This window comes from Trachypithecus francoisi, unplaced genomic scaffold (assembly GCF_009764315.1).
Source record: "Trachypithecus francoisi isolate TF-2019V2 unplaced genomic scaffold, Tfra_2.0 Lachesis_group12, whole genome shotgun sequence".
NCBI lineage: Eukaryota > Metazoa > Chordata > Mammalia > Primates > Cercopithecidae > Trachypithecus > Trachypithecus francoisi.
The window spans coordinates 108,707,447-108,949,817 of NW_022681457.1; the positions used below are offsets into that span (position 1 = coordinate 108,707,447).

Here is a 242,371-nt window from a genome sequence, read left to right on the forward strand (position 1 = left end):
AGGATGGTCTCGAACTCCTGACTTCAGGTGATCCACCCACCTTGGCCTCCCAGAGTGCTGGGATTACAGGCATGAGCCACTGTGCCCGGCTGCTGTCAGGATTGGAAAGTGACACAAAACTTCACTCAGTTGTTCTTAAGCCAAAAGGTCATTCATTGGGTCACAAAATGGCAAAGTCCAGGAGCAAAGCAGGTTTCAGGGCCCTGGTGATGGCCCTTGAACTTGACTTTTTCTTCATCTTTTGCTTCTGCCTTCTGCTTTGAGGTCTCATATCAGGCTCCATTAAGAGGCCCGTGGCTGCTCCAGGTTCTCCCTTCCTTGAGGACAAGATCACCGCAGCATCTCTGGTCCAGAGTTCCTCACCTGCAGCAGTGTTGACATTTTGGGCGGGATGATGCTTTGTTGTGAGGGCTGTGTCTATGTTCTGTGCATTGTGGGAGTTTGACAGCATCCCTGGACCCAGTCTGCTAGATGCCAGTCCCTACCCCTCCCCACACAGTTGCCGCAACTAAAAATGTCTCCACACATTGCCAGATGTACGCTGGGGAGCAAAATCACCCCGTCTCCCCCTTCCCCTCTCATTTTGCTTTGGAGCCTCACATCCACTCATCCTCACACCAGTGCAGCGAATGAGTGACAGCCCTCTGGTAACTCCAGGCACAAGTCGTGCAATCTCTCTGATTGGACCTGCCTCAGGTCACATGCCCATCCCTGAGCCAATCGCTGTAGTGGGGAAGGGGATGCAATGTGTTGATTGGCCAGGCCTGGAGCACTGGCTCCAGCCTTGGTCTGGGCCATGAGGTTTCACCCAGAACCTCCGGGATCCGGTGGGGCAACGCCTGCACAGAAATCCAAGCTTCTGTGCTGGTAGGAGAGGAAATAGAGGCAGAGGGGGCAGAGTGCAGGAAGCCACTCCAGCCTACTTCCCTCCCTGGAGCTTCATTCTCCATTTACATATTGTTTATGATGTAATGTGTCAGATTCTATACTGGGCTGGGTCCTTGGGGTCTCAGTGGGGCAATGAGATGCAGATGCGAAATTCTTTTCTTTTCTTTTTTTCTTTCTTTCTTTCTTTTCTTTTTTTTTTTTTTCTTTTTCTTTTTTTTGACAGTCTCTCTCTGTTTCCCAGGCTGGAGTGCAATGATGTGATCTCGGCTCACTACAACCTCTGCCTCCCATGTTGAAGCAATTATCCTGTCTCAGCCTCCCAAGTAACTGGGCTTACAGGTGACCGCCACCACACCTGGCTAATTTTTTGTAATTTTAGTAGAGACAGGGTTCACCATGTTGGCTTGAACTCCTGACCTCAAGTAATCCACCCGCCTCAGCCTCCCAAAGTGCTGAGATTACATGTGTAAGCCACTGCGCCCAGCCAGATGCGAAATTCTCATGGGGTTTGTGACTCATTCAGAACAACTACTCTGAAGAGCCACGTGGCTTAGGGGCTGGGGGCCTGGGCTTAAGACCCCAGTGCCTCTGTGTAGTGAGTCTGTGGTTTGGCTTCTCTCTACGGAATGTGACCTGGGCCAGCAGCATCAGCACAGCTTAGTCGCCGGTTAGAAATGCAGAATTATTTCGCATCTTTGGTGTCTATGGTTTAATAGGATCCCCGGGTGATTTAGTTCCTCTGCATATTAACATTTGAGAAGCACTGGGCTAGGGCACATTTCACTGTCTATTCCTTGGGTTTCTCAGCTATCAAAGAGAAACAATAACAATACCATTTATGTCTTAGAGTTGTTAGAATCAAGCAACAGTTTATTCACCGGAAGCACTGAGAATAGTAACTGTGCAATAAACATTCACTCTTAATTCCTTAGACCTGCAGGCCTCAGATATTAGAACAGCACAGAATTCTTGAAACCTTTTCATCAAAGAATCCAAGTAGTTTAGCGGCTGGCAAGCTTTCTGTGTAAAGGGCCAGATAGTAAATATTTCAGACTTGCAGACCATATGGTCTCTGTCACAACTAGTCAACTCGGCCGTTACAGTGCAAAAGCAGCCATATGGGCATAGCCATGTTCCAATAAAACTTTATTTACAAAACAGATTTTGGTTTGCAGGCTCTAGTTTGCAGGAAAGTGATGATCTGGGATCTAGCACTCAGCACTAACAATAGCAAAATGTCTTGGAAGTCTCGTTCTTCATCTGAAAGCTTAATTTGAATTTTGCAACTTCGTAATATAGCTGGGTTTATTTCAATATAAACTTTTTTCTTCCCTCCCGATCTTCACAGAAAATGGATGCTATGGGAAGATGCTCCCTGTTTATTCTCTGCCTTCATGTGGTTCCCTGGCCCACTGCCATGAGGTCCTTTGTAGACTCAACCTGTGTCTCAACTTGATAGGACTCAGTTTCTGGGAAGTGGACCCCCAAGGATATGCTGGAAGCCTGAGACCTGAGGCCTGTTAGGAATGAAGCTTCCTCTCCTAAGGAACAGAAAGAGAGAGGGAAGCCTGGGTGCAGTAGCTCACACCTTTAATCCCAGCACTTTGGAAGACTGAGGCGGGTGGATGACCTGAGGTCAGAAGTTCGAGACCAGCCTGGCCAACATGATGAAACCCAGTCTCTACTAAAAAAATAAAAAATTAGCTGGGCATGGTGGCAGGTGCTTGTAATCCCAGCTACTCGGGAGGCAGAGGCAGGAGAATCACTTGAACCAGGGAGGTGGAGGTTGCAGTGAGCCAAGACAGCGCCACTGCACTCCAGCCTGGGCAACAAGAGCGAAACTCCATCTCAAAAAAAAATAAAAAATAAAAAAGACAGGGAAGGTTTGAGTCCAGGGAGTGAGATCAGTAGTAGTAATAGCCCCTTCCACCCCATTCACAAGCCTTGGTCATTTCATTGGCTCCCCAGTAAGGAGACAGGGCAGGTGTCCATTTCACAGATGGGGAAAACTGAGGCCCAGGGAGGTTAAGTGACTCAGCCACTGACTGCCTGTCGGTGGTGAGTTCAGAGCTGCAGCCCAGTGAGTACCCTCCCTCTGCCCTGCCCTAGTTTATGCTTCTCATTTGAATCAGAGAGAATGTGGATGTGGTGGCTGACCAAGATTGCCCTGATTCCTCATCCTCCCTGCATCCATGCCCTTTGCCATGCAGTGCCCTCCCGGAATGTGGGTGAGACATGCAGAGCCAGGCTGCCCAGTCTGACTCACACTGGATCAGCCAACCCTGGCTGACCCCTGAACTTATGAGTGAGTCCAGCCCAAATTAGCAGGGCTGCCTGACACCCCCAACTGTCCCCAGCCATGTCAGCAATAAGTGCTCATCACTGCCTGCCACTAGGCGTTTGGGGTCGGTTGTTAGGCAGCATTATCATGCCTCTGCTAGTTGATACAGTGACTGAAAGTCTTTCGTGAGCATCTGGGAGCAATAACTCTCCTCTCCAGCCTCTGTCTCTCTGGGCTTATCGCTGGTTTTATCGAGGCTTCTCGGCACCCCCATAGCCTACACCTCCCTGTTCACTGCAGGGGGTCAGCATGCAAGGGCATCCTTAGACTTTAGGATTCATGGCAGAACAATAAGTTGTTAGTTGCACAGGCTCTGGAATTAGACAACCTGGGTTTAAATCATGGTGCCCCATTACTAGCTGTGTAATCTGGGCTGAGTTTGAAATCTCTCTGAGCCTCAGTTTCCTCATCTGTAAAGAGGGATAATAATCAGGGTTGCCATGAGGATGAAATGAGATCATATATATGAAGCCTTGGGTGGAGCCTAAAACAAATTACCGAGTGCTCAATACATGCCAGCCACGCAACGGCTATTAGGCACCCAATGGCACCCTAGTGGATCAGTGGCTCGTGGGGCTCTCAGTAGCCCCTTCCAGGCCTCCCAGCCCCCAGGCAGAAGGTGGAGGTGAGAGGGTCAGTGCCTATATTTCCAGTTTCCCTCCCTTCCAGCCACCAGTTTGTGACTTCTTGGACAAAGTCCACAAATCCCTACTGTCACCCTAGCCAGACCCCAGGGAGTCCTTCCCAACCCCTCCCTCTCCCTCCCCACTACACCCACCACAGTGTGCTTTGGATTTTGCCTTCTAACATGGGAGGAAGGATGGTGCATTTGGTTCCCATTGCTGTTGTAACAAATCATCACAAACTTAGTGACTAAAAACACACACATTTATTATCTTGTAGTTCTGAAGGTCAGAAGTCCACAGTTTGTCTCACTGGGCTAAAGTTCAGGTATGGGCAAGACTGTTTCCTTCTGGAGGTCTGGAGAAGAATCCATTTCCTGGCCTTTACCAGCTTCCAGAGGCTGCCTGCGTTCCTTGGTTCGTGGCCCCTTCCTCTACCTTTAGAGCCAGCAGCGTAGCATCTTCAAATCTCTCTCTGACCCTGACCCTCTTGTCTCCCTCTTCTAAGGACCCTTATTGATTACACAGAGCCCACCCAGATAATCCAAGATGGTCACTCCATGGCAAGATCCTTAATTTAATCGTATCTGAAAAATCTCTTTTGCCAAGTAAGTTAACATGTTCACAGGTTCTGGGGATTGGGGTGTACACATCTTTTGCAGGGAGCATTATTCTGTTTACCATACATAGGCATTGATTCTTGGGCATAATAGTGGATCTTGTCCCCAAAGCTGAGAATTTTACACTCTTTTTTTTTTTTTTGGAGACAGAGTTTCGCTCTTTTGCCTACCCAGGCTGGAATGAAGTAGCACGATCTCGGCTCACTGCAACTTCCACCCCCCAGGTCCAAGCGATTCTCCTGCCTTAGCCTCCTGAGTAGCTGGGATTATAGGTGCCTGCCACCATATGTGGCTAATTTTTTGTATTTTTAGTAGAGATAGGGTTTTGACATGTTGGCCAGGCCGGTCTTGAACTCTTGACCTCAGGTGATCCACCCCCAGCTCGGCCTCCCAAAGTGCCAGGATTACAGGTGTGAGCCACTGCGCCTGGCCAAATTTTACAGTCTTGTTGAACAAGCTGAACTGTGGGTTGTGTTTCACCATGTATTAGCTAACAAATAGTCATTTTTGTTGTTGTTGTTTCTTGTTTTCTGAGACAGGGTCTCACTCTGTTGACCAGGCTGGGGTGCAGTGGCACGATCACGGCTCACTGCAGCCTTGACCTCCTGGGCTCAAGTGATCCTCCTGTCTCAGTCTCCCAAGTAGCTGCCACCACAGGTACATGCCACCACGCCTGGCTAATTTTTGTATTTTTTGTAGAAACAGAGTCTTGCGATGTTGCCCAGGTTGGTCTCGAACTCCTGGGCTCAAGCAGTCCTTCTGCCTCAGCCTTCCAAGTAGCTGGGACTACGGGTGTATGTTACCATGTCTGGCTCCTGACAAATAATAGTTTTGATAATTAAACAGATTCCTGGAAGTTTATGTAGATGTGGGGCTGGAGGCCTGCTGCTCAACGCTACAGTTGTGCCTCTTAAATAATTACTGAAACCTCCCTTTTCTCCTTTTCATTACCACCTCCATCTAGGCTGTATTATTTCTGGCCTAGACTGCTGCAGCAGCCTCCTTACTGGCCTCTCTGCCTCCACTCTTGCCTGCTCCAAATCACCCTCCCCACAGCTGTCTGATGGACACTTTAGCATACACGTCGGACCATAGTGGCCACTTCTCTATCTAAATGCCCTCTACAGCTCCCACTGCCCTCAGCATGAAGTCCCAGCAGCCCCTACCACTGCACAAGGCCTTCCATAAGGGCGTTTGCTTCCTTTCCAGTCTTGTTGCTTGCTCCTCCCTGCCAGGGTGACCAGCCATCTTGGTTTGCTGGGACTGTTCCAGCTTTAGCATTGATACATCCGTGTCTCAGAAAACTCAGTCCAGGCAAACCAGGACAATTGGTCACTCTGCCTTTACCCCTGACTTTATGCTCTGGCAATACTGGAGTTCTCTTCCAAGCAGTCACTATAGCTTTGCTCATGCTGTTCCCTTGGCTAGAAAGTGACCCCTTCTGTTCCCTAGTGAATTGATTAGCAAGTAACTGAAAACCTTCAGTGGCTAAAACAAGTGCAGATGTATTCTTTTCACATAGCCAGACATTCAGAGGAAAATGGTGGCTGGCATTGGCTCTATAGCTTGATGAGGTCTAAGCTGACATCTGTGTAATTCTCTTGGCCACAAGATGGCTGCCTCAGCTCTAGGCATCACGTCCATATTCAAGGCAGGAAGAAGGGCAAGGGGCAGCATCAGCTATGTCAGATCCTTCTTATCAGGAAAGGTTTTTTTTTTTTTTTTTTTTTTTTTTTCCAGAGGATGTTTTACATTGCAGGGTAGCCAAGCATGGTAGACAGGAGCACAGGCCCTCGAGTTAGATCACTAAAGTCTGGATCCCGGCTCCACCACCTTTTAGTTAAACATTGACAAGTCACTAACCTTCTCTGGCCTCAGTTTTCTCATCTGTCAAATGGGCATGATGTTAATAGCAATCTACCTCACAGGGTTGTTTTTGGGGATTGAGATAATGTAAAACCTATAGGATAGTGCTTGGCACATGCTAAGTGCCTGATAAATGTTAGATATTATTTAACATTTCTTAAATAACATTGCAATATTAATTAACTTTGTAATTAGCTCCCTAACTACAAGGGATCTGAGGACAGCAAGCATTTAGCATTTATAACCCCCAATATAAAGACATACACAAAAGAAGATAGCTGGGAATGAGATTGGGCCTGGTGGCTCATGCCTGTAATCCCAGTACTTTGGGAGGCCAAGGCGGGCAGATCACCTGAGTTTGAGACCAGCCTGGACAACATGGTGAAACCTCATCTCTACTAAAAAATTACAAAAAATTTAGCTGAGGCTGGCCGCGGTGGCTCACACCTGTAATCCCAGCACTTTGGGAGGCCGAGGCAGGTGGATCACGAGGTCAGGAGATTGAGACCATCCTGGCTAACATGGTGAAACCTGTCTCTTCTAAAAATACAAAAAACAAAAAAATTAGCTGGGCATGGTGGTGGGCGCCTGTAGTCCCAGCTGCTCGGGAGGCTGAGGCAGGAGAATAGCGTGAACCTGGGAGGCGTAGCTTACAGTGAGCCAAGATCGTGCCACTGCACTCCAGCCTGGGCGACAGAGCAAGACTTCATCTCAAAAAAAAAAACCAAAAAAATTAGCTGGGCATGGTGGTGTATGCCTGTAATCTCAGCTACTTGGGAGGCTGAGGCAGGAGAATCGCTTGAACCTGGGAGGTGGAGGTTGCAGTGAGCAGAGATGGTGCCACTGCACTCCAGCCTGGGCATCAGAGCAAGACTCTGTCTCAAAAAAAAAAAAAAAAAAAAAACGAAGAGGCTAGCTGGGAGTGAAGTTTGGATTAAGCAAACAGGACTACCTTCTGTGCTTGAGTACCTTCTGGTCAAATTTTAAGACCAAGCTTGGGCATCATCACCTCCAGGAAGCCACCCTGAATTCCTCCGGCCAACTGACACTGGTTTAAGTGTCCCGTTTCTATGCTTCTGGTCTGTATTTCTGTTTTCAAATGTATACCAGGGAATTTAATGATCTATTTACTGGTCTGTCTCCTGCACAGCTGGGGTCCCCCCATCCTGGATTCCCGGGTCTGGGTGGTGCTGGGCTCCCTGTAGCCCCCACTTCTTGTCGAGTAAGTCAAGTCTTTCCTGAGACTTGCCTTGGCATCACTGGGGTGTGGGAGTCACACCATGGTCCCCACTCCCAGGGGACAAAGTCTGGTGGAGAAAAGGGAGAACTCTTGGGCCAGTCTGAGGCAGCTGCAGCTGAGGGCTCTCCAGCGAGGGTTCCAGAGGCTGGGCTGGGGGCACCTCCACAGAACAGGACATTCCCAGGAGCATGCCAGGCCAGAGGCCCCCATCACCAGGGTCTGATCCCCCTGGCATGTCCCTCCCTGGACACTGGGTCCCTCTCATCTCTGGCCACCCCCATCATCAGGGTCCGATCCCCCTGGCATGTCCCTCCCTGGACACTGGGTCTGTCTCATCTCTGGCTCCTCTTGGCCTCTTGTCAGCCTCAGGAGAACTCTCTTCTGCTGGATCAGGCATTGCCGGTTGTCCCAACTCCTTCCTCTCTCTGGGCCTCAGTTTCCCCACCTGTCTAATGCAATGAAAGCATATCCAGCTCTGACCACTGTGATTCTGTGTGGAAACCATTGCCTTCTTCAAACGTGTGTCTCCTGAGGGTGATGCTGGGGTCTCCTCCTCTTCCTTTACCCTCACCATGCCCAGCACAGGGCAGGACACAGGGGCAGGCTCACTAAACACGTCTCAAAGCAGAGAGCCCCTGCCAACAACAGCCGTGGGGTCTGTGCTGCGGGGTGGGTTGGGGGGGTCCCTGCTAGGGAGCCCCTTCCCCAGGAGTGGTTGTCCCTGAGCTTTGGCCATCCTCTTGTGGCCTGGAGGAGGCTGCTCTTGGAGAGACCCTGTCTTCCATCTGCAGCTGGGGGCCGTGAGGACCTGCCCGGCCCCTCGGTGGAGGTAGGATCAGAGAAGTGAGTGCTTTCATCAGCGTCTCACCTGCTCACAGCTTGTGAGATGGAGTGGGGAAGGTGAGTCCTTAACTCCCATCCCCTCCAGCTTCACGCAAGACTCCCTGGACTCTCCACCCCTAGCCCCCTGCCTCCCATTAATGCCCCAGGAGGCTCCTTCCTTGGCCCTCTCTCCGGGCCTCCCTTTCCCCACTTGTCTAATGCAGGGTGGGGGAAACTGGCTGAGTGAGCTCTCTCATTGGCTGCATAGTGTGGAAAGGGGCAGCACCAGAGAGCTGGGAAGCAACAGTTAGAGGCCGCGCAAATCAAGGATCCAGGCGGCCCTGGGAAAAGTAAGTTTATTGCTCTTGCAGGGACTCCCTGTCGCCGCTCCCAGCAACAAGTCATAGCTGTATTTTCTGGAGGAGCAGAGAACAGTGTGAGGGACTCAGAGCTGTGCCATCTTCTGGGGCGGCACAAGGCTCTGCCCGGAGGGTGGGTCCATGGGGACATGGCCGGCGGCCCCCAGCCTTCACATGCCAGCCTTATCCCTGTCCAAGGGGTCTGAGCCCCTCAGCATTTCAGGTTATTGTGCAAAGGGGTCTTGGAACACACCCTGTCCCCAGTGGGGAAGCCCCCAGCCCAGGGTGACCCTCTGTTCCCCTACTCTCAAGATGATAAATGGCCATCCACACCATCTGTCTCCTCTGCTGGGCCACAGTCTCAGAGGGTCAGGTTTTGGGGGAGACTGGTGTGGGGCCTGGACGGGGACATAAGTGCTTGATGAAGGCAGTGGATGGATGGATGGAGGAGTCGATGACTGTATCCTTATTGGGACCCAACTTAAGGCCTCCTACTGGAAGCACTCAACCAATATTTCTTGAATGAGAGAGTGAATGTGTGAATAAGTGCATGAATGAATCACTGAATGAGCAAATGAATGAGTGACTAAATGCATAAATGAGTGAATAAATGCAAGAATGAGTGAATAAATGCATGAACGAGTGAATAAATGCAAGAATGAGTGAATGAATAAGTGAATAAATGAATAAATGTGTGAATGAGTGAATAAATGCTGAATGAGTGAATAAATGCATGAATGAATGAGTGAATAAATGCATGAATGAGTGAATAAATGCATGAATGAGTGAGTGACTAAATGCATGAATGAGTGAATAAGGGCAGGAATGAGCGAATGAATAAGTGAATAAATGAATGAATGAATAAATGCATGAATGAGTGAGGGGGTGGGCGAGTGAAGGGGAGGGGCTGACAGGTGCAGGGACAGCTGTGGAGGCGGCACCCACCTCGTTGATCCAGTCGATGTAGGCGGACACCCGGGTATAGACTACCGGCTTCTTGAGGGTATTGCAGCCCTGCGAGGAGCCAAAGCTGACGATGCCAAACACCTCCCAGGAACCGTTCTCTAGCTGGCAGTTCAGTGGGCCACCGGAGTCCCCCTGCATCAGATCGGGAGGGCATCAGCCACCAGGCCCCCGAGAGGCAGGCTTGGGAAGCAGGGCTGGGTTGGGGTGGGGGATGTGGGTTGGTTTCTCAGCCTTAGTTAGTAGACAGCTTTGGCCTCAGACTTCCCATGGTGAGGGAGGCAAAGGAAGTGTGGTTTGGGGCTGCCTTGGCCTTGTTCTAGGAGGCCCCGGGGTGTCCGACTAGCTCTTGGTTTGCTGTGTGATCTTGGGATGATGTTACTCCGCTCCATCCCTCAGTTTCCCTAGCTGTTCAGGTCCCCTTGTCTGAGACTCTGTGAGCTACTCAGAGCAGTGAGGATGCTGGTAGCTGTGCTAGAGGCCTGGGAAGGTGAGGAAGGAGGGCGAGAATGGGGAAAGGGTTGTGTGTGTGAAAACAGGACATTCCCTGATTATCTCAGATGTTTTTGGTTCTGGTCTCCCTGGACTGGTGGAGCAAATGGTATGGAGGAACATGTGTAGAAACTTCAGTGAGGCCTCTTCTGCATCCTTTAAACTCATTTAATCCTAACCCTGTGAAGTGGTTACTGTAACTCCATTTTACAGATGGAAAAACTGAGGTCAGAGGTTCAACGGCCTTCCCAAGGTTCCGCAGCTCATAAATGGTGGGACTGGGGCTTGAACTCAGATACTCATGCTCAATGCTCATGCTCTCACCACAGTGCTGGAGGGGTGAAGGGCTTACCCTGAGCCTGCTTGGCCCAGCCAGGACTCACTCACTCTCCTCCCAGGGGAAGGGTTTGGTCCATCATACCCCCCTCCTCCCACGTCTTCTTGGCCACTTGGAGTAGAGACAAGGTGCAGAACCTAGTCACTCACGTTGCAGGCTGAGATGACGCCATCGCCCCCAGCACACACCATGGTTTTCCTCACCCTGAAGCCCCACCAGTCAAACCTGGAGCACGTGGCGTGATCCACCACACGCTGCAGGCCCTGCTGCAGCTCATCAGCAATGGGGCCGTCGGCTGGGGAGAGAGTGAGCAGTGACCAGGGAGGCAGCCGGGCAGCCCAGCCCAGCCCCTCCCCAGGCCTTCAGGGAGCAGAGGCCTGGGACGGGACCCAGGGGAGCACCGGCTGAGACGCTGTGCAGACCACACACCTGCCCTTCATCAAGAGGTAAGCCCAGGTCCCAGAGGGCCAGGTACTGCCGGCAGAAGGAAGCTACAGCGCTGAGTTGAATTGTCTTTAAATTGGATTCTGGGGGTTTAGTTGTCAATCATTTCTTGCAGGTCTCTGTCTTTGCTGTCACACATTTAAAAGCCTTTCCCACTCCCAAGATTTTCTTTTTTTCTTTCCTTTTTTTTTTTTTTTTAAATTTTTTGATACAAGGTCTCACTCTTGCTCAGGCTGGAAAGATCACAGCTCACTGCAGCCTCAAACCCCTGGGCTCAAGTGATCCTCTCGTCTCAGTCTCCTGAGTAGTTTGGGACTACAGGTACACACCACCATACGCTGCAATTTAAAACATTTTTTTTTTTGTAGAGACGGGGGTCTCACTATGTTGCCCAGGCTGGTCTTGAACTCCTGGCCCCAACTCGTCTTTCCTCCTCAGCTTCCTAAAATGTTGGGATTACAGGCGTGAGCCACCACACCTGGCTTCTCCCCCAGGATTTTCTAAATAGCGATCTGCATTTTCTTCTAAGTATCCCACAGTTTCATGATTTGCATTTAACTTTTAATTCCGCTGGGATCTATTTGGGCATATGGTATACGGTAGATGTCACCCCCAACCCCTAAATGGTTTATTTTCGTTTATTTATGCTGCACTTAATATGTGCCAAGTGCTGTTCTGAGCACTTGACAAATTCTAACTCGTCTAAACCTCACCACATCTCTCAGAGACCCTTGTTAGTGTCTGTCACATGGTATGTACTTAATAAATAGTAGCTGTTATTGTTACAAAGTTTACAAAGACATGAAAATGTGAAGGCAGAAAGGGAAAGTGGGTGGCATGCTGCTTCCTTCAGGAAGGCTCTTGGGATTTGCCAGGGACGATACTCACTCCAGAGGCGGCCCCAGCCAGTGACATAGCAGGGGTAGTCATTGGGGAGCAGGGAGTCCTTCTCCGGCAGGCAGGCCACCTGAATGGTGTCACTCAGCTCCACGTGCTCTGCAAGCTTGATGAGGGCAATGTCGTTGCTGGAATCCCAAGTGGAGAGGGTGAGTGGGCAGGAGGACCCTGGCCCCACAAGTCCAGGCTAAGGGGCTCCGGCTGTGAGTTGGGAGTCAGGCCCAGGGTGCTCAGGGGTCCTTCACGAACATCCTGACTGCCAGCTGCTTCTTGACCTTCGGGGATGTGGGGACGAACAATTCCCATCTAACATGATCACCCGCCCTGTTGACGGCTTCTTCTCACATGTCATCACCTCGGGAAAGGGTTAACAGAGGGAGGTGGGGGTGGAAGTGTTGGAAACCACTGCTGGCTGTGTGCCCATTGAAACAGAGGCTATAGCAAGTTGAGAACTCTAATGCCAAAGATGGCACCTGCAGATGCCAGTTTTAATATTTTCATGTTACAGGCATACAAGCTGGCCTCCCCAGGCATACCTGGTTTGATTCCTAGTTCTGCCACAAAGTGGGCTGTGTGACCTGGGACACATTTCTTTTTTTTTTTTTTTTTTGTTGAGACGGAGTCTCGCTCTGTCGCCCAGGCTGGAGTGCAGTGGCCGGATCTCAGCTCACTGCAAGCTCCGCCTCCCGGGTTTACGCCATTCTCTCGCCTCAGCCTCCCAAGTAGCTGGGACTACAGGCGCCCGCCACCTCGCCCGGCTAGTTTTTTGTATTTTTTAGTAGAGACGGGGTTTCACCGTGTTAGCCAGGATGGTCTCGATCTCCTGACCTCGTGATCCGCCCATCTCGGCCTCCCAAAGTGCTGGGATTACAGGCTTGAGCCACCGCGCCCGGCCTGGGACACATTTCTTAACCTCTCTGAACCTCGGTTCTTTGTCCAGGGCTGTTGTGAGGATTGCATAACAGATGACATATAAAGTGTCGATTGCAATGTGGGCATACAGTAGGCACTCAGTAAAGGTGAGCCCTGGCCCAGCCTCTGAAGAGACACTGTGGGGGGCCTTCCTTGTGCACCTTCCTGGGAGTCTTGGCCAATGAGGGGGATACGAGGGGTATTTGTCTCCACTCAGCATTTTGCCATTTTGTGTAAGAGAGTCATTCGCTGGCTGTCCAGGGTGAGGATGGGGCGTCAGGTGTGGGATGCGACAGGCTCTGCAGCTCTGTCTTGGGGACCCCTCCTTCCACACTGCCCCCAGCGGCTGTGGGATGGGCAGTTTGTCACTCACAGTACCAGTAAGGAGATCCATTTCTCATGGACATAGATGGTGTCCACACCCACAATCAGGGATCCTTCCTCATCTTCCACCTCCAGGTTGTGCTTTCCCAGGGCCACACGGTAGGTACGGTCATTGCTGGGCAGAGGAAAGGGACCAAGTCAGGGTGGCCCCCTGGTCCTGCCAGCCAGTGGGGTAGAGAGGGAGCTTGGAGCTTTGGTGGGACTCATTTGGGGGGAAGAGAGTGTCCCCATGGTCCTTTCCCAGGGTGAGGGGAAAGGGCCTAGGACTTGGGGTCAAGGGACTTGGGTTCATGTTGTGAGCTTGCTGCTCCTAGCTGTGTAGCCTCGTGCCTCAGTTCCCTCATCTGTAAGGGGGAGTCAATACTGGAACATACTCCCAGTGCGGCTGTGAGAATAAACTCATCCAAGCTTCCACCGCTCTTGCCTGCAGAGTTGCGGCATCCACCTAACTGCCCCTCACTTGTACGCTGGCCTACACCTGTCTATTCCGAACCCAGCGGTGTGGGTTTAAAAATATCTCAGGCCAGGTGCAATGGCTCACGCCTGTAATCCCAGCACTTTGGGAAGCTGAGACCTGAGGATTGCTTGAGGCCAGGAGTTTGAGACCAGCCTGGGCCACATGGCAAATCCCCATCTCTACAAAAAACAGAAAACTTGTGGTGAGGTTTGGGCTTCTAAGTTAAAAAACAAACAAACAAAACCAAGAAGAAAAATTAGCTGGGAATGCCTGGTGGTGTGTGCTTAGAGACCCAGGAGGGGTCTTATATATTCAGGAGGCTGAGGTGGGAGGATCACTTGAGCTCAGGAGGTCCAGGCTACAGTGAGCCATGAAGGCGCCACTGAATGAGACTCTGTCTCTACCAAAAAAAAAAAAAAAATTATATATGAAATACATAACATGAAATATATGGCAATATATATATTTAATAAACTATATTAAAAATATTTTATGGAATATATAAAAATATGTCAGCCCACAACTCTCCTTTGCTCAGAAACCCTTCCAAGAGCTCCCTCTTTCTCAGGGTCAAAGCCAAGGTCCTGACACTGACCTGCACTTATTTCCTCTCTAGCTCCCCTCCTCCCACTCTCCTCTAGTGCACGCTGCCCCTGCCATACTGGCTTCCTCGTTACTTCTCAACCATACTGACAGATCTCTTCTCCAAGCCTCTGCATGGCTGTTCCCTCCACCTGGAACACCCCTCCCCTAGACCCATGATTTCCTCCCTCACTTCCTTCAGGCCTTTGCCCCAGTAACTCCCTTTTAGCTCTCTGAAATGTCCCAAATATTTGCCAAATATCCCCCTTTCAGCTCTTCCCCTGGCCATCCCTTTAAAAATAGAACCCCTCATTCTGTTTTTTCTCTTCTGACCTTATTTTTATTTGTTATTTTTTTCTGAGATAGAGTCTTGCTCTGTTGCCCAGGCTGGATACATGGGCGCCATCTCGGCTCACTGTAACCTCCGCCTCCTGGGATCAAGTGATTCTTCTACCTTAGCCTCCCAAGTAGCTGGGATTACAGGTGCCTGCCATCACATCTGGCTAATTTTTGTATTTTCAGTAGAGACGGGGTTTTACTATCTTGGCCAGGCTGGTCTTGAACTCCTCCCACCTGCCTCGGCCTCCCAGAGTGCTATGATTACAGGCGTGAGCCACCGCACCTGACCAATACCTTATTATTATTATTATTCTTTTTAAAAATCACCCGAGATGTAATATCTTGTTTAACTGTCTGCCGCTCTGCCTGCCACAAGAATGTAAGCCTCCCGAGAGCACAGACTTTGTCTTCACTGTTGGTTCCCGGCACATAGTAGATGCACGATAAATACTTGACTGAATAAATGAGCTACTGGGTGTGAGTAGCTTCTGGAGCCCAGTGCCTGGAGTGTGGAGAAGCTGCTCAGTAAAAGCAGAGTATCAGGCTCCCGCGCCCGGGTGATGGCCAGGTCTCAGGGTATCACCCCCGCACACCTGATACAGTGGGCGGCGGTGAGGACGAAGTTGCTGGCGATCAAGGTCCCGCCGCACGTGTGCCACCACGTGTTGTTCTTGAGGTACTGGAGAGAGATCTGCAGGAGGGTGGGGAGGGCTGTGTGTCAACGCGCGGGTCCCTGGGACCCTCACCCCACCAGCCTCTCTATCTCCACCTCCCAGCCCCACACAGGCTTACCTGCCAGGGCCAGCTGTGGGGCCGGGCGGTCTCTCCTCCCACCACACGGGTGGATAGGTTGGGCGGGAAGCTGGGCACCCCGCAGCTGGAGGCTGGGGAGACAGGAGGCCAGGAGAGCTGGTGAGTGGGGCTGGCCGCCCACGGGGAAACAAGTGGGAGGGTGGGCAGGTGGAAGGAGCACAGATTTGGGGCTGGGCAGATACGGGGTTGATATTTTACTGTGTGACGGGGGGAAACCACCCAGGTCTCTAGGCCTCGTTTTCCCTTTCTGTGAAATGTGAAGAATCACACTAATCCAGTGAGTTTGTCCTGAGAACTGATTTAGACAACACATAGAAAAGAAAGCATTTGGTCGGGCGTGGTGGCTCACACCTGTAATCCCAGCACTTTGGGAGGCCGAGGCAGGCAGATCCCTTGAGGTCAGGAGTTTGAGACCAGCCTGGCCAACATGGCGAAACCCTGTCTCTACTAAAAATACAAAAATTAGCCAGGCGTGGTGGCGCATGCTTGTAACCCCAGCCACTCGGGAGGCTGAGGCAGGAGAATCACTTGAGCCCGGGAGACAGAGGTTGCAGTGTGCTGAGATCGTTTTTTTTGCACTCCAGCCTGGGTGACAAGAGCAAAACTCCATCTCAAAAGAAAAAAAAAAATGTGGCTGGCATGTGTGTGAGTGCCTGGTACACCTGTGTTCTGTCGCTTTTTAGGCCCCTGCATCATGGTGTGTGTGTGAGAGAGCACGAAGTCCACTGTTACAGCTGGGAAGCTGCCTGGAGCGGTCAAGAGCACGTGCTGTTCCGCGAGACAGACGTGGACTCAAATTCTGCCTCTTCCACTAACCTGCCATGTGATGTCAGGCAAGATACTAAGTCGCACTGAACCTCGATGTCCTCATCTGTAAAATGGGGCTATTAATAGACCCTACCTCTTTTTCTTTTACTTTTCTTTTCTTTTCTTTTTTTTTGAGATGGAGTTTCACTCTTGTTGCCCAGGCTGGAGTTCGATGGCACGGTGTTGGCTCACTGCAACCTCCTCCTCCTGGGCTCAAGCGACTCTCCTGCCTAAGCCTCCTGAGTAGCTGGGATTACAGGCACCCACACCACGCCTGGCTAATTTTTGTATTTTTTGTATTTTTAGTAGCAATGGGGTTTCACCATGTTGGCCAGGCTGGTCTGGAACTCCTGATCTCAAGTGATCCACCCACCTCGGCCTCACAAAGTTCTGGGATTACAGGCGTGAGCCACCGTACCTGCCAATAGACCCTACCTCTTAAGGTTGTTTTGAGGATCGAATTGGCTCCTACATGTAAGGGTCCTAGCACAGCACCTGGCGCATAGTAAATACACAGAAAACAGGAGCTGCTATTATTAGTGTTGTTGTTAGCTGGAAGGACTCTTCATTAAGTGCTGTCTTTTGCCGAAAAAGCCAGTGAGATTTAGAGAGGTCAAATGACTTTTCTAGGTCCTGCAGAGAAGATGTGGCATTTAAGCCAAGTCCCTGGGCTCCTAATCTGGGAAAACGCCACCAAAATGATGGAATGGAGAATCCCCAAGGGAGAGAGGGTGCTGGGAAAGGCAGACCCCGATGCTCCCTGAGGTGAACCCAGGGTGAGTCGTCACGTTTCCCTGCCCCTTGTGTGCTGCTTTCCACACCTCGTTTCTCACTGGGGACACGTCAGATCATCTTCCCTGTTCTGCAGATGTGGAAACAGAGTTGCTAGGCAGGCTGTGGCTTGTCTGACACACAGCTGGTTGGTAGCATCTGAACCCACAGGAGACCCCAAAGTGTCTTACCTGGAGAGCAGAGGCCCCCCACCCCCCTCCCGTCCTTGCCCTGGAGGCCAACCCGAGCTCACAGCCTGCAGGCTGCAGCCCCACCCCACCACTTACCACAGGCCAGGAGTGCAGCGAGGACAGTGATGCCCAACATGGTTGGATGCTCAGGACTAGCTGACCCTCAGGATGGGCTGGGCACACTTATAGGCAAGAGCCGGTGAGTCACCTGGTCAAGGCCAAACCGCCCCTTGGAGAGAAACCTGCTCTGATAAGGCCCTTTCCCCGACCTTGGGTGGTTACTGTTTAATTCGGGCGGGAGATGGGGCTTTTTCAGAAGTGTGGATTTTCCAAATATCCTGAAACAGAAAATTGTGAGTTGCAGTGCTTTTTGGCATCCCCCACCCCACTCTGCTTGACGTGTGTGTTCATTCTCTCTCCCTACCTTATACTGTTGATTGATTTATTTATTTGGAGACGGAATCTTGCTCTGTCGCCCAGGCTGAAGTGCAGTGGCGCAGTCTCAGCTCACTACAACCTCCACCTCCCGGGCTCAAGCGATTCTCGTGCCTTAGTCCCCGTGTAGCTGGGACTACAGGCGCCTGCCACCACACAGGGCTAATTTTTTGTATTTTTTGTATTTATTTATTTTTAGAACGGGGTCTTGCTCTGTCACCCAGGCTGGAATCTCGGCTCACTACAACCTCCGCCTCGCAAGTTCAAGCGATTCTCCTGTCTCAGCCTCCCAAGTAGCTGGGACTACAGATGTGTGCCACCATTTTTCTTTTTTTTTTTTTTTTTTTAGTAGAGACAGGGTTTCACCATGCTGTCTAGGGTGGTCTCAAACTCCTGAGCTTAGGCAATCTGCCTACCTCAGCCTCCCAAAGTGCTAGGATTGCAGGTGTGATTACAGGCCGCTACCTTTTTTAGTTATTTATTGGGCACTTACTGTGTGTCAGGCATTGCGCTCAATTCTTCTTGCATTGTCTCACTTAATTCTTCCAACAACATGAAATAGACACGATTATCTGCTCTGAGATGTGAGGGGAAAGGACCAGGCACAGTGGCGCATGCCTTTACTCCCAGCTACTCCTGAGGCCAAGGCAGAAGGATCGCTTGAGCCCAGGAGTTCGAGGCCGCAGTGAGCCATGATCGTGCCACACTGCATTCCAGAGCAGGTGACGGAACAAGACCTTGTCTCTAAAAAAAGTAAAATAAAAGTGAGGAAGCTGAGACTCAGCGGGTAAGTGACCATCTAGGGTTACACGGCTGGGCGGCAGCAGAGCCAGACTTTGAAGGTGGAGCTTCTAACACCAGCCTGGGGCTTCAAGCTGTGGAGACACACTGCTCCTTCTCTGCCTTTCTAGTGCTATTAGATCGCTTCCTGGCTCTCTTTCTGTCTCATCTTTCTAATTGCCTGGGCTTAGTGCACTCCTGCACCTGCCTCCAGGGCTGTGGTTGGAGGCAGAGGCTCAGCAGGCTCTGGAAGGTGCGTAGATGGCCAGATTCCTTCCTGGAGTCAGCTTAGTTGTAGGTCCTCAGTTTCCCCATCTCTAAAATGGGCAGATAGGCCCAGATGGACTTTCAGGCTTCTTTCAGTCCTACGATTCAGTGACTTGAATGTCAAGGTCAGTGGCAGTTCTGAGGGCCCAAAGCACTAAGTGACAGAAGTTCCATCAGAGCCTCTGGCATTTGGGGTTGGCCATCCCTTGGAACATGTGGTTTGATCCATTCGCCCAAGGCCTGGCCTCAGCCTGGTTGGTTAGATTCTGTGTTCCTTTTCCCCTCTACTCATACCGAGCTCCCCTTGAAGGTCATTTTCTGAGCTGGGCCTACTGGCCACCTTAGGAATTATTTCCTGTTAGAAAAGTTCAGAGCACTAGGCACCCCACCATTCATAATGGTGATCTGGGGGTGAAGGATGATTCTAACTTACACTTTACACTTTGTTTTTTGTTTTTTTTTTTGAGAGTCTCGCTGTGTGGCCCAGGCTGGAGTGCAGTGGCACGATCTCAGCTCACTGCAACCTCCACCCCTAGGTTCAAGCAATTCTCCTTCCTCAGCCTCCTGAGTAGCTGGGATGATAGATGCCACCACCATGCCTGGCTAATTTTTGTATTTGTAGTAGAGACTGGATTTCACCATGTTGGCCATGCTGTTTCTTTTCTTTTCTTTTTTTTTTTTTTTTGAGACGGAGTCTTGCTCTGTCACCCAGCAGGCTGGAGTGCGGTGGCCGGATCTCAGCTCACTGCAAGCTCCGCCTCCCGGGTTCACGCCATTCTCCTGCCTCAGCCTCCCGAGTAGCTGGGACTACAGGCGCCCGCCACCTCGCCCGGCTAGTTTTTTGTATTTTTAGTAGAGACGGGGTTTCACCGTGTTAGCCAGGATGGTCTCAATCTCCTGACCTCGTGATCCGCCCATCTCGGCCTCCCAAAGTGCTGGGATTACAGGCTTGAGCCACCGCGCCCGGCCTTTTCTTTTTTTTTGAGATGGAGTCTCGCTCTATCGCCCAGGCTGGAGTGTAGTGGTGCGATCTTGGCTCACTGCAACCTCTGCCTCCTAGGTTCAAGAAATTCTCCTGCCTCAGTCTCCTGAGTAGCTGGGCCCAGTGCCACTAACCTGGCTAATTTTTGTTCCTTTTGTAGAGACAGGATTTCATTATGTTGGCCAGGCTGGTCTCGAACTCCTGACCTCAAGTGATCCACTCACCTCGGCCTCCCAAAGTGCTGGGATTACAGGCATGAGCCACCGTGCCTGGCCTCTAGCTTACGCATTTTTATGCAGCTTAAATTCTTTTTTAAAGCAAACCTATGTCACTTTGGTAATATAAAAATCAATAGGTTGAATGTTTTAAGAAAGATACACAGACAAGGACTGGGAATGTGCACTGGGGGTTCTGTTCACTGTGGTGACCTCAGTCCTGGGGTGTCTGGGGATTTCAGGCTGTGGGGAATTTTCTGTTTCATTTTGGAGGTTGATCGTGCATGATGCAGGTTTATCAGTGGCTACTGCCCAGTCTGCTTCAGACCCAGGGCTTTTGGTTGCCAAGCCTTGCAAGGGGTCATTCTAGCTTAGAGACTGGGAACATAAGCAGAGATATGGCTTGAGCTGGGTGACAGGTCTTGGAAATCAGCAGGGTGTGAAGGCGGGAGGCAAGACACCTGGTTTCCATCTCAGTCAGTGACAGAATGGATGACCCAGACCCTGAGCAACCTCTTTGAGCCTCAGTTTCTCTCATATCCCTTGATCAATCTGGGAAGATGAATTAACTGGGCTTCTCCTCGTAGGAGCTCATCAATTTATACTCAGAGATACAGCAACTTCTTAGCACGCATCTCAGCCGTGTGTACATACCCATGGATTCACAAGTATACATGAACAGGTGACATACACACATGCACACACACATATGCACACACACGCACGCAAACACATGCACACACACACAGGCACACACACGCTCCTCCACGTCCATAAATATGCACACGCCAATGACATAATATATATAAAGCATTCGGTTATGTGTACAGCCAAGCAGAGCCATGGGCCACACATTCAAATATACACACGAACATAGAAATAGCCAAACGGATGGATGAGGAGGTGCCAGGTGAAGAGAGTTATTGTTAGCTTTTTGAAGGTTCACAGAGGAACTGACCTTTTTTGGAGGCAGGTTGCTGGCTGCTCAGCTATAGGGAAACTTGCTTGTTTTGAGACATCTACAGGGAGCGGCCTTTTATATAATGCGGCACCAACCAGGGGTTTCACCATGTTGGCCAGGCTGGTCTCAAACTCCTGACCTCAGGTGATCCATCCCCTTTGGCCTCCCAAAGTGCTGGGATTATAGGTGTGAGCCACCACGCCTGGCCTAACTTGCATATTTAAAGAAGTGACTGTTTTGTTTGCCTAGGCTGTGAGTCACTGACATACCGAATACCCAGAAAACATCATTCACTCATTCATTCCTCCCACATTCACTGAGCAACTACTGTGTGCAGGCCCCATGATAGGATTGGGAACATAGAGATAATAAGACCTGTTCAGCCGTGGGGAGCTTCCTGCTGGACAGGGTGTGTTCCTTGGAGATAGTCTCCCTTGGAGAGATGGGCCAAGGGCATGGAGTTCTGCGCCCTTGTGGAGAAGAGACTGGTTCTGGTGGAAGTCTGATGGGGGGCAGGCGGGGAAAGGATTCCTTCTGTACAGAATCCGTGTCCTAAATGAATCTGAGGCATCGAGGGTGAGAGAATGCCAGAATCCACCCCCCGTCCCACTGCTGAACCCTGGGATTTTCAGGGCCTGGAGTGGGGTCTCCCAGGACCCAGGACTTCAAAGTCCTTGAGCCACTTGGGGCCAGACTGTGCTGGAAAAATAACCAGGGCCGACTTGGCAGAGGCAGCTGGAAAGGGGTGGGGGACGTGGTCAGGTGGTGCCCTAGGGCCTCAGAAGGAGAAATGCCAAGGTGGGGGTGGGGCGGGTAAGAGCCTGAGAAAAGAGGCAGGTGTCACTGACGGGACTGGGATTTTCTGGCCGCTGGGACAGGACACTCGGGCGGCAGCTGTTACATCTCGGGTGAGGCCCACTAAGGGGCCAGCTGAGGGGCTGGCAGGGCTTCTCCTCCAAACCAGATGGAAGCACTGGGGGTTAGACAGGGATGTGGGGCCCAATGAGGGGTTGGCGTTCAACGAGGGGTTAACAATTCAGAGAGAGAGGCTGGGGGTTCCATAGGGATTTGGAGCTGGGACTCAATGCAGGGAGGTTTAATGAGAAGAGGGAACCTGGGAGGGTTTTTTTTTGTTTTTTTTGTTTTTTTAAGTGACAGGGTCTTGCTCTGTCTCTCAGGCTGGAGTGCAGTGGCGCGATCATAGCTCACTGCAGCCTTGAACTTCTGGGCTTAAGTGATCCCCCTCCTGAGCCTCCTGCGTAGCTGCCCAGCTAGTTGTTTTAAATTTTTTTCTAGAGATGAGGTCTCGCTATGTTGCCCAGGCTAGTCTTGAACTACTGGACTCAAGTGATCCTTCTACCTCAGCCTCCAAAACTGCTGGGATTACGGGCATGAGACACTGTGCCCAGCCCTGGGGGGGGGGGGGTTTAAGGAGTCCTCTCTCTTGGTGCTAGGATCACTGCAGGTCCCTTCCCGCCTCAACCTCCTTTCTCTGCCAGAGCTGGGAGTGGGGGTCTTGTGCAGGCCAAGGCTGGGAGCTCCCGACAGGCTGAGATCCTTGGTGGAGGACCCTGGCATGGGACACCTGGCCCTGGTCTCTCACGGTCCAAAGACTCGAGGCCCATGGCCATAAGCATTAGGGGCTTCCTTTTCAGTATGATTTGTTATTATATTTTGTAGAGATCAGGTCTCACTATGTTGCCCAGACTGGTCTTGAATTCCTGGCTTCAAGTGGTCCTTCCACCTCGGCCTCCCAAAGTGCTGGGATTACAGGTGTGAGCCACCGTGCATTCTTTCAGCGTCCCTGTCCCTTGTTCCTGAAGCCCTTTCCAGCAGGATGTCAGGGATGCAGATGTTCCTCCCTCGGGGAAGGCGTTTTGAAAGGCAGTGTGGAACTGAAAGTCCCAAGTTGGTGGTGGCGTACAGTCTCAGACCCTGGCTAGCACGTGGGGAGGACACTGCCTTCCCCAGGCATCCTGGCTGCTGTAGTACCACCCCTGGCCACCTGGGGGCAACAATGCCCAGCCTAATCCAAACTCCAGCTCCCACACCCTGCCTGGGAAGACCTCAGACCCTTGCCCACCCTCACATGGAATAGATGGGGAGACTGAGACCCAGTGGGGACCTGATCTGTCTAAAGCCACACACAGAGAGCTGCTGGTGTCCGCCCCATCACCCCTGGGGTTTTCCAGCCTGTGGAAGACGTCGGGTGTCTCCCTGGCAAGGGTGCTTGGGGGTCTCTGGGGTGCACAAGCCATAATTCCCAGGGCCTTAATGCCACTGCTGGCCACCGTGTGGCCTTGTGGAGAGAGGCAGCCCCTCCTCTCTGCTCACCTGGCAGGTTTGCGAGCCGTGACCTCCACAGCCTGGGCCCTGCCTCTTGCCGCCCCACTCGCCTGTGTGTCTCGGAGAGACTTTCCAGGCCTCCCTGTTTTGTTTTGTTTTGTTTTTGAGATAAATCTCTTTGTCTTGGGAGGCCGAGACGGGCGGATCACGAGGTCAGGAGATCGAGACCATCCTGGCTAATACGGTGAAACCCCGTCTCTACTAAAAATACAAAAAAAAACTAGCCGGGCGAGGTGGCGGGCGCCTATAGTCCCAGCTACTTGGGAGGCTGAGGCAGGAGAATGGCGGAAACCCAGGAGGCGGAGCTTGCAGTGAGCTGAGATCTGGCCACTGCACTCCAGTCCGGGCGACAGAGCGAGACTCCGCCTCAAAAAAAAAAAAAAAAAAAAAAAAAATCTCTTTGTCACCCAGGCTGGAGTGCAATGGCGCGATCTTGGCTGACTGCAACCTCTGCCTCCCGGGTTCAAGCAATTCTCCGGCCTCAGCCTCCTGAGTAGCTGAGATTACAGGCATGTGCCACCACGCCCGGCTAATTTTTGTATTTTTGGTGGAGATGGGGGTTCCACCATGTTGGTCAGGCTGGTCTCGAACTCCTGACCTCAGGTGATCCACCCACCTTGGCCTCCCAAAGAGCTGGGATTACAGGCGTGAGTCACCGCGCCCAGCCGCCTCCCTGTTCTTATCTGCAAAAGAGGAATAAAAATATCACTTCTTGTATGGGCTGGTTGCAAGGATTCAAATGAGTTAATAGACACAAAGCGCCTAGACTCGCGCTGGTGACAGCGTCTGGGCATCAAACACCAACCTCCTCCACTGGGGAGGGTCCCCTCTCCTCCCAGGCTCTGACACCACTGTCCCCACACCCAGGCGACCTTGTCGTTTCCCTGCCCATTCACCATCAAGAACCATACACACATAAGAATATAGAATTTTATCTTCTTTTAGTTAAAAAAAATAATCGTGCCACGGAATGAAGAAGTAGCTTTTTTTTTGCAGGGGGTGGGGCGGGGGGGAAGGGAAGTTGAGAAGGGGGAAAAAAGAAAGCAAAAAGCCCAAAGGAAAAAAAGCATTTTATATTCATCTGTATAAACATATCCGCTAAGGCAAACGCAATCCGGGGCTGCTGCGCTGGGCTCGGTGCCTCCTAATTTCTGCAGATTCTAAGGCCAAAAAATAAAACCTCTACAAGTCCGCGTAGCTTCGAGGACTCCTGGGGCATTTTACTAAAATAAAGAGTTATCGGGTTTCAAAAGCAGTGACGCCGTTATGACACACACTGAAAGTTGCATAACTGTGGCCTCGAGGGCCACTGACTTGTTTGGACTGAGTGATGGTCACAGTTTCACGACACAGTAACAGACACCACACACAGGCACACATATGTCAGCAAGGACGTGGGAAGCTGTGGCCGAACCGGGCGGGTGGCGTGGGCCTGAACACGGCCTGTCTGGTGCGGGGCACCAGAGGGCTGGGGTCCTCATGCTTCCTCAGAGGGTAGGCATGACAAGCAGGTCGCTGGTGACAAGGTGGTGGACATCACTTGGGGAAGGGTGGCAGGAGAGGGCTGGACAGGGCCCGGCTGCCCACCGCCTGGCGCATGCAAACACACTTAAAGCACTTCTCGGACGCTTCTCAGAGAATCAAGATGAAGCGCTCGTTTCCTTCCCTAGGAAGGTGCCAATTCTTCCTCCCACCCCACTCTCTCCAGAGCCCCCTGGGACCCTCAGGGTGTTCTGCATGGGTGCTAAGGAGCAGTGTCTCCGTCCCCCAGAGCCTTCCCTGCCCATGATCCCATGGCATGCCCAGCAGGGGGTGGGCGTGTGAGGTAGATTGGCACAGCTGCCCCCACACCCTGCCTGGCTGGGCCCCAGAGATCTGGGGGTCTCCAAGTCAGCATGGGGTGCTGGGGGCCTAGGTCCCTTCACCAGAACAGAAGCTCCCCACCCCCTCTCCCATTTCAGTAGATGGAAGAGGCAGAGGTGGAGGAAGAGCCCCTGGGGAGGGGTCCCCTTGTGCCTCCAATAAGCCCCTTGGGTTCCACTCTGTGGGGGCAGCCCTGATTCTATCTCTTCTGCTGTCTCCCAGTCTGGGAAAGGGCTGGCAGGGGGCCCCAGGGGCGGTGCGGTCTGCTGGAGGAGGGCAGGGGTTCCCAGGTCGGGGGGGAAGGGGATGGTGGAGGGCAGGCACATGAGGCCGGGAGGGACCTAGGGCCAGGAGCTGGGCCGGGGCAGTGCTGGAGCAGGTAGCAGGGCAGTCAGGGGTACAAGAGAGCCCAGGGATTGCCAGGGAGGGCCGGGCCAGGCAGGGAGCCCGTGTCGCGGCCTCGCAAAGAGCAGAAGGGAGCGGGGAGGGGCCGGGCCATCTCCGTGAGACCCCTGAACTTGCTCCATTTCACAGACATTTTTAGGTTTTTAGTAGTGGTCCCGTCAGACAGAGGCAAGGATTCAGGCTCAGCCTCCCATGCGCCACCCTTGCCCACCGCGCTGGGGCCGGAGCAGGGCGGTCGGGTGTAGCCCCCGCTACTTAAACGTGGACTGCAGCTCCTTGAAGGCTGCTTTCCGCTGCTTCATCTCCTCCGCCTGCTTCTTCCGTTCCTCCTGCTCCGCCTTGATCTCCTCCTCGAAGCGGCTGGACACGTTGATGGCCTGGACCTGTGGGGGCATGGGGGTGAGGGGGTCAGGGCTGGATGGTGTATGTTCCGGGGAGGGGGGTGTCTCCGTGCTACAGCTGCTTTCTCTTTTTTAATTTTTTTGAGACGGAGTCTCAGTCTGTCGCCCAGGCTGGAGTGCAACAGCGCAATCTCGGCTCACTGCAACCTCCACCTTCCAGGTTCAAGTGATTCTCATGCCTCAGCCTCTTGAGTAGCTGGGTTTATAGGCGCACTCCACCATGCCCGGCTAATTTTTGTATTTTTAGTAGAGATGGGGTTTCACCATGTTGGCCATGTGGCTGGTCTTGAACTCCTGACCTCAGGTGATCCACCCACCTCAGCCTTCCAAAGTGCTGGGATTACAGGCGTGAGCCACTGTGCCCGGCCTTATGGCTGCTTTTCCTGGGGTCCCTTCTGGCTCAGGCTTCTGCTGAGTCCTACCCAGCAACACAAACAGCTTGACCGCACCAGCTTTGGCCCTGGGTCAGGCACTTCACCTTCCTGAGCCTCAGTTTCCTCACTAGAACCTGGCACCCAATAACTCTGATCTTATGGAGTTGTCGAGAGGATTGAAAGAGAGAACGTATATTCTGTGGCTGCTGCAGAGCAAGGGTGCTCGAAGGGCGTCACTTAAGCTGCTGCCATCCTGATCCTCTGCTTCCTGTCCGGGGAGCCCAGTGGCCCACCCAGTTCCACTGATGAACCCTGAAAAGTTCCACCGATGCTCGGAAGCCCAGAGGGAGGTGGGAGGCAGTCCCTGGAAGGAAGGTTCTTGGCTTAGCAAGGAAAGAGAGAAACAGGGCAGGAGAGCTGGGGCCCTGGGTGGGCAGGACCCAGGAGCCACCAAACCACAGGTGTCCCTTCCATCTGAGAACTTGCTGAAAGGGGAGGGTATTGTGCATGCAAGTGGTCTCTGAGCCCCCAGGCTTCCTCCCAGGCTGGAGCTGGTAGGGCAGGTGTCTGCCGGGGACCCTGGAGAACCAGTGCTGTGTTCTCCTGGGCCCTTCCCTCCTAAGGCCTAGTCCTCTGGGTTAGCGGCTCAGTGTGCCAGGACCGGGGCACCTCAAGGTAGTCCCTGTCCCATTTTGAAAAGTACATGTCCCTCACCCATCCTCTGGTGGCTGCCAAGGATCTCAGCCAGGAGTGGGAGGGGACAGAAGACAGAGCGTGTGGGCCTGGCCCAGCCTGGCAGGGAGTCAGCTCCCATCTTTGCAGCCTCAGCAGGGACGGGAAGGGGACGTATTAACTTCGGGCCGACCCAGGGTCCCACTGTCCTGGAGCGTGGGTCAGGGCACCCCTCGGGCTCCTCACCTTGGCCTCAAAGAAGCTCTTGGCCCCCTTGACGCCCTCACTGGAGACGTCGATCTCGGAGAGGCGGGCCAGCACGCACAGCCCGCTGTCCTCCTGGAGCTCCCCGGCCGCTGCCTTGCGGAAGATCAGAAGGAACTGCAGTGGGGAGAGAGGCGCGCGGTGTCAGGGAGGGAGGGAGGGGGGGAGCCGGAGTCCCTGGCCACACCCAGGCCCCAGCCTCAGGCCTCCCCTGCAGAGAAGGACTGGGGGGCAGTAAGCTGGGTCTTGCCCCTTGGTGCTCCTGTGCTCCCCCTCACTGGGCCTCTGCCCATCTGTAAGATGGAAGGTGACTCATGTACCCACCCAGGATGCTGGGCTTCTGCAGCCCTGCCCCACCCACACCAGCTCCCGACGACGCGGCCTCAGCCTACCTCTTACCTCTGTCTCCCACTGATCCCCCGTGAACCTACTCTGTGTTCGATATACTGAATCCTGAAGGTGTCATGACAGAATGAGGGAGCCTCCGAGACAGTAAAAGACATGCCCCAAGTCTCAGCGCCTAAAAGTGTCCAGGGGATTCGAACCCTGCTCTCTAACTCTAAGCTGTTACCCTGCACTGCCCACACCTCCCTCCCAGGCACTCACACTGCCCCACGTGCCCCTGCCACCTCTCTCCTTCCCTGCATCCTTCATGCTTCCTGCCAGGCCTCCTGGGCCCCACTTGGGCCTCGAGTCCCCACACCTAACCCTGTGCCGCCTGGGGTCGGGTATCGTTGCTGTCTGGCTTGGGGCCTCCATTTCCTTCCTTGTGAAACAGGCTTGCCCCAGCTCCTGTCTTGGAGTGAGATCCTGGGCATGAAGTCGCCCAGTGCTGTGGCCCTCTTCCACGGCGTCACAGCTCTGATTTCCCTCTGTGGTGTCTCCCCCTCTACACTTCCAGGAAGGAACCTTCCAGCACAGGGACTTTCTCTACCCCAGAGCCTGCACAGGGTCAAGTATACAGAAATCCCTCAATATAAGCTCCCTATGTGAAGGAAGGCATGTCCCTCTCTCCTCTTCCTCCCTGAAAGGACCTCACAATCCTCTCTGGTGCCCGCTCTAACAGGCCCTCTGAAGCCTCACTCAGCCAAGTAGCAGCTGCTCACGGCTACTGTTCAATAGCGATGCCATTCATTCATTGACAAAGGGTGGGGGTTGGTCTCTCCTGGGCCACCAGGTCCTCAGGTGAAGCCCCTGGTTGGGCTTACCTCCGGAAGCTCAGCTTGCTGTCAAAGTCCTCATCCACCTCCTTGATCATGTTTTTCAGGCCCAGGTGGGTCTGAGGGGCCCCAAGTTTCTCCATCATGAGCTTTAGCTCCATCAGGTCAATGAAGCCATCCCGCCCAGCATCATATCTGCAGACACAAAAATAGAGGACATCTTGGCACTGGCTCAGTCAGAGAGGCTGCAGGCTTGAGTGCAAGGAGACTGGGGGACCAGAGGGCATCTCCCACCAATCATATCATCCTGTCACTGCCGGAAGGTCCTCAGTCCAGGCAGAAGACCCATATGTGGCTCAGCTCCTGATTGGTTACCTCTGATGACGGGGAACTCACCACAGGGCCTGGCAGCCTCTTGCACGTAGAATAGCACTAACTTCGGGACAAGCCTGAGGCACAAGGAAGCTGAAATGACAGCCTCCGTGTGCTGACTGTGATGGCCCAGACAGTGAGAAGAAATTCTCTTTTTTTTTTTTTTTGAGACAGAGTCTTGTTCTGTTTTCTAGGCTGAAGAGCGATGGCTCAATCTCGGCTCATTGCAACCTCCAACTTGCGAGTTCAAGCGATTGTCCTGCCTCAGCCTCTCGAGTAGCTGGGACTACAGGTGTGCACCACCACACAGCTAACTTTTGTATTTTTAGCAGATTCATGGTTTCACCGTGCTGCCCAGGCTGGTCTTGAACTCCTGACTTCAAGTGATCCACCCACCTTGGCCTCCCAAACTACTGGGATGACAGGAGTAAGCCACCGTGCCCAGCTGAGAAGGAATTCTCAATACCATGGCAGGGTGGATCAGGCTCTGAGCTGAGCACTCAGCACCTCCATGACCAGCTGGCTTACTGGCATCTCCATGGGCACTTGGGGGACATCTCACCCCCACCCTAGATGGTAGAACCTTGCAGGCAAGGGCATGGTTTCTCAACCTCAGACCTTAAACAATCTGGACAGAATAAATCCTTGCCGTAGGGGCTGTCTTGTGCATTGTGGGAGGTTTCTAGTAGCAGCCATCCTGAGTTGTGACAGCGAAAAATGTCTCCCAGACATTGTCAGATGTCCCCGGGGGGAAAAAGCATTCCCAGTTGAGAAGCACTGGAATGGGGGATGTGACAGGGGTGTGGAAGGTGCCCTCTTTCCATGTGATAAATGACTCTTCTTACTCAGCACCCTCTGTACTGGGGGGTCCCCCCTCTGTACTCATGCCCCCCCCACCAGCTTACCCTAGGTACTGGGAAGGAGGTTAAAAAGCACACAGTAGGTGCTCAAAAATGTGGAATGAAGAAATAAGACGTGAATAAATGAAGGGGTATCTAAGGCTGGGTCTCTGCCTTTGTCGAGGGCACAGAGCAGGAGGGGGGCAGGGGGCAGGGCCAAGTGGCAGGAGGCGGCCTGGGTGTGTTCAGGGAAGTGTGGCGCAGTGCCTGCAGGGAGTGGCGGAGACTGCGGGGCGGTGGGGAAGCTGGGGAACAAGCACCGGGCGATAGAGATGCCTCCCCTCCGCCCTGCACACTCAGGTTCTCTTTTTTCTACCACCACAACCTGGCAGAGACAGGGATGGGGCTGGAGGCAAGTCCCTCTTGACTGGCTTCTGTGTAGTAAGAGCCTAGGTGGTCTCTCTGCCTGTTCCCTGGCTGGGAAGGCACCACTGGTTGCTGGAGCACACAGCCTGGTGAAAGAGGGCGAGGCGCTGTTTGCCCAGCTGGGCTCTCTTACCAACCAAACACCTGCCCTGCCGGTCTCTGGGAACAGCGTGGGAGGAAGACAAGCTGGGGGCTGGGGAGAGAGATCCTTGAGTTGGTAAAAATGGGCTTTTCTTTTTTTCTTTTTCTTTCTTTTTTTTTGAGACGGGTGTTGCTGTGTTGCCCAGGCACGATCACAGCTTACTGCAGCCTCTACCTCCTGGTCTGAAGTGATCCTCCCACCTCAGCCTTCCAAGTAGCTGGGACTGCAGGTGCATGCTACCATGCCTGGCCAATTTGTGTATTTTTTTGTAGAGATGGGGTGTCAGTATGTTGTTCAGGCTGGTCTCGAACTCCTGGGCTCGAGCAATCCTCCCACTCAGCCTCCTAGAGTGCTGGGATGACGGGCGTGCGTCACTTTGCCCAGTCAAAATGTTTTTTTCTACACCTAAAGAAGCCTTATGCAGTCCCCAAGGCCTTCAGCTGGCTGGATGACAGTGCTGGTGACAGCAGCGCAACACAGGGGCCTGTGTCCCAGAACCCTATGTCCTGGGCGCTTGAGCTTTTGCATGACGATGTCTCATTTGTGCACCTTCTTCCCAGCTCCCTTCGCCTTCTCTAGTTAGGTGTACTTTAAACACCTAATAGCAACCAGGTACTGAAATCTGTCTTTATGCAGGGAACTGCTTACTTTACTTAATCCTCCTAATGACCTTAGTTTACAACCAAGGCTCAGAGAGGTTAAGTGACCCACCCACAGTCACACAGCAGTAAGGAGGGAGCTGGGTTTCCAGACTAGGTCCGCTGGACTCATAAATTTGCACATTTGCTCTGTACCCAGCCCCTCCCCCACATGTCCTGGGGCCGCTGCAGAACACAGACAGCTGCCTGGAGCGCGAGGGGAGCATTTGTGCGAGTGGTATAAATAGTTCACTAGCCAGTGAGTCAGTGGTTGGAAGTGACACAGCACAGAAAAGATGGGTCTTGGGAGCCCTGGAGGGAACACAGGGTCCTGGGGCCTTCTGCCCCACTGATGGGTGAGGACTGGGGTGGAGGCGGATGGACCAGTGGCCCGTGTGGGCAGTGGCCACCTCTGTGGCAGTAGAAGGTGTGGGACTCAGAGGGTCAGGCAGGCCAAAGCTGCTGCAGTCCAGCCTCTACCTGGAGCTGGAGGGGCTCTGGGGGGCACCGTGGAGGCCCTTCCTGTCATCTCTGGACTTCGTTTGCTGCCTGGGGGAGGGCTGGGCAGGTGCCACATGACCACGGCGTTGCGCAGGGGCACCTGGTGAGGGACTCAGTCTTTCCTGAGCCAAGTCAGGAGGACTCCCCTCCTCAGTGCCCCCCAGGAAAGCAAAGCCCCTGACACTTTCTGACCTTGGCCTCCCATGAAGGTCAGTGATGACAGTCGGGCTCTGGAGACAAATCGCCTGGGCTCCTGAGCCACAAAATGCAGCATCTCTTAAGCTGGGGTGCATGTGCCCCCCAGGGGACATCTGGCAATGTCTACAGATGTTTTTGGTTGTCATACCTGGGGCGGGGGGTGCCGGTGGTATCTGGTGGGTGGAGGCCAGGGAAGCTCCACAGCCCACAGGGTGGCCCCACCACAAAGAATGACCTGGCCGGCCGGGCGCGGTGGCCACGCCTGTGATCCCAGCACTTTGGGAGGCTGAGGCGGGCAGATGATGAGGTCAGGAGATCAAGACCATCTGGGCCAACATGGTGAAACCCCGTCTCTATTAAAAATACACAAATTAGCTGGGCATGGTGGCAGACGCCTGTAATCCCTGCTACTTGGGAGGCGGAGGCAGGAGAATGGCTTAAACACAGGAGCGGAGGTTGCAGTGAGCTGAGATTGTGCCACTGCACTCCAGCCTGGGTGACAAAGCGAGACTCTGCCTTAAAAAAAAAAGGAATGACCTGGCCCCAAGTGCCAGTGGTGCTGAGGCTGAGAACCCTGCTGCTGAGAACCCTCTCTCATGGGCCACTGTGAGGAATGACTGAGCGCATCCCTGTCAAGCACTCAGCACAGCTCCCAGAGCACAGAGCTAGCTGCATAAATGGCAGTCGCCGCCACTAAAACAAGACTGAATCACCTTCACTAACCTCCTGACGGGACGGCGCTTTCTCTTTACAACCCCTGTGCTCAGCAATCCTCCAGGTCTGGATTAGATCAGGAGGGCTGTTATCGGTGGGGCCACCAGCCCCCTAATCAGCAGGTCAGGGGTTCACGTCCCAGCCCCTGGGTCCCACGTGCCTCTCCCTGAGCCCCAGTTTTATTTATTGCTCAAGTGCAAGGGTTTCTTCTGCAGCCAGGGGCAGCTCAGTTTCAGAGGAAGTGCAGATAAAGTGTCCAAACTTGGATGGAAACGTGGGCTGTGGATCCCTCTGTCTTTGGCAGCTCCCAGGCCTGGCTGGGCCGCAGCTCAAACCACGATTTGAACGGCCGCCTCTATCAATCAAAGGCCAATCAATTACTGGGGCTGGGCTCCATCCAGGGCAGGCTCTGGGCCCCCAGGGGGACAATATAGGGGCTGGCTGTGGTGCCAAAGAGTCCATCACCAACATGAGGTGACTGGGGCTGCAAGAGGCCAGGTGCTGGGGTGGGAGGTGAAGCCCCCAGAGGTAGCCATGGAGGAGGCCATTCCCAAGAGACTCCTGGAGAGTGGCCATCTGCCCGGTGCCCTGGGCTCTGATGTGGTCTAGTGCAGGGGATCAGCCAGGTTCCAATCAAGGTCAACCTGATTGAAGATGGCCTTGAGGGTTTGTGGTTACGTCAACTGTGCTGAGACTGATCTGGGTCCAAACCCCAGCTCTGCCACCTGCTGGAAGAGTAACCCTGGTCAAGTCACCTAACCCCACAGACCTGTTTCCTCATCTACATCATGGATATCAAAGAACTCATCTCAGGACGGAGGCAAGGATTAAAAGAGACGATATAAGCAGACTCTTAGCACAGAGCCTGGTCCACAGGAAGCACTTTATACACGCCTAGTATGATACTAAAAACCAATTATTATTATTCCTATCATCTACCTTTAAGATTATTAAAGAGTAAATGAGGCTGGACGCGGTGGCTCACGCCTATAATGCCAGCACTTTGAGAGGCTGAGGTGGGAGGATCACTAGAGCCCAGGAGTTTCAGACCAGCTTGGGCAAGACAGGGAGACCACATCTCAATAAAAAAATAAAGGGCCGGGCACGGTGGCTCACGCCTGTAATCCCAGCACTTTGGGAGGCTGAGGCAGGCAGATCATGAGGTCAGGAGTTCAAGGCCAGCTTTATCAACATGGTAAAACCCTGTCTCTACTGAAAATATAAAAATTAGCCAGGCATGGTGGCGTGCACCTGTAATTCCAGCTACTCAGGAGGCTGAGGCATGAGAATTGCTTGAACCCAGGAGGTAGAGGTTGCAGTGAGCTGAGATTGTGCCACTCCAGCCTGCGCGACAAAGTGAGACACTGTCTCAAATAAATAAATAAACAAATAAAAAATAGCTGGGCATGGTAGTGTATGCCTCTGGTCTCAGCTACTAGGTAGGCTGTTGTGGGAGGATCACTTTAGCCCTGGAGGTTGAGGCTGCAGTGAGCCCTGATTGAGCCACTGCTTTTTAGCCTGGGCAACAGAGTGAGACTTTGTTTTAAAAAAAACAAACAAAAAAGAGAAAATGAAAACGAGATTACAGATATAAAATGCCTGGCTCATAGCGCGTCCTTAAAACCTGTTAATTTTATCATCATCATAACAGTAGTTGTTACATTGGGAAGTTTGTGTGTGTCACATATACACATCATACACTTCACACATACAATATAAAAAGGGTGATGATATTAGAAATAATGTTAAAAAACACACTGGCCTCTGCCACAGGCTCCAGTCCTGATTGGTGGTACAGGGCTGGGAGGCAGGGCTTGTGGTGGCTTGGCCTAGAGGCAGGGGTGGATATGACGACCCAGGGGATCCCTCCAGCATGAGCCCTCCTCTGAAGGCCTCACTTCTCCCCTACTAGGCCTGACGCAAAGCCCCAGCATCTCTGGGAGGTGGGAAGACAGACGGCCGCTGGACAGAGCCCTTGAACAGGGAGAGAGGAGACTCAGGGAGCGAGGAACCTTCCCTTGGGGTTGGAGGGAAGTGATGAAGGGCTACTCTCACGGTGCCGGTGTGTATGTGCGGGGGCTGGGGGACAACCGGCAGCACAGGAGAGAACGCGGTTCCACGATGGCTGGAAACAGGCATCTCCAGGGCTAGGGGCCTCTCACCCACCAGCCCTTCTCCCTGAGCTGGAACTGAGGTTGCAGGTGGCTTAGAGCAACCAGAAAAAGAGAGGTCAGCCTGCAAGATCCACCCAGACAGCCTGGTCTACCTGTTTTCCATTACATAGGGAAACTGGGGCCCAGAGTGGGCAGTGACCGACCCAGGGTCACACAGCCAGCAGTCTGCAGGATTTCAACAGCTGGAAGTTTTTCTCCTCCCTGGCCCCCTCTCTTTTTCCTGGTCCCATGGAGGGTCCCACATTCTCAAGCTTGAAGGGCCAGCGGAGGCTGGACTGAGAGCCCAGCGTGGTGCCTGTTTGGGAAGGCCAATGCCATTCGGCAGGACTGGCAGAAAGCACCCAGCCTGGGAACGCAGCACTTTTCTCCAGCACCGGAGGGAGGCTGTGGGGCCTGGCACTGTGCCTGCATTCCTATCTGCCTCCCCCTGAATTGTTCTTGCCAGGAAGGGCTCAGCAGCTAGCTGCGCCCTGGATGCTGGGAACGAAATCCCCACCCATCCCCCTCTTGAAAGCGGAGAAACCGGTTACCCCCCAGGACAACCCTTCCCCTTTGGGGTGAGCATGGTCCCCAGCTGGTTGCTTCCCTGCCCCTGCCTCTCTCCCAGTTCTGATAACTAGGGGGTCACAGGGGTAGGCAGTGGAGGCGTCAACCATGCATGGTGCAGACGTCCCAGCCTTGCACCCAGGCGAGCCACATGTCATAACCTATCATCATTCCTGGCTGCTCTGCTGGGCGCTTGCTATGTGCCAGGCGCGATGCCAGGTGTTTCGCATCAGATTCTCACAGGAAGTCCATGAAGCGGCATGAACATTCCTATTTAACCGACAAAGAGATGAGGCCCAGAGGGGAAGCCACTTGGCCAGGTCATAGGTGACAGGGGTGTCGATGGGCTGTGAACCAGGCCTGATCAAACACATGCACTCTTAACGACTGTGCTATGCCCTGATGCCTATGGGTGCACAGCAGTGAACTTCAGGGTTGGAAGGGATATTGGAGGCCATCTTATTCAGTCCTTCCTGAAAATCAGATTCCTGATGTAGTTCTTTGTTTAGTGCCTTGAATACCTCTGAGGGCAGGAAGCTCATTGCTTGTCTAAGGGGGCCCATCTTGGCTTTGGAACTATTAGAAACTTGCTCCTCCGCCAGGTGCAGTGGCTCATGCCTGTAATCTCAGCACTTTGGGGGCTGAGGTGAGCGGATCACTTGAGGTCAGGAGTTTGAGACCAGCCTGACCAACATGGTGAAACTCTGTCTCTACTAAGAATACAAGAATTAGCTGGGTGTGGTAGTGCAGGCCTGTAATCCCAACTACTAGGGAGGCTGAGGCAGGAGAATCGCTTGAACCCAGGAAGTGGAGGCTGGAGGGAGCCAAGACTATGCCACTGCACTCTAGCTTGGGTGACAGAGCCAGACTGTCTCAAAAAAAAAAAAAAAGAAAAGAAAAAGAAAGTAAGTTGCTCCTCATGTAGGTCCCCCGAGCTGCGCTGCACATTCTGATGGCAGAAGGAAGCAGAGTCATCGCAGCCACTGCACCTGGGAAGGTGGGAGCACAGGGCACCCCAACTCAGTCTCTCCTGACTCCCATCCCAGGCTTTGCTGATGGCCCCTCTGGGCATGCGGGTCCCAGGAAGACAGACAACTGGACGGGGTGGGTGTTGGGTATGGGCTCAGGAGCCCTCAGGCCCCCCTGGCTTCCCCAGTTCCTGCACGTCCCCACCCCTAGACTGCCTGACTCATACAGGGAAAGCCCAGCGCTCACCACTTCCTCTAGTCCTATCTGGGAATCTCACACTTGATCTGTTGCCCTGGGTCAGCTAAGCAGGGTATGGGGTAGGGGAAGAAAGAGAGAGAGAGAGAGAGACGGAGAGACAGATAGATAGAGAGAGCACACAAGTGTGGCACTCGGGGCTCTCCTGTGGAAGATAAAGAGGGAGACACCACGCAATTTGCTGGGGGGGCTGTCAGGGCTCAAGGGCATCCTAACCTGGAGTTCAACAACATCTCACCACACCTGTGGCATTCCCTGCCAGCCGCCCCCTTTCACTTCTTGCTCTTCATAATCATTATTGTTATATAGCGATTATAAAGAATTTTTTTGAATGCCTAATATTAATATAACCCAGTGTTTATAATGTAACTTAATCTTTACTCCATTCATCTTATCCTCTTACAGCTTAGACAAAGTCACCTGCCTAGGGATAACCTTAGGTCAACCTCAGGAAGCGGTGGGGAGACGGCTGTGCGGGGGCCTGAGCTGCGGCTTAGCACTTCTTAAACGTCAGTGGGCACACCTGGTGAAGCTGGTTACAGTGAAGATTATGGGCCGGGCGTGGTGGCTCATGCCTGTAATCCCTGCACTTTGGGAGGATGAGATGGGAGGGTGGCTTGGAATCAGGAGTTTGAGACCAGTCTGAGCAACATAATGAGACCCCCATCTCTACAAAAATAAAAAAAAAAAAATAGCCAGATGTGGTGGCATGTGCCTAGAGTCCCAGCTACTCAGGAGGCTGAGGTGGGAGGATCACTTAAGCCCATGAAGTTGAGGCTGCAGTGAGCTATGATCCTATCACTGCATTCCATCTGGGTGACAGAGCAAGACCCTGTCTCAAAAAAAACACAGATCACAGTCTGGTAAATCTGGGGTGGAACCTGCGGGTCTGCATTTCTAACACACTCCAGGGCGGTGTTGCTGCTGGTGTTTGGGCAACTGTAAGGGTTCAGAGTTGGGAGCCAGGGAGGCCCAGGTTCAAATTCTGCTTCTGCCCCTCACTAGCTGTGCGACTTTGGACAAGTCACGTAACCCTTCTGAAAGCCTAGTCTCCTTAACTGTGAAATGGGCGAGGACGATGTTGCAGGATACGAAAGGACTGAATGGGAGGCAAAGCGCCTGGTTTGAAGCATCTGATGGCTCAGGACTCCCCAGGTGGCCCGGCTCCCATCTGGCCACACCTTTCTGGCACTGACCCCTGCTTCTCTGCTGTCCTTGAAAAGCGGAAGTCAGCCAAGGAGAAGGCTGCCCGGCAGTCAGGGGAACTCAGCTGCTCCAGGGTGTGGGGACCTTCCCTGCAGAGGCTGCAAAGTGACTGCCTCTGCTGGCGGGGCTGGCCTTATAGAAAGGACCTCCGACATCCCCTGAGGCAGCAAGGCCTGCTGTCCTAGAGCCTAGACTCTCGCAGTGGAAGCCAGTCCAAGCCACCCAGGCCTTGGACCCAGGGGGTGTGGAGGAGAGCAAGGAGGCCAAAAAAGAGAAGGCAGGAAGGGTGGACCAAAGAGGAACCAAAAGTCCTGGGTTGGGGGTGTGGGGGAAGGGGAGGTGACTCAGACACTGATGCAGAGGGGAAGTGGGAGGAATGGAGTAAGGGCCGAGGCCGGGAAATCCTCCCTCCCCAGGGGTGCAGGACATTCTCCCCACCCACTGACCCTAAGCTGCAGGTGAAGGACCCCACCTCTCCACCTCTCTAAGGCTCTGGGAGGCTCCTCCAAGCCCCAGCCACAAACACAGCTTCACTTGGCCTCCAGGGGCTCCTTGCAGGAGGATCCGGTTCTAATCCTGTCACTGTCAGTTCATACAATCTTAGACAAGTGATAATTGCCTTGAGCCTCAGTCTCCTCATCTGTCAAATGGGGGTAAAAATGATAGTACCAGGCTGGGAGTGGTGGCTCATGCCTGTAATCCCAGCACTTTGGGAGGCTGAGGCAGGCAGATCACTTGAGGTCAGGAGTTCGAGACCAGCCTGGCCAACACGGTGAAAACCCGTCTCTACTCAAAAATACAAAAATTAGCCAGGTGTGGTGGTGTGTGCCTATAGTCCCAGCTACTTAGAGGCTGAAGCAGGAGAATCACTTGAACCCAGGAGGCGGAGGCTGCAGTGAGCCAAGATCACGCCACGGTACTTCAGCCTTGGCAGCAGAGTGAGACTCCATCTCAAAAAAAAGAAAGGAAAACAAAGACAGTATCAATCTCATTGTGCTGGTGTGAGAATTCAACTCCGTTCTCTAAATAATATACATAGGCTCCTCCAGGAATGGGTAGAACTAGTGGCTCTGTTTAACAAGGAGGGGGCACAGAGGCAGGGGGCTGGCTGCAAAGAGAACTTCAGCATGGTGTGATGCATGAGAGCTTTTGGTTCTCATGGCAGAAATAAAGAAAGAAACCTTCCATTGCTAGCCCTGTGGGTGCATCCTCTCTACCCCTAAATCTCTACACATTTGTTCTATATAAGACTGTAAGCCTCCTGAGGGCAGGAACTTGATTCATTTAATTCTCTGGATCTTGTAGCGCAAAAACTTAATAACATATCTGTTGGAAGACTGATCACATGCGTGAACCTTGCATTTTTCAAAAACATCATCTATCATGCAAACAGCCCAGATACCATGATGGGCTCTTAACAAAGACCCAGAGCTTTTTTATACCTAATCCTCAGAACTTTACCAGGTAGGTTCTTAAGCCCCTGGGGAAACCGAGGCTCAGAGAAGCTGAGTTGTCTGCCTGGAGCAACCCAGCTGGGTGGTGGCAGACGGGAATCCCTGTTGTGCACCCTCCAGAGCTGTTGTTTGCTCTCCCCTTTTTTGTGCCACCTGCCTTTCCTGTAACTAGGTGATAATGAATTCATTTTTCTCTTTTTGTTATTTATCAAAGCCATATGTAGCTGTCAATCAGAGTGGCTGTTCAGCAGGAGAGAAGGAGGGCTCTAACCTTGGGTCCTGTCACTAGGGCCCAAAGCAAAGGGTGGTCAACAACCTGGCAGGCCGGAAGTTTCACCGGTGGTTAAGTGGAGGCAGCCAGTGGGTGTTGTGGAGCTGGCTCTGAGCCAGCCGCAATGACCAATGCCAGGGCCCTGTGAGGGGCCCAGGAGAGGGTGTATGCTGAGCTGGGGATGGCGGTGACAGTCATTTAGTAACGACTTGCTCTGTGCCAAGCACTGAGCTAAGCGCCGTACCCAATCCTGTGAGGTGGGTCCCCTGTCCTCCCTGTTCCAGGGTGAGGAACAGAAGCTCAGAAGGGCTCCAGGGCCCACAGCTGGATTCAAACCCAGGGCTGCAGACTCCAGAGGCCCTGTCGACTGTGTCCAGGAAGGGCTCCCGGGAGAGGAGTGTCCCTGGAGGTGGAGGGTGGAGAGGAAGGCGGGATGCTTCCAGAGCTTGTGCAGGGAAGACTTGGCCAGAAGGAAAGGAAAGCCTACCTCTCTGATGCAAGGTATCCTGAGATGAAGTGGCTGGGGATGAGGGTGGGGACAGGGCCTGCAAGGCTGGGCTAGGCAGGACACAGGGATCTAGGGCATCGTCCTCAGATTCCACAGCAGGTTCAGAATTACACGGCTGCATACCTTTCTGGCAGGTCTCGACTTACAAAACCCTCCAGAGCACCCTCTAGGCTGTTGTCAGCACCCCCGAGGCTCTCCAGGGCCATTCTATTTGCCTCTCTGACAGGAGGGTTCCAGAGCCAGCCCTGGAGGAGCAAAGAGAGGGAGGCAGCAGCTGGGAGATCAGAGGTGCTGGACATAGCCTGAGGCCGCATGGGGAGGGGGCCGGGGAGTCCTGGCTGCCGGGGCCAGGGAGACACAGGGCCTCCTCGTGCTGTGCCTCACACTGGGCCAGAACTCTAAATGTCTCATGTCCTCTGAGCCCCACCCTGAGACACCAGGACCACTCTCCTCACCATACAAGGTTTCAGCCTCACTGAAAACCTCTCTGTAACGCGAGCAAGTCACCGCCACACCTTTCTGGGTCTTGGTTCCCTCTTCTGTAAAACGGGGAGAGGGGTTGGAGTCAACCTTCCAGGTCTCTCTCAGGGGGAAGCTGAATGACTCTAGGTGTGAGACCAGTGATGGCTGAGAGTCTCCTTTCCCCCTGTCCCCTCTCTTCCCCATCCATCTCCAGCCTCGGGAAGTAGCTCCTGAATCAACGTAGATGGGTGGACCAGAAGGCCCTGGAAGGCAGTTCCAACATCCAGAAGCACTCAGGACCCCTCAGACATACGCAGGTCAGGGCTGAAGGACCTTTGGGGGTCATCAGGGATAGCCTGCCCCTTTTACAGGTGGGTAAGACTGAGGCCCAGGGAGGACATGCAGACTAGGACGGAGGCCCAGCTTCCTTGCTCCTGGCCCCCAAGGAAAGGCCGGCTCCCATTCTCCTGCTGACCTCATGGTCTCCTGCCTTCTGCTCTGGTGACTGGCTTCCCAGGAGGGCAGGCTCCCCTCCTCCCTGCCCTCTGCTCTCCCCAGAGCCCTAGCTCTGATGCCCTGGCTATGATCCGGGGACCCTGCTTGGACCCAGGAGGCTGCAGCCCCACTCGGACAGCGGAAGCAGAACAGGGGTTTTGTCTTCCACGAGAGTCCGTCTGTTGGCGGCGGGGTTGGGCTCGGTTGGCACAGTGAAGCCTTGTTTCCTTGAATACACAATCTGCAGCTTTCCACCCTTACCCGGGCCCTGACGGGCGGCACTTGCTTCCCTAGAGGTTTAGCTTCCTGGCCCCTGCCTGTCCCATCAGCCCTCCCCAAAAACTGGCAAGCAGTGCTGGCACCAAGAGGTAGCTTGGAGGGGTCCAGGTTCCCTCAGTCTCCCTCAGAGTACCTCTCATCAAACTAGAAACAGCCTATGTAAAAAAAAAGTGAGTTTGCTATGTAGATGAAGCTTGCAGACTGTTCCTTCAGCCGCATGCCACTTCCAACCATACTGCAGCCTCCCAAGTCCCGCTCATTTGAAGTGTCTGGGTTCTCCCAGAACAGCTCCACGTTTGTTTTGGTGGCCAGTGGGCAGGGAAGCTATGGAAGCCCAGGAGAAGGCAGGCTCTGGAGGAAAGGAGAGACTGTGGCTGGAGGTGGGGACATGAGTGGACAATCCGCCAGGAACATAGGAGCAGGTGTTAGAGGTTTTCCACATGAAAGCAGATGTCTGTGATGGGAAACCCAGAAGTAGAAGAACCCAGGATTTGGAGTCCCAGACCTGGGTGTGAATCCAGGCTCTAGCATTTTCTAGCTGTGTGGTCTTGGCAAGTTATTTGAGACTCCTTGTCTGCACAAAGGTGACGAAGAGCTCTGTGTCACGGGGCTGTTTGAAGGACCTGGTGAGTGCCTCAGCACTATCAGCACAGGGATCTCTGTGGTGTCTGAATCAGCTCTGCACTCCCCGATGGAGGCAGTGACAGACACTGATCCATACCCACCCCTGCATCTGCCCACCCCGGGAGTGTGCAAGCTACTCTTCCAGGAAGCCTGGAAATCCTGCTCTCCCAATCTCGCCAGTCTTCGGCTGGGAAGAAACTTTAGAAGAACTCCAACCAAACACCCTGGAGTCAAGGAGGTGGGCGCCCTGGGATTTTCTCAAAGAGGTTCAGAGGGGCCGGGGGTCAAGGACTTGATGTTCCCCCAGAAGGACCTTGGGAAAGTATGGGACTCCTCAGTCACCCCCAACTGGGAACCAGAAATCCTTCCCCCTGCCTTGGGGCCAAATGCAGAAGCTGCTGCAAGCTGTCCTGAGCAGGGGAGAGCCTTTCTCAAACTGTGCGGTTGCTAAACACCCCTTCCTGGGCTTCCGGCTTGATGTCTGGGCACTGACAGCTGCATATGGTGAGGTCTGCCCCCACCTCCTGCCCAGCCAAGGGGGAGCCGGCCTTGCTGCATTGCTTCCTTGGCCTTGGGCTGCCTGTGCCGGGTGGGCTAGACCTCCTGGCTCACCCCCAAGACTCAGCCTCAAGCCAATTCTATCCCCTTCCAGAACCACTCCCGACCAGCACCCAGACTGTGGAACAGAGGTTGTTCCCTCTCCAGGAGCCAGGGGCAGGGGGACAGGGAACAGGAGGTGGGGAAAGGTACCAAAGGGAGGGGCACTGGCACCTTCCCCACCCCCTGGGCACACACATGGTTGGGAGAGAGTGGCTGTGCATCTTAGATCCAACAGAGTGGGACCCAGGGATGGGCCGGAGGGAGCTGGACCCTCTCTCTCTAGCCCCTCCACAGAGACATTTAGGCTTTTTTGTGGGGGGACGGGGGGATGAGTCCACAGGCCTGGGGGTGCCCATCTACCCTGGTGAGGGCACAGCACGTGGAATCTGATGGAATAAAGGGTAGGTATGGGGGTAACAGGGCAAGTCACATAGGAAGGGGCCCCTTTTGACTAGGGTGGGTGTGGGACATCGGGGGTTCCTGTGGGGAGGGAAGGGGATATATGGAGTGGGGAGGAGAGATGGGGGCCTTGTGACAGAAGCAGGTGAGCAGTGACTGCAAGCTGCTGGGTGCAGGGGGGTGGGGCGGGCAGGAGGAGGAGGGAGGCCTTCCAAGCCCAGAGGGGACTCGGCCCACAGGGACGACTGGAGTGAGGTTTACACGCCTGCAGAGGGGGAACAGGGGCCGAGGGGTCCCTTCCTAGGGAGATCACTTGTGAGTGAAGGATTTGGGTCCTTTTTAATGAGTGGGTGGAGATGGAAAGGGCAAGTCTTGCCCCCAGTTTGCTGGTAGATGCTAAATAACTGGAGAGGAAGTTGGGGGAATCCCTGCCCAGAACCCACCTTGAGGGAGACCTGAGATCAGGAAAGGAAATGAAAAGACCTTAAGGAAAGGAATGTGGTTGGCATGTGATGTCCAGGGGCACTGGGGTGGGTGTCTTTGGCCAGCGTGTGTTGGGGTGGGGGTGGGGAACGCGAGCAGCTGGGATGGGGGAAGGAAGGCCGCTGGGTCCTCAGCCTCGGTGTGTGCCTTGCGGGGTGGTGGAGAAGCGCCACTAACAGGGTGGGGGGCCCGGGACCCACACGTGTGGTAGTGGGGATGGGGCTCGCGGGGCCTGGCGATTATCTGGAAGGAGGTTCGGGGTCCCCCACTCTGTGGGCGCGTCTATGGTGTACCGGAGGCAGCACAAATACGAGTCACCGCCGCGTGCCAGGGGCCGGGGGGCCCCCAGACTAACGTGCGTGGTGGGGTGCCGGGTCTCGATCTGGAAGGGGCCGCGGGGTCCCCAACCCCGGTGCGTCTGGGTTCGGGGAAGCTTGGCTGACTGCTGGGGTCCCGGGTCGGCGCGGGATCCGGGGATCGGGGGGTTCGGGGTCCGATACCGGGTAGTGGGGCGGGCGGGGGGCCGGGTCGCGCGGGCACTCACTGCTTGAACATCTTCTCCATGTCCTTGATCTGCTTCCTGGAGAACTCCTTGAACTCGGTGTAGGGGTTGAAGACGCGGCGGCTGGGCGACTGGGGCTCGCCGATGCCCTGGTTGAGGTCGGCGCGCCGCAGCAGCTTGGCGCTCAGCTCGCAGTCCGCGCTGCCCAGCGCCTCGGCCGCCTCGTCGGGCGCCCCCGCCGCCGCCGCCGCCGCCCCGTTCAGCCCGGGTTGCTCCGGGGTCTCGCCGCCGCCCTCGCCCTCCATCTGCAGCCGCCGGCTCAGCTTGGTGGCCAGCTCGTCCGTGGCCATGGTGGCCCGCACGGCACTCGCCTTGACCGGGCCCCTGCTCTCAGCGCAGCGCCGCCGGCCGCGCTCTTCCTCTTCCTGACACTCCCCGGGCCAGGCACCGCCCCCGAAGGTGGGACTTGGGCCCTGGCGGGGACCGCGCGCCCCGCCCCCGCCCCCGCCCCCAGGCCCGGACCCGCGCGGCGTGCGCGTGATCGCTCCCGGCAGCCGGGGGTCGAGTGTACTCTGCGCGCCCCGCCCGCTGTCGTCTGCCCCCCGCGAGGCTGGGGAGGGCGACGGAAAGCCATGGCCCTCTTCGTGCCCACTGTAGCAGCTGAGCGGGAGGGGTCCGGCTGGGGGCAGGGGCCGGGCGGGAAGGAAGAGGGCTCCTCCCCCGCGGCTTGGGTGAGGAGCGGGGCTTGCCGGGGGCCAGGGGGGCGAGGAGGGGTGCCGCCCCACCCCCTTCTCCGGAATCCCCACGCCGTGAAGTCATAATCCTGTATCTGTGACACCCTGTCGGTTGCTATGGAGACGACTCGCTCTTAAACACTGGCGTTCTCAATGAGGGTTGCAGGGGTTCCGAGGCAGACCTGAGGAACACAAACCCCTGTTTAGGGTGAACCGTGGCGGGCGCCGCTGGCCTCTTGGAAGAGGACAGACTAGCAGTTGCGAGGGAGATGGGGCTGGGCTTCACCCCAAAAGGGCCCCTGGAGACAGCGGGTGAGGGACAGGGGAAGGGGCTGGTGGTCCTCTCTCCCGAGGCCCCGCACCATCACACAGATGACTTGGCAGAATAGCTGCTGGGCCAGTGTTGTCGCCTGTGACTGTACTTTAGGGAAACTGACAGGGAGATCCTGATGTCGCCATTTTGATGGGGTCACCAGAGGAGAGATGTCCTCTCCAAAGGCTCCTGGACAGGGCTAGGGAAAAAGTTCAGATAATAAGTATCTCTGTGGTCTGGGCTGTCACCTCACAACTGCACAACTCTGGAGCTTCAGCATCAGAACCACTGGGGCCTAGGTTAATAATACAGATTCCCGGACTCCAATTTGGACAGACAAAACCGATCTCTGGGGTGGGATCCAGGAATCTACATGTAAACAAGCACCCAGTGGAGTTCTGCTCACTGAAATTTGAGAATCCCTGATATAGAAGGACTATGCTCTGTGCATGTTCTCTGAAATGTTAGGTCAATCAGGACCCCTCTACTGAAACTGCTCCAACCAGCCAAGGTGCAGAGAAAAGATGCATGCAGGGCCCCCAAACCAGTGTGCTCTGGAGGCAGGGAGCCCTGGAGAATGTAAAGCCAGCAAGCTGTTACAGAGTGATTTGCACAGAACAGACACTCAGTTGATATTTGTCAATTTGCTCTGTTTAAGAACATTGCTGAATTAATTTAAAAGGTATTTTTAAAAGAATGAAATTGAGGAAAAAACCTTCAAGGTTCAGAAAATGTGAAGTTCTCATTTACTTGTTTAAAAATTGTTTTTGAGTCCAATAAAGATGCTTAGCTTAAATGATTTTTTTTTTTTTTTAATCTCAGAATTAAGTTTCTCTTAGTTTTGGGCAGTTTGGTCCAGCTATTTGCAAAAGACAGGCTTCCATATCTCCCATATGCAGCCCTGAAGGACCCAACAGAAGCAAATAGTTATTTAAGGAATGTAAAGGACTAGGGACAGGATGCAGATTAAAATGTTTAAGATGATGTCTGCAGATGATGTTTGTAGATGCTTAAGTTTGTTGAATTCTTAGTCTTCCTCACAAAGCAGATAATTTCAAGACTCTGGTGAGCCTCGATTTACTCCAATTTATGATTTCCAATGGTTCTGCATAAAACTGGGTTGCCGTTTTACGAAATTGTTTGCATCTGCTTGACGTGGGCGCAAACTTCACAGTGAGGAGATAATGTGAGGGTTTTGCCTTCTTGCAAAACAACTTACATATATATGTGAAAAAACTGGGGTTTGGGTTTGAATTATGTGGACTGCCTGTGTGTAGTAAACTCTCTGGTCAGGTACCCATTTGGCTTTGTGTGGACACAGCTCATGGGAGGGAGGGTTGCTTTCCATGACACACAGGTTGGGGGAATTCCTGCTCATTACCTATAGCATCTTGCAGGAGGGCTGCTGAACGCCGGAGCCTTGCAACTGTTAAACTCAGGCAGAGCTCAGGAAATGCTGCCCAGATGGGTGAGTCGTTTTAACACCTCTTGGCTTGATTTTTCTCACAGGTTTTTGGGGTTTGCAGAGCTCTGAGCATGTGACCACAGGGTGAGACCTCAAGCTGCCCAGTACTGTGGCCCCATTTCAGAGGCCTTGGGCCTGGGCCAGAGATGGATGCTAGGGGCTGTCTTTTACTCGAAGTTTTTTTCTTCATTGGTCATTGGTCATTGGGTTTCAAGAAAAGCACTTTTTTCAGGAATCAAAGAAGCAGTGATGGAAGGAAAAGCAGAGAAAACCGATGAGCCCTGATTGGTGGTGAAACTTCCAGGAAATATCACTTGCCTCTTGATGAGGGGAAATCATTTTGAGTGACCCTGAATTTTGTGCCCCAAGCATAGATTCTGGCAGAAAGAAATGATCTGGACCGATGACACGCTACAGCATTTGGTCATGTGGAAAGAATGATCTTCAGGAAAAATCACACCCTTAGCAAAGGCTTTTTACAGAGGCAAGGGCGAGCCGGCCAGTTCTGACAATATTCCAGTGGCAAGGGAGCCAGGCTGACTTAGTCATCATTACTTATGTTTCTTCTCTTCCTCCCACATCTCCCTTGTATAACTGTCTTTTGGGGAGGGGTGAAGTGATAGTAAGAAAAACAACAGCACTTTGAAAAAGGGGTGGGGGGAGACACAAGAAGGGGAGAAAGAGTTGGGAAGAGCTCTTGAGTGATGGGGAGATGGCACTGGGGACATTCTGGAGCCTGACAGAACTGTGTGGTCCCTCCAGCCTGAGATGCTGGGAAAACAGGAAGGGATTTGGGAGATGGCAGAGATGAAGTTGGCTCACAAATGCAGGGCTCCCTCAGCACTTCACAAATACCAGCTTACGAAGTAACCATTACAAACACTCCACAGTCATCAGGAAACCCTTGATGGATGGAGAAAGAGGCACAGAGATCAAAGTTCAGGGGCAGCAGCAATATTCATTTGGGGCAATTGGAGTGAGAGCAGCACGGGGTCACAGCCTGGTTGACCTCAGAGGCTTTCTCATCTCTTGCAAGATTTGGAAGCGATGCAAAAGGTGTAATGGGGAGAGGCGCTGATGTCAGGCATTTATGGGACCACTGAGGGGGGCAAAGAGGCAGGACAAAAAGCCAGTGACGATGGGTCAACAGCTGCAGGTAGACCCATTTGCAGGTTATTAGAAACTAACTTATCTATCCAGCTCTCTCTCTCTCTTTTTTTTTGAGATGGAGTCTCACTCTGTCACCCAGACTGGAGTGCAGTGGTGTGATCTCAGCTCACTGCAACCTCCACCTCCTGGGTTCACACCATTCTCCTGCCTCAGCCTCCTAAGTAGCTGGGACTACAGGCGCCCGGCACCATGCCCAGCTAATTTTTTTGTAATTTTAGTTGAGATGGAGGTCCACCGTGTCAGCCAGGATGGTCTCGAACTCCTGACCTTGTGATCCACCTACCTTAGCCTCCCATAGTGCTGGGATTACAGGCGTGAGCCACCACGCCCAGCCCTCCAGCTCTCTTTTTGTGGTTATCTTAGACACTATGAATCTACTTGAAAACCAGGACGATCGATCCTTCGAGTGAGCTGCAGGTGTCCAACGGGGTGTGTTTTCTGCTTCTAAGCGACAGGCAATTCCGTGTGCAAGTTTAACACCCTGATAGGCCCTAGCCTTAACTATGTTTTAAACTCCCAAAAAGTGTTTTTGTGTTTGGGTACATGTGAGGGAGATACCTTAAAATCCAGTAATGCTGCTTCCACAGTGCTCTCCTGGGCCCCTTCCAAAGATGGTAATAATATGGGCAGCTGGTTTCGATTTTTATACTTGCAACTACTCTGTGAAAACGGTGTGCAGCAACAGCCAGGCAATCCAGACATACTTAGTAAATGTGCTGGGCACTGGGTACTGGTCCTGGAATTCTCCTGGTTGTAGGCGAGCTGGGGGACAGGGAGGTGAGAGCTAGAATCGTCATTCTGAAGTGTGATATTTATTGGACCCCATACTAGGCGACTGATGGAGAGGGGCTACCACTCTTCCAGCTGAACCCCACTCTGCTTGGGACCCAGCGATTATTTTCCATAGCGAAGTGTTCATAAAATATCTGTTACTTCCAACACAACCTCCTGGGGGAAGGGACCTGTCTATCTGTTTCAATTCTGGATCCTCAGCACCCACATCAGGGTACCTGGCCCGAAGTGAGTGCTGTAGAAATAGTTGTTGAATGAATGCATGAAGGCCTGCTCTGCCTGAGGGCTGGAGACAGATTGGGTGTTTTCTGTGTCCCCTTGAGAGCATCCGGTGGCCCAGTTTTAGGTCTCAAGGTCACTGCCAAGAAAGAGAAGCTGTTAAAGTGACACCTTGGTGCACCCACATGACTTAACACAAAAGTTAACAGGAACTCTTCAAAAACAAGCCTCTCAAGTGTCTGTCTCCTGTCTTCCCTGAGGACAGTATCAGTGGCATCAGATAAAGGTTGGGGCTGGGTGACCTGCTGGTCCTCAACCATCACTGTGGCCCAGAGGTCATTTAAGCAGCTCTCTGCTTAGCAGACAGGCAGAGGAAATAGATGGAAGGTACAGGTAAACACTGCATGTAGCCACCGCAAGGACACCCCAGAGCCTGGGAAACAGACAGGGACATTGTAAAACCAACACATAATGGACCAGTGCAGAGACAGGCAAAACCAGTCAGAAGAAATAGCATGGTGCCTAGCCCAGGGACACCTGACTCAAGGTATTTTTGTTTGTTTGTTTTGTTTTTTGAGACGGGGTCTCTCTGTGTCACCCAGGCTGGAGTGGAGTGGCACACTCACTGCTCCCTGCAGTCTCAACCTCCCAGGCTTAAGTGATCCACCTCAGCCTCCTTAGTAGTAGCTGGGACTACAGGTGTGCACCACCACACCCAGTTAATTTTTGTATTTTTTGTAGAGACGGGGTTTCGCCATGTTGCCCAGGCTGATCTGAAACTCCTAGGCTCAAGCAATCTGCCCGCCTTGGCCTCCCAAAGTGTAGGGATTACAGGCGTGAGGCACCACACCTGGTTGACCTAAGGTATTAACTAAAGAAAGCAGGTGATTCTCAGGGGGGCCTATGAAAGCAGCATACCTAGAGGAAGGGAACATACCATGAAGGCGTTGTCTTCTGAGACTCAGTCCAGGAGAAGCAGGTCTTTTAGACCCAATGACAACACTCCCTAGTGTGCAGATGCTTTTCTCTGACGACAAAAGGCAGTGTGGTTGTGATATTTTATATATACAGTTTTTGTTATTGTTGTTTTTGGGACAGGGTCTTTGTCACCCAGGCTGGAGTGCAGAGGTAAGAACATGGCTCACTGCAGCCTCAAACACCCAGTTTCAAGCAATCCTCCCACCTCAGCTTCCTGAGTAGCTGTAACTACAGGCATGCACCACCTGGCTAATTTCTCAAATTTTTTTGTAGAGACTGGGTCTCACTGTGTTGGCCACGCTGGTCTCACACTCCTGGGCTTAGGCAATCCTCCTGCCTCAGCCTCCCTCAGTACTGGGGTTACAGGCGTGAACCACTGCACCAAGCCCATATTTTGTTTTTTGTCCACAGTTCCTGGCTTATAACTCCCATGGCCCTTGTTACAGTAAACACGATCTCACTCTCTGACATTCTTCTACCCTCCTTTCACCTGCCCACAGCAGGACTCTAATCTGATTCTGGGTCTAATCTCATTGCAGAGAGGATCCTGCCGGATACCCTGGAGGAAGGAATGCTGCACAGAGAGGCTGAGAAGAATTTGAACAGACAGGCCTTGCTGGGTTTAGAACTCTTCTTGTCCAATCCCATTTTGACACAGTTGTCCATGCTTCAATCATACTTATCCAATGAGGTTTCCATAACAGGCCTGAGAGGACAGGGTTCAGGAGCTTCCAGACAGTTGAGCAGGTGGAGGTTCCTGGAGGGTGGTGTCCCAGGGAGAGTGTGGAAGCTCCGCCCCTTGCCCTATGCATTCCTTCATCTGCATCCTTTATTTTTTTATTTTTTTTGAGATGGAGTCTCGCTCTTGTCGCCCAGGCTGCAGTGCAATGGCACGCGATCTCGGCCCACTGCAACCTCCGCCTCCCGGGTTCAAGCAATTTTCCTGCCTCAGCCTCCTGAGTAGCTGGGATTGCAGGTACCCATGTATTAGCCACTATGCCCAGGTAATTTTTGTATTTTTAGTAGAGATGGGGTTTCACCATGTTGGCCAGGCTAGTCTTGAACTCCTGACCTCAGGTGATCCACCCACCTCAGCCTCCCAAAGTGCTGGGATTACAGGCGTGAGCCACCGTGCCTGGCCTGTATCCTTTATAATATCTTTTATAAACAACCAATCAGTAAATGTGTTACTCTGACTTCTGTGAGCTGCTCTAGCAAATTAATCAAATCCACAGAGGGGTCATGGGAACCCCAACTTGAAGCCTGTCGGTTAGAAGTTCCAGAGTCCCGGACTTGTGACTGGTGTCTGAAGTGGGCAAGTCTTGGGGACTGAGCCCCCAGCCTGTGGGATCTGATGCTATCTCCATGTAGATAGCAATGGAATTGAATTGGCGGACACCCAGCTGGTGTCTGCTGCAGAGCTCATTGCTTGCTTGGTGGTGGAGAGAAGTCTCCCTCCACATATGGTCACAGCATCTTCTGTCTGTGTTGATTGCTTTTGGTGTTGATCGAGAGAACAGGAAAAAGCACATTGAATGGTATTCTTTTTCCCCATATTCAAAGTGGTGTAATTGTTAGGAGGTGGGTTTGGAAATCCCAGTGGAGTGACCTTGGCCAAATTACCTTTCTGGCCTCAGTTTCATTGTCTATAAAATGGGATCCTCTCAAGCACTCCTATCTCTTCCTGGAGTGCTTGAGAGGATTCAATGAGAAAATTTATGGAAAGTGTTTACTTCAGTGCATGGCACATAGTAAAAGCTCAAAAAGGTCTCAATGATGAAGATGACAATAATCTTGCTTCTAGGTTGTCATGTGCCAGGCAACAGCTGTGTAGATCCTAATAATCTACTCTGGGTGACAGTTTAACACAGGGGTTGGCAAACGTGGCCCACCTCCTATTTTTATAAATAAAGTTTTATTGAAACATGGCCATGGTCATTCATTTATGTATCATACTGCACTGGTAGAGTTGAGTGGTGGTAATGAGACACCTATGGTCAATAAAGCCCTTTACAGAAGAAAGGATTTACTATTTGGCCCTTTACAGAAAAAGTCTGTCATCCTGTCTTCACTCATTAGTAGACAACCAGCTGGTTCCTGGACTTCCCTGAGGAAAGTGCTATATTAAGCAGTTGTGGGTATGAAGTCTGGGCTCCAACACTTGCTCTGTGACCTTGGGCAAGTTACTTACCTACTCTGGGCTCATCATTTTCACAGGTATAACAGGAGTGATGACATGGTGGGGATGAAGTGGGATATTGTCTGGACTATGCTTTGCATAGTGTCTGATGGCTAGGAAGGACTCTATACAAAGTAGTTACTATTATTAGCTATTATATTTCAACTGATGAAAGGTACAAAGAAACTCGCAGGAAGAGGGTCATTGTTGCATGCTGCTCTCTTTAGAGAACACCCAGCAGTAATCCCATACATAGCCAACAAGATATGTGGACGTCAAAAGTAAGTGCTCCCATGCAACATACCCAGTAAATTAATGATTCCGCTTCCTTTTCAGTCAAAGCAGTGGATCAGAATTTGAAAAGGAGTAAAGGTCAAGGCCATGATGTCTAACGAACATGGTAGCATCAGTGCCTGGCCCATAGGCCCCCAGTGTCTACTGGCTGAATGGATGGAGGCTGATTGTTTAACTGTAACACCATACTCTCTGATGATAAGACCACAGTTAGCCAGAAGATAAAGTTTCTGCCTCTAATATTTTTGGGTCTTAGAAAGGAAAACAGTGTGCTAAAGATGATAGGAAACTCAAAACAAGGACCTGCTAATGCTTCCCCCAACTGGAAGGAGGCATTGCAATGGATTCCTGGGCAACAGATGGGCAAAGAAAAATGTTTAAAAACAAAAGCAGGCACATAAGGTCATGAATTGGCCCAAAATAACCTGGGACACTGAGCAGACGGATGCAAGCAGCGCACCTGATGGAAATGAGGCCAAGTTGATGAACTGAAATAGCCTCAGCGGTGCCCTCCATCCTGCTTTAGGAGGCCTCAGGATGGAAAAGAGGCATACATTAGTCTTATCAGGTTTAAGTTTCCTCACATCCTTAGTGGATTGCTTTCATTCCTAAGTCCCTAAAAAATTGGATACCACTCCACTTACCAGGAGCACGCTTTGGAATGCAGATCTGGAAGCTATTTTTTCCCTCCAGACATTTCATGACTTTGGTTTCTACAACAGCAGGCGATGGTGACACTGCCAAGTTTCAAGAGAAGGGCACCTTATCTGCAAAGTCACGAATCCAAGGATCCACATGGGCCCCCACTGGCAAGGGCGGAAGGAAGTTGTCTTAGCTTCTTGAAAGATCAGAAGACTGGGAGGTTTGGGTATACAGGTACCTCATTGTACCGTGGTGCAACCCCCAGGGGAAAGACAGCTGGTAGCTTCTCAGAATCAGTAGTGGGTGGGGGCTGTGTAGCAGAGCGTCATAGTAAATACCCATTTGGTTGCAATGAACAGAAACTCAAACCAGCTAAAGCAAAAAGGGGGCATCTATAGGGAAGAAGAGCCAGCTCCTGACGTCCAAGCCTGACTCTTCAGCTTTGCTTAGCCACTGATTCTCTGACCTTCCTCATTTCCTCCCAGTAAACTCTCTGTTTAAGTTAGCCACAGGAGGTATCTGTTGTTTACAACCAAGGGATCTTGAGTGATACAAAGGGTCCTAGTGGAACCCAAGGGCAGGCATTGGAACTGGCCTTCACAAGGAAGGGAACTGGGAATCAGAAAGTCATTGGGAATCAAGGTAACTTTCTCCTGGGTCAGCTGGGAATGTATTCAGCTTCAAATAGCAGAAAACTCAATGTGAGTAGATTGTAAAAATTTGGAGCTCCTCCCGCACCGACTCTGGCTTTATCTGATAGGATATTAACAAACACAAGGCAAGTAGAGACTTGACAAGTGCTTGTGTATTGGGTCTTGTTCTCACCTGCTGCTCTTGGGAACCTGTGGCCACCACATGTGAACGAGCCTAGTCCAGTCGGCTGAAGAATGAGTGGGCCTGCTGAGCAGAGACAAAGTGTGGCAGTGGAAGGCCTCTCTAGACCAGGTTTCTCAACCTCAGTGCTATTGACATTTTAGATCAAATAATTCTTTGTTGTGGGGAGTTCTTTTGTCCATTGTAGAATGTTTAGCAGCACCTTTGGCCTCTACCTCTAGATGGGCACCTACCCTTCCTTTGTTGTGACAACTAAAATTATGTCCAAACATGGCCAAAGTTCTCTTGGGGGGCAAAACTGCTCCTTGTTGAGAACTACTGCCCTAACCCAACTTGCCTGCCAAGGCCAGGTGTATGAAAGAGGCCATTCTAAATCATCCAGCCCCAGCCAAGACAGTCCAGACAAGACAAGTGTGCAGCTTGATCCATGGAATCAAAAGAAATAACAAATATTTGTCATTTTAAGTCACTTAGTTTTGGGTGGTTTGTTCCACAGCACAAATATATAGATCTGACTACAGTGGCTTAAATAGATAGGGATTTGTCTTATACAACAGGAAGTACAGAGGTAGGCAGTTCATTCATGGTTCAGAGCTCAGCGATGCCACTGGATGCCCACCTGGGCCTTCTTGTCCCTCCACTCCACTATCCTTTGCCCTGCTGCTGGTGTCTGCTGATCCCCAAGGTGGCTGCTCCAGCTTCTGGTCTGAGCTCCAGGAATGAGAAATGAGACAAGATAAAGGTACCAAGGGTGAATGCCTTCTCCTAGAGAAGCTGGAAGGGAAGCCCTCCACAGGGGCTTTTCCTTATATGTCATTAGCCAGATTGGTCCAACATGGCCTGCCCTAGCTGCAAGGGAAGCGGGAAAATCATGGCGATTAGCTTTGAGCCTATATGGTAGAGGAAAGTGATGGCTGAGCAATGACTAGGTAGACTTAGTATCTGCTGAGTAGCTGCAGTATCTGCTGCATTGCCTCTTGGGGTTCTGTGGGATTTTTTGTCTCTCCTTGTTGCAAATCTATTCCAGCCTCCTTTTTTTCTGAAGACTGGCTTTGTTTCCCTGAACACAAGTGGGGAAATGGCTGCTCTAGCCCTGGAACTGCATCAAGACTCTCATTTCTATATTTGGGGATATGATACAGTCTAATACCAGGTTCTTTAATGTGTAAGGTTTTTGAACATTTCTGAGATTTTCTAGAATATTTGTAAAGTCAAGTTACACTCCCATTTCTTACTGACTTTATTTATTTTTGAGACAAGGTCTTGCTCTGTTGCCCAGGCTGGAATGCAGTGGGATCACTGGGCTCAAGTGATCCTCCCAGCACAGCCTCCCAAATAGCTGTGACTACTGGCACACACTACCACACCAGCTAATTTTTAAGTTTCTTGTAGAGACAGGGTCTCACTCTGTTGTCCAGGCTGATCTGGAACTCCTAGGCTCAAGCAATCCTCCCACTTGAGCCTCTCAAAGTGTTAGGATTATGGGTGTGAGCCACCATGCCTGGCCTCTCACTGGCTTTAGATCCTAACCATGTGTAAGACGTGCCTCCTATGGAATATCACACAAAGAGTTTGTCCTACTTCCCCCAGGTTTAACGGGTTTAAAGAATACATTTAGTTTTAAAATATTAAAAAACATTTTTATTGTGCCTTTTTAAAAATAAAAAAAAAAGTAGTCTGGGCACGGTAGCTCACGCCTGTAATCCCATCACTTTGGGAGGCTGAGGCGAGTGGATCACCTGAGGTCAGGAGTTCAAGACCAGCCTGGCCAACATGGTGAAACCCCATCTCCACTAAAAATACAAAAAATGAACTGGGTATGGTGGTGGATGCCTGTAATCCCACCTGCTCAGGAGGCTGAGGCTGGGGAATCACTTGAACCTGGGAGGCGGAGGTTGCAGTGCCATTGCACTCTAGCCTGGGCAACAAGAGCGAAACTCCATCTCAAAAAAAAAAAAAAGGATTCATGACTTCTGGCTCTTGCATTTTTTTTTTTTTTTTGGCTGTGTCGCCACACAAGAATGGCAGTGAGGGGATGGATGGATGGAGAGAAGGCAGAACTTGGAAAGAGCAGAGAGTGCAGCAAGGAAAATGGGGGTCTCTCTAAACACGGTGGAACAGGAGTGTGCGTACCTAGGCAGTGTGTGCTCTTTGGTGACTAGGAACTTGGTCTGTCCTTGTGCCCTGGGACTGTAACTACTAGGCCATCTGGTGTATCAGAATGGACAGTATGAGATGGTATTAGAAACCTGGGTTCAAGACCCAAATCTTGAGTTGACTAGCTGTGTGATTTTAGGCAGGCATGTAAGTTCTCAGGGCCTCGGCTTCCTCATCTGTCAAATGGGGAGTGTGATACTATTTACCTCCCAGGGGCTGGGGGAGGATTCGATGAGATGTGTTTTGAAAACTGTAGAGTGCTATATAGATGTTAGTCATGATAACAGAAGCAATAAAACTGATTTGTGTTCTAGATGTATTGTAATAAACTGACTTTTTTTTTTTTTTTTTTGAGATGGAGTCTTACTCTGTCACTCAGGTTAGAGTGCAGTTGTGTGATCTTGGCTGACTGCAACCACCACCTCCCAGGTTGAAGTGATTCTCCTGTCTCAGCCTCCCTAGTGGCTGGGATTACAGGTCTGGCCAATTTTTTTTTTTTTTTTTATACAGAGTCTCACTCTGTTACCCAGGCTGGAGTGCAATGGCGTGGTCTCGGCTCACTGCAACCTCTGCCTCCCAGGTTCAAGTGATTCTCTTCTCCCACCTCAGCCTCCCGAGTAGCTGGGACTACAGGCCTGTGCCACCACACCCAGCTAATTTTTGTATTTTTAGTAGAGACAGGGATTCACTATGTTTGCCAGGCTGGTCTGAAACTCCTGACTTTGTAATCTGCCTGCCTCGGCCTCCCAAAGTGCTGAGATTACAGGTGTGAGCCGTCCTGCCAGACCATAACTGAGATTTGAATTCACTATCCCGAGGCCCTGATAGTTCCAAGGCTACAATTTTGCCCTGAGGCTCCAGTACAAGTCTTAGGTTTTCTCCAGTGTGAGTCTGTTGGAACTCTTAAGAGGTTTGATATTTGGGAACATCATGACCCAACGTGGAACCACATAATTTTATATCTACCAGGCCTGGACATCTGGGTCACACACTTCTATTCTTCATATACCTGAGTTCATGTACATTCATAGGTATTTTTTTAAAAAGAACGCTTCTCCCCACACACTCCAAAATATAACACTGTTCAAAATACCAGTCTAGAAAACAAAACACTAGGGTAACAATCTTTAAAGTCCTACAAAAGCAACTCAGTATTTTGACACAGATGACACAGAAGAGTCACATGAACTCACACAGGATCACACGAGGCTTGGTGGGACGAGATTTCTCTAGTACTTTCCACTGGGCTTAGAATGCAAAAGGCTCTGGCTGGACTTGCTGGAGGTCTCTTTTCTCAATATCTCTCTTTCTTGTTCCATCTTTAGGGAGGCTTTTCTGGTTCCAACCTTTAACAAGCAAGAGAAAAAACACACAAACTCCATTGCAGCAAGACTCCAATTGTTCCACTCAAGTGGTTTTGTTATTTTTAATTTAATTAAATTAATTAATTTATTTTTTGAGATGGAATCTCGCTTTGTCGCCCAGGCTGGAGTGCAGTGGCGTGATCTCGGCTCACTGCAAGCTCCGCCTCCTGGGTTCATGCCATTCTCCTGCCTCAGCCTTCCGAGTAGCTGGGACTACAGGTGCTGCCACCACGCCCAGCTAATTTTTTTGTATTTTTTTTTTTTTAGTAGAGACAGGGTTTCACTGTGTTAGCCAGGATGGTCTCGATCTCCTGACCTCGTGATCCGCCCACCTCGGCCTCCCAAAGTGCTGGGATTACAGGCTTGAGCTACCACGCCTGGCTTTATTTAATTATTTTTAACATGAGGAGGACTAGACACGTTCCATGTATTTTATTGTATTGTACTTATTTACTTTTTTTTTTTTTTTTGAGATAGAGTCTTTTTCTGTGGCCCAGGCTTGAGTGCAGTGGCATGATCTCTGCTCACTGCAACCTCCACGTCCCAGATTCAAGTGATTCTCCTGCCTCAGTTTCCCAAGCAGCTGGGACTACAGGCACATGCCACCATGCCCAGCTAATTTTTGTATTTTTAGTAGACACGGGATTTCACCATGTTGGTCAGGCGGGTCTCAAACTCCTGACTTCAAGTGATCTGCCTGCCTCAGCCTCCCAAACTGCTAGGATTACAGGCATGAGCCACCACACCTGGCTGGTTTTGTTATTTTTTTGTACACAAAATAAAATGTTTGTTGGGAAAAAAAAAAACATATATATATATATATATATATATATATATACACACACAAACACATACACACATAGATATGAGCAAAAAAGAGATAAAACAATTTATTATCATCACATTACTCAAAGATGAGCCTTAGCCTTAGTAAGGTTTTGGGGTGCACCCCTCCAGGTATAAAGATATTGCTTTCCCTTTCTCTATTTTCTTTTTCTTTTCTTTTTTCTTGATATGGGATCTCACTGTGTTGCCCGGGCTGGAGTGCTGTGGAGCAATCCCGGCTCATTGCAGCCTTGACCTCCTCAGGCTCAGGTGATCCTCCAACCTCAGCCTCCCAAGTAAGCTGGGACTATGGGTGTGCACTACTATGCCCAACTAATTATTTTATTTTATTTTTTGTAGAGACGAGGTTTTATCATGTTGTTCAGGCTGGTCTCGAATTCTTGGGTTCAAGTGATCTGCCCTCCTTGGCCTCCCAAAGTGCTGGGATTACAGGCGTGAGCCACCAAGCCTCGTCCATTTACATGTTTTTTAGTTTCAAACCAGGAGGTTATTATGGTAAGCACATTCATTGTGATGGTGTTCCTCCTGAAAAACTGTTACTGAATTGAATGTGTCTAAAGTCTCTGATGGCTTAGAACTGGGTGTCCAATCTTCTGGCTTCCCTGGGCCACAATGGAAGAAGAAGAATTGTGTTGGGCCACAGGTAAAATACACTAACACTAACAACAGCTGATGAGCTAAAGCAAAAAAAAAATTATCCCCTAATGTTTTAAGACAGTTTACGGAGGCCGGGCGCAGTGGCTCAAGCCTGTAATCCCAGCACTTTGGGAGGCCGAGACGGGCGGATCACAAGGTCAGGAGATCAAGACCATCCTGGCTAACATGGTGAAACCCTGTCTCTACTAAAAAATGCAAAAAACTAGCCAGGCGAGGTGGCGGGCGCCTGTAGTCCCAGCTACTCGGGAGGCTGAGGCAGGAGAATGGCGTAAACCCGGGAGGCAGAGCTTGCAGTGAGCTGAGATCTGGCCACTGCAGTCCAGCCTGGGCGACAGAGCGAGACTCCGTCTCAAAAAAAAAAAAAAAAAAAAAAGAAAGTTTACAGATTAGTGTTGGGCTGCATTCAAAGCTGTCCTGGGCCACAGGGTGGACAAGCTTGGCTTAGAAGAAGGAAACGAAGTCTATTTAAGGGGGTCTGTTTAGCCTCTTGAGCAGTTCCCAGATCAAAGGAGGGGGCATCCTGGCGGCCATGTGCATGACCCCACTCCCAGGCTGTATTTGTTGGACACTTGGCACAGCCGGGCTTTTCCGATGCCCACTCCCAGGAGTCGGGGTAATGGGCTGTGAGATGCCACTCACTCCCTGGGCTGGCCCTTTGAACTGAGGGACTATAAGGTTGTCCTTTCCTGTCACACGACTGGAGAGAGAAGAAGTCAGCAGAGGTATGGAGAGGAGCAGAGAAATGACAGAGACGTGTGTGTGCCCGAGTGCGAGAGACGATGCCTGGGCTATCCTAGTTCTCTCCCATAGCTTTTATGAGGCATTCATTTCTGTATCTTTATAAAAGCCCCCCGCTCTGCCCCCTTTCTGAGTAGGTTTTTGTTAACTGCAACCCAAGATCTCTCTCTCAAACAATTCTGGACACACTGTAGACACTACTGTGGCTTGCACGTTTCTTGCCAACAGGATTTCCCTTGCCGACCCTGTCTCCTGCAAAGCTTTGCCACCAGCCTTCAGGCTGCACATACACCTGAGGCAAGAGGGCTGGGTGGCCAGTCGCGTTTCAGCTCTGCCACTCACTACGTGATCCTCAGTTTCCTCATCTGCCAAATAGGGATGAATATCCATCCTGCCTTCCTCAGAGGGCAGAGAGGAGATTCTGGGAGGATTTCAATGGAAAGGTCTGTTAGGACTATCGTTGAAGCTCTTTCCACCTTAAGATGGATTTAAAAATCACCTCCTGAGGCCCATGGCAGTGGCTGATGGGAGCCTCAAACGGGTTTTCAGACTCTGCATTCAAGATCATTTCAGGGCAAGAAAGGGTAAGTCAATCCCATACCAGCCCACAAAGTAAGTATTTGTGTGAATGCCCAGGGAAAAAGAAAACAGATAGCAAACTCAAAAGCCTTCCCCCTTAAACAACCCTTACTTTATATTCCTTTTCATTTGATGTTCAATAAAATTGCCTACTGTGGATGGTTTCCAAATGCCAGTGCCCTGAGCCGGTGTGGAGTTGGCTGTCAGAGTTGGAGCCGGGGAGTTTTTTAAAGAGTCCCAGGTCCCCGGTCCCCGGTCCCCAGCCCCAGGGCTGCCAGGAGCATGGGATGGGAAGCCCCAGGGAAGGGGCTTTGGTTCTCTTCATGAAGTGACAAGGGATGGGGCAGCAGAAGGCAGCCAGGACGGCTGCCCTGGGAATGGGGAATGTGAAATGCACAGATTCCCTTTGAGATATTTGGAACCATGTGCCTCACCCTTAGAATGAAAAGGCAGGGGTAGAAGTCAGTCATTTAAATAGCGACACCCAGGTATGAATGACCTCAGGCCATCCTGAGGTGGCTGCTTCAGGAAACTGCAAGCCTCAGCGCTAGGAATTCCCCTGGCCACTCCCACACAGCCTCAGGAATGGGTTTAAATATCCGGTCCTCGGCTGGGCACAGTGGCTCACGCCTGTAATCCCAGCACTTTCGGAGGCCAAGGCGGGCGGATCATGAGGTCAGGAGATCCAGACCACGGTGAAACGGACCCGGTGGCGGGCGCCTGTAGTCCCAGCTACTTGGGAGGGTGAGGCAGGAGAATGGTGTGAACCCGGGAGGCGGAGCTTGCAGTGAGCCGAGATAGTGCCACTGCACTCCAGCCTGGGCAACAGAGCGAGACTCTGTCTCAAAACCAACCAACAAACAAACATCCGGTCCTCAAGGAGGCCTCTCCTGGAGCTTGGACGGGGGGTGAAGGGGTCCCTGTGAAATATGCTCAGCTCCTTCCAGAGGCCTTTGTCCTCCAAACACCGGGCACAAAGTTATCAGCCCTTGTCCCCTGAGAATTCTTTCTTTCTTTCTTTCTTTTTTGAGACGGAGTGTTGCTCTGTCCCCCAGGCTGGAGTGCAGTGGCGCGACCTCGGCTCACTGCAAGCTCCACCTCCACTGCAAGGTTCGCGCCAGTGTAGCTGGGACTACAGGCGCTGCTTCCACGCCCAGCTGTTTGCATTTTTAGTAGAGACGGGGTTTCACCTTATTAGCCAGGATGGTCTCAATCTCCTGACCTCATGATCTGCCCACTTCAGCCTCCCAAAGTGCTGGGATTACAGGCGTGAACCACCGCGCCCGGCCTGCCCCGTGAGAATTCTTAGAGGTTTTTTTCCTAACCTCCTCACCCTTTCACAGATAGCAGTGTGTGTGTGTGTGTGTGTGTGTGTGTGTGTGTGTATTCACATCTATGTAGATGTGTCTATCACTTTATACATAGAAAGAATGAATTTTTGGCCAAGGGTGGGGGCTCACGCCTGTAATCCCTCCACTTTGGGAGGGTGGACCACCTGAGGTCAGGAGTTCTAGACCACCCTGGCCAATATAGTGAAACCCTGTCTCTACTAAAAATACAAAAACGAGCCAGGTATGGTGCGTGCCTGTAGTCCCAGCTACTAGGGACGCTGAGGCAGGAGAATCGCTTGAACGTGGGAGGTGGAGGTTGCAGCAAGCCAAGATTGCGCCACTGCACTCCAGCCTGGGCGACAGAGCGAGACTCTGTCTCAAAAAAAAAAATGAATGAATTTTGCCCCTCCGGGGTGATGCTGCCCCCATTGAGAATGCATCCTCAAACCTTGACACCTGGAGAGCCCCTGCCACTTTGCTGACTCTTAATATCAGCTGTGTGAATGAGGGCCAGGGCAGTCTCTTTTCGTTGCCCTTCTCTCCCCAGTGCTTAGCACAGTAGGTGGCCTAGCCTAGGTACTCAGTAAGTCCTTAACTTACTGGAACTTACTTAACTGGAAGAGTTTCCTTTTTAGCATACAGCCCACAAACAAAAGGCTGTTGGCCAAAATGAAAAAAAAAAATCAATGAATGGTATTTTGGAGGACAGAAAACAAAAACCCACAGGGCCTTCAAAAGAAAGGCACAAATCCAGTTCTGAAGCTTGTTAGGGATGGACACATTTTTTATGAGCAAGTAAGCCTGAAAATGTAGATTTTCCATGTCCCATCTTCCTCAGGGTGGTCGTGGTGATTCCACCACCTTAAGGACTCGAGGCACACTATAGAGGACAGAGACCCCAAGCTACACATTTCAAGGAACCTGGAGAAAAACTTTTCGCACCAAGGAGGTCCAAGCCATCAAACCCTTTTGATGCCTTTTGCATCGAAGAAAAATCGATCTTGTTTTTCTCAAGCTGTGGCTGAAGGGCTGGATAAATGGGAAGATCACTCTGTTCTTAGGCGAAGCACCATCTGCCCCCATTCTGTTAAGCCTGAAATTCCAGGGGGCTTCACCTCTACCAGCACCACAATATCCCTACATCCAGGGCCCATCCCAATGTCAATGTTGTCATTTTACATGTCTCCATGTCATTCTCAGCCAATACCTGGTGGCAGGGCGGTGTCTGCCTGCTCCAGTCTTTCTAAGTATGTGGATGAGTAAGCAACAGACCTCCCCTTCATTCCCACTTTGCAGGTGGCAAAGGTCTCAGGTCTAGGGGGACCCTGGGGGCACTCTCTACCCTCCTAACCAGAGCAGCAGCCACCTTCTAGTAGTCTTAGGACAATGGTGTCAGTTAAGAGGAGGCTTCTATTTTCCAAAAATGTCCCTTGCATAGAATATCTTCAGTTTTTCCAATGATAATTTTGTTGTCTCAGAATAACTGTGGCCTTTTATCAAACTTGTTAAATAAGTCTTTCTTATTCATCAAGAAAGAAATGTGTTTTGCTTTCAAGCTTCCTGAGAGCTTGCCTCTACTTTCTGCAAAGCAGGAGTGTGGATTGGATCAATTCCAGTTCCAAGGCTGATTTGTGAATGGCAATGATTCAACGTGTTTAAGATTTTATAGACTTGATTAAAAAAGAGTATTCAGCTGGGTGCGGTGGCTCACTCCTGTAATCCCAGCACTTCGGGAGGCTGAGGCAGGCGGATCACGAGGTCAGAAGATCGAGACTATCCTGGCTAACACGGTGAAACCCTGTCTCTACTAAAAATATTTAAAAAATTAGCCAGGTGTGGTGGCACGGGCCTGTAGTCCAAGCTACTTGGGAGGCTGAGGCAGGAGAATTGCTTGATCCTGGGAGGCAGAGCTTGCAGTGAGCTGAGATCTAGCCACTGCACTCCAGCCTGGGCAACAGAGTGAGACTCTGTCTCAAAACAAAACAAAACAAAACAAAAAAGAATTCTAGAGGATGCTCTTTCTGCTCACCTGGGAACTTGAGTTCTGCATCCTGTTCTTCACCATCTTTACAAATACTCGTCTCTTTAATACAGAAATAATAAGAACAGAATTTAGCTTAGATTCCTCTTTGCCTTTTGCATCAAAGAAAAATGGATTTTTCTCCACTCTTAGATCTACCCATTTGGAATGCTGGGCCTTCCCAGGGACAGCATTCCAGATGGGTAGCATATGAAAATTGAGAAAAATCCATTTTCTCAACAAGAAGGGGGCACAGCTTTTGGGAGCCACGGTGCCCCATCTTGTTGAGTCTCTTGGGGGTCTCTGTTCTAGACTTCAGCAGAGGTGGAGGCTGCTCAACCCAGGGCCTGTGAAGAACACTGCTCTTCTCGGAGGACACGTCTGTTTTAGCTGGAGGCAGCGCCTCCCAGAGCAGGTGGAAGGGGCTGCAGATGCCCGGTGGTTCACACCTTGGCATCCCAATGGCTCAGGGATCGTGGGGCCCATGATGGTTGAACTCCCTTCAGGGGGGCCTGTTTGAATGCCATCGTCACCCAGAATCTGAAGCTTGCTATTCCCCTGGGGTTTGATTTACAGTTGCTGATCCTGGGGTCCCCAAGATGTGGCACCTCAGGGACAGTTCCCTGAAGAAAGAGCAGCCCCAGATACCAGGGACCCCTCAGAGAGGGAGGGAGCTGGGCCCCCTCTCAGAGATCCCTGACTTTCCCTGGGGGTCACCAACCTCATGCCCATAGGGGCCAGGAAGTCAAAGAAGGTGGCGAGATGGACATGGCAGCAAACCCAGGGGCCGGGGTCCTTTGTAAGGGGCTGGAAGCTGGTGGTGTGTGGGACTGTGGGCCTAGTGTCACCAGTGGATTAAAGTTTCCCAAAGAAGTCAGAAATCTGTAGTATTCTGTTAAAGTGCCATTTTTTTTGTTTGTTTTGTTTTATGTTTTGTTTTGGTTTTTTTTGAGACAGAGTCTTGCTCTGTTGCCCAGGCTGGAATGCAGTGGTGAGATCTCGGCTCACTGCAACCTTTGCTTCCCAGGTTCGGGCAATTCTCCAGCCTCAGCCTCCCGAGTAGCTGGGATTACAGATGCCCACCACCACACCCGGCTAATTTTTGTATTTTTAGTAGAGATGAGGTTTCACCACATTGGCCAGGCTGGTCTGGAACTCCTGACCTCAAGTGATCGGCCTGCCTTGTCCTCCCGAAGTGCTGCGATTACAGACGTGAGCCACTGTGCCTGGCCAAAAGTGCCTTATTTTGCAATGATACTTTAACAAACCCCCAAAACAAAAAAATAAATTCCATGGGCCAAAAGAGGCATAGCCTTGGGCTGCCATTTTGTGACGTCTGCCTCAGGGCCGCCCTGCTTGGCATCTAGCTGGCGCTCAGTGGACAGCTGTGGGTTGCCAGATAAAATACAGGATACCCAGTTACATTTGAATTTCAGAATGAAAACAAACACTTTAAGTATGTCCCATGCAATATCTGGAACATACTTAACACTAAATCACTATTTGTTATTTATCTGAAATTCAAATGTAAGTGGGTATCTTGTTTTATTTTTTCCTTTAAATCTGGCAACCCCATTTGGCATTCCCCAGACCCACGGGGACAGTGAGTCAGGCTGTCTTTTAGGATAGGGGCATAGGTGCTCATAAGTCTCCACTGTTCTCCCACAGCAACAGTCTGTGAAGACTCGTGGCCTGTATTTAGCTGACAGTTGATCTCTAGAAGGCCTGGAGCCTGCAGCCACTCAATATTTATCACAAAGTTAGTGAGAGGAACAAATTCAGCAGAGAGTCATCATTTCAGATATTGCCAAGCAATGATTTTAAACCTCTCTTCCCTCCTAATTTCTTCTTTTCCAGCAGGTTTTGTTTGTTTGTTTGTTTTTGTTTTTGTTTTTGAGACAGGTTCTTGCTCTGCTGCCCAGGCTAGGGTTCAGCAGCACGCTCAAGTGGCTCATCGCAGTCTTGAAATCTGGGCTCAAGAGATTGTCCCACCTCAGCCTCCCGAGTAGCTGGGACTACAGGTGTACGCCACCATGCCTAATTTTTTGTGCTTTTGTAGAGCCAGGGTTTCCCAATGTTGCCCAGGCTGACCCTGGGCTCAAGTCATCTGCCTGCCTTGGCCTGTCAACATTCTGGGATTATAGGTGTGCCAGCAGGATTCTTTACCCACACAAAGTCCGCTCAGTGGACACTGAGCACTGGAGAGCAGAGCCCTGCCCCGTACAGATCTGCTAGATCTGCTTTTACTGAACTTGACTGGATTCAGTGGGATGTGATGACATCCATCTGTCTCAAGGGCTGTTCTCAGCCATGGCTCAGCCCACGTCACCCCACGAAGGCTGTTCTTAAAGATGCTGCTCTTTACGTCGCACAGCGTCCCCTCCAGGGGGAAAGTCCAGCAAGGTCTTTGTTCTAAGAGCACTTGCGAGCATCCATCCATTGTATCTCATGGACACTGGGAACCGTGACCAAGTTGATCTCCCATTTCTCATTGGCTGCCAGGAAGGTCGGAGTCGAACAGGGCTCTCCCTCGGCAGGGGTAGAAGTGCTTACGTGAGGCACTTTCATCCTCATTCCCGCTCCGTTTTGTAACCACTCCCACCTTCTTTCACCCCCCTCATTTCATTCCTAGGACAGGGGTTCCTGGGGCTCCTCACTCCTCCCTTCTTCTCTTAGGACCTTGTCTCCAAGTCCCCAAGTCACTTAGTGGCCTAGGATGGCTGCTCCATGAGCTAAAGCTGTGCTGGAATATCCCTTCTGCCTTCTCTCACCTTAATGGACTGGGCTTGATGCTTGCTTGTCTCTTAGGTCATCCATTCAAACGGGGCAGGGGCTGGGGAGGGAAGGGAGGGAAGGGAGGGAGAGAGGGAGGGAGGGAGGTGGGGCAGGGGCTGGGGAGGGAAGGGAGGGAGGGAGGTGGGGCAGGGGCTGGGGAGGGAAGGGACAGAGGGAGTTGGGGCAGGGGCTGGGGAGGGAAGGGAGGGAGGGAGTTGGGGCAGGGGCTGGGGAGGGAAGGGAGGGAGGGAAGTGGGCAGGGGCTGGTTAGGGGAGGGAGGGAGGTGGGGCAGGGGCTGGGGACGGAAGGGAGGGAGGCAGGTGTGCGGTGCTCCTTGGGCAGCGCGTGCAGGCATTTGCACGCCATGAGCTCTTACCCCCTGTTAAGACAGTCTCTACTGTGTGTCTGCAACATCAGAACACCTCCCATACCTGCCTCTCTTTCTCTTTGAAGGCACAGTTGCAAGGTGTGGATTCTTTTGCGTTTCTCGGTTAGTGCTCCTCTACACTTTCCTGAGTGAAAAGTATCAGGTTAGCAAGAGAGTGCTAACCTTAGTGTGTCCTTACCTGTTCCAGTCTGGGACAGGCATCTGAGGTTTCTAGGAGATGCTGGGACTCACTCAGATAGGTGGGTAGAAGATAAGGGATCATGGCAGGGGAGTCTTTTTCTTTTTTATTTGAGACAGGGTCTCGCTCTGTCACACAGGCTGGAGTGCAGTGGCATGACCACGGCTCACTGTAGCCTCGACCTCCCAGGCTCAAGCGATCCTCCCACCTCAGCCTCCCAAGTAGCTGGGACTACAGGCATGCACCACCACACTCAGCCAATTTTTTAAATTTTTAGTAGAGATGGGGTTTTGCCATATTGCCCAGGCTGGTCACCATCTCCTGGGCTCAAGCCATCCTCCTATATCAGCCTCCCAAAGTGCTGGGATTACAGGTGTGAGTCACCACGCCCAGCTAATTTTTTATTTTTTGTAGAGATGGGGGTCGTGCTATGTTGCCCAGGCTGATCTCAAACTCCTGGCCTCTAGTTATCCTTCTGCCTCGGCCTCCCAAAGTGTTAGGATTACAGGCATGAGCCATTGCACCCGGCCTAGTATCTTTTTCTTGAGCCGTCTTCTATCCACACACTGCACCACTCTAGCCACATTTTACTTTTCTATCCTGGTGAGGGCCCGAGGTTACCACCCCCAAATCCCCATTCTATTCTCATCCCACACATCTACCAATTTCTACTTTTTGATCAAAAACACATAGTGGTGCTGAGGAAACCAGGATCTTGAAAATACCCAGGCCAATGAAAATCTTGGGAAATAGTTAAATAAAATAGTACTGATATGATGGCCGAATGTGGTGGCTCATGCCTATAATCCCAGCAGTTTGGGAGGCCAAGGTGGACAGATCACTTGAGCCCAGGAGCTCCAGACCAGCCTGGGTGACACAGTAAAACTTTCTACTAAAAAATACAAAAATTACTCTCTACTGAAAAAATACAAAAATTAGCCAGGCCTGGTGTCGAGTGCCTTGTAGTCCCAGCTACTGGGGAGACTGAGGTGGGAGGATCATTTGAGCCTGGGAGGCAGAGGTTGCAGTGAGCCAAGATTGTGCCACTGCACTCCAGCCTGGGCAACAGAGCGAGACTCTGTCTCAAGCAAGCAAACAAACAAAAAGAAAAAAAAAAACAAAAACAAAAAGAAAGAAAAGAAGAAAAAGAGAAAAGAGCATGATTGAGAGGTCCTGTTAGCTAAGGGTTTTTACATGCGTTCCTTCACGGGATTGACTCCTGTGGGTTAAGCACATTTTTATTTTCATCTTAAAGATGAGGGACTTGAGCTCATAATGCAGAGGGAAGGTTAGGGGCTCCAGCCCAGCTGAGACCACTCCGCAAAGCTGTAGCCAAGCCCCTTGGGGAGGATTTGATTGGCTGGAGCCCGGAAGGGGAGCTGGGCTGCTCCCCAGCCAGAAGCAGCTAGTACATTTCAGCGGTTCTCACATTCAAGTCCTAATAAAGGCCGAAGAACGGGCTTGCATCCTTCTCCAAGGGCAACTTCTGTGTGTTTAAAATGTTGCTATTGAAAATCCCAGTCTTAACCCATTCACGAAAATATCGGCTGTTTCTTGGCTGTAGCCCTAGTTGTATTCACTAAATAGAAAAGACAGCTTTACAAAGGCACTGCTGGCTCTAGGAGGACCCAGGAGAAAGTCTCGGGGTCTGCAGGACTCGCCAGCGGGCAGGAAGCTCATTGAAAGCGATGCAGGCATTACCCCCGCCCCCGAGTGGCCTTTTCTCTTCCCCACAGTAACCGAGTAACCGAGCTTGCTCTGTGACAGGCTCTGCCGGCATCACACCATTTAACCACCCCACCAAGCAGGTCCTGTTGTTCCCGTTATTGCTGCTGTTGAGAAACCTGAGACAGAGGTAAAGTTACCTACTGAGGCTCATTCAGGGACAGAGGTGGGCTTGAACCCTATGCCCTATCTGACTCCAAAGTCTGCCTCTCATCTCAGAGACTCTCCGCCCTATTTAGTAATGTGGGAAGCAAGCTAGATTGGGCACAGCCTGGGCCATTGTCACTGTCACACTGTCACTGCAGGGGAGCTGTGGACCCAGGGCATCCCAGAGTTAGGAGGCCGATGACCACGAGGTTCTCTGTGAATGACCAGCACTGAGGTTTTTCCCAGCATTTTATGTCAGGTCTGATTTGCCAGAGGTATTAGTATAGAACTATGCCTTTTTTCTGTGTGAAAAGAGATGAGGTCTTGCTCTGTTGCCCAGGCTGGAGGGCAGTGGCGTGATCATAGCTTACTGCAGCCCCAAACTACTAGGCTCAAGTGATCCTCCTGCCTTAGCCTCCCAAGTAGCTGAGACTATGGGTGTGTGGTGCCACACCTGGCTAATTTGTTTATTTTTATTTTTAGAGGTGGTGTCTTGCTATGTTGCCCAGGCTGGTCTCAAATGATCCTCCTGCCTCAGCCTCCCAAAGTTCTGGTATTACAGACGTGCGCTACCCTGCCCGGCTGGAAGAATGACTTTTGACTCTGGAAAGTTCTGCTCAGTGAAGAGATGTTCAGGTGTTAAAACTACAGTGGTTGTCTGTGCGTCGGGGGCGGGTAGTTCTGAAACTCAAGGTGACTAATTTCGTTTCCCAGAGCCTCAACTGTTCCATCTTTACGAAGGGGTGCTGAGACTTTATACAGGAGACTTGGAAAAAAATCGACTCCTTGTGAAAATATTAGGTGTGAAACTTAAAGAAATTCTACTTTCCTTTAACTTCCATTTAATGAAAATATACTCCTAGGAAGCAGCTGCTGCCCAGACAGATGTATACAGGTTCCCTTTTGAATCTTGCAACACTGAAAAAAAACTGTTTTCTGTGATGTTGTCAAACTCTTGAAGAGCAAGAAGAAAAGAGTTTTTTCCCCCTTTTTTTCTTCCCTTGACAAACAAGAGTTTCTGATAACATGTTAGTCACAAACCTTAAATGCAAACTGAGCCTGGGGATGAACCCTGAGAGAAACAGTGACGGAGTAGGCGGGATGCACCCTGGAAAGGAATGAGGTGGATGAGTGGATGGGCTGGGAGGGTCGGGATCGAGGTCGCTGAGGTCCCGTTTCCGTAGCTGAGTAGCCAGGTGACACCGCCCTCCAACCTTCTCAGTTTCCCCTCTCAGTGGGCAGATGCCCAGCAGCCCTCCTTGCAGGTTGACATGAGGTAAGGGTGGGCCGTGCCCTGTGGGGTGTGCCTGACAGCAAGTGCTCCATAAATAACACCATCAGCCTTGCTGTGATCGTGGCTCTACTTCTTATCAAATCTCTCCCTACGTTGTGAATTCCACAAATTTGAAAGTTCCCAGCTCCAGCTGGGGACCTGACACAGGTTTGGCTTGGCCACTTGGGACCTTCCTCCTCCCGCTCTGTGGAAGGCTGGCCAGCCTGCACTGTGTGTGCGTAGGGAGGTCATGAATAATGCATGCAGACTGATTATGTAAATCTGCAGGTTTTCTTTCATTTTCAGCCAGTGCATGACAATGGGCTTTTTAGGGCCCTCTGCCGTCCCATTCTGTGGTTTGGTGTCTCTACTGTGGGCCTGGCCTGCCAAGCCCTGGGAGACGCTGCCTCGGGAAGGAGCGAGCTCTCCAGTGGGCCCATCAAAGGACATCTCAGGCCTCTGTTGCTGCCCAGATCTCCCTGGCATGGCACAGCGTGAAAGGAAACCGTCCTCTGCCCGAGGCGGCCCCATGGCATATGCAGAGGGAGCCTGTGATGTTTACCTCAGAGTGGTGAGTGCTGGAAAGGCCGTGTCCCGAGCAGGACGGTGACTTCATTTTTGGGGCTGCAAGCCAGGGAACCTGTGGTCTGCAAGGTTTGTGCGACGAAGGCCAGGCCTCTGCAAGGAGGTCACCTGGCTGGTGGAGGGGGCACCCTTCCCTGGGGGTTTGACCCTCTCTGAGCTCAGGCAGGCAACACACACAAACACACACATAGTGTCACACATAGGCAAACCCTCACACACATGGCACACATGTACAAACACACACACAAGCAGGCATGCACACATAAAAGCTGACAGTTACAAGGAGGGGACTCAGGGCCAACCCGGCAGAGAGCAGGAGAACCGGGGTCAGAGGGATCTGGGGTCAGGTCCCAGCCCTCCTTACCAGCCACTGTATGCACTTGGGCGTCTCTTAACTCTCTGAGGCGCAGTTTCCTCATCTGTAATATAGGGATCGTTGTACCAGGCATGGCTATTAGAGGCTATTAGTAGCCCTATCACGGCTGCAAAGCTCAGATGAGCCCAGTCCCTGGCCTGGAGACGGTCATGAAGAGACGGTGGCTGTGGCTCTTTCCCTTACTTGCCTAACCCCAGCCTTGGGATCTGCTCCACCTTAGGCAAGAGTGAAGGAAAGGGAGAGTCCGGCTCTATTTAGAAGTTGCTGTTCCTTGGCCGGGCGCGGTGGCTCAAGCCTGTAATCCCAGCACTTTGGGAGGCCGAGGCGGGTGGATCACGAGGTCAGGAGATCGAGACCCTCCTGGCTAACACGGTGAAACCGTCTCTACTAAAAAATACAAAAAACTAGCCGGGCGCGGTGGCGGGCGCCTGTAGTCCCAGCTACTCGGAGGCTGAGGTGGGAGAATGGCGGGAACCCGGGAGGTGGAGCTTGCAGTGAGCCGAGATCCCGCCACTGCACTCCAGCCTGGGCGACACACTCCGTCTCAAAAAAAAAAAAAAAAAAAAAAGAAGAAGTTGCTGTTCCAGTGCCTTGTGGACTGCAGGAGTGGATGATGAATATGTAAACTGCAAAGCAGATAGGAAAGCCCCTCTGCCAGCTTTCAGGGAGCTTCAGAAGCTGCCTGGGTGCTGCTCATGCGTGACTTGGTTTGGGGAAACTTTCCAGTGTGCAGACCCTACCGGGTCTGAGGCAGGACTCACCCAGGAGATCAGGTGCACGGGTCACGGGCAGCACGGGTCATGGGCAGCATGGGGAAGGTAGTGTCCACTGGCAGGTGCCAGGCCCTGGGCAGGTGCTTCAGAGACGGGACAAGCACCCTCACCGTCCGAAAGCACTTGGCTCTGGAGGTCTGATGACAGCAAGAGTGGACAGCAGAGAGCGAGGGTTGCCTGCATTCTTTCATCCTCACCATCTGCCTGCGAGGCAGGGGCTGGAAGCTCCCATTTACTAATGAGGAAAGCAAGGCTCAGAGAGGGGAAGAGACCTGTCCAAGGTCGCACAGTTAATAAGTACAGGGATTTGAGCCCAGGACTGGCTGACTCCTGTACTGTGTTACAGATGAGATAACAGGGTGTGTGTGCACGTATGTGTGTGGTGGGAGGGGACCCATTTTCCCTGGGTCACCAGCCCGAGACTGGAATCTTGGTTTCTCAACCTAGTGCTATTTCCAACTCTGCGCCAGGGAGCAAATCTCATCCTCATGCCTTTCCTCCACGGCTCCTTCAGCCGGGAATGTCCACCCTTTCATCTCTTTGGTGGGCAAGCTCCAGCTCTCCTTTGCAGTCACTGGCAGTATCAGGGCATATTAATATAAATATGAATAACAGCCACCATTAGAAAAATACAGATGAGCACCATGAGTCTCAGAGAGGTTAAGAAACCTATCTAAGGTCACATAGTAAGCGGTAGAGCTCTGGTCTAAACCTAGGTCTGTCTGATGCAAAAGCTATCCAGTTGCCTCCCTTTCCATCCATCCATGTGTTCTGCACTACCTGGATCCTCCAGGGACTTCCCTTGGCCATTGCTAGTGGGAGCTGCAGGGCAGCCAGGGAGGTTCTGCCCTGGGCAGTGGTGCCTCACCTTCTGCTGCCGGATGGCCCTGTTGATCCTCTTCTCCTGGCACAGCTGGTGCTCCATGCGTTCCAGGGCCTCCTTCAGCAGGGCTTTTTCTTCGGCCTCTTTGTAGATATCATCCTCCAGCTTTGCCACCTGCGACTGGTACATCTCAACGGACACTTTGCTCCGCCTAGGTGCAGAGGAGAGATGGCGTTTCTTTTTCCCTTATCTTTCCCAATCACCATCAATGTGCCAGAGCTGGAAGTCTCTCAAAATACATCCAGGTGGGGCTCACTCATGAGTGTCACGCAAGCAGGAGAGCATGTCAAAGATTTGGGGCACGGAGAGCGGAACGAGCCGCTCGTCAGCCGAGTGTGTAGCGGGAGGGGATAAAGGAGGTGCTACCAGCCCCTCCCAACTTCCCGGGGAGCGGGGAACTGTGACTCTTGAAAATATGACGGAGCTGTCAACGCCACACAAGTGGGAAACTGTAAGTTGAGGGTTGTGAGAGGTGCAGCTTGCACAGAAAATAGTCCACAGAATGGAGAAACCATGCACTTCTGCAGCCGCCATCTCAGGGCCAGAATTCCCTCTACCAGGCCTAGTCAGTGCCCTCCCTATTACCTTTCCGACATTTTAGGTGTTCCACACTCGGGTCTCTGTCCTCCTGTCCCAGGCCTAGGTGTCTGCTGCTAGCCTGAGTTTAGCCAGGAGAAGGGAGGCACGGGCCTTTATGCGGGGATGTGGGGGTGCCGAGGTACCTGAGCTGTTCAACGTCCTTTTCGTATGCTCTCAACAGCTCCTCTTTCCTCTCCAGCTGGTTCTTGAGCTGGGTGATCTTATCAAATACCAGGTCGAGGTCCCTTTGTCGAAGCTGGTTGACCTTGTCCCTCTCCTGGCGGGAGAGGTATTTCATGGACACGTGGCCGGACATGTCCTTAATGTTCATCAGACTTCCAAGGGTTTTGCTCATATCCAGGTACTACAAGGAAAACGTTCGTGTGTAAGAGGCATTACCGGAGGCCGCTGGTGGCCGCTTTAAGGAGGCTAATGTCTCATTCTGTTTCATTCACTTTCTGCAATTGCAGAGAACACACACACGCTTTGAAAGGAGTGCAACTGGGGCTTTCAGCATGACTTTCATTTCTCCCACATCCATTTACGCTATGCCTTTTTTGAGAACCGGGGGTGAAAAATGACAACAGATATAAACACTTCATTCTAACTACCCAGTTTTTCAAGGAATTTGGCTATGCGATTCCTGACCCATGCTGGGATAGTAGGTAGGTCTTGCAGAGTTATTAGAACAACTAAACAGGCATGTGAGGTTGACATTTAAACTATCCCGTGGTTAACACTGACTGCAGGGGACCCAGGCTTTGGATAGCAGAGAGCTGGATGCTGGATGTACGTACCAGCTTTTCACTGAGCTCTAAAGCCTCAGCCACATCCATCTTCCCTGACTTCTCCATGGCTGAGCTGAACCTTGCGTTGCAAAGGCCATTCTGAGGCTGAAATCAGAAAGAAATGAAAGCCCTCTCTTGACATTCCATTGTGACCTTCTATGACCAGAAGCTAAAGCACTGTGTGATTACCAGAGATTAACTCAACAGAGTTGCTTTTCAGTCTGGTCCTGATCATTCTGTCTGATTCCTTTGTCAACTGCTTTCTTAGAATTGTATTCCTACCCTTCAGAGAATGACTCTGGCTTTGAAGTCTCTAATTATACACCACTTGTCTTGTTCTTTGATCACCGCCTGTCTTCCCTCTACAACAGTGGTTCTCAATTGGGGTGGTTTTGTCCCCTCCCCTGGGCCATTTGGCAGTGTTTGGACACATTTTTGATTGTCACAACTGCAGGCGGGGAGTGCTGCCAGCATCTAGGGGGTAGAGAGCAAAGATGCTACTAGACATCCACACGTCCCCCAACAAACCGCGCCAGACTGTGGGGTCCTAAAACATCAACAGTGCTGAGGCCTGGAAACCCTGGTCCAGACGAGAGTGCCAGAGAAGCAGGGACTGGGTTGCTGTTTGCTCACTCTCTCCCTCCTTGTGCCCAGCATGGCGCCTGGCAGAGTGAGCATGTTTGTCGAATGAATGAATGCAGGTTAAACAGAAAATAACCCCCATCCTTTTATCAAAGGAGTGTCATTTTCATGCAGTGGAAACTGGACCCTCACTTCTGACCCTTTCCAGAGATGATGCAGATGGTGGGTGAGCATCACTTTAGACCCTTTCCAGAGAGGAGACAGCTGTGCACCTGCTAAGACCCTGCTCAGCCGGCTGCTTGCTGAAAGCCCCAGTCAAAGGCATAGAAAAGCCACCAGGCCAAGTGGGGAGTCTGGAGGCCATGGACAACCCCCATACGTCCCCTCACAACTAAACTGGGTTGTCAGTGCTCGCCACGGACACCAAGATCATGTCAGCTCGCAGCATTTACTGGCCATACATTGTAAACCTGGGAGATTTAAAAACAAAAACAAAAACAAAAACCCATTCACAAAAATATAAAAGCCTAAAGGTGACTGTGATAGGTGTGACATATTTGTCTATATTAAGAGTGGACATATTTATGTATCTATGAGATGAGAAAAAAGCAGGTATTTAAAGATGACAATACATTGGGCAGACTTGCTACAAAAAGAACCTAAAACGCAGCTTGGTGTCTCCAGCTCCCTAAGCTGTGTCCTCTGCACTCCCCTTCAGAATCCCCTCTCTTTTCCTGCAGGTTGCAGGAGTCTGGAGGGAGGGTGGCCTAAGGAAGAGTCTGGGCTGCAGGTTCAATCACACCATTCCCACCTCCTTCTCTGCAGACCAGCAGGCTACAAGAGGCAGACCTCCAGGGACACACTCCTGGCTCTGTCATTCATTATTTTTGTGTCCTTGGGTGAGGTGCTTGACCTTCTGAAGCCTTAATTTTTCTTTTTCTTTCTTTTCTTTTTTTTTGACGGAGTTTCACTCTGTTGCCCAGGCTGGAGTGCAGTGGTGCGATGTTGGTTCACTGCAACCTCCGCCTCCCGGGTTCAAGTGATTCTCGTGCCGCAGCACGGATGTGTACCACCATGCCTGGCTAAGTTTTGTATTTTTAGCAGAGACGGGGTTTTGCCATATTGGCCAGGCTGGTCTCGAACTTCTGGCTTCAAGTGATCTGCCTGCCTCGGCCTCCCGAAGTGTTGGGATTACAGGTGTGAGCCACCGTGCCTGGCCTGAAGTCTTAATTTTTCTTATCTGTAAAATGGGGATAACAATGGTAACTGACGCGGGCTGCTGTGTGGATTAAATAACACATGTGAAGGGCTTTGCTCGATGCCTGGTACACAGTAAGCACTCAGTAAATGCCAGCTATTCTTCTTCCTGCTCTTTCTCTTCTTTTTTCTTTTCCTTTTTTGAGACAGGGTCTCACTCTGTCACCCAGGCCAGAGTGCAGTAGTGTGATCTTGGCTCACTGCAGCCTCTACTTCCTGGGCTCAAGTGATTCTCTAACCTCAGCCTCCCGAGTAGCTGGGACTACAGGCACGAGCCACCAATGCCTGGCTAATTTTTTGTAGAGACAGGGTATCGCCATGATGCCCAGGCTGGCCTTGAACTCCTGAGCTCAGTGATCTGCCCGCCTTGGCCTCCCAAAGTGTTGGGATTAGGCATGAGCCACTGCCCTTGGCCCCTTTCTCTTAATTTGAATTGCTGCCAGTGTTGTGTTGGAAGATTGAGGTCTTTTGAGAGAGGGGAGAGGTTTCTTGCTGTGTGGTGTCCGTGGTGGGACTGGAGTCCTGAGGAGGGGAAGGCCTATCTTGGGAGCAGGTCAGTCTGCGGTGGGACTGGAGCACTGCTGAGGGGGAGGCCTGCCTTGGGTGCGGGTCAGGCTGGGGATCGAACTGATCCCAACCTGGAGGCGGTCCCTCCACTCCCACCCTCAGGGAAGTAGGGTTTGATTTTCTCAAGAAAACCAGCTCATTTCCAAAGACCCTCTTCCTGGACTCTCGTAAATGTCCAGAAAAACTGCTGAGAGAATGCAGAATAGCCTCGTTGTTTCTTCTAGAAGCCTGTGTGGTGTGGATCCAGCTGCGGCAGCACACATGCCCTCGGCGGGTCCTGTGACAGATGCTGACCTGTCACGTGTCCATCAAATGCCCAAACATCCATTTAGGGTAAAAAGGCACGTTCAATTGCACAATCAAATCACTTCTGGAAATCCTGTTGTCCCCGCTGGAAAGCAGCAGCACGATCATAGCTCACTGTGGCCTCGAACTCTTGGGCTCAAGTGATCTTCCCATCTCAGCCTCCTGAGTGGCCAGGACTGCAGGTACCTGGCACCATGCCTGACTAATGTATTTTTAATTTTTTTGTAGAGATGGGGTCTCGCTATGTTTCCCAGGCTGGTCTCAAGCTCCTGACCTCAAGCAATCCTCTTCTCTTGTCCTCACAAAGTGGTGGGATGACAGGCGTGAGCCACCACACCTGGCCTATTTAAATAATATTTAATAATAACATCTATCATTTATTTTTTCCTCTGGAGCCAGGCACTAGGCTAAGCACTTTCCAGAATTATCTCCTTCAGTATTTTTGTCATCATTTTACAGCTGGGAAATGGAGTCCCAGAAAGGTCAAGAGCCTTGCCCAAGGTCACACAGCTTGTAGACCTTGGATCTGGACACAGGTCCCTCTGACTCTAGAACTTGTGTGCTCTGAATCACGGCTCCCTTCTCCTGCCTTTTATGTGTTGTGTTTTTCCGGTGACAGTGAAAAGCAAACTTTAGGCAAACTCATGGCATAACATGATCTTAGCCTGCTGAACATGTTCTGCAGAATATCACACATGATCGGCCAGGCGCGGTGGCTCACGCCTGTCATCCCAGCACTTTGGGAGGCCAAGGCAGGCGGATCACGAGGTCAGGAGATCGAGACCATCCTGGCTAACACGATGAAACCCTGTCTCTACTAAATATACAAAAAATTAGCCAGGTGTGGTGGCGGGCACCTGTAGTCCCAGCTACTCAGGAGGCTGAGGCAGGAGAATGATGTGAACCTGGGAGGCGGAGCTTGCAGTGAGCCGAGATGGCGCCACTGTACTCCAGCCTGGGCGACAGAGTGAGACTTCATCTCAAAATACATACATACATACATACAATACATACATACATACATACATAATATCACACATGATCTGCAAAGGGGGCCAGCCATGCTTCAGCAATTAATGTGGCCCAATGTCAATGCCATGCTGAACCATGCTGTGCACAAGCACAAGGCTACCTTTCTGTGCAAAGCCTGGACAATGGGTATGGTCGGGGCACCAGCTAGTGAGCATAGACAGCAGCCCATGAGGAAGGACCTGGCCCTGAACCACTGATATGTATGGCTGTGCCAGGGAACCCAGCTAGTGTCTGCCCTCAGGCCCCTCCTCTCCACATGCCAGTCACAGCAGAGAGAATTGTCGTTGGTTACCGCTGGGATCTCTATTCTTGAGAGAGCTGGCAAATCTGGTTTTGCATCCAATAGTATTTTCTGGATACTGCTTTCCATTCTGAGGTTCTTTAAATCTAGAAAGGATTCATTCTGGTGGTCTTTATGATCTATAAAACAAATAAAGTAGACTCAAAAGAAAGGCTCAGGAAGAAGTTATTTCATGTAATAACCATAGCAACTATTTACGGGACACTTACACAGGCCTGTTTTAATCCTTACGACCTCCCGTGGCAGATGAGGACACAGGCCTAGAGAGATCAAATGACCTGGCCAAGGTCACCCGGCTCATAGGAGGCTGCAGCCACACAGGTATCAGTGTGGTGGACTTTCTAAGGCCCTTCAGCCATGGAACCAGGATGGAACTTGAACCCAGGCTTCCAGGTCCTAGACCAGTGCCCTAGCCTGCAGTGGGCCCCAAGTCTTAGGAGAGCTCTGTCCCCTCTAAAGGGGGTACTCTAAGTGGTTCTCCAACATTGATCCTTAGACAGTATTCATCCATGACAAAGTTCTCACCCAGCCACCATGAAATAAGAAAAACTAGGCCAGGAGTGGTAGCTCACGCCTGTAACCTCAGCACTTTGGGAGGCTGAGGCAGGTGGATCACGAGGTCAGGAGTTCAAGACCAGCCTGGCCAATATGGTGAAACCTTGTCTCTACTAAAAATACACAAATTGGCTGGGTGTGGTGGCTAGTCCCTGTAGTCCTAGCTACTAGGGAGGCTGAGGCAGGAGAATCACTAGAACCTGGGAGGTGGAGGTTGCAGAGCCAAGATTGCGCCACTGCACTCCAGGCTGAGTGACAGAGCGAGACTCTGTCTGGAAAAAAAAAGTACAATAGTGAGTTGGGCATGAAATCTTATTTAATATCAAGGCCTGCACTTCACTCTGAGATCATGGCCTGCCCAACTTTTTGTGTATTACAGTGTCCTCTGAGTCCTGGGATGATGCGGATAAAACATGGTAGTCTTGGAAAACTGGTCAGTCCCCAAAGTGAGCCTGGGGTCCACTGCTCTGACTAGGAAGGAGGAGATTTACCTGGTGCGTGCGCCTTCTCTAGTTCTTTAATTCGCGCTCGAAGTTCAGATAAGGCCTTTTTCTGACGCTGAATGACCTCCTCGTGCCGGGACCCTTTGCACTTGACCCCTAGATCGCTGAAGGATTGCTCCTGTGGGCAGAATGGGGTGGGCAGCAGTTGATCAGGGATTGGAAGATTTCTCTTACATTCACAGAAACGTGAACAATTCATGTACAGCGGAACCCAGTCTCTTAGCACCTTTGGAAAAAGAGCATTCGAGCTTCAGCAGAGATAGAATTTACATTTTTCATCTCAAATATCGGGTCACATGTAGGAAGACTTCCAACTTTCCTATTTAGCATCACTATACATAAAAGAGCCCCTCCACGTTCCCTCTCCACGTTTTATGTTTTCTTCTCATACTGTTCTATGCCTGGATTTCCATTTGCTGTCATGCTGGTCTTGTTTCTAAACAATCACAGCAAATTCTACTCCTGGAGGGGCATTTTCAGATGAGAATGCATGATGCTTTCTTTTAACTGGTGATGAGGATGATTATTTAATATTTGCTAGGGGGATTTGCTAGATTGGCTCTTGGTTGGGCTGGAGAAAGGAAAATCTTCCTCTGAGACTTTGGAGCCTGTGCAACAGCACTGTCCCACAGAACTTTCTGTGGTGAAGGGAATGTTTTATACCTGCACCAGCGCCGTCCAATATGGTAGCCACTAGACCCAGATGGACCATCCTAAACAGCTCAGGTTAGAGTTGCAGTTTTGTGTGTGTGTGTGTGTTTTTGATGTTGTTTGTTTTGGTTTTTGGAGATAGGGTCTTGCTCTGTTGCCCAGGTTGGAATGCAATGGCATGATCATGGCTCACTGTAGCCTCTACTTCTGGGCTCAAGTGATCCTTCCAGTTCTGTAGCTGGAACCACAGATGTGTGCCACCATGCCCGACTAATTTTTCTGTATTTTTTTGTAGAGACAGGATGTCACTTTGTTGCCTATGCTGGTCTCAAACTCTTGAGCTCAAGCAATCCTCCTGCTTCAGCCTTCCAAGGTGCTGGGATTACAGGCATGAACCACTGTAACCAGCCTAGAGTTGGGTTTACTAAGAGCACAGACAAAGAAAGGTCATTTTCCACCTTTTTTTTTTTGACGGTGTGTGTGTGTGTTGCTCTGTTGCCTAGGCTGGAGTGCAATGGCACAATCTCAGCTCACTGCAACCTCTGCCTCCCAGGTTCAAGCGATTCTCCTGCCTCAGCCCCCTGAGTAGCTGGGATTACAGGTGCACGCCACCACGCTCAGCTAATTTTTTGTGTGTAATTTTAGTATAGACAAGGTTTCACCATGTTGGCCAGGCTGGTCTCAAAGTCCTGACCTTGTGATCCGCCTCCCTTGGCCTCCCAAAGTGCTGGGATTACAGGTGTGAGCCACCACGCCCAGCCGTCTTTTTGATCTTTTAAGGGTCACGTACCCTTATAAGATTTGGAAGCATGCAGGGTTTTTTCCTCCAGAAAAATTCGCAGCGACACAAATATTTGCATACAACTTCCAGAGGGTCAAGACTTCCTGAAGTCCATTCATAAACTCTGAGCTAAACAGCGCTTCTCCAGGGTAAGCAATTCATTCATTCATCTCACATCGATTTATTGTGCCAAGCCTTGTTCTAGGCTCTGGGGATTCAACAGTGGCTAAACCCAGCAACATCCCTGTTGTCATAGATTTTGCATCCTCGTGTGGGCAGACAGACAACAAGGTGAAAGTATCTGGTAGAAGTTATAAATGGTAAAGAGAAAATTAAGTGGGTAAACAGGGTGGGGTGTTCGGAACAGTTTTCAGTTGTAGATAGAGTTGCCAGGGAAGGCTTCAGTCAAACTGGCAAGAAAGAGAAAAAATTGACAATCTGGCTCTTTTATAATACTTTTTAAAGTAACAGTTTTGGTTCACTTCATGCATATACATATACATATATAGATAGCTATAGATATAGAAGATGATATATATGTAGTATGAAGTGAACCAAAATTATTTTAAAAGTTGCCTATCCATCTATCTATTGAATGGTAGCAGTGGCTGCATGCCAGGCACTGTCCTAGGCACTGGGGCGAGATCAGGGAGCAGGCGGACCAGCCCTTGCTGCCGTGGGTGTGTTTCTATGGGGCAGACAGATAACAGACAGACAGGTTCACAAATACTCTAATTTTGGAGAGTGATAAGTGCTCCCAGGAAAAGAACACAGAGGAGAGCAAAGGAGACATCTCTTTGTTCTTCCTCCTTTGATGGTTCAAATGCTTATCAGAGGCCTGTATGACACATCCCTGGCCCTGCGCTAGCCACACTGCCGCCAGGGGAACAGGGCCCATGGCCTCCTACAAGGGGCTCAACAGTGCTGTCTGAGGCCCTCCTGGGACGGTCCCCTACCCCCACCCCCATGTCCCTACCTCTCGTTCCCTCCCTTCCTTCTGGTTCTACTCCAGGTCTCCTCCAGCACAGGCCTCCCTGACCATCTGACCAGCTGACCACTCCCTTCCCCCAGGTCAATCTGTTCTGAATCCTGCTGTACAGTTTCTCAGAGTGCTTCTTCCCACTGGACATGTTACTTGATCTTGGCTTGTTTATTTCTGTGTCTCTCCTCCCAGACGACAGGCTCCATGAGAGCAGTCTTCATCTCCTTTGAAGACTGTGCTATTTCCAGGGCCAAGCACTGTGTCTGAGCACAGTAGGTACTCAGTGAATATGCAGCCTGTCAGAAACAGGAGCTGTAAGGAGCTTGCCCTGGCTTTCCAGCTGGGACCAGGGCTCAGCAGCTGGGAGAGAGAGGCAGGCCACCCTGGTTGCACTTAGTAGGGCCTCACTTGTCCTCGGACCCTGGCTCCACCCTGCTCACAGGATGCATGGCTGGTTCCCTTCCAGGGTTAGCTCTACACTGGCCTCGGTCACTTCTTGAGGATGCGTGTTTGACCTGAGAGTAAACAACCTGGAATGTTCTCCCTCTCTCTCTGTCTCTCTGTGTATAGCAGGGGGGCAGAAGATAGTAAATTTTGGGGGTGTAGGGGTAGCCATGCATTGAGGCTGCCTCACAGCCTGTGCTAGTCTCAAGGGGTACCAGGAACATCACATGACCCCTCCTTGCGGCTCTTCTGGGAATTTATTTATTTGGAGAGGATGAAATTCTTTCTCATACAACTCTTAAGCCCTCTGACCCACTCTGGCTTAGAAAGCAGGAAGGAGCCCGAGGGAGGAAAACCATTCCAAGAAGGAACAAATACATTTTCCCTTTTATCTTGCAGTCTCCCTCCCCCATCCTCCTCCACTAATCCCTCCATATAATATAAACTAAAAATCAAGGGCATCCCAGTTCAACAATCCAGTCCCACAGTCGTGCACAGAGTCCAAGGGCGTTTGGTGTGGGCGGGAGCCGGTGCGTCTTCTCCTATCCCTGGCATAGGGCCTGGCACACAGCAGGTGCTCAATAGTTGTTGAACGAGTGAATGAATATGGGTCAGGTTCTGCTCTAAGAGCCTGGGATTCCAACAGGAGTGCCACACACCCCCTGCCCCACGGAGCTTACGGCCACGTGGACCTGCTGCAGCCCCCGCCTTCCTGGTCACCCTGAGCCACCAGGAGACACTTCTGTTAAAGTGCTCTGGACAGCAATCGATGCCAAGGACAGCTGGCTGGACCTCGAGCCCTTTCGTTCAAGCTGTTTGCGGCCCTGGCTCAATGCTGTCTGGCAGGGGAAAGGCATCTTTGAGAAAGCCGGAAAGCAAGCTGACACATTTGGCCTGGCTTCCCAGTGAAAATCCAAAGACCATTACTGGAACGTCATGCTCTCTAGGCTCAAAAAGCCCCAGGGAAAGAATAGCCCCAGGCTCCAGGAAACCAGGGCCTTGAGGAACCAGTGAGTCTCACAATTGCATGCTGCGGACCGTGGGGAGTATCACAGCCCCAACCATAGGGACAGAGTGTGAGTGCCTGCTTCTAGGACGGCCCAAAGAAGGCTGTTCTCACTCAAAGACACACTCCCATCAGATGCTTCTGGGCAGGTGCATAGAACAGCTACCAAGCCACAGCCACGGAGCACTCACTACGTGGCTCTGGGAGGGCAGTTTGGCCCCAATAAGCACAGTTCAGGAAGAAGTACATTAACTACAGCATTGCCCAAGAGGAGAAGCAATGGAAGTGTCCATCAAGAGGGGACTGGTTGGAAAAAAGAAACAATGGGATTTTACACAACCATTTAAAAGGGTGAGGCAGATCTTCATATACTTGCAAAGATGCCCATTAAATAGTGGTATGTAAAACTAAACCCATGTTGCAGAATGTACATGGTTTGACACCATTAGTAAAAAAATTATCTACTAAACAAATATCTATATGGGCCAGGCGTGATGGTTCACACTTGTAATCCCAGGACTTTGGGAAGCTGAGGCAGGTGGATCTCTTGAGTCTGGGAATTCAAGACCAGCCTGGGTAACATGGTGAAACCTCATCTGTACTAAAAATACAAAAATTCGTCGGGTGTGGTGGCATGCGTCGGTAGTCCCAGCTACTAGGGAGGCTGAGGCAGGAGGATCATTTGAACCTTGGGAAGTTGAGGCTGCAGTGAAGTTGTGATGGCACCACTACACTCCAGCCTGGGTGACAGAGTGAGACCTTGCCCCGGAATACATGAATGAATGAATAAATAAATAAATATATGTACGGGTTTGTGTGTGTTTGTTCAGGTGTGTATATACATAAAATGTATTTCTCAACCAACCCATAAAGTAGGGATGGTCATTACTGTCAGAACAGGGAACTGGTGCACAGTGACCTCCCCAAGGTCACAGAGTTTCTAAGTGGAGGAGCTGGGATTCGAACGCAGGTGCAGCGAATCTACGCCTGATCTTCAGCCACTACACTTTCTTGACCGTGTCAGAACGTGGAGGCCTCTATGAGGGAAAGATCTCATGGCGTGCACATCACACTGTGGACAGCTGTGACCTCTGGTGACTGCGACTGAAGGGGCAGGATTCTGCGACTTACTTTATACGTTTCACACAAGTAAGTCATACTTTCGGAACTTAGAATGAAAATATCTTCAAAAGGAAAGAAAGCCACCACTGGGCTGTGTCTTAGCACGTCCTTCCGGGTGCCCAGGAGTTGCTGGCACTCACCTCTAGGCTGCTGGAGAAGGCCTCGGTGTGGACGGGTCCTATCTGCACAGAGGTGTCACACGTCTGGGTCTTCTTCCGGGACTTCTGTTCCTTCTCTGTGTTCAGCTGGAGTCTGTGTTTGTCCTGGGAAGCCCTGGGGTAGAGAAGAGGAGGACAGCACGAGGTTCCAGGAACCACAAATTACTTTTGCAGTCATTGGAAGACCAGGAAATGGAGCTCTATTTTTACAGGAAACAGAATTCTTTTGAGACTTCAGTTTCCTGCTCCCAGATTTCTAGAGAATTCAGTTTCAGGGGACTTACGGGAGAGTGGCCAGGGCAGGGAGCACCTGCCCTTGGTTCCTATGCTGGGGCTGAGGACACCTGCTGTGGTTTTACAGGGACATTCACTGCATGTCTACTGTTTCTAACACTTTATGTGTGTCTAACTCTTCTATCTCTCATAACAATCCCACAAGTTAGGTCCTCTGCTTGTCCCGTTTTACAGACAAGTAAACAGACACACAGCAATCTGCCTGTAGTTACCTTGCTTGTAAATGGATGGTCTGGCTATTTTTTTTTAGATGGGGTTTGTTCTTGTTCTCCCACCCAGGCTGGAGTGCAATGGTGCGATCTCTGCTCACTGCAACCTCCGCCTCCCAGGTTCAAGCAATTCTTCTGCCTCAGCCTCCCAAATAGCTGGGACAGGCGTGCACCACCACACCCGGCTAATTCTGTATTTTTAGTAGAGACAGGGTTTCACCATATGTTGGCCAGGCTAGTCACAAACTCCTGACCTCGGGTGATTCACTCACCTCAGCCTCCAAAAGTGCTGGGATTACAGGCATGAGCCACCGGGCCTGGTCTAGGGTCTGGCTTTGAAACCAGGCAGCCAGGTGTGGAGTCTGCTCCTTTAGCCACTACGTGAATCTGCTTTGGCCACGAGGCACACAAAGCTACCAGATATCCACAAAACATCAATTTCAGTCAAACTCTTTTTTTATGAAAACATGACTCATTCCAAAATATGGATAAGCTGCGGGTAAAAATGCAACTCACGGGTGTTTTTAAAGATGAACCCAGGGGACGATGACAATATTTTGTATGTATTTTAAGCTGACACCTCCAGTTTATTCATTTGTTAAATAAATATTAAGTTCCCTTATGTGCTGGGATGGGAAATCAATAGTGGGCAAGGTCTGCACAGATCCTGTCCTCGTGGGAAGGGCAGACAACAAACAAGCAATGGGGTCGGGCGCGGTGGCTCACGCCTGTAATCCCAGCACTTTGGGAGGCCGAGGTGGGTGGATCGCTTGAGGTCAGGAGTTCAAGACCAGCTTGGCCAACATAGTGAAGCTCCATCTTTACCAACAATACAAAAAATTAGCCAGGTGTGGTGGCTCACGCCTGTAGTCCCAGCTACTCCAGAGGCTGAGGCACAAGAATGGCTTGAACCTGGGAGGCAGAGGTTGCACTGAGACAAGATTTCTCCACTGCACTCCAGCCTGGGCAACAGAGCGAGTGAGACTCCATCTCAAAAAAACAAACAACAACAACAAAACAACAACAAAACAGGCAAAGGTAGCCTTGCTGTGTGCTAAGTGGTAGGTTAGACAGAGTGCAGGGGCTGAGGGAGACCAAGCATGGCAGGATCCCTTGGCTATGTTTGGTGAGGGTGAGTGAGGGAGGGCTTCCTGGAGGAAGTGGCATTTAAGCAGAGACCTGTCATCTGGAATATTGGACAAGGAAGTTTGAGAAGCAAAGAATAAGCAACACCATGAAATACATATCATTCATTCATTCAACTCCTCAAGCAGCATATGCTGAGCCCTCTCTCTGTGCAAGACTCAGGGCCTCCCCACGCCGGGTGAACTATCCCCCCTCCCCCGCCCACACAACCTGAGTGCCTCCTTGAGGGCCTTCAGCTCCCGGTCTTTCTTCTCCACCAGACTGCTCATCTGGGCCATCTTCTCCTTGAGCACACTCAGCTCCTTGCTTTGCTGCTGGACCAGTGCCATGTTCCGTTCCAGTTCCATCTTCTGCTTCTCGTTTAGCTCCCCTGGGAGTGACAGGAGGGCCGGTAAGGGAGTCTCTGCCTCCTGAGTTCAAGTGATTCTCCTGCCTCAGCCTCCTGAGTAGGTGGAATTTCAGGTGCGCACCACCACGCCTGGCTAATTTTTTTTTTTTTTTTGAGGCGGAGTCTCGCTCTGTCGCCCGGACTGAAGTGCAGTGGCCGGATCTCAGCTCACTGCAAGCTCCGTCTCCCAGGTTTACGCCATTCTCCTGCCTCAGCCTCCTGAGTAGCTGGGACTACAGGCGCCCGCCACCTCGCCCGGCTAGTTTTTGTATTTTTAGTAGAGACGGGGTTTCACCGTATTAGCCAGGATGGTCTCGATCTCCTGACCTCGTGATCCGCCCGTCTCGGCCTCCCAAAGTGCTGGGATTACAGGCTTGAGCCACCGCGCCCGGCCGCCTGGCTAATTTTTTGTGTTTTCAGTAGAGACAGGGTTTCACCACGTTGGCCAGGCTGGTCTCAAACTCCCGACCTCAGGTGATTCACCTGCCTCGGTCTCCCAGCGTGCTGGGACTACAGGCATAAAGTAGCTATTATTAGCATCCTCACTTCACAGATGCAGAAACTGAGGCTCAAAGAGGTAAGGGACTTACCTGAGGTCATGCAACTAAGAGTGAGCAGATATAGAATTGGGCCCAACATCTCCAGAGAACTGGGCATTGTAGCCTCTACCCCACACTTTCTCATACCTTATTACAAAAAAAAACTCAGCCATAAATGTCTTGGGGTATTAACAGGAACAGCTACAGGGAGCAAATACCCTGTAGGGTTTGGGATGGGGACAAGATAGGAGCATTCTTTTCCCTTCCTCCACTTCCCCAGGCTTCGTTCCATCTCCCAGCTCCTGCCTGTCTATCCATGCCCTTCAGCTCAGGGAGAGTAGACATGGGAAAGAGAGGCTGCTATCAGATGCAAGAAGGAGGGAGGCAGAAGTAAAAGCACAGAGATAAGGAGGAACAAAGCAGGAATAGGAAGGCAGCATGGTTTGTGTCTGTCCAGAACAGCACAGAACTCAGTTATTTTGCCCCTACTCTAGGGGCCACTGATGTCCATGTTAACCCTAGGAAGAAGGCGTGTCGTCTCTACTTAGCATCTGAGAAGAGAAGGCCTGGAGAGGCCCCTTTGCCCTAGGTCCCAAAGCTAGTGAGTGCTGGGGCTTGTGCAAACTGACCTGCTGCAGGAAGACCCCAGATTGCCCTCCAAGCCTTTGCTTCCAGGAGCAAATCTGTGCTAAAGGAAAATTTTCCCTGAAGAAGAAAGTTGCATTTCAGTGCAGAGGTCCAAAGTCCTCTGGAGAATGTGCCCTGTGCCCTTTGGCACTGAGTCAGGGACTCAGTGGGGGGAGGGAATCAGGGACATATCCAGGATATGGCTTTTGCTGACCCTGAGTTACAGATGCTGGGACAACACAGGGAAGCAGGATTGTTTATGCCAAGGTTTTCAACTCTCTCTTTTTTTTTTTTTTGGGACAGAGTCTCGCTCTGTCGCTCAGGCTGGAGTGCAGTGGCACGATCTGGGCTCACTGCAACCTCCGCCTCCCGGGTTCAAGCAATCCTCTGCCTCAGCCTCCTGAGTAACTGGGATCACAGGCGCCCACCACCACATCTGGCTAATTTTTGTATTTTTAGTAGAGGTGGGTTTTCACCATCTTGGCCAGGCTGGTCTTGAACTCCTGATCTTGTGATCCAACTGCCTTGGCCTCCCAAAGTGCTAGGATTACAGGCATGAGCCACTGCGCCTGGCCAACTCTTAAGCCTCATCTCCTTCCTTTCTCGAGTGGGTCAGGAGGTTAAGAGACACCGGAAATTGTTCAAACCTCTCAAATCCGACATTCTGCTGTGGGCTTCTGTAAGGTCTTTCCTTAACTTCATGATGACCTCCTGCTGAGACAGGATTTCCTTCTGAGCAGCCAATAAGTCATCTCTGAAATTCACAAAAACAGGTGAAGTCAGTTCAACTCAAACTCCACATTATCTCCTGAGTGTCAGAAAGGGGCCAAGTACAAATGCAAACAGATTCTCAATCATGGTCCATTCAATGCCAGTCCCAGCAAAGGATGAGGACAGTCTTCAAAAACTCTAAAACAAAAATGACTTTTTTGTTGCACTTTCGTTTAAGAAAATAGATTGAGGCCAGGCACCGGGTACGTGCCTGTAATCCCAGCACTTTGGGAGGCCAAGGCTGGAGGATCCCTGGAGCCCAGGAGTTCAAGACCAGCCTGGGCAACAGAAATCAGAACCCCATCTCTACAAAAAATAAATTAAAAAAAAATTAGCCAGGCATAGTGGTGTGTGGCTGTTGTCCCAGCTACTCGGGAGGCGGAGGTGGGGAGATTGCTTGAGCACAGGAGTTGAAGGCTGCACTCCAGCCTGGGTGGTAGAGCAAGACCCCGTCTCTAAGAAAAAAAAGGAATAAAGAAAAAAGAAAATCCACTGAGAACACAAGATCTGGCTGAGTTGAGTCTGAGGCTCGAACATGCGTTGCATGAGACTGATACCCACTACCCAGCATCATGACTTGATGTGCCTGTGGACTTCTGATGGTGGAGGGAGAGGGGAAGACTATTTGGGGGAGGTTCAGGGATTCTTTGGGGACAGGGAAGAAAAAAGAGAGGAAGACAATGTGGCTCTGCTCTCTCAGCAGCACCTTTGAATTCCTGGTGGAGAGAGGCGGGGCCAGATGTGAATGAATGGTGTTCTTGGGGAAGCTGGTGGAAGTGTGGCCTCGGCGCCCAGGCAACACGGGGACAGTGATGGTGATGGGACGGCTCCCCCTCCCACACCCCTGGAGGGCAGCACACCTTTGGCACCCTGAGACTCAGGATGGTTGATGGGAGGAGGGTGGCTGCACCCAGTGGAGGGGTGAAGGGTGCCCAGCAGGAACAGCAGGGGAGGCGCCTTGGGTGGAGATTTGACGGGAAGAACACAGGGTGCATGTCTCAGCAAGCTGAGAAACTGCAGCCTGGCGGAGACAGGTCTTGTGTGTGTTGCAGGGAGTAGGTCTTGCCCTTGTGGAAGGGGGTTGGGAGCCTCAGTCTTTGGGCAGGTATTAATGCCACTTCATTTGAGGTCACAGGCTTTTGAAATCCAGGCTCTTCTTACAAAGACTTTATTTTTTATTTATTTATTTATTTTTGAGATGGAGTCTTGCTCTGTTGCCCAGGCTGGAGTGCAGTGGCGCGATCTCAGCTCACTGCAACCTTCATCTCCTGGGTCAAGCGATTCTCCTGCCTCAGTCTCCCAAGTAGCTGAGACTATAGGTGTCTGCCATCATGCCTGGCTCATTTTTGTATTTTTAGTAGAGACGGGGTTTCACCATGTTGGCCAGGCTGGTCTCAAACTCTTGACTTCAGGTGATCCACCCACCTCAGCCTTCCAAAGTGCTGGGATTACAGACATGAACCACTGCACCCAGCCTTATACAGACTTTAGAATGTACTGTGTTTATTATGAATTAACGTAAAACACTGGCAGGTTGCATGTCAAACAAACAAACAAAAAAAGACTGGTGATCATTAGAATGAACATAACTACATATATATAGTATATTCTGTGTGTGCGTGCATGTGTGTGTGTCCACGTGAGCGTGTCCTTGGCTGCAACCACAAATCTTCCAACTCGAGGATAAAACCTCAGAACTCAAGCATGTTCACATGCCAAGCAAGTGGACCAGAGCAGGGCCGGGTGGTGCTGACTCTTCTGTAAGTCATGGGCACCACTGTTTCTAGAGTTTAAACAGGAGGAGAAGTCAGGAACTTTTCACAACGCGGAGGCGGGGTATCCTTGTCTTTTTGGGGTAAAAACCCTGTGACATTAGACTTTAGTCACTAGGATTTGGTGCAAGGATCGGGCAGGTGGTTGTCCTCTTGGGGGAGCTTCTGAATCCGTACGCTGCGTCCCATCGGCACCTCCTTCTTTATGTGCTGTTTTCTGGATCTTTCCCATTCATATGTTTGTTTCTCTGAAAACTGTCAGTTCTTTGAGGATAGACTTCTTTATAGACTCACTGGCTCTCAGAGTCAGGAGAGTTGAAATCATTTATTTGAGGTCATTTAGCTGACCCGTTAACTTCTTACCTTTGCAGGGCCCCACCCCACCAAGTGGTCTCCACTGTTTGAAATCTCTGTCTGCTTAATAACACCTACGAATGAGCTTGCCTCTAGCTGATCCTCGTGGAAGCTAAGGCTCAGTGAGGTGGCGTGACTTGCCCAGGGTCACACAGCTGGAAAGTGTCGAGTTGGAATCTGCTGTGTTTTGAATGTTCGTCTCCTCCAAATCTCAAGTTGAAACTTAACCCCCAATGTGGCAGTATTGAGAGGTGGGGCCTTTATAAAGTGATTGGGTCATGAAGGTACAATTATGGATTAATGGATTTGTGGGCTACTGGGTTAGTGGATCATGGCAGTGAAACTGTGGATTTATAAAAAGAAGCAGAGGCAGGGAGACCTGAGTTAGCACACTCAGCCCCCGGACGTGTGATACCCTGCACCAGACTCTGCAGAGTCCCCAACAGCAAGAAGGCCCTCACCAGATGCAGCCCCTCAACCCGGGACTTCTCAGGCTCCAAAACTGTAAGAAATGAATCTCTTTTCTTTATAAATCACCCAGTTTCGGGTATTCTGTTATAAACAGCAGAAAACAGGCTGAGGGATCTGAATGTAGATCCACCTAAATCTTTCCATGACACTGCCCTGCCTTGCTGAAGGAATGGGGAAGTGAAAGCAGCACTGGGAAGGCAGCAGACCCAGCTCCTTGTATGGCTTCTGACAGTGTGGCCCAGGTAGGGGCTGGTTGCCTGTTTGCCCCCACCCAGGTGGCGCCGGTGAGAATGCCTGGCGCTCACACACCCGCGGGTACTCACATCAGGTGTTCGTACGCCATGTCTTTGGCACTGCTGTCCGTCGTGGGAGCCACCAGAGGGTCTTGCGGCCTTTCCTCCTTTTGGGCTGTATCAGAGGGACATGTGATCGTTGTGAGAGGAGGCTGTCCTTCCCCTTTGCTTACAAGCACACCTGTGTCTTTCACAACTTTTTTTTTTTTTTTTTTTTTTTTTTTGAGACGGAGTCTCGCTCTGTCGCCCAGGCTAGAGTGCAGTGGCCGGATCTCAGCTCACTGCAAGCTCCACCTCCCGGGTTCACGCCATTCTCCTGCCTCAGCCTCCCGAGTAGCTGGGACTACAGGCACCCACCACCTCGCCCGGCTAGTTTTTTATATTTTTTAGTAGAGACGGGGTTTCACCGTGTTAGCCAGGATGGTCTCGATCTCCTGACCTTGTGATCCGCCCGTCTCGGCCTCCCAAAGTGCTGGGATTACAGGCTTGAGCCACTGCGCCCGGCCAGTCTTTCACAACTTACAAAACCTGCCTCCACCTGCAGCCCTCTCCACCTTGTGAGACCCACATGTGTGCCGTGTCACAGGCTGGGGGCTCTCCCAAAGTGTGTGGCCATGTGATTGTCCCAGCTACTCTAGAAGGCAGGGGCCATCAAGTCCACTTATAGACAGGGAAAGGGGCACCGGAGTGATGGAAGCTACCGGCGACCCACTTGGCTAAGTTGGTGAGCAGTGCAGCCTCAGCCCCTGGTCCCACCGCCTGCCTGTCTCTCTTGGAAGAAGAATCTGTGTTTAGCACCTTCCTCTCCTCACCTCCCATTTACACCTCAGTGCACCGCCTCTGGCATCCTGTCTCACTACTCAGTCACGTGTTCACTCACTTGTTTATTCCTTCAACAAACATTTGTGGAGTGTACACTGGTCTAAGTACGGGGGTGACAAAGATGCAGTCACCCTTTAGGTCCCAGCTCAATCTCAAACACCCTCCCTCCGACCTGGACGTCACCCTTCAGGTCCCAGTTCAATCTCTTTTTTTGTTTTTGAGACAGTCGCGCTTTGTTGCTAGGCTGGAGTGCAGTGGTGCGATCTCAGCTCACTGCAACCTCCGCCTCCCGGGTTCAAGCAATTCTCCTGTCTCAGCAGCCCGAGTAGCTGGACTACAAGCGCACGCCACCATGCCTGGCTAATTTTTGTATTTGTAGTACAGACGGGGTTTCACCATGTTGGCCAGGATGGTCTCAATCTCTTGGCCTCATGATCTGCCAGCCTTGGCCTCTCAAAGTGCTGGGATTACAGGCATGAGCCACTGAACCCAGCCCCCAGCTCAATCTCAAACACGCTTCCTCTGACCTGGACTCTGGGTTGGGAAACTGAACCCCACTCTTTGTCCTTGTCATGGTGCCCTATTCATCCTGGATCACCTGTCAGGGCAATAATTTTGTTACCATGGGGACAAAAACTGGCTTGTCCATCACTGGATCCCAAGTGCCTACATGAGATCGGAACATAACAGAAGCTCCACCGAGAGAGCTGAATGAGTGAATGAATGAGGGAAGTCCTGATGGTTTGCTGACTTGCTGGGAACTAGAGCCGTGTTTCCTAACCAGGAGTGAGTTTGCCTCTAGGGGACATTGGGCAATGTCTGGAGATATTTTTGGTTGTCACAGCTGGGGTAGGGGTGCCACTGGCAGCTGGTGGGTGGACAGGGAGGCTGCTAACACCCAATAGTGTCCAGTTCAGTCCCATCCATGAAAAAATGATCCTGCCCCAAATGTCAACAGAGCTGAGGCTGGGATACCCTGGCCTGAGTCCTCTACTTCCCGAACTTTCTCCAAGAGCTTAACAACTTTACAATAATACCTTACCTTGGACGTTTGGGGCAAATAAGTGCTCACAAGTCTGAGTTCTTTTTTCAGCTTCTTTTGGGTTTATTTTTTAAGGGACAAATCCTGGCTGGTAATGAGTGCATTAGTGAAGATGCAAAAGGCCAATGGCAGAGAGGAGCCTTTGAAAGGCCCCCACACGAGATGTTTTCATGTGGAAAAGATGATTCCACTTCGTGCTGCCCTGACAGCTCTGACAGCCCTGGTGGCCTGTGGGTCTCGTCGGCTCACTGGGTCGGCACAAAGGATGTCCCAACTCATTGCCATGACTTCTGCTGAACCTGGGCCTCGGAGGGCTTCTGACATCGTTGTGTAACAAGAACAAAAGGGGACCTCAGAGAATGAATGAGCTTTTGAATAAGGCACGGCCTTTTTCTTAACCATCAGCCTGTTGGGATCCAGCGGGCAATCGGAACCTACCCCAAACACTAAGATTTCCTTGGTCCCCCTTCGGACTTACCCGGGTCATTGTCCTTCAATGTTGCAATCTCGCCTTCTATTTTTTTATGGTGCTGAGTGACTTTCTGGAGTTTCTCTTCGAGGCTCACAATTGTCTGAGAGTGCTGTTTGATTTGCTCCTTATATTCCATGATCTCTTCTTCAAACCCGTGTCTCTGTGATTCCTGCTCATCCTGGACGGCCTTTACCGTCTTCTGCGGCAGGATTAGCTGCTCTTCCATCAAGATCTGGGAACAGAGCGCCACTCAGTGTGGTCTTGGGAGCTGGGTATGACAGCAACCGTAATATACCCCCTGGGCACACACAGTTGCTAAACTGGGCCCCACCCCAGGGCCTTAGCACGTGCCGTTCCCTCTGCCCTGTACACTTCTTCCATAGCTCCTTGCATGGCCAACCCCTTCTTGACTCTCAGGGCTCAGCTCCAGCGTCACCTCCTCTGAGAGGCCCTCCCTGACCACCTATCAGGAGCAACCCCAGACACTTCCCGTTCCAGCGTCTGTTTCATTGTCCCTGAAGCCTTTAATCGTTTCTTTCTCATGCCCTCTAGAATGTAAAATTCATAACAGCAGAAATGTGTCCTTTTTTACTTACTGCTATGCCCACAGCATTTGATGTTTGATAGATATTTGTGGAATTAATGAATGAACAATTTCATAAGAAAAAGCAAATGAATTTGCCTTTCTTTCTTTCTCCTTCTTTCTTTCCTTCCTTCCTTCCTTCCTTCCCTTTCTTTCTTTCATCTCTCTCTCTCTCTCTTTCTTCTTTCTCTTTCTCTTTCGAGACAGAGTCTTGCTCTGTTACCCACGTTAGAGTGCAGTAGCATGATCTTGGCTCACTGCATCCTCTGTCTCCTGGGTTCAGGGTATTCTCCTGCCTCAGCCTCCCAAGTAGCTGGGACTACAGGCGTGCACCACCACACTCAGCTAATTTTCATATTTTTTTTTAGTGGAGACGAGGTTTCACCATTTGGCCAGGCTGGTCTCAAACTCCTGACCTCAGATGATCCACCCACCTTGACCGCGAAAGTGCTGAAATTATAGGTGCGAGCCACTGTGCTCAGCTACAATTTGCATTTCTTAAAAACAAAAAATTAATGACCCCCAAATGGCAAATCTGCTGCTTTCCCACATCCAGACACTCCCTCCTGAGGCTCCCCTTGACGTCTGCATCCCAGCACCTCCTCCTCAATGCCCGCCTGCTACCCCAAACTCACCCTGCCCTGCTCCCTATTCCCAGGTGACGTGCTGGGCCTCCACCTCTGATTTCCCCATGACAGGTACATTCTTTGCCCGACACACTCACACATGCCTGCTCTTCCAAGGACCCTGCCTAGGAGGCTGCCTTCCAGATTAGGCTCTTGTCTTGCTTTCTCTCCCAAAACTATTGTGTACCCAAAGCTGGGGGGCTTTTGAACTTTGATGCCCTATCCTCACCTTCCTCCTCTTGTCTCCTCTTCTCCAAAAGAGGGCTGCTCCAAGAGAACACCCCCACCATGACCCCAGACCTCCATACTCCCATCCCTATGTCGTCCTTACGCCATCAGGTCCCCAAGCACCCCGGCCTGAAGTGTGCAGTCTCCTCTGGCACTGTGCTCTCCTTGGCGCTCACGTCCTGCCAGCAGTTATCAAGTCCCGCCATCGTAACTCTCTCCAGCGACTCCCTCCCTCCCACACCTCCCCCAGCTCCCGCCAAGGTCAGGTCCTTATGATTCTGGTCCACCACGTGCCACACCCAGAGCTGTTCTCTCCAACGCCACACCCTCGTGAAATTTACTTTGTTCTCTTCTGGGAGATTCACCTTCATGACTTCCTTGCTCAGAAACCTGTCGGTTGAGCGTGTGGATGACAGACTGAATGCACATCGAGCCCTGATTTTGGAGGGCCTCGAATACCGAGCCTACACGTTAATGTATTGTCTTAAAGCCTGTGGAATCATCACTCATCACTCGGTCCTGAGGCTCTCCAGGCATTCTGATCCTGTGAGGAACCTGCATTACAACATCTCAGAATACCCTGCAGACGGGGCATCCTAGCTCTGTGTACCTTTCATTCTAAACCAACGCTTCTCACTAGGGGGCCATTAAGGGACACTTGGCAATGTCTGAAGACATTTTTGGTGATCATGACTGTGGGAAGAGGGCTCCTGGCATCCGGTGGGTAGAGAACAGGGGTGGTGCTAAATATCCTAAGATGCTCAGGACAGCCCCTAACAGGAAAGAGCTACTTGACCCAGAACATCAGCAGTGCTGAGGCCGAGAAGCCCTGGTCTAAGCCACGCATTCTCACGGCACTGTAATCTTCTATTGAGAGAAAAATTCTCCTGTTCCTAGAAGGCACCAACTTACCATTTTTGTCTTGGTAGTTTCCAGTTCAGCTAATGTTTCATTTAATTTCAAGGCGAGGCTCTCTGCTTTTAGACTTTCCGTTGCCTTTGTTTTCTGAGTCTCTTCAACCATGGCTAGTGCGTCACTTAATTTATTACTTAAAACATCCTCTTTTTGCTCTTTTAATTCTAATTCCTAGACAAAAAAACAAATAGCAAAATAACAGACATTCAGGAATATATTTACCCAGTCCCCTTCTCCCCAACCTTCAGGGAGGGGCAAAGTCTATTCTCTAATTATTCTGCCGATTCTTTCAAAGTACAAAGTCTATGCCTTCTCTGGAAGGTTCCAATTACTAGAGAACTCGTCTTCATATTCAGCGGAGATCTGTCTCCTTGTGATTTCTGGTCTCTGAGCTCAGTTCTGTCACCTAGAGCTCGTTGAATACATTTTATTTCTCTTTTATGAGACAGCCCTTTAAATATTTGAGGAGGGCTGTCATGTCTGTCTCTAAATCTGTTCTCCAAGATGAGTGTGCTGAGTCCCTTCTCTCCTTCCTTGCAACACCTGCTTCCAGGACACCCCCCTTTCCTCCAGGGCTCCAGCGGCCCTGTCCTGGGCATCTCTTATCCCTTATCCTGGAACCCATTCTTTTTTTTTTTTTTGAGATGGAGTCTCACATTGTCACCTGGGCTGGAGTGTAATGGTGCTATCTCAGCTCACTGCAACCTCCACCTCCCGGGTTCAAGCGATTCACCTGCTTCAGCCTCCCAAGTAGCTGGGACAGGCGCACACCACCACACCCAGCTAATTTTTGTATTTTCAGTAGAAACGGGGTTTCACCATATTGGCCAGGCTGGTCTCGATCTCTTGACCTCGTGATCCACCTGCCTCAGCCTCCCAAAGTGCTGGGATTACAGGCATGAGCCACTGCACCCACCACCGCATGAAAGATTCTTTCGATCTTTCATAGTCAACATTCTATTCTCTTTGAGTCCCTCCTGCAATAATGTGAAGTGTGGGCTTCTTGAGTGGCACTGTGCTGGGCATCTTATGAACATTATTTAATCAAATTTAAAATATATTCGAAGTACTAGGCATTCTTAAACTCTGTTGGTGGAGGTGCAAACTGCTGTGACTTTTCTAGACACTCATTCAGGAATGTGTATTATGAGCCTGAAAATGTGCAAGTCCTATGACTCAGCAATTCCACTTTAGGGAGTTTTTCCTAAGGACGTAAAGACTGATGCACAGGGTGGGTTAGCTGGGCATCTGCTGCACTAGTAAAGAGTGAGAAACCAACCCAGGGGAGAAGAAAATAAATCGGGATCCATCCAGCACAGTGCAAACCCAGGTCACGGAAGATTGTTTAATGACACTGAGACATTCTATGCAAAATGAAATCATTCAAACTTTTTTTTTTCTCTGAGACAGAGTCTTGTTCTATTGCCCAGGCTATAGTGCAGTGGGGATCTTGGCTCACTGCAACCTCTACCACCCGGGTTCAACTGATTCTTCTGCCTCAACCTCCCTAGTAGCCAGGATTACAGGCACCCACCACCATGCCTGGCTAATTTTTGTATTTTTAGCAGAGATGGGGTTTTGCCCTGTTGGCCAGGCTGGTCTTGAACTCCTGACCTCAGGTGATCTTCCCACCTTGACCTCCCAAAGTGCTGGGATTACAGGCGTGAGTCACTGTGAATGGCCAAAATCATTCAAACTTAAAGCGGTTGAAACCTTACATTATTTTGAGACTCTAGAGGAATGTGGCTGTGGGGCCTGGGGTCACATAGCACACACCTGCAACTTCTGTTCTTTTCTGTAAACCAGTGGGAAAGACCTGGCAGCGCCAGAGATAAGACTCCTTCAGATGATCACCCCTCATCCTGGAATATTAAAGCAATTTTCCCAGGAATGTAGCAAGCTGTGCCCAACCAAAGGGCTATAATCACATGTGCTGACCTTGTGTGGAAGACGTTGTGATCCTGTTAACTGCCTATCAAAGTGAAATTTTCACCTCCCTGCTTTGGAACGCTGACTCATTCTTTTGAAGTCTGTTTTCTGGGTTGCCGTCCTCAAGCTTTGAGCTCGAATAAACTCTATGCTTAGAGAATCTCATTATTTAAGGTTGACACATCATATGTTAAATATCAAAAATAGCGTCCAAAGCATTGTGCACAGTGTCACAGTGTAAATCACTGACTTGGTCATAAGTCGGTATTTATCGATGTCGATGCTGAGGTTCAACACAAAGGCGATCTGGAAGGAATCACATCAAAATGTCGACAGTGGCAACTGTGCTCAGTGGACTCTCTGTTAGTTATTATTTTCTTCGGAGTGATTTTCTGTGTTTTTTTTTTTTTTCAAGTTTTCTAGAATGACAGGTGTTTTTTTGTTTTGTTTTGTTTTTTGTTTTTGTTTTTATTTTTTTATAATCAGGAAAGAAAACACTTTTTTTTTGAAAATATTAAATCCCTATACCATTTTCATCTTGTTATTCCTGCAAGCCTCGCCTCGGAGTTGCTGCATCCTCTGTGTACCTCTGCTTAACTCCGTCTGATTCTTTTTCAGGGTCTTAACCTTGCTGTTACTGTTGGGATATTCCACGGAGGACCTCATGTGGACCTGGCCTACGGAGGTGCTCACTGGGGACACTGGCAGGCATCCCACGGAGTAGCTTGCCACGTACAGCTCAGCGACACACCCCAGGTGTCCCAAATAATCCACAACACACTGAAATTGTTTCTTTGAAGAGCTGTGAAGCTGCCCTGCTTATGAGCAGATCACGCGGCCTGCCATCTTTGCTCCCTGCCGGCTACTCAGCAGCTTGTCCCAAGCATAGGAGAACAAAGTCCACTGGTCCCATGCATTGGACATTCCTTTCTTTTCTCCTCTCTCCCTTTTCTATTTTGCCTATATAGATGAAATCAATCTTTGATTGCTCTTCTGAGTGTACAAATAAAATAATGTGCAAACACACAACTCTCTGCCTGACTCTACTTGTATTTCCTTGGATTTTCCTGGTAAATGGTGAATCCCTGGGCTGGGTCCTGTTCTTGCCTATCTAGGGTAATATCACCTGTCTACTTTGAGGGCTGCCATAAGACCTCACTTTTTTTTTTTTTTTGAGAAGGAGTCTCACTCTATTGCCCAGGCTGGAGTGCAATGGCATGATCTTGGCTCATTGCAACCTCCCATGTTCAAGTGATTCTCCTGTCTCAGCCTCAGTAGCTAGGATTACAGGCATGCGCCACCATGCCTGGCTAATTTTTGTATTTTCAGTAGAGATGGGGTTTCATTATGTTGGTCAGGCTGGGCTTGAACTCCTGATCTCAGGTGATCCACCCACCTTGGCCTCCCAAAGTACTGGGATTACAGGCGTGAGCCACTGTGCCTGGCCAAGACCCTACCTTCTGATGTTACTGTTCTAAGGATATTGTTGAGAAGGTTGCTTGTTGCAGAATCCTCTACGTAATGACCCTTAGGAGAGATTCTCTCTGGTCTAATACCAAGAATGGTCATATTTCCACGAGCAGTTGGTCCACTTTTGTCTAGCAAATTGTACAACCAGCTGGGCTTTCCCTTGCACTGTAACTGCTAGAGTAAAAATTGTGACTCATTCATTGATTTCATGATACACTTTTTTTTTTTTTTCCATTAGTCTCATTCCGGATCCCTTTTACGTCCCGACTTACCTACTTTTAAAACTTTAACCTCGCCTTTTTGCCTACCCATAGTGTATTTCATGGAGGATCCATGGTACATCATTTGGGGGACACGGCTGCTTGGGAAGAGGCTGCCTTTCTTGGGCTCTCCCACAGCCTGCAGCATGTGCCTCCCTGCAGGGGTCCTCTGTGACCGTGACGGCCCTGGGCTGCCAAGTCCTGCATCACTTCACCCAACTCTCGTCTGCCTTCTCTGGACACATGCCAGTTACTCCAGGTCCTTCCTTGAAGACTGGTGTCCAGGGCTGACGTGCAATCCAGATGTGCCTTCCTGCCTAGCCTCCCTAGAGCAGCCTTGTTTAAAGTGCATCAGCACCACTTGGGCTGCTTATGAAACATGCAGCTTCCCGAGTCTGTCCTCCACCCGGGGGTCAGAACTTCTTGGGGTGGGGTCCAAGAAACAGGCATTTAAAAATAAATTCCCCAGAGATTCAAATGCATGCTAATGTTTGCAAACCTTTCTTTGAAGAAAATGATCCAAGGTTGATGTGAATAGAGACCTTTTTAGTCCTAGCTGGTCCTGAAAATCCTTTGAAGTCATAGTCACCTATATTTAAATTTAACCCATTATTGCCAGGTTGCATGTTTGTCAACTGGGCTTTGACTTTGACATATTGGTAATTGTATGTGTATGTGTTTTGTACTGCTGGGACCCAGGAGAAGCGAATTATGCCCTACTGCTTATGAGGTACCCAAGACAGGGTCAGGTGCGAAATCCACTTCTATTCCTACTATGTTTACAATTCTCAGTGATAACAGTAAACGCATTTTGATTATGAAGGTGATGATAATTATGATGACAAGCTCTGCTGGGAAAACTGATATCGGCCTGATCAGAAACCCAGGTGTCCATACCCTTACATCTCCTCTCTCTTTTTTTTTTTTTGAGAGGGAGTCTTGCTCTGTCACCCAGGCTGGAGTGTAATGGCGCAATCTCAGCTCACTGCAACCTCCACCTCCCGGGTTCGAGCAATTCTCCTGCCTCAGCCTCCTCAGTAGCTGGGATTACAGGTGCGTGCTACCACACCCAGCTAATTTTTGCATTTTTAGTAGAGATGGGGTTTTACCATGTTGGCCAGGCTGGTCTCGAACTCTTGACCTCAGGTGATCGGCCTCCCAAAATGCTGGGATTACATGTATGAGGCCCTGCGCCCGGCCAACATCTCCTCTCTTAAGCTAGGCACCTGAGCCCAAAGCTGAAGTGCAGTAGAGAGGGAGGGGTGAAGATTTAGGGTTGGGGAGTCAGACAGTCCGGGCTTCGGATCCTCCACTTCCCAGTCATGAGTTTGCCATGCTAACACGGGCAGCTGACACATATACGTGGAATGCTGAGTGCCTCTCCATGTGTTCTGTGGGTATAACAGCAGTCACGTCTCACAACAACTCAAGGAGATTGATCTGTGTGTATTAGGTGTATTTCATAAGTGGGGAAACTAAGGCACAGAGATGGTAGGGTACTTGTCTGAAATTCCACAGCCAGGCCTGGGGAGAGGCAGGATCTGAACCCAGAGCCTGGCTCTAGAGCACTGCCCTTCGCCGTGCTGGGCCCCTCTTGTCTCTCCCTCCCTGCGGCTCATACCTCTTTCTGCTTGGTTAAGCGATTCTCCAGGTCTTGCACCTTTTTCTTTTCCTTCTCCATGGCCTCCGTTGCTTTGCGTTTCTCGTAGGCAATGCTGCTCTCTGAGATCTGGAAGTCAATGCAAGTGGTTTGAGGGCCTGTGCCCTCAAAGGGAAATGACCCCGAAAAGGGAAATCAGGACGAGTCACTGTGGAAGCCACCAAGTCAGGGTTGGAGAGAAAGATCTCAAGGAACAAAGCACCCACTGGGGACAGAGGTGAGAACCGTAGCATGCCCAGCATGGTGAGAACCCGGGAGCCATATCTTAGTCATGTGTGTAAAGGAGTGAGTGAGTCATCATTCAAGATTTCAGGGCAGGTGTTCAGGAAGTGACATGCTGGTGAGTGGTTGGGTCCTGGTATTTGGCACTGAGTCACTGAATAAACTGGCATGTGCTGGCACCGATGCTGGCCTTTGTTGGAAGTACCTGGCTCTTTGGGAGGTGGGGCAGGAGAGACAGTGCTGGGGAGGTGCCTTCTGTCTCTGTAGACCCATGTCAATGGCTCCAAAGGAGGACCGAGGCAGCCACTTCCAGTCTACAAAGGCATGGGTTTCCAAAATTCCTGTCTAGGTCAGTTTGTAGCTGAGAACACAAACACCATATACCTGGTGACGGGGAGAGAATCAGAGGCCCAGACTCACCTGTACATGCCCTGGGAGGTAAACAGCTAGGGAGGGCTTGAAAAACTCTATCTGCAGCTGTTGAAACTCTTGCAGTTATGCACCACCCCCGCCCCCACCAACATAAAGTTCACAAGAAAAGGATTTTGAATATACATGTATATGTACAACAAAAGACCAGAGGAGTATGTACTAAAATGTAAGTGACGGTTATTTGGGGGGAATTGGGATTATGGCAACTTTTATTTTGTTCTTTTCACAGGTCTACATCTTCTAAATTTTCTTTAATGCACAGGTATTATTGGCAAAAAGAAAAACGAATGAAAATTGTTACAGGGCATGCAGTGATAGGAGATGGGAATATCCTAATTCAAGGGACAGTATGAGACTCGAGATGTGTGTGGTCCTGAAGGAAAGACGATGTTCCCAATGTTGCGGGTGTTAACATCACATGCATGGCACCCACCCACCCCACCCGGCTCTGCATGTCCAACTCCCAGGCCCCCACCCGACCACATCTCCCAGAGCAGACCCACCCACCCCACCCGGCTCTGCATATCCAAGTCCCAGGCCCCCACCCGACCACATCTCCCAGAGCAGACCTGGCTTTTCCTCACTGTCAAATCTTCACTTCAGATGCTTCAACCCTTGCCCTGCAGGTCTAAGTCCTGCCTGTCCTACAAGGCCACCCACACCCTTCCGCATGCCCTGTGGCGAGGGCTCTTTCCCTTATCTTATTATGCACCGCTTGGTGCGTTGCAAATGAAAATAGTGCACAGAACGTATTAGTGCATCCCATCTGCAAACCCCAGAGAGCATCTATCTGATTATCCCTGTTTCACAAGAAAGGAAACGCAGGCTGTAACTGAGGCAGTATAAAGACAAGCAGTGTTCCAAGGCCTCATCACCAGGAAGCAGTGGTGCAGGCTTAGATGCCAGGGCCCTCGTCTTAACCGCTTGGCCTCTGGGCCCTGATTCAAGCCCTGTCCACTTGGAGGCAGGAGACTTTTCTTTTTCTTTTTCTTTTTTTAATTTTTAAATTTAAATTTAAATTTTTTTTGAGACGGATTCTCACTCTGATACCCAGGCTGGAATACAGTGGCATGATCTCGGCTGTCTTCAACCTCCGCCTCCCAGGTTCAAGTGATTCTCCTGCCTCAGCCTCCCGAGCAGCTAGGACTACAGGCGTGCACCACCAGGCCCGGTTAATTTTTGTATTTTTAGTAGAGACGGGGTTTCACCATGTTGGCCGGGGTGGTCTTGAACTCCCAACCTCAAGTGATCTGCCTGTCTCGGCCTCCCAAAGTACTGGGATTACAGGCGTGAGCCACTGCACCTGGCAAGATGAGTTTATATGTTCATACCCAGGCTGGCACAGAGCCCAAGACACCGCCTGGTTGTAGCCTGAGCTTCGGGACCCCATCCCTGGCCCATATGTATAAGGGAGGCTCTGGGGGTAGCCGTTACCATGGTTTGGGTCCCACCCCTTAGCATGTCTGTGCTCCCTCTGCCTACCTGGACTCTGACCTCACTTCCCTCATGGGCTTGGCATTGTCCCGCTGCCAAGGGCTTCGCTTCAGGCTGTGCAGCCCCCACCCTGCTGTGCCCACTCAACTGCCCACCCCACCTGGACTCTGACCTCACCAGGGCAGGTGCATCCCAAGCCATGAATATACTGACTCCTCATATTACACCTCTAGGGCGGTTCTGCCACCACACCCACATGGCAGATGAGGGCACGGAGAGGGCAAGGGGCATGCCCAGGGTCACACAGCCTGTTAGGGCAGAGCTGAGATTTGAGCCCAGAATGAACCCTTTAGCCTACCAAGCTCTGCAGTTCCTTCGCCACCTCTCCCACCTATTTCCTTCCCCTGCGCCCTGGTGCCTCCCATTTTGGGCCAGCTTTGGTTTCATTCCTCACCCAGTCTCCCTCCCGCACCCCCCCCTCGAACCCCCCGCCCACCTCCTGGCAAGTTCAGGTCCTGACCTTCACACCTGTGCCACTTTATCCAGTGGTCCTCTCTGCCCCCAGGTTCCTTTTCCCTTCCAGTTCTCACTGGAATGTCACTTCCTGAGCGGTCCTGCCCTCGGGCACTCTCCAACCTGCTTCTCGGCTTTGGCTTTGTGGCCCTGGAGCCGCCCCTGCTTCTGCAGGCTGTCTGTTTCCCTGCGCTAGGATGGAAGCTCTGGGCAGCCTGGCCCTGGTCTGTCTTGCTCACTGCGATATCCGCGGCACCCAGAACCGGGTCTGGTACCCCGTGGATGGATGAATGAAACCGAAATCAGCAGGTGGATAAATGAATATATATGGGCAGATGAATGAAACAGAATCAAACCATTCACTGAGCTATCAGCTCTGTTTCTGGAAGTTCTGTGGGGGCCGGCAGGTGTGTGTCTGTGCCACCTCTGTCCCTGAAGCCCAGCTCATGGAGATGCCATGTGGGTCCCTGAGTGACCTCCTCCTGGCCCCCCGGCTCTTACTTCCAGGATGTGACCCGGGCGTCCGGGCTGACCTGAGGGCCTACCTCTCATGCTGCTCTGGGCAGGTGTGTCTGGTGGGCCAGGTCCCTAGGTTGGTTGCATTGGGGTGGGTGGACGTGGATGTCTCCAGCTCTGACCCCTCCTTTCCTCCCTGGTGTCATTCTGTCCTGGGGTGCCCATCTGCTTGTCCATTCCAGAAGGCACTGATTCCTGCGGCTTATCTGATGTGACAACCATGTGTGCTTACTATGCACCCACTTGTGCCATCTCTTTTTGTGCTCTGTGTCCTTTACTCCTCAGCCAGGCCAGGGAAGGCCTGCTCCAGAGTCTATGACACCAGCAGGCCAGGCCAGGAGCTTTCTCCCGTGGCCATGCCGGGTGTGGCATACATGCCTCTCTGCTGTGAGGATGACGCTCGCTAAGCCCCTGACCCAGGCTGAAACCCAGGGTTCTCTCCTGGGGAGGATCCCTCTTTCCTAGGTAGCTGAACCAGAGAGCAAAAAAAACTTCGCAAGGGCCCTCTAGGATGTAGGGTCCAGTCCTATGTACTTTACACCTGAGAGCATCTAATCTGATGAGGCAGGGACTGTTAGCATTCCCATTTCACAGATGAGGAAACTGATGGATGGGGAGGTGGCGATCTGCCAGAGGTCACATGGCCAGTAAATGGCAGATCTTGGCCACTTCAAAGGGAGGCGTGACTGTGATATCTGCCCAATTTCCCACCAGACTCTCCCAGGGATCTCCCAGTAGCTCCTTCCAGAGGGTTCTTTCCTGCTGCTGCTCATACCTCCTTCTGTTGGGTTAAGTGGTTCTCCAGATCCTGAACTTTTCTCTTTTCTGACTCCAAGGCTTCCTTTGCTTTTCTTTTTTCATGGGCTATGCTGCTCTCCAAAACCTGCAAATCAACAACCAGTGCACTTGGTGGCCTGCACATTTAGGGGGGAAATTGCTAGTAATGATCATAATAATCATAGTAACAATAACAGCCAAAGTGTTGGGGCAGCTATTAGATACGCCTGGGTCCCTGGCCAGCCCTTCAGTCTCACAGCAACTCTGTCAGAGAAGTGCTGAGAGTGGCCCATTTTACAGATGAGGACACCGAGGAGCAGGAAGTCAGAGAGGGCCCAGAGCCACACCCTTTGTCAGAGGTGAGGCCAGCATCTGAAGCCTGCGCAGAGGAAAGCACGGAGCCTGAATAAAGAGCTCTCGACAGGGAACCTGGGAGCAGCGGGGGCAGCTTCCTATCATGGGGCCAGGCAGCCTCTCTGATCAAAAGAAGAGTCTCGTCAATAATGGAATTTCCGTTATTGAAATAAATCTCTTCAACAGAATTCGGTTTCAAGAGAAGGGCAGTATGTTGGATTAATGAGCCACAATATGCCAGTCTCTAGAAGGGACAAGCAATGTTCTGGTAGGATGCAGGGACGAAAGTGTGGCCAGTATTTAGTGCCCTAATCAAGGAGTTTTGTCTGGGAAGTTACTTGCTGGTAAGCTATTCAACTAAACAGCTTAATGTAAATCACCAAAGGAAATATGTTGCCAGCCCGTTTCCAGTCAATGGCTTGTGTTTCAAACACCAGGTTACCTGTCAGGTGTTTAGAACTTGGAAGATGGTTTCCATTATAACTAGTGGTGAGGGCCCCAGATGAGCCCGCAAAAAGTGGTTAATCCAGAATATGGCTGAGATATTGTATACTTTGCAGTGAAAAGCAGTTGACAAAACTCCAACACTCTGCTGTCCCAATACCAGCCTTAACGCAGAAGAAAAGTGACATCATAAGAATTTCATGTTTATTTGGATCCTTTGAAGTGGGTTTTGGGGTAGGACATTTTCCCGTGAACTGTGAAAGAGACTTTGAGGCACTTCCTAGGGACTTAGGGTTGGCCCTGCTGTGTCTGACTCTGCGTCTACACTCGCCAGGCCTTCCCCTGGGCAGCTTCTCTGTAGCCGGGACAGGTACTACTGGGAAGAGGGGCCTTGCCTGGCTCACGCACAGGCCCTACATGCCTAGTTACCGTGCTTCCAAGTTCACAACGGATAACAGGGATTAACTCTGAACATGACCTCAAGACCCAGATTATGACCTAGTGATTCTGTTGACCTTAAAAACCCTGATAATGTGGCGGAAGAGCTAATGAAAAGAAAATCAGGCCAGGCGCGGTGGCTCACGCTTGTAATCCCAGCACTTCGGGAGGCCAAGGCAGGCAGATCGCTTGAGGCTAGGAGCTGAAGACCAGCCTGGCCAACACGGTGAAACCCCATCTCTACTAGAAATACAAAAAATTAGCCAGGTGTGGTGGTGTGCGCCTGTAATCCCAGCTACTTGGGAGGCTGAGGCATGAGAATCGCTTGAACCCGGGAGGCAGAGGTTGCACTGAGCCAAGATCATGCTGCTGCCCTGCAGACTGGGAGACAGAAAAAAAGAAAATCAAATAGCCACCGGCAGTTGAATGGAGCCTGTGGCTGGGGCTACTCTTTCAATTTTCCCCAATAGGAAGCCACAGAGAAGTTCTGCCAAAAGTAGGCTGACATTTTAACGGGCCCAGGGTGACCCAACCACAGATCCTCCCTGCAATGAAGCTTGAATTTTTCTCCTGAGCCCCGTGGCCTCAAAGTCTCTAAATTTAAGGATCTTCCCCAGGCCTTTGCTGTTGACATCTTGGGGCATTTTTTTTTTTTTTTTTTTTTTTGAGACAGAGTCTCGCTCTGTCGCCCAGGCTGGAGTGCAGTGGCTGGATCTCAGCTCACTGCAAGCTCCACCTCCCGGGTTTACGCCATTCTCCTGCCTCAGCCTCCCGAGTAGCTGGGACTACAGGTGCCCACCACCTCGCCCGGCTAGTTTTTTGTATTTTTTAGTAGAGACGGGGTTTCACCGTGTTTGCCAGGATGGTCTCGATCTCCTTTCCTTGTGATCCGCCCGTCTCGGCCTCCCAAAGTGCTGGGATTACAGGCTTGGGCCACCGCGCCCGGCCCATCTTGGGGCATTTGACTCAAGTGACTCCTTGGAGACCCTCCTGCTCATCCCCACCCCTGGAGGCATCACTTGGGGGCAAACCTCAGTGATGCTCTGGGAGAGGCTGCAGGACACAGCTGTGCCAGAGACGGCAGCGATGGATGGGCAAGATTTTACTCGAGGAGTCGGTGTTGATGAAAAACAAATATCCAAACAGAAGAAGGGGCACAAGCGGCAGCAGAGACAGTAGTAACAGCTGCCATTTACTCAGCAATAATTCCACAGGCCAGGCCCTCCGTTATACACTAGATCTGAGCCCACAGCTGCCCCTTCGAAAAGGGAGGTAGTGATAGATCTGCTGCAGCCGGGCCAGGCTCTCCATTATACACTAGATCTGAGCCCACAGCTGCCCCTTCGAGAATGGAGGTAGTGATAGGTCTGCTGCAGCCAGGAAGTAGCCCATCTCGGATTCGAACTCGTGTCTCATCTGGCTGCAAAGCCCACACTCCCCTGTGCTGTGTCAGGACTGAGGAAAGCAGACATGAAAAGGGATCAGGGATCTGAGGGTGACCACAAGCTAAACATGAATCCACAAATGTGGCAGAGCTTTCCCAAAAGCCAGTTCGGACATATTAACAGAAGTAGAACATCTGCAATGAGGGAGGGAAGAGTCCTCCCCTAGGCCGCTGTGGCTGGAGGACAGTGGTTCTGGCCACCTCCCTTTAGGAAGAAAATGGGTGATGGGTGACAAACTCAAATGCCTGTGAGGCCCAGACAGATACCAAAAATGACGTGGGCTGTATTTAATGCAATAGGGAGTGGTGAAAACTGGCAAACTGCTGCTACCCGGTAAGGCTTCTAGTCCGTTTTTGCTAAGTAGAAACAAGGGCTAGATTTTCTGACTTTTCGGGAGTGGATGGAAATCTCAACTTTTAAATAGATTTTATGAATTCAAAGTAAAATATTCTGGGGCCAAACGTAATCTCCACAGACCCTGTTTAGTCGCTGAGCTTCCCAGTCTGTGACTTCGGGAGAGCAGCACAGGCCACAGGAGGGGGCCAGCGCCAGGTTCCAGTCCTGTGAGGGACCTGAGGAACAAGGGTGCTTGGGCCTGGGGAGGAGCAGATGCAGGGCGCGGGCGCCTCTATTTTCACACATCTGAGTCACCGTGTGGAAGAGGAAGTGGACGTACCTTGTGGGAGTGCAGGGGAGGGCAGAGGATTGATACTTTTCTGGGGCATAAGAGTTTGACCCCATTCAACCTAAAGGGAAAATTTTCTGTTGGCCTGAGGCATCCATGCTGGGATGGACTGCCCTGGGGTGGAGAACATTCCTCGGCGGTGGTGCTCAAGGCTGGATGCTGGTGGAGGGTCCATGCAGCCCTGAGGTCCCATGACTGTCATTCTACCGTTTCTGTGCTTTGGAACACAGAAGATGCCCATGTCACCATTCCTACCTGTCTCCCAAGAGCTCTCTCTCTCTGACTGTGTTTTACACTGTTGACAGTTTTTCCCCAACTGGTTGTCAAGGCTACAACTCTGGGGTTCCCTTGAGTCTCCCACGCTTCCCGAAGTAGCTGAGTCCACCCAAACGCAAACTCCATGAGGAAGGCTCCACCACGCGCTCACCCCCATCATCAACGGCTCTGAACTTAATTCCACATGGCCCGGAAGCCGACTGGGGCTCAGCCGACTCCATCTCCCCGAGCGTACCTCCTTCTGGCGGGCCAAGCGTTTCTCCAGCTCTTGGACTCTTGTCTGCTCTTCCTCTAATGCTTCCTTCACTCTGTTCTTCTCCTGGGTAATGCTTTCCGCCAAAGCCTGAGCCAAGGATCATTGTTTAATAGACACGGTTACTGTGGCAGGAATTTGGACTCTGCCAGGCACCGCATAGGTTACCTCTTCCCTCCTGACTGCACCTCCCTGAGGGCGCTGTGGGCAGCACAACCCTGGAGCTCAGAGCCGGTGGGCCCAGACCAGAGCCCCAGATCCACCCTTCTCAGCTGCAGGGCCTTGATGTGGGCTCGAGCTGACTCTGTCTCCCTGAGCCACATACCTTCTTCTGCTGGGCCAGGAGGCTCTCCAGCTCTTGTATTCTCTTCCGTTCTTCCTCCAGAGTCTCTTGCGCTCTGTTTCTCTCTTGCGTAATGCACTCCTCCAAAGCCTGGAAACCAATGACTGTTGTTTAATAGACGTGGTTACCACGGCAGGAATTTGGACGCTGCCAGGCACTGCATGGGCTACCTCTTCACTCCTTACCACCCTCCCCTGGGGAGGCTGTGGGCAGCACAGTCTAGGAGTTCAGAGCATGTGCTCTGGAGTCAGGAGACCCAGGGTGGAGCCCCAGGTTGATCCTTTCCAGCTGTAAGACACTGGGGAAGTAAAGCTACCAGAGCCTCCGTTGCCCTGCCTGTACAATGGAGACAGTAGTAGTCTTCCTGTGTTGGGCTGATGTGAGGGGTGGATGGGATGATGAACACGAAATGGCTGGCACAGTGATAACCATGCTTCCCACCTTGCAGAGGAGGAAACAGGCTTACATGAAGGAATCCACCCAGTTTACTAGTAAATCACATGAGTAGGGATTCTAACTCTGACCCATTCGATTCTGAAGCCTGTGTTCTAAACCAGAGGTTAGCAAACAATGGTTTACAGACCAAATCTGGTCTGTTTTTGTGAATAAAGTTTTATTGGAACACTCTGTGCTTGCTGTGTATTGTCGATGGCTGCTTTGGCAGAAGAGCAGAGAGCATATGACCTGCAAAACTGAAAATATTTACTATCTGGCCCTTTAGGGGACAATTTGGCCAATCCCTGATCTACCGCATCGGTGTGTGCACAGATCAAGTGATTGTTGTCAACAATTGGTAATAAGAAAAGAATGTTAGATTGATAAAGGAACCCAGACTTTTTTTTTTCCCCTTTGAAACAAAGTCCTCAAACAAGTCAAGATTCATGAGAGGGAGGCTACTTAACGAGCCTGGACACATGTATTTTTGGAAAGGGCAGGTGATGGGAGTCAGAAGGTCTAAGGAAGGCTCATTTAAAGTCAAGACACTTGGCACTGAAGTCCAAGAGGTAACTTTCCAAGGAGTTCCCAGGGTCAAGTGCATCCATCCGACTGTCAGAGGAAGGGCAGCCTTCGAGTGTCACAGTCCGTCTGGCAGGGACCTGCTGTCGCTGCCTCCCTCTGCAAGGACGGTGGGGTGCATCGAGGTTTGCAGGTCTAAAAGAGGGGCTGACGCCAGCTCTTAGAACACTCTGCCAGGCCAGTGTCGCCATGGGTGTCTAGGAAGACTAGGCAGGCGCCCAACGCAGTGTTTCACATGGTGGGGCTGAAATACCAGACCCTGACAAGGGAAAAAGTCCATCCAAAATTAAAAAGAGAAAATAAGGCATTTGGAATGCCGATGTTAAAAGGAGAAGGTAATCAGAGAAGAGAAAAGGAAGTCGGTAGAGAGTTCTGTGAACATCTTGAAGATTTCTAGGTACTTTCTGGTTTTATTTTCTTCTCTGTGGAACAGTGCTGGCTTCTTCCATATCTAAATGCCCTTCAAAATGTGCCCGTCTTGATTTATAGCTATCATTAATATTACCTCTATGCGGATTGCACATGATTTGGTCAGATGGCTCTTTCTTTTTAATCTTTTATTTCGCAAATGCAGAAAAGCAGAGAAAGAGGCAAAGAGAAGGGGGAGGAGGAGGAGGAGACGGATGTCTTGGGGCAACTGGACACACATGTGAGGATGGAGATGAAAGAGGGAGAGGTTTGGAGGGCAGGTGTGTGTGGCAGAGGAGCTGGGGAAAGATGGAGAAGGCGGCAGGTCCAGTCCTCTTCTGGGGAAGAAAGGAGGTATCTGGGAAGAGTTGGGGTCCGGTGGATCTGGGGCTGCTGTCTTGCAGGGGCTGTGAGGAGGGTCAGCAGGCACATGCTGCTCCACACCTACCCACGACAGTGGCTCGCAACTGTAGCTGCACTTTGCGACCACCCGGGAGTGCTTAGAAATCCCAGAGCAGGGGCCACACCCTCACCCCACTTAGATCACAATGCGGAGAGTCGGCGAGGAGAGGTGCAAGGCATTAGTAATTTTTAATCTCCTAAATGACAAAAGTCATAAAGATGGTAAAATTCCTGGGAGGGGTACCTGGATATCAAAAAGGGCCAACCCTTGGGTACGGCAGCTCATGCCTGTAATCCCAGAACTTTCGGAGGCTGAGGTGGGAGGACCACTTGATGCCAGGAGTTTGAGACCAGCCTGGGCAACATAGAGAGACCCCATTTCTACAAAAAATAAAAATATTAGCTGGGTGTGGTGGTGCATGCCTGTGGCCCCAGCTACTTGAGAGGCTGAGGTGGGAGGATCACTTGAGCTCAGGAGCTCAAGACCAGCCTGGGCAACATAGCAAGATCCCATCTCTACCAAAAAAATAAATTATCTGGGTGTAGTGCCATATGCTTGTGGTCCCAGCTACTTGGGAGGCTGAGGTGGGAGGACTACTGCAGCCTGGAAGTTTGAGGTTGCAGTGAGCTGTGATCACACCATTGCACTCCAGTCTGGGCAACAAAGCAAGACCCCATCTTAACAAAAAAAAGGACCAACTCTAGGACAGTGATGAGAATCAGCTCATTAAATAATACAGTTTCCTGGCCCTCTCCAGATGTTCTGATTTAATGGGTCTGGCGTGGGGACCAAGATCTGTATTTTTAGCAAAACATCTGGGTGGTTCTTATCAGGAAACTTTAGGAAAATCTTCCTCTAAGAAAATGTGGATCTGCAGACTGGTAGTGTCAGCACCATCTGGGAGCTTGTTGGAAATCTAGCGTCTCAGGCCTGCTGAGACAGAATCTGCATCTTAACCAGATTCCCAGACAATTCACAGGCACCTTCGAGTTTTAGAGATGCTGCTATCTTCTAACTGGCCTGGTTTCTAGAAGAGCCAGTAGCAATTTTGGCCATTTGTTTTCCCTGATATGTATAAAGAGAAAGCAAAAGACTGAAATTTGTCATCTGAAGTTGATCTTGTGCACATTTAGAAACAGTCTGTCAGCTACAAACTAGGACCTGCAGCGATGACTCAGATTTTATAAAGCTGACTGCAATATGTATACAAACAAGGCACCGTTTCCTGAAATTTCAATCATGCTGCCTTTTCAAGCTGATTTTGCTGTGAGTTTTAGAATTCAAACTTCATGTTAAATCCTCCCCAATTATTCACCCTGTTTAATTAATTTAGTTTCACAGCACCAAACAGAGTAGCTGAGATTTGTCTAAGTACATACACCCTCAATTTCCCATATAAAAGACCATTTCATTATTTCATCAATTTTCTTTCTTTCTTTTTTTTTTTTTTTTGAGACAGAGTCTCGCTCTGTGGCCCAGGCTGGAGTGCAGTGGCGCCATCTCGGCTCACTGCAAGCTCCGCCTCCAGGGTTCACGCCATTCTCCTGCCTCAGCCTCCCAAGTAGCTGGGACTACAGGTGCCCGCCACCACGCCCGGCTAATTTTTTGCATTTTTAGTAGAGACGGGGTTTCACCACGTTAGCCAGGATGGTCTCGATCTCCTGACCTCGTGATCCACCTGCCTCGGCCTCCCAAAGTGCTGGGATTACAGGCGTGAGCCACCGCGCCTGGCCATCAATTTTCAGTAGTAAAGCAAATGACAGGGACTGCCTTACCGCCTTCTCTTCTGTCAGTTGCCTGATTTTGGCTTTCAGCTTCTCCTCTTGCTCTAGCCTCTCCTCGTTCAGCTTCTTCTTCTCTGCCAGATGCTCCCGCAGCTTTTCTTGCAGTAAAGACTGCTGAGTTTCCTGAGAACTGTTGAACTTGATCTGAAACGAGAGAAAAGTAAACTGATGCTGATGGGGGCCAGGCCTAACTAAAGAGTCTTTCCATATTTGTTTACCAATTGTTTACCTTTCGCAGGACAAAGGTTTACCCAAAAGTTTCTTAAAATCACAGAATACCACAGCATGCAGTGGTTAAGAATTCAGACTCTGGATCTAGAAAGAATCCCAGCTCTAACTGTTTCTAGACACTTCCTCATTTAGAAAATGAAGTTAATAACAGTACTGACTTTTAGAGTTGTGAGGATTAAGTGAGATAATGATGGAAAGCTTTTAGCACAGTGCTGAGCACATAGTAGGTGTCTAGTAAGTGGTAGGTGGGTGTGAGAAAAAAAAGCAGTCATGTAGGAGCCAGGAGGCTTGAACATTTGTCTTGATTCTTCACCCATTAGCTGTGTGACACTGAAATTGTCCTTATCTGAAAAATGAGGAGAAGGGACTAGACCAAGGGTTGACAAACTACAGCCCACAGGCCAAATCGGGCCCACTGCATACTTTTGTAAATAAGGTGGCTTTTTTTTTTTTTCCTGAGCTGGTGTCTTGCTCTGTCGCCCAGGCTGGAGTGCAGGGACGCGATCTTGGTTCCCTGCAACCTTCACCTCCTGGGTTCAAGTGATTCTCCTGCCTCAGCCTCCCAAGTGGCTAGGATTATAGGTGCCCACCACCACACCTGGCTAATTTTGGTATTTTGAGTAGAAACGGGGGTTTCACCATATTGGCCAGGCTGGTCTCAAACTCCTGACCTCAGGTGATCCAACCACCTCGGACTCCTAAAGTGCTGGAGATTACAGGCATGAGCCACCGTGCCCTCCATAAATAAAGTTTTATTGGAACCGTGGCATACTTACCATGCCCATTGCCTACATATTGTCTATGGCTACTTTCATTTTACTGTAGTAGAGTGGAAGAGGTATGAATACGGTCTGCAAAGCATAAAATATTTACCATCTGGCCCTTTACAGAGAAAGTTGCCAATCCCTGGACTCAAAGCCTCTGTGGCTGATTGGCACGGTGGTCCCTTCTTCACTCCACTCTATCCATGTCTAGGGCTATGTAACTTGCAGCGCCCCGCCCATATTTTGCCTCCAGACACTGAACTCAGCCATGTGACTTGCTCTGGCCAATGGGATCTTAGCAGACATAATGCAAGCAGAAGGTTGAAAAACACTATGTGATTGGGCCACTTTCTCTTCTACCTCTGCAGTCTCCGTGAGAACAGCCTAGGTTTGCTTGCTGGGGGATGAGGGACACGTGGAGCTGAGTGGCTCCAGCTGAGGCCAGTCTAGATCAACCAAAGGCCAGCTAACACCCAGACAAGTGGGCAGGCCCATCCAAGGTCAGCAGAACTGCCTTGCCACTGACCCCAGAGACGTGAGCAGTAAATAGCAATTGCTGAAAGACGCTGAAGTTTTGTGGTTATTATATAACACTCTTATGGCTATAGCTATCAGAATGATATAACCCCTAAAGCTCATTTGCCTCTAGAATATTTCTTTTCTTTTAGTAATTCTGCTGCCTGTACTATAGATAGCTGTATTTTGTCCACTGGATTTAACAAACACAGTTTTCAAAATCTGATGGCATTAAGGCCGGGCACAGTGGCTCACACCTGTAATCCCAGCACTTTGGGAAGCTGAGGTGGGTGGATCACTTGAGGTCAGGAGTTCAAGACCAGCCTGGCCAACATAATGAAACCCCATCTCTACTAAAAATACAAAAATTAGCAAGGCATGGTGGCCGGCGCCTGTAGTCCCAGCTACTTGGAAGGCTAAGGCAGAAGAATCAATTTAATCCAGGAGGCAGAGGTTGCAGTGAGCCGAGATTGCACCACTGCACTCCAGTCTGGGCAACAGAGCGAGACTTGAAAAAAAAAAAAAATCTGATGGCATTAAGTCTTCCCGGCCTTTGACAGAGGAAAACAAACAGTGTGGTTGGCCCCAGGAGGCCAGACAGATGGCAGCACCCTGTCCTTGTCCTTACCCCCCTGGGAGATCTCAGCCAACCTTTTCTGTACCTCTTTGTGTGCAAACAGAGAAATCATTTCACCTGTTGGAGGGTGTGGACTGACTAGCTGATAAAGAAAAAACAGGTTTCAAATGCACAGTGCTATATAAATGCCAACCAGGGGCCGACATGAACTTTGGAAAAAAAGAAATTAAAAGAATTACCTGAAGTTCCTGGGTCTGGCTCATAAGTTTTTTATAATGTTCCAGAAGATATATCAGATACAAAGAGAACCCTTAAAAAAAGAGAAGCAGGAAAAATGTAAGTATCAATTCAATTCAACTCCAAAGCTTGCAGACAGGTGGATGAAGGCAACGTTGCCATCCCATCAAAACAACATGAGCTGTCATCCAACCTGTGGTTTTAAAGTAGTTGATAAGCAGCCGGGCACGGTGGCTTAGGCTGGACATGGTGGCTCACGCCTGTAACCCCAGCACTTTGGGAGGCTGAGATGGGCAGATTACCTGAGGTCAGGAGCTCAAGACTAGCCTGGCTGGCCAACATGATAAAACCCCATCTCCACTAAAAATACAAAAACTAGCTGGGTGTGGTGGCGCATGTTTGTAATTCCAGCTCCTTGGGAGGCTGAGGCATGAGAATCACTTGAACCTCAAAGGCAGAGGTTGCAGTGAGCCCAGATTGTGCCACTGCATTCCAGCTCGGGCAACAGAGCGAGACTCAGTCTCAAAAAAATAAAAATAAAAATAAAAAAAGTAGTTGATAAGTCTTGGTTGAGCTCACATCCAACTTTCTTTTTGGAGGTGGAAAATAAACCATCAACAGAACACCTATTAACTGTCTACTCTGTGTAAAGCATGGTGTTGAGGGTGGGGGATGGTCAAAAGCCAAGACCTCCAGGGGCTTGCAGTTCAGTCCAACAGACAAGGTGTAAATGCCTGCTGGAAACATGCAGTGACCTCAGGTGGCATGTAAGTGACTGCTGAAGGAGAGGGGAGGGTGAGGGTCTCGGAGGAGGGAAGAGATCATTCCTGGAGTGAGCGAGTAAGGCCACTTGGTTGAAGAACCACTGGGTGTGGGTGCTGTTGGGTGGGCAGAATTCAGTGAGCCAGGGGAGGGTGCTTCAGAACAGGGGTGCGTGGGGCTGAAGGATGACCCCCTATGATTCCAGGACCGAATCCCTGGAACCTGTGGGTGTGACCGTACAGGGCAAAAGGAGCTTGGCAAATATGATTTAAGTTCAGGATTTCGAGATGTGGTGTTATCCTGGATTATCTGGGTGGACCCAATGTCATCACACGGCTTCTTATAAGAAGGAGACAGAGGGAGGCTTGACCACAGACAGAGGGGAAGGTGATGTGATGGAAGGAGAGAGACCGGAAGATGCCACAGCTTTGAAGATGGAGGAAGGGGCCACGAGCCAAGGAATGCAATGAATGAAGCTCTAGAGGCTGAAGAAGGCCAGGAAATGGATGCCGCCCTAGAGCCTCCGGAAGGAACTGTAACCCGGTGAAACCAAATTAATCCTGAACGCTAAGAGAATAATGTGTTGTTTTAAGCCACTCTCTTGTGGTCATTTGTTACAATAGTCACAGGAAGCCATAGCTTCATACAGGGATGTGGGGGTGGTGGTGGTGGGTTAGGAAAAGGCAGTGCTCCTCCAGGGAAGTGCTGAGCTTACTTGGGCTGGAGTAGATGATGGGAGAGGGAGGACCAGATGGTAGAGGAGGCGTGGAAGGGTGAGGTCAAGCTGTGACAGGCCTGCAACTATCACCTTGAGAGAGGAAACTTGATTTAAACATGATTGAAAGGTGCCCAGTGGGTCTTCATTTTATAGATGAGGCAGTGGTGTTCTGAGACGTGGGCCTGCCCAACGCCACACAGCAGGCCAGTGGCTGAGCCAAGACTAATTGGTGTGACTCAGGGTCTGAGTCACTCCTATTCCAGCAGCTGACAGAACGGTGAAGTGGCCTGATGAAGAGTGTTTTGTGTGTGTGTGTGTGTGTGTGTGTGTGTGTGTTTGCAGAAAAATAACTGGGCTGCATTCGAGTGGCTGGAGCTGGCAGGGCTTCTTTGCTGCAGCACTGCTGATATGTCTGGCCATATTGCTGGTATCACACTGCTGACATTGTTGAGTCTTTGCTGTGGGGGCTGTCTTAGGCATTGTGGGATGGTTAGTAGCATCTCTGGTCTCTACCCACTGGATGCCAGGGACATCCCCACTCACCCCATCCCAGTTGTGACAACCAAAAATGTCACCAGATGATCCTGGATGTTGCCTGTGATAAGCTCCCCTCCTCTGAATGAGAGGCAGGGAGCTCTGCTAAGGGCCCGAGAGATGCCTAGGTATTCAGTGCTGATCCTCTAACCGAGGGTGGGAGAAGCGAGGATGAGACGGAAGAAAGGGAAAGCCTTTCAAAGCGGTAGAATGGTGGCCTCGCCATCAGACGGGAGACAGACAGGTTGGGGTTGGGGTGGGGTGTGGCAGGGAGAGAGAAGGAGCCCCCAGGCTGTTTCAGACATGCTGAATTGGAGGCACAGGCAGGACTCGAGGGAGGGATGGTCAGCAGAGAGCTGAACATGCTGATTGGCAAGGCCGGCCCAGTCCAGCCCATCCAGGGTCCTCGTGTGAATGAAGAAAGAGGCCCCCTTCTTCCTGGTGGCCATGGCCCCTGGCCAGGGACCCCACCTGCTGCCTCGGCTGGACTCCCTGCACCACCTTCCCGGCAGCCCCTCCTGCAGAGGCGTCCGTGTGGATAACACCTAGTAGTGGCTGAGGAAGCCCGGAAGTACAGAGTTTCTTTGTGAGAAAGGAGATGGGGTGGACCAAGGGCTGATTGCACAGGAGAAAACACCCTCGTTAGGGACAGGAATTGGTGAAGGGGGCTGCTGGGAATGAATGGAAAAGATCAGGAAGGAAGCAGAGTGCCCCAGGGCCTGAAGAGCTGAGAGGCAAAAGGGTTTCGAAAAAGAGAACGAAGAGTGTTGGGCAGGTCAGATACACAGTCCCTGAGAGGGTGGTGGCCCAGTCAGTGCTGCAGAGGGCCCACGTCAGTTACTTGGCTTTAAGGCCAAGAAGTTGGCAATGAAGATCACAGGTGAAGACAGGAGTAAGGGCAATTGAAAAGGAGCAAAAGAAGCGATGGATTCCAGAGAAGAATGATTTTTTCAGGATGGTAGAGCCATCTTGAAGTGCCCCTTTGATGGCAAAGGGAAGGAACTAAGAGGAAAAGAAAGGCCGCAGATGCCAAAGAAAGAATTTTGTGCACAAGGTCCCTGGGAAGCAGAGGAAAGGGGGATGGGGCAGGGTACATGCTGCATCTAGGAGGAAGACCTCGTGGCGATGATGGAGGGAAGGAATAAAAGATGGACACTGAGAGAGAAAGGAAGCGAGGAGAACACGCTTGTGCATGGGGCAATGCACCATTCAGAGGATTTCCAGCACAGAAACGTGAGAACAGCAATATTATAATAATAGCACACCTCCTGTATGCCAGTGCTATGCCAAGAGTCTGATACATCTTTCTTTTTTTTTTTTTTTTTTGAGACGGAGTCTGGCTCTGTCGCCCAGGCTGGAGTGCAGTGGCCGGATCTCAGCTCACTGCAAGCTCTGCCTCCCGGGTTTACGCCATTCTCCTGCCTCCGCCTCCCAAGTAACTGGGACTACAGGCGCCCGCCTCGTCACCCGGCTAGTTTTTTTTTGTATTCTTTAGTAGAGACGGGGTTTCACCGTATTAGCCAGGGTGGTCTTGATCTCCTGACCTTGTGATCCGCCCGTCTCGGCCTCCCAAAGTGCTGGGATTACAGGCTTGAGCCACCGCGCCCGGCATGAGTCTGATACATCTTTCTAATCATTATAAACAACCTGGCAAGGAAGTGTGTTCATATTTATAGGTGAAACGACAGAAGCTCCCCAAGGTTAAGCTACAGAGCTGGTAAGTGGTAAATCAGAATTCAGACCTAGGTCTGTCACTCTCTTTTCAAAGGGTTTGGAGGCTTGAGAGTACAGGGTTTGGGTTGGTGCATTGGGGAGATGCATTGCAAGGATACAAAGATGGCGGAGGAGGTGAGATGGCTGGGCTGACATTGGCTTGGCCCATTGGACCTGGTGAATACAGACATCTGTGCAGGCTCTGTTGGGATAAGTCTGGGATTTTGCTTGGCTGCAACGTGTGACCCAGGAACCAAAGGAGAAGGATGAAATCATAGTTGGGATCTGAGGAGGACTAAGGGGAGAGGGAGCTGAGGATGCTGAAGGGGAGGCCAGTATTTGATCATGTTTCTATTTCTAGATGAGATGACCAACTGTAATCATAATGGGATTTTGCTCTTTGGGGGAAGCAACAAGTATACTTCTTTTGTATACTTCTGTTTACAAAAGTTATGTATGTTGGTTATAAAAATCCAAATGTTACAGAAATTCATAATGTGGGAAGTGTTTGCTGCTGTGTCTTCATGTTCTGCACGGTGGCTGGCACACAGGGGCCCTCAACGAACAGTTGTTGAACAACTGAATGGAAGTCAAGGTCCAATGCAATCCCACCCTGCTGCGATAATACTCCTAACAGTTTGCTGTCTTTTTCTCAAGGTTGTTCTTTTGCTCAGATACTGACATCTAAAAAAGATAAAAGCACACTAAGCATATTGTATTGCAACTTGCTTTCTTTTCATTTAAAGACACAGTGTATCTTGGATATCTGAGTGGTTTGCCATGCATGCAAGAAAAGTCTTTTGTTTGTAACAAAGTCTTGCAGAAATAGACACAAACGATGGAGTTTGCAGAGAAAAATGTAAAAAGTCCTTTCCTTCCCTTATCAGAGGAACCCTGAGAAACCAGGCAGGAGGAGTATCCAGCTGACTTTCAAGGTGCCGCTTAAACATTCTTATCCTCCCAGCTGAACCACAAAGCAAATCCTCCACCCTTCCGAACACACTGGACTCTACCAGGCCTCACCTTGTGGGTTACACATGACATCTCACACAAACACTGCAAGTCGTTTCCCTGACGTTTAGCCCACCTGGATTCCCCTGGGGGATTCATTTCAGGACTTACGTCCTAGTTTGTGACGCATGTTTTATCTCTTAGGAGGATGTTCTGAGAGGCAGGTAGCCCGGTGGTCAAGAGCAGGCGGTTTGAGGTCGGAGGGGTGTGGACTGGGTTGCAGCTTGGTCACCTGGCAGCCGGGACACGAGGGCCACTGTCACGACTCTAAGGAGGAGGCCTCTAGAAAGGGCTCCTGGCTTCAACCCAATTGAGGGCTCAGGGCTAAGGAAACCCCATTTGCTGCTAAATGGAGACAAGGCAGAGGCTCCAAAGGATGTCACCTGGGTGCAAGTAAACCAGGGTATGCGGCCCACATGCCTACCTGGCTGGTGGCTACCCATGTTTAGGTCAGATTAAGTCAACAAGTATTGGAGGCTGGCGATGACAGCAGCCCCCACCGAGTATGGCTGTCTGTGACCAGCACTGCCATGCGTGTATCCCATCACTCAGTCCTCATACGCCCCTAAGAGACTGGATGGCCATTTCATGAGCAAGTAAATGGAGACACAGCCACATCACGTAACTGCCCACATAGCTAGTAGGTGCACAGCTAAAATTCAAGCCTTGTCAGTAGGTCCGCAGTGTCCCAGTTTGGAACATTACTGTGATACAGGTGGGCTTTCCGTGGTTATGGCTCAGGGTAGGAATCAGATGCAGTTTACCTTAGGGAAAGACGACTCTCAGCTCTGTCGCTGCCCGAGCCGATGACAGCACCCATTCTCGAGGGACTGGGCATGTGCCTGGTACCTTGCTGCATCTTCAGAGGAAGTATGTATGTGTGTAGGGGGTGGGGGTGAAGGGGCAGGGATCATAGGGAAGACACAAGCGTTAGGGTCACAAAGACCTCCGTTTGAGTCCTAGCCCTAATGTACTAGCTGTGTGACTCTGGGCAAATTTTTAACATGACTGTGTCTCAGTTTCTTTACTTTTAAAATGCAGGCTGGGCGCTGTGGCTCACGCCTTGTAATCCCAGCACTTTGGGAGTTGAGTGGGTTGCTTGAGCCCACGAATTTGAGACTAGCCTGGGCAACATGGAGAAACTTCATCTCTACAAAAAAAAACCACAAAAATTAGGTGGCATGGTGGCACATGCCTGTAGTTCCAGCTACTTGGGAGGCTGAAGTGGGAGGATCGCTTGAGCCTGGGAGGTGGAGGTTGCAATGAGCTGAAATCATGCCACTGCACTCCAGTCTGGGCAACAGAGCAAGACTTTCACTCAAAAAAAAGACGGTAATCATACCTGCCTCACTGGGTAGGTGGGAGGATTAAAGTACACAACGTGTGTGAAACACCTAACACAGTGGTAAGTCCCCAGGAGGAGTTAACAACCTGTGCTTTCTACCCTTCTCTTCGGAGCCAGAAACGCAGGCGGCTCCTGGGAGTGTGCGGGATGGCGATGAATAGACTGGGGACTCCCTGTCAGCCTCTGTAACGTGAAGTGCCTCGAATCACCTTGTCCTGGTGAAGTAATCAGAAAACCAGCTTTGAGCCAGTCTTCTCTTTTCTAAAATGAAGATAATGGGCAAATTATTAACTCATAGAGTTATTGTGAGGATGAAATGAGATCATGTATAAAAAATGCTGAGAACCGTATCTAGAATACAAGTCCTCAGTGATGAATGACTGTCATTGTCACCATAATCACCGTCATCACCGTCATCATCACCTTCTTCCTTCCTCCTCTTCCCTCCTCCTCCCCATCCTTCCTCATCTTCCTCTTCCTGATCCTCCTCCTGGGCTAGCTCTGGGCTAGGAATTAGGTACAAGAGTAGAGAATATGGGGCATATTCTAGCTCACCCTGTACTTTCAGTCTTTTGGGCGCTTGACGTAGTATTGCTTGTACTGGAAGAGAAAATGCCTTTTACCATCAACTTCCCCTTCTGCTGAGTGGACAAAAGATGTGCCCTGCTTACTAACCTTTCTCTTATTCTCCATTCTCTTAGTTGTAATCACAGACTATGTAGCCAGCAAACCACCGTTTCCCCAACGAGTGTTCCGTGGAACATCATTCCAAGAGGTTAGTTGGGGATGGGGGTGGGAGTAAGGGCATCAAGAAAGGGGACCAGTAGTTGGGAAATACTGTTTTCTTTATCTCCTTCTTGTTGACCCAGGGTGCGTGTTAACCAGGGAGGGATTCTGCAGAGACCTGCTTAATGTCCTTCAAATCTCACGACTCTATGAAGTCAGAATGAAATGGCTGGTCTGAGGAATGCTGCCTAAAATCAGTCTTCCTTAGCTTTTCTGGAATTACTGGCCTGAAAGCTTAACTTTACAATCTGCATTTATTTATTTATTTATTATTTATTTATTTATTTATAGACAGGTTCTCACTGTGTCACACAGGCGGCAGTGCAGTGGCATAATCATAGCTCACTGCAGCCTCGAAATCTTAGCCTCAAGGGATCCTCCTGGCTCAGCCTCATGAGTAGCTGGGACTACAGGCCTGTGCCACCATGCCTGGCTAATTTATTATTATTATTATTATTCTGGAGATGAGGGGTTTCACGACGTTGCCCAGGTTGGTCTTGAACTTCTAGCCTTAAATGATCCTCCTGCCTCAGCCTCCTACGTTGCTGGGATCACAGGCATGAGCCACTACAACTGACAGCAACCCACATTTCTTAACAGTACTATATGCCTAGATTCATGGACTTAGTCTAGATGACTAAAATGGTCTTGGGAGTGGGAAGGCAACAGTGCACATGTAGCTTGACTCTATTATTACCAGGATGGAAATCAGGGTCTTTGTTTTAGTTCTGGTCTTGAAGAACAACGAGAACTCTGCTCCATGTTTTACCTCATTTCAAGTAAGCTCACGACTCTGCCTTGATTGCAAGAACAGTAACACTCTCTGTTATATGATGAGGGGAAGGTTCCTACATCAGCATTAATGTTGGTTTTGCTTTTGCTTTTTAAGAATGTTACCCCACCTTCTGGATACTTTGGAAGCATCCTGCTGGGGATGTTGAAGGGCCAGGGTTGAAAATCACTCCTCTATTCTTATTCATTGTGGAAAGAATATAAAATTGATGCAGGCTCTCTGGAGGGTGATTTGGCAAGGAGAAGCAATAAGCTTCAAAATGTTGGATTTCCTTAAGGTGCAGCCCTGGGCTCTTTCCCTTCTCTCTCATTAATTTCATGTCAGTCATAAGTTTCCATGAAATCAGGCAAAACATGGAGCAAAGTTCTCTGGCTGTTCTTCAAGATTGAAGAATAAGTAACCTTCCTAAGTGATACCATTCACATCTATGGCCTTAATCTTCCTTCCTGGTTTGCTTCCTGCCTGCTTGCCTCCCTTCCTGCTTTCCCTCCTGCCTTCCTGTCTTCTATCCATCCATTCATCCACCCACAGACCCACCTATCCTTCTATCCACCTACCCTTCCTCCCATCCATCCATCCACCCACCCACCCACATTTCCATCCATCCTTTCATCCATCCATCCATCCATCCATCCTTCCATCCATCCTTTCATCCATCCCTCCATCCATCCATCCATCCATCCATCCACCCACCCACCCTTCCATCCATCCTTTCTTCCATCCATCCATCCATCCAGCCACCCACACACCCACCCTTCCATCCATCCTTTCTTCCATCCATCCGTCCATCCAGCCACCCACACACCCACCCTTCCATCCATCCTTTCTTCCATCCATCCGTCCATCCAGCCACCCACACACCCACACTTCCATCCATCCTTTCATCCATCCATCCATCCATCCATCCTTCCATCCATCCTTTCATCCATCCCTCCACCCACCCATCCATCCATCCATCCATCCATCCATCCACCCATCCTTCCATCCATCCTTTCTTCCATCCATCCATCCATCCAGCCACCCACACACCCACACTTCCATCCATCCTTCCATCCATCCATCCATCCATCCATCCATCCTTCCATCCATCCTTTCATCCATCCCTCCCTCCCTCCATCCATCCATCCATCCATCCACCCACCCACCCTTCCATCCATCCTTTCTTCCATCCATCCATCCATCCAGCCACCCATACACCCACCCTTCCATCCATCCTTTCTTCCATCCATCCATCCATCCATCCATCCATCCACCCACCCTTCCATCCATCCTTTCATCCATCCATCCAGCCAGCCAGCCACCCACACACCCACCCTTCCATCCATCCTTTCTTCCATCCGTCCATCCATCCATCTACACTTCCTTCCCATCCATTCCTCCATCCCACAGATATGTATTAGGCCCCTGCTGTGTGGCATGTGCTCTCTGGGTGCTGGGAGATACATCATTATTATCTATCCTGACAAGACACCCGGGTAAACAGCTGTCTCTTGGGCATCTCATCTCAGATGTCTCACAGGCACCTCACACTCCTCTTCCCTCTCAAACCTTGGCCTCATCTTGTGTTCCTTGCTCTGAGTTTAGTGAAGAAATCACATCCGTCTTTTACACACACCAGAAACCAAGAGGTCCTGTTGACTCTCCTCTATCACCTTCCTTCCAACCATCTCTAGTCCTACCACTGAGGCCTATTGATTTACCTCTTACTCGCTCCTGAATCTGAATCTTCTCTTTCTCCATCCCCACCCTGCCCTAGGGCGGCCTTGTCATCTCTTATGGCAGCCTCCCAAGTGGCTCCCGGGGCACCACGCTGCCCAGCCTCCAGGACGTTGTCCGCCTGCCACCAAGATGATTGTCTCAGAATGCAAGCTTGTCCAGCTCCTTACTTAAAACCTTTCACAGGCTTCTCTCTGCCCTTAGAATAAAGCTTCTTACCAGGGCCCTGCAAGACCCCACATGCATGGCCCTGGGAAGCTCCTTGGCCAGCCTGCCCTGCCCTGTGCCCATTTCTGTTAGCCCCTTGTGCTCTCCATGCTCCCCCTGCCACCACGCTGCTCCTGTGCTCGGAATGCTCTCTCTCCCTTCTTTGGCAAACAACTCCTATGCATCCTGCAGATGCCCTGCTCTCCCTGACCAGATCGAACCCTGCACTGCATAGCAACTGTCACCACTCAGTTTTCATGTTTGTTTGAGTGATTTTCCCATTAATGCCCACCTCATCCTTCCCCCTGAGATCATAAGCTCTTTGAGGGCCCAGTATTTTGTTATAAAAAATTTCAAATGTATGGTCATATTGGAAGAATTTTACAGTGAACCATATATACCCACGACCTGATTCTACCTGTTCCTGACCCCATTATGTCTCTGCCCTGCACAGCATGTGGAGTCTAGTAAGCAAGCATTCAATCAATCTTTGTTGAAAGAAAGTGGTTCATGCTTTTCCACTTCTAGGAAAATAAAGATAATATAAGCAGGTATATGTGCAACAGTGTTCATCTCAGCATGATTTATGAGTGTGAAAAACTGGAAATCACCTAAGTGCCCATGATAGGGGATTGTCTAAAACAATGGCACATCCCACACAATGGAATCAGTAACCACCGTCAGTAACAGCGATGATGTAGGTCTGTGTCTACTGACACGGATGATGTACCATTAGGAACAAACCAAAGAAAATTCGGGGTAATGTGACACTATTTTTTTGTAAAATTGAAAGTCAATAAGCATTCAGTAATGCCTATTGTGTGCCAGGTACTGTTCCAAGTACTTTCCATGTACATGCATTTTAATGATCACAACAGCCCTAAAGGGTGGGTACTCCCTATTAACCTCATTTTCCAGATACGGACACTGAGGCATAGACAGAGTCAGTGCTTAGAATCACGTGGCTATTTCCATGGGAAAATGCCTTGGAAGTTAAACAGCGTAATGAGACTTTGCATAATTTTGATTTAAATTTCCTTTTGCCTCTGTTTCGTTTCATTTGTCTTCAGTTATCATGTCTCACTTGTGCGTTTTTTTTTTTTTAATGGAAAATTACGCCTCAAGCAGAGAAGCAGGGGGTTCTGGAGAAAGGAGTAGACTTGGCCAGATACCCAGGAAGACTTCCTCAACAGATGTCCCATCATGCTGAGATTCAACACGACATTTTAGAGTCATGCAACTATGTGAGAAAAAAAGTCCCAGTAACCTTTGTCCGCGCCGGAGGGCAGGATCCCAAGGTCCCGGAGGAGCTGCTCCACCTCCTCCAGCCAGGACAGGGCGTGCCTCAGGACGTCCAGCACCACCTTCTGGAGCCCCGAGACAGGTGGGCTCACCTGGAGGTGCTGAAGAAGGTCTACCTCCTTCTTCAGGTCACTGGTGCAACAAGACATTTTCATGCAAGCCTGCAAAGAGGTGAGATCATGAGGAGCCCAGGCCCTGTGGCCAGAAACAGGCCCTGACGGGAACCTTCGAGGCACATTGACTCTGCAGTGAAGCAGGCAGCGCCACATATTGGCCGCCTTGGGAGGGCTGTTTTTTTCTTTTTAAAAATTTTTATGTTTTGACAGTTTTGTTTTTTTTTATATACTCTAATTTGGACTTTTGATGGTCAAAGTGAACACACTTTTAGGTATATGAAACCCCAAAGCCAAAGTGCCATCAACAGTTTGGCTGCAATGAGAAGCAAATGTGGCCACTTCTTTTTTCCATTCATCAGAAATCCTGCCAAGATCAACACACAAGCTGGTCCGAAAGCGTGGTTTCCTGATTTGAAAGAGTGCTGACAAGCCAGCATTTGCACAAACTCCCCAAACAGGAGCTGCTGATTTCCAGAGAAAGCAGAAGCCACCGCCTGCTCTGATAAGCCATGCCCCAGGGTGGGGGCCGCAGGGCTGTGGCCAAGTCCTCTGGTCCCTGCTCCTCCAGAGTCAAAGGCAATGGTGTGGCAACCACCTTTTGTGTCTGGGCCAAAAAAAGGAAATGCAAATAAAAAACAGGAATGTTTCTTTGGTTTCTCTGGAAATAACATGGGGGCTATTTTAAAAAAGTCTATTTGGTTGGGGATGCGGGCCGCTCAAAGTCAGTATTTGAAGATGCTCAGGCATCTTTTGTGGACACGCCAAGTTCTCCTGGGAGGCATTTTTTGAGGCCCTTTGTTTTTTCTTCTCCAACAAGAGGAAAAAGTGGACAGAAAAGCCAAGCATTTCTGCCTAACTTGCTCCAAAAAAGCTGGGCAATTTCCCAAATAAGCAGCACAAAAATTAGACAAAGAGACCGTTTGTGGAAAGCGTAAGGAGGGGCCACCTGGCAGCTGTCCAGCGACGTCCTCAGCTTCTCGATGTTCTCGGTGGTCTCCTCCTGCTTGGAGCTGCTCAGCTGGGTTTCTTTCTGTAGGGTCCACTTTTTCTGCTGAAAATTGATGTTGTCCTCAGTGACCTGGGCAATTTTCTCTATTAACTGGTGAGAGAAAGAAAAAGAAAAAGAAAAAAAAAAGATGCAACATACAGGGACGGGGGGCTTTGGGGGAAGGGGAATGGGAGAGGGGAGAGATGCAACTTAAGTCCCTGTCTCAGCATGGGAGGACGGAGGTCCTGATATGTCTCGGCGATGGCTGTCAAGGGGGATGTCAGTCCTGTCACCAGGGAATGAATCCTGGAATCAGAGATGGGTTTTTTTTGTTTGTTTTTTGTTTTTGTTTTTTTTTTTTTTTTTTGCGACGGAGTTTCATTCTTGTTGCCCAGGCTGGAGTACAATGGTTTGATCTCGGCTCACCGCAACCTCTGCCTCCCAGGTTCAAGCCATTCTCCTGCCTCAGCCTCTGAAGTAGCTGGGATTACAGGCATGTGCCACCACACTCAGCTAACTTTGTATTTTTAATAGAGATGGGGTTTTACCATGTTGGTCAGGCTGGTTTCAAACTCCCGACCTGAGGTGATCCGCCCGCCTTGGCCTCCCAATGTGCTGGAATTACAGGTGTGAGCCACCATGCCCGGCCGATCAAAGATTATTTTTAAGATCCAAAGGCCTGTCTTGTGGCCCTGAGTTTGTTCCAGATTCTTCTGTGTTGTACAGGGAGTCAGAACACTGAGCCTGATATTATGGGCTCATAAGCAGCAGGTCAGGTTCTCCCACGCCCACGAAGAGCAGCCCACGGCACGTTTTCCCATCTGTACTTTGACACAGGGGGCTAGAAAGTGTAGCGGAAGAACAGCAAGGCAATCATTACAGCCAGACGTCCACCTTCACTGCCACTGTCAACTTTTCTCCTCTGAAGGAACGCGCCAGAACGCATTGGCTGTGGGGAGGCGGCTCCCTTTCTCCCAGTGCTAATGGAAGCTAAACATGCATGTCTGGAGACCAGAAGTAAGCCCGAATGGTTTAATTTGATTTTCACAGACACATTTCAAGGGAGTTTTAACTGGCTTTTACTTTAAAAGCCAGGAAATCCCATAAAATCAAAACAAATCTTTATGGTGTAGCAACAGTGTGAAAAATATGCCACCAACAAAAACAGAAACATATGCTCCCAGGGTCTGGAATCCAGATCCCCGAAGAAGAAGAAGAGGAAAGTGAAGGAGCCACGTGGCAGGGACAGCAGACTAACCTGTTGGTCGGTGACGGGTTTGCCTGGGAATGGCTTTGCCCGTCCATAGGTGGCCTTGATGACTTGACTTCTGAAGTGCTCCAGCTGCAGCAGAAAGGGGGCAACAGTGTCAGGGGGCAGCGTTTCCATGGCAGGGTGCGGGAAACAGCACTTAGCAGGGTTTGCATGCCTGAATGACCATTCCGCGTTATCAGAATCTTCACTGCTCACAGGGAGTGGCGGTACCCACAGAAGAAAGGAGAACAGCAGGCTTTAATTACTTTTTAGGCACGCCTGCCTAACCCGAACGATGCCTGTGGTCAGTGCACACACATGTCTCAAACCCTCAGAAGAGCCTCTTGCTGCCAATTATCCAATGGGAAGTCTGGGGCCAGGAGCGCTGTTCCATAATTGCTAAGTTGGCACCAGACTGTGAAATAAATATTGAGGCTGTCAGTCCAAGTAAATTGTGTAGTCAGCAAGGAAGCTCGGGGAGAGGAGAATGTTCTCCCTTTCTCCATTTCGTGCCTGAGCCCATAAGCGTCCTGAAGACTGTCCCCACTGTGTTCATCTCGGTATCCCTGGAGCCCACTACAGTGCCTGGTGTAGAGGAGACACTCAAACACCCAACTCACCTTTGTTGGATGCCTGTACACAGAAACATCAGCTAAAGCCAAGGGCCTCTACTTCTAGCAGCTTTCACTGAGCCCCTCCCGGGTGCTAGTGTTTTCGGGTTAAGGCTGATGAAATAGCAGTTACATTAAGTCCAGGCTTACAGAATCATAAGTCCAAGGTGTCCCGATTCCATCAGAAGTTAAGAGGTAAAAAGGAGCCCGACTTTCTCTGGGAATTTACCAACATGGCAGCCCCTGGTGTAAGTCTCCAGTTCCCTGGCAAAATGTGGTTATTAAAGGCTCCAAAGCAGAGCCTTGAAGGGACGGAAAGGGCTACTGTGTCAACCAAAAAGTCAAAGGGGCCCAAGACACAGGTATTTACTGAACAGGGCAAGTTCTAACGGGAAATGTCTTAGGGACATCTCTGCAGTGACCCTGCCAGGAGAAGACCAGGTGACATGAGGTTCTCAAAGCTATCCTCTGGTTTCATGGCCAAGGGGAGGGTCCCAGCTCACCCAAATAATTGATTGTGTAGAGGAAGCCCTGTGAATGGTGGTCCCCCATTGCCATCAGGGGCTCCCCATAGGAATGGCTGCCCAGGGCCATTGGGAGGGAGAGGTCATCTTAAACATGGCCTCGGGCCTGGGGTCACTTGGCTGGGGAAGGGCAGACTGTTGGACAGGAGCAGGGCCTTGGAAATACAGGAGTGGGAAGATGCTGAGAGGCAGACACAGGGCTTGTGCTTTCTCTCGAGTCTAGATCTCAGGACCTCCAGGGCTCCTCCCAGATGACCTCTGCCCAGAGCTGGAACAAGAATCTTGGCCCTTGGGCAAAGAGCACAGGTCAGGCCCTCAAATCAGGTTTGTATTAAGGGTAGCCAATGTGCACAGGGAGAGGCCCAGACGGGCAGGTTCTCTGCCCTTGATAAGGGGCTGGCACCCCCACAGAAGAAATGGTGCTGGGGGTGACAGTAGTGAATATTTGAATTTTAGGGTGCAGGGACAAAGGCCTGGTCACACTGCCTGGTAAGGCTTGGATGGTAGAAAATGGAAGGGCTTTGGGAACTGAGCTGGGCGGTTTGGAGGGATCCTGGCTTTTAACCTTTCTTGGTAGTTCACCGACCCTCCTGAGAACCCAGTGGGACACATGAGGAGCCCTCCTTACCAGTAATAAAAATACACACACACACACACACACACACACACACACACGTGTGCACACAAACCATTCTGTGGATCCCCTGGAGCCATGGCTTCCAGGAGAGGGACCCCTGTGGAGGAATCTAGGGTGGGTGGCCCCTGGGGGGCCGCATTCCTGAGGGTCACATGCCCTCCCATCTTGGTTTCCTGTTTGCCTTCCCTTAGCCCTCGGTAAACTCTCGTCTGCACATTCTGGCCCTCATGACTGTGTCACATGTGCCAGGAAGGGCCACCGGCAATTTCAGGCCACAGCATCAGAGATAACGTCACCTCCAGACCAGGTCAGAGTGGCTCACCCACAGCCGGGAGTTTCTCCATCCAGCACGCACTTTGGACACTCTGGGATTTTACCTTATTAAGAAAAGTGGCATTTCCTTATAGACACTGACTGCAATGTCTGCTGGGGCCCGAGGGGAAGAAAGATTGTGGTAAATGTCAGGACTAAAAACATTAGGGAGAAAATGCTAGAGACACCACTGGGGGCAAGGGGCTCGGTTAACTGGGGGCAGGCATGGAGCCGGGATTGGCTGCCTGGTCCGAGTCTCAGGTCATTGTAAACTATTCCAGTGGGAGGCCTCCCAGCAGCAGAAACCTGTTTAGCGATGTCCACAGGGGTGGGGAGCTGCAGACAGCCTCTGCTCATGAGATAAATGGGAGAATTAATGCACGTCTGTCCTTCTACCTTGGGCGTCCTCCTCTCTCACCCCCACTGGCTGCTTGGGTGCAATCATTGGGGAGCGTGGGCCAATGAGGGGGGCTCTAGAACACGCCTACCTGACCTACTGCCCTCTCCAAATTGATTTTAATGAGGCTCTCTCTGTTCCCCATTTCTTGCAGCTGAAGCAATTTCCTTCTGGAATCCTCCTGAAGCTTCTCTTCAACCTGAAATGACGATGAAAGCGAGTGCTTGCTGCTAATGTGATCATAATGCACTCTGGGGAAATTCCTCTAGGACGTCTAATGGCCGTGGGGGGTCCCAGAGGGGTAGGCACAGCTGCAGCCCACATGACAGGGGTCACAGGCGTGCATGGGGTGGAGGCAGGCTTGGGGGGCACTGTCTGTTGGGGGAAAGGGCCGGGCTCTGCACCCTGGGCTCAATATTTGTCCTACCCCAGGCTCTAATCCCAGCTCGGTCCCTAACAAGCTGTATGATCTCAGCAAAGTCATTTCACTGCTCCGTGATTCAGTGTCCTTATCTGTCAAACGGGGTGATACTAGTTCCGTCTTCGCAGTTATTGTGGAGATTTTAAAAAGCTTGGAATAGCGACAGCGACTCATAAGGGCTCTATAAGTGTGTTAGATGTTGTAACCTAGAACGAGTGGATGACAGTAGCCACCATTCAGCGTCATCCTAACACCATAAGGAACCACCGCCCATCGTGGGTACTTGGTAAATGTTACTGCTGGGTTTATTATCGTAACTGTTTATTGTTACCACTTCTAGCACACTTACCAAGGGAAACTGCCCTGGAAGACTTGCTAAGCAATGGCTAGTAAAGAATTGTAGCCGGCAAAAGAAGGCCCATTTTCCCCCGCTTGCTTGCTTGGGTAATGGGTAACTCGAGGTGAGCTTGGGTGTGTTTGCTGCTGCCCTCTGCTGGCCATTACGAACCCTGCAGCTGCTCGGTTCATATCTAAACCATGAACCTTTTGGGCATCTGCTGAGCCAGGGCTCAGGCACTCCTAGGCAATGAGACAAACTCTCCTAGATGAGAGGATTTTGTTCTGAAACAACCTCAGAAGTGGCTTATTAGGGGGCTAGAGAGGGGTCACATACATTTCATGTAAAACACCCAGAGCAACCTGTAAAGTTTTCTTCTGAGTGGCAAGGTGCAGCCAGTCCCCAGTGAGCTGTTTCCCAGGAAGGCCGGCTAAGTTCTCTGGGCCTCAGTTTCCTCACTTACATCCTCTCAGGTGTAAACATATCCCGACTGCTGTTTCAGAGGACGTTTTTCAAATGCTGCAAAAGCAGAGGCTGTCCTGGGCTCTGTTCTGGCTCCTCCTCTCAATGTATGGCCTCCCTGCCCCCATCCCCAGCTCTGGCAGTTCTGTTCCTCATATCACTGCCACACAGCAGACCCTTGGCATCAGCTGTCAGAGGTTTATTTATTGAGCTTCTCCCCTGTGCATGGTGATATGGTTTGATGGTGTCTCAACCCAAATCTCAACTTCAATTGTATCTCCCAGAATTCCCAAGTGTTGTGGGAGGGACCCAGGGGGAGGTCACTGAATCTTGGGGGCCGGACTTTGCTGTGCTATTCTTGTGATGGTGAATACGTCTCACGAAACTGATGAGTTTATCAGGGGTTTCCACTTTTGTTTCTTCCTCATTTTTCCCTTGCCACTGCCATGTAAGAAGTGCCTTTCTGCCATGATTCGGAGGCCTCCCCAGCCATGTGGAACTGTAAATCCAATTAAACCTCTTTTTCTTCCCAGTTTCGGGTGTGTCTTTATCAGCAGTGTGAAAATGGACTAATACACATGGTCTCAGGCTAGGCCCTGAGCACCTTTGGCCGTGATACCTGGCCGTCTTGCCTCTAATTTATTTCCTTCCAGAACATCCTTCATGGTCCTGTGAGAAGGTTGCCAAGTGGTGGGGCAGCACCGTCTGGCAGAACTTTCTGCAATGATGAAATGTTCTAACTCTGTGCTGTCAAATAGGGTGGCCACTGGCCACATCTGGCTACTGAGCACTTGAAGTGGGGCTCATGTGACTGAGGAACTGAATTTTACGTTATATTTAATTTCACCTAAATGGCCACAAGTGGCTAGTGGTATGTGCCACAGTAACTGGAGTCAGACAGGCCTAGCTTCCCCCAGTCTTGGCTTTGCCACTTACTGACTGTGTGCCTTTGGGTAGTGACTTGACTCTGTGCTTTGACTTCCTCATCTGTAAAACAGGAATCTGGAAAAGCTCCAATATATTTAAAAAAATAAAATAAAATGGGCAAAATAATTTCTAGGTCAGAGTTGTTTTGAGGACGAAAAGAGATGAAATGTTCGGCATGATGCCAAGTCCATGTGGCTATCATTTTCACCATTATTATTAATCACAAATTTAATTATATTAGATCCCTGTTCAAGAGCCTCAGTAGCTCCTCACTGCCTAGGTAGTATATAGCCCAAGCTCCAAAACTAATGGAAAACAGCAAGCCAAAGATTCAAGCCCACATGCACCCCAATAAGATAAATAAAAATGAATTCACACCTAGATACATCCTAATAAAACTGCTATAAGTCAAAGGAAAAGAAACATTAAAAAAACCAGAATATAAAAGACTATATAATGATGCAATAGTTAGGTTATAGCTTACTTCTCTCTCTCTTTTTTTTTTTCCTGTCGTTTTTTAGAGACGGAGTCTCACTCTATTACCCAGGCTGGAGTGCAGTGGCATGATCTCGGCTCACTACAACCTCTGCCTCCCGGGTTCAAGTGATTCTCCTGCCTCAGACTCCCGAGTAGCTGGGATTACAGGCATGCACCACCATGCCTGGCTAATTTTTGTATTTTTAGTAGAGATGGGTTTCACCATGTTGGCCAGGAGGGTCTTGAACTCCTGACCTCATGATCTGCTTGCCTCGGCCTCCCAAAGTGCTGGGATTACAGGCGTGAGCCACCGCGCCCAGCTAGGTTATAGCTTACTTCTAAATAGAAATCATTGACGCCAAAAGACAATGGAATGATAGACTTACTGTCATCTATAACATGCTGAAAGAAAACAATTGCCAGTGCAGAATTCAATACCTAGTCAAAATATGTTTCATGAATGAAGGATAAACATAGAAATTTTCAGACACATGCACATGCATACACACACATACATGCACACACACACACATGCACACACACTCCTAAGATAATATGCCACCAGCAGAGCCATGCTGAAGGAAAACACTAAAGGATGTTCTTCAGGCTGAAGAAAAATGATCTAGAAGGATGATCAGAAATGTAGAAAACACATAATAGTAATGTGTAGATATGGATGTTGACTACAGAAAAATACTAATAATGTCTTTTGGAGTTTCAAATATAGAGAGAAGTTTAGAAAATGAAAACAATGGCATATAAGTCTGGATGGGGTAAGTGAAGTTAAAGTGTCAATGTCTAAGTCATTGTGTTAACAAGAAGAAGGATATAATTATTGATGAATATTGAATTTTGGTAAGTTGAAAATGCATATTGTAAAATTTAGAATAATCACTAAGTAAAAGAGTTAAAAACTCACTAAATATTAGATTTTGGTAAGTCATGAATGCATGCTATTGTCTTATGTTACTAAAAGAAGAGTAAAAGAGAGAAAATTTCCAAGCTAATACAGGGAAAAAGGGAATGATAAAAAACTATCAACTCAAAAGGAGGGAAGAATGGGGAAAAAGGAACATACCATAGGTAGTACACCTGGCCCTGAGCAAGAAGATAAATTTAAATCCCAATATACCAGCAATTACACTAAATATATTTGGACTGAAAGACAAAGATGGTGAAACTGTATAAAACTTATGTGCTGTTCACATGAGATAACATTGTAAAATAAAGATTGACATAAGAAGTGTGAAAAAGATAGTCTCTGAAAACTCGAATCAAAAGAAAGCTAGGTTAGCCAATGGAGCTACTTTAATGACAAAGACTTTAAGGGAAAAACATCTCTAGCAATGAAGAGGAACATCTTGTGATGGCCAAAGATTTGATTCGATAGGAAGTAATGAAATGGCAAATATATATGCATCTACTAACACAGCCTCAAAATATATAAAGCAAAGATTGACAGTATTAAAAAAAGAAAGACAAATCCACGATCACGATAGGATCTTTAAACAACGTGCCTCTCTCAGTGGCTGACAAAACACACAGACAAAAAAAATCAACAAGAACATTTAAATTTTGAGCATTATTAGCAAGCTTCATTTAATGTCCATATATAGAATAATAAACCCAATGACTGCAGGATGCATATTCTTTTCAAGTGTACATGTGGAACTGCAGTTGGCCACATGCAGGTCATAAAACAAGTCTCAATTAATATCAGAAGACTGAAGTTACACAGAAGATGTTCTCCGACCACAGTATAATTAAGCTAAAAATCAGTAACAGAAGAAGGTAAGCAGAAAACCCTCATATATTTAGAAATTAGGAAATAAGCTTCATAGTAACCAGTGGGTGAAAGAAGAAATCACAATGGGGATTTGGAAAATATTTTGAATAATAATGAAAATACTATGTACTAAGACTTGTGGAATGCAGCCAAAGCCTTGCTTAGAGAAGAATTGATAGCCCAGAGAGCATTTTGACTCCATGTTCATGACTACAACTATTTAAAAGAAAAATATACCATAGCAAATTCATTTTCATTGAGAGGGTATTTTCTAGAGCAAAGTTCATTAAACCAATAGTTTAACAGATTTCTAAATGTTTCCATTTTCACTTTAGTCTACTGAAATTATTTTTATCAGGATCAGTTCTTTTGTAGGTAAATTATACAATTATGATTTGATTCATCTATAAGTTTTTCTGGACCCTATCAAATATTTACCAATCACAGGTCTGTCATTGTGGGTTTTATTTTGTAGTTCTCATTTCTACCATGTCCATTTTTCCCAGATTATATTTTACAAATCTAACTTTTTCAAGAATATTTGATTTTTTTAAGTGATTATTTTAATTTTTTGTAGAGTCAGGGTCTCACTACGTCGGCCAGGCTGGTCCTGAACTCCTGGCCTGAAGCAACCCTCCTGCCTCAGCCTCCAAAGTGCTGGGATTATAGGCGTGAGCAACCGCACCTGGACAAGAATATTTGATTTTTCTCTTAAGTTTTAATCAATAAATAAATTTTACTTTGTGTAGTTTTAACTGTTGATTTTAATTTTGTGTTAATTATTTCTGCCAACTCTAGTTATGTCTGGCTAACTTTTGTAGGCTTCAATACTATCCATAAGATGTGATTCTAGTGTAGTATACATTTCAGTTTGCGCGGTTTTAATGATTTGACCTCTGGTGACTATACTCACATTCATATTAAATAAAACTGGAGAAAAACTAGATGATTTGCTTTTATTTCTCAGATCATCCCTGTGAACCTCCCTTCACATAGAATTCCTCTGCCTTTTAGATTTGTTCTTAAAATATTCTCAGTTGTGGTTGGGCATGGTATCTCAGGGCTGTAATCTCAGCACTTTGGGAGGCCGAGGCAGGAGGACTGCTTGAGGCCCAGTGTTCAAGACCAGCCTGGGCAATGTAGTGAATCTCTGTCTTTATTTATTTAAAACAAATTCTCAATGACAACCATCTTCTAATCAAATAAAGTAGATGATTCAAATGGAAAGAAAGACATTCTGTCCACACTGCTCAGGACTCTTAAGGATATTTTCAGGTAATCCATCTGTCTTGGTCTCCCAAAGTGCTAGGATTACAGGTGTAAGCTACCATGCCGGCTTTAATTTAAATTTAAATAGCCATGCACAGTTAGTGGCCACTGTGATGGATAGCACACGCAGGGAGTATGCAATACAATTTTTTCCCCAGGATGGGAAGGGACATTAAAATAATTAAGCACCACTAAACTCTAAACCGGGATTGGGAGGCTGGAGGTGGGTCTCATTACCAAAAAGCAAGAAACAGTTTTAGAAGGCAGTGAGGAGTAGTGGGGTTACTCACAGGGGCCTTGGAGGCAGACCAACCTCGGTTCAAGTCTTGCCACAACTACATTATGGAGTGAACTTGGTCCCTTTCCCTGTGTGAGCCTCAGTTTTCTCAGCTGTAAGAAGGGTTAATACCAGCATAGGCCACTTAGAGGACTAACAGGGATGATGAGTGGGGAGCTACTGTCCACACTGCTCTCTGGGCCTGTCGTCCACTACGTACCTTGTTCTTTTCTTTCAGAGTCCTAGAGATCACGCTTTGTTCAGTACAACTCTTCCTCAGCTCCGCCCTAAGCTTCTTCATTTCTTTCTCCATGTCTTGGATTTGCTGAAAAAGTTTCAAGAACAGAGGACTGAACCTCCCTGATGGGGGCAGGAGCTGCCTTCTCGGCTGAGAGGTCTGAGCCCTCGTCACCCCTGGCATCCCATCCATTAAGGTGGAAACCTTGTCTGGTATCAGCTTGTTTAATTCCTTCTCCCGGAGGAAGGTTTTACATCTCTCAGCAAAACAGACTTTATTTTTCAACGGATACGTTAAAAGTTCTGGATAAAGGAAATTAGTTTCTTTTGGAAATCAGTATAGCTCCTGGATTAAGGACTACAGGACATCCATCAACTCACTAGAAATCCTGCTCTTGGGGTATATTTTTGAGTTCAACCTAAAGGACCAGCTGTTTGGAAGACTCAACAGGCAAGGTCTAGAAGAACGGAACAATGAAACGTTTCTTTTTTGTTTGAGGCAGAGAGTAAAATGTTCCTGGCCTGGAGGAATGGCGCCAGCGTGGGGAAGAGCAAGTTGGAGAAGCTGAGCTTCCCAACGAGTGGAAAACGCACACCTGGTGATGTGCGGGGTGGATTCGGAGGGTGTGAGGAATACACCTCCTTCAACTTTTAATGGTCCTATTTTCATTGTATTTACTTTTATGGTGCTACCTTCTATACGAGGCAAAGAGTGTGTGTGTGTGTGTGTGTGTGTGTGTGTGTGTGTGTGTGACAGAGTCTCGCTCTGTTGCCCAGGCTGGAGTGCAGTGGTATGATCTTGGCTCACTGCAGTCTCTGCCTCCCGGGTTCCAGCAATTCTCCTGCCTCAGCCTCCCAAGCAAGCAACTGGGATTACAGGTGCATGGATTACAGGTGCACGCCGTCATGCCCAGCTAATTTTTTTGTATTTTAGTAGAGATGGGGTTTCACCATGTTCCCCAGGCTGGTCTAGAACCTCTGAGCTCAGGCAATCCACCCACCTTGGCCTCCCAAAGTGCTAGGATTACAGGTTTGAGCCACCACTCCCGGCCTTGTTTTGTTTTTACAAGTGGGTGTTAAATGGTGGTGTTTAAATAAAAATACTTCAGCAAGTGTCAACAATGGTGCCTGTGGCTAGGATAAAACTTAGGACAGTGGAACGCTTGTTTGGGAGTCACAGGTCAGGGGTGGGGCAGGGGACCATGTGGTGGCCAGCTGGCCAGCCTCCTGTCCCTGTCCCAGGTCTTAACCCCAACCTGACCCCAGGGGAAACCCTTGAGGGAGCTAGAGCCAACTGCCCAGGGAATCCCGGGGCCCCTTCACCCATCTCTTTCTTGCAGAAGCAGCAGATCAAAGAGGGATGAGACTATGTTAAACAAGCATGCACAGGGCCCCAGAGCTTCGTGCTTAGCGATGGCCCAGGATCCCACCAAGAACCCGAAGGTCAAACTCTGGTTTTCTGGTGGTACCTACGAAGGAGGAAGCTCAACTCACAGTTTTGCAGAGTTTTAACTCTTTCTCCTGAGCTTCCCTGAGCTCCCTGTGAGCGTCTTCCTGTTTTAACTCTTCCTTTAGCACCGAGCACTGTGGAGAAAAGGGCGACAGAGAAAGAGACTGAGGTTGGCCAGGTAGCGTTGTAGGGGTAAGGAGGGGCTCCAAGGCCCTGTGTGAGCCCCTGAGAGCATTTCCTGCTGTTTCCATCCAGTCACCCACTGAGATCCCAAAGGCATCCCATGGTGTCTGACAGACACACAGGATCCCGCAGCCATTCCTGGTTCTCCACTCAGGAAATCAGAGGAATAAAGCCACTACTCTTATCTTCAAAAGCCAGCAATCTAAACCAGAAGGAAAATCCAGCTTTGGAGAGTCTGCATGAGGAATAAGCGCTGATTTCCTTGGAGGGCCACTAGCGAGCTTGGACGGCTTAGTACCCTATGCAATTTACACCTCCAAGACACCACTGCGCTGGGAGCAGTGGTGGAAATGGAACAGCCGTGCTGGGGGGCAATTTGGCAACAGGCATTAAGAACATAAATAATGGGCCTCCTTTTTGACCCAGAAATTCTGCTTTAGGAATGTATAAAGACAATGATCGGGCAAATCAGCAAGTCTGTGGGTTCAGGGATGTTTTTGAGAGTATTGTTAGCCATAGTGAAGTAAAAGGAAATACCCGGCCGGGCGCGGTGGTTCCCGCCTGTAATCCCAGCACTTTGGGAGGCCTAGACGGGCGGATCACGAGGTCAGGAGATCGAGACCATCCTGGCGAACACAGTGAAACCCCATCTCTACTAAAAATACAAAAAATTAGCCGGGCGTGGTGGCGGGCGCCTGTAGTCCCAGCTACTCGGGAGGCTGAGGCAGGAGAATGGTGTGAATCCGGGAGGCGGAGCTTGCAGTGAGCGGAGATCGCACCACTGCACTCCAGCCTGGCAGAGTGAGACAGAGCGAGACTCCGTCTCAAAAACAAAAACAAAAACAAACAAACAAAAAAAGGAAACACCCATGTCCGATAACCCAGGGGCTGTTTGATTCCACTGTGCGCAGACAAGAGAATTATGATGGAGCTTTAGAGACCCATGAGAAAAGCTCTTATCCATGTGGGGAAACAGTGATTGTTTAAAGTTTAAAAAATGTGTATAGTGTACATTTGTTGTTATATATCTGCTACGGAGGTATTTTCTTCCAGGTAATTTTAGAAACAAAACAGGAGGAATATGCACTCAAGTACTGACAGATTTCTTGGGGTGGCATTTCTCTTCTCTTTTTAATTTTGCTTTCCAGTTTTATCTACATTTTATTCTAAAATTAACACAGCACATGTAATTTGAAAAATAAAGACAATCATTTTGGATGTTCACATGAGCAATACCCTTGGTCACAAGGAGCCCCCATGCTGATGAGTGCCAGGTGCGGCCTGGAGAAGACGGCAGACCTGTTCCAAGGTCCACGGGGAAGGGAAAGGGGGACGCAAATAACCCAAATGCACTTTGTGGGTACAAGAGCCCCGGAGGTGCTGTTTCTCCACATTCTTCCTACCTAACATCACCTCTACATCCCCGACACACATCCACACACCCCACACACACCCCCACCACGCCCACACCCCACACATCCACACACCCCACGCACCCCCCACCACGCCCACACCCCACACATCCACACACCCCACGCACACCCCCACCACGCCACACCCCACACATCCACACACCCCACGCACACCCCCACCACGCCCACACCCCACACATCCACACACCCCACGCACACCCCCACCACGCCACACCCCACACATCCACACACCCCACGCACCCCCCACCACGCCCACACACACACATCCACACACCCCACGCACACCCCCACCACGCCCACACCCCACACATCCACACACCCCACGCACACCCCCACCACGCCCACACCCCACACATCCACACACCCCACGCACACCCCCACCACGCCCACACCCCACACATCCACACACCCCACGCACACCCCCACCACGCCCACACCCCACACATCCACACACCCCACGCACCCCCCACCACGCCCCACCCCACACATCCACACACCCCACGCACACCCCCAGCACGCCCACACCACACACATCCACACACCCCACGCAGACCCCCACCACGCCCACACCACACACATCCACACACCCCACGCAGACCCCCACCACGCCCACACCACACACATCCACACACCCCACGCACACCCCCACCACGCCCACACCACACACATCCACACACCCCACGCACACCCCCACCACGCCCACACCACACACATCCACACACCCCACGCACACCCCCACCACGCCCACACCACACACATCCACATACCCCACGCGCCCCACACACACCCACCACACCAACACCACACCCACGCACCCACACACCCCACGCACCCCACACACACCCCACACCACACCCACCCACACCACACCCACACATCCACACACCACACCCACACACACCCACACACACCACACCACACCCACACATCCACACACCCCACACACACCCCCACCACACCCACACCACACCCACACATCCACACACCCCACACGCACCCCACACCACACCTACACCACACCCACACATCCACACACCCCACGCACGCCACACACACCCACACCACACCCACACATCCATACACTCCACGCACCCCACACACCCCACACCACACCCACACATCCACACACCTCACACACCCCACATACAGCCCCACCACACCCACACCTCACACATCCACACAACCCACGCACCCCACACACACCCACCACGCCCACACCCACACATCCACACACCCCACGCACCCCACACACAGCCCACACCACACCCACACCACACCCACACACCACACCCACACATCCACACACCCACACCATACTCACACATCCACACCCCCATGCACCCCACACGCACCCTCACTCACTCACCTACACACATCCACACCCCCACACCCATACACCCGCACACCACACCCACACACACACAACCATACACCTACACACACCCACACCCATACACCCCCACACACCACCCCCCCACCCCCATACACATTCACTCACCCACACACTCACACACATCCACACCCTCACACACCCATATACCTGCACACCACACCCACACACACCCACACACTCATCTACACACATCCACACCCCCACAGGCCCATACACCCCCACACCACACCTCCACACCCACATACACCCACACACACCCTCCCTCACACTTTCACCTACACACCCACACACCCCCCCACACACACCCACACATCCACACACCCATGCACCCCACACGCACCCTCACCCACTCACCTACACACATCCACACCCCCACACCCATACACCCGCACACCACACCCACACACACACAACCATACACCTACACACACCCACACACACCCATACACCCCCACACACCACACCTCCACACCCACATACACCCACACACACCCTCACTCACACTTTCACCTACACACCCACACCCCCCCCACACACACACTCCACACCTGAAACGGTGACAACACATGTAATCCAGGCAGTGACCCTGCTCGGAGACGGATGCAGAGGGCTTGTTGAGGCGGGCTAACCAGGCGCAGAGGCAGAAGCGCACAATGAAAACCGGCCTCTCACTTCTCAAAACTGATTTTGTTATTTCCATTTCGCTGATGACAAAGGGGAGGCCACATCAGTTACAACAAAAGCCCACTCTGGGCTGGGACCCTGTCTGTGTGCCCCCGCGGCTCCTGTCTTGCCTTTCCCCAGCTCCAGTTGAGGCACTGAAGTCAGCGCCAGAAGTCACTTCTGTTGCTTCGTTCTTGGACCCCCAGATCCACCCCACCTGGGTGCCTGTGCAGACTTGGTGAACTCCTCAGGCACACCTCACCTGAGATGAAAGCTGTTAGGTTTTACCTTGACTCACCGAAACAGACACATCTCACAAATACTGAGAAATCCTATAGGTTCAGTATTCTAAAGTCAGAGCGTTGAGGTAAATTTTGAAAACAGTCAATATTATTATTATTATTATTATTATTAGAGACGGAGTTTCATTCTTGTTGCCCAGGCTGGAGTGCAATGGCGTGACCTCAGCTCACTGCAACTTCTGCCTCCTGGGTTCAAGTGAGTCTCCTGCCTCAGCCTCCCAAGTAGGTGGGATTACAGGCACCCGGCTAATTTTTGTTATTTTTAGTAGAGATGAATTTTCACCATGTTGGTCAGGCTGGCCTCAAACTCCTGATCTCATGTGATCCACCCACCTTGGCCTCCCAAAAGATTACAGGCATGAGCCACCGTGCCTGGCCTCAAAATTACTTTTAAACAGCCCTTGACTTGCCTACCAGGTTCACTACACATAGAATATTATTATGCACACTATAAAGTCTAAGGGAAGAAATGAAAGTCTAACTGCACTTGAATCTGCAAGCATTCTGCCTCGAAGGTGACTCTGCAAACCAGTGGTGACTGGGATGCGGTGAAGCCCACCGTGTCCTCTTTTGCGTGCAGTGATTCTATTCTTAATATTAAGCCTTGCCACGGAAATATCCATGCTGAGAGGTGCATTTACTGCTGGAATTAACCAAACTCATTTATAACAGGCATTAGAAAATGTTTCCTGGAGTTGAAGCTACATCTTGCTTATTCTAGGCACATGCATGCTGCTCCTTGAAAAGCTGCAAATAATTGGCTAGCTGTTTTAGTTTTTCTAGGTGGACATTGTCCCCCACCCCCCCGCCCCCGCACAATGGTGTGAGAGGAAGGAATGAAATTTAAAACAGGAGCCCAGGGTGAATGAAACGAGCAAATCACGTGACTTCACTTTAGTTGCTTTTCACCCGATGGCTACAAGAAGGTGACACAGCCATCCTTACTCACTGTAGAGCCAAGGGCTTCCAGCTGGTGGTCCTTGTCTTTGTTCTGACTTTTTAGTTGATTGACTTTTTCCTTTAGTTGTTGAACTTGCTCATCCTTTGCTAACATGTCTTTTTGCAAAGATGACACCATCCCTGTAAAAAAGAAGACTCACAGAGGTCAAAGAGGCAGTGAGGATGACTGTCATCGCTGCCGCTGTCAACCAGTTTGTGACGAGCCTGGCACCGAGAAGGGAGGTGTCTCCAAGGATCCCAGGAGCTTGAATGGGGTTGAGACCAATACCCACTGCACATCATGTGTTCAAGGTCTCTGTGAGAAGGAGAGGAAACATCTGTCGGGGTGCTCTGGGCATCGGCCCTGCATGGGAACAAAGGCTCAGCAGAGAGAGGGACCAGGAAGGGCCATGAGATGGGCCTGTGGCAGCAAGGGACGTGTTGATCCACACTCACACACTCATCTGAGTTTGGAAACCGTCTCTAGCACTTACTAGCTCAGTTGTCTTTTTTCTTTAGACAGGGTCTCACTCTGTCACCTAGGCTGTAGTGCAGTGGCACGATCATGGTTCACTGCAGCCTCCACCTCCTGGACTCAGGCGATCCTCCTGCCTTGGCCTCCCAAGTAGCTGGGACTACAGGTACGTGCCACTTTGCCTGGCTAATTTTTGTATTTTTTGTAAACATGGAGTTTGGCCCACGTTGCCCAGGCTGTTCTCAAACTCCCAGGCTGAAGCAATCCACCAGCCTCAGTCTCCCAAAGTGCTAGGATCACAGAGGTGAGCCACAATGCCCAGCATAGCTTAGTGGTCTGAACAAGTTATTTAACCTCTCATTGTATCTACAGAGTTGTTGTATAAAGAACATAGAAGAGTGGCCAACACATAGTGTTTATTCCCTGCCACCCATGACTCTATGTAGTAGCCAGCTTGCAAAAGGGCCCCCATGATTCCTGCCTGTTAGAATACCTGGCCTAATGTGGCCCCGTGTATAACTCATATGGCACTGTGGAAGCGGTGAATGTGACTTCCCAGGGCGAATCATCAAAGATGTTGTGGTTTCTTCTTTGCTCTCCTTTGGGTCACTCAGTCTGGGGAAAGCCAACCGCCATGTTGGGAGAACACTCAAGCAGCCCGAGGGAAGGGCACACATGGCGAGGAACTGAGGCCTGCAGCCAACAGCCATGTGAGCGAGTCATTCCAGAAGGGGATCCTCAAGCCCTAGTCAGGTTTTCGATGACATGGCAGCAGTTGCTCCTGCAACCTCGTGAGAGACCCTGAGCCAGACTAAGTCACTCCCCAGCTCCTGAACCACAGAAACTAGGTAAGATAAACATATCTGTTGTTTTTTTTGGGATAACTTGTAATGTGACAGCAGAGAGCCAATACATTATTGTATTATCACATGGAGAAAAAGTGAGAAGGGTGCATAATGCAGGGGTATTGGATTATCTCATACAGTCCTTTTCTTTTTTTTTTGAGATGGAGTCTAGCTCTGTCGCCCAGGCTGGAGTGCAGTGGCGGGATCTCAGCTCACTGCAAGCTCCACCCCCCGGGTTTATGCCATTCTCCAGCCTCAGCCTCCCAAGTAGCTGGGACTACAGGCGCCCGCCACCTCGCCCGGCTTGTTTTTTGTTTTTTTTTGTTTTTTTTTTTTTTGAGGCGGAGTCTTGCTCTGTCACCCAGGCTGGAGTGCAGTGGCCGGATCTCAGCTCACTGCAAGCTCCGCCTCCCGGGTTCACGCCATTCTCCTGCCTCAGCCTCCCGAGTAGCTGGGACTACAGGCGCCCGCCACCTCGCCCGGCTAGTTTTTTGTATTTTTTAGTAGAGACGGGGTTTCACCGTGTTAGCCAGGATGGTCTTGATCTTCTGACCTCGTGATCCGCCCGTCTCGGCCTCCCAAAGTTCTGGGATTACAGGCTTGAGCCACCGCGCCCGGCCCAGTCCTTTTCTTAGAAAAACATTCATCCTAGTTTTGTTGGGGGTATCAATCAAGAATCAATCTTTCTTGCACAATCAAAGATGTGTAATGAAGAACAACATGATTGAGAATTTCATTGTAAAAATGAGCTTTGTCCAGGGACACAATTAAGTTCCCTGGAAACAGACTGCTCTCTCTGGGGCTTGCCTACATGCTTTGTGAGGCAGGACCAGAGTGACCTTTTCTCTAGAGTGAATTTGGCTCAATTCTCTACCAGATGCCCTCTGTAGTGCAAGGTTGCCCCATTCTGGATGGTGGGGAAGTGAGATACTCTCAGGCCTGTGTGTGCTTTGAGATGGTTCCCTCTGCTCCTCCCGGGTGGTTCCTTCCCTGCCCACATGCACGTGCTGATCACGCCCGACTGTGCTGAAGACTTCAGGGGGACCCTCTGAGATCTCCGGGGTGCTCTCCGTGCAGCCCCTCCCGCCTGGCACGCCGCCCAGCAAACTCAAGCTATGCTGGCTTCTCCACCTCCATCTACTCAAGTCGGGCTGACCGCTGGGCTCTGTCTGGCTTCCCCTCCCTGCTGGAAGGGGTCTGGACACTCTCTCGAGTGCAAGCCAGCTGGGGGCAATCGTAGGTTTCATCTTGTTTGTTTCCATTCCCTCCCAGATCACTGTCACATGCTTCTTGGGGCCAATATATGGAAATCATTATTTCAGACATTTTTTTTCTGTTTGTTTGAGTTGTTTCAGGCAGGTGAGGAAATCCGGACCTTGTTCCTCCATCTGCCTCTCTTGCCATGGAACATGGGGTTTGTGATGGTTGTCATGGTTTCTGTGAGCCTGGGGCACTGAGTGGCCACAATGACCAAAGCCCCTACTGACCCATGATGGGCCCAGGGAGGAAGCAGGATATGAACCTATCTATTGTGAGCCACTGAGACTTGGGGGACTGTTTGTCACTGCAGCATAACTCGGCCCAGTGCTTCTCGAGCTTGAGTGTGCACATGCAGCAGCCAGGGGGCTTGTGAAAGTGAAGACTCTGATCGGAAGGTCAGGAGCGGGGCCTGAAATTCCCAGTTTCTCACAAGGATCCAGGTGATGCTGATGCTGCTGGTGCAGGGACCACACTTAGAGTTGTGAGAGTGTAGCCCATCCCAGGTCATACCTGAGCCCAGGTCTATCTGACTCCTTGATTAGAGAAGTGGTGTCTGAGACAAGCTTGCAGCGTGGATGCGGTGTGATGGGCAGACCCCGGGGAGGAGGGCAGGGCCCAGTGAGATCCCCCTTGTATGCCTGGTGCCCAGAGCAGCCCTGCCCATAGGGCTCACAAGTATCCAAGAACATTCCAAGTTAGGGAAGAGCAGAAGTAGAAGATGGAGTGGGGAGGGGGACTGCAGAATGAGGCAGAGGGAAAGGCATGGCCAGGCGGCCTGGGTCGTGCAGAGACAGTGATAGTGCCGGCTCAATGCCAGGCTCAGCTTTCACAGCCATGGGCACGTTTCCTGCTGTGCAGGGGGGACTTTAGGAGCAATATCCCCAACCCGGATTCATTCCCTCCTCACCTCCTGCTTTTCTCTCTTCCCCCTTTCTCTGTCCAAGGCCCCATCATGTGCAGGTCTCTAGACATGTCATTCTCTGCCTTAAAAACCCTCATGTGTCCCATCACACTTAGAAGAAAAGCTGAACCCCTCCCCTGTAATGTGTCCCTGCCTCCCCCCCGACCCCACCGGGTCCCACAGTCCCTTGTTCCCTGACCCCCGCCACGCTCGGTAGCCGCTGCTCCCACACTGCGGCTTGGTGCTGCCTCAGGGCCTTTACACCCATGATCTCTGCCCGGCATACAGTTCCCAGGGGCTTCCCGACAGCCCCTCCCACCTCCTCAGAGATATCCCTGCCCAGGCACTAAGCCAGGGGTGTCCAATCTTTTGGATTCCCTGAGCCACACTGGAAGAAGAATGGTCTTGGGCCACGCATAAAATACACTCATGCTAACAATAGCTGATGAGCTAAAACAAAAACAAAAACAAAAAACAAACAAAAATCGCCAAAAAATAAAATCTCGTAAGTTTTAGGAAAGTTGATGAATTTGTGTTGGGCCTCATTCAAAGCTGTCCTGGGCCACATGTGGCCCGCAGGCCGTGGGCTGGACAAGCTTGCACTAAGCTATTCTCCTTCACTTCACCCCATGAAACGCTTCCCCACCACGGTGTCCAGCTTTATTTCCTCTGGAGGACGGATCTCTCTCTGGTATGGGCTTGTTCATTTATCTGTTTACTTCTTACTGTCTCTCATCCTCTCCCACGTGTGAGCCCCGTGAGCAGAGAGATCTTGACCGTTTGCTCAGGGCTCTCTCTCCCCAGCGCCTAAAGCAGTGCCTGGCATCTAGCAGGTGCTCCATAAATGTGTTGAATAAATGAATGAATGAATGAATGAATGCAGGCTAAGAAACAACTGTGCCTGGCAAGGGTGGGCCATGAGTTGGCTGCCCCATTCCCACCCAAGTTCTGGAGTATCAGCTACCTCTCAATTAGCAAAATGCTTTCTCTCTGGCCCAAGAACACCAGTGTGAGATTGGGTAAGGGGCTGGGTGCCTTAAACAGGCAACCCCATTCTAGCCACATTCTAGTTCGCATTCACAGCAAACTGGCTTACGGGACTGCCTGAGCCACAGCTTGTCCTGTGTGCTCCCTGGTGAGGTCCATGTTCAGCAGGCCCTTTAGCTAAGAGATGGCACAGAAACCTCTGAGGACGAACTCAGATTCAAGGACAGGAGCTGCCTAAAGGGATGCTGGGAAGAACTTTGAGGCTGCAGCCAAGCTCAGTAACAAAAAGTATATGGTTGACTGGTGATGTCTGCTGTGGCCAAGAACATGGGGTGCGGGAGTGGCAGCTCCCAGGCCCAACTCCAAAAAGGGCTCACCTGATGCGATAGCATTGTCCCTCTTTAAGTTCTCACCCTCGTTCTTCAGGGATGTGATTTCTGAGTTCCGCTCCGACAGGGTGTGGCACAGCACCTGGCTGTACCCTTTCTGCAGGGCACTGATCTGTGGGAGGAGGCGGCACAGTCAGAGGGGGGCTGGCCCACGCCTGGGAGACACACAGGTACTTCTTACAAGCTTGACAGAAAGATTCAGATTGATTTTTGGCTGGGGTGTTGGGGAAACTAAGCTTTTGAGTTTTAACTAGTAGGAGGGACAGGGGAGGGCCTATTCCTTCAAGGACCACCACTTTCTATGCATCAAAATATGAACTTTATCTTTGTGCCCATAAAGGGGCCCAGGCCCGGCTGCCACTGGGGGTACCTGGTTCCTTAATGTGCCTTCCAATGACCTTTGGACTCTCAGCCACAAACAGACCACCTGTTAGTTCCAGGTTACCCAGTACTGACTGGATACAGAGCAAAGTTCAAGAGAGGGAAGCAGGTTATAAAATTAATTCCCTCAAATGATAACAATAGGTTATATCTCACAGAACACTCTAGAGCTTACAAAGCCCACTCATAGACACTACTCCTTCAACAGAGCTTCATGGTCTCTCTGCAGGAGGCTCCGGGGAATGCTCCTGTATTAGTCTGTTTTCATGCTGTGGTAAAGACATACCCGAGTCTGGGAAGAAAAAGAGGTTTAGGCCGGGCACAGTGGCTCATGCCTGTAATCCCAGCACTTTGGGAGGCCGAGGCAGGCGGATCATGAAGTCAGGAGATCGAGACCATCCTGGCTAACACAGTGAAACCCCGTCTCTACTAAAAACACAAAAAATTAGCCAGGCGTGATGGTGGGCGTCTGTAGTCCCAGCCACTCGGGAGGCTGAGGCAGGAGAATGGCGTGAACCCAGGAGACAGAGCTTGCAGTGAGCCGAGATCACACCACTGGACTCCAGCCTTGTGACAGAGTGAGACTCTGTCTAAAAAAAAAAGAAAAAGAAAAAGAAAAAGAAGTTTAATTGGAATTACAGTTCCACTGGCTGGGGAGGCCTCAGAATCATGGCAGCGGCAAGGGAAAATTAGGAAAAAGCAAAAGTGGAAACCCCTGATAAACCCATCAGAGCTTGTGAGACTTATTCACTATAACAAGAACAGCCTGGGAAAGACCAGCCCCCATGATTCAATTACCTCCCCCTGTGTCCCTCCCACAATACACGGGAACTCTGGGAGATACAATTCAAGTTGAGATTTGGTGGGGACACAGTCAAACCATATCATTCTGCCCCTGGCCCCTCCAAATCTCATGTCCTCACATTTCAAAACCAACCATGCCTTCCCAATAGTCCCCCGAAGTCTTTTTTCATTTCAGCATTAACTCAAAAGTCCACAGTCCAAAGTCTCATCTGAGACAAGGCAAGTCCTTCCTGCCTATGAGCCTGTAAAATCAAAAGCAAGCTAGTTACTTCCTAGGTACGATGGGGGTACACGTATTGGGTAAATACAGCCATTCCAAATAGGAGAAATTGGCCAAAACAAAGGGGTTACAGGGCCCATGCAAGTCTGAAATCCAGCAGTGCAGTCACACTTTAAAGCTCCAAAATGATCTTTTGACTCCAGGTCTCACATCCAGATTACGCTGATGCAAGAGGTAAGTTTCCATGGTCTTGGGCAGCTCCGCCCCTGTTGCTTTGCAGGGTATGGCCTCTCTCCCAGCTGCTTTCACGGGCTGGCATTGAGTGTCTGTGGCTTTTCCAGGAGCACAATTCAAGCCATTGGTGAATCTACCATTCTGGGATCTAGAGGATGGGGGCCCTCTTCTCACAGCTCCACTAGGCAATGCCCCAGTAGGGACTCTGTGTAGGGGCTCTGACCCCACATTTCCCGTCTGTACTGCCGTAGCAAAGGTTCTCCATGAGGGCCCCAACCCCGCAGCCAACTTCTGCATGGGCATCCAGGCGCTTCCATACATCTTCTGAAATTCAGGTGGAGGTTCCCAAACTTCAATTCTTGACTTCTGTGCACCTGCAGGCTCAACACTATGTGGAAGCTGCCGAGGCTTGGGGCTTCCACCCTCTGAAGCCACAGCCTGAGCTCTATGTTGGCCCCTTTTAGCCATGGCTGGAGGGTGTGGGATACAGGGCACCAAGTCCCTAGGCTGCACACAGCATGGGGACCCTGGGCCTGGCCCACAAAACCACTTTTTCCTCCTGGGCCTCCGGGCCTGTGATGGGAGGGGCTTCTGTGAAGGTCTCTGACATGCCCTGGAGATATTTTCCCCATGGCCTTGGGGATTAACATTAGTCTCCTAGGGACTTAAGCAAATTTCTGCAGCTGGCTAGAATTTCTCCCCAGAAAATGGGTTTTTCTTTTCTACTCCATCACTAGGCTGCAAATTTTCTGAACTTTTATGCTGTGTCCCTTTTAAAATGGAATGCTTTTAACAGCACCCAAGTCACCTTTTGAATGCTTTGCTGCTTAGAAATTTCTTCTGCCGGATACACTAAATTATCTCTCTCAAGTTCAAAGTTCCACAAATCTTTAGGGCAGGGGCAAAATGCCGCCAGCCTCTTTGCTAAAACATAACAAGAGTCACCTTTGCTCCAGTTCCCAACAAGTTCCTCATCTCCATCTGAGACCGCCTCAGCCTGGGCCTGATTGTCCACATTGCTATCAGGCTTTTTGTCAAATCCATTCAGCAAGTCTTTTGAAAGTTCCAAACTTTCCCACGTTTTCCTGTTTTCTTCTGAGCCCTCCAAACTGTTCCAACCTCTGTTAGCCAGTTCCAAAGCTGCTTCCACATTTTCAGGTATCTTTTCAGCAATGCCCCACTGTATTGATACCAATTTAGTGTATTAGTCTGTTTTCACACTGCTGATAAAGCCATACCCGATACTGGGAAGAAAAAGAGGTTTAATTGGACTTACAGTTCCACATGGTCAGGGAGGCCTCAGAATCATGGTGGGAAGTGAAAGGCACTTCTTACATGGTGGCAGCAAGAGAAAATGAGGAAGAAGCAAAAGTGGAAACCCCCGATAAACCCATCAGATCTCCTGAGACTTATTCACTATAACGAGAACAGCACAGGAAATACTGGCCCCCGTGACTCAATTACCTCTTCCTGGGTCCCTCCCACAACACATGGGATTTCTGGGATACAATTCAAGTTGAGATTTGGTGGAGACGCAGCCAAGCCATATCAGCTCCCATTTTGCAAGTGAGGAAATTAAGACTCAGGGAGTGAGGTTGCTTGCTTGGGACTGCACAGATCAGTCAGTGGTAGAGTTATGATCCAAATCCAGGCTTTAGGTGCCTGCTTCCAGTTCTTCCCACTTATCACATGGCTCTAAGAACCAGCATTAAGAGCCCGAGGCCATGGAGCACGGTAGGGACACAGGAGCCAGACTGCCATCTGCAAAACTGGTCTCTGTGTAAAGGTAGGGAGGACACCAATTCTGTCCCACTTTTTTATTCTGTAAGTGCGGTGACGGTCGTAATTTCAGGGTTGTTGAAAGTATTTTAATAAGTTAGTACATGTAAGAGTACTCAGACCATGCCTGGCACACACACAGATACTAGCTCTGATTATTCTACGATGTGTTTTAGCTTCTGCTTCTCTTGCCTGTCTCCAGGAAGTTAAATTGATAATATTTCTGTGTGCATTTGTAAGCCTTGCCTAGGCTCACTTAAACACCAGTGTGACTTATTAAGAGGAGTGCAAGAATTCCTGTTAATCATCACATCGTGTTTCAGGCATATCATAACACATGACAGGGTGGGAGTGGGGGGGCACCAACAATGCGGATACGGTGTGCCCTGCACCTGGCCACCAGGTGGCGCTCATAGTCTGTTTTAGTGTCTCTCCCTGAAAACCTTGTGGCTATGACTCGGTGGTAGAATTAACAGAAGGATCAAGGTTTCACAATTTATACAGCCCATTTCGTGCACCACTCACATTTTCCCTGGGGCATCTGAGACACTGGAGAAGGGGTGCTCACTAGAAGATGGAGGGACATGGGCTCCAAGGCCATACTTGTGCAGGTCTGCACTTTGAAAACTTGGAGTGAAAAAAATTATTTCACTTCTTCCTGTTTTCTGTGGGGGACATGCAATTCTCCCTTTAAAAAAGCACTTGGATTTTTTTTTTTTTTTTTGAGACGGAGTCTCGCTCTGTCGCAGCCCAGGCTGGAGCGCAGTGGCCGGATCTCAGTTCACTGCAAGCTCCGCCTCCCGGGTTTACGCCATTCTCCTGCCTCAGCCTCCCAAGTAGCTGGGACTACAGGCGCCCGCCACCTCGCCCGGCTAGTTTTTTGTATTTTTTTTAGTAGAGACGGGGTTTCACCGTGTTAGCCAGGATGGTCTCGACTCTTGACCTCGTGATCCGCCCGTCTCAGCCTCCCAAAGTGCTGGGATTACAGGCTTGAGCCACCGCGCCCGGCCGGATTTTTTTTTAAGTTACAGCTCTTCTCAGCTTAATGCTTTTGTTTGCATACCAGAGGCACAACACAGAGAGAAACTTCCAGAAGGGATGGCAAAACACATCCCCCAGACTCCAGTGCTGTCTGACAGACAGGAAATGTTTCAATCTAAGTATCAGAGCTTTAGGATATCAGACTGTGGGAAAACTCCAAGTAGTCCTCAAACATCTTCATCAATTTCATGACCAAAATAAATATCCATATTGTCCATAATTGGTATAAATCCCCAGGTGTTTAGTGCCTGTTATACTGTGTAATAAAATGGGCACTGGGTCATAGGAAAGTTAATAGTGCTAGGAAGACTGATTGCTTCAAGATACTAATTCAGCTTCTAATTAGCACAGGCAGTGCAGACTGCATGGCGGTACGCATCGTCTTGGGGTACTGTATTGGATCGAAGGGCTTTGAGAGCAAATCGTTATGCACACACTTTCAGGAGACCCGGGAGAATAAAGTAATCAGAACAATAAATCAACCTGCCATGTGGCTTATACGTCTGCTTGAATGTTCTGTTGGCAGTAGAATATTTAAGAGACTAAAATGTGAGCAGATGAAACTTGATTTGGATTCAGACCAACTGCATCCTTTAGCTCAGAGATGCTTTGTTATAAAATTATCATCTTTCAAGTATGAGCCAAGATCAAAGTGGGGGGAGGAGTATAAATAAGTCAGAGTAATTCTTTCTTTTTTTTTTTTTTTTTTGAGACAGAGTCTTGCTCTGTTGCCCAGGCTAAAGTGCGGTGGCACAATCTCAGTTCACTACAACCTCCACCTCCCAGGATCAAGCGATTCTCCTGCCTCGGCCTCCCGAGTGCTAGGATTACAGGTGTGAGCCACCGCGCCCGGCCATCACCAACCAATTTTAAAGTAAAAAAAAAAGGAATTTGAATCAAGTTTCAAGAGAAACGTACATGACTAGTAAATTCAGAAATTCCAGGTGAAGAATTTTTGTTTGATGAAATTCCCTGTAAGGGAACCAGTAACTAACTGCCTTCAGGGTTTGGTAAAGGCCTCTGTGTTTGGAACACTGGGTGGTTCCTTCTCCCCACTTAGCTAACTGCCCATAGCTCTCTCTGGCTGGTGCTGGATTTGGGTGAGATGCAGTCACTGAAGTGACAGCATCGTGGGGAAATAGGAAATCGGGGTGAGAACATGGGGTCTGCGAGAAGGTGGACCTGAGTTCAAATTGCACCGCCACCTCTCACACACTGTGCAAGCTGTAAGCAGTTCCTGGGTGTCTCTGGGCCTGTCTTAGACTTTTTTCTTTCTTTCTTTTTGAGACAGGGTCTCACTCTGTCACCCAGGCTGGAGTGCAGTGGCGCAATCTCGGTTCACTAACCTCTGCTTCCCAGGTTCAGCCTTGGCCTCCTGAGTAGTTGGGATTACAGGCATGCACTACCACACCTGGCTAATTTTTGTATTTTTAATAGAGATGGGGTTTCACCATATTGGCCAGGCTGGTCTCGAACTCCTGACCTCAAGTGATCTGCCTGCCTTGGCCTCCCAAAGTGCCAGATTAGAGGTGTGAGCCACCGTGCCCGGCCTGGGCCTACCTTAGACCTTTCATCTGTGGATTGGATGTGTCAGAGGATTGTGAGGTTTAAATAAATTAATCCAAAGTGCTTTGTACTAGTTCTTGCTCGTGGCCAGTGCTGAACAAAGGCTGATCTTGTTCTTACCATGCTAGGAAACTGCCGAGTCTCTCAGCCTTGTGGATTAGTGTTCTTAACCACCATGCTCCACTGACCACCTGTTCCCTAACTCCGGGTGTCTCACCTTGGCTGGTACTCTTGGAGCCTCCCAGGCCTTGGTCTGAGAGCTGTGCTGTACCTCTCAGGCTCTGCCTACCTGGCTTTTCAAGCTCTGGATCTCTTTCTGTTTGGCATCGATGTCTTCATCCAGAACCTGACACTTCTGTGACATCTCCCTCTCATTCTGCCTAGAGGTGGTGGTCTCCGACAGCTTCTGACTCAGCTCAGCCACTTCGTTCTGCAGGTTTGCTATTATGACGTCTTTGTATTTGGATTCAATTTCATAATCTGAGAGACGGCTGACCTCTTTTCCCAGCAGCAGAATTATTTCATCCTGGGTAGAGATCAGATGGCAAGCTTACTAGGTGTGGGCCTAGGTGTGAGGCTGAGCCCATTTAAAAAAAAAAGGTAGAGGCCGGGTGCGGTGGCTCGCGCCTGTAATCCCAGCATTTCGGGAGGCCAAGGCAGGTGGATCGCCTGAGGTCAGGAGTTCAAGACCAGCCTGGCCAACATGGTGAAACCCTGTCTCTACTGAAAATAAAAAAATTAGCTGGGTGTGGTGGCGAGTGCCTGTAATCCCAGCTACTTGGGAGGCTGAGACAGGAGAATCGCTGGAACCTGGGAGGCAGAGGTTGCAGTGGGCCAAGACCATGCAGAGGTTGCAGTGGGCCAAGACCATGCCATTGCACTCTAGCCTGGGCAATAAGAGTGAAACTCTGTCTCAAAAAAAGGTAGGAAAATTATAGTGTAATTCTTTTGGGAAAGTAAGGGCAGGCAGGCAGGGGAAAGGCAGACTTTGAGGCTCTCTCTGTCACTTGGAAACTCATAGAGACGACAATTTGGTGAAAATGACTGCTTGCACATAGACTCCTATAATGCATGTGGATACCTTAGAGGGACACAAACTTTCCTTTCCCCTAAAATTATACTTTCACATTAAGAACCACCATCCCACTTGGGAATTCTTGCTGCCAAAAAGTTTATTTATAATATTTTTAGGAATTAACTTACCAGGCCTCAGTCTAACATCTGGGGACCAAGGAAAGGTAATTAAGGAAATGACTCTATTCAACCACATTCTGACTATAATGGGGCTATTTAACTTTACAAATTTAATACATTCTGAAATAGCTTTTCCCCTTTCCTCTCTTCAGTTATTCCCTGGCTCTTTTGGTTATTCACATAAAAATGTATTCCAGGTAACTGAGTCATGAAAAATAAATGAGAGGGGAATGGTGATTTATGTATGTAGGTTCTTGTAAACTTCAGGCTGGAAAAAACTTTGGGCTTGGCAGGCTGTACCCACAGGTCTCATTAACCCAGTCCCCCATCTCTCCAAAAGAAAAAACACTGTAGCCGAAGAATTGGTTAGGTTTCCCGAAAAAGGGGGGAAAATTCCCCCAAACTTCTCGCCAGAACTCATCAATAAAATATCAGGAAGACTGAGAACAAAAATTCCCCGATGTGATTCATAGGCAGCTACAGAGTTCCTGATCAGTTACTTTGCGAAGAAACTCCGCTCTCCATGCAATTTTCCACCGGTTAGAAGGAAGCGGGTGGGCAGCTTCTAGGCCAGCACATTGCCTGGGGAGCTCGACCTTCTAGTTTGCTAACCTGGGGAACCACCGGGTTTTGGTCATGATGGAGCCCGACTGCTGTCCAGGCTCTGTCCTTGGGTCCCTGTGAGTGCTTGTGGCAACATTTCAAAGGACAGCCTCAAACAGAGTCCACGCTCTGAGGCAGTCCCTTGCCTCATTCAATATGAGTTACCCGAGGGCTCCATTTCCAGCCAGGTGTTTGTTCAATATCCACACAACAAACATGTATTGAGCATCTACTGTGTGCCATGCTTGTGCTGGGCGCTGAAGTGTAGAGAAGCCTGCAGCTTATGGTGCACAGCTACAGTTCCTGCCTTTCTGGTGAGAACCCTGTGACTTCCTTGAGGGAGCACCCCTGACCCTTCCACGTGGTCTTGGCAGGAGGGTCAGTTATGTGCCCTGATCCTTCCTGTCCCGCTTGGCGTTGTGCATGTGACCCAGGTTGGTCAGCTGGCATTTTCTCAGAGATTTCATGTATTACTTAAAAGAGGAAGAAGCTCTTGCTTCCTTTGGGATCATAATCTCAGAGACTTCAGTTTGTCTACAGTCATGTTTTCCGACATAAGAAGCCAGCCTGCTGCAGAAAGCAGAACTATGAGGGACGCAGTGGAGAAACTGATAGCAGGGAGCACCCTGATCATTTAAGCTCCTAGATCCAGTCATGCCTGAAGCTGGTTGGCTTTTATATTTTCCAATAAAATAAGACAATAAAAAATGATTTTAGTTTCTATTTTTCTTTTTTTTTTTGAGACAGGGTCTTGCTCTGTCACCCAAACTGGAGCACAGTGGCGCAATCCCGGCTCATTGCAGCCTTGATGCCCTGGGCTCAAGTGATTCTCCCACCTCAGCCTCCCTAGTAGCTGGGACTATAGGCAAGTTCCACTATGTGTGGCCAATTTTTTTTTTTTTTTTTTTTTTTTTTTTGCAGAGATGGAGTCTTATTATGTTCCCCAGGCTGGGTTTGAACTTCTGGGCTCAGGTAATCCTCCTGCTTGGCCTCCCAAAGTGCTAAGATTACAGGCGTGAGCCATTGAGCCCAGCCTATTTTTTCTTAAACCAATTTGTTTGTTGTCACTTGCACTGGAAGGAGTCCTGACAAGTCAGGGCATAAATACTTCATAAATAGTAAAAGTTTAGAAATGTGGTTGCATCCTATTTCCAGCTTAACAACTGTGGTGGATTAAAAATGGCTACAAATAACTTTGCAGCTTCTGCCATCAAGCAGTGGAGTCTATTTCCCCACCCCGTAAATGTAGGCTGGCCCTGTGATCTGCTTTGACCAAGAGAAAGTGATAGACGTGATGTTGGGTGGTCTCCAAGCAATTTCTTAAGAGGCTGTACAGCTTCTGTCCTGGACTTCTGGAAACCCAGAGACCACTGTACTGCTATGAAGAAGCCCAGGATGAAAAGCCACATGCAGAGAGGGCTCCCAATTCCATTAGTGGTGATTTTTAATGGTGAGATTTTGGTGCACCTATCACCCGAGCAGTATACACTGCATCATATTCGTAGACTTTGATCCCTCACCCTTCTCCCACTCTTCCCCCCAAATCCCCAAAGTCCACTGTATCATCCTTATGCTTTTGTGTCCTCATAGCTTAGCTCCCACATATCAGTGAGAACATACGATGTTTGCTTTCCCATTCCTGAGTTACTTCATTTAAAATAATAGTCTCCAATCTCATCCAGGTCCACTGCAAATGCTGTTAATTCATTCCTTTTTATGTAGGATTCCACTGAGTATATATACCACAGTTTCTTTACCCACTCGTTGATGGATGGGCATTTGCATTGGTTCCGTGATTTTGCAATTGTGAATTGTGCTGCTATAAACATCTGTGTGCAAGTATCTTTTTCAAATAGTGACTGCTTTTCCTCTGAGTAGATACCCAGTAGTGGGATTTCCAGGTCAAATGGTGGTTCTGCATTTAGTTCTTTAAGGCACCTCCCTGCTGTTTTCCATAGTGGCTGTACTAGTTTACTCATGTAACCAAATACCACCTGTACCCCAATAACTTAAGGAAAAATTAAAAAAAGAAAACTAATAAAAACTCTATAAAAACTTCAAAAAAAAAAATCTGTCTGTGGGAAGAAACTAAAAAAAACAATAACAAACAAACAACAAAACTAATTCCAGGTGTCCCAACTGAGGTCCCAGACATGGGAATGAGGACTTCTGAGACCATCAGTCCCTGCCATGCCACTGGCTGACTGCGGTTGCATGAGTGAGGCAGAAGACACCAGCAGGAGAACCTTCCAAGGCGACCCATAGAATTGTGGGAAATAAATTGCTGTTTCAAGCCACTAAGTTTTGGGCTCGCTTGTTTACAGCAATGGGTAACTGACAGAGCATCCAAACCTGACTTCCCACCTTACTCACCATTGCTGCCGATTCCTGGAAATGTCACTCCCATGTGTGACAAGAGCTCCAGGTGGTTCTGCTCCTTACAGACTCTGAGAATTGCTGCAGGCTCAGGCCCTGATCTTTAGGGGAAGCATGGCATTGTTGGACTACTGCTTTTAGTATTAGGTTGGTACAAAAGTAGTCGATTATAATATAATTTTCAGGTTGTGGCTAAGTGAGGCGAAATCAGCCTGGATCCATCCTTCCCAGGTATGCTTACATTCATCTGTTCTGACCTCTCTTCCTGTCTCACTCTCTAAACCTCTCTGGTTCTTTAACAAGTCTTTCTCATTTGCTCAGTCATCTCTGACCTCAGCTCTCACTTCCTCCTACTAGGGAAGTTAACCAGACCTGGGTGTGAATCCCAATTCTGTCCCTTGTACTGTGTAACCTTGGGCAAGTTACTTAACCTCTCTGAGCTCCAGTTTCTTCCTTGTTAAGTGAGGGTGATCAAAAACCTGTTTTGAAGACAGCAAAGATTAAACGAGCGAATGAATGTTAAGTGCACAGGATGCAGTCCAGCTCACAGTAGATGCTTAATAAACAGTGGTTGCGGAGGTCGTAATTAGAATAAAACATCTGGTTGAATGTCTTAGGGAATAAGAGGTGTTTTCTTGGAAGCAGGATAAGGGCACTTCTGGGCCACAGAGAAGAACAGGCATCAACAAGTCTCTCTGCAGTGTGATTGCTGCTGCAGCTCCACCCTTCCCCAGACCCCTCCCTCACCTTGTCCTGCTGGGCCGAGTCCTCCTCCACGTAAATCTCCGCGGGGGGAACTGCCCCAGCAATCTCCTCGGCCAGTGATTTTTCCGACAGTTTCATGGCATTGGTCCACACTAAGGCATGAGATCAGCAGAGAACACAAAAGACATCATAAGTTTCCCTGAGGCCTGAAGAAGATGTTCACATTAGCCTTCCTGTTTGTCTCCCCCCAGACATAGACATTTTATGTAATTTAAAAATTACAGGCTGGGTGCGGTGGCTCACACCTGTAATCCCAGCACTTTGGGAGGGCAAGGTGGGCGGATCACGTGGTCAGAAGATCGAGACCATCCTGGCTAATACAGTGAAACCCCATCTCTACTAAAAATAGAAAAAATTAGCTAGGCGTGGTGGAGGGCACCTATAGTCCCAGCTACTCAGGAGGCTGAGGCAGGAGAATGGCGTGAACCCGGGAGGTGGAGCTTGCAGTGAGTCGAGATCATGCCACTGCACTCCAGCCTGGGCGACAGAGCAAGACTCTGTCTCAAAAAAAAAAAGAAATTACAAAGTGGTGTGTGTGCTCACTGAAAAGCAGTGAAAGCATCACGGAAGCACCAGAAAGAGAAGGGGCCACCTCCTTCCTTCTTCCTGTGCTAACTGTGCTGTTACCTAACATGATGTGTCTTTTTCCAGACCTTTTTCCTATGCCACAGAACAGCGGGTGATCTTGGGCAGACCATTTAATCTCTTGGACAGGTCATTTAATATCTTTCAGCCTTAGTTTCCACACATATCATTGAGGGGCATGAATAGTCTGTATCATAAAGGGCTACTGTGAGGAGTAAATGAAACATTAGGTAGAGCAGGGATTGGTAAACTACAGCCCTGGAGCTGAATCCAGCCCACTGCCTATGACTGAAAGTACAGTTTTATGCGAACGTGGCCACAGTTACTCATGTATGTATCATCTATGGCTGCTTTTGTGCCACAAATACAGAGTTGAGTAGTTGCAACACAGACTGTATGGCCCTCAAAGCCTTATTTATATCTGGTTCTGTGATACTGGGATTTATAACAAGAAGTAGATACAGCTGGCCCTCCGTATGTGTGGGTTCCACATTTGTGGAGTCAACCAACTGTGGATTGAAAATATGTATATATGTGTGTGTGTGTGTGTATACACATACTACTAAAAACACAAAAATCAGCTACGTGTGGCGGTGGGTGCCTGTAATCCCAGCTACTCAGGAGGCTGAGGCAGGAGAATCACTTGAACCTGGGAGGCAGAGGTTTCAGTGAGTCGAGATCATGCCACTGTACTCCAGCCTGGGCGACAGAGTGAGACTCAGTTTTAAAAAGAAAGAAAAAAGAAAAGGAAAGAAAAGAAGGAAGGAAGAAAGAAAGGTACTCTTTAAACACACTTAGGTTCTATGGTACTGGGGATTAGGGCTTCAACATATGAATTCTGAGAGAACACAATTCAGCCATAACAGAGCTTATCCAGGTAACCAAGGCTACTGGAGAAATGATGGAGTTTGACTCCTGAGGCTGGATTAAGACACATGTGGCTGCTGCTTTTCTCTCTAGGACCACTCTTTTGGAGGAAGCTGGCAGCCATTTCATGAGGAGACTCAAGCAGCCTAGGAAAGGTGGCCGTGGTGAAGAACTGAGGCTTCCTGCTGTCAGCTAGTGAGGAACGGAGGCCTCTTCCCACGCGGATGTGAGTGAACTACCCAGGAGATGTGTCCTCCAGCCCCAGGCAGGCCTTCAGAGGACCGCAGCTCTCGTCAAAAGCTTCATGCAACCTGCTGAGAGTCCCTGGACCACACCATCTTGCTAAGCTACTCCCAAATGCCTGACCCGCAGAAATTGTATAAGATAATGCAGAGGGTTTTGGTTTGTTTTAGGGTGCTATGTTTTAGGGTAATTGGTTATAAATTGGTAACTAATACACACTGTATGTTAATTTTACACAAAAAGACAAAAACTGTTGAACTCTAGTTAATGGTACACATGTTAAATGTTTAGGGTGAAGTCTATAGCTGTAGGAAACTTATTTTTAAATGCATCCAAAATTAAGATCGATGAATGAATTAACAGAATGATTGATAGACAGATAGATATATAATATAAGTATAGCAAAATGGGCCAGGCGTGGTTGACTCACGCCTGTTATCCCAGCACTTTGGGAGACCGAGGTGGGTGGATCACTTGAGGTCAGGAGTTGAGACCAGCCTGGCCAACATGGCAAAACCTCCTCTCTACTGAAATTACAAAAATTAGCTGGGCATGGTGGTTTGTGCCTGTAATCCCAGCTACTAGGGAGGCTGAGGCAGGAGAATCACTTGAACCCAGGAGGTGGAGATCATGCCATTACACTCCAGCCTGGGAGACAGAGCAAGACTCTGTCTTAAAAAAAAAAAAAAGAGTACAGTAAAATGTTAATGGGAGATTTAGGTGGGGAGGGGGGTCACTGTAAAATTATTTTTACTTTGCTGTATGTTTAAAAAATGTTCATATTAAGGCCAGGCGTGGTGGCTCACGTGTGTAATCCCAGCACTTTGGGAGGCCAAGGCGGGCAGATCACAAGGTCAGGAAATTGAGACCATCCTGGCTAACACAGTGAAACCATGTCTCTACTAAAAATACAAAAAAAAAAAAAAAAAAAATTAGCTGAGCATGGTCGTGGGTACCTGTAGTCCCAGCCACTTGGGAGGCTGAGGCAGGAGAATGGCGTGAACCTGGGAGGTGGAGCTTGCAGTGAGCCGAGATCAGGCCACTGCACTCCAGCCTGGGCAACAGAGCGAGACTCCATCTCAAAAAAAAAAAAAAAAAACAGTTCGTATTAAAATGTTGGGGGAAAATGGCTGAGTCATTTTTCAATGTGGCTGGTAATGGCGGTGCATCTGACGATGATGATGACGTAAACCGTGGAAACACATTGCCTTTACTCTTCAGCTTGCATGTGTCACAAAAATAATTATTATTTTAGTGACTGAGGAAGGTGACGACATGAATGGTCTTGAGCAAGACTGGGGAAAGATATGGAAGCTGCTGGGAGATACCTGGGGACTCAGAAGGGCCTGGGGCTGGGACAAAGAGGACAGAGAGTGGGACCTTGATGCCAGAGGCTAGGGAGGAACTCCGAGAACCATGCCTGGGGACTAAACTGACCAGCTCTTCTGCTGGTGAGGCTGCTGAGGCCAAGGGGACAGTGACAGGTGGGACATTTCCTCCCCAAGTGCCATGAGGCTTTCAAGCGGGTAGTGGGGAAGGAAGGACACCCTGGAGGTTGTGTGTGTCCTAGAGTGACCGGGCTGTGAGTGGACTGTCACTGAGCTCACCAGCCTTAAATGGGACTGAAAAATGTTAGATTAGATGGGACTGAATGTATCTCCTTGGGAGAAGTCATTTTCCTTGATAAGCGTCAGTCTCCTCTGACCTGTAAAATGGTGGTAAAATATTTTAAAACCTCCTAGGGCTGTTGGGGACAAAGGGGATTGCAATGACTAATATTTTTGCACATCTGAGTCAAAGTGTGTTGACGTAGGTCCTGTAACACACTCACATGTACACACGCACAGAGGCCACACCCACTGCAGGTGCCCTGGTGTGTATATACGGACACAGCACAGAGGCTGGAGGGATACGCAGCGGAGAGTCAACAGGGAGACCCTGGGGATAAGGATTACGGCTGATTTTTAACTGTTTTCTTACTTTCTGCTTATCCTGAATTTATTTTTATTTTTTACAATTGAACATGTTCTACTTTTAGAATCAGAAAGTAAACCAAAACCAAGACCCATCCACATGGCTGTGAACCACCCCCAAGCCACTGATGGCAGCCCTGACTCATACCTTGCTTGATGACGGGGTGCTTGCGGGTGTCGTCCACCACGAACGAGAACATCTCCTTGCTGGCGCTCACAGGCCGCCGGTGGGAGGCCGGCAGGACCACAGTGGGTCTGGGGAAGCCCTGGGACCAGCTCCTTTGCACCGGTGCTGGCTGGATGCCTTGGTGGAGGGGGATATGTGGCGGTGGGGGGGCCTGGTTCGGCTGCTGTGTGGCACGAGGTGGCTGTGGCCCTGGCCATGGTGCTGGGCCCCTCATCCATGGGTAGGAGACCTGCAGAGGCACACAAGGGTCAGGGGAGGTTATGACCGGCGGGGATGGTCTCCATTTCTTTTTTTTTTTTTTTTTTTTGAGGCGGAGTCTCGCTCTGTCGCCCGGACTGGAGTGCAGTGGCCGGATCTCAGCTCACTGCAAGCTCCGCCTCCCGGGTTTACGCCATTCTCCTGCCTCAGCCTCCCGAGTAGCTGGGACTACAGGCGCCCGCCACCTCACCCGGCTAGTTTTTGTATTTTTAGTAGAGACGGGGTTTCACCGTGTTAGCCAGGATGGTCTCGATCTCCTGACCTCGTGATCCGCCCGTCTCGGCCTCCCAAAGTGCTGGGATTACAGGCTTGAGCCACCGCGCCCGGCCGATGGTTTCCATTTCTTTGTCTCAGCCACAGCATTGCTGCCCAAGGTCTTGGTTTATGAGTCATTTCCGGTCAAGCATGATGGCACACAACTGTAATCCCAACACTTTGGGAGGCCAAAGTGGGAGGCTAGCTAGCTTGAGTTCAGGAGTTCAAGACCAGCCTGGGCAACAAGGCAAAACCCTTCTTCAACAAAAAACACAAAAATTAGCTGGGCCTTGTGGCCTACGCCCGTAGTCCCAGCTACTTGAGAGGCTAAGGTGGGAGGATCACCTGAGCCCAGGAAATAGAGACTGTAGTGAGCTGTGATAGCACCACTGCACTCCGTCATGGGCGATGGAATGAGACTCTGTCTCAAAAATAAACAAAAAAACAATGAGTCACTTCCCCCAGGAAGCCTTCCTGGACTCTCCTCAAGTTTGGGATGGGGGTCCTTGCCTGGGCCACATGGCACACGATCACACCACCACTGAGTGGGTGCGTCCTTTACCCAGGCGCCCTGCCGAAAGAGTCACCTGCATTAACTCATTTAATACACTCAACACTCTGCGATGTCAACAGTCAGAGGATACAGGCCGGGCAAGACCAAGGGACTCCCAACACCATAGATGTGGTATTGAGCTGCTGAGCCAGGAGAATGTCCCCTCTAAGGGATTAGGGACTTTTCATCTACCTTTCTTACCACTGTATCCTCAGCCCCTAGAATAAATGCTTGGCACATACCTAGTAGGTCCTCAAATGTTGGTCAAAATAACAGAATAAGCCAATCACTGAGATTCCAGCCCAGCTCCCTGGGACTCCACAGCCCTTTCTCTTTCTGTCCACACGGCGGGTCCCTGTATCACTCAAAGTTCAGAACTCTGGGATTGCAGGGATGCTGGCTGTCTGATTAGCCTTTGCTTTTCCACACCAGCACACCTGATTCTAGCAGAGGCCCCAGGGAAGATGTTACAGCTACTTTCAGCAGAGAGCATGTCAAAACCCATCTAACCATGGACGAGCAAATGTGGAGTGGTGCTGACACCTGGCCTTTGCCATGGATTAATGCTTTAGTGGTGGTTTCTCCCTGGTGCCTAGGGGTTGAATGGTGGCAATGATGAGCACTATCACTTATTGCACTGAGCTTACTGATTCCTCACCATGACCCTTTGTGTGAGGGTTCTCCTTACTCCTATGTTAGAAGTGAGGCTTGCAGAGGTTAAGGGATTTACCCAGCACAGGCGGTGGTGGACAGGGAAATGGGATCAAGATCTGATGGCCTGTCTCTCTCCTCTCCTCTCCCCTCCCCTCTCCTCCCCTCTCCTCCGTCTCTCCCCTCCCCTTCCCTCCCCTCCCCTCTGTCTCCCAATTCTCTTGGCAGAAATAACGCTTTCCAAGTAAAAGCTAAATTCAAAGGTTTGCTTCCTAGGCAGGAACTCATCCCTGTTTTCCCAGGGCTCAGGGTTCTCCTTCTGTACCCCAGAGAGAAGATGAGCTCAGATGCACACGAGGAAAAGGACGGAATGCTTCCAAAATCAGCTCTCCAGCATACAGCACTTCCTAGAACTTCAGCTGAGTTTTATTCAAGAGGAGGGCTCTCCACTCACTCAGGATCCTAATCTCCAAGCTGCAGTCTGTCTACAGTGGCTCAGGGATCCTATGCATTCCCCCCAAGGCTCTTTCTGGGAGTCAGTGAGGAGTGTTTTGGGAAATCTGGCACCAAACTCTGATCACCTGGTGATGTATGGTTTGGCTGTACCCCACCCAAATCTCATCTTGAACTGCAGTTCCCACAATCCCCTTAGGAGGGACTGGGAAGGACCTGGTGGGGGGTAATGGAATCATGGGGGAAGTTTCCTCCACGCTGCCTTCATGATAGTGAGTGACTTCCTGTGAGATCTGATGGTTTTATAATGGGCTTTCCCCACCCCCTTGCTCTGCACTTCTCCTTGCTGCTGCCATGTGAGGAAGGACATGTTTGGGTCCCCTTCTGCCACGATTGTAAGTTTCCTGAGGCCTCCCCAGCTCTGGGGAACTGTGAGTCAATTAAACGTCTTTCCTTTATAAATTACATAGTCTCTGGTATGTCCTTATAACAGTGTGAGAACGGGCTAATACATCTGGGGACACCTGGCCAGGCATTCATAATGACACTGGCCCACTTGAAATCTGTTTTCAGGAGTGAGTCTGGGCAGAGTTCCAGAACTCTGTTACCTCATGTGTAGTTTCCCATTTCTCTCCACTGTCAACATCTCAGCCTTTCCACCTACCCTCTCTTCTGTTCTTTGGTTTCAGAAGCTGAGCCACTGTGGCCCGGCCCTGGGCTGACTTCTCCATCCATCATGTCCCTCCCCATCCTCAGGGCTGTCTTGCCTCACTCATTCCCATGACCTTTTCCTATGGGTTTAATAAGTACTCATTGGCCGGGCGCGGTGGCTCAAGCCTGTAATCCCAGCACTTTGGGAGGCTGAGACGGGTGGATCACGAGGTCAGGAGATCGAGACCATCCTGGCTAACACGGTGAAACCCTGTCTCTACTAAAAAAAAAAATACAAAAAACTAGCCGGGCGAGGTGGCGGGCGCCTGTAGTCCCAGCTACTTGGGAGGCTGAGGCAGGAGAATGGCGTAAACCCGGGAGGTGGAGCTTGCAGTGAGCTGAGATCCGGCCACTGTACTCCAGCCTGGGCGACAGAGCTAGACTCCGTCTCAAAAAAAAAAAAAAATAAGTACTCATTGAATGAATGGGCTAAAGGTGAGAGCGGGCAAACTCCAATGCGTTTTACTTCAGCCTTCGGGAACACAAATGTAGACATTATTGGTTGTGGTGGAGGAATCCACTTTCATGCTAGGACATTCGGTGGGTGGGGTTCTAAGGTAAGGGTGCCTCATGCCAACTAGCTGCACAGGTGCTAATGGAAGAAAGCGTGTCTCCTGCCTCAAGGGCAACGCTTCTGCAGTGGCCAGGCCAAAACCCACTCAGCATCTTTTGGAGATTGTGGGTAAATCTCCCTCCCTCTCTTGGCCCATTGTTGTGGGTGGGGCTAAGCAACAAATCACATTCACTGGCCATAGTGATTGGCCAGGGGTGGGGCATGCGATCCAATCAGAGCCAAGGAGACGAGGCTGGACACCAGAATCTCTAGCCGCAGAGACCTGGGGACTTGAGAATGTAGCCAGCACCAAGAGATGCAGTCCAGACGTGGAGAGAGGGAAGCTGGTTTTCTTTTCTCCATTTTTTTTGAAATAGGGTCTCACTCTGTCATCCAGGCTGGAGTGCAGTGGCACAATCATAGCTCACTACAGCCTAACCTTTCGGGCTCAGGTGATCCTCCTGCCTCAGCCTCCCAAGTATCTTGGACTACAGACGCAGGCCACGAGGCCCAGCTAAATTTTGTATTTTTTGCAGAGATGGCGTTTCATCATGTTGTTCAGGCTAGTCACAAACTCCTGGGCTGAAGTGATCCTCCTGCCTCAGCCTCCCAAAGTGCTGGGATTACAGGCATGAGCCCTGACACCTGGTCTGTTTTTGTTTAACTGTAAAAAAATACATAACAAAATTCTCTACCTTAACCATTTTAGGTGTACAGTTCAGTACTTTTAAGTATAGTCTAACTGCTGTGAAACAGATTTCCAGAACTTTTTCATCTTGCAAAAGTGAAAATATATCCTCATTAATTATATCTCTCCCTTCCCCTCTCTTCAGAGCCCCTGGTAACCACCATTCCCCTTCTATTTCTACGAATTTAAATACTCTCTGTCCCTCATATAAGTGGATTCATACAACATTTGTCCTTTTGTGACTGGTTTATTTCACTTAGCACAATGTCCTAAGGATTCATCCATGTTGTAGCATGTGTCAGAATGTCCCTCCTTTTCATGGCTGAATAATATTCCACTGCATGACATCACATTTTATTTATCCATTCATCTGTCCATGGACACTTGGGTTGCATCCACCTCTTGGCTATTGTGCATAATGAACAAATAGAGAAGCTGGTTTTGAACCCTGGCTTGTGTTGCACTCTGCACTAACTGCTCAGTACTGTGAGGCTAGTTTGAGCTGGTTTTGTCACTTGAAGCCTCCATGGTGCTAATGAGAGGGTCCCTAAAGGGGCCAGTGCATGATGTGTAAATGCAGCAAAGACTGCAATCAGCTCTTTCAGTTAAAAAAAAAAAAGTTTGTTTGTTTGTTTATTGAGAAGGAGTTTTGCTCTTGTCACCCAGGCTGGAGTGCAGTGGCATGATCTTGGCTCACTGCAACCTCTGCCTCCTGGGTTCCAGCGATTCTCCTGCCTCAGCCTCCCAAGTAGCTGGCATTATAGGCATGCGCCACCACGCCCGGCTAATTTTTTTGTATTTTTAGTAGATACAGGCTTTCACCATGTTGGCCAAGCTGGTCTTCAACTCCTGACCTCAGATGATCCACCCACGTCAGCCTCCCAAAGTGCTAGGATTACAGGCATGAGCCACTGCGCCCGGCCTTGTTTATTTGTTTTTTGAAAGCATGTTGATTTAAGGTGGCTTTACTTGGAAGGTTAATGTCAGTCTTCTCTACTTAACAGGCCTACTCTATTATAAGCAAGGTCAAGGTTTTCTCAGAAATTGCTACTGGTAACTACAAGGAAACAGTGAGGGGATAAACAAACCAAACAAAAAGATTCCTGAAAAACTGGCTCCTGGCCGAGCTCGCATTGGAATGTACATGAAGCTTGGGGTCAAAGTCAGTGATCAACAAGTCTGGTTTAGAAATATTAGTTTAAACATACTTGCTAGTGCCTTCTTTCTTTCATTCTCTTTCCTGCTTTCCTCCTCTTTCTTTCTCTCTGACCATATGGTATATGGCATGGTGGTTTTTTCTTTGTTTATTTTTGAGGCAGCGTGTGCTCTTCCTGATCTCTCCCACACTGTCTAAAATAGCAGGTTGCAAACCACCTGGACCACACCCATGGCTGAATTTCTATCAGCTTGAACAAACACCCAGCCAATAACGTACTTGAGAACTCCAAATCCATTGTTTCTGGATGATCTCCTTGTTTCTTGTGTTATCACACTAACATCTGCTTCTGACCCTGCCAAGGCTTCAGGGTGAGAAGGATACCCTAAAACACCAAGAGAGTTTGTCCAGAGTCCCACAGGATCCAAGCATTCTTCCAGAAAGCCCTGGAGGCAGTGGACAAGGCGGGGAAGTAGACCTTGCCCTTGGAATTCTACTTTTCTTTGCTGTCTGCAACTCTTATCACTTGGCTTTGAACCACCAAGGAGGGAAGGCTCTAGGTGCTAGGCTGTGCTGTGCCCTTCATATATGTGGCCTCATCTAATCCTGAGAATAACTCTGGGGTCGGGGAGACATTTTTACCCACATCTTGTGGATTAAGGAGCAGAGGCTCAGTGAGGTTCAGAGACTTGCCGAAGGTCCTGAAGCCTGGAAGTAGTGATGATATTGGACTCCAAACTCTGCCCCTGGAGCTTCCAGGTCATTTGAAGTCATGATTTACACTTGCTTTCCATACTTGCAAAAGGATCTTAGATGATTGGCTAATGAAGAATAGATTTTCTGAGTTAAAAAATGAAAATGAGAAATAGATGGTGTGAAAATCCCCAAGATGGTGCATGGGCTGTGTGTGGACAGGATTTTCCAGGAATGCTGTCAGCTCCCTCATGCAAGTTTGACTCACAGGGTATGTGCAACGCCCTGGATGCCACTCAGAGAACCGCAGCCCCCACCCAGGCAGGGCTGTGGCTGGCTCACTGCTGTGCCAGAGGAGAGCTGGGGCATGTTGGTGCTGGCTCATGAGAGCCGATGAGTAAATGTTCAGAATTCTGTGAGCTGGCTGATAAACACAACCATTAAAAAATAAATTATATATACTTACAATTAAATTATACCAGAAACAACAGTAATAAATGCTTAAAACTTAGCCTCCTAATTATTTTACTATATTTTATCATCATCTGTGCTCTTACAGTTATTCTTCTTACTGCATCTGTGCATTGGCAGTGTTGTAGAGTGATGTGCTGCTACACAGCTCTCTGTGGCTCTGTCTCAGTGAAGCTTGAAATTGGCCAGGATGGTGAGGTAGGAGGTGGGACTCAACTCTGGAGGTTTGGCTTGGACACCAGACCAAATTGAGGACCAGCTAAAACAAGGCCGCAGTGGAAGCAGCTTTCCATAAGACACGCCCACCAGTGTGCCATGTCAGTTTAGCATTGCCATGGCAACACCCAAAAGGTACTACCCCTTTCCATGGCAATGACCCAACTACCTGAAAGGTAATACCCTTTTCCTGGAAATTTCTGCATAAATCAACCCTTAGTTTCTGTGTAATGAAATGTGGATAGGAATATGACTGCAGAATTGTCTTTGAGCTGCTACTCTGGGTGCACTGCCCATGGGGTAGCCCTGCTGAGCAAGGAGCAGTCCCCTCCTGCTGCTGTGCACTGCTGCTTCCATAAAAGGTGCTGTCTAACACCGCTGGTCTGCCCTTGAATTCTTTCCTAGGCAAAGCCAAGAACCCTCCCTGGCTAAGCCCCAATTTTGGGGCTTGCGCATTCTGCATTAATGGGAGTGTTTACATCACAGAAATCAGGAAATGCTATAAATCAGGGATTGATTTTTTTGTTTTGTTGCTTGTCTATTCTTAGGAAAGTGTTGGATAAAATATTAATAATACAGATGAGATTGAAAAGTGTTCTGTGTCTGTAGCCATCACTATGAGTAGCACAAAAAATACGGAGGAAATTTTCTTCTGATATTCAAAAACTATTATCCAGTAGTTTCTTCCGGTATTCAGAAACTATTATCTGATAGCGAAGAAGATGCTCATGTCATTAATGAATATGCAAGGTTCCAACACAAATCTTTCTTATTTCACTTTCATCTTACTCATGAAGGTAAACTAATATATCCACCAGTATTCCGGTTGGAAACTTACTCATTCATCAATTGCTACCATAAGTTGGCAAGGGATACAAGAGTTTGGCAAAAATCAATAAAGACCTCTGTGAGAATCAATGGCTCTATGAAATTTACGATAAATTTGCAATAGTCTTGCATATTTTGTTATTATTTATAAAGAATATGCTACACGTTCTTTGTGTCAGTAAGCTTTATACTATACCTGCATACTTTACTTTTTCAGACGCTCACCAGCATAGCACTGGCTGGGCCCAGTGCCCAGTGAAGGGCCCGGCACACACTGTAGGTGCCTGCTGACCGAACTGAATTGAACAACTGGTGAACAGAGCCAAAGTTAAAAAAAACTTTCAGCTGATTCTGGGGCTGGGACAGGGAAAATGCACTATGAGCCCGGGGCATCTTTAACAGCAGAAAGTGAGTAAGTGTTCAAAAACAGAAAGTGCAGGCCCTGTTAGAGGGCTGGACAACCAACCCAAAAGAGCTCCAGTGGCCAAGGCTAGAACAATATGAGCTGCAAAATCAATAACATCATGGTGGATTACAGCACAGAGAATCAAATAAATACACAGCAGTCCATACGGATATAAATACATGCATGAGTACATAATTCCATGGCAGAGAAGAGACACTTCCTTATAGAAGAATGTAACACACAGGTAATCCCCATCCAGGAGGTGGAGCTGAGTCTTTTTTTTTTTTTTTTTTGAGACGGAGTCTTGCTCTGTCGCCCAGGCTGGAGCGCAGTGGCGTGATCTCCGCTCACTGCAAGCTCTGCCTCCTGGGTCACGCCATTCTCCTGCCTCAGCCTCCCGAGTAGCTGGGACTACAGGCGCCCTCCACGACGCCCAGCTAATTTTTTGTATTTTTAGTAGAGACGGGGTTTCACCATGTTAGCCAGGATGGTCTCGATCTCCTGACCTCGTGATCTGCCCACCTTGGCCTTTCCCAAAGTGCCGGGATTACAGGCATGAGCCACCACGCCCAGCCGAGCTGAGTCTTAATCAATGCCCGCTTCCTCCCCTCCTTTTTTTTTTTTTTGAGATGGAATCTGGCTGTCACCAGGCTGGAGTGCAGTTCCGTGATCTTGGCTCACTGCAACCTCCACCTCCCAGGTTCAAGCAATTCTCCTGCCTCAGCGTCCCGAGTAGCTGGGACTATGGGCGTGTGCCACCACACCCAGCTAATTTGTGTATTTTTAGTAGAGACGGGGTTTCACCATGTTGGCCAGGATGGTCTCCATCTCTTGACCTTATGATCGGCCCACCTTGTCCTCCCAAAATGCTGGGATTACAGGTGTGAGCCACTGCACTCGGCCTCCCCTCTCCTTTGAGGGTGGGCTATGCTTAGTGACTTGCTACCAAATAACAGATTTGTGGACAAGGAAGCAGTAAGTTGACTGTGGAGAAACCTGGCCAATATCCCTTCAACCCTGTGAAGTGAACATTACAGGGATGCCAGGTGGCTATCAGTGCCCCTGAAATGATGAGACGATAGGGACACTTTACCTTCGTGGCAAGCTTTCCGAAAGCTGGGACCCCACTCTAATCAGAGGAAAACATCAGATGAATCCAGACCGAGGGACATTCTCTGGGATACCTGGCCAGTATTCTCAGGACAGTCAAGCCCATGGAAATCAAGGAAAGACTGAGAAATTGTCACAGACCAGGAGATATGATCATCAAAAGAACATGGTGCCCTGGAATGCATCATGGATCCTGAAGTTTAGCTGATATTAATAATAATGTGCCGATGTTGATTTTTCTTTTTTTGGTTTTGTAAAGGGTACTATGGTCACGTCAGATGTTAACCACGGGGGAAACTGGGAGGCGGTAGACAGGAACTCTCTGTACGATCGTCACAGCTCTTCTGTGAATCTAACATTATTCCAAAATAAAAAGGTTATTTATTTATTTTTTTTTGAGACAGTGTCTCGCTCTGCCACCCAGGCTGGAGTGCAGCGGCACGATTTTAGCTCACTGCAAACTCCGTCTCCTAGGTTCAAGCGATTCTTATGACTCAGCCTCCCGAGGAGCTGGGATTACACGCATGCGCCACCACAACTGGCTAATTTTTTTGTATTTTTAGTAGAGATGGGGTTTTGCCATGTTGGTCAGTCTGGCGTCGAACTCCTGGCCTCAAGTGATCCACCCACCTTGGCCTCCGAAAGTGCTGGAATTACAAGTGTGAGCCACCATGCCTGGCCAGGTTATTTAATTAAAAACAAAACAAAACAAAAACAAGCAAACAAACAAAAACTCTTTTAAGAGACCTTTGAGTTACCAGGAAAAAAAAAGTACAAAATCTGCATGGAACTACTAATGTCTCTTATTCATACAGGGCGTCCTCTAGGTCTACTTTCAGCCTCTACTTCCTCTGATCTTACTCAATTTTACACTAATAACTACACAATTACAAGGATGGGAAGGGGCAAGAAGGAAGCAGGGAAGGAGGCACACTGATCCCAGCAGAGCAGGAATTGACTGCCAGATCCTCAAACGCAGACACAAGAGCCCCAAGGCAGCAGAGGGTGCTATGTGGGGCCTATGTGGGGCCTGGGAAGACAGCCTTCTCCATCTCACCAGCCCCCGGGGGGGTGGTGCCAGGATTCAAAATGGGGCAATAACTCTAAGTCCCCAAGAAAAGGATCAATTATGTCCAGGATTTTCCATTCCAGAAATCGGGATTATACATGTTAGAACACAGAACAGCCAAGTTATATACTGCTTACACGTTTTAGAGCTTAAAGAAGTAGGTCCCTTTGAGCTATTCAAAAAGGCCATTCATCTGGATTTTGGCCAGGTAGGTTAGGAAACACCTCAGTGCATTCTGGCCCATCTTACTTTCCACTTTTGTAGACCTTCTAGCTTAAAGTTTTCCTTTTCCTTTAAGTTCGAATTCATTTCCTGGTCAGTCCATAAAATGGGAAAGAGAATCTAAGGAGAAAAAACTTAGATTTTTGGAAACTGCCTTTTCTACCCCTAGATTCGACCTGCTGGAGCTCAGTCTTGCCAGATTGAGTGACTGAATGAACCAATGCATGATCAACTAACTTAGGAAAAGCGGTGAGGTGGCTGCGGTTTGGGAAGAGTGTGACCTGCAGGAAGCAGCCACGGTTGATCCCCAGGGCTTTGGGCCGGTCCGTGTTCTGTTTCACCAGGATGCTAAGGCTTCCGCCTGCGCTCTTCCCTGCAGTCCCCTATGCTGTCTGCACACTGTAAACATCTGAGGATGAAGCAAACTTCAGGATCCTGTCTGTGTTTTTGCCGAGGACATTGTGCCTGAGGCTGTCTGCTGCCCTGTGCCCTCCACTTCACGGGCTTTGGAAAATGTCCTTTGATATAAAAAACCTGGTCTCAGGATTTTTCATCACATCAGCAGGTCCCTCCAAGGAGCTGTAACAGCATGGTGTAGAGGAAAATACTACACGATCGGGCTGGGAGATGACAAAGCTTGGCTAGCGAGACGTTTCTTCTGAAGTGTGCCGTGCTCTCTGGTTCTTTGTTCAATCCGCAGTTACTCCGCCTGTTACAGGCAAAGCCACAACCTTCTCAAGAATGGGGAGTACTTAAAGGTCCCATGAAGATGGGAACTGCCACCTTCCCTGGGATTAATGACTAAACCCTCAACTCTGTGTCCTTCTCATCATACACAGAGGAGAAAAACAAGCCACCCTACTTCCTTGGAGACCGGCCTGGAAGTTTCCTGATAGAGAATGGATTATTCATCATTTTCTTTCCCCAAGCTCCTAGCCTGGAATCTCATTACGGAGGATCAGCTTAGGCAGGAGGAATTGCTTTCTTGCCATGGGCTTTTTTTTTTTCTCCCTACATTGCATTCATCTCCTGCATGGGTGTAGGGGAGACACCCCTCCCTTCCACAATTCTGAGTCTATTAATTCTGGCGGGGCTCATCCCCTGCACTCCAGAGGAGGGAGTATGTCCCAGCCCTGACCAGTCAGAGCATTCCATGTCTCTGGCCTCAGTGATTGGTTCGGCGATAGTCATGTGATCCAAGCCAAGCCAATGAAGAAGCTTGCTCTTTTCCTAGAGCTGCTGAGTTTGGAAGGTGCTAGGGTTGCCAGCAGCCACGTCATTACAGGTGGGGCACCAATCTGCTCGAGATTGTGAAGCTCACAAAGATGAAAGAGACAGATTTCTTTTCTTTCTTTTTTTTTTAGTTTTAAGAATCAGAGAGTTTAACAGGCAAGAAAGAAGGAAAAACACAGAAGGAAGAAGCTCCCCGTTATGGAGACAGAAGGAGGGGGGCTCCAAAGCCAAGAAAGGTAACCCCAAGAGACAGATTCCTGAGCATCCCTTGAGCACCTGGATCTAGCCAGGCCTGAAGCTGGAGCTTCTGGCCTTTTCAGTTACAAGCAAAATAACTTCAACTACCTCTTCTTTTGCTTAGGCTAGTCTGAGTTGAGTTTCTGACACTTGCAAACAGTAAAATTTTCTGGACAATATGCTTACTGACACTCGAGCACAAATATCACTGTGTACTCAGAATGAAAGGTGTTAATGCGGGTTCTGACTTGTTTGAATAAAACCCACCAGGCTATAATCATGTACCAAATTTACCTTTAAACTTGTAAGAGTAAAGCAGTGGCCGCAGAGAAGAAGTGATTCAAGACCAAGGAACCAACCACAGGTAGTGAAACATTAGGTGGAGAAATTTGGAACAAATAAATAGTTCTCTAGCTACAGCAGCTTTTGGACTATAAACCTCAAATTTCTGTTTCAAAAGTTATACCAGGGAAAACATTCCAAAGTTTTAAAAGAAAACTTCCAGTTGAAGAAATATGTAAAAGTTATAAACATTCATCTGTTGTGTATATTATATATTAATGTCAAGCATATTTATCAGATGTGTCAATATATTATTACTATATATGGAAATGCATATACATGTATGTGTATATTTAGAACCACATATCTCCAAGTTCTGTTTTAAAGAGGTAATGAAGGCCGGTAATCCCCACACTTTGGGAGGCCGAGGTGGGCAGATCACCCGAGGTCAGGAGTTCAAGACCAGACTGGCCAACATGGAGAAACTCCTTCTCTACTAAAAATACAAAAATTAGCCAGGCATTGTAGTGGGCGCCTGTAATCCCAGCTACTTGAGAGGCTGAGGCACGAGAATTGTTTGAACCCAGGAGGCAGAGGTTGCTGTGAACCGAGACTGTGCTACTGCATTCCAGTCTAAGCAACAGAGTGAGACTCTGTCTCAAAAAAAAAAAAAAAAGAAGAAGTAATGAAGACTGTTCAAAGCCTATTTTCCCTTTTTCCTGTTCCTCAGTTAACTAAGTAAACTATTAACCAGCGCAGTTCCTAGCAGAGAGTGGGGGCATTCATTCTTTCTCCTATCCCCAGAATGTCTTATCCTCTTTTAGCCTTTCTTTCAGACACTGGGTAAATGAAAGAGGCAGTATAGCATAGTGTTATGAGCAGAGGTTGGTAAACTTTTGCTTAGAGAGCCAGACAGTAAATATTTTTGGCTTTGTGTGTCATATGATCTCTGTCTACTCAACTCTGCCATTGGAGCAGAAAAGCAAACACTGGCAACACCAAAATGAATGGGCATGGAGGTGTTACAATAAAACTTTATTTATAAAAACAGGAGATGGTCTCAATTTGGCCCATGGGATGTAGTCTGCCCACCTCTGGTTAAGAACATGGGATTTAGAATTAAGCAGAATTGGTTCAGATACCTCCTCTGCCTCCTACCATCTGTAACCCCGAAAAATGTGTCACTTTTTGTGCTTCACCTGTAAAATGGAGATGACAATAGATACTTCTTACTTTGTGAGAACTGAATGAGATCATATATATTAAGTACTTAGAACACTTCCTGGTATATATAATAAATGCTCATTAAACATTAGCCACCAGACATTATCATCACCATCAAAAAAGAAACTGAAAGAGGGGAATGGAGTTTGTCCAGGAACTTCAGCAACATCCCTGGTGAAAAGACGGCGGAGGTGAATAAGGAAGGCCCTATCTGAAACTGCATTTTCTTCTATCATCGGTGGCTTTCATTTCTACCTACATGATATATCGTCCCCCATGACCATGTGAAGTGGCAGGCTGGCAGGATTGCAGTGAGGAACTTGCCTGAGCTCTCAGGTTACCGAGGTCCTCTGAGCTGTTGGGAAGGACTCCCAGACCAGGCCTCAGGAGACTTAATCCTGGTTCTGGCCGTAACAGATTATGCAATCTTGGGAACACTGCAGAGCCTCTTTGGGCTTCAGTTTATACAATGATGGGATGGTCCCAAAGAGCTGTATGCAGATTCTGAAGGGGGAAAGGGAGCCTGTGGTTAATGTGTTCCTGACGGGCAAAAGTTGGAAACTGAGGCTCAGAAAGGCTATATTGCCATTGGAGTTTGAACTTCAGTCTATCGTACTGCAAAGCCTTTGTGTTCTTCACTGCACTCCCAAAAAGCTTCCCCTTTCAAGCAGTGAGTAGCCAGGTATACGGGCAATCTTTAGGTTGGGCAGGATGTCCTGAGGTTGCAAGAGGGACAAAGGACTGCATCCAGAAGTCACATGGGAAGCTCTGGCTGGAATGGGAGCAGGGCAGAACAGGCCAATGTAGGTTTCCTTACCAAGCTGCTTTATAAGAACGGCACCACTGTTCATAGGACAACCCTCACTCACAGCTCCTTTTTCTGGAAATCATAACGCACTAAAGAAACCAACAAGCAAACATCATAATGGCAGGCACAACGTGGCAAGCACATCTGACTTTGTGACTTGGATGTCACACGCCTGACACTTAGGCAGAGACTCCGTGTTACTACTCAACAGTTGTTTCAGGGCATCACCAATGGCCCTGCAGATTATGCCCCACACAACTCCGGGGGGTGCCATCTTCATGGACTCTACTGTGAATGGTGACTGGAGTTGTGCAAGGTGGTGGCCCTAGGCTATACTTTTTTTTTTTTTTTTGAGACAGAGTCTCACTCTGTTGCCCAGACTGGAGGGCAGTGGCATGATCTTCGCTCATTGCAACCTCTGCCTCCCAGGTTCAAGCAATTCTTGTCCCTCAACCTCCTAAGCAGCTGGGACTATAGGTATGCGCCACCACACCTGGCTAATTTTTTGTGTTTTTGGTAGACATGGGGTTTCACTATGTTGGCCAGGCTGGTCTCGAACTCCTGGCCTCAAATGATCCTTCTGCCTTGGCCTCCCAAAGTGCTGGGATTACAGGCATGAGCCACCGTGCCTGGCCCCTAGGTTATACTTTGGCAAAAGAGCTATGATATATAACGTGTACTCTTGAGCATATCGTGGGTGCCAATGTACTTTGTCAACAAGAGTTTCTTTGTTTTTCTACCTTGTATGTCATCCACGGGCAAGTTATTTGCAAAGGCATCCACCTGGTAGTTGGGAGGTCTTTGGAGGTTTTCTTTCCGTGGGAAGGCTTACAGTGGAGGCAGGTGGTTGCTAGCATGCTCCTCTTATCTTCCTGCTATCACAGGCGCCAGATGTTGGGCTAAGCAATTTACAAACAATGACCTGTTTCATACTACAGTAACCCCACATGGGAGGAACTATTAGGGTTCCAATTTTACAGAAATGGGAACTGAGGCTCTGAGAAGTGAAGCAACTTGTGCATGATCCCACAGCTGGTCAAGAGCAGGGCAGAACTGTGCGGGGCAGACTCACCCGAACTTCAGGGCACCCACGCTAGCCACTGTGATGTCTACAAACACATTTGGGTCTCTAACTTCTGCCTCCACCTCCCATTCCCTATTGAAATGGCTGTCACATCCCTCTCTGTTGGTTATGGTCACCACAAAGCCGGAAATAAATTTTTCTGTTTGGGAACTCTTTCTTGGGAAAAGAACAGCTAAGCCTTACAATATTAGGATAATCCTCTTCCAAAGGAAACAGTCCTTGAAAACTCTACCGCGGGGAAAACAGAACGCCTACTCCAGGGACTCAAAGAATCAATAAGAGACAAGAGCATGCTGGAATCAAGACAGTACACATTGCTTAGAAAAACTGGACCCCAAAATGAGATGAGATTTGATGACAGATGCTCTTCACTATCTCCTTTTTTCTTTTTTATAGCTCATAGGTTGAGGTCATTGGGCAAATGGAAAGGGAAGCCATCGGAAGGAGTAACTCAGTCCACATGGCTGCTGTCACTCAGGCCTGCAGAGGAGCCTTTGTCACTAAGAGCTCAGAGGAAGCCTGCATGAATGTCTCTCCATGTAAGAATGCTCTGAAAGGGAGCCGAGAGCAGTTTTGTGAGGATAGGGGTGGAGGTTGGGGGGGGGTCTTCTGAGGAAAACCTGGCAGGGACAGAGGCTTGGGCTGTCCCCTGGAAGCCTCAGGCTGCTGTGAGGTGCCCTGGCCATGGGCCAGGGGGCATCTGTCCAGCTGCCAACAGTCCCTTAGCTAATAAAGCAGGAGACAACTGCATGTAGAAATAAGAATTTTAAAAATTCATGTACAGCCAAGTGACTGTAAAAGTGTGCTTTGTTGTCTTTGAAAACCAGTCGATGATACTGCTGTAGCTAGCAGCTGACTCAATGGTTTTCTCCCAATTGTACCTGCAAGTGGAAACAGAGTTTAATTCACAGTGACTAGCTGTGTGATCCTGGGCAAATTACTTAACCTCGCTGAGTTTCAGGTTCCTTGTCTATAAAATGGGGATCATGAGAGAGCCCAATCCACAGGCTGCTGCATTAAATAAGGGAGAGCAGGTAAATGCCTTAGCACAGTGTCCCTCCTGCTCCTCCTTATCATTCCATTATAATAATTCTACAGATCTCATTCATTAACAAAATAGAAACTATTATAAAAAACAGAATTTTTTTTTTTGAGGTGGAGTCTCGCTCTGTCACCCAGGCTGGAGTGCAGTGGCGCAATCTCAGCTCACAGCAACCTCCACCTCCCAGGTTCAAGCAGTTCTCCTGCCTCAGCCTCCAGAGTATCTGGGACTATAGAGGCGCATGCTGCCATGCCCGGCTAATTTTTTTTGTATTTTAGCAGAGACGGGATTTCACCGTGTTGCCCAGGCTGGTCACAAACTCCTGAGCTCAGGCAATCTGCCCAGCTCCACCTCCCAAAGTGCTGGGATTACAGGTGGGAGCCACTGCACCTGGCCAAAACAGAATCTTTTATAACACATTCTCTTCCTCCTTCAGTAGTCAGGGTTGGATGTCTTTACTACTGGGTGACACACTTATGTGATTAAAACAAAATACCCCTCCCCACATTTATACACTTAGGCTCACAGTTGCATCATTTGCAATAGGCAAAAGGTGGAAGGAGCCCATGTGTCTACCTATGGAAGAATGGATAAGCAAAATGTGGTCTATCATACAAGGGAGCGTTCTTCAGCTTTCAAAAGGAAGGACAGTCTGATGCATGCTACAACGTGGATGAACCTTGAGGACTTGGTGCTAAGTGAAACCAGCCAGACACAAAAGGACAAATATTGTATTATTTCACTTATACAAGGTACTCAGAGTAGTGAGATTCACAGAGACAGGAAGTAGAATGGTGGTCATTAGAGACTGGGATGAGGGGGCAACAGGGAGACAGGGTGCTGTTGTTTCATAGGGACAGAGTTTCAGTTTTGCAAAATGAAAAGAGTTCTGTGGATTGATGGTGTGGCAGCAGTACCACAATGTGAATGCACTCAACACTGAACTGTACCTTAGAAACGGTGAATATGGTGAATTTCATGTTACATGTGTTTTACCACAATTTAAAATATAAAAAGTTGCACTGAATTAGCATGCCTTTGAAAATTGTGGGGAGGTTCTAAGATGGCCAAATAGGAACAGCTCCAGTCTGCGGCTTCCAGCATGAGCGACGCAGTAGGCAGGTGATTTCTGCATTTCCAACTGAGGTACTGGGTTCATCTCACTGGGGCTTGTCAGACAGTGGGTGCAGCCCACGGAGCAGGGCGGGGCATCGCCTCACCCAGGAAGTGCAAGGGGTCAGGGAATTCCCTTTCCTAGCAAAGGGAAGCCGTGACAGACAGTACCTGGAAAATCGGGACACTCCCACCCTAATACTGTGCTTTTCCAACAGCCTTAGCAAATGGCACACCAGGAGATTATATCCCATGCCTGGCTCGGAGGGTCCCACACCCACGGAGCCCCGCTCACTGCTAGCACAACAGTCTGAGATTAAACTGCAAGGTGGCAGCAAGGCTGGGGGAGGGGCGTCTGCCATTGCTGAGGCTTGAGTAGGTAAACAAAGCAGCTGGGAAGCTCAAACTGGATGGAGCCCACAGCAGCTCAAGGAGGCCTGCCTGCCTCTGTAGACTCTACCTCTGGGGGCGGGGCATAGCTGAACAAAAGACAGCAGAAACTTTTGCAGACATAAACGTCCCTGTCTGACAGCTTTGAAGAGAGTAGTGCTTCTCCCAGCATGGAGTTTGAGATCTGAGAATAGACAGACTGCTCCTCAAGTGGGTCCCTGACCCCCGAGTAGCCTAACTGGGAGACATCTCCCAGTAAGGGCCGACTGACACTTCATACAGCTGGGTGTCCCTCTGAGGCAAAGCTTCCAGAGGAAGGATCAGGCAGCAACATTTGCCGTTATGCAATATTTGCTGTTCTGCAGCCTCCGCTGATGATACTCAGGCAAACAACGTCTGGAGTGGACCTCCAGCAAACTCCAACAGATCTGCAGCTGAGGGTCCTGACTGTTAGAAGGAAAACTAACAAACAGAAAGGACATCCACACCAAAACCCCATCTGTATGTCACCATCATCAAAGACCAAAGGTAGATAAAACCACAAAGATAGGGAGAAACCAGAGCAGAAAAGCTGAAAATTCTAAAAATCAGAGCAACTCTTCTCCTTCAAAGGAACACAGCTCCTCAACAGCAATGGAACAAAGCTGGATGGAGAATGACTTTGACGAGTTGAGAGAAGAAGGCTTCAGATGATCAGATGATCATTGGTAATAACAAACTTCTCCAAGCTGAAGGAGGATGTTCGAACCCGTTGCAAAGAAGCTAAAATCCTTGAAAAAAGATTAGATGAATGGCTAACTAGAATAAACATAAACAGTGCAGAGAAGTCATTAAATTACCTGATAGAGGCCGGGCACGGTGGCTCAAGCCTGTAATCCCAGCACTTTGGGAGGCCCAGACGGGCGGATCATGAGGTCAGGAGATCGAGACCATCCTGGCTAATATGGTGAAACCCCGTCTCTACTAAAAATACAAAAACTAGCCGGGCGAGGTGGCGGGCGCCTGTAGTCCCAGCTACTCGGAAGGCTGAGGCAGGAGAATGGCGGAAACCCAGGAGGCGGAGCTTGCAGTGAGCTGAGATCTGGCCACTGCACTCCAGTCCGGGTGACAGAGCGAGACTCCGCCTCAAAAAAAAAAAAAAAAAAAAAAAAAAAAAAAAAATTACCTGATAGAGCTGAAAACCATGGCACAAGAACTACGTGACGCATGCACAAGATTCAGTAGCTGATTTGATCAAGTGGAAGAAAGGGTATCAGTGATTGAAGATCAAATGAATGAAATGAAGTGAGAAGAGAAGTTTAGAGAAAAAAAGAATAAAAAGAAACAAACAAAGCCTCCAAGAAATACGGGACTATGTGAAAAGAACAAATCTACATCTGACTGGTGTACCTGAAAGTGAAGGGGAGAATGAAACCAAGTTGGAAAACACTCTTCAGGATATTATCCAGTAGAACTTCCCCAGCCTAGCGAGGCAGGCCAACATTCACTTTCAGGAAATACAGAGAACTCCACAAAGATACTCCTCAAGAAGAGTAACTCCAAGACACAAAAATCACCAAAGTGGAAATGAAGGAAAAAAATGTTAAGGGCAACCAGAGAGAAAGGTCGGGTTACCCACAAAGGGAAGCCCATCAGACTAACAGCAGATCTCTCAGCAGAAACTCTCCAAGCCAGAAGAGAATGGGGGCCAATATTCAACATTCTTAAAGAAAAGAATTTTCAACCCAGAATGTCATATCCAGCCAAACTAAGCTTCATAAGTGAAGGAGAAATAAAATCCTTTACAGACGAACAAATGCTGAGAGATTTTGTCACCACCAGGCCTGCCTTACAAGAGCTCCTGAAGGAAGCACTAAACATGGAAAGGAACAACCAGTACCAGCCACTGCAAAAACATGCCAAATTGTAAAGACCATCGATGCTATGAAGAAACTGCATCAACTAATGAGCAAAATAACAAGCTAACATCATAATGACAGGATCAAATTCACACATAACAATATTAACCTTAAATGTAAATGGGCTAAATGCCCCAGTTAAAAGACACAGACTGGCAAATTGAATAAAGAGTCAAGACCCATCAGTGTGCTGTATTCAGGAGACCCATTTCACATGCAGAGACACACATGGGCTCAAAATAAAGGGATGGAGGAAGATCTACCAAGCAAATGGAAAACAAAAAAAAACAAGGGTTGCAATCCTAGTCCCTGATGAAACGGACTTTAAACCAACAAAGATCAAAAGAGACAAAGAAGGCCATTACATAATGGTAAAGGGATCAATTCAACAAGAAGAGTTAACTATCCTAAATATATATGCACCCAATACAGGAGCACCCAGATTTATAAAGCAAGTCCTGAGAGACCTGTGAAGAGACTTAGACTCCCACACAATAATAGAGACTTTAACACCCCACTGCCAACATTAGACAGATCAACAAGACAGAAAGTTTACAAGGATATCCAGGAATTGAACCCAGCTCTGCACCAAGCAGACCTAATAGACATCTATAGAACTCTCCACCCCAAATCAACAGAATGTACATTCTTCTCAGCACCACATCACACTTATTCCAAAATTGACCACATAGTTGGAAGTAAAGCACTCCTTAGCAAATGTAAAAGAACAGAAATTATAACAAACTGTCTCTCAGACCACAGCGCAATCAAACTAGAACTCAAGGTTAAGAAACTTACTCAAAACCGCTCAGCTACATGGAAACTGAACAACCTGCTCCTGTATGACTACTGGGTACATAATAAAATGAAGGCAGAAATAAAGATGTTCTTTGAAACCAATGAGAACAAAGACACAACATACCAGAATCTCTGGGATACATTTAAAGCAGTGTGTAGAGGGAAATTTATAGCACTAAATGCCCACAAGAGAAAGCAGGAAAGATCTAAAATTGACACCCTAACATCACAATTAAAAGAACTAGAGAAGCAAGAGCAAACACATTCAAAAGCTAGCAAAAGGCAAGAAATAACTAATATCAGAGCAGAATTGAAGGAGACAGAGACACAAAAAACCCTTCAAAAATCAGTGAGTCCAGCAGCTGGGTTTTTTTTTTGAAAAGATCGACAAAATTAATAGACCGCTAGCAAGACTAATAAAGAAGAAAAGAGAAAAGAATTAAATAGATGCAATAAAATATGACAAAAGGGATATCACCACCGATCCCACAGAAATACAAACTGACATCAGAGAATACTATAAACACCTCTACGCAAATCAACTAGAAAATCGAGAAGAAATGGATAAATTCCTGGACACATACACCTTCCCAAGACTAAACCAGGAAGAAGTTGAATCCCTGAATAGACCAATAACAGGCTCTGAAATTGAGGCAATAATTAACGGCCTACCAATCAAAAAAAGTCCAGGACCAGACGGATTCACAGCCAAATTCTACCAGAGGCACAAAGAGGAGCTGGTACCATTCCTTCTGAAACTATTCCAATCAATAGAAAAAGAGGGAATCCTCCCTAATTCATTTTATGAGGCCAACATCATGCTGATACCAAAGCCTGGCAGAGACACAACAAAAAAAGAGAATTTTAGACCAATATCCCTGATGAACATCGATGCAAAAATCCTCAATAAAATACTGGCAAACTGAATCCAGCAGTACATCAAAAAGCTTATCCACCACGATCAAGTTGGCTTCATTCCTGGGATGCAAGGCTGGTTCAACATATGCAAATCAATAAACATAATCCATCATATAAACAGAACCAAAGACAAAAACCACATGATGATTTCAATAGATGCAGAAAAGGCCTTCAACAAAATTCAACAGCCCTTCATGCTAAAAACTCTCAATAAACTAGGTATTGATGGGATGTATCTCAAAATAATAAGAGCTATTTATGACAAACCCACAGCCAATATCATACTGAATGGGCAAAAACTGGAAGCATTCCCTTTGAAAACTGGCACAAGACAGGGATGCCCTCTCTCACCACTCCTATTCAACATAGCGTTGGAAGTTCGGGCCAGGGCAATCAGACAAGAGAAAGAAATAAAGGGTATTCAGTTAGGAAAAGAGAAAGTCAAATTGTCCCTGTTTACAGATGATATGATTGTATATTTAGAAAACCCCATCATCTTAGCCCAAAATCTCCTTAAGCTGATAAGCAACTTCAGCAAAGTCTCAGGATACAAAATCAATGTGCAAAAATCACAAGCATTCCTATACATCAATAACAGACAAACAGAGAGCCAAATCATGAGTGAACTCCCATTCACAATTGCTTCAAAGAGAATAAAATACCCAGGAATCCAACTTACAAGGGATGTGAAGGACCTCTTCAAGAACTACAAACCACTTCTCAACGAAATAAAAGAGGACACAAACAAATGGAAGAACATTCCATGTTCATGGATAGGAAGAATCAATATTGTGAAAATGGCCATACCACCCAAGGTAATTTATCGATTCAATGCCATCCCCATCAGGCTACCTACCAATGACTTTCTTCACAGAATTGGAAAAAACTAAAGTTCACATGAAACCAAAAAAGAGCCCGCATTGCCAAGACAATCCTAAGCCAAAAGAACAAAGCTGGAGGCATCACACTACCTGACTTCAAACTACACTACAAGGCTACAGTAACAAAAACAGCTTGGTACTGGTACCAAAACAGAGATATAGACCAATGGAACAGAATAGAGCCCCCGGAAATAATACCACACATCTACAACCATCTGATCTTTGACAAGCCTGACAAAAACAAGAAATGGGGAAAAGATTCCCTGTTTAATAAATGGTGCTGGGAAAACTGGCTAGCCATATGTAGAAAGCTGAAACTGGATCCCTTCCTTACACCTTATACAAAAATTAATTCAAGATGGATTAAAGACTTAAATGTTAGACCTAAAACCATAAAAACCCTAGAAGAAAACCTAGGCAATACCATTCAGGCCACAGGCATGGGCAAGGTCTTCATGACTAAAACACCAAAAGCAATGACAACAAAAGCCAAAATTGACAAATGGGATCTAACTAAACTAAAGAGCTTCTGCACAGCAAAAGAAACTGCCATCAGAGTGAACAGGCAACCTACAGAATGGGAGAAAATTTTTACCATCTACCCATCTGACAAAGGGCTAATATCCAGAATCTACAAAGAACTTAAACAAATTTACAAGAAAAAATCAAACAACCCCATCAAAAAGTGGGCAAAGGATATGAACAGACACTTCTCAAAAGAAGACATTTATGCAACCAACAGACACATGAAAAAATGCTCATCATCACTGGCCATCAGAGAAATGCAAATCAAAACCACAATGAGATACCATCTCACACCAGTTAGAATGGTGATCATTAAAAAGTCAGGAGACAACAGGTGCTGGAGAGGATGTGGAGAAATAGGGATGCTTTTACACTGTTGGTGGGACTGTAAAGTAGTTCAACCGTTGTGGAAGACAGTGTGGCGATTCTTCAAGGATCTAGAACTAGAAATACCATTTGACCCAGCCATCCCATTACTGGGTATATACCCAAAGGATTATAAATCATGCTGCCATAAAGACACATGCACATGTATGTTTATTGTGGCACTATTCACAATAGCAAAGACTTGGAACCAAGCCAAATGTCCATCAATGATAGACTGGATTAAGAAAATGTGGCACATATACACCATGAAATACTATGCAGCCATAAAAAAGGTTGAGTTCATGTCCTTTGTAGGGACATGAATGAAGCTGGAAACCATCATTCTGAGCAAACTATCGCAAGGACAGAAAACCACACACGGCATGTTCTCACTTATCAGTGGAAATTGGACAATGAGAACACTTGGACACAGGGTGGACTTGGACACCGGGGCCTGTTGTGGGGTAGGGGTAGGGGGAAAGGACAGCATTAGGAGATATACCTAATGTAAATGATGAGTTAACGGCTGCAGCACACCAACATGGCACATGTATCCATATGTAACAAACCTGCACGTTGTGCACATGTACCCTAGAACTTAAAGTATAATAATAAATTTTTTAAAATTGCACAAACCAACACAAAACGTCAAGTATCTCACAGGTTTCTTTCTAGGACGTGGTGATGGCAATGTTCTGAAAGTGGCTTGTGGTGATGGCTGCACCCCTCTGTAAATACACTAAAATGTGTTGAACTGTATGCTTAAAATGGGCGGGGTTTATGCTGCATAAATTATACTTCTATAAAGCTGTTGAAAACAAGGAATCAAACAAATGCTAAGTTCATGAGGAACCCTGTAGTGTGACGAGCGCACTCACTGCCTTGCTTGTGGTGATGGCTTCACAGGTATATCCACGTGCCCAAACCTAGCAAATGATGTGCTTTGGACATGCACAGTTTTATTGTATGTCAACTATACCTCAATAAAGCTGCATTTTTAAAAAAGCAGCATAGTTATCCACATAAGAATGAATCCCTTATATTTTATTAAACAATGCCCCTTTTGATGGGCATTTAGGTTTATAATGTTATGCCACTACAAATAATACTTCAATAAATATCTCTGTATGAAAAAAAAAGAAATACAGATATTGTACGTCCTCCTCCTCCCCGACTGGCAAGTCACAAAATTAGAATTTCCCATGGAGGGGCCCTGGGAACCTGTAATTTTACTGAACAGCCCCCTCAAATTCTTTTTTTTTTCGAGATGGAGTCTCGCTCTGTCTCCCAGGCTGGAGTGCAGTGGCGCGATCTCCGCTCACTGCAAGCTCCCTCGCCTTCCGGGTTTACGCCATTCTCCTGCCTCAGCCTCCCGAGAAGCTGGGACTACAGGCGCCCACCACCACGCCTGGCTAATTTTTTTGTATTTTTAGTAGAGATGGGGTTTCACCGTGTTCACCAGGATGGTCTGGATCTCCTGACCTCGTGATCCGCCTGCCTCAGCCTCCCAAAGTGCTGGGATTACAGGCGTGAGCCACCGCATCCGGCCCTCAAATTCTTATAATCTGACATGTTTAGGGTAACACTGGCTCGGACTTCACAGACTTGGCTTTTCAGGTGCTCACGTGGTGAGCGTCTACTTGGACACTGAGTTTCAGGCTCTACAGACATTCTCTCTGTGCCATGTGCCCTTAAGAAGGCAGAGACCTGGGCATATGAAGAAGTCTGGCCCAGGTCACAGAGCTAGGAAGGAGCAGAGAGCTGATCTGCCTAAAAATGAAATCCATCTCTGCATTTTCAAAAACACACCTTGTTTTCTGCCTCCTCTCAGGAAGTTGGACATTTTTGGAAAACTCTGGTTCCATGTGAGCCAAGATGCAACTCCAAGAAATGCCCAGAAGAGGGTGCTAAGATTCTCTCCTTCCTGGGACCCGCCAGAATGACTCAGAACTCCAGAGGGTCGACTCTGTCGCTACGGCCTGTGTGCAGCCTGGGATCACAGTGGCACCGCTGCGGATGAGCGCCACCCTGCGGCTGCATCTGAGTGCCGGGCTGCACGAAGGTGACAGGGCCCCTCTATCCCCCAGTGGCCCAGACTCACCGGAGGTGGGTTTTCAACGACCAGTTCATAGGTCAGCCCTGCAGACCCAAATCTCAGGATGTCTCCAGGGATGAGCTTCACAGCCACGTTCTGAATGTGGCACTCGTTGACAAACGTGCCGTTGCGGGAATTGAAGTCCTGGAGAACAAAGATGCACTCCGCCTCGTTATATTCGATGAGTGCATGGTGGTTGTCGACTTCAGGAGACTGCAACGGAGAAGGAGGACAGTCGTAGCCATGAAAACAAAAATGACACGGCCCCTAATGTTTCGAGCTGAGTGCTTTACCTGTGTTGCTGCCACCAGATCATCATGACAATCCTCATTTTAAAAGGAGGATGCTGAAGATCAGAGAGGCTAAGCGACTTGCACAAGGCCACACAGCTAGTGCATGAAGGAACTGGGATATGTGCTCTGTCTGACACCAGACCTGGGGACAGGTACCTAAGTTGTTGGGTGGGGAAATCAGGCAACACAAAGGCAAAGGGATCTTGGGAGAGTCTTATTGGGCAAATACTCCCAGGGAATTGGCCATTTTCTTTTCTTTTTGTTTGTTTTTATTATGATTTTTTTTAATTTTACTAAAATTGAAAATGGTCAAGGAATTGGCCATTTTCTATTTCCCTAACTCTACATGGGTACTTATGGTGGCACTCAGTACCAGGACAGGAGGCAGAAATGGCCCAAACAAGAAATAGAAAAAAGCACTAAAGAAGCCATTACCGTTACTTATAGTCCCACCCCAACCAGCAACAGTCATGGTTAACATTGAGGTTCACATCCTTCCACGTTTTTTTCTATGCTTATGTTCTTTTAATTTTTTTAAAACAAAATTAATCACACCTACATACATAGTTTTATAACTACTTTTTTTAAAAACCTTGACGTACAATAAACATTTCCCATGTGATTAGTTATTTCCATTGCTTCTTAAAAGCGACTCAGGATTTGCCTAACCACAGATGACCTGCTTTTCAAAAGGGGGCTTGGGGCCGGGCACGGTGGCTCACGCCTGTAATCCCAGCACTTTGGGAGGCCGAGGCGGGCGGATCACGAGGTCAGGAGATGGAGACCATCCTTGCTAACATGGTGAAATTCCATCTCTACTAAAAAATACAAAAAATTAGTCAGGCTTGGTGGCGGGCACCTGTAGTCCCAGCTACTTGGGAGGCTGAGGCAGGAGAATGGCGTGAACCCAGGAACCAGAGCTTGCAGTGAGCTGAGATCACACCACTGCACTCCAGCCTGGGCAACAGAGCAAGACTCCGTCTCAAAAAAAGAAACAGTGGGGGGGCTTGGTGAGACCATGTTTCCCCAAAGGAAAGGGGCCCCAGCCAGTGCGTCTGCAAACTGATGGCGGGGGACAGAAGCTCCTCTGTAATTTTACTTTAATAAGGGGTAGAGCAAAGCTCAGCACAAAGGAGGTGACTGCATGTTCCCCTGGCCCCAGGACCCTGGAGGGATGAAGGGAAATGATTCGACTGTGAGCTGCAGGGCACACTGAAGTCGTCTTTCTTTTTCTTTTTTTTTTTTTTTTTTGAGACAGAGTCTCCCTTTGTCACCCAGGCTGGAGTGCAGTGGCATGATCTCGGCTCACTGCAACCTCCGCCTCCTGGGTTCAAGGAATTCTTCTGCCTCAGCCTCCCGAGTAGCTGGGACTACAGGCGTGTGCCACCACGCCCAGCTAATTTTTGTACTTTTAGTAGAGACGGGGTTTCACCATATTGGCTAGGCTGGTCTCAAACTCCTGACCTCGTGATCCGCACTCCTTGGCCTCGCAAAGTGCTAGGATTACAGGTGTGAGCCATCGTGCCTGGCCAAAGTCTTCATCTTTTAAGGGCACTGTCAACCAGACATCCATGTCACTTGAGACTTCGCAATTACTTTCCAAGTTTATCTTCTCAGGGTGCCCTGTCCAGTTTTTATATAAAAGTACTTACTTGCACTTAGACATCTAAAGTTCCATCATATAACAATCAAGAGCTTATATTAATAATAGAATATATGAATATGTATACTAGAGTAACAATAAAACATATTACTTACACATTACAAGCCAGGAAATTGCTTAGTGTTTTATTACATTGTCCTATTTCATCTTCACAACAATCTAGAGATAGTCTCCCATTGGTAGATAGGGAAACTGAGGTACAGAATGAATTTACCCAAAGTCACCCAGCTTGACAAGTCACCTGGCTTGTACTCAGGTTTGCCTGATTCAAATGTCTGTGCTGTTACCCACTTTCCAGATTTTTGCCAAACACTTTACCACCCAAAATATGAAAACACAAAAGAAAGCTGAAGTAGCCATACTAACGGCGGCCAAGGCAGATTTCAGAACAAGAAAAACTGGGGATAAAGAGAAGCATTAGGCCAGGTGCGGTGGCTCATGCCTGTAATCCTAGCACTTTGGGAGGCCCAGGCGGGCAGATCCCCTGAGGTCAGGAGAGTGAGACCAGCCTGGCCAACATGGTGAAACCCCCTCTCTACTAAAAATACAAAAATTAGCCGGGTGTGGTGGCGCATACTTGTAATCTCAGCTACTTAGGAGGCTGCGGAAGGAGAATCGCTTGAACCCAGTAGGTGGAGGTTGCAGTGAGCCGAGACAACGCCATTACACTCCAGCCTGGGTGATATGAGCAAAACTCAAAAACAAAAACAAAAACAAACAAACAAACAAAAAAACAAGAGAGCCATAAATAATGGTAAAGGGGCAATTCTCCAAAAAGATATAACAATTCTTGATGTGTATGCACCTAACAACAGAGTGCCAAAATACACAAGGCAAAAATGGATAGAACTGCAAAGAAAAATAGATAGGCCGGGCGCGGTGGCTCAAGCCTGTAATCCCAGCACTTTGGGAGGCCGAGACGGGCGGATCACGAGGTCAGGAGATCGAGACCATCCTGGCTAACACGGTGAAATCCCGTCTCTACTAAAAATACAAAAACTAGACAGGCGAGGTGGCGGGCGCCTGTAGTCCCAGCTACTCGGGAGGCTGAGGCAGGAGAATGGCGTAAACCCGGGAGGCGGAGCTTGCAGTGAGCTGAGATCCGGCCACTGCACTCCAGTCTGGGCAACAGAGCCAGACTCCGCCTCAAAAAAAAAAAAAGAAAAAGAAAAAGAAAAATAGATAAGCCCAATATGATAGCTGAAACTTCCACAACCCTCTGTCAGTAATTAGCAGGGCCAGCAGGCAGAAAATTAGTAAAGACACAGTTACACTGAACACCACCATCAATCGACAAGATCTCATGGATATTCATGGAACACTTAACCCAACAACAACAAGGTGCACGTTCTTCTTGGGCTGACATGGAACACTCACTACGTATACCACATTCTGAGCCATAAAACACACCTCAATGAATTTAAAAGAATAGACATCATGTGGAGTATACTCTCAGACCACAATGGAAGTAATCTTGAAATCAGTTATAGAAAGATAGGTGGAAAATCCCAAAACATTTGGAGATTAAACAGCACACTTCTAAATAACACACAGTGAAGGAAGAACTCTCAGGAGAAATTAAAAATATCTTAACTAAATGAAAATGAAAATACAACTGAAAATTTGTGGGAAGCAGTGAAAGCAGTGCTTACAGGGAAATGTATAGCCTTGAATGCATACATAAGAAAAGAAGAAAGATCTGAAATCAGTCATCAAAGTTTCTACCTTAGGAGACTAGAGGAAGAAGAGCAATAGAAGCCTAACACAGACAGAAGAACTGAAAGAAAAATTAGATCAGAAATGAATGAAATTGAAGACAATAGAGAGAATCAAAGAAAACAAAAATTGGTTCTTTGGAAAGATCAATAGAACTGACAAACCTCTAGTAGGTAACCAAGAAAAAAAAGAGAGAGACACAAATTATGGATATCAGACATGAAAGAGAGGCCATCGCAACTGATCCCATGGATACATATAATAGAATATTTATGAAAACATTTTATGTTCATATTTATATGCTATAAAACATTTTATATAAATATTTCTATGACACATATCATATTAATATTTATATATTTATAATATATAAAATATTTATTATATAAATATTTATATTTATAATTTAGATATTAGTTATATTATTGTTTTATATATTATTTATAATGATATATAAAGGAATATTATAAACAGCTCTCTGTCCACAAATTTGATAACTTAGATGAAATGAACCAATTTCTTGAGACACAACCTACCCAAACTCATACAAAGAGGAATAGATGATCTGGGCCCTTATTTATTAAAGAATTTGAATCAATAGTTAATAACCTTCTAAAACAGAAAGCACCAGGCCCAGATGGGTTCCCTGGTGAATTCTATCAAAAATTTAAGGAAGAAATGATACCAGCTCCCTACAATCTCTTCTAGAAAATAGAAGCAGGGGGAATACTTCCTAACTTATTCTGGGAGGCCAATATCACCTGAATACTCAATCAAGATAAAGACATTACAAGGAAGAAAAACTACAAGCCAATCTCTCTCACATAGACGCAAAGTCTTCAACAAAATATTAGCGAATATAATCCAACACTAAAAAACTAATTATACACCACAACCATTGGATTGGATTTATTCCAGGTATTTGAGAACTGATTTGGTGTTTGAAAATCAATTAATGCAATCCATTGCATCAAGAGGCTAAAGAAAAAAATAAATGGGGAGCTATATTCTTTTATTTGTAATTACCAAGTGAAATATGTTTAAAATCTTTTTATATGCTTATTTGCCATCTGTATATCTTCTTTGGCAAAGTATCTGTTCAGATCTTTTGTCCATCTTTAATTTGGGCTGTTTTCTTATTGTTGGGTTTTAAGACTCATTTATTTTGGATACATGTTTATAGCATCTTTATTCATAATTGCCAAAAACTGGAAGCAACCAAAATGTTCTTCGGAAGGTAAATGGATAAACAAACTGGTACATACATACAGTGAAACATTAGTCAATGATAAAAAGAAGGGAGCTCTCAAGCCACTAAAAGATACAGAGGAACTTTAAATGCATCTTGCTTAGTGAAAAAAGCTAATCTAAAAGGGCTACATGTTGTAAGATTTCAACTACATGAAACTTTTAAAGAGATAAAACTATAGACAGATTTGTGGTTGCCAGGGTTCATGGGAAGGTGGGGGGCTGTGTTGAGCAGGTAAGGCACAGGGGAACTTTAAGGCAGTGCAACTATTCTGTATGATTCTGTACTGGTGAATACCTGATATTATGCCTATGTCAAAACCCACAGAACGTTATAATGTGAAGAATGAATCCTAATTTAAACTCTGGGCTTGAGTTAATAATGGCATATGAATATTGATTCATCAATTGAAAGAAATGTACCATGGTAAGGAAGATGTTAATGATAGGGGAAACTGTGTGTGTTTTTATGTGTGAGTGTGGTGGGGGAGGGGTTGTTATATGTGGGAACTCTCTGTACTATCTGCTCAACTTTCTGTGAACTTATAACTGCTAAAAAAAAAAAAAAAGTCTAGGCCAGGCATGTTGGCTCATGCCTGAAATGCCAGCACTTTGTGGGGCCGAGACAGGAGGCTTGAACCCAGGAGTTCACGATCAGCCTGGGCAACATAGGGAGACCCTATCTCTACAAACATAAAAAAAAATTAGCCAGCTGTGGTTGTGCACACCTGTGGTCTTAACTACTTGGGAGGCTGAGGTGGGAGGACTGCTTTGGCACAGGAAGTTGAAGCTGCAGTGAGCCATGATGGCAGCACCACACTCCAGCCTGGGCAACAGAGCGAGACCCGGTCTCAAAACAAACAAACAAACAAATAAAGTTTATTAAATAAACATGAAAATATATTAGCTCTTTGGGAAATGGTACCCACATCATCTTCATCTCCATTCCTATTGACCACATTTCTTTGAGTTCTAAGAACTCTCTCTCTTTTTTTTTTTTTTTTTTGAGACGGAGTCTTGCTCTGTCACCCAGGCTGGAGTGCAGTGATGCGATCCTGCCTCACTGCAACCTCTGCCTCCCAGGTTCAAGCGATTCTCCTGCCTCAGCCTCCTAAGTAGCTGGGATTACAGGGGCGTGCCACCACACTCAGCTAATTTTGTATTTTTAGTAGAGACAGGGTTTCACTATGTTAGCCAGGCTGGTCTCAAACTCCGGATCTCAAGTGATCCACCTGCCTCAGCCTCCAAAAGTGCTGGGATTATAGGTATGAGCCACTGCACCCAGCCTATGAACTCTCAATAACTCATCAAAGAGATAATTTCTATGTGTTACATTTTGTTCTTCTCTTCCCAAATCCCACTACTTTCAGCTCCTCAAAAGCTGTCAAGCTGTGATTAAGAAATCAAAGCCAGGCCGGGCTCGGTGGCTCACGCCTGTAATCCCAGCACTTTGGGAGGCCGAGACAGGCGGATCACGAGGTCAGGAGATCGAGACCATCCTGGCTAACACGGTGAAACCCTGTCTCTACTAAAAATACATAAAAAAAAAAATTAGCCAGGCGCAGTGGCGGGTGCCTGTAGTCCCAGCTACTCGGAGGCTGAGGCAGGAGAATGGTGTGAACCCGGGCAGTGGAGCTTGCAGTGAGTGGAGATCATGCCACTGCACTCCAGCCTGGGAGACAGAGCAAGACTCCGTCTCAAAAAAAAAGAAAAGAAAAGAAAAGAAATTAAAGCCAGCAGGAAGTTTTGGATGATACCACAAAATGGGACAAGCCTCTGCCTCGTGTTAGACCAAGGGAGAGTTTCTGAGAACTGCCTGATAATATCACTCCCTCCTGTATTTAGGTAACTACAAAAAACTGATGTTGGTAGAAAGCTCTGCTGCTAACATAGGCTGAATGTATAAGCTCCACTCTGCTGAGCTGTCTCATTATGAGATTAACTGCTGTTCTGTTTTTATTATTAGCAGCAGCTAACATATTTTGGGAACTTCCTGTGAACTGGGACTTACCAAAGCACTTTGTATTCCTTCCCTCATTTAATCTGCAAAACAGCCCTTTACAGGGAGTTCTACTATCATCTCCATATTACAGCTGGAGAAGCTGAGACTCAAAAGGCAAAGTGAGAGACCAGCATTACCCTGTCACTAAAATCAGACAAAGACATTAGAAGAAAACTATAGACCAATATCCCTAATGAATACTGATGCAAAAATCTTCAACAAACTATTAGCAAACAGAATTCAACAGCTTATTAAAAGGATTATACACCATGACCAAGTGGGATTTATTCCTGGAATGCAGGGATGGTTCAACATGAAAATCAATCTGTGTAATATAACACATTAACAGAATGAAAAGGAAAAACCAGATGACTATCTTGACTGATGGAGAAAAAGCACTTGGCAAAATTTAACACTCTTTCCATGACAAAAACACTAAAAAAAAAAAAAAAAAAAAAAAACTAAATAGAAGAAAACTACATCAACATAATAAAGGCCATATATGAAAAGTCCATAGGTAACATAATTCTCCATGGTGAAAGACTAAGACTTTTCCTCTAAGACCAGGAACAAGATAAAGATGCCCACCCTCACCACTTCTATTTGAAATAGTACTGGCCGGGCGCGGTGGCTCAAGCCTGTAATCCCAGCACTTTGGGAGGCCGAGACGGGCGGATCACGAGGTCAGTAGATCGAGACCATCCTGGCTAACACGGTGAAACCCCGTCTCTACTAAAAAAAAAATATACAAAAAATTAGCTGGGTGAGATGGCGGGCGCCTGTAGTCCCAGCTACTTGGGAGGCTGAGGCGAGAGAATGGCATAAACCCGGGAGGCGGAGCTTGCAGTGAGCTGAGATCCGGCCACTGCACTCCAGCCTGGGCGACAGAGCGAGACTCCGTCTCAAAAAAAAAAAAAAAAAGAAATAGTACTGGAAGTCCTAGCCAGAGCAGTTAGAAAAGAAAAAGAAGTGAAAGGCATTCAATATATTCCAGAAGTAAAATTACCTCTATTGTCGGACAACATGATTTTTATATGTAGAAAGCCCTAAAGATTACACACACACACAAACACATACACATATAAGTACAACACTGAATTCATAAATATTCATAATAAATAATTTATTTATGAATATTTCATAATAAATAATTCATAAGTGAATTCAGTGAAGTTGCAGGATACAAAATCAGCACGCAAAAATCACTGGTATTTCTATACACTAATAATGTGTGGGGAAAAGAAAGAGAGATCAGACTGTTACTGTGTCTATATAGAAAGAAGTAGACATAAGAGACTCCATTTTGTTCTGTATTTGAGATGCTGTTAATCTGTGGCCCTACCCCCAACCTTGTCCTTGCAAGAGACTTGTGCTGTGGTGACTCAAGGTTTAATGGATTTGGGGCTGTGCAGGGTGTGCTTTGTTAAACAAGTGCCTGAAGGCAGTATGCTTGTGAAAAGTCATCACCATTCTCTTAATCTCAAGTACCCAGGGACACATACACTGTCAAAGGTCGAAGGTCGCAAGGACCTCTGCTTAGGAAAGCTAGGTATTGCCCAAGGTTTCTCCCCATGTGATTGTCTGAAATATGGTCTCGTGGGAAGGGAAAGACCTGATCGTCACCCAGCCTGACACCCATGAAGGGTCTGTGCTGAGGAGGATTAGTATAAAAGGAAAGAAGGCCTCTTGGCAGTTGAGATAGAGAAAAGCATCTGTCTCCTGCCCGTCCCTGGGCAATGGAACATCTCGGTGTAAAACCCAATTGTATGTCCTATTTATTGAGATGGGAGAAAACCTCCTTAGGCTGAAGGTGGGACTTGCTAGCAGCAATGCTGCTCTTTATGCGCTAAAAAGGTTTATGGAAATGTTTGCATATGCATATCAAGGCACAGCACTTTTCCTTAAACGTATTCATGTCACAGAGATCTTTATTCATATGTCTTACTGCTGACCTCCCTACTATGATCTTATTATCCTGCCACTTCCCCTTTTCCGAGATGGTAAAGATAATGATCAATAAATACTGAGGGAACTCAGAGACCAGTGCTGGCCCAGGTCCTCTGTATGCTGAGCGCAGGTCCCCTGGGCCCACTTTTTCTTTCTCTATACTTTGTCTCTGTGTCTCATTTCTTTTCTCAAGTATCTCGTTCCACCTAACGAGAAATGCCCACAGATGTGGAGGGGCAGGCCACCCCTTCAATAATGAACAAGCCAAAAAGTAAAATAAGAAAATTCCATTTACAATAGCATCAAAAAGAATAAAATATTAGAAATAAACTTAACCAAGGAGGCAACAGACTTGTTCATTGAAAACTACACAATGTTGCTGAAAGAAATTAAGGAAGACACAAATAAATGGAAAGACAACCCATGTTCATGAATTGGAAGACCTAATATTGTTTAGAATATCAATACTATCCAAGTAACCTATAGATTGAATGCAATCGTTATCAAAATCCCAATGGTGTTCTTTGTTCCCCAGAAATAGAGAATTTTATTCTAAAATGTATATGGATTCTCGAAGGAAACTTGAAGAGCCAAAACAATCTTGAAAAAGAACAACAGTTGGAAGTGTCATACTTCCTGGTTTCAAAAGTTATTAAAAAGAGAGAGTAATCCAAATAGTATGGGCCTGGTATTTATGCCAGACACACACACAGGGAAACAGATTAGAAAGCCCCCAAATAAACCTTTGCATATATGGTCAAATCATTTTCGACAAGGGTGTCAATACTATTCAATGGTGGAAAGGACAGTCTTTGGAACAAATGATGCTGGGAAAATTGGATATCCACATGTATTAGTAAAAGAATGAAACTAGGCCAGGCACAGTGGCTCACACCTGTAATCCCAGCACTTTGGAAGGCTGAGGTGGGCAGATCACAAGGTCAGGAGATCGAGACCATCCTGGCTAACACAGTGAAACCCCGTCTCCACTAAAAATACAAAAAATTAGCCGAGCGTGGTGGCGGGCGCCTGTAGTCCCAACTACTCAGGAGCTGAGGCAGGAGAATGGCGTGAACCCGGGAGGCGGAGCTTGCAGTGAGCAGAGATGGCGCCACTGCACTCCAGCCTGGACGACAGAGCAAGACTCTGTCTCAGAAAAAAAAAAAAAAAAGAATAAAGCTGGATCCTTAACTTACACCATAAACAAAAATTAGTTCAAAATGGATCAACGATCTAAACATAAGAGCTAACACTATAAAACTCTTAAGAGAAAACATAGAAGAAAAGCTTCAGGACAATAGATTTGACACTTATTTCTTGGCAATGACACTGAGAACACAGGCAACAAAAGTAAACATAGATAAACTGGACGACATTAACATGAAAACTTCTGTGTATCGAAGGATACACTCAACATACTGAAAAGGCAACCTACAGAATGGAAGAAAATATTTACAAATCACACCTCTGAAAAGGGGTTAACATCCATGATATAGAAAGAACCCCACAACTCAACAGTAACAAAACCAAAATAACCCTATCACAAATGTGCAAATGGACTTTCTCCAAAGAAGATACACAAATGGCCAACAAGCATATGAAAAGAATGCTCAAGATCACAAATCATTAAGAAATGCAAACCAAAACCACAAGGAGATACCACTTTGCACCCATTAGGATGGCTACTATAAAAACACAGAAAATAAATGTTGGCAAGGATGTGGAGATATTAAACCCTCGTGCACTGTGGCTGGGAATGTAAAATAGTGCAGTCACTGTGGAAACAATATTGTGGTTCCTCAAAAATTTAATAATAGAATTACCATATGATCTGGCAATGCCACTTCCGGGTATCTATTCAAAAGAATTGAAAGTAGGGTCTCAAAGAGACATTTGTACAGTCATGTTCCTGGCAGCATTATTCACAGGAGCCAAAAGATGAAAGCAACCCAGGTGTCCATGGACAGATAAAAGGATAAACAAAATGTGGTCCATCCAAACAATGGATGTTATTTAGCTTTTAAAAGAAAATGCCACAACATGGATGAACCATGAGAACATATGCTAGTGAAATAAAGCAATCACAAAATACGTATTGTGGCTGGGCAGGGTGGCTTACACCTGGAATCCCAGCACTTTGTGAGGCTGAGGTAGGAGGATTACTTGAGCCCAGGCGTTAGAGGCCAGTCTGGAAACATAGTGAGACCTCGTTTCCAGCTCTCCTACTTCCTAGTGGGGTGACCTTGGGCAAGTGATCTATTCCCTTGGGACCTCAGTTTCCTCATCTGTAAACAGGGATAATAACAGAATGGCCCTTATGGGTTTGTGGTGAAGAGTAAATGAAACAGTATATATAAAAAACACTTAGAAGAATATTTTAGCTCAGTAGCAGGTGTTAAAATGCTTGCTATTATGCGTAGAAGGATGGGCTCTGCACTTAGAAAGCCCTGAGTTCAAGTCCCACCTCTGCTGTGTTTCTGCTGTGCAACCTGGGACAAGTTTCTTTGCCTCTCTGAGGATGCTTCCTATGCTGCAAAAATGAGTGTGATAAGCTCTACCTCAAAGGACTGACAAAAGATACTATTTGGCAAAATTTTCAGTGTGGTAGGATAACATTTTTGAAATTAACTGGTATGTATGTGCGTGTGTGTGTGCTAAAAACACAGGGACTTGCTATGTTGCCCAGGCTGGAGTGCAGTAGTTATTTCCAGGCACCATCAAAGCATAATACAGCCTTGAACCCCTGGGCTCTAGTGATCTTCCTGCCTCAGCCACCCCAGTGTCTGGGACGACAAGCACATGTGTGTATCGAATCATATTTCTTTCTACCTTTTGGTCCTTGGCCATCCCACGCCCCCACTGTGACCCCTGTCACTGCCTCAGGAAAGGGATGTAATACAGAAACAGAACAAGCTGGGGTTTTCAAAGGAAGAAAGATGTGAGGAAATGGCCAGGGCTCTGGTGAGACTGTGAGTCTGGGAGCGGAGGGAAAGAGGAAGTTTGTCGGCTTCCCTCCTGTCAGTAGGAGCCTTGCCCAGCTTCTCTGGGAGTCTTGAGGAATGGGCAAGTCCCCGAGAAGATGCTGGTTCATGGGGTATCTCTGAGAGCTCCTCAGAATCAGTGCAACCCTGAGAGAGAGAGGGGAGAGTTCCGAGAGCCCTGAGTAATGGAGTCTATGACATTTCTCCCCAGTGCACCGAGGGCTCCAAAGAACCTTGAGCTGAGACAGTAACGCATGCCCACTTGCTAGGCACTCATGACAGAGCAGTGATTAATCATTCTCGGGTTCACAACCCCATTCCGGAAGTCCTCTTTTCCTGAAGCTCCTTGTCCCTGCACGGTCCCAGACAGCCTGACCACGAATCCCAGCCCTCTGTGCCCTTCATACGTGACCTTGGGCAGGCTCCTTAGTCTGTCTGTGCCACAACTTCCTCATCTGTAAAATGGGGAAAGGGATATCCCTACCTTGCAGGGTTGCTGAAAGGATTAAACGAGTTAATACCCACAAAAGTGCAAAGAACAGTGCCTGGCACAAAGTAAACCCACAGTAATGCGAACGATAGCATCCTCCTCTTAGCTCACCCTCCATCTTTCTCCACTGTCCCTGGCAGTGACCCTACTGATTCCTCTGACAAGCTCTCAACATCCCACAGTATCGCTTCCCTCTCCATGGCCAGAGTCCAGGCAAGAGACGGTAATAACTGTGGTTGGCAGAATGGTCCCTCAAAGGTGTCCATGTCCTGATCCCTGGAACCTGTGAGTGTGCTGCTACCTTACATGGCAGAGGGATGGTGCAGATATGATAACGATGACTAATCTTGAAACAGGGAGGTTCACCTGGATTATTCAGAGGAGGCTAATCCAAACACGTGAGCCCTTAAAAACAAAGAACTTTCTCTGGCTGGAGTTGGAGAGAGGAGTCAGACGGGGAGGTCAGAGAAATCTGAAGCATGAGAAAGACTGGGCCCATTGTTGCTGGTTTTGAAGATAAAGAGGCCATGAGCCATGTGGAATTGGGAGGCCTCTGAAGCTGAGGCTGGACTCCAACCGACGGCCAGTGAGGACACGGAGGCCTCGGTTATATAGCAGCATCGAGCAAAATTCTTCCAACAAACTGAGTGGGGCTAGAAGCAGACAATGCTCTGGAGCCTCCAGCCAAGAGCCCAGGCGCCAATACTTTGATTTTGGCCTTGAGTGACCTGGGGCAGAGGAACCAGCTGAGTCCACCCAGACTTCTGACCTCCAGAACTGTGAGATAATAAATATTCATTGTTATAAATATAAAAATGAATACAATAACCAAAATGTACTGTAGTATGGACCACCTGCCAGACACTGTCCTGAGCACTTCATGGTAATTCAGTCTCGTAACACAGTTCCCCGCCATACACACACAGAAGTTGCAGCCGAGAATGGCTGGGTAACTTGCCTGGAACCCTACAACTCAGAGGGCAGAGCCAGGATTACAGGCAAGAGGCCTAGCACTGAGTTCATGCTCTTGACCACCCTGTTCTAGAGCCGCCCTGCTGTTCTTTGTCCACCCATTCTCCCTACGCTTGTCAGTGTTCTCTTCAAAAGAACAATTAATTTCTCTCCGGCTCAAAGCCTTTTGAGGAGGGGGTTCCATTTTTGCAGCAAGTTAAACATGAAACACTTAGCCTAGCTTAGGTGGCCTTTTTGCACGTGAGTGGCAGGGCCATCCAGCCCTCATCACGCCATGCCAAGTGCTTCATGCAACACCTCCAGATCTTTGCGTGCACTGTTTCTTACACCTGGCAGGGAGAGGGGGGCCCTTTCTCACCTACCATACTGGCAAAACCAGGCTTTCTCTTATAAGAGGCAGTTCCCGCTTGGTTGGCTCTGAGGAGCTGTCCCCAACAGCTGACAGAGGATCCTCAAGGGTCCTCTATGCACGCCCCAGCGCACATCTTCCCAGGAAAACACCTGCAGCCTGGGTCGACCTTTCCTCTTTACCCCAATCCCACACTAGAGGGCGCCACCTCAGTTTGTTGCATCAATGAGGATCACAAGAAAAGTGATTTTCGCTGTTCCGCTTATAATCCTCACCTAGGAGTTCAAACTGTGGAATTTCCCACTACCGATTATCTTAACTGACTCACGAGGAATTTCAGATATTTAGATTTTTAGATGTTCCCTAAAGCCAAATTTACAACCAATGAAGCATCTTTGTCTAGAAGCATTGCATCAGACAGCCCCAAGTCTGAAACTCAGCCCCACCGTCCCCGATTAGATGTGTGATTTGGGGCAAGTTATTTAACCTTTCTGAGCCCCATTTCCACATCTTTACATGAGGATAATAACGATAGTAGTAGTTCTTGCCTGATAGGGCTGTTTGAGGATGCAGCTCTGTAACACATACACAGCATATACATAGAACACATATAAAACCACACGAGATGCCTCATAAGTAGCCTATACATGGGGGTGTGGCTGTTTGTATTATCTGTGCTAGCCAAAAGAACCTTGAGCTGAGACAGCAATGTGTCTCAAAAGATTATGATCTTCTACCTCACACTCATTAGGATGGCTACCGTAAAAACAACAAACCCCAGAAAATACCAAGTGCTGGCGAGGATGTGGAGAGACTGGAGCCCTTATGCAGTGCTGCTGGGAAAGCGAAATTGCGCAGCCACCGTGGAAAGCGGTATGGCAGTTCCTCAAAACATTAAAAATAGAACTGTCATCTGATCCAGCGGTTCTGCTTCTCTTCTGGGTATGGACCTGAAACAATTGAAAGCAGGGGCTTGAAGAGATATCTGGTGATGGCTCACACCTATAATCCCAGCACTTTGGGAGGCTGAGGAGGGCGGATCACCTGAGGTCAGGAGTTCGAGAATAGCCTGGACAGCATGGTGAAACCCTGTCTCTACTAAAAATACAAAAAAATTAGCTGGGCATGGTGGTGCATGCCTGTAGTCCCAGCTGCTCAGGAGGCTGAGGTAGGAGAATCACTTGAACCTGGGTGGCAGAGGTTGGCAGTGAGCTGAGACTGTGCCACTGCACTCCATCCTGGGTAACAGAGCAAGACTCTGACTCCATTAAAAAGAGAGAGAGAGACAGAGAGAGACCTTTACAGTTATGTTTATAGCAGCATTATTCACATCAGCCAAAAGCTGGAGGCAACCCTAGGGTCCATTGACAGATGAATGGATCAACAAAATATAGTACAGACATGCAGCAGCCACTATTCAGCCTTAAAAAGGAAGGGAACTCTGACACATGCTGCGACAGAGGAACCTTAAGAACATTGTGCCAAGTGAAATAAGCCAGTCGCAAAAGACACGTACCATACAATTCTACGTCTATGAGGAACCTGCAACAGGCAAATTCAGAGACAGACAGTACTTTCTGTCAGAAAGATGGTGGCTGCCAGGGCCTGGGGGGCTGGGAGGGAAGGAGAATTCTTCCTCAGTAGGAACAGAGTTTCAGTTTTGCAAGATGAAGAGAGCTCCTGTGGATGGATGGTGGTGGCAGAGCAACAATGTGAGGCCAGGTGCGGTGGCCTGCACCTGTAATCCCAGCACTTTGGGAGACTGAGGCAGGTGGATCACCTGAGGTAGGGAGTTCGAGACCAACCTGGCCGACATGGCAAAACCCCATCTGTACTAGAAATACAAAAATTAGCCAGGCGTGGTGGTGCATGCCTGTAATCCCAGCTACTCAGGAGGCTGAGGCACGAGAATCACTTAAATCTGGGAGGCAGAGGCCGCAGTGAGCCAAGATTGTGCTACAGCACACCAACCTGGGTGACAGAGCAAGCGAGACTCTGTCTCCCTACCCATCCCCCCACCAAAAAAAAATGTGGATGCAATTAATGCCACTGAACTGTACACTTAAAATGGCGAAGATGTAAATTGTACGTTATGTGTATTTAATAAAAAGAGAGATGATGATCTAGTCCTTTTCTTCAAACTTCTTCTTCTTGCAAGGCCTCCATGTGCTGAAGGGAAAGCAGGCCCATGCATTGCTGTGTTGGGAACTGACCAGTGATGTCAGGGGAGAGAAAAGTTCCCTGAGGACTGGCGAGATCAGACGAGGCACATCACAGAGCACAGAACGCCTGGTGGGGAGCCGGGGCTGAGTGTGTGAGCACAGCTGAGGTGGGACGGTGAATGGGCGCATCCTGATGAGACAGCGGGCAGCTGGACATCCCCCAGGCCTGCTTCTTTTGGTGGATCTCATCACAGGACCGGGGATGGGTGAGCATCTTTATCCAGGTCCGTGTCTACCTGTCACCTTCTCTCTCAAAACTTGAGGGGTTCACACATACCATGGGAAATGTGAATTAAAATGCCACAGATACCATGTTTCGCCTCTTAGATAAGCAGAAATTTGTCAGGTAGGTCACATGCTCCACTAGGGAGAGGAGGGGGTGCCCCCACTGCTGGTGGGGAACTGACTCTGTAAGCCTTCACTGGAGGGCAGTGTGTCGATGCCATCAGAGCTGCAGCCATATATGCCCTTTGACATGGCACATAGGCTCGCGTGTCTGTGAAATGATGGGTAAAAGGTATTCAGTGCAGCATTGTTTAATAATAACAAAAAAGACTTTGAGGCAGGCTCTTATAGTTCTTATAGGCAGCCCAGAAATGGCAGGTGCCAGGCAAAGGGATACGACTCATTGGGTTGGATGGTTCTGTTGTGTTTGTTAGATCACTCCTGTGCCCTCACCCTCTGATCCCATGAGAAGGGGCTGATGTGCTATAGAGAACATTTCCCCTAGAGAGAAAGGAGTCAATTAGCAAGATGCTATCCACAAACGGCAGAGGAGCAGCATGAGCATTTCACCTGCATCCCCCTGCAGTTTCTGCCCTTTGCTTTTCTCCATGATCTTCATCCTCCTAGCCACGGCACTGCATTGACTCGGGCTGCCCTGCAAGTCAATTGTAAAGGGAATCCGGAAACCTCCTCGGTGCAGGGCAGGGCAGGGCGAAGTCCTAAGGAGAAGATCAGCTCTCCACTCTTCTTTTTTTTGAGACACAGTCTCGCTCTGTTGCCCAGGCTGGAGTGCAGTGGCACAATCTCATCTCACTGCAATCTCCCAGGTTCAAGCAATTCTCCTGCCTCAGCCTCTCAAGTAGCTGGGATTACAGGCGTGCACCACCATACCCGGCTAATTTTTGTATTTTTAGTAGAGATGGGGTTTCACCGTGATGGCCAGGCTGGTCTCAAACTCCTGATCTCAAGTGATCTGCCCACCTCAGCCTCCCGAAGTGCTGGAATTACAGGCCTGAGCCACCGTGCCTAGCCAGCTTTCCATTCTTTAACCTTTGCTTCTCTTTTCCTCAAAACAAAGTATATTGAAATAGTACACACACACACACACACACACACACACACACACACACACACACACACACAAACAAAAAGAGTGAACAGGAGCTCCCCTGGCATCAGAAGAGGAGAAGCTGGAGTCCCTGGAGATGGAGCAGTGAGAGGGAGGGCAGCCTTAAGGCAGGGCTCTCAAGGTTCGGTCCTGGAAGCATCTCCATGGGGACCCTCACCAGAAACTGCAGAGCAGAGAAATGGACAGATTCCCGACCTCGCCTAACCCCACCGCGTCAGAAAGCCTTGGAATTCATGTTTAACAATCACACTCATGCACATGAAAAACCCAGCAACCATTGGCTTGTGACATTGCTGCCTTCTGGAAGAATTAAGTCCCTTTCTTATCAGTGTCCAAGTAACAGCCACATCCAACTATAAACATCACAGTTCAAAAACCACATAAAATTATACAGATTATAACCAGAAGGTTTAGCTCTGAAATGAGCAAGGCTGGTGGCCGAGGTATTCCAGCACTGTCCATTGCAGGTGGGGGTGGGGGCAGATTCTGAAAGGAGCTCCTGATTTCTGCACAAGGCAGCCAGGGAGCCCATTTCAATAGACAGGTCTTCCACTTGCTGAAAATCCGTCAGTGGCATCTTCCCATTGTTTTTCAGATAAAGACTAACATTCTTACGGTGGCAGGAAGGAGTCCTGCCTGCCTTTAGCTCTCCCCCTTCCCACTCTGACCTCCACACACTGGTTTTCTTTCAGTTCATCAGGCTCTCCATATGCTCTTCCACCCCAGGGCCTTTCCACACACTGTTCCTTCTCCCTTTGTCTAGTTAAGTCCTTCTCATGCTCCATATTCCTTTCATTTAGAGCCCTGACATAAGCTTGAAACCATCCAGGCTCTGCAGATCCTCTGACCTATGTCTCTCTCCTAGCAGCTTCCTGATTGCAGGGACCATGTGTGAGTATCCCCAGGCTTACCTCTGTGCTGGGGCTCCAGGCAAATGTCTGTGGAATGAATGAGTGATAATAATGGCAAAAACCAGGCTGGCTAAAACAGGCTTCCTATTACCATTAGGAAACCAAACTCCTTTCATGATACAGAAAAAAAAAAGTCTGGAGGGCAAAACTCTACAAATATCGATGTTGATTGTCCCTGAGTCATATGATTACAAGTGATTTTTATTTTCTTCTTTACAGTTTGCTTTCTCCCAATTTTTTAAAAAGCAATAGGTACATAATTACCTTCCATTATCAGAATATATGAACAATGTCAGATTATAATATCAACAAGCAAAAAAAAAGTCAGCTTTGCAAATGACTACATTAATAAATCTTTAGAAGCATAGCTCCCTATTCTTCAGGATTTATCCAAGTAAATAAAACAATCTTCTCTCTTTGTTAGGTGTAAATGTTGGCTAATTTCACAGCTGATTTTTTTTTTTAAGATTCCTGAACTTTATTTAGTGGAATGACTTCTAACAGCACAAATAAGACAAATGATAAATTGACTGTTGAATTATTATTACTCAGGGTGGCTTATAGCTGATCAAGCATGATTCTCGGGTTAATCAGAAAGGCCCAGTGAAGGCAGAAGAGGGGCAATTTTCACCTTGTCTTATAAAATATTTTCTGAAAAATATGGACACACCTGTAGGTTTCAGTTCTTCAAAACAGACCTGTGTCCCCCACATCCCTTCTTAAAGCAAATCTCCTCTCCCAAATCGATTTAAGCTTTGGGAAGAGGATTTGTCTAAGAGAAGATATAAAAGCCCATTAAAAGTCTATTCACAAAGCATTTGGCAACTCATGTATCATCTGTTCTCTCGGGAGTTAGTGCAAGCTCATGCTTCTGGAAATGCAACTGATTCCTTCATAAATCAATGGAACTGTTGCTGACAGTGGTGACTTACTTTTTAAACTAAGGCCAAGGAGCAGTAAGCAGTCAATTATTTTTATACAATCAATGCTACTCAATTTCTGTCTCTCTCTATATAATAATTGTCCTCATTAGTTCCCGTTTCCAAATAATTTGTTAGTATCAGTGGATACCCGCCTTAACCCTGTGAACAAAAATTCTCTGTCTCCATTTTATGCGACCATAATAATGATTGTGGTGTCATCGACTTCGTACCATATGCCAGGTACTTTATATGCATTTTCTCATTTAATCCCTACAGCCCTGTGAAATAAGTGGTTTATAGATGGAGAAAACGAGCTCAGCATGATTAAGTAGTTTCCTTGAAATCACACAGCCAGAAAACGGTCTAAGAGATTCAAATCCAGGTTTACCTCCAAAGCCTGTGCTTTTAAAAATTACTACTGTTTTCTAATATCATAGTCCAGTTCAAAACAGGAATCACTGTCTCTACCTTGGCCACCCGGAAGGTAAAACTACCTTAAATTTATCCTTTGTTATGATACAGAAGAAATTACAGTTCTTTTTATTTGATTTTTCCACTTTGTACACTGAACAGTTTTCTGTGTCCTTGTAGAGAGACCATGTCACAGATGAGAATCTCAAGGGAAGGTATGTTGAGTTATTTTAAAATCGATTGCGTTTATAACTCTTAGAAAACTAGAAATGCAGGGGGAATATTCTCCATTTGATAAAGAACACCTATAAAAAAAAAAACCCCTATAGCTAATATAATATTTAATGATGAAAGACTGAATGCTTTTCCCTTAAAATCAGGAACAAGGTAAATATAAAGATTTATACTGCTCTCACCACTCTTATACAACAGAGTACTGGAAATCCCAGCCAATGCAATATCTCAAGAAAATAAAATTAAAAGTGTACAGATCAAACAGGTAAAAATGAAACTGTTTTAACTTGCAGATGACATGGTAACATCCTAAGCAGGCAACAAAAATACTTCTAGAAAGTTCAGTTAAGGTTGCAAGATACCATATAAGCATACAAAAATCAATTATGTTTCTATATACTGGCAATGAATAGGTGGCCACTGAAATTTAAAGTATAATACCATTTACCATCACAAACAAAAAAGGAGAAATTAAGTACTTAAGTATAAATCCAGCAAAACATGTACAGGATTTGTATGCTGAAAGCTACAAAGTATTCATGAAAGAAATCAAAGAAGACCTAAATCAACGCAGAAACATACCACATTCATGGATTGAAAAACCACATAGTAAATATATAAATTCTTTCCACATCGATGTATAGATTTAAACACAATTTCTATCAAAATCTCAGCAGGACATTTCATAGATACAGACAGACTTATTCTAAAATTTATATGGAAAGGAAAAGGAAGCAGAAGAGGTGAGACAATTTTTTGATTGCTACACACAAATCTATTAATACACATGTGATCTATAAAATGATACAAAACTACACACATTGTCCTTCTCTCTCTCTCTCTCTCCCCCCCCCGACACATACACACACACACACACACACAGAGCATTTATGTCAATTTCCTGGTTTTGATATTGTTATAGTCACACATAGTATGTAACCATTGGAGGAAACTGGGTGAAAGGTAGGTGTGATCTCTGCCTACTATTTTTGGAACTTCTTGTGAATCTCTAATTTCAAAATGCAGGGTTAAAAAACAGTGAGGTCTGAAAGACATCTGCTTCTCACAGTTACAAACAGATTCCACGGCATTTCTCTTTCCACTTCAATATTTTAACCCCCTTCCATATTTAAACAGGCTCAAAGCCACTGTTTTTATTATTATTCTCCTTCTTTCAACTTCCTTGGTTGTCAGTGAGCTGAGGCTTTGGACCAAACCACAGCTAATTCAGAGAATGAAATGAAAGACTGCCCAGGCTAAGCCTGGGGCCTGGAGCTCCATGGCCTTCCTGGCCTCTGAGAGGCCCACAGCAGTCCCACACGGGGTCTTGAAAGGGAGAGAGGCCTAGCCCAGAGCAGGCAAAAGCCAAAGCACCAGCTCCGTGCCCACCTTCTGAAACACACATCAGGCTGGGGAGATGACCACAGGTGTGAGGTAGGAGGTGGCACTGGACTCCAGAGGTGGGGCTCAGACACTGGACCAGATTGAGGACTAGCTAAAACAGGGCCAAGGTGAAAGCAACTTTCAATCAGACCTGCCCACCAAAGTGCCACGTCAATGTACTGTTGCCAGGGCAACACCCAAGAGTTATCTCCCCTTTCCATGGCATCCAATGATCCCAAAGTTATTATCCCTTCCCTGCATAAACCCGCCCTTAATCTGCATACAGTTAAAAGTGAGTATAAATATGACTGCAAAACTGCCCTGAGCTGCTGCTCTCTGTCCACAGGGTAGCCCGGCTCTGTAGGAGCAGCCACACAGCTGTAACACTGCTGCTTCGATAAGTCTGTTTCCTTCTACTCCTGGCTTGCCCTTGAATTCTTTCCTGCACAAAGCCAAGAATCCTCTCGGGATAAGCTCTACTTTGGGGCTCATCTGCTCTGCATCGGGTGGGACAGCGACAGATGTGTTCAGCAAAGGATGGGGCACATCCCACTCTGCACAGCACTCAGCTTCACTCCTTATGCCAGCGAAATGGGGTACCCGTGGCAACTGGCTATTGGTAGCACACCAAGGAAAGGTATGGCTGCTTGCCCAAGGTTGTGGTGTACAAGAGACTGGAGTCCACATCATACTAAGGACTGCTGAAGGGGGAAGGAAGGGGTCAGGGAGCGGATGGGAACAGGTGGGAAGACTTCTTACCTGTAAAACAAGGTCTGAATCTTCATGCCTTCCAATTGTGGTACTTTTATTTAGGACAAAAAAGCCTTCTGCGCTCTTTAGATAGGCTTTCATCCTCTCTGTTTTCCCTACATAAGGTTTTCAGAAAGAATTCTGTTAGAAAATGCAGGCCTCTAATTATTCAACAACGTCATACTTAGAATGAATGAAATAACCAGAGAGTCACGTCCAAAGCGAGAAATCAGAAAAGGGGGGATTAGATAGATGAGTCAACAATGATGACAAGGACAATTCTGCAGCTTTTGAAGATGATCTCTTCTAACCATGGTATCTAGCATAGAAAAGCCTGGTTCTAATAATCAAACAGAGGGCATTTCTTAAGTAACTCAGGAGACAAGCAAACAAAAGCTAAAACAACCTGACAACAAATCTGAGTTCCACTGATGACTGCGCTCTACCTCCCATCAAGCTTAGTATGAGCTTAGTGATCTGACACACCAAGTATTCAGGTTCTGTGTTCCTAATCCAACCCTTACTAGCTCTGTGACCTTGGGTGAGTTACTTATTCTCTCTGTGACTCAGTTTCCTCATCTATAAAATGGGTGGGGGTTTTTTTTGTTTTTGTTTTTGTTTTTTTCCTGAGACAGGGGCTCACTTTGTCATCCCGGCTATAGGGCAGTGAGCAATCTTGGCTCACCAAAGTCTCGATCTCCTGGGCTCAAGCAATCCTCCTGCCTCAGCCTCTCGAGTAGCAGGGATTACAGGTGCACACCACCACACATGGCTAATTTTTTGTAGAGACGGGGTATTGCCATGTTGCCCAGGCTAGTCTCAAACTCTTGAGCTCAAGCAATCCTCCCACCTTGGCCTCCCAAAGTGCTGGGATTACAGATGTGAGCCACCACACCCATCCTAAAATGGGTTTTGCAAGGATTAAATGTGCTAATACACGTGCGGTATCTAGAATGGTGCCTGGCACACACCGAACCCTCATTTGTACTACTCTTATTAATGTTGTCAACCTGGGCTTCTCAAACTCTGATCCAAGGAGCGCTAAACTTCCATAGAGCTTATTTGATTCGTTCATTCATATTTAGAGATGAAGTCCTGCTCTTTGGCCAGGCTGAGTGCAGTGGCACAATCACAGCTCACTGCAGCCTTGAACTCTTGAGCTCAATGATCCTCCTGCCTCAGCCTCCAGAGTAGCTAGGAATACAGGCATGCCACATGTCTGCTTTTAGAGTTTCTTAAAGTGTTATCATTGGAGAGGCAGGCATTAGATGATGTTTTCCTTTTTAAATCGCTGCATTTATTCATTTATTTAGTTAGGGGAAAAAAGATTACTTTTTTTTTTTTTTTTGAGACGGAGTCTCGCTCTGTCGCCCAGGCTGGAGTGCAGTGGCGCGATCTTGGCTCACTGCAAGCTCTGCTTCCCGGGTTCCCGCCATTCTCCTGCCTCAGCCTCCAGAGTAGCTGGGACTACAGGCGCCCGCCACCATGCCCAGCTAATTTCTTTACGTATTTTTAGTAGAGACAGGGTTTCATCGTGTTAGCCAGGATGGTCTCTTATCTCCTGACCTCGTGATCCGCCCTCCTCAGCCTCCCAAAGTGCTGGGATTACAGGCTTAAGCCACCGCACCTGGCCGAAAAAAGATTACTTTCAAAGGCAAAATATCAAGATTATAGCTCAGCCATGTAATCAGGACCCTGCACAGTATTCCCCCCAGCATTTTACTATAAAAATGCCAACCATACAGAGAGGCTGAAAAAAGCAGATAGTGAGCTCCTATGTACCCACCACTAGATTCTACCATCAGCATTTTGCCATATGTGCTTTATCACATATCTTTCCATCTATCCGTGTGTCCATCCATTTTATATTGTGGTGCATTTTGAAATAAGTTCTATACACATCTTTTAAGACAAACACTTCAGTGACTTCAGAAACTTCTAAAATGTTGACAGTAATTCATCTCGATCCTTGAATCTGATTTGAGATTATGTCTAAAGACGCAGGGTGAAAAAAAAAAAAAAGATGCAGGGTGATATCCTCCACCTCAATGCCTTGTCAAAGAACAACAGTCTCTCTTTTCCTTTCAATTGAAAAGTTAGTGAAATGCCAACTTATTGGACTATGGATAAAAACAAAACTCAACTAGTTGTGGTGGTACGGACTCTCAGGGCTGGCTCTGCTTTTCATCATCATCTCTGTCATCATTTATGGAGTCCTTAATAAGTGCCAGGCACTTTTCCTTGAATATACTCTTTTCATCCTCAGAGAAACCCTGCAAGGTAGGTGTCATTATTGTCCCTACTTTACAGACAAGGAGACTGAGATGCAGAGAGGTTAAGGTCCCCTAGCATTCGGGCAGGGAGACAGCCATTGCACGTCACCACTATATAATCCTCAGGCAGCTCAACTTTTCACACCTCCATCGCTGCTGGGTGGGGAGGGTGTGGGATGGGGGAGCAGAGAGAGTGACTGAGTGGGGGGAGGGAGAGGTGTCACTTGGGACACTGAGGTTGTCACTGTTTTGTTGACACTTGGGACATGAAATAACAGATAGCCCTTAACACCAGAATTCTATCCTCTGCAAAAAAGGAAAGACCCTTGGGAGTAAGAGAAATAAAACAAACCAGATAGTTTGTAAATTCTGAAGCCTATGAGAAATCCTTAGAAATATTAATACTTTCATATAATGAGAATTTTATTTTTAAGTCTGCTATCTTTAATAGGGATAAAAAGACATTTCTTTTTCCAAAAGAACCATGTCCTGTTGCCCTCAAATTGCCTGAGTTATTAATCTTCAATCAAAGAGGACTACATTATCAAGCACCACATTCAAAACTAAAGTAAAACTAATCTAAAGTCAACTTTCGAGAAATGTCTCTTTTGTGGGAAAGCCACAGGAAATGCCTCCAGAGTAAAACCCCAAATCTGAATGACTGGCTTTTTTTTTTTTTAGCTTTTCCCCCAGATGTTTCCATAGTTGGTGCCTTGTGGTAGCTACCTGACCACCCCAGCTAAAGGTGTCATTAGTCACTTCGTTGTCTAGCTAGCATGTGTCATGCTGTGGCTCCTTCCTTGAGCTTATCATTCTCTGTCATTTTCTTGTTCTTTACTTAGCTACATGTTTACTGTTTCCCTTTCACTGAGATATGTCCCAAGAGAGCCTGAACTGTGTTGTTTTAAACTCAATTACCCACGGGTTTCCTGTGTTTGTACCCATCTTCAGAGCAAAGACACTGCCAGATTTTGTTCCTGACAATCTTTCCAAGGACATCTGCAGGCCAAATATCCTGAGAGGATAAGGATAGTGTCCCCATCCAGGGCAGAGTGCAGACTTTTTTATGATAAAAATGTCATCTCCGGCCAGGCACAGTGGGTCACGACTGTAATCACAGCACTTTGGGAGGCCCAGGCAGACAGATCACCTGAGACCAGCCTGGCCAACATGGTGAAACCCTGTCTCTACTAAAAACGCAAAAAAATTAACCAGGTATGGTGGCATGCACCTGTAGTCCCACCTACTTAGAAATCTGCGGCAGGAGAATCACTTGAACCCAGGCAGCAGAGGTTGCAGTGAGCTGAGACTGTGCCACTGCACTCTAGCTTGGGCGACAGAGCAAGACTCCGTCTCAATTAAAAAAAAAAAAAAAGTCATCTCCTTCCAGGGCAAAGGTTGGGCACTGGCTAGCAATCCCTTTTAAAAGACTGGAGTTTCCTGAGCTTGGGGTTCCCTAGCTGGGACACAGACTCGCAGTGTGTACAGCATCCACCTGAGCTGTCCTGTCTCACCCCGGGGAACTTGCAGGGCAAGGGGAACCAATGCAAACATGAAGCTCACAGTGCCTGCTGTGCTGTGAGTAATAACATCCTTTGTCTCTGGTCCTGGAGTCTCTGGTCTTCTGCTAGCATCATTAAGCAGTGGCAGGTAGTGTAAAAATCTCAGACCCTTTGTGGTTCCTCACAGTTCTGTTCATTACTCCAACTCTGGCCCCTAGAGCTGCCAGGCTTGACACATAGTGGTACTCAGTAAATCATGAATGAATGAAAATACAAAATAATGCTTAAAAGTAAGTCAGGGTAGCCTAAGAACCTCTGACAGTAACCACCTTTCATTTTCCCCTTCAGTATTTATCCTAGATGACATTTTGGAAAAAAAAAAAAAAAGTCTATTTCTTTAACTGAATGGGTTGGGCCATATTTCCCCACTTTGATCTTGCCCTGTGCAGTCACTTTCCTACCTGAAAACACTGTAGAAAGTGATTAGATGCGTTAAACTCTGTAAATTAGTTCTATGACACAGGGCACCGACCATGGAAAAGAGCAAAAGAGCTTCAGTCATCTGCACTCCCTGCTTAGGGGTCAAAAGTGACATAGAGAAGCAAAATTTCTATTGCGGTGTTACCAGATCTTAAGTGGCCTGGGAGCCCTAGAAATTCCTCAGTATTGTATTTGGGAAGGGAGAGGTTAGGCAAGGGGGGGAGTCTCTCTGACTGTTGGGTGGGTGTGGTTCGTAAGTCAGGGGCGGCGGGGATGCCCATCCTAATCCCAGCTGTACCCGCCAGTACTTCCCAGAGTGGCATGGCTGGTGCCAAGGAGGGGTCTAAGGCCCCTGGGGGCTTTCTCCGCGGACGTGGATGGGGCTGCACCTGGAAAGGAGGGGTTGGTGTTGGGGCACCTACTGGGGTGCTCCTGGGGACCGGAGCCTGGATCTGGGAGGATGGGGACGGGGAGCCACTCCTCCTCCTCCCAGATCTAGTCCTCGCGGGACCGCCCCTTCCGGTCCCCGGTCTCGGCCCCCGGCCCCTTCCCGCACCGCACTTACCTGGCGGGAGGAAGAAGCCCGCGCTCCGACCTCCGCCGAGAGCCCTGCCAGCTCGGGAGGCGTCGGGCCCGCTCCCGGGCGAGGCCTCCCGGCCGCGCTCCCGCGGAGTCTCCAGCCGACACCCGGCGCCCCGCGCGCCCGCCCGGCCTGTGTACGCGCGTGGCCATGGCAACGCCGCGGGGCGCCTCGGGGCCCGGCCTAACAGGTAGGGGCGTGGCCTGCGCGGCAGAGGGAGCGTGGGACTGCGCAGGGAACGCCCACCGGGTTACCGCCTGCTGACTACTCCAGGCCCCACGAGCCTGCCCCATTTCACAGATGGGAAAGCGGAGGCTCATAGGTCACATAAGTGGCCCAAGGTTTTACAGAGAGGAAGGAGCACGAAGGAGATTTGATTCAAGAATCCTTTCCATTACCCCTCGCTCTAAGCTAGATGCGTTGAGGGAGGGTGGGGGGGCGATAGGGAGAGGTAGGAGATTGATGGAGCTGAACTCATGAGACCCTTGGAGGTTAGTATGCCCACTGCCCTACCCAAATCTCTAGTCCTTTCCTTTACAGACCAGAAAATAGAGTAAGAAGAGGGGACCTCTGGGAGTGGGGTGGGGATTGGGAAAGGGATAAGGTGGAGTGAACAATTTTGAAAGAATGAGGATTTCTTCCATGTGCTGGGGAAAAAAATTTCCAAACTCACAATCCTGCTGCTCCTGCTCCTCCCTGTTAAGAGTGACATTTATTCATTCTTTTGCCCTTTCTCTATCTCTGCAAACATCTTCTGAGGCCTATGAGTGTCACGTGCTGGTCCCAGAATACACGTGGAATACTTACTGCCCTTAAGAAGCCCCTTGTCAGTCGGCATAGGACTCGGGGGATGGAGTGTGTTGAGAAGATGTGCAAATCTTATCTCCCACCACCTCCCACTTCTGCTTGGGGGCAGCACAACCTTGCTGACTTTACCTAGAGAGTGATTCCTCTCAGTGTCAGGAAATGGCTGACCAGGTACCTCACGAAAAACTCTAAACATTTTTCTAAGAGAGATGAACTATGGCACACTCTACCCTGGTGATTCGGTTTGGCTCTGTGTCCCCATCCAGATCTCGTCTCGAATTAAAATCCCCACGTGTTGGAAGAGGGGCCTGGTGGGAGGTGATTGAATCATGGGGGCAGACTTCCTGCTTGCTTTTCTCGTGATAGCGAGTGAGTTCTCACGAGATCTGATGGTTTAAAAGCGTGGCACTTCCCCCTTTGCTCGCTCGCTCTCTCTCTTTCCTGCTACACCATGTTACAACATGCCAGCTTCCTTGCTTCCTCTTGGCTTTCCGCCATAACTGTAAATTTCCTGAGGCCTCCCTAGCAGTGCAGAACTGTGAGTCAATTAAACCTCTTTTCTTTGTAAATTATTCACTCTCAAGGAATTGCTTTATAGCAGTGTGAGAACAGACTAATCCACCTAGTCAGTAGGAAGAGGATCTGAGAGAAATCATGGACATCGATTTGGGGTGGAATATATGGTGAAGATGCTCAAATGTGCCTGGAGGCTTTTAGAAATGTGGACTTCTGGGCACAGACCCCAGAGATTCTGATTTAGCAGGCCTGGGACCTAATCCAGGAATGTACATTTGCAACAAGCTTGACAAAACCCTGATTTAAACAGTTGAACTGCAGAGACCTCTCCTGGAGCCTGTCCCTACAAATCTCTTCCAGGCCCTCAGTCTGGAAGGTTCTGCGTGGATCAGTTTCCTACAACCAGAAAGAGTCTAGGCATAAAACGCTAGGAGTGACCACAAGGGCTGGGACCTGAGTGATAGCTTCACAGGAACAGAGAGGGTCAGGCCCAGGTCCCCACATGTTTCTGCCTCAGAGCCTTTGGTCTTGCCCATTTCTCTGCCTGGAATGCACTTCCCCCCAGGAATCTCGTTTGCTTTCTTTACTTTAGCTTTTTACTCACATATCATCTTTTCTAAAATTGGTTTTTTGAAAAAATAAAACAACCACCACGAAATCTAATAACAAAGCAAATAAAAACAACAAGAACAACAAAAGCAAATGAAAATAAGAACAACAAAAGCACATCCAAACAAAATAAAAACCTCAACACTCTCTCCCTCTTCCCTTCTTTTTGCCATTTGCTATAGTTGGAATATTTGACCCCTCCAAATCTCATGTTGAAATTTGCTCCTCAGTGTTGGAGGTGGGGCCTGGTGGGAGGTGCTTGGGTCATGGGGGTGAATCCCTCATGGATGGCTTAGTGCTGTTTTTGTAGGGTGCGTGAGTTCTCACTCTATCAGTTCCCTAAAGACCTGACTGTTAGAAAGAGCCTGGCACCTCCCCCTCGCTCACAGTCACTTCCTCTCTCATCATGTGATCTCTGCACATGCAGGCTCTACTTTCTGCCAGGAGTGGAAGCAGCCTGAGACCCTCACCAGAGGCAGATGCTGGCACCGTGCTTCTTGTACAATCTGCAGAACCATGAGCCAAATAAACCTCTTTTCTGGATAAATTACCCAGCCTCAGATATTACTTGATAGCAACACAAATGGACTAAGATATCATTTATCATCAATTCACATACTATTTCTTTTATTTATTTATGTGATTTATTGTGTCTCCCTCTCTGACCCCTGGTAGAATCTAAACTCCATGAAGGCAGGGATTTTTTTTTCCTGTTTTGTTCACTGCTGTGCCACCAGTTCCTAGAACAATGTCTGAATGAATAGATACTCAGGGGAAGCCCCTGCCACCCTTCTGAAGCCTGGCCTCCTGTCCTCTGAGGACTGCTGGGCTGACCTGTCCTCACCCCAGGATGTCAGCTTCTCTAGTCCCTTGCCCAGGCCTGAACACCACCTCCACCCTTACCACTACCCCTCCGTGCTTGTCTTTAGTCAAACTCTTGTCATTAACATGAACCCAGGACACAAACTTGCTCACTATCAGACAGACCCCAGTGAAACCCAGGCTGGCCATGAACTGGAACAGCCCATGCCCCTCACCAGGCTTTGAGAGATCATCTGTTGCTGTTAGCTGATATCTCAATGAAAAACAAAAATTCCTAAACTGAGAGCAAAGCTAACACTCAGAATCAGTGGAGCCGAAGTTGCCAAATCTCAATTGGATCCTCTGTCCTCAGGATGCCACTCTTATCTCAAAGGTGTGCAAAATTCTTGAAACCTGTATCATCCATTTTCATCTTAAAAACAGAAAATCAAATACCCAGTAATGGTTTTATGATATAATTTCCTGGACTGAGTAAGAGAGTTGTACCTTGCAATTAAACAGTGATGCGACATTAAAAAGATGGTCCCTGAAAAAAAAAATTGATGTTTCTAGATTATTTGTGCTTCTTGGCAGTGCCTTCAGTTAACCTTTTATTGAACTCTCAGTGACTACCAAGCCCATATTGTAGGAAATAAGGCTCAGAGACAGGGAGAAATGTGCCCAAGGTCACACAGCTAGAAAATCTGGCAGGCTTTGAATCTAGATGAATGTGACAAGGAAGGTATTTCCCCTGGAGAACTACAGGTGACACCTGTCACAATCACAAGATGCCACTTACTCACACCTGCTTTCTCTCACTTCTGTGCAGCCTGCATTCTTGTCTGTCCAAAGGTTCAGGCAGTGCCCAGGGCAGGGAGGGAAGGGGGCATAAGCCAAGAGGAGGCAGCTCAGGCCTGCCACCTACATTACCCGCTGACACTGGGCGCTGGGCTTCCTTCCTGCAGAAGTTCTGCCCCCAGAAAATCTCATTCCTTCCCAGCCACCTTCCCTGGGCTGTTCTTGCCTGGGGAGAGCGCAGCCCTGTGCTCCATACTCAGAGACCTGTGTGATGTTTCTCCTGCTGCCCTTGCATTCCAACTTGAAATGAATGCTGGCTTCAGGCCCCAGCCCTTGCCAGGAGAGGTGCGGAGGCTTCCTCAGCCTCTATGGCATGAAAGAGAGCCAGAGAAGGAGCAAGAACGAGAGAGTACAGAGTGCAGGAAATAGCCAAGCTGTTGCACAGGGTGACAGATGACAGAGAGCAGAGGGCCCACTAGAGACTCCACGGCCCATTAGTAACCTGACCATATAAGCTTAGAAAGTACAGATTTTTATATACAGACCTACACACACAGACTCATAAAAATAATTTCAAACCGTGGAGAGAATAACTGGTAACCGAGACTTTCTGCAGCCATCTTTGCCGTTTCCCCTGGCAGAAAATGAGAAAACGTGCAGCTTCATCTCATGTCGACTCTTTCATGCTGGTTTGGAACATTTATTATCTTGCAAATCGGTGTTCAAAGTCAGTTGCCTTTGGTTCCTTGCGCTTTGCTGTGGGGGGTCTGTCTGTACCATCTGTTCAAAAACTGAAAAGTGTGCTGGCCCCACCTGTCCTGGGCCTGGTTTTTGTTGTATTTTGTTTGTGCCTCACTTCCCTCACCTGTAAAATGGGTATAACAACAGCACTGACTGAAAGGAGTAAATGGATTAAGATGTATGAAACAGTGGATCAGTGGCTGGTACAACTGAATGGCTTTATGAGTGTTTGCAATTATGGCCTGTTTTCTTTTTCTCTGATGTTGTGGGAAGAGAGCCCTAATCTCAACCCAGGTCACAAACACTCTGGAGAAACTTTGATTTGCATCAAGACTCAGTCCCACTCCAGAACAAACCCGATCTCTGGATGACTAGTTTCATATTATCTGGCTGGCTGCTCTGAGACCTTTCTAGATATGGGTATGGATATAAGAGATAGGATGTGCTCCTTCCTCTAGTCACAACTAGAGGTGATTCTTGGGAGCCCAGTGGTCTCTATGGCGTGGCGCCTGCTGGACAACTCCATAAATTCTACTTTCAGGCATGTGGGCAAACCTCCACTATATTTTTGTGAGTGACAGTGAACCTTTATGAATGTGGTTAACAAATTCAGCTCATATTTATTAAGGCTAACAAGGTACCAATCACCATGTCGTGCACAGTTTTATTTAATTCTTAGCCCAACTCATTATACAGAAGGAGAAATTGAGGCACAGAAAAGTCAAGTAACTTAACCAGTTACAGATCTTGCACGTAGTGGTTCTGGAATTCAAACTCTGGCTGCCACACTACAAAGTGCAAAGTGCTGTACTTTTTGTAAACTTTCTTTTTCCTATCTTTTTTTTTTTTTTTATAAGATGGAGTCTCACTCTCGCTGTGTCCTCAGGCTGGAGTGCAGTGGTGCGATCTCGGCTCACTGCAACCTCCGCCTCCCAGGTTCAAGTGATTCTCCTGCCTCAGCCTCCTGAGTAGCTGGAACTATAGGCACACGCCACCATGTCTGGCTACTTTTGTGTTTTTAGTAGAGATGGGGTTTCACCATGTTGGCCAGGCTGGTCTCAATCTCCTGATCGAGTGATCCACCCGCCTCAGCCTCCCAAAGTGCTGGGATTAGAGGCATGAGCCACCATGCACAGCCTTTTTATAAACTTTTTATTGAAGATAATATACATATTGAAAAACATACATTTTGTCTCAGGTCATAATTGCACTTTATAGCATTACAAATGGGCTGAGACACTATTTGAACTTTTACTAAGTGTACTCACCCACCTACCCAGAATCCAGATCAAGAAGCAAAACATCACCAGCACCCCTAGAAATCTCCCTGTGACCCCTTCCAGTCATTACCCACCCCCTGGGGTAGCCACTATTCTGACTTCCAATCTTCCAATGTCATAGATTAGTTCTGGGTTTTTGTTTTTGTTTTTTTTTTTAGACAGAAGTTTGCTCTTGTCACCCAGATTAGAGTGCCACGGCATGATCTTGGCTCACTGCAACCTCTGCCTCCTGGGTTCAAGTAGTTCTCCTGCCTCCACCTCCCAAGTCCCTGGGATTACAGGCACCTGCTACCATACCCAGCTCATTTTTGTATTTTTAGTAGAAGTGGGGTTTCGCCATGTTGGTCAGGAGGTTGAACTTCTGACCTCAGGTTATCCACCTGCCTCACCTCCCACAGTGCTGGGATTATAGGCATGAGCCACTGCACCTGGCCAGTTCTGTTTGTTCTTGAACTTTATGTAAATGGGATCCTACAAATTCCATCTTCCGTCTGGTTTCTTTTGCTCGACATTATATTTGGGAGATTCAAGCATGTCTTTTCAAGTAGCTGTGGTTCATTCATTCTCATTGCTCTGTTGTATTCCATTGTGTTGGTTGTCAACTGCTGCTTAATGAACTACCACAAACTTAGCAGCTCAAAACAACCCACATTTATCATCTCACAGTTTCTATGGGTCAGGAATTGGGCAGGGCTCAGCAGGGTCCTGTGCTTCAGGGTCTCACAGGCTGCAATCAAGGAGTTGGCCAGGGCTGGGGTCTCATCTGAGGCTCAACCGGGGATAAATCTGCATCTACTTTCTTTTCTTTTCTTTTCTTTTTTTTTTTTTTTTTTTTTTTTTGAGACAGAGTCTCACTCTGTCACCCTGGCTGGAGTGCAGTGGCACGATCCTGGCTCACTGCAATCTCTGCCTCCCAGGTTCAAGTGATTCTTCTGCCTCAGCCTCCCAAGTAGCTGGGACTACAGATGAGTGCCACCACGCCTGGCTAATTTTTGTATTTTTGATAGAGACGGGGCTTCACTATATTGGCCAGGCTGGTCTCGAACTCCTGACCTTGTGATCCACGCCCCCGCCTTGGCCTCCCAAAGTGCCGGGATTACAGGCGTGAGCCACCATGCCCAGCCCGATCTGCTTTCTTTTTTTCTTTTTCTTTTTTGTTTTTGAGACAAGGTCTCTCCTGTTGTCCAGGCTGGAGTGCTATGGTATGATCATAACTCACTGCAGCCTTGATTTCCCAGGCTCAAGTGATCCTCCCACCTCAGCCTCCCAAAATGCTGAGATTATAGGGGTGAGCTACTCTACCTGGCTGGATCTACTTTCAAGCTGACATTGTTATTGGTAAGATTCAGTTTTTTGAGGGTATCAGAAGGAGAGCCTCAGCTCCTTGCTGGGTATTAGCTGAGCTCACCCTCAGTTTCTTGCCATGTGGGCCTCTCTGGAAGGTGGCTTGCTTCATCAAAGTAAGTAAGAGTCAGTAGACAGATTCTGTGACTCTGGACCCTCAATAGACTCTCAATAGAAAGATGGAAGTTATCATGTTATGTAACATAACCACAGAAATTACATCCCATCACCTTTGCTGTATTCTACAGCTTAAAATACGTTACAGATCCTGCCCCAACTCAAGGGAGAGGATTCCACAGAGGTGTGAACACGAGGGATAATTGGGCACCACTGTGTATGTCCATTGGTATGCATAAGCGCACATGTCTATTATATATAGACCCAAGAGTGGAGCTGCTGAGTTGCAGATTCAGCAGATGTTCAGCTTTAAAAGATTCTGCCAAACATTTTTCCAAAGCGCTGGTACCAATCTACACCCCCCCAGCAGTGCATGAATACTTGAGTCAGAGCACATGCCTTCAAGTATTATTCTCCCCTCTCTTCTTATAGAAGGAGTTTGACCAGAAGTTCCTTGGAACAGGAGGTCCTAAACCTGGCCCCTTGGCAGAATCACTAAGTTCCTGGGCTGCACCTCCAGACTTTCTCATTGTTGGATGGCTGGGACATAACCTGGAAGCTACACTCCATGTGGTAAAGGTTCTTTGTTTTTCTTTTGAGACAGAGTCTCGCTTTGTCACTCAGGCTGAAGTGCAGTGGCACGATCTCGGCTCACTGTGACCTCCGCCTCCCAGGTTCAAGCGATTCCCCTGCCTCAGCCTCCCAAGTAGCTGGGACCACAGGCATGCACCACCACACCTGGCTAATTTTTTGTATTTTTAGTAGAGACGGGGTTTCACCATGTTGGCCAGGCTGCTCTTGAACTCCGGACCTCAAGTGATCCACCTGCCTCGGCCTCCCAAAGTGCTGGGATTACAGGTGTGAGCCACTGCATCTGGCCATTCTTTTCTTGTTCACCCAAGCATCCCTGGTGCTCAGAGCAGTACCTGACATGCAGCCAACATTCAATAAGGACTTTTAAAAAATAAATGAATGAGTTTAGGGGCTGAGCATGGTGGCTCACGCCTGTAATCCCAGCACTTTGAGAGGCTGAGGTGAGAGGATCATGTCAGTCCAGGAGTTTGAAACCAGCATAGGCAACATAGAGAAACCTTGCTTTTACAAAAAATAAAAAAGTTAGCTGGATGTGGTGGCACGCACTTGTAGTCTTGGCTACTCTGGAGGCTGAGGCAGGAGGATTGCATCAGCCCAGGAGTTCAAGGCTGCAATGAGCTATGATCACGCCACTGCACTCCTGCCTGGGTGACTTAGTGAGACCCCTGTCTCTTAAGATAAAATAAATGAATGGATGAATTTAGGACTATTGTCCAAGGAGACCTACTGGGTCAGGGAAGGTGTGAACCGCTGAAATTGGGAGGAAGCTTTGATATGTCTGAGCCTATGTGTATTTTTCTGGAAAGAAGGCCCAGAGCCTTAACCAGACTTCTCCCCAACAAAGGTTAAGAGCCTCTGTGATTGGAGGTGGTCTGGGGTAGTTGATTTATCCTATAAAGAAACAGTTGGGCCTGGGGAAGGAGGCACCGGGGCTGTGTAGAAGGCTCTATGGTGCTTGGCAGGGTTCAGGAAGTGAGAAGAGAGACAGTCTCTGCCCTGGGGTGGCTTCTAAGCTGACACCCCTGCTCACTTTGTCCTTTGATGTACAGTGGCTCTTTTGGCACATCTAGCTACTGCCTGGCCTCCTGTGCCCTCCCCTGTGTCTGTTTATTGAGTAGCAAATTCCAGAAGGCCTTGGTGGCCCTGAGTTTCCATCAACAACAAGTCAGCATGATCCCTACCTTTTGAGAAAGCCGCTCCCAGTCAACAGCAGGCCTCCCTGTTGGTCTAGTTTGAGATGATCTCAGCCCTTGTCACCTCTCTGGGTTTCTGGAGGTTTTGTAGCATCTCACTGCCATCTGCATTCTCTTCTCATTTCAACAGTGCTCCTATTTTTTTTTTTTTGAGATGGAGTCTCACTCTGTCATCCAGGCTGGAGTGCAGTGGTGTGATCTCAGCTCACTGCAACCTCCGCTTCCCGGGTTTAAGCGATTCTCCTGCCTCAGCCTCCCGAGTAGCTGGGATTACAGGTGCACACCACCACACCTGGCTAATTTTTGTATTTTTAGTAGAGATAGGGTTTTACCATGTTGGTCAGGCTGGTCTTGAACTCCTGACCTCGTGATCCGCCCACCTCAGCCTCCCAAAGTGCTGGGATTACAAGCGTGAGCCACCATGCCTGGCCAACAGTGCTCCTATCTTAGGCATTTTGGTTGTTGTTTCAGGTCATCCCCATCACTCGCTGCTGGTCTTCCTTTCTGACCTGATCAGCCCCTCACTCTGGACATTTCTTCTCAGGTTTCCTCTGAATCATTTCATTTGGTCTAAATATGTCCAGTTTTTCCTCCTTCCTTACTGCATTCAACGTAGACTCTCTTTTCTCCAGAACAACTGTTCGTTTCTTTCTGATGCTTTACCCACATCCTCAGCTTTCACCGTGTTTTCTGACCTCTCCTAAGAACTGATTGTTTTTTGAAACTTAAGTCTCAAAGATTGTCCCTTCTAATCTGGCTCTGAGTTTGAATCATTGTCTAGAAACAAGGGAGACAGTAATGTTCCTTGGTCACTAGGATGCTCAGTCGAAGGGCTGAGTGCTCACCAGGGGCTGAGGGGCTGGGGTTGGAGAGGGAGGGACTTGCTTCCACAGGGGGTGGAGCTTGTGGGGTCAGGAAGGGCTCTAAGAAAAAGGAATCACTTGACCTGAGTCTTGAAGGATGGGTAGGATTTCAGGAGGGAGAGAAGGAAGAGAAAGGCATTGCAGGAGGAAGGAGCAGTGGGAACAAGAGCTGGAAGATGAGGAATGAGGGAGGCTACTCAACCGTGGGACAGAAGGAGGCAGGTGCTGAGACTGCAAACTGAAGGCCACAGTCAGCCTTCATGTTTCTTTGACTTTCACAGTGTGTTAAAATACTTTTAACTAGTTGATGGAGGACAGAGCCTCTTTCTGTGGAGTGACAAAGAGCCTGTATTAGTCCATTCTCATGCTGCTGTAAAGAACTGCCCGAGACTGGGTAATTTATGAAGGAAAGAGCTTTAATTGACTGACAGCTCTGCAGGGCAAGGGAGGCCTCAGGAAACTTACGATCATGGTGGAAGGGGAAGCAAACGCGTCCCTCTTAACATGGCAGCAGCAAGGAGCAGTGCCAAGCAAAAGGGGAAAGCCCCTTATAAAACCATCACATCTCCAAGAACTCACTCACTACCAAGAGAACAACATGAGGGTAACCACCCTCATGATTCAGTTACCTCCCACTGGGTCCCTTCCACAACATGTGTGGATTATGGGAACTACAATTCAAGATGAGATTTGGTTGGGGACATTGCCAAACCATATCAGAGTCTAGTTCAAACTAGCCTCAGCATGAAAGCAAATTAACTGGTTACCATAAATGAAAAGTCTGCAGGGCTGAAGTGATAGCATCAGGCCTCAGTCTCTCTCTGGCTCCTCAGCCATGGCTTTTGACCATGTGGATCCAGCCTCAGACAGAATCTCTGTATAATGGTCACAGAAAGACTGCCACAGCTCCAGCCCTTACATCTTCTCAGCTTTGAATCCCAAGGGGATGAGAGATCATTTTTTTCCTAAGATTCTCCCAAAGGCCTCATGGCTTCTCATTTTCTCTGATTGAATCACAGGCCCATTTCTAAGCCAATTAGTGTGGTCCAGGGGACTGCTGTGCTCTGATTGGTCAAGCTTGAGTCACATGCCCATCCCTGCGGCCAGAGATGGAGTCAACTCAATCAGCAAGAGACTGAGACTGGGCTGAGAATAGGAAACGGGGTGGTCCCCAAAGGGGAATCATACATAATACCGTAATATTTTAGAAGAAAGGTGAATCGATACTGGATGGCAGAAGCTTCAGGTGTCTCCTGCAGTGGCTAACATGTACAAGTCACATTGCCTTACTTGCAGTTTGGATTTGTGTCTTTTCTGGGGAAATTGGAACATCAGGCAATACTTGGTCTCTGTTCCTGCACACAGAGCAACAATCTGTGAGGCGTGTGGAGAGGTTGCCACCTCCAGGTACAGCCTGTGTCCTCCTTGTCCGCCGCACTTATTCTTATTCCTTCCCTGTTGTATAACTGCTTGAGTTTTTTACTCCTGACGAATTTTGAGTATGTGGATCTGTTTATCCTACCAGAACGGAAGTGCCAGGAGTACAGGGGTCAAGTAGTTCTCCCTGGGTTCCCACAAAGTTCTGAGGTCAAATGCCTGGCCGTTAAAGAAAAATGCAACTTTTAACTGGGCGCGGTGGCTCACGCCTGTAATCCCAGCACTTTGGGAGGCCGAGGCGGGCGGATCACTTGAGGTCAGGAGTTCAAGACCAGCCTGGCCAACATGGTGAAAATGTCTCTACTAAAAATACAGAAATTCGTCGGGCGCGGTGGCGGGTGCCTGTAATCCCAGCTACTCTGGAGGCCAAGGCATGAGAATCACTTGAACCCGGGAGGCAGAGGTTCCAGTGAGCTGAGATCGCACCACTGCATACTAGCCTGGGCAACAGAGTGAGACTCTGTCTCAAAAAAAAAAAAAAAAATCAACTTTTGTTTTAGATACAGAGGGTAAATGTACAGATTTGTTACATGGGCACATTGCACGCAGATAGTGAGCATAGTATCAAATAGGTACTTTTTGAAACCATCCCCCCATATCCTCCCCGCTCAAGTAGTCTGCCGTGTTGACTGTTCCCATGTTTATGCTCATGTGGGCTCAACATTTAGCTCCCACTTCTAAGTGAGAACATGTGGCATTTGATTTTTCATTCCTTTGTTAATTTGCTTAGGATAATGGCCTCCCGTTGCAACCATGTTGCTGTAAAGGACATGATCTCATTCTTTCTTATGGTTACGTCGTATTCCGTAGTGTGTATGTGCCACATTTCCCTTATCCAATCCACCGTTGATGGGCACCTAAGTTGATTCCATGTCTTTGCTATTATGAATAGTGCTGCGATGAACATAGGAGCGTATGTGTCTTTTTGGTAAAATGATCTTTTTCTTTTTGGGTATATACCTGGCAATGGGATTGCTGGGTCGAATGGTAGCTCTGTTTTAAGTTCTTTGAGAAATCTCCAAACTGCTTTCCACAGTGGTGGAACTAATTTACATTCCCATCCACCGTGTATAAGCATTCCCTTTTCTCAGCAGCCTTGCTAGCTTCTGTTTTTTGTTTTTTGTTTTTGTTTTGGTTTTTTTGACTTTTTAATAATAGCCATTCTGACTGTTGTGAGATGGTATCTCGCTGTGGTTTTGATTTGCATTTCTCTCATAATTACAGATGATGAGCCTGGCCATTTTTAATCATCTCATTCCTTGCTCATGTTTAAATCCTTCTTTTAGAAACTGTTTAATACAAAGTAGAATCAGTATCTGGGAGTTCCAACACCTGATGTCCTTGGGTGGGAGGAAGTGTCTCCATCTACTCTTTGTTCTTTCTGCTCACTCTTGCTCATACTGACTTGTTTCTTGGATGGTTAATTATTTGAATGTGATCTCAGTTTTGATTGAAATTGATCTGCAGGAGTCCTGAGGGGTCTGATTCCTGGCTGAGTTCCTCTAGGAAGGATTCTTGTTTGTTTCCTTTGGATGCCAGGGCTGCTCTCAACCTGTGATCACTTACATTTGCTTCCTCAGCTTGCCATTTCCCCCTTGAATGCACGGAGTGTTAAACTAATTTCTAGACCCATGTGGTTACAAATCCTCAGGGTTGACAATCGTCATTATTATGGTGGCCATTGCTAATTTTCCCCTCCAGAACCCCTGCAGAGCCCATGGGATCCCTTTCCTGGCAGTCCAGAAAAATACCCTTAAAGCCCCCTCTTTCTCAGGATGTAGAGCACCTTTCTTTTTTTTTTTTTTTTGAGACGGAGTCTTGCTCTGCCACCCAGGCTGGAGTGCAGTGGCCGGATCTCAGCTCACTGCAAGCTCCGTCTCCCGGGTTTACGCCATTCTTCTGCCTCAGCCTCCCGAGTAGCTGGGACTACAGGCACCCGCCTCGTCGCCCGGCTAGTTTTTTGTATTTTTAAGTAGAGACAGGGTTTCACCGTATCAGCCAGGATGGTCTCGATCTCCTGACCTCGTGATCCACCCGTCTCAGCCTCCCAAAGTGCTGGGATGACAGGCTTGAGCCCTGCGCCCCGCCAGGATGTGGAGCACCTTTCAAGGTTCTGGCTTAATATGGGCATTGTAGATTTTGCTAGCTCAGCTTGCAAAGGCCGAGGTCTGACTTCTCATTTCCTGCGCCTGTTAACTCTCCACACTGATGGAGGTGTTTATCCTCAGGAGTTCCTGGATTCCCCATTTGCTTATACTTTGGTTGTAGCTAGCTCTGCCTATGGTGTGTGTATGTTCCTTTGGGACTACTTAAAAAAATTGGGTGTCTTCCAGCAATCTCATTACTGGGTGTATACTCAAAAGAAAAGAAATCATTCTACCAAAAAGACACATGCATTTGTGAGTTCATTACTGTGCTGTTCACTATAGCAAAGACATGGAATCAGCCCAGGTGCCCATCAGTGGTCGGTAGATTGGATAAGGAAAATGTGGTATATATACATTATGGAATACTATGCAGCCACAAAAAAGAATGAGATTGTGTCCTTTGCAGCAACATGGATGGAGCTGGAGGCCATAATCCTAAACAAATTAACTCAGGAACATAAAACTAAATACTGCATGTTCTCACTTAGAAGTGGGAGCTAAGCGTTAAGCACACATAGACATAAATATACAGGGACAATAGACCCTGTGGACTCCTAGAGATTGTGGGAGCAAGTGGGTTAAAAAACTACCTATCAGGGCCGGATGGTGGCTCATACCTGTAATCCCAGCACTTTGGGAGGCTGAGGTGGGCAGATCACAAGGTCAGGAGATCGAGACTATCCTGGCTAACACAGTGAAACCCCGTCTCCACTAAAAATACAAAAAAAGTAGCTGAGTGGCATGCACCTGTAGTCCTAGCTACTCAGGAGGCTGAGGCAGGAGAATTGCTTGAACCCAGTAGGCAGAGGTTGCAGTGAACTGAGATCATGCCACTGCACTCCAGCCTGGGTGATAGAGCGACACTCCATCTCAAAGAAAGAAAAAAGGAAAAAGAAAAAAGTACTCAGCAGGTGGTATACTCACTAACAGTGTGGCAGGATCCATACTCCAAACCTCGGCCTAATGGAATGTTCCCATGTACAAATCACACTTACCCACTGTATCTAAAATAAAAGTTGAAACTAAAAAAAATGCTAGTAGTTGGGGGGCTAGAAGCAGCTAGAAATCAAATTAATCTTCACATCTGCATTAGAAATGTCTTATAGAAGAGAGTTATAGTTTTTAATATAAACTAATTGCTTCTCTATGGAAAAAAATTGGAGTTTATAATGGAGTTTTTTGAAACATACAACACAAAAGTAAGGAAAAGAGTATCATTAACCCCATGTACCCATAATCCAATACTTATCCAATCTTGTTTTATCGCTTTTTTCTTCCTTTTTGATTAACTTCCTTTTGGATCAACTTGAAATGCACTGTGTCATTTCATACATAAATACTTCCTAACTAAAAGGAGCTTCCCCACTTTAAGACATTATTTTCCCCCATGACATGATGATGATGATCACACTAACAATACTAGTGACAGTTCCTGAATATCATCTAACATCCATCCATGCTTACATTTTCTTGATTCTCTAAGAGATGTCGTTGTATTGATAATTTGTTGACATCAGGATCTAGACACCATCCACACATTGTGTTTGGTTGTTATGTGTTTGAAATATTTTTATTCCATGACAGCATCCCTTACCTTTTTTTTTTTTTTTTTTTTTTTTTTTGAGACGCAGACTCACTCTGTCCACCAGGCTGGAGTGCAGTGGCGCGATCTTGGCTCACTGCAAGCTCCGCCTCCTGGGTTCACGCCATTCTCCTGCCTCAGCCTCCCTAGTAGCTGGGACTACAGGCGCCCGCCACCGTGCCCGGCTAATTTTTTGTATTTTTAGTAGAGACGGGGTTTCACCGTGGTCTCGATCTCCTGACCTTGTGATCCGCCCGCCTCGGCCTCCCAAAGTGCTGGGATTACAGGCGTGAGCCACCGCACCCGGCCTTCCCTTACCTTCTTTTTTTTTTTTTTGAGACGGAGTCTCGCTCTGCCGCCCAGGCTGGAGTGCAGTGGCCGGATCTCAGCTCACTGCAAGCTCCGCCTCCTGGGTTTACGCCATTCTCCTGCCTCAGCCTCCCAAGCAGCTGGGACTACAGGCGCCCGCCACGTCGCCCGGCTAGTTTTTTGTATTTTTTAGTAGAGACGGGGTTTCATCATGTTAGCCAGGATGGTCTCGATCTCCTGACCTCGTGATCCGCCCGTCTCGGCCTCCCAAAGTGCTGGGATTACAGGCTTGAGCCACCGCGCCCGGCCTAACTTTTTAACTTTTAGTAGAGACAGGGTTTCACCGTGTTGGCCAGGCTGGTGTCAAACTCCTGACCTCAAGTGATCCTCCTGCCTTGGCCTCCCAAATTGCTGGGATTACAGGCATGAGCCACCAGGTCCAGCCAGTTTTTATTTTTAATTGTGGTAAAATACACATAACGTACAATTTACCATGTGAACTATTTTTAGCGTACAGTTCAGTAGTGTTAAGTACATTTACATCATTGTGCAACCAACCTCCAGAACTTTTTCATCTTGCAAAACTGAAACTCTGTACCCACCAAACACTAGTTCTGTAATTCCCCTTCCTCCCAGGTCCTGAGAAATATTGTACTTTCTGTTTCTATGAGTTTGGCTATTCGAGATACTTCATGTAAGTGGCATCACACAATATGTGTGTTTGTGACTAGCTTATTTCACTCTGCATAATGTCCTCAAGGTTCATCATGCTGTAGCATGTGTCAGAATTTCCATTTGTTTTAAGGCTGAATAATATTCCATTGTATGCGTAGACTATATTTTGTTTGTCCAGTCATTCATCAATGGACACTTGGGCTTATCAACTTTTTTTGTTTTCTGTTTTTTGGTTTTCTTTTTCTGAATTGAGTCTCCCTCTGTCACCCAGGCTGGAGTGCACTAGCAAGATCTCGGCTCACTGCAACCTCCACCTCCCAGGTTCAGGCAGTTCTCCTGCCTCAGTCTCCTGAGTAGCTGGGACTACAGGCAAGTGCCACTATGCCCGGCTACTTTTTGTATTTTTAGTAGAGATGGGGTTTCACGATGTTGGCAAGGCTGGTCTTGAACCCCTGACCTCAAGTGATCCTCCTGCCTCAGCCTCCCAAAGTGTTGGGATTACCAGTGTGAGCCACTGCGCCCAGTCTCATCAACTTTTTACCTAATAGTTTTAGCATTCTTTGAGGATCATTTGTTGGCAAGGCTGGTCTGGAACCCCTGACCTCAAGTGATCCTCCTGCCTCGTCCTCCCAAAGTGTTGGATTACTGGTGTGAGCCACTGTACCCAGCCTCATCAACTTTTTACCTAATAGTTTTATCATTCTTTGAGGATCATTCCCTAGCTCCATTCTTTCCTTTGAGGTTGCAGAATAGTGATCTTTCTGATATTCCTTTGTTAATTATTGCTAGATTCTTCTTCATCAATCATTAATGAATTTTCTTCAACTATTATTATTATTACTATTATTATTATTATTTTTGAGACAAGGTCTCACTCTGTTGCCCAGGCTGGAGTGCAGTGGTGCTGTCATGGCTCACAGCAGCTCAACCTCCTGAGCTCAAGCGATCCCTCCGTCTCAGCCTCCCAAGTAGCTGGGACCACAGGCACACACCACCACCCTCAGCTAACTTTTAAACTTGTTGTAGAGACAGAGTTTCTCTGTGTTGCTCAGACTGATTTCAAACTCCTGAGCTCAAGCATCCTCCAGCCTAGGCCTCTCAAAGTGTTGAGATTACAGGCATGAGCCGCTGTGCCAGGCCAATGTTATGTTTACCATAAAATACAGTTTGTTCAGGAAAGGCAGAATAAATGATGGATTCTTTCCTTGTATGTATCAATATTCGTAGTAACAAGCAACTTTCCAAAGTGACCAATGAGTTTTAAAAGTATCATCAGGAATGTTTGATTTGGAATTATGCGGATGTGTTTCCATCCACTGAAGTCACCATTTGGTTTGATGCTCACATGGTGCCACCTCGGGGGATACATTTGGGTTGGCTCCTGTGTTGTTTGCTTTTCTGGGTGGAAAAAACTCAATATTTCGTTATAATCATCTGTGTTTGTGAAGCATTAGTGTGGTCTTTAGGCAAACATCTTTTTACTCATTTTTTCTTTCCTGTCCAAGGAAGCTGAGCGAGATGAACTTTAGAACCATTTCTCCTTAAAATTCTACTTTTGGTAGCCTTTTGTAGCATATAATTTAACTCACTTGATTCTCCGGTCTTGTGGCCCAACACAATAATCAACATTTCGTTTTTCAAACATGGAAATTGCTACTCAGATGACAATCTTTTTTTCTACTTCTCCATACTACATTCTTCCCCCGACCCTCCGCAGCCAGTAGACATAAAGCTACAGTTTGTACAGTTTTTAACCATGGGTATTTTGCCCCCTGACCCAGGCCCCCAGAAGACTTTTGACAATGCTTCGGGACATTTTTGGTTGCCACACCGGGGCAGTGCTTCTGGCATCTAGTGGTAGAGGCTAGGGATGCTGTAAACTTCCTATAAGGAACAGAGCAGCCTTCCCCCTCCCCACGCCTTGCCCAATGTCAATGTTACCCAGCCCAAAATGCCAACAGTGCCAAGGTTCAGAAACCCAGAGTTGAAGCAATACACAGAGATAAAATCATATTCCATTTAATTCAGTGTTTATTCAATGGAGGGGGGTGTATGAAAATGTATACATCTATGAAATTGACCACACAGGAAGTAGGAGCATGGGATAGTCTGCCTTCAGCATACGCATAGGACTTAGTCAATGGTGTTCTTCTTCCTCCCCTTCCCCCTCTGGTCTTATTCCTGGTTCCTATTTTGCCCCGTGAGACCTTTCTATTATTGGCCTAAGGGAAGATTAGTGGATGATTTTTACTACTCACAGCCATTGGAAAAATTTTAGGCATTAAAACTTTTTTAACTGGAAAAATAAACATCAAAATCAAGGTTTATTCCAAATAGCAGCTAGAATGTTTGTCCTGATTTCTCCTTGCCAATTTTTTTTTTTTTTTTTTTTTTTGAGACCCGGTCTCACTCTGCCACCAAGGCTGGAGTGCAGTGGCACAATCTCAGTTCACTGAAACCTCCACCTCCTGGGTTCAAGTAATTCTCCTGCCTCAGCCTCCCAAGTAGTTGGGATTACAGGCATGCACCACCACATCCAGCTCATTTTTGTATTTTTAGTAGAGATGAGGTTTCATCATGTTGGCCAGGCTGGCCTCAAACTCCTGACCTCAAGTGATCTGCTCATCTCAGCCTTCCAAAGTTCTGGGATTACAGGCGTGAGCCACCACGGGGGACTCCTCCTTGCCATTTTCATTGATTCAATGAATGTTTTAAATAAACTTAGGATTACCTTTTAAAGTCAATAAAATTATTGCCCTCATATGCCCCAACTTCTATAAAATGTATATTCCTATTTCTTTTTCTCTACTGCATTTGTGCTGATTAAAACAAAAACAAAAAACCCAGTTGGTGCTAAATGAATGTACCGTTTGTAACTTCTAGGATGGTATGCCCCTTCCTGTTCAAAAAGTCAATTGGTGAATTAGTACTTTGAATCTGATTTTTTTTTTTTTCTTTTGAGACAGAGTCTCTCACTCTGTCACCCAGACTGGAGTGCAGTGGTGCAGTCTCGGCTCACTGCAAGCTCCGCCTCCCGGGTTCATGTCATTCTCCTGCCTCAGCCTCCTGAGTAGCTGGGATTATAGGCATGGGCCACCACACCTGGGTAATTTTTGTATTTTTAGTAGAGACAGGGTTTCACCATGCTGGCAAGGCTGGTCTGGAACTCCTAACCTCGTGATCTACCTGCCTCAGCCTCCCAAAGTGCTGGGATTACAGGCATGAGCCACCACGCCCGGCCTGAATCTGATTTTTAAAAGGTAACTAATTTGTCAGAAACCAAAAATGCAGCTTTCTCTCTCTCTTTTGGTTTAATTGTGAAAGCTGCAGCAATTAGGTGAGGTGGGACATGTCTTCACTAGCTTATGTCGAGTATTTATACAATTTCTCTTATGAACACACATACTTGACTTGTCATACTTTCTCTAAAAAGTAAAAGTCTTGCTATCATGTTATTCCACTGTTTATCTCTCTTTTATGCTTTGTTAAAATAGATGCCAATGATTTTTCTCGACTAGATAGAATCACAAGGATACATTCTGAAATAAGACATCTTGAGAATAAATACTAAGAACATTTTCTTCTTATTAAAGTTCCTGCACAACTCCTAAATTTTGCAAAGTATTAAGCCCATGGGTGCAATGACTCATGCCTATAATCCCAGCACTTTGGGAGGCCGAGGCGGGCGGATCACTTGAGGCTAGGAGTTCAAGACCACCCTGGCCAACATGGCGAAACTCCGTCTCTACTAAAAATAGAAAAAGTAGCCAGGTGTTGAAGCAGGAGCCTGTAATCCCAACTACTCAGAAGGCTGAAGCATGAGAATCGCTCAAGCCTGGGAGGTGGAGGTTGTGGTGAGCTGAGATTGCATCACTGCCCTCCAGCTTGGGCGACAGAACGAGACTCTCTGTCTCAAAAACACAAACAAAAAAAAAGAAAAAACTCCACAAAACAAAGTACTAAGCCTAGCTTATCTCTCAGAATCATGCTGTAGTATTTGATACTGTTTTTCTGATAAGATTTATAACCCAGAAAAAGTCACGCTATAATTTTTGCTTCTGAAACTGTATTCCAGTTGTTTTATTTTGTTACATACCTTTCATTGGTTTTAAGTATGCTTTTTCAGTAGTCCAAAATTTCTCAGAGTCTATTTGAGTTTGTAAGTATTACACCATTATCTTTCCCACACGCTTTATATTACAGTTGCTACGTATCAGATTTTTAATGAACAGATACTGGGCTGAGAATGGATGGAGAAAAGGAGAAAGGAAGAGAAATGCATGTATACCATAACATGGAGAATTAGATGTATAGTTCTGGGATGGGGGAAGGGCAGAAAAACACTCTTGACAGGTTTTTAAAAGAAAAATGATAAGCAATGCAAGGATGACTGTTTCTTGCTTTTTTTCGACGGGGTCCACACCGAGTGGCCAAGCTGTATGACTGTAGTCCCCATGTCCAAGAGCATCTAGGAGAGGGCTTCTCAACCTCCACACTAGTGACATTTGGGGCAGGATAATTCTCTGCTGTGGGGACTGTCCCAGGCATTGTAGGAGGGTTAGCAGGATCCCTGGCCTACTAGATGCCAGTAGCCTCTCCCCGACCACTGTCACATTGCCAAGTGCTGCCCGGAAGCAAAATCAGTCCTAGTGGAGTCACTGACCTAAGGTGAAACAGAGTTCTGGTGTTGGTGCAGCTGTTTAACAGCCTTCCTGGGAGCAGAGAATGTTTCGTTGCATATATTGCATCTGGGGGTTGGTTGGTTTGTATGGATGTATGTTCCATCTGATTGCCTTCCTGGAATGTGCAGAGTTCCAGGGGCTGCATGTTCCCTGGGGCACTGGTGTGGAGGAAACACACGTGGCAGGCAGCCTGGTTGGCCCTGAGGAAACCTTTGTTTCCAAGGCCTCTTGTGTAGGGATGTGTGTTCTCTCCAGTGGCTTTTCTGTACAGTTGCATCCACATATTGTTTTTTTCCTCTCTCTTGGGGTCTTTTCCTCCCTCTCCTGGCCAGCCTGCTCCACGGTATTTGAAGACAGCTGGTATCTGACTTCTCCATCCATTATTGGAGAATCTGAGATTGATGTGTTGCAGCTCACTGTCACATCTCAGCTTCAGGCATTCCCAGACATCATTTCCTAGATGCATTGCTACGAAGAGACAGGGACACAGCTTTCTCCTGTTAGCCTGCTGTGAAGGTACTTCTGAATGAGCTGGAGGTGACTCGAAAACCACCCCAGAGGGCAAACTGTCATCCACACAGATGGCAAAAGCTCGGGGAAGCATCCACTCCTCTTCATGGTGGGGGCTGTCACGAGGGGTGCAAGCCTCCTTTCAGAGGTACTTCCCGATGGTTGGGGCGGGGGCGGTGGACCCAGGAAGGTCTGCAGTGGGCCTGGAGCCGGGAGGCCCCAGGCACCTGTGTCTGGCTTATGCTGGATCTATGGTCTTGACCACCTCCTGCAAATTGTCAGATGATGGGGTGATCTCAGTGGCTTGCCTTAGCTGGTTATCTGTGATCTGAATGCCACACAGTGAGAAGGCTAACAGATACTTTTTTTTTTTTGAGATGGAGTCTTGCTCTGTCACCCAGGTTAGAGTGCAGTGGCGCGATCTCAGCTCACTGCAAGCTCCACCTCCTGGATTCACCCCATTCTCCTGCCTCAGCCTCCCGAGTAGCTGGGACTACAGGCGCCTGTCACCACGCCCAGCTAATTTTTTGTATTTTTAATAGAGACGGGGTTTCACCATGTTTGCCAGGATGGTCTGTATCTCCTGACCTCGTGATCCGCCCGCCTTGGCCTCCCAAAGTGCTGGGATTACAGGCTTGAGCCACTGCGCCCAGCTGCTAACAGATACTTTTACCCACAAGCTGTGGGACTCTGGACAAGTATCTTGTCTTCCCTGGACCCATTTCTTTCTGCTGTAGAAGGACTGTGTCTGGCTCAATCATCATTTCCTGTTGTGTGTTCTGGGAATGCTGGCCATGGAAAAAGGTTTGTGGGGAGAAAGGGCCTGTGTTAAATTGGTTGGGCAGGTGTTATGTCCTGCAGTACCTCCTTTCAGATTTATAATGTGCATGAGTATATGAGAGGTTTTCTGGAATTCTCTGCACCCAGACGCCCATGGGGCTTACTGCCTACTTTTCTCCAGTGTTATCCCCCAGAGGCTCTTCCTGATCACCCTGAAGGTGAGCCCCTCTCACCTCCTGTTCTTCACCTTGCTTTATTTTTCTTCTCATTTTCTGACATTATACTGTATACATATTTTTCATCCTCTGTTCTGGCTCCATCCAGAATGTCACCTCTGTGTCAGCAAGGACTTGGTCCATTTTTTTTTTCTTGCAGCATTATCCAGAGCACCTGGTACATAATAGGTGCTGTCACTTTCCATCTCAGCTTCAGGCATTCTTGGACATCATTTCCGAGGCCGGCTGCATTGCTGCAAAGAGACAAGCACACAGCTTTCTCCTGCTGGCTCGTAGATGCACAGCAAAAATGTGTTGAATGTATAGACTTTGTTTAACTCAGGGATTTCCAGATGGATCTGATTAGGGACCTTTTCCACACCCACCCATTAAAATCCAGCAGAACACACTTGAGGAATCGCCAGAAAATCAAAAGTCCTGACAGCTGTGGCCTCCTGAGATTCATTGTCTAAGGACGAGCTGCTCCCTTCTGAATGTGCTGACAACATGGCGTCAGACTGAAAACCAAACCAAGTGGACTGACTTGACCGCTCTCCATGACGAGGGACCCAAGCCCTGGGCCAGGCTGACCCTGGGGGCTGCCTCAGTTGGCCTTCGTTACGCGGCCCGGCTGCTGTTTCCCTGAAGCCGGCTTTCTGTGAAGATGCCTCACAGACTTCTGGCGTTTGGTGAATTTTCTCTGAACACACTTGTAGAAGTGAGTGTGAGGCTTATGCCGGGAAAAGTGCTTAGATCTCAGGTCAGTTTTCTGTCCGACTGTGGCTTTGTCACAGCTGCACTGCCCCCCCTCCCTCCTTCCTTCCCTCCTTCCTTCCCTCCCTCCCTCCCTTCCCTCCCTCCCTCCCTCCCTTCCCCCCTCTCTCCCTTCCCCCTCCCTTCCCCCCTCCCTCCCTCCTCCCTTCCTACCTTCTCTCCCTCCCTCCCTCCCTTCCCTCCCTCCCTTCCTACCTTCCCTCCATCCCTCCCTCCCTTCCCTCCCTCCCTCCCTTCCTCCCTTCCCTCCCTCCCTTCCTACCTTCCCTCCATCCCTCCCTGCCTTCCCTCCTTCCCTCCCTCCCTTCCTACCTTCCCTCCATCCCTCCCTCCCTTCCCTCCCTCCCTCCTTACCTTCCCTCCATCCCTTCCCTCCCTCCCTCCCTACCTTCCCTCCCTCCCTACCTTCCCTCCATCCCCCTCCCTCCCTTCCTACCTTCCCTCCCTCCCTTCCTACCTTCCCTCCCTCCCTACCTTCCCTCCTTCCCTCCCTCCCTACCTTCCCTCCATCCCTCCCTCCCTTCTACCTTCCCTCCATCCCTCCCTCCCTTCCTACCTTCCCTCCCTCCCCCCTCCCTCCCTTCCCTTCCTCTCTCCCTTCCCTCCCTCCCTCCCTCCTACCTTCCCTCCATCCCTCCCTCCCTCCTTCCCTACCTTCCCTCCCTCCCTCCCTCCTTCCTTCCCTCCCTCCCTCCCTCCCTACCTTCCCTCCTTCCGTCCCTCCCTACCTTCCCTCCCTCCCTTCCTACTTTCCCTCCATCCCTCCCTCCCTCCCTCCCTTCCTACCTCCCTCCCTCCCTCCCTCCCTACTTTCCCTCCCTCCCTCCCTCCCTCCCTCCTCCCTCCCTCCCTCCCTCCCTCCTTCCCTCCCTCCCTCCCTACCTTCCCTCCTTCCCTCCCTCCCTACCTTCCCTCCCTCCCTACCTTCCCTCCCTCCCTTCCTACGTTCCCTCCCTCCCTTCCTACCTTCCCTCCCTCCCTCCCTACCTTCCCTCCCTCCCTCCCTACCTTCCCTCCCTCCCTCCCTACCTTCCCTCCCTCCTTCCTCCCTCCCTCCCTTTTTTTGAGACACAGTTTCACTCTGCCTTCTAGGCTGGACTGGAGTGACACAATTTTGGCTCACCGTAACCTCCGCCTCCCTGATTCAAGTGATTCTCGTGCCTCAGCCTCCCGAGTAGCTGGGATTACAGGCACATGCCGCCACACCTGGCTAAATTTTGCATTTTTAGTAGAGATGGGGTTTTGCCATGTTGGCTAGGCTGGTCTTGTACTCCTGACCTCAAGTGATCTGCCCACCTTGGCCTTCCAAAGTGCTGGGATTGAAGGCATGAGCCGCCATGCCCAGCCCCCTCGCTTTCTCTGTGCCAGGTGCAGCGGGGGCACTTTACCTGTGTTGGTCTCAGGTACTCATCACAAAATGAGGAGCTTCCATTTTGCTGGTGAAGAGATCGAGGCTCAGATGGGAAGCCTTTCTCCCACCCTCCGTGCTTGCAGATATAACAGGGGCTGTCCTTTTGTAACTCCACATGGAAATATGCAGCACGGTTTGTCCTAGGAGCTAAATGGTCCTTGTCAGGGCCTTTAGAACAAGGAATAAGTCCATTAATCCTCAGAAGGGCTTTTCATGTACTGCCTTTTAGAGCCTGTGGTTCAGTTCATCCACACATTTCCAGCGATACAGCCATGTCCCATTTTCAGTATCTCAGGATGCTTATGGATTGATTCGGCTTTGCCATCTCATGCTTGTCCATGCAAAAGTGAGTTGTTTCAGGACATGTGGCTTCGGATGACAGAAGCCCACTCCAACTTGCTTAAGAAAGATAGATATTATTGAAAGCAGACTGGTGCATTGTGTATACCCAAATGTCACAGTGTGTGGCCAGGCTCCCCAACCAGGAACTACAAAGCAGCAAATCTGTCTTTCTGTGGAGGGCTGTTTCCTCCATGCCCTTCTGCTTCCTCCATCTCTTCCTGCAGGACTGGCTTTCTCTGTATATGTGGCTACCCTGCAGCTTTCAAATGTATTGCACCCAGTTCAACTAGTCAGTCCAAAATGATCACCCAAAGGTGACTGTCACCCAAGGCCACAGAACTTGTTTTGGGAAGCAGTGCCCAAGCGCGAATCTTTCCCATGAAGAGTAGGCTTTAGCTTCACTGCTGTATCCTGGAGCCTAGAGCAGTGCCTGGCATCTAACAGGCGCTCAGTAAGCATTTGTGGAAATGGATGGGTCCAGCTGGTTCAGCTGCACTCCCCAGGCAGTGCTCTACACTGCAGTCACAGTCATGCTCCAGTCTTGTGCCTTAATCACCTGCTTGTGGCTCCCCTTCACCAGAACTGCAACCCGTCAGAGGAAAGGAAAAATCAACATCGAGGTTAGGTGGAGTACCAACTGTGGGCCCAGCACTGGGGACGATGGAAAGGCAGTTCTGTCCTCAAGGATTTCAGTTAAATTCAAGATCAAAGCTGGCCGGGCGCAGTGGCGCACGCCTGTAATCCCAGCACTTCGGGAGGCCAAGGCGGGTGGATCACTTGAGGTCAGGAGTTTGAGACCAGCCTGACCAACATGGTGAGACGCCGTCTCTACTAAGAATACAAAATTAGCCGGGTGTGGTAACACATGCCTGTAATCCCAGCTACTTGGGAGGCTGAGGCAGGAGAATCACTTGAACCCAGGAGGCGGAGGTTGCAATGAGCCAAGATTGCACCATTGCACTCCAGCCTGGGCAACAAGAGTGAAACACCGTCTCAAAAAAAAAAAAAAAAAAAAAAAAGATCAAAGCTAAAGAAGGAAATTGATTGGGGGACACCATCTCTCAGTACAGTTGGGCTTCCCAGGGACCAAGGACCAGAAAGTCACCAGGATGCAGCAGTCTCTGAGGCTCATTTTCCATGGCTGTGTATTTGAACAGTTAGCTCCATTCTCTCTCTGCAGAGTGACTTCTCTTGCTTCACTTGTCTGTGACCCACCCTGCCAGCTGCCAGACAGTCATCTAACCTCTGAGACCATGTCACTCAGAACTGACCTCTTGATCCCAAGCTGGGCTCCTGGGAAAGACTTGCTTAGCCAAACTCAGTTTCTGATTGGTTCTCCCTGGCTGGATACATACCTCAGATCCAGTCAGCTGTGACCTGAGAGTATGGAGGTCACATGATCCCAGCAAGGTGCTGAGATCTGTCCTCTTGAGTAGGGTGGGAGTGCTGAGTGGGACTTTAAAAAACTGGAATTCATTCAGATTTCTTCTTGCTGCTGTTTCATAGCCCTGGGGCCATGTGGCTTGCATTTCTCCCATCTTTGTGCTCTTATATTTGATTTAGGGACAAAAAAATGATTGGGAGGAAAGAAAAGAACTAGAGTCTTCTGGTTCTTAGCTTCTCCTTTTTTCCCTCTCCTTCCTTCCCTTCTCTTTCCCTTCCTTTTCCCTTCCCTTCCCTTTCCTTTTCCTTTCCCTCCCTCCCTCCCTTCCTTCTTCTCTCCCTCCCTCCTTCCCTCCCTGCCTTCCTTCCCTCCCTTCCTTCCCCCTTCTATTTATCTTCCTTCTATCCTTCTTCCTTTTTCTTCCTTTCTTCTTTTCTTTTCTAGTCCAAGGAGAGAGAGGATGATAATGATAGCTCTGAATCAATAAACAAACAGGACAAATGTGCTTTGGGGAATTTTGAGTGAAGGTGCCCTCCTGTTTTGATAGGTGGTTTTAACTCAATACTGCACAGAACTTCCTTGCCTCGAGGCACTATTTAGGACTCCAAACCTGTGGTTAAGGTTTCCAGCTAACATTCTTTCTGCCTTCATGTTAGAAAGAGGTGAGTCTATGCTTTATATTGTGTATACCACATGTCCATTATAATCCTCTGCATAATATGAATAATTTTCTGCTTGATCATTTCCACACATACAAGCAGGGGTCCTAAATGCCATTTCCATTGCGCTCCTCTCTGTGGGAAGAGTCATGAAGTGTTGAGGCCAAAGGGGGGCTGATCTCTAGTGAGTTGAAGACTGAGCTCTGTCTTGGTTTCCTATGAACTCTCTAATAAATTATTACAAACTTAGTGACCAATAACAACAGAGACTTGTTCTCTCACAGTTCTGGAGGCCAGAAGCCCAAAATCATATTAACTGGCCTGAAATCAAGGTGTCAGCAGGGGCTGCATCCTTCAGGGGCTCTAGGGGAGAATCCGTCCCTTGCTTCTTCCTGATTCTGGTGTCTGCCGGCCTTCCTGGACTTGTAGATTCATCACTCCCATCTCTGCCTCTGGGATCAAATTGCCTCCCCTCTTCTGTGTATATACTCTCCCCCTCTTTTGCCTGTGAGGACATTTGTAGTTGGCATTAAGGGCCCACCTGGCAAACCCAGGACAGTCCCATCATCTTCAATCCTTAATTTAATAACATCTGCAAAAACTTTACCTTACAAGGTAATATTCACTGGTTCCAGGGATTAGGGTCTGATACCTTTAGGAACCCCCAATCAGCCCACCCAAGCCTCACAACTCCTTCTCCCCCATGGAGGGTCTAGGCTCGGGAGACACCCCAAAAGGTATCTACCAGAAGCCAGATTGAGAGCTCTTCCAGAAAGTCATTTCTCAACTCATCTGGGTCCTTGCTCTTCTCTTCTATTTTCCTCCCATTTATCCTCTGGTTGGGAAGAAGCACAGAAAGTAACAGGAAAGCAAGCCCAGCCCAGAGACATGAGACACAAAGAGCCACGGGTCGGCTCAGGAGTGGGCCGGGGAATGGATCAGGCCTCTGGGTGTCCCATGCCACTAAGCCAGTCCCAACATCTCGCCTTTTAATAATGCATTGCATAAGGAAAGTGAAAGTTTCGAACTTTAGTCACTGCTGCCAGTCTTGACATAAGAAGGTGACTTGGTGCCTGTCATCCCTTCCCTGTCCGCCAGAGCTTGTTAGGAAAACATCTGGGCCTGGGAATTACTCTTCCAACTGGGTTTGACCTACAGACTCCTCAGCAGGTTGGCTCCATGCCCACCAATAGCAGGAAGGTTTCCTTTGGACTTGGGTCTGTTTTCCCAGACACTCACTTCACAGTCAAGACCCTGACCCCAGAGGTCTCCATTCCCCTCCTATGTCCCATCTTCAACAGTGTGCAATCCCCTGGGCATTTCTTATTCATTGCACTGCTTTTCTGGGCTGCACAGACTCACTTTCCTCCTCCAGGGGAACATGCTCACCCACCCCCAACACTTACATAGCCTGTCAGTTCTGGGGGCAGAGGACAAGCTGCACTGAGCTCCCTCCTGGGCCAGTTCTCAGGAGAGAGAGATAGGAAGGATGCCTAGACAGATAGAAAGCTGCTGTTCAAACAACCAGAACTTTATTATGGGCACATGGGTTGACAGGGCCAACTTCTGAACTTGAGAAGTGCAAATCTTCATTCAAAGTCTGGAAAAGCTCTTTACACTGAGCTGTATGGGGGTGTGTAAGTCAGGCCTTGGAGCCAGGCAACCTGGGCTCAAA

At 48.7% G+C, this 242,371-nt stretch overlaps 3 protein-coding genes and 1 long non-coding RNA gene across 14 annotated transcripts; 1 reads left to right on the plus strand and 3 right to left on the minus strand.

Annotated features, from left to right (window-relative positions):
- Positions 1-8,739: 8,739 nt before the first annotated feature.
- CTRC (chymotrypsin C) lies at positions 8,740-17,465 on the minus strand. Its single transcript, XM_033228214.1, has 8 exons — positions 17,245-17,465; positions 15,359-15,450; positions 15,160-15,257; positions 13,178-13,303; positions 11,884-12,020; positions 10,701-10,846; positions 9,705-9,857; positions 8,740-8,816 (listed from the first exon to the last, which is right to left on the minus strand). Exons 1-8 carry the CDS (start codon positions 17,282-17,284, stop codon positions 8,802-8,804), a joined length of 807 nt encoding a protein of 268 aa, XP_033084105.1. The 5' UTR covers positions 17,285-17,465; the 3' UTR covers positions 8,740-8,801.
- Positions 17,466-24,050: 6,585 nt separating this feature from the next.
- EFHD2 (EF-hand domain family member D2) lies at positions 24,051-43,776 on the minus strand. Its single transcript, XM_033228889.1, has 5 exons — positions 43,373-43,776; positions 28,322-28,468; positions 27,545-27,566; positions 27,096-27,230; positions 24,051-25,785 (listed from the first exon to the last, which is right to left on the minus strand). The coding sequence occupies exons 1-5, from the start codon at positions 43,678-43,680 to the stop codon at positions 25,654-25,656; spliced, it is 744 nt and encodes a 247-aa protein (XP_033084780.1). The 5' UTR covers positions 43,681-43,776; the 3' UTR covers positions 24,051-25,653.
- A 9,700-nt stretch (positions 43,777-53,476) lies between these two features.
- On the minus strand, positions 53,477-214,267 carry FHAD1 (forkhead associated phosphopeptide binding domain 1). Of its 11 annotated transcripts, XM_033228215.1 has the most exons (35): positions 214,112-214,267; positions 209,301-209,407; positions 187,449-187,655; positions 162,217-162,484; positions 158,383-158,492; positions 153,752-153,988; positions 147,426-147,549; positions 142,591-142,721; positions 137,712-137,801; positions 136,201-136,305; positions 130,116-130,223; positions 127,550-127,633; positions 126,250-126,402; positions 125,153-125,348; positions 114,303-114,373; positions 111,967-112,119; positions 108,346-108,453; positions 108,003-108,110; positions 104,124-104,231; positions 100,193-100,300; positions 94,910-95,083; positions 92,567-92,792; positions 90,255-90,339; positions 87,211-87,317; positions 85,220-85,379; positions 83,343-83,475; positions 78,205-78,334; positions 77,150-77,277; positions 73,123-73,218; positions 72,469-72,689; positions 71,732-71,897; positions 70,079-70,133; positions 65,850-65,930; positions 62,652-62,705; positions 56,221-56,453 (listed from the first exon to the last, which is right to left on the minus strand). In XM_033228215.1, the coding sequence occupies exons 2-35, from the start codon at positions 209,391-209,393 to the stop codon at positions 56,356-56,358; spliced, it is 4,476 nt and encodes a 1,491-aa protein (XP_033084106.1). In that variant the 5' UTR covers positions 209,394-209,407; positions 214,112-214,267; the 3' UTR covers positions 56,221-56,355. The 11 variants fall into 11 exon arrangements, 9 of the variants coding, with proteins under 9 accessions (XP_033084110.1, XP_033084108.1, XP_033084112.1 ...); XM_033228219.1 differs by lacking the exons at positions 65,850-65,930; positions 70,079-70,133 and adding an exon at positions 53,477-53,656 and having other exon boundaries at positions 56,301-56,453; XM_033228217.1 differs by lacking the exons at positions 65,850-65,930; positions 70,079-70,133 and adding an exon at positions 53,485-53,799 and having other exon boundaries at positions 56,301-56,453.
- On the plus strand, positions 109,379-126,427 carry LOC117093257. The gene is made up of 3 exons (XR_004441078.1): positions 109,379-109,777; positions 121,085-121,158; positions 125,014-126,427. It is a non-coding gene; the product is annotated as an uncharacterized LOC117093257 (long non-coding RNA).
- Positions 214,268-242,371: the final 28,104 nt, after the last annotated feature.

What these genes read in the sequence shown, in the direction of transcription:
- EFHD2 (XM_033228889.1), bottom strand. Translation starts at nt 43,680, where the DNA reads ATGGCCACGGACGAGCTGGCCACCAAGCTGAGCCGGCGGCTGCAGATG. An exon ending in ATGGAGAAGATGTTCAAGCA is followed by an intron (nt 28,469 to 43,372) that starts GTGAGTGCCCGC and finishes TTGTGTCTGCAG; the next exon opens with ATATGATGCTGGGCGGGATG. An exon ending in AGCAAGCTGAGCTTCCGGAG is followed by an intron (nt 27,567 to 28,321) that starts GTAAGCCCAACC and finishes TGACACCTTCAG; the next exon opens with GATTCAGTATATCGAACACA.
- FHAD1 (XM_033228215.1), bottom strand. Translation starts at nt 209,393, where the DNA reads ATGAAAGCCTATCTAAAGAGCGCAGAAGGCTTTTTTGTCCTAAATAAA. An exon ending in TCGTTGAAAACCCACCTCCG is followed by an intron (nt 162,485 to 187,448) that starts GTGAGTCTGGGC and finishes GTGCCTCTGCAG; the next exon opens with GTCTCCTACCCATGGATGAG. An exon ending in TCCTGGCCCAGCAGAAGAAG is followed by an intron (nt 108,111 to 108,345) that starts GTATGTGGCTCA and finishes TCCTTGGCTCAG; the next exon opens with GCTTTGGCGGAAAGCATTAC.
- CTRC (XM_033228214.1), bottom strand. Translation starts at nt 17,284, where the DNA reads ATGTTGGGCATCACTGTCCTCGCTGCACTCCTGGCCTGTG. An exon ending in ACCGCCGCCCACTGTATCAG is followed by an intron (nt 13,304 to 15,159) that starts GTGTGCGGGGGT and finishes TCCTCTGCCCAG; the next exon opens with CAATGACCGTACCTACCGTG. An exon ending in TGGCTGGGGCCGCCTCTGGA is followed by an intron (nt 10,847 to 11,883) that starts GTGAGTATCGTC and finishes CTCTCTCCCCAG; the next exon opens with CCGACGGCCCCATTGCTGAT.